The sequence below is a fragment of the Hemicordylus capensis genome, chromosome 3, assembly GCF_027244095.1.
Source record: "Hemicordylus capensis ecotype Gifberg chromosome 3, rHemCap1.1.pri, whole genome shotgun sequence".
Classification (NCBI taxonomy): Eukaryota; Metazoa; Chordata; class Lepidosauria; order Squamata; family Cordylidae; genus Hemicordylus; species Hemicordylus capensis.
The window spans coordinates 350,028,057-350,316,414 of record NC_069659.1 but is presented as its reverse complement, the minus strand read 5'-3'; the positions used below and the strand labels follow the sequence as shown (position 1 = coordinate 350,316,414).

Sequence of the window (288,358 nt, the reverse complement as noted above, 5' to 3'; positions counted from 1 at the left end):
TGCTGGTCAGCATTGGGTTTATTTTTAGGTGGGCGTGGGCATTGTAAACATCTGGCCAGTCGCAGCACTACAACTACTACTACCACTGCATCTCTGTGTGGGCACACTACACGCTGCGACTGGCTGGCACGGCTCAGCATCTGTCACGTCAGCTCAGCTAGAGGTGGAAGGGGGGAGGGGAGGGAAAAGCACAGAGGTCGAGCCAGGCAGGTGACCAACCATGGGGCAACCCACGGTAATCACTCGCCCGGCTCAAACTCCAGCTTGGGGTAGCCCAACAGGGGGAGGTTCACCTTAAGGAAGACCAGCTGCTCCACCAGACCAGTGTCCAAGCGGGAGCACCGCCAGGTCCGGCCAGACATGGAGGCAGCTCACCCAGAACTGTGCGCAATCCACGCCGTCTCCCTCAGCAGGCTCCTCCAAGTACTGCGCAATGCATTGCTCAGCACTGGAGGGGGGCCTGGCAGGTCGAGCCTCCCGCATACCAGGCATGGTGCCATAGCAGAACCGCTGAAACCATTGGGCGGATCTCGAGTCGGTAGCAAGTGGCTGCTGCGATGGCGTCGCCTGGGATGCCGTGCTGCTGGACTGGGAAGAGGGAGGGGAAGGGGAAGCTGACGCCGGCTGGCCGCCCATTCTGCTGCTGGGTGCGGGTTGGGCCGCGAGGGCTGCCCCCGCACCACTACCAACACCCTGGTCTCTGCGGGCCCTAGCAGCCTCCTCCTCCCTAACCTTCTTGACCAGGATGCCCCTCCACCTGGGCAATTCGTTGGCACTAACGGCATTGCCCTTGAGGGCTGGGTGACAGAGACAAGCGAGGACATACTCCTCCCTCTCTCCCAGCACATCAAGGAGCCACCTGTCAACCCCAGACCTCAGCCTCCCAGCCAGAGCACGACCCTCTGGCGTGGTCAGAGAGATATGGAGTCCACCCATCAGCTTCTCGAGACCAACAGCTGTGGGCAGCGCCTGGCTCAAGGGAGTGGTGTCGCCACACAAGCCCTTCGTGGCAAGCTGGAAGGGCTCGAGTGCCGACACCGCCTCGGACATCTGCTTCCACTCTGCGTTCGAGAAGTCACAGACATCCAAGGACTCATCCCTCCCCAGGGCGACAAGGGCTCTCTCCTGCTCCAACAGGCGCTGGAACAGGAGGAAGGTGGAGTTCCACCGTGTCTCCACATCCGTAGGGATGAGATGGCGAGGAAGGCCAAGGTCATCCTGCTTCTGGCGAAGCAGTCTCCTGGACTTCTCGCTGCGGTGGAAGTGGGCAGCCAGCTTGCGAGACTTATCCACAAGCGTGGCCGTGGCAGCAACAGCAGCTGGGGTGGAGCGGGCCCCCTTCTCCTGGGACGCCTTCAGCTCCTTAAGGCCAAGGGCATCCCTGACGGTCAGATGGAGCGTGTGTGCCATACACCGTATGTTCACACAGTCCATGACTGTCTCGACAGCGGCGGTAACGTTGGCTCCATTGTCGGTGACAATGAAGCCGCGGGAGAGGTGTGGACACCCGCCAATCCACTCCTCTATCTGGCGGTCGAGTACGGCCGCCACCTCCTCCGCGGTGTGCCTCGTGTCCATCGTCTCCACGTGCAGGACGGCCCACCTGTGCCGTAGTTCAGCAGGAGCCGTGCCGGACCCGGAAGCATCGCCCGCGGAGGTCCCCTCACTCTCCGGTCCCCACCAGTGGGCAGTGAGGGCCAGGAAAGAAGCGTGCATCCCACTGACACTGGTCCAGAGGTCAGTCGTGAAATGCACGCTTGTCCCGGCCGGAGCTGCACGCAGCTCGGCCGACACGAACTCCCTGCACCGGTGGTACAGGGAGGGGACCACGTTCCGGCTGAACATGGTCCTTGAGGGGATGACATATTCGGGAGCCAGGTATTGGAGAATCTGGCGGAAGCCGTTGTTCTCGACCACCTGAAACGGCTGGTCATCAGTGGAGATCATCTCCCCTATGAGGCGGGTGAGGTGATGATGGTCCACGCGAACAATACGCTGGCTGCCCGACGACTGTGTCCACCGCTGGACGGGCAGTGTAGCCTGCCTTTTGGCTGGCACACTGCCGCTGCCCACCCTAGTGGCAGATGCACACGGCGCACTATCGCTGCCAGCCTGTCCCCTGAGACCTGGGTGGTGATGCTCTATGTGTCTCTACATAGGCGTCGTATCCATGTGCGCAGGGTCCCTTCCACAGCTGACAAGCATCCTGAAGTGGACACAGCAGGCGTGGAATGGGGCATCTTGAGGGACCTCAAAATGCACCCATACACCACTGCCCTTGGCCTCCTGCACCCTGGGCACCGTCCTAGGCCGTTTCTCGCGGGGTGGCTGCAGTCCTGGGGGGGGGGCCGCCGCTGCCTGCCCCTTGCTGCCACCCAACCCACCCCTTCCGCCCTCCACAACGGAGGAAGGGCCCGGCTCAACTGGCATCAGAGAGGCAGGCCTCTCCTCCACCACCTCGCCAGACCGCTCCCCACCAGAGTGTCGGGCTTCACGAGGGGGGGCCCCACTGAGTGGCGAAAGGATAGGGGGAAGGGGCCCCAGAGGCAGGGAGAACCTGGCTGCATCTCTGCCAGCCTCACGGTCCTCACCGCCCTCTACCTGCTCTTCCAACTCCACAGTCTCCTCCACCACAACAACTGGCAGTACCTCAGCAGCACCTGGTGCCGCCGGCGAGGAGGGACCCGCCACAGCCCTAACGGTGCCTCTGCCGCTATTGGCGGCAGCAGGCGGGGGGAACTGAGTCCTGCGCACCAAAGATGGGGCCGGAGCGAAGAATTCTCCAATGGGGAGAACCGGGGTGTCCTCAGGCTCCCCGCGTCCTCTCCCTCCCCATGCCGCAGGCACACCCCACACCTGGCCTTTCCCACCTCTGCCTGCCAACCTTGAGCGAGCCCTGCCCGCCACATGGCGCTCAGACATGCTGCTAGGTCAGATGGAGGGAGACTTTAGGAGGAAGGCCAGACAGGGTCAAAAAAATAATTTGGAGGGGCTTAGGGGCCAAAAAAAAGGCAGCTGATTTGGAGACAGCGGGGGGGGGGGGAGTTTGTTTTAAAAAAAGGAAGCCAATTGGGGGAAAGGAAGACTTTTTTATATGGGGGGGAAGCCAATTGAAGTGAGGGGGAGGGTGTCCTTTTAGAATTTGGGAGTCAACCAAGCCAATTGGGGAGATGGGTCTGGGAGGGTTTTTTTAAAAAAAATAGGGGGTTAAAGGGTGGACCCCTGGTGTGGGTGGCACGGGCAGTTGGGTGGAGTAGTTGTGGTGTGGGTGGCAAGTTTTTAACTTTTTTTGGGGGGGGGAGTGGATGGGGGGAGGGCACAGCACCTACCAGGGGTGGGGGAGGGACGCAGTCAACGCTTGGGAACCTGCAGATCAAAGGAGGAAAGCCTTATTTAGTGAACTGGAACACAAAGTGTGGGTTCTGGGGGGTGGTTCTCAAGTAATGCTCCTGTGGGTGGAGCATCAAACTCAATGCAGCCTATTTAGTGACTCTAAATTGCACACAATCAAAACCAGAACCCAGTCGCACCTACACAGAGGTTGAACCCACCCACTCTGTGACTCTGCCCGCCCAATGCCATGGCAAGCAAGCAGCAGCAAACACTTGATGGCAGCCTCATGGATTGAACATCATCATCATATGTGTGTATTGGCCCAGCTTGTAGTGGCAGCATCGGAACCCAGGACCCCACTCAGACTGCCCCAGAGGCAAGGGAGCACTCTGGCATGGCATTGGCCCAGCATGTATTGGCAGCATCGGAACCCAGGACAACACTCAGACTGCCCCAGAGGCAAGGAAACACTCTGGAAGAAGGCACCTGTTCAAAAACCACCTGCAAGACGCATGCAATGCAATGCAACACACAGCAGCAATTTCTTTATTGGGCATGAAGACACAAGTTACAACCGTACATCTCCTCTCCCTCCTCCCCACACCCAAATGCATTTCAAGATAGGGGTGTCCCTATTTAAAACCGCCAGCTAGGGAGAGAAAGGGGGCAACAAAAGGTGCACAATTGCACACGCACTAACCCCTCTTCTTTCGGTCCTTCTCCTGCCGCTCACTGCTGGTCACGGATGCACCGCCAACAGCCAACCCCCTGGGCTGGGACACAACAGGGCGGCCGCACGAGGCACAGGCAACGGGGGTAGTTCAACGATGGAGGGGCAGAAGTGAGGAGACAAAACTATTTATGTGTTGTTACTCAACTCACCCCCAAGCAGAGACAAATGAAATAAAACAACTTTCAAAAGAAAAAAAATCGATGGCGGGGACCTCCAGGTGAGGTCGGAGGTAGGATACTGTGTGGCTGCAGCTGTGGGAGGAAGAAGAAGTGAAGGGATGAGGAGAGAGAAAGAGAGAGAGAGAGAGGAAGAAGAGAGGAGGAGCTGTAATGTAGCAGCAGGGAGGGGGATTCGGGTGTGGGAGGACAGCAGCAGCAGCAGCGGTGATGGTCCCAAGAGGGGGAGAGACCAACAGAGGGTGTTTGGGGGGTGCAGTGTGTTTCAGGGGGTCTTGGGTATGTAGCAGGGAGTAGGGGGACAAGAGGGGGAGAGACCAGAGGGTGTTTGGGGGGTGCAGTGTATTTCAGGGGGTCTGGGGTATGTAGCAGGGAGTAGGGGGGCAAGAGGGGGAGAGACCAGAGGGTGTTTGGGGGGTGGAGTGTGTTTCAGGGGGTCTGGGGTATGTAGCAGGGAGTTGGGGGGCAAGAGGGGGAGAGACCAGAGGGTGTTTGGGGGGTGGAGTGTATTTCAGGGGGTCTGGGGTATGTAGCAGGGAGTAGGGGGGCAAGAGGGGGAGACACCAACAGAGGGTGTTTGGGGGGTGGAGTGTGTTTCAGGGGGTCTGGGGTATGTAGCAGGGAGTCAGGGGGGCAAGAGGGGGAGAGACCAGAGGGCAGGGTGTGTTTTGGGGGGATTAGTATGCGTCAAGGGGGATGAATCTGGGTGGGAGGGGCAGGCAGGGCAGGAGTGGAGAAGGTGGCGGCAGTGGGGGGAGTGGGTTTCTGGAGGGGAGGGAGGGGGGAAGCTGGGAGCAGAGGGCCACACAGAGGGGAACAATCAATGAATCAATCAAAGCAAACCAAACAATATGAAAAAAGTCCAAAAAAGAAAACCTGGGACCAATGGGCAGAAAGTCTGGGGGGGGGGAGGAACCAACAACAACCAGCAGGGAGGAATGGGACACACACACACAGCAAAACCAGAACCAAAAGAAGCTATTTAATTTCACCAAAAAATCCAAAGTAACTAAGACAGGACTCAACAGGCAGCAGCAGCACCAGGGAGGATGGGGAACAACACTCAGTCTGGGTGGGAGGGGGCAGGCAGGGCAGGAGTGGAGGAGGAGCTGGCAGTGGGGGGAGTGGCTTTCTGGAGAGGAGGGAGGGGGGAAGCTAGGAGCAGGACCACACAGGGGAACAATCAAATTTGAATCAAAACAATCTATACACAAAGTAAAAAAAAGGAAACCAAAGGGCAGCCAGAAAGTCTCGGGGCGGGGGGGGGGTAACAACTACCAGGGGGAGGGACTGGGGGAGTGGGTGGGACACACACAGCGAGCAAAACCAAAGCCAGAACCTAATTCCACAAAGAAATCCAAAGAATGCAAGACTCAATGGGCAGCAGCACAGGAGGGAAACAATCTTATCTGGGTGGGAGGGAGGGAGGGAGGGGGGAAGCTAGGAGCAGGGCCAGAGGGGAACAAATTAACAATCAAAATCAGAACACAAGGAATCAAATTGCAGCAATAATATAAACTAAATCCTCAGAAACACAACTCAGACAGGCAGCCAGCAATAACAATAGCAGAAGTTATTAATTAAAAACCAAAATCGGCAAATATATAAATTTACACAGAAGCAATAATTGAATGAAACTCAAAAAGTGGAACAAAAGTCAGGCAAGGCACAAAAACAGGAAAGCAATGCAGAAGATGGGTGGGGGTGGGTGGGGGGGAGGAGGGCAAGCCAAAACTTTGGGAGAAGGGTTGAGAGAGAAAGGGTGAGAAGAGAACAGGAAACACAACAGGAAAAGTTGGAAAAAGTTGAGGGAAAAGTATTAAAGAGGTTTGGACAGACAGACAGAGGGCAGATGGACAAGGTGGCACACAACAACACACAGAGAGAGCAGAGAGACAGACACACACTAATGTGACACACAGTCAGGGACTCACAGATGACACAAGCAGCAAAACAGCAAGGTCTCAGAGATGATCCCACAACTGCAGCCAAGAGAAGTTTCCAGAGAAGAGGCTTGGGTTTATATAGGTTTGAAATTCCCTCCTTTGGAAGCCCCCACCTTTGCACTCCCCCCACGGCCAACAGGGTGCCAGCTCTCAACAGTGCAACAGCCAAGCAGCCTACCAGACCAAAGGACTCATTCTGGCCAATCAAGGATCAATAGTGTAGCCAATACAATGCCTGGAAATAGCATCACAAAATGGATGCAAGGAGGAGCAAAAGTTTCGGGAAGGAGCCACAAAATGGAGGACACACTTGAAACTTTAAAAACAACACTCAGAGACTCAATAGAAGACAATGGCACTCCCGAACCGGTTCGGGAGACCTGAACCGGCTCGGTACCGAACCAGCCCGGATTCGGTCCGGATCAGTCCCAGAAGGGCCCGATTCGGTCCGGGATCGAACCGCTGGATCCGGACCGGTTCGGGATGAACCGGTCCGGATCCGGACCGAACTGCACATCACTAGTTGATTCCATTAGCAGGTTGGAGTAAGCCACCAACCTGATACGGAAAGCCTCTAGGGACTGGCAATGACTCAGCCTTACGCCAAACGCATGTCTGAAAGGTGATCACCAGAACTCAATTACCCAAGAAACTGCACTGTACCTGCCATGAGAAAGGGTTAGCCTAGCTTGATGAAATGGTTACCACGATCCAGACTTGCAGGATTGTTACCCACCATCCCACAAGGCTACCACCAATCCTCTCTGCAAATCAGCTAAGAACAAATTGAACCATGGGGGCGGGGGTCAAATGCACGCCATCTGCCCTGAACAGCTCAGGACAGGATGCCACAATTCCATGGTGAGGGATAAACACCCCACCATCAGCTGACACCATTCACCACACATACCTGCTGATTTTTGATCAAGCCTGATCTATCCTGCCTGGAAAATGAGCTCCCCACCATCAGCTGACACCATTCACCACACATACCTGCTGATTTTTGATCAAGCCTGATCTATCCTGCCTGGAAAATGAGCTCCCCACCATCAGCTGACACCATTCACCACACATACCTGCTGATTTTTGATCAAGCCTGATCTATCCTGCCTGGAAAATGAGCTCCCCACCATACTCAGCACTGTAACAAATCTGACCAAATAAACACTACCCCTTGACACCCAACTGCGAATGGTCTCAAGGTCCCTCATGACTTGATGGGAAATGGCCATCTGTGAACTAAATCATTCCCACCCAAATGCAATAACATCACATCAGGAGGCAGATTGTTCTCCAAAAAATGTCATACAGTCAGCAAGAGTTGCTGGAGCACCATGCCCCTCCTACTGATCCAGAATCTTGAGGCACACTGGCTCAGCCCAAGCTGGGTCCCAAATTCAGTCTCACTTGCCCTCTTGTGAGCCGAGAAAACTATTGAGTGGCACATGTTGATAACCCTAGCCTTTCAAAAGGGCATCCTGAGACCTGTCAGGAAGAGAACAACAGCATTAAGCAATCATAAACGCACATAACACTCGTATACCTGAGAACGCCAGCACCCAATCTGCATGACCTTTCCTTCTGGGAAAGCTAATTTTACAGCTGCAGATGCAGCCCCAATTCTGAATGAATGGAGAGAGAAAGCCCCAAGGGGCCAACACTGACCCCCTCCAACTCTGTATTGCCAAACACTGATCAGCCCCACCCTCTCTCTGAAGGATTGGAAGGCCCTAATCTTCCTGCTCTATGCTGCCCTGGTACTTGGAGCAAAAGATGCTAGGGTAACTTCCAGGCTTGACTACTGTAATGCACTCTATGTGGGGCTGACTTTGAACATAGTCCAGAAACTACATTCTCTCCCCTTTTAATTAGATTTGTAATAATTTTAATAATCTGTTTTAATAACTGTTTTATACTATTGTTTCATTGTGTCTTGTGTATTTTAATTTGTGTTGATTTTTAAATATTTTAATTTTTGTACACTGCCTAGAGATGTACATATCAGGCAGTATAAAAGTATGACAAACAAACAAACAAAGACTCAAAGGGAAGTAGTTTACAAAGGAGAATTCTCAATTTGTAAGCAGCTGCTATTTGTGGGTGTGGTGTGTTTCCCTCCTTTGTGCTTCTGTTTAGGGAGGTTATGCTTTTTCCTGATGATGTTGATATGGAGAAATCTGGGTGTCAACACCATACTAACACCCTGCACCAAATCTCCTGATGATCTCTCCCCGTGGTTTTATGTCGCTGTTAAAGAGCAACATAAGCACTGTTAAAGAGCACTGGTGAGAGTTTCAGTGTCTCTGTTTAGGGAGGAGGAATTCTCTAAATAAACTTTCCACCCTCTCATACTAAATTATAGGCACGGGCATTGCCCCAGAGTTCGGGGAGGAAGGAAGCATATTCACTCCACTCCTTCTCCTCTCAGCAGGAGCCAAAAGCCTGAGCTCCTCTCCAGGAGTCCAGCAGCCCAACAAACCCCATCCCTGCTGATAGTCTCATCTTTGGCAACCCCTGCCTTAAATAAAGCCCTACATTTAGGACACTCCTCCCCACTTCCAGCTTGTTCTTTCTTCCCTGGCCAGACAAGTTGATTGGCCACCCAATCCCTGATCTCCAAAGGGGACTTGTTCTCCAACTCCACCCCCTTCATTAGCCTTTCTACACCCATTAGCAGCTGTTGAGCTGATATCATCGCTATTCCATCTGCACCATTCTGCTGCCTCTTGGGCTGCACCCGCACAACCCACGGCAGCTGTTGCATGCCACTCTGAGCCCTTCTTGATTTCTGAAAGGTAATTACTGGGGTTCTCCTGGTGTTTGGAGCCCCCTGCTTCTCTCAGCACATTGCCATTTGACTGGGTAAACAACCCTGTCTCACAGAGTAGAGTGGGAAACAATGGGATCCTGGGGTGCACCATATAAAAGTTCACATTTTGAAAAACAGCAGTCTCCAAACAACACCATCTGGAATCTGCCCAAGAGGTAGGAGCAGAACCACTGCAAAGCAGTGCCTCCCATTCCCAAACCCCTAAGATGCTCCAGAAGGATACTATGGTCGATAGTATTGAAAGCCACTGAGAGATCCAAAAGGACCACGGAGTCTCACTCCCTCTGTCAATTCCCCATTGGAGATCATCCATCAGGCTGACCAAGGCAGTCTACAGATCATAGCCCACCTGAAAAACAGTTTGAAATGTGTCTAGATTATGAGTTTCCTCCAAGAATGTCTGGAGGTGGAAGGCCACCACCTTCTCAGTTTCCTTGCCCTACCAGAGGAGGGTGGAGACAGGCCAATAGTTGCTAAACTCGGAGGGATCCAATGCAGGCTTCTTCAGAAGAGTTCTAATAATTGCCTCCTTAAGACAGGAAGGCATCCTCCCATTCCTCAGAGAAGCATTTATAATGGGCCTTCTACAACAACTCCTCTGCCAGACAGTACAAGGCATGTTGTACATGGGTCAAAAGAACTGTTGGTAGGATGCACCATTACAAGCAACTTATCCACATCATTAGGAGACCCAAACTCAAACTGATTCTGCCTAACCACATAAGATGAGTTGCTGGACAGCTCTACATTGGAATCTGCAATAATTGTGAGGTCTGAGCCTAAGTTGGCCAGAATCCAAGATATTTTATCTACAAAGAACTCATTAAATCTTTTTTTATTGTAAACCACCTAGAGACACAAGTTTTGGGTGGTATAGAAATATTTTAAATAAAATAAATAAATAAATGATACTAAAATGTCACAACAGGTAATTGATGGCAATTTTGATTCAAAGGAAGATGTGCATATACTAGGCCTCTCACAACCTTAAACAACTCCATTGCGCATGAGCTTGCGGATGCTATACAGGCAGAAAAGAATTGCTTCTTTCCGCATGTATTGCCGGAGCATAGGTCTTCAAATGTGCTCTATGTTGTAATCTGTCATATTCAAGTCAAATCTTTCACCGCTTGCACATCAGTCATCTACCTTGCCACTTCAGCCCTCATAGTTCTTCCATATACCAAGGGGCCAATTTTGAAGTGGGTTGGAGTGGACGCTTGGAAGAAAACATGTCTACTGCCCTGGTGAGTTTGATGTTCAAGTTCTCCACCATGGCATCCACAGAATCACTGGCAGATCCAACTCTAAAGCCTTCCAAGGCTTCTTAAAATCCTATTGGATCCAATAACCTTCTCAGGTGGACATCCTAATAGGCCCCTCATCCTGTGGAGATGGGATGTGATTATTATTTTTAGTCCAACCTTAAGCAGAGATGGTCCATCCATGACAATGAGGAAATCACAGGAGTCCCCACCCACAGAAGACCACTCCAATCAGAGTAAAAAACCGGATCAAGCATGTGTCCAGCATGGGGGCCAGCCTTTGGTGGCATGCCTTCAGTGGCTGGGGTTGAGGGGTGGGGCCAATGTATTGTTTTAGACTCCTAGTAGGGACCCTCCTGTTATTTTGTTACTGCCCTGTGATTAGCTAAGCCTGGTGTAGTATGTGGTTTGGGTTGTCCAGAGATGGGGAGGAGGGGGCATCTCTGGGGGCACCTATTCCAGTGGTGGTGGGGAATCGGCCAAGATTTGGTGCTGGCAGCTCAACAGGTCTTAATAGGATAATAGGGGGAGGGAATTTAGTAACTTAATCGTGGTTTCCCCCTCAATCAGGCCTGCTACCTCTTTGACCTTGGAGAACAGTGCTTACAACCCACAGAACCTCACCTTATTGCTTTGTAATGCCAGGTCAGTCCAAAGTAAGCCTGAGATAATCCATGATTTGATCTTGGATGAAGATGCCGACCTGGTGTGCATTATGGAGACCTGGTCGGGTGAAGCTAGTGGCCCAGTTTGGTTCCACCTCCTCTGAATGGGCAACTCCGTTGTGGAGCAGGTGAGAGGATGTGGATAGGGAGGTGGGGTGACTGTAGTCTATAAGAATACTATTTCCCTTAACAGGATCCCTGTTAGGGAGTTGGTCTATATTGAATGTGTGTTCCTAAGTCTAGGTACCAAGGATAGATTGGGACTTCTGTTGTTATGTATTTATTTATTTATTTATTTATTTAATACATTTCTATATCGCCCAAAATGCAAGTTATCTGGGTGGTTTACAAAACAATAAAAACAGCCAATAAAAGATTAAAACATTTCAACAACTAAAATTAAAAAGTTAAAACTATTAAACACAATTAAAACACAATTATAACAGTATCTAATTAAAAGCCTGGGTGAACAAATGCATCTTGACTGCCCTTTTAAAAGTTGTAAGAGATGGGGAGGCTCTTATTTCAGCTGGAACTGTGTTCCAAAGCCTCAGAGCAGCAATGGAGAAGACCTGTTCCTGAGTAGCCACCAGACAAGCCGGTGGTTATACCGATCACCCCGTTGTCTAGTGGAGTCTCTAACTGAGCTGACAGATCTGGTTGCTGAGTTGGCATTGGAGTGGACCAGGTTGTTGTTGGTGGCAGATTTCAATGTCCATTTCAGGACTAGTTTGTCAGGAGTGGCTCAGGAGTTCATAGCAGCCATGTTGACTATGGGCCTATCCCAAGTGGTCTCTGGACCGATGCAGGATGCAGGTCACATGCTCAATCTGGTCTTTTGCTCTGATCAGGGTGGTGTCCCATGGGTGGGGACCTTTGTTATCTCCCCACTGTCATGGACGGACCACCATCTGGTTAAGGTAAGACTTGCAGCTAAAACCCACCTTTGCAAAGGTGAAAGACCCATTAGGTTGGTCCACCCGAGAAGGTTATTGGATCCAATAGGATTCCAAGAAGCCTTGGAAAAGTTCCAAGCTGGATCTGCTAGTGATTCTGTCGGTGCTCTGGTGCAAATATGGAATAATGAACTTACTAGAGTTGTAGACACAATCACTCCTAAGCTTCCTCTCCGATCTGCTTTAAAGTCAGCCCTGTGGTATGTGAACGAACTGCTGGAGTAGAAGCGGCGAGGTAGACAACTAGAATTCAAGTGGAGGAAGATTCAGCGCAAATCCAATAGATTGCAACACAGAGCTCATTTGAGGATCTATGCTCTGGCAGTGTGGATGGCAAAGAAGTGGTTCTTCTCTGCCTATATTGCTTCTGCAAAGTCACATCCAGCTGGGTTGTCTAGGGTTGTAGGGGGCTAGTTCATGCCCCCTCTGCCTTGAATTTGAACTTGGAACCATCTGTCGCTCGCTGAGACGTTTTTAACAACTATTTGGCAGATAAAATATCTTGTTTTTGTGTTGAACTAGACTCCACAGTTATTGCAGAGTCTATCATGGAGGTGCCCAGCAATCCCTCTTGTAGGATTGAATTGGATCACTTTCAGTTTGTTACTTCTGAAAATGTGGATAAACTGCTTGGGACTGTACGTCCCACTACCAGCTCTCTTGACCCTTGCCCAACTTGGCTTATTTCAACTGGCAGTCATATTATCAGAGAGGGTCTGGCAAATATCATAAATGCTTCTCTGAGGGAGGGCAGGATGCCTCCTTGTCTTAAGGAGGCTATTATTAGACCACTTTTAAAGAAACCTGCACTGGATCCCTCAGGGTTAGCTAATTACAGGCCTGTCTCTAATCTTCCTTGGTTGGTCAAGGTGATTGAGCAAGTGGTTGCATCTCAGCTCCAGGAAGTTTTGGATGAAACAGAATATTTAGATCCTTTCCAGACTGGCTTTCAGGAGGGCTATGGGGTTGAGACTGCCTTGGTCGACCTGATGGATGATCTCCAATCGGCAATCGACAAAGGGAGTGTGACTCTGCTGATCCTTTTGGATATTTTGGCGGCTTTCAATACCATTTACCATGCTATCTTGTAGGGTCGCTTGAAGGAAGTGGGATTGGGTGGCACTGTTTTACAGTGGTTCAATTCCTACAACTCTGGCAGATACCAGATGGTGTCACTTGGAGACTTTTGCTCTGAAAAATGAGAGCTAAAGAATGGTGTTCCACAGGGCTCCATACTAGCTCCAACGCTTTGAACATCTACATGAAGCCGCTGGGAGAGAACATCAGGAAGTTTGGTCTGGAGTGCTATCAATATGCTGATGACACCCAGATCTATTTCTCCATACCAACTTCATCAGGAAATGGCATGACCCCCCTAAGTGCCTGCCTGGAGGCGATATGGGGCAGGATGAGGGATAACAGTCTGAAGTTGTATCCAGACAAGACAGAGGTACTGTCTGTAGGGGGTCAGAATCTGAGAGATGGTTTAGATCTGCCTTTTCTGGGTGGGGTTATACTCCCCCTAAAAGATCAGGTTCGTAGTATGGGAGTGCTCCTGGATCCCAAACTCTCCCTGGTTTCTCAGGTTGAGGCTGTGGCCAGGAGTGCTTTTTATCAGATTCAGCTGATTCAACAGATGCACCCGTTTCTGGAGCCAAATGACCTTAAAACGGTGATTGATTGATTGATTTCTATACCACCCTTCCAAAAATGGCTCAGGGTGGTTTACACAGAGGAATAATAAATAAATAAATAAATAAATAAATAAATAAATAAATAAATAAATAAGATGGATAAATAAGATAAATAAATAAATAAATAAGATGGATAAATAAGATAAATAAATAAATAAATAAGATGGATAAATAAGATAAATAAATAAATAAATAAGATGGATAAATAAGATAAATAAATAAATAAATAAGATGGATATGTATGGTGGTACATATGCTGGTAACCTCTAGGCTTGGCTACTGTAATGCACTCTGCTTGGGGCTGCCTTTGTACATAGTTCAGAAACTATAATTTGTTCAGAATGCAGCAGCCAGATTAGTCTCTGGGACAACACAAAGGGACCACATAACATCGATTCTAAAAGAACTGCACTGGCTGCCGATATGTTTCCAAACGAAATACAAAGTACTGGTTATTACCTATAAAGCCCTTAACAGCTTACATCCAGGGTACTTAAGAGAATGCCTCCTCTATCGTAAACCCTGTCGCCTATTAAGATCATCTGGAGAGGTCTGGTTATGGTTGCCCCCAACTTGTTTGGTGGCAACTTGGGACTCGGACTTCTCTGTGGCTAACATAGGGCTTTGGAACTCACTCCCTGCTGAAATAAGAGCATCTTTTCTGTTTGTTTCTAGGAGGACCCTGAAGACGTACCTATTTTCCGAGGCCTTCAGCTGATACCAATTTTAAAAAATTTATTGTGTTTGTATCTATTATGATTTTTACCTTTATGAATTTTAAATTTATTTTATTGTTATTTATTTATTGAATTTATATATCACCCAATATCAAAATTTCTAGGTGGTGTGCAGAATTAAAACCTCTCAGAGGCATCTGGTGGACCACTGTGTGAAACAGGATGCTAGGCTAGATAGGCCTTGGGTGTGATTCAGCAGGGCTGTTCTTATATTCTTATACTACTATGTTTTTATCCCTTGATGATTAATTAGTTTTGCATACTTTCTACTATAACATATGATTGGAGGCTGGCACTCCTAGACTAAATGAATATGATGTCAGAACCTTTTTTAAATTTTCTTGTCTTCCATAACTGTAAACAAAAAGCCTTTATAAAAGAACACTCAGACATACCAGAAGGACACAGACAACAAAAAAGAAGGCAGGAGAATGTTGGAGTTGTGGACATTTCAGATTCCTCTGCTAGTGGGTCTCCTGCTTCTTCATTACTTGAAGCAGCTCTGGTCACATAGACACTACCCTCCCGGACCTTTTGAACTTCCTTTCTTTGGAAATATGTGGCGGTTTGCAGCTCAACTTCCTCACAATGCTTTAATGGAGGTAACTTTTTCTAAATAATTAATCACCTTTATAAGATTATTTTTTTGAAGATAATTGTAAACTATTGTTCTCCAATGGTAACAGTGAATCAAAAATACTGATAATGTTGCAATTATTATGTATTCTTTCATGACTATAGTTATACATGCAATTCTCAGTTCAGTAATGTTGTTTTTAATTTTCTCATGATTCCACTTAATATGCAAATAATCCTTTCCTTCAGTGTTATGTCACATACAATGATGATGACTTTGATTATACAATGCAAATTGACTACTGCTGTGTCTAGCTATATTTACTTTGCCCATAAATGTAAATGACATCTATTGACTTCCTGAAATGAATTAAGGGGATTCAGTTGGGACACATATGAATGGAATCAAGACCAGCCCTTTCAGCCCTGATGTTGCCACAGACCTGCTTCTCTGGAAGTAGGCAGGGCACTTGTGAATGAGCACCTGTTTTATCTGGAGCAGGCAGAGGCCACATTCACACGTAACATGAAACTGCAGTTAAACAGGGCAAAGGTTGGAACTCCGTTATGTCTGAATGTGTGAAACCATCGTTTTTAGGCAAAAATGACCCATGGTTTGCCTTCAAAACTCCAATTTAAACTTACAGTTTGTAGTAAGTTTCACTGCTCCATCCTGAGTTTCAGTGGTGGCATTGTTACCTTCAAACACAGATGAAGGTGTGGTGCTTTTGGAACCTTAATAATAGAGAGGGCGACCTAGATCTGCCTAGGAACATAGGGAGTTGCCATGTAATGAGTCAGACCATAGGTCCATCTCGCTCAGTATTGTTTACCCAGACTGGCAACGTCTTCTCCAAGTTTGCAGGCAGGAATCTCTCTTAGCCCTATCTTGGAAAAATCAGGGAAGGAACTTGGGACCTGCTGCTCTTCCCAGAGCAGTTCTATCCCCTGGGGGGAATATCTTACAGTGCTCACATGTGGTTTCCCATTCAAATGCAATCAGGGTGGACCCTGCTTAGCTAAGGGGACAAGTCATGCTTGCTACCACAAGACCAGCTCTCCTCCCAGAACATGGTAGCTCTATGCACATGGTGCTGCTCAAAAACACGACATCCCCCTCCATCCTCATTTCTCCTCCTGATTCTGCCTTGCAACAATGACACCATGGCTTCAAATACAGAGTATTGAAGGAGAGACTGCCCTTTTGGGTTTTGCCAGATTTCTATTGGTTCCAAGGGGAACTGGATGTCCCCTATGAATATAGGAGAGAAAGATGTTGGTGGTAAAAAGTGGGGAGGCAGTCCCACCCACCACCGCACATGTCACACTGTTTAAGGCATACTGGTGGCTGTCTGTGCAGAAAGAATGGTGTGCACCTTCATAAACGGAACTCTAATAAATTACCCAAAAATGTTTTTGAATATATGGATCTGTTATTGTTAGATGTTTGGTGTCATAAACATCAATTGGAAAAAGGTTTCATGTATTTTTCTCATCCTCATCAAACATATTCCAGAACTGATATGTGTATGGTTCTAAATCGATGCTTTCTAATATTCGTGAGATAAAAATTGCACCATTGACTTATGCAGATCACAATCCTGTGATAATAAAATTCCATTACACAGATGTTTGACCGAAGAGATGGAGATTGAATACTTACCTTTTACAACAGGAAAAGACTCTAATGAAATTTAAAGATGAATTGCAATGTTTCTTCCAGAGAAATATAACTACAGATGTATCAATGTACTTGGTATAGGGATGTGCACAAAACCGGTTCGCCCGGTTCAGTTCGGATCCGAACCGGGTCCGAACCAGGAGGGGGTGGTTCGGTTTTGGTTTTGTCCGAACCACCCCCTGGTTCGGTTTGGATCTGAACCAGTTCAGATCTGAACTGGTTAGGATATCAAAAAGTAGCTAGGATGGTAGCTGGCACCAAGGGGTACCTTTCATCCAAACTCCAAAGCAATCAGACACTCGTACGATTTTTAAAGAATTTTTGAATATTATTTTTATTTCTTTCTCATAGGATATAATGGGATTCGAACCAGACCATTATTCCTTATTGTGGAGCACCCATGGGTGCCAACAACCATGCAAACCCTGAAGCAATCAGACACCCCTATGATATTTTATGAATATTTGAAATATTTTTAATTATTTTTCACATAGAGTATAATGGGACCAGAACCAGTCCTTATACCCTATTGTGGAGGACCTAGGGGCACAAAAGCGGGGTGGGTGGTAGAAAGATAGGGGTGCCTACCACCCAAAAAATCCCAAGGCAATTGGACACTCCTCTGATTATTGGTGAATTGTTAAATTATTTTTGAATTCCTCATAGAGAATAATGAGGATTGCAGCAAATGTACAGCTTCACGACGGGGGGAAAGGGGTGTCGTAGAGTGGAGTGTGGTGGGTGGTAGTTCCTAGGGTCGGCAAGGAAGCTACCTGAATTATTTGAAAGGAATTGGGCAAAGGGGTGATTTTTGGTTAATTGTTGAAGTTTATGTGTCTTTAAGGTTTTCCCCCATTAGATATAATGAAGGGTGTATCGCTTCACGTTGGGGGGAAAGGGGTGGCCTAGAGCGGTGTGGGGTTGGTGGTGGGGTTGGTGGTAGCATATTAGAGTGGATTCATGGTGTCTCACTGAAAATCTCATTTGCTATCATAGAATCCACACTCAGAATACCTCAGAAACAAGAGAACCCTGTACCCCATGGGTTAGAAACCCATGGGGGTGGTTGGCACCCTATGTGCACTACACCACCACTCGCTCTGGGCCACCCCAGCACCCCACAAGTGCACTTATGGGGTTGCTGAAAGCTCCATTATAACTTATTATGAGGAAAAACCTTAAAGACGTGTAAACTTCAACAATTAACCAGAAATCAGTCCTCTGCCCAAATCCTTTGAAAAAATTCAGGTAGCTTCCTTGCCCCTACCTGGCACTACCACAAACCCCACACCGCTCTAGGCCACCCCTTTCCCCCCGACGTGAAGCGATACACCCTTCATTATATCTAATGGGGGGAAACCTTAAAGACACATAAACTTCAACAATTAACCAAAAATCACCCCTTTGCCCAATTCCTTTCAAATAATTCAGGTAGCTTCCTTGCCCACCCTAGGAACTACCACCCACCACACTCCACTCTACAACATCCCTTTCCCCCCGACGTGAAGCTATACATTTGCTGCAATCCTCATTATTCTCTATGAGGAATTCAAAAATAATTTAACAATTCACCAATAATCAGAGGAGTGTCCAATTGTCTTGGGATTTTTTGGGTGGTAGGCACCCCTATCTGTCTACCACCCACCCTGCTTTTGTGCCCCTAGGTGCTCCACAATAGGGCATATGGGCTGGTTTGGGTCCCATTATACTCTATGTGAAAAATAATTAAAAATATTTCAAATATTCATAAAATATCATAGGGGTGTCTGATTGCTTCAGGGTTTGCATGGTTGTTGGCACCCATGGGTGCTCTACAATAAGGAATAATGGCCTGGTTCGAGTCCCGTTATATCCTATGAGAAAAAAATAAAAATATTTTTCAAAAATTCATAAAAAATCGTACGAGTGTCTGATTGCTTTGGGGTTTGGGTGACAGGTACCCCTGGGTGCTGGCTACCATCCTACCAATTTTCAGGGGTCCTAACCAGTCCAAACCAGTCTGAACTGGTTCAAAATGAACCACCCCCAGTTTGGTTCAAATCCGAACCGAACCAGGGGTGGTTCAGTTCAGATCCGAACCTCCAAACCTGAACCGGTTCAGATCCGAACTGGTTCAGATCCGAACCGGTTCGCACATCCCTAACTTGGTATGGGATGCAAGTAAAGCTTTTTATTTTTATTTTGGAATTCTCTAAGAAGCAAAAAGTTGTGCAACAACAAAGGGATTTGATATTTACTGAATTAAACCATTTGGAATCAGTGCATAAGACAGACTCTTCAAAAGACATTTGGCATAATATAAGAGAGCTCCATAAACAGATGGATCTTATAGATTGCAGGGATATGTACAAGAACATGATTTTTGTGAAGCAAAGATATTTTGAGAAAGGTAATCAACCTGGCAAACGACTGGCTTACCAACTTAGGAAGGAACAGGAAAATAGAACCATAACCTCAATTTGGAACGGCAAGGAATTTGTCTCAACTACAGATGAAATGGTTGATCAGTTTATTTATTATTACTCTAAATTATACAAAGAGGAGAAGAAAAGTCCAGTAAAAATTAAGCAGTTCTTTGATGGCTTACATCTATCCTTGTTTACAGAAGAACAGAAAGAATAATTAAACCGATTTCTTCGGCAGAAACAGAATCCGCTATAAATCATTTGAAGAATAATACTCCTGGTCCTGATGGCCTACCCTCAATTTATTTCAAATGTTTTAGAGACATATTATCTGTTCCCTTAACTGAATTAATGAATAATACTTAAATCAACAAATTTTACCACAATCTTGGCAAGAAGCATTTATAACTCTTATACACAAGGAAGGAAAAGATCCTACTCATCTTGAATCATATTGGCCCATTTCTCTGCTGAATGTTGACTATAACATTTTAACCTCTATTTTGGCCTTGAGATTAAAAGGCTTTTTATCCGATTCAGTCTGATTCAGATCAGACTGGTTTCATTCAAAAGCGGCTAATGAGAGACACCATGAGATTGGTTTTGAATGCAATTGATAATATAACTATGAAGAAGATAAAAGTAGCAATGATTTTCCTAGATGCAGAAAAAGCTTTTGATAATTTGGATTTGTCCTTTTTGTTCATGGTTCTAGAAAGAATGAATTGCAGTTTTAATTTTCTTTCCTGGATTCGCAGTATTTATCAACGACAAACAGCCAAGATAATAGTGAATGGATCTATTTCCCAAGATTGTGTTATAAATAAAGGAACATGGCAAGGATGTCCTCTCTCTCCATTGCTTTTTATAATTGCACTAGTATTTTTAAGCCCGTTATAATAACGGGCGCTAGCCTTTCCCCCCCCCCTTTATGCGTTCTTCATCTCTCCCCCCCCCACTTTTTTGTGTGTGTTTGTTTGTGTCCCTGGTTTTTTTGTTGTTGTTTTTTACCTGTCTGTCTGTCTGTCTCTCTCTCTCTCTGTTTGTTTCTCACTTTCTCTTTGTCTTTGTTTTCCTCCGCCCTTCCCCCCCCCCTCTGCTCTCCCTTGTCCCTGTGTCTCTCCTTTTTACCTCCTTTTTTTCCACTCTTCCTTCTCCCTTATTTCATTCTTACATACTTATGAGGCTATGTTTTGTGTAATTAATATTCTTTATTTTTCTTGGTTCCCCCCCCACCCTCATAGTATTTCTTTATACACCCTCCCAGCTGTTATTTGTTCCAACCCCCCCACATACACACACATTTAAGGGCTAAAACGGCCCATGAAAATGACCCCCGCGGCTATTGCATCCTTTGCGTCCATAGAGCCAGTTAGGGAAAAGGCTTTAAAGAGAGAGGAGCTCTGCATGCAATCTCCTCTCTCCTTCTCTAAATAGCTAATGTGTTCGAGTGAAGGACGTGGCCCGGGGCTACAGAGATCTGGCATGGGTAAGGAGGTCTCGGCAGCTGGGAGGGCGAGTGGGAGGTTGGCGGCGACAGCCACGGGGGCATTTTCATGGGCCGTTTTGGCCCTCAATCCTCCTATATAATAAAAGGCTTGAGTGGTCTGTCCCTTAATTTTGAAAAACATGGCCCCCTGTGTATGGGCGGCCGTATCTTTTTCAGCAGTTCTGAGCATGTGCTCTGCACATGCTCAGAACTGCCGAAAAAGACACGGGCGCACGGGATCACACTCAAGCCTTTTATTATATAGGATTGGAACCACTGGCAGTGAAAATCCGACAAGAATCATGAATTCATGGTCTTTCAGTGGGAAAACAAGAGCATAAGATAAAATTGTATGCAGACAATGTACTTCTTACTTATCACACAAATTAAAGATTCTCTTAACTTGCTATTAGCGAATATATGCCAATATGGTGAAATATCCGATTATAAAATTAACAGTAATAAAACACAGCTCATTACTTGGAACTTGGATAATACGGAATTAGATTTTCTACACAATATGACTGGGTTTCAGACTACCATTAATCTAATTAAGTATTTGGGAATTAATTTAACGAAGAATAATAAGGACTTGTTCAAAAATAATTACTTAGACTTGGAAACCTATAGTCTCACACTTGGATAGATGGGAAAAGCTAAAGCTCTCTTGGTTAGGAAGAATATCTTCAATAAAAATGAATATACTATCTAGAATAAACTTCCTTTTACAAATGATTCCTATCGAAATTGTGGATAAGACCTGGAACTTATGGCAGAGACATTTAAATCAGTTTATTTGGGAGCACAAGAGACCTAGAATTAGCTTTAAAGTTATGCAGGATTTAAAGGAAAGAGGAGGTCTTGCTACCCCTAATTTAAAGCTTTAATACAGTGCTAGTTGTCTATCATGGATTTTTGATTGGATCAAGGCCCCATATGGATATTTTTCATATAAGGAAGAGTCTGGTCTTTCTAAAGGTTTACACAATTTTCTATGGGTTACCAAAAAGAAGAAAGACTCAGAGATTCAATTACATACTGTTAGAAGTAGTCTTTTACATTGTTGGGATAAATATCAGAACAGAATAAGTCCAGTGGTCTTTCCTTTGATATCAATTTCAAATACTTACTTTCACGAAGAAGTATGACTTGGGAAATTTGGATTATGGGAGAAAAATCTTGTACTTTGCAGAATTTATTAGTTAATAATCTGAAATTGAAACCTATCTGAATGCTCATAAAGGAGTACATCCAAAAACCTCCTTGGTTTCAGTATATTCAAACGGGTTCTATTGTTCAACATGAATTACATCGACAAGGAGGAAAACTTAGGGATCTGACTGATTTTGAAATACTAATCCAAAAAAATCTTGATCATTTGCTTGGTCTATAAGATGCTATTGAAATATGACACTGAAATGGAACAAGTAAAGATGTGCATGATTAGATGGATGCAGAATATTAATGAGACAATTGATTTTCCTGATTGGGAATATCAGTGGAAGAAAGGTATTAAATTTACCCTCAGTAATAGTTTGCGGGAGAATTGGTATAAAATGCTTTTTCGGTGGTATGTCACCCCTATGACTACTCATAAAATTGATAGCAGTTTCCCAAAAGAATGCTGGAAATGTAACTACCACGTAGGGACATTTTATCATATGTGATGGACATGTGACACCGCCTAATCATTCTGGAAACAAATACACTGTAAAATGGAACCAATTTTATGTATAAAATTTCCTTTTTTATCAGAAATCTTTTAAGTTTGACAAAACCTTACTTTCTGGTGAAGTATACTGAACCGTCTTTATATATGATCACGGCAGCTAGGATTCTTTATGCTGCCAGTTGGCGTTCCTCTATAATCCCCTCTTTAGAGGATTGGTTTATTAAATTATGGGATTATGCCTCTGTTTCTAAAGTTTCAGCTTACGTGAATAATTCTTCATCAGAATCCTTTTTATTAACTTGGGAATGCTTCATAAAATATAATGTTCAACAAAGTCATTGTTTGTTTCTGCGATCTGGTTTTGATCTGTGATCTATTATTTCATGACTGAAATTCAGTTGGTAGAAGTTCTCTGTTTTGCTATTCTCTTCTTTTTTCCTTTTTAACTTTTTTCTGATAATTGATTTTTGGCGTAAAACTTTGTATGCTTTGTTTTCAAGAGATGGAATTGTTGTCTTTTTTGTAATAAAAATAAACGTTTTAAATTTAAAAAAAGAAAAGAAGAAAGAATGGTGTGCACAGAACACCACTGCACCATCATGCACACATCCCAAATCGGCAGCTGGGAATAGGAAAGGTTTTACCTGCACAAAAGGAGTGCATCTGCCAAAATTCCCATTGTCGGGATCCTGGGCACATGGAAGGGGCAGACATGGGGTGCCAATGCACCCACAGCAAGGACACTCTTCTAGGAGTGTGCACAAAACTGGATGGCCCAGTTAGGTTCAAATTCGAACCTGGTTCAAACCGGGGTGGGGAGGTTCAGTTTTGGTTTTGCTCAAACCCCCCTTTGGTTTGGTTTGAATTCAAACCAAACTCAAACCGGGTTTGGAGGCTCTCCATAGGCTATAATGGGGATTGAAACCAGCCCATTATAGCCTATGTAGAGCTTCTAGGGGCACAAAAGGGTGGGTGGGTGGTAGGCATCCAGGGGAGCCTACCACCCACCAAACCCCAAGGCAATTGTGTGCTCCTACAATTAATGATGATTTTTTTTAAAAAAAAAAAATCCCCATAGGGAATAATGGGTATTTGGGGCAGCCCTAAACCACGCTTGGGGTGTGGCAGGGCACCCCAAAGTGGGTCTGGGGGAACATCAGGGATGGCCTCAAGCCATCCCAGGCACCCCCAATTCCCTGGGATTTTTAGTTCTTAAGATATGGGTTTTTAAAGGTATTTATTTTCCTTTCATTTTGCAGCCTGGAGAAATATTTTCCCTGAAGGGGCCAATGTGTATTGTGTACTGCTGACCTAATTGCTGACCTCAGGTCAGTCATTAAGCAATTAAGGTTAGCAGTACACAGTTTTCCCTTTCAGGGAAAGTAATAGTGACCCACATCACCTCACCCGCCTCATAGGGGAGATGTTGGCCACTGATGACCAACCTTTCCAGGTGGTCAAGAACTCCGGCTTCCTCTGGATTCTCCAGTACCTTGCACCCGACTACGTGACCCCCTCAAGGACCATGTTCAGCTGGAGCGTGGTCCCCTCCCTGTACCATCAGTGCAGGGAGCTTGTGTCAGCCATTTATTTTCCTTTCATTTTGCAGCCTGCAGAAATACTTGCAGTCTGCAGACTATTACTGCCTGCTCATCACCCACGTGCTTTTTCTTGTGTGGCTGATAGGTGCAGGCAACCCGCCCTGTGCGCGCTCCCTCCCTCCTCATGTCTGCGGGGCCCATGCAACCTCCCATATTATTCTTTTTTTTCCAAATTCAATTTTTATTGATTTTAACAATAGTAATATTGTCATTCATTACAAATACACAAAGGCGGACTTCCCGCACAAATCTCTTTGTGAATCATCAACTATAAAGTTTACCTTTGCTATAATAATAATTCAAAGCATAAATTTAAACCTTTACAAACACAGTTAATCTACCCAACCTGCAGTTTTTTTGCTAAATTTCAAACCCTGCTGTAAAGTCCATAGTAGGAAAATAGTTCTTTAGATACAACAAGAATGGTTTCCAATCTTCTTTAAAACATTCCAAATTTTGGTCTCTTATTAGTGTTGTAAGTTTTGCCATCTCCGCATATTCCAAGATTTTTATCAGCCAGTCTTCTTTTGAAGGCAGTTCATTACTTTTCCATTTCTGTGCATATATAATTCTGGCCGCCGTAGAAACATACATAAAAAATGTTAAATTAGTTGTAGAAATTGCACCTTGTGTTATTCCCAGCAGGAAGGATTCTGGCTTTTTAGGAAATGTCATTTTAAATATTTTCTTTAACTCATTATATATCATATTCCAATAGGCTTTAGTCTTCCCACAGGTCCACCACATATGAAAAAAAGTGCCTTCAGAATGTCCACACTTCCAACATTCGTTTGAAACATTTTTATACATTAATGCCAATTTTTTTGGTGTCAGATACCATCTATACATCATTTTGTAATAATTTCCTTTTAAAGCATAACATGCAGTAAATTTTAAATCAGTTTTCCATAGTTTTTCCCAGGCTGTCATTTCTATATTATGACCCACATCTTGAGCCCACTTTATCATGGTTGTTTTAACCACTTCCTCCAGAAGTAACAATTTATGCATTTTAGAAACTAATTTTTCATCATTTTCACATAATTCCTTCTCAAAGCTCGAAATCTGATCCTCAAATCCAACTTTAAAATCTTTCTTATATCTCTCATTTAACTGATGATACTGAAACCAATCTCTAACCAAATTTTGTATTTCAGTTAAACTTTTTAACTTACAATCCTTTTCCTGACAATGTAACAAATCCCTATAGGTACCCCAATGCATTTGCATATTTACATTTTTACGTGATAAAGCTTCAATCGGGGATACCCATAGCAGAGTTTTAGGTTCCAACCAGTTTTTATTTTTTAGCCACACCCTCATTAAACTCCTCACATAGTGGTTCAAAAAATCTTTATGTATTTTTCTTTTTTCATACCACAGATATGAATGCCATCCAAACCTTCTATCAAATCCTTCCAATTCAAGTATTCTAGGGTTTCTTAATGTTATCCATTCTTTTAGCCACATCAAACAAACAGCATCAAAATTCAACTTTAAATCTGGCAAAGTAAGACCACCTCTTTCCTTTGCATCTGTTAAATTCTTAAAATTAATTCTTAGTCTTTTCCCTTGCCAAACAAAATTAGTTATATCCTTCTGCCATTGCTTAAAACCAACCTCCCATATTATTCAGTGACGCTGATGCTGACCAATGCAAGCTTGCTTGTTGCCCATAGCCGCTCCGCGGCCTTCTCTCTCGCGCGCTTCTGTGTATGCACAAAGACAGCGTGTCACTGACTGTCTACCCGCTGCCGCCATCACCACCACCACCCCGCCATCGCCATTTCCCACAGGGTGTGCTGTTGCCTCTGTGCTGAACCGAACCCCCCAACCACCCCCCAAAATGAATCTGAAGAGCTGGGGCTACTGCCAGGCGCCCCAGGTATGAGTAGGGAAACCTAAAGAGCATGCACTGCTGAGAAGTGGGCTCAGCCCTCCAGCTCCTGCCACCGTGACTCCTGTCTGCATGAGGATTATTGAACACACACAAAAGGGGTGGGGGACGTTTTGCAAAGTTGTCTGCAAAGCAAAGGTCAATTGGGGGTTATTATTAGTTGCAAACCTTTTTCTGCCCATTAGATTAGTGCTCTGCTTACCATGGGTCAAACCAGGATGCCTCACCCACTGTTTTCCCTCCCCCTGCCACCATCTTATGTTTGCCAGGATTGTTTCATGGCACAAAAAGCACTGGCCTCAGGGCTGATACAACGTGGTTTTCTTTGTTTTGTTTGCTTGCAATGTCAAGGCATAAATAATGCTAACAATTGTATTCAATGATAGGGAAGTGTCTAAAAATGATATACTTTCAACCATACACCATACAACCTCTCTATCAGTCTGCGTGTGAACAGGGCATGTTTAAAATGGAGTTTTCTTACTTTTGACATTTGAAATTGATACCTACATGTACTGTAAGTAATAGTATTACTGAAGTGTCAGACATTTGTTGTATTAGCTGGCTGTATAGCAAATGAAAAAAATGAATTATTTACTATGCAAGTAAATAATTTGTGTTTCAATACTTATGTGCATTTTTCAAATTTGTGGCCCCTTCATAACATATGCTACAGGCCCCACACTAGCTTAATCCGGCCCAATGTGGGATGACTGAATTCCTACAGGGTACTGCTGCAGGGCTGCAAATTGAACTTTCAAGACCCTCTCATGGGTCCATTCTCAATCTGACAGTAACTGGGAAGGAGTGTTCAGATTGTGATGTGGGAGGAGGCTCCCATCACCCCACCGCTGCACCTACCATTGATCTCACTATGCAGGTGCCTCACAGTGTGGGGAAGGTTACTTTTTAACTTCAGCACCAGTGGGGATGAGGGGCTTGGTATGCGAGAGTAACCTTGTCCTGCTTTGAGAATAAGGCACAGATGTAGATCCAGGGGGCCTCCAAAGTTACCCTTTGGCATGCTGACCCCCCGCCCTTGTTCTTCCCTATGAGCACTCAATGAATCTATCATCAATGCTCACTCTAGTTGTCCTGGTGGTATCTATTGCCCTGTGGCTGCCCCTTGGTTTGATGCACTCTACTGCACTATCAGGGCCTTTCCAAAGTAGATATGAGACCTTGAGGGCATGTCCCTACACCTGGCCCACTTCCGCTCTGTGCACAGTGGTTGCCTGGCCACATGTCCAGTGCTGCACGAGTGTGCTTGCGACAGACAGCCACTTCCATACACCCACAGATATTTCCAATCACATGACAACAGGGGCTGAAAAAGGCATGCATATAAAGAATAACTTGCCATTACAAAAAAGATTTGTATTAAAAGAAATACATAGATGAAAACAGATCTTCTTTGAAATCAATCAATCAATAATAATAACCAATAATCAATCGAGGCTTGAAAAACTCTCTCCTTCTCAAACACAAAAGAGTAGGAGGCTATTCACACAATGGGAGAAAATTGGGCTAGCCTCCGCTAGCCCGATTTTCTCCCATCGTGAGAACCACCAGGCTCAGCTGTGAGCCTGGTGGTTCTTAAACGGGTCGCCCGCTTAAGTAGCCCTGCCCTTAAACCAGGTTTGCGGAGCGAGTGCTCTGCAAACCTGGTTTTTCTAATCAGTTTTTCTAACTCATGAGTAGACCCCCAACCAGGAGGCTCAAAAGCAGCCTCCCGGCTCAGGGGTCTCTCCAGCATGCCATGCAGCCCCCGATCCCCCACCGGCTCCATAACGGAGCTGGCAGTCGTGTGGGTGGCCGGTTCGGCTGCCTGGAGCAAACTGACTGCTCATGTGTGGGGAAAGTGGACTAAGCCTGCTCTCTCCTCTAACCCTCCCAAGGCGGGTCTCCTTGATCATGAGACCCGCCTCCAGCTCTTATATGCATTTAAAAGTTGCTCTTAACATATCCTGGCTTCTCCTGGCTTCTCGGAAACATTTCTAATTTTTTTTTAGAAAGACTGGCTCTACCTTTCTTTTCTAAAAGTAACTCTTTAGACAACACAGCCCTTAGGCTGGCTGTTTTAAAAATGTGGTCTGCTCACGATTCAAATTTTCTTCTCTCTGTGTGTGTACTTCAGAGCGCCCCACTTAATAATGGAAAGTTGCCACTCAACAGCCCCTCCTAATTCAAATAATGAGTTAATTTATATCATCCAGTCTTTGAAATGTTGTCTCCAAGTGGAGACACAAATATTATTTCGCTAATTCACCTTCTTTCTCTTGGTGAAAGTCAGGCTGGTCCATAAGAAGTAGCCTTGGTACTTGAACAGAAAAACTGGTGCCCAGTTCACACTTCACAGACATCAAAGTGATGCTTTGCAGCTTCCAAGTAGCTATGGAACAAAAAATGGCTCCTCTCGTGTCAAGACAGGATGGCCAAATTGGTCCAGAATTGTGTTTATCCATGACACTAGTGCACTGCACAGTGCACACCTGTGCAAGGAGAGACTGCAGCACCTCAAAAAGAAATTTTAAAAGGTGACCTCACACAGGAAGCTCTCTGGAGTGGAGCCCAGAACAATGACCCACTATGACATGCTGGCTTCCTTCCTAATAGACAGGAAGGATGTCATCCCAGGGGCCACAGCAAGGACTGGTTGCCCAATGCCAGGGAGCAGGCCAAGGGCTAGCCAGATGGCCATCCATACTACCATCCAGGGGATAGGCAGGCCCATTCAGCATGCAGCCACCACAACCACCACGCCTGCAACAATGACCCCTATCTCTGTGAGAACAGAAGCCACTTCCATGGTGGTCTGTCTGGCCATCCCAACTTCTTCTCCTCTGACAGTAGATGTCCTTAGCAGCTCCTAGGTCCCAAGGCAACAGCACACCACTCCTTTCAGGACTGTGTCCTGATAGGCAGGATAAAGACATGCAGGTCTTGCAAGAGCCTACAGCTCAGACAATGAAGGCCTCTGAACAGGTTCCTGAACGCACAGTGCAGGTCTATGAAGAGGTCTCAGATAGTACTGTGAGGGAAGTGGTGAGTGCTATGGAGCCTTCTGACCCAGGAGCTGAAAGGAGGTTTGAGCAGTACACTGCCTACCTTGAATGCATTTCTGGCTCTATATCTAGAATCACCAACCAGCCACCATCCTTCCCCCGCTCAACAACAGCCGGTCTACCAACCTTAGCTGCTGATGCCACAGCCCTACCCGCTTGCAACTGACCGTTACTAAGCCACTCCAGCCTCTCAAGGTGCACCAGGGCAGTTCTTTGCTCTCCTGCAGGAGTACCCACATGCCTGGACACCCCCTGGTCAAACCAAAAGGGCCCTTCAAGGAGAAGATTGCTGGTCTTCTTGTAGCAAGCATGACTTGTCCCCTCAGCTAAGCAGGGTCTGCCCTGGTTGCATATGAATGGGAGACTACAAGTGTGAGCACTGTAAGATATTCCCATTAGGGGATGGAGCCACTCTGGGAAGAGCATCTAGGTTCCAAGTTCCTTCCCCCTGATTTCTCCAAGATAGGGCTGAGAGAGATTCCTGCTTGCACCCTTGGAGAAACTGCTGCCAGTCTGTGTAGATAATACTAAGACAATACTGTGTAGACAATACTTACCTCCTTCATGTAAATGTGCTTTATTTATTTGTACCTAGTCAAAGCAGTAGCTTTAATCATGCTAGGGGGATGCATAATTTCTAATTTTATTTTAGGTGGTAAAAATATTAAAACATTTGAAAACCCCTGAGTTCTCAGTCCTTAACACTATATGCATAAATGATTTTTTTTAAAAAAAGGTGGAAAAAAGTAAAAGATATTTTTTAATAACTAACTGCCACTCTGAATAATACTCATACAAATACACATTCCCCAAACTCTTGTAACATATCCACCAAAAAAGAGTATTGCCAAACCTAGTTTACAGAATGATGAACTCTACAGAATGATGAACTCTCTGTTCAAGTACTGGCCCTGTTTACATGATAGCAAACTGTTAGGGATGTGCAAACCAGTTCTAGTTTGAACCCGTTCGAATTCGGACCAAACCGGGCACTGATTTTGCCCTGCCAGTCCGAGTTCGAACCAAACTGGCCTCAGTTTGAACTGAACAGGTTCGAACCGGTTCGAAGCTCCGAGGGGCTTCTATGGTCCATTTCAGGTCTGTCCTCCATTCTGTGAGACTTATTTTTCTCAATTTGCTGACTTTGCATTGGCTGAGCTATTGATTCTGTGATTGGCCAAAGATGAGTCTGGCTCTCTGGTAGGCTGTGAACTGTGCCAGTGTTTGAGAGCTGGCACCCCGTGGGCTGAGAGGGGGGGAATGAAAAGGTGGGGGCTCTCAAAGGAGGGAGTTTCAAACCTATTTAAACGCAAGTCTCTGTCCTGGAAAATTCTCTCTGGCTGCAGTTGATTGCTGCTTGGCTTTTTTAAAATCCCAACCCCTGTGTTCCTTTTTTTTGCCTTGCCTGCTTGCCTGTCCTCTCCCTTTTACACTTTTTCCTCCCCATCTGTGTTATTTTTCCTCCTGCTTCTCCCTGTGTGTGTCTATCTCAGTCCTTTGGCCAGAGCCTACAACCTGGGGCCCGGACCATCCTTTCCACCCCACCTGCATTGCTGCATCCCTCACTCTCGCTCTATCCCTCCTTTGTTCTATTGCTTTAGATTTTTTTTTAACCTTCTGCCCCATTTGTCTTGTCTGCAACTCCTCCTCCCAAGTTCTTTTGCCAGGGCCCAGGCCCACCTGGTGCCTGGTGGCCCATCCCTCCAACTACCCCCACCCCACCGGCACTGCTGCATCCCTCCCTCTCTCCCTCCCCTCCCCTCCCCTCCCCCTCTTTCTTTATTTCCTCTCTCTGTGTCCCAGTCCCTTCAAACCTCCCAGTGTTTGTGTTGCTTATTTGTTTTTTCTCTTGTGGGCCCCTCCCTGCCCCCTCCCTCTCTCCCCTCTTTTGGTGGCTGTCTGGCTGCCAGCACCCCCTTCCTTCCTCCCCGCCATCCCACACAGTCTTACCACCAGCCAGCCTTTTAATTTATTTTCAAAGTCATTATTTTAAGTTGATTGTTTGGGTGAGTCGCTGGAAAGCGTCTCATTCTGCCCTCCCCCTTGCCCCTGGCTGTACGTGCTGCCTGTGCCGCCCTGTGCTGTGTGCCAGCCTCTACTACCACTGGTCTCTTTTTTGTCCTTGCCTTGACCAGTGTGTGGGGCAGAAGAACTGGAAGAAGAGGGGTGAGTTCTGACTTTGTGTTGTCCCCTCCCCCCCAGTGGGTTTTAAATAGGGCCTCCTTGTTTTGCATTTGGGTGTGGGGAGGGATATTTTCTGTGTTTTCTCTTCCAGGTTGTTGTCTCTCTTTCTTTGCAGGGTGTTTCTTTCTTTTCTTTTTTACAGGTTCCTTCCCTTCCCCATCGTTTAGGTTATTGTTGATTGCTCTGTTTTAATTGCATTGTTTACTGCATTGTTGTGGCTGGAGTGGGTGGGTAGGTTTTTGTGTTAAAGGGGTTTTTAGTTAAATAGGGTTAATTAAAATTATTTTTAAAAATTAAAAATTTTAAAATTTTAAAAAATTAAAATTTATTTTAGGTTCTCCCAATTTTTTAAAAAATTAAGAAAAGGTCTGGCAGGTTTTCCTAAAAGGTTGCCCCCAAAAAAATTTTTTTCTCCAAAAAGGTTCCCACCCACTCCATCTGGTTTTTAAAAAGGTTCCTGCCACCCCAGGTTTCTCTCTCTCTCTCTCTCTTTTAAAGGTTCCTGTTGCCACCCCTTCTGATTTTTTTTTAAACAAAAGGTTTCCCTCCCCCCATTTGGCTATTTTTTCTCCAAAAAGGTTTCCCTCCCCCCAATTGGCTCCCCCCCCATTTTTTTGCCCTTTTGGGGCCTTTTTAGAAATCTCCCACCTCTTTTTACATTCTTGAGAGATGTTTGAGCACCATATTGCAAGCAGGGCTCACAGTAGGTTGCCAGGCAGAGGTGGGAGAGGCTGGGGCTTCTCAGGATGGGGGGCAGAGAAGACACCATGAGGAGCCCCCAGTTCTCCCCATTCAGGAATTCTTTGCCCCAAGTGAGGCATTTGCACAGAGGCTGAACTACCCACAGCCTGCTGCCAGTGCTCAATGAGTCCATAGACCTGTGGCGGGTCCATCGCCAGGTGGTGCACCACTAGTGGTGCTGGAGGCTGGTGGTATGAGGTTTTTTCCTGCTACAATTCCTTCCATGACAGGGGTGAAGGAGGCAAAGGACAGGGAGGATGTGACAGCATGCAGTACAGCCAGATTTTCCCTCCCTCTTGAGGCAGCACATTTCCACTGCAGCGAGAAGTCCAGGCACCTGCTTTGTGAGAGGCAGTGTGACCTCAGGCTTCCATGCCATCTCATCCCAACAGATGTAGAGACTCAGTGAAACTCCACCTTCCTCCTGTTTCAGCACCTGCTGGTGCAGGAGAGAGCCCTTGGTGAACTGGCGAGGAACGAGTCCTTGGGCGTGTGCAACCTCTCTAATGCTGAGTGGAAGCTCATGACTGAGATGGTGTTGAGTCATTCCTGTTTGCCATGAAGAGCTTTTGTACCGACACCACTACTCTGAGTCAGGCCCTGCTCACAGCTCTCAACCTTGAGAAGCTGATGGGCGACCTCCAGATTTCATTGACCATACCAGAGGGGTGTGCTTTGGATGGAAAGCTGAAGACTGGGGTGGCCAACCGGCTTGTTGGTGTGTTGGGTGACAGGGAGGGAGAATGGGCCAACTCTCTGCGGCCAACTCACATTGCCCTTGATGGTCAGGTCACAAAAACAAGCAAGGACATCCTCCTCCCTGTGGGTCTAGGACAACTTTCTGCGGCCAACTCTCTGCGGCCAACTCACTGTGAAACACCTCAACACAGCTAACTCACTGCAGGGACAACTCAATGTGAATCTCCAACAAACACTTCAAAGCAGCTCCCTGCTCTCTCTTTGTCCTCCTAAAAACCCAGAGAGACCAGGAGGGTGGTGCATGTGCACCTCCCCCTGAGCGACCCACACCCAGCAGCAGCAGCAGTGTCGGCAGCCCAGCGGCATCAGCTACCCCTTCCCCATCCCCTTCCTTTTCACAGTCCAGTGGTGTGGCATGCCAGGCAGTGGCGCGAACACAACAGGTACTTCCTCACATGAAATCAGCCCAGTGGTTTCAGCAGGTGTGACTTGGAGCCTTGCCCGGTGTGCGGAAGGCTCAGCCCACCAGGCCCACCAGTGCTGAGCAATGCGTTGCCCAGTACTTGGAGGAGCCTGTGGAGGAAGACCCAGAGATGGACTGTGCACAGTTCTGGGCAAGTCACCGCCAAGACCATCCAGACCTGGCGGTGGTTGCTGTGCGCCTCCTCTCTTGCCCGCCATCCAGTGTCCAGAGCGAGCGGGTGTTTTCACATGCTGGCGACATAGTAACACCTGCTTGGTATCAGTTGGACCATGGTGTGTTTCAGCAGTTGGTTTTCCTCAAGGTAAACCTCCCCACGGCTGTGCTACCCCAAGTTGGAGGTTGAACTGGGTGAGTGATTGGCCTATGGTTGAGCCATAGTGTTGGTTACCTGCCTGGCAGCAGCCTCTGCACATCCCTACCCTCCCCCTTTCCACCTTCTGCTGATTTGAGTGACAGCCGTGCTAACAAAATTGCAGTGTGCCCACCACCACTACTTCTGACTTGGCAACTGATAAACCTCACCCACTGGCATAACCCAGTGCTGAACACAAGCCCCTGGTTCCATCTGACCACAGGATTCAGTGGGTAGGTGGCCTGCTAGGGACACAGAAATGGGGTGGGTGGTTGGCACCCATGAGTAGGGGTGTGCAATTCGGATTTTCGGGTGATTCGGCTCGGACCCGAGCCGAATCACCCCCGTTCTGTTTTGTGCCCGAATCTGGGTCACCCGAATCACCCTTGATTCGGTTCGGATTTGGATTTAGTCCAAATCTGAATCCGAATCGATTCGGGGGGGTAAAAAGGGGCCCAGGGGCAAAATTTTGGGGTGGGGTGGTAGTGTCCAATGGGTAGAGTCTACCACCCCAATTTCAGGGGGATTGGGCAAAGTCCTGATTTTTTGTGAATTTTTAAAATTTTAGTGACTTTGGGGCAGTTCAGGGGCATAGGATGGGATTTGGGCAAAAGGAGTGGGGTGGGGTGGTAGTGCCTAATGGGTGCAGGCTAACACCCCAATTTCAGGGGGATTGGGCAAAGGGCTGATTTTTGGTAAATTTCTGAAAATTTCATGTCTTTGGGGCAGATTGGGGCATATTGGGACAGAAAGTGGGGGCTGGGGCAGAATTGTGGGGTGGGGTGGTATTGCCTAATGGGTGCAGGCTACCACCCCAATTTCAGGGGGTTTGGACAAAGGGCTGATTTTTTGAGAATTTTTGAAATTTTGGTGACTTTGGGGCAGTTTGGGGGCAGAAAGTGGATCTGCCCCAAAAGAGTGGGGTGGGGTGGTAGTGCCTAATGGGTGGAGGCTACCACACCAATTTCAGGGGGATTGGGCAGAGGGCTGATTTTTTGAGAATTTTTGAAGTTTGGGTGTCTTTGGGGCAGATTGGGGGCAGAAAGTGGATCTGCCCCAAAGGAGTGGGGTGGGCTGGTAGATAGTGCCTGATGGCTGGAGGCTACCACCCATCCCCAATTTAAGAGTGATTGGGCAGAGGGGTGAATTATGGTGAATTTATTTGTATGAGGTTTGTCTTCATAAGGTGAAGTGTGCTAAATTGATTACTTCCTGGAGAGCCCTTGGTGGCGCAGTGGTAAAACTGCCGTCCTGTAACCAGAAGGTTACAAGTTCGATCCTGACCAGGGGCTCAAGGTTGACTCAGCCTTCCATCCTTCCGAGGTCGGTAAAATGAGTACCCAGAATGTTGGGGGCAATATGCTAAATCATTGTAAACCGCTTAGAGAGCTCCGGCTATAGAGCGGTATATAAATGTAAGTGCTATTGCTATTGCTATTGCTATTCCTCATATTATTCATAGTAAAGGAAAGTGTGAAAAAGTGAAAGTGGGGTCATGAGAGTTGTTTAATTGAAAAAAATCTCATTTGCTATGATAGAATGAGAATTCACACCTCAGAAAAAACTTCTGAGGTGTGAATTCTCATTCTATCATAGCAAATGAGATTTTTTTCAATTAAACAACTCTCATGACCCCACTTTCACTTTTTCACACTTTCCTTTACTATGAATAATATGAGGAAGTAATCAATTTAGCACACTTCACCTTATGAAGACAAACCTCATACAAATAAATTCACCAAAATTCACCCCCTGCCCAATCACTCTTAAATTGGGGATGGGTGGTAGCCTCCACCAATTAGACACTATCTAGCAGCCCACCCCACTCCTTTGGGGCAGATCCACTTTCTGCCCCCAATCTGCCCCCAAGACACCCAAACTTCAAAAATTCTCAAAAAATCAGCCCTCTGCCCAATCCCCCTGAAATTGGTGTGGTAGCCTCCACCCATTATGCTCTACCACCCCACCCCACTCTTTTGGGGCAGATCCACTTTCTGCCCCCAAACTGCCCCAAAGTCACCAAAACTTCAAAAATTCTCAAAAAATCAACCCTTTGTCCAAACCCCTGAAATTGGGGTGGTAGCCTGCACCCATTAGGCAATACCACCCCACCCCACTATTCTGCCCCAGGCCCCACTTTCTGCCCCAATATGCCCCAATCTGCCCCAAAGACATGAAATTTTCAGAAATTTACCAAAAATCAGCCCTTTGCCCAATCCCCCTGAAATTGGGGTGGTAGCCTGCACCCATTAGGCACTACCACCCCACCCCACTCCTTTTGCCCAGATCCCATGATATGCCCCCGAACTGCCCCAAAGTCACTAAAACTTTAAAAAATCGCCAAAAATCAACCATGAACCGAATCACCTGAATTTTTTGTGCACGAAATTCGGGTGATTTGGCTCGTGCCCGAAAAAATTCGGGGGACATCGGGGGTGATTCGGTTCGGCCCCGAATCACCCGAAATTGTTCATTTCGGGCACAGATCGTTCTGTGCCCGAAATTTTTTGCACATCCCTACCCATGAGTGCCTACCACCCACCAAACCCCAAGGCAATCGGACACTTCTCTGACTATTGGTGATTTTTAAAAAGTGTTTTTTATTACCCCTAGTGAATAATGGGGATTTGAGGCAGTCCCACCCCACCCCTTGGGGTGGGTGCCAGGGCTCCCTAAAGTGGGCCTGGGGACACAGGAGGGCCATCCTCAACTCCCTCAAACCACCCTCAACTTGATAGGATTTATTGCTGATTAATCAGGAATTTTTAAAGAATTATTTTTTGCCTGTGTTGGAAAGAATTGAGGGACCTTTCATCTACTGACCAAGTAGCTGTATTACTCTCTTCACAGTAATTAAGGTCATAGTGAACTATTCTTATGAATGAAAAGGCTCACCAATGTTTTCCAAAGCAGGCAAAAAAATATCTTTAGAAATTCCCGATTAACATTAATTTCTCCTGTTAGTATTGCTCAGTCTCTAATGCAGAACCTGCTTTGTGTTAACTGGAGGTGTCAAACGCAAAAGATCCAACAGATCTACTTCACAATCTATGAGTCTCTACACATGAGCAGTTTGAAGAGCCTACGGTGGGGTTGTAGAGAGAGCAGGCTTGACCCGCTCTCTCTGCAGAAAATCAGGCAGCCCTCCCTGAGTGGCCGGATCAGCCACCCAGATGATTACCAGCTCCATCACAGAGCCAGTTGGGGTGGCTGGATTCGGGTGCCTCCCAGCCCCTGGAAGTTCCATAAGCCATTTATGAAACATCTATTGAGTAAAAATGAGCAAACGGAACAGAAATAGACAGCACAGGAAGCTCAATGTGGTCTCCTCTGGTGCATTTGCAAAATAATTGATAAAATGGTGCAAAATGGCCTAGAGTCAGCTGCACCATAAAACCTTAATTTACCATCATCTCTCCATCCAGAAAAGCCTCTGACACCAAGTACACCTCACAAGCATTTTCTCTCAAAGAAGAGGGAAACATAAGACTCATGGGAAGAAGTTAGATCAGACAAGAGAGTAACAGCACAGGCTCCTCTCCACACTTCCCCTTCCAAATAACCAGCTCTTCATTAGGCTGTGCCACTTGTGATTTTCCAGATAGGCGCTGAGTTCCGAGAGGGTCAAAAGACCCAGTAACCAACTCCAGGTCACCAGTATAGCAAAGAATGAAGGTATTGGGTGTCAGCAATGTCTGGCTCACCTGCCTCTCTGTCACAGAGGGGCTGAGCAGTCAGAAGAGCCCCTGGCTGGGATTGGCTCTGCTGTCCTGATCCTAGACTGCGGTAAGGCAGGCGGTGGGGGTGGGGGCTTCAAAAGAGGGACTATGAGGGAATGAGAAGACTGGAGTCAAGAATCTGAGATGGGGGGAGGGGAAATTGGCAGGGAGGAGAGCTTCACACAGGTATATAAACTTAAAATAATCTAGTTTCTTTGAATATGACATTTCTTTCCTTTGTTTTGACAAAAATGGCAGCTGGGGAAAAAATACGGCAAGATTTACACTCTATGGTTAGGGCCACGACCCATGGTGGTACTTTCTGGATTCCAAGCTGTTAAAGAAGGGCTGATTGGACGTTCTGAAGAATTCTCTGAGCGAATAGAGACCCCTTTTCTTAACGCTGTAATAAAAGGCAAAGGTGAGTTGTTTTAAAAGCTACGTCATTTTAATCATCTTCTCTCCAGAGAAATCATAAAGATGTTTTAACCAAAAGAGAATGAAGGAAAGCACTCTGCATGTTTCAGTCAGTTGGAGATTTCTCCAGGAAAATAGAAATCATCCTCTGGAAATAAAAATTGTGCTCCATTTCCCAGCTATTGTTCATTAGATTTGGAGATGGTCACATCAGCTCTTACAGAGGCCTCCACATAAACTGAAAAGTCAACAAAGGAGACATGAGCATTTTTAATCTTGCACAGGTGTTTATAAAAGGAGAAGTGGTCTTGTGCTGGCAGGCATGAATTGTCCTCTTTGCTAAGCAGGGTCTGCCCTGGTTTGCATTTGAATGGGATACTACATGTGACCACTGCAAGATATTCCCCTTAGGGAATGAGGCTGCTCTGGGAAGAACAGAAGGTTCCAAGTTCCCTCCCTGGCATCTCCAGTTAGGGCTGAGAGAGACTGCTGCCTGTAATCTTGAAGAAGCCACTGCCAGTCTGTGTACACAATACTGAGCTAGAAGGAGCAATAGTCTGACTTGGAAGATGGCAGCTTCCTGTGTTCCTATGTTCCTAGAATACATGGGTTTTGCAAAGGTAGCAACACATGTCATTGCCTAGACTGCAAGGTAGAAGTGGCTATAACATACATAGTGTGAAGGGTGGCAACAGGCATGACGAGGTTGGATATGAGGTAAGAAGCAAAGAGCAGCTGAGTCATTACGAGGATGAGTGTCATCTAACCTCTTCTAACTTTACTTTTTTTGTTTGTGGGACTTGTACTGAACTTGCTAGGAATAGCCCAAACTAATGAGATGGGATGCAGGACAAATGTCACCTGTTATTGAAATCCACATGAATGTAGGCAAACAAAACAAGACTAGACTATATCTACTTGGAAACTAACGAGTGCTTCATCACCAGAAGCAAACTGAGATGGCAGGTTGTCATTGTACTTGTAACCACACCTTCAGAGAGGCTGGGCTGCATGAAGTCCACTCTAGGGCTGAACAAGTCTTTTGCAGGCAGTTATATAAAAGCCCCATGTAGGGGCTGGAGGCTACATCATGTCTGCTTTCATGAGATGGGAAAGGAAGTAATAGGCTCATTCACTCTAACCAGGGTCAGATTAGAACTCTTCCAGGGTAGGAGAGCTGTGCGCTCTCCCGATCTGCTGTCATGTGAACAAAAAAATCAAGGTAGAAGGCTAGGAGAGTGATCATGTGGGAGATAGGAGCTGGGTAGGATGGGCACACCCACCTACGTTCTGTCCCCAACATTTTACCTGGGTTGGATGAAAAGTAGTCCCACCCAGCTCCTGCCTCCCACACGATAACTCTCCCCTCCTTCTTCCTTGATTTTTAAGTGCACATGACTCAGATAAGGAGTACATACCACTTTCTTGCCCTGGTTTGGCACTCCTATGATCATACGGACAAGCTGCATTTTTAAAAAAACTTATTCAAGAATGGGTTGCTCTTTGATGCACTGATGTATTCTAAGCTGACAATGAGGGGTGTGCATGAACGGTATGTTCCGAATGGGTTTGCCTAGAACTGGGGGCAGTCCGGAGTTTCCATCACAGACCGAACAGAGGGTGGTTCAGTCGGTGATCAACCTGAAATAGGCACAGTTCAGGCGAAATGGTTCAGAACAGTAAGCTGGTTGGGGGTGGCAAGAGGTGAAAAAAGCTTACTGTGGCCGGGGCAGCTGCCAGTACCACGGCTTGCCACCACTCACCCTCCCAGCACAACCCAAGCATGCTTGCTTTTCTTTTACTGAGCTGCTGACTCAGCAAATCGTGTGGTGACGCAAATGGCCTCTGTGCATGTGCAGAGGTAACAAAAATGGGCTGCTCTTCAGGAGGTCAAAAGGGGGTTTGGAGGAGCTACTGCTGCCACCACCAATGTCTCCACTGCCGCCCCAGCTGCCTCTGCCATCCTCATTGCCAAGGTACTAGTAAGAACTCTTTCTCTCTTCCCAGGGATTGCCCTTTTACTTATGAAAGGGAATCCTTGCTGGATTCCCCTTTACAAGTATATTCCCCAAACCAGCCTTTGAACCGGTTTGGTGGCCAGACTGGACCCGACCCTGTTCAGCCAGACCCAGTTCTAGACTGGTCTGGCCAAACCGGTTCCATGTATACATGTACTGACAACCAAACATATCATGAATTTTGTGAGCAAAGATGTTTCATTGATTCCTGAATATCTTAGGCATACTATTTGCAAATGGACATACGTGGAAGCAGCAGAGGCATTTTGGGGTAGTTACTCTGCGGAAGCTGGGACTGGGGAGGAAAGGGATGGAGCACCACATAATCGAGGAAGCCCAACAGCTTGTGGAGACTTTTGCAGAGGAAAAAGGTGAGTGAAAAATGACTACTGATACTAGGCTGGCACATGTTTTATAAATGTTGTGAGCTGCCCTGAGCAGTAATGTACTGGAGGGGCAGTGTATAAATGTTTTAAGTAAATAAATAAATAAATGTACCAGTCTTCAGAACTCTTCAAGTACAATCTGTACATTTTGAACAGAATTTGATGCATTACTTCTCTCACTTTGTTGAAAAAAATGTTTTCCTAACTCCATTACTGTGTCCCATTCTCAGTATTAAGAGGAGAGGAAGAATTAATATCAATATTAATTCAATTAACTTTCTTTGCAGGGCAGCCTTTTGATCCTTCATCACCTATCACCAATTCAGTCTCCAAAGTGATAAGAATCTTGGCTTTTGGAAAGCAGTTTCCCAAGGAAACCTTCCAAAAACAGGTGGAAGCCATTGCTTGTATGGTAAAGGTTATATCTACAGTCTCTCATGGGGTGAGTAGACTTTTTTCTTGCCTACTGAGTTCAATCCCCTCCCCCCGCAACATTCACTCTTTATTAGTATTTAGAGTGAGTACTGAAAACTAGTGGTTAGAGTTTGGTTTGGGCATAAAAGCAAGGATACCCTTGTCTAAATTTTCACTCAGCCTGATGAATGGTATATATAGTATCCAGGCAGAGTCCAGGATGTATTCCAGATAAGGATAAGTACCTGTACATACAGTTCAGGTCATAAGTCCTTGAATCAAAAACAAGCAAGCAGCCTGCTCTGTGATGTATGCAGTACAAAGCATAAGTCCTTAAACCATAATAAGTCCTTGATACAGGAAAAGGCAAGTGACATGCACCATGATGACTGATGGTGGATGACAAGTTAAATAGTGGAGAGCACACTACAGCCAAGCCGGGATAAGTAGCTGTTTTGCAAGGCACTTCATCAGGGGCTGTTTCCCATTGATACAAGCTGAAATAATGATATAAAATACATGAAAGAGTATATATATTAAACAATAAAACATTACTAGTAAAGACCACAAAGGAATAAACATGAGGGCACTCACATGAAGATTGAGTAACATTACTATACATTCAAACTTTACCAAGCATATTGAAACCTCAAGATTCACCTTACTGCTGAAAACTCTTCACAGGTTATAAACAGAAGGCGTAATTAGCCAAAGAGGCTTTACAGCTGTTGTAAAGTAACCACAGACTTAACTTAAAGGTGTAGCCTATCATAAATGAAAGGAGACTAAGCCCAAACTACACCACATTGATCATGAAACCTAAAATGTAGATACTGCCTGTGAGTCATCCTTTCAGTTATACAAGCCCATAAACAAGGTACAAAATGTATGCCATACCTTAGGGAGACCCAAATTAACAGGTAAAAAATACAGAGACTCACAGAACTAGAGGGGAACCCTAAAACCCCAAAACAAATGAATGTTGAAACCCTGGGCAAAGAGCTGAAGGTCACATGAACTGTAACAATAGCAAAAGGAAGAAAGAACCCGCAAATAAACCTCCATGTTCTATACCTCTTGTAATGACAGAGAGATGACTAGAGATAGGCCTAAAAAGGGATCTATGAAATAGAACACTGTAAAAAAGAGAACCAGGTCCTAGAGGTATATGGACTAAAAGAACTAGGGATGTGCGGAATGTTTCGGGTACAGAACGATCTGTACCCGAAACAGTGAATATCGGGTGATTCGGATCCGAACAGAATCACCCACGAAGAGCTCCGAATAATTTTGGATCCAAAACGAATCACCCCTGTTTCGGATCCGAAATATTTGGATGTTTTGGCTCTCCATTTTGTGGCCAATAGATCCCCCTCCATTTTGAGCAATGACGTCTATTTGAATTTCCCGCCTTTTTGCCTCCCATTGACTTCAATGCAAAAAGGTCTGATGTGATGTCTGCTCGAATTTCAGGTCCCAGGGGCAAAATAGTGGGGTGGGGTGGTAGTGCCTAATGGGTGGAGGCTATCACCCCAATTGCAGAGGGTTTGGGCAAAGGGCTGATTTTTGGTGGATTTCTGAAGTTTTAGTGTCTTTGGGGCAGATAGGGGGCATAACATGGGATCTGTGCCAAAAGAGTGGGGTGGGGTGGTAGTGCCTAATGGGTGGAGGCTACCACCCCAATTGCAGAGTGATTGGGCAGAGGGCTGATTTTTGGTGAATTTTTGAAGTTTATGCGTCGTTAAGGTTTTCCCCCATTAGGTATAATGGAGGGTGTATTGCTTCACGTTGGGGGGAAGGGGTGGCCTAGAGCGGTGTGGGGTTGGTGGTAGTGCCGTGTAGGGGCAAGGAAGCTACCTGAATTTTTTCAAAGGATTTAGGCAGAGGGCTGATTTTTGGTGAATTGTTGAAGTTTACGCGTCTTTAAGGTTTTTCCTCATAAGTTATAATAGAATGGAGCTTTCAGCAGCCCCATAAGTGCACTTGGGGGGTGCTGGGGTGGCCCAGAGCGAGTGGTGGTGTAGTGCACATAGGGTGCCAACCAACCCCATGGGTTTCTAACCCATGGCGTACAGGGTTCTGTTGTTTCTGAGGTATTCTGAGTGTGGATTCAATGATAGCAAATGAGATTTTCAATGAGACACCATGAATCCACTCTAATTTGCTATCATAGAATCCACACTCATAATACAAAGGTGAAAGATCAGTGCTTATTAACATGTCCCGAATACTAGGGGTTTTTCGATCAGCAATCAGGGGTGAAACTTCACACCCTGGTAGCTCAGCCACTATATGCCAATGCTTGTTAATAATATTTTTGATCTTATATGCCAACGGAGTGTACTGTAATGACCAAGTGAGGCAGGAAGTTGGACTACGGACCATGGTATTAAACAGTAACCAGTGGTCTTTAGAATTGGAGCTGGCAATCGTGTGGGCAGCCAATCTCATGAGTGGGGAGAGCGGGCTTAGCCCGGTCTTCCCGCTCAGCGCCCCAAACCGGGTTTCGCAGATCGTGAGACCCAGTCCATTTTTAAACATATTTTTATACCACCCAAAACCTATGTCTCTGGGCGGTTTACAGCAAAATAAAAACAAAGTAAAACATTAGTTAAAAGAAAAATGAAAAATTTAGAACATTACAGCAATTTAATTTTTTTAAAGAATATTTTAAAACAGCATTAAAACCATTAAAACAATATTAATTAAAAGCCTGGGTGAACAGATGCATTTTTAAAAGCTGTCAGAGATGGGGAGGCTCTTATTTCGCTAGGGAATGCATTCCAAAGCCTCAGGGCAGCAACAGAGAAGGCGCATCCTTGAGTGGCCAGCAGACGAACCAGTGGCAACTGCAAACTGACCTCTCCAGCAGATCTCAGTGGGCGGTGGGGTTCATGATGAAGAAGGCATTCTCTTGAATATCCAGGGCCTAAGCTGTTAAGGGCTATATAGGTTATAATCAGCACCTTGTATTATGCCCGGAAACATATCAGCTGCCAGTGTACCTCCTTCAATACAGGAGTTATATGGTCTCTCCGAGATGACCCAGACCAACCTGGCTGCCGCATTCTGGACCAAGTATAGTTTCCGGACTACTTACAAGGGCAGCCCCACATAGAGCGCATTGCAGTAATCCAGTCTGGAGGTTACCAGCAGATGTATCACTGGTTTGAGGTCATTCATCTCAAGAAATGGGCACAGCTGGAGTATCAGCCGAAGCTGATAGAAGGCACTTCTGGCCACCGCCTCAACCTGGGAGAACAGGCAGAGGCTCGGATCAGAAGCACCCTTAGACTGCATACCTGCGAAGGAAGGAAGGAAGGAAGGAAGGAAGGAAGGAAGGAAGGAAGGAAGGAAGGAAGGAAGGAAGGAAGGCTCTCTGTCCCCAGTGGGCTCACAATCTAAATATGAGATAGAGACCAGCAACAGCCACTAGAGGGATGCTGTGCAGCTGATGAATTGATTACACATTTATGCACCTGTAAGGTTCCTGAGGGTTGTATTCCCTCACCTTCATTTTAAATTTACTTCTTGAACCACTTGGGGCTGGCACTTGAGGATGGGTTGTCACCAGTATTTGGATGATAGCCAGCTCTAACTTTATTTTTCAAATGATGCCAAGGAAGCCATAGATGTCCTGAACCACTGTTTGTTGGGGGGCAGGGCAGTGATGAACTCAAGCAGAAACTAAAACCGGACACTACAGAGCTATCCAGTTCTGCAGCCAACCCATAATTAAGTGAATTACTTGCTCTAGTTAGGATAGTGATCTTCCTGAAGGATCTGGTTTGCAGCTTGGAGATATTCATTGACCCACCTTTGCACCTGGATAGTCAGGTAGCAGCCCTGGGCAGGAGTGGCTATGCACAGCACAAGGGTCTCCACCAGGTGCATTCTTCCCTGGAATCAGCAGGCTGGCCAGTATTACCCATCCCTTGGGCACCCCCAGACTGGATTACTGTTAGTGTCTTACGTTCCTGGTGGAGTTTGTTGTAAACCACCCAGAGATGTAACATATAGAAATATGTTAAATGAATGAATGAATGAATGTGAAAATTCCACACAGCAGCCAGCCACGTACTTGATGTGCACGGAACTGGCTCCCTTCGAGCCTATGGTGGGGCAGTGGTGGCTTTAAGGATGGGGGGGTACACTCTCCCCTACACCACCTTCCCCCCTCCGGCGCTCTGTGTATAAATAGTTCGGCAGGGCGTCAGCAAACCTCCTTGCCTCCCTGTTGTTTTCCTAACTGGAAGTGACTGGAAATGGTGTGCACATGATGCACACACGTGTATACAGCACTTCTGGTCATTTCTGGTCAGGAAAACAATGGGGTAGCAAGGAGGTACGCTGCCACCCCATCGAACTATTTATACACAGAGTCTCAGAGGGTTAAGTGCCACAGGAGAGGGGGTAATTGTACCCTCCCCATCCTTATAGCCACCCCCAAATTCAAACTGGTTCTAATGTAGGGGTTCCGAACCTGTTCGGTGTTCTAAGGATAGAATGCTCAACAGTTTCGTGCACAGCCCTACCAAACACCCATGAGACCTCTGTGCTCTGGCAAGGCTTTAGAAGTTTGGCAGTCTGCTACATAAGGGAAAGTTGTAGAGATTATGGTTCTCTCAGCCTCAATCCAGACAGAACCTAACAATTATTGGGCCTCCTTTGTTGGGATTGGTAGAATGTGCCTTGTTGCACCCATGCATGCCTTCACATTAAGCATTTTATGAGTTTCTTCTTTCTAATTTCTTTCTTCTCCTCATAATCTAATGTACAAAAATTGGACTAAGTGGCTCAATTTTCCTTGAGGTCTACTGGACATCCAAAAAGATAATCTGGAATAACTCCTCCCACAGACAGGGAAAAATCCTTCAGGAATTATTTCTGTAATTCCTGCTTTTGTACTTTGTGTCCATGTTGAGAGGACTGTCCATGTTCTGACAAACATTATAGTAGTAATATCTGGGGAGGTGATATGGGGTCTCTACTCCAATTAGTCTTCAACCACATCTTCCAGTAGGATAAATTCACAGGACTCAAAAGAAGATGCTGAGTCCCACCTTTCACTAACTGAGAGAAAAATTCATATGCTAACCACCAAGATAAGCCACAGTACTATTGATATAGGAAAGGAATTGCCTCATATTAGGGATGTGCACAAAACCTGTTTGGCCTGTTTGGCTTGATTTTGGACCAGCTTTGAACCAGTGTGAGTAGGTTCAGTTTTGCTTTTGCTTAGCCACACACACACACACACACACACACACACACACACACACACACACCCATTTGGTTCAAATTCAAACCCAACTCAAACTGGTTCTAAAAGGCTCTACATAGAATATAATGGGGACATGAACTGGCCCATTATTACCTATGAAGAGTACCCAGGGGCACAAATCCAGGGTATGCAGTAGGCACCCAGGGGTGCCTACCACCCACCAAACCTCAAAGCAATCTGACACTCCTGCGATTTTTAGTGATTTTTTGGATGATTTTTTCCAATTTTTGCATTTTCCCCATAGGGAATAATGGGTATTTAAGGATGCCCCCACTGTCCCCCTGGTGCACCAAAGTGGGTTTGGGTATAAGGCCTGTATGGCCACAATTCCCCCCAGGATCCCCAAGCTGGTTGGGTTCATGGACCTTAATTGCTGTGAACTCTGAGTTGACAGAGAGACTACAGCAATTAAGGAGTAGGGATGTGCAAAAAATTTTGGGTGATTCGGGGCTGAACCGAATCACCCCCGATGTCCCCCGATATTTTTTGGGCACGAGCCGAATCACCCGAATTTCGGACCTGAAAAATTCGGGTGATTCGGTTCATGGCTGATTTTTGGCGATTTTTCAAAGTTTTAGTGACTTTGGGGCAGTTCGGGGGCATAGCATGGGATCTGGGCAAAAGGAGTGGGGTGGGGTGGTAGTGCCTAATGGGTGCAGGCTACCACCCCAATTTCAGGGGGATTGGGCAGAGGGCTGATTTTTTGAGAATTTTTGAAGTTTGGGTGTCTTTGGGGCAGATTGGGGGCAGAAAGTGGATCTGCCCCAAAGGAGTGGGGTGGGCTGGTAGATGGTGTCTAATGGGTGGAGGCTACCACCCATCCCCAATTTAAGAGTGATTGGGCAGGGGGTGAATTTTGGTGAATTTATTTTTATGAGGTTTGTCTTCATAAGGTGAAGTGTGCTAAATTGATTACTTCCTCATATTATTCATAGTAAAGGAAAGTGTGAAAAAGTGAAAGTGGGGTCATGAGAGTTGTTTAATTGAAAACAATCTTATTTGCTATGATAGAATGAGAATTCACACCTCAGAAGTTTTTCACACCTCAGAGTGCCTGATAGCTTTGGGGTTTGGGTGGTAGTTGGCACTCATCAGTGCCTACCATCCCAACCCAGTTTTGGGGAATTGAACCTTTCAACCAGTTTGAACCAGTTTGAATAGAACCAGGCTCTGTTTGGTTCCAACTCGGACTGCCATTGTCAATTCAATGCCCTCTTTGGTTCGAGTTTGAACCTTCCAACTGAACCAGTTTGAATTCAAACCAATTGGGATTTGAACCTGTTTGCACGTCTCTACCTCATACACCACATTAATGAGCTCTCAACTGATACTGACAAGATTTTGATTTCATTTTTCCTGTAGCTCTATGAAATTTTCCCTTCACTCATGAAACATCTTCCAGGGCTTCACCAGAAGGCAATTTCCGCTATGGATGAGGCAGTTTTATTTGCAAAGAAAGAGATACAAAACCATAAGATGCAACAGACACAGTATGAGCCACAGGATTTCATAGATTTCTACCTACTTCAGCTGGAAAAAGTGAGTGTTGGTTTTGTATGAAAATAATAGGCCTGTGCACAAGCACAACGTTTGGGATCAGGTCTGACCTGATCACATCAGACCCTGAAAATGTTAGTTTGGGGTCTTCTCAATGTATGTATTAGGGATGGGCAAACTGGTTCGAATTTGAACCAGTTCAGTTTGATGGTTTGAATTTGAACTGAACATGCATTGGGTTTGACCTGCAGGTTTGAATTTGAACTGAACTGAGCCTAGTTTGATTTGAACTGGTTTGAACCAGTATAAACTGGTTCAAGCCCTCAAAACTGGGTTGGGTGGTAGGCACCCATGGGTGCCTACCACTCACCAAACCCCAAGGCAATCAGACACTTCTCTGATAACTGGTGAATTTTTGAAGTATATTTCAATTTTTGTATTCCTCCCATAGTGATTAATGGGGATTTGAAGATGCCCCATTCCACACTTTTGAGGAGAGCCAGAACACCCCAAAATGAGTCTGTGGGCATGGCGAGCTGGCCTCCACCCCCTCAAGGAACCCCCTGGGTGCCTACCACCGACCCGTTTTTTGCCCTTAGGTACTCCACATAGGGAGTAATGGGGAATAATAAAAAAATTCCAATAATTCATTAAAAATCATCAGAGTGCCCAAATGATTTGGGGTTTGGGTGGTAATTGGCAGCCATGGGTGCCTACCACCCAACACAGTTTTGGAGGCTCATACTTATTTGAACTAGTTCAAACCAGGTTTGAATTTGAACTGAACCAAGGGGAGTTTGAGCAAAACCAAGACCAAACCTCCACCCCCCAGTTCAAACCTGATTTGAATTCAAACTGAACCAGGCAAAACAGTTTTGTCCACATCCCTAGTTTGTATTGGAGTCAAGATCGGGGTCAGGGTACAAGAAAACATTTTTAAAGTATTTAAAGTAACCTCAGATACTCAATGTGAACCTAGAAGAAAACCAACATAACACCAGAGAGTTGCAGGGGAAGTGAGGTAACATCAGAGAGTTGTTATCTTACACCAGAGACTTGCAAGAGAAACCCGGCAATCGGCTGGCAGATGCTAATGTGAGTTTTAAATTGGCTAAAAACTTGATTTAAAAAAAAGAGAGAGAGATATATACATGGACGGGCAGGTAGGTGGGCAGATAGTGGGCAGAAGATGGGATCCCCTCCCTCCAACAGCATAAGAACATAAGAAGAACATAAGAACAGCCCTGCTGGATCAGGCCCAAGGCCCATCTAGTCCAGCATCCTGTTTTGCACAGTGGCCCACCAGATGCCTCTGGAAGCCACAGACAGGAGTTGAGGGCATGCCCTCTCTCCTGCCATTACTCCCCTGCAACTGGTACTCAAAGGCACCCTGCCTTTGAGGCTGGAGGCGGACCACAGCCCTCTGACTAGTAGCCACTGATAGACCTCTCCTCCATGAAGTCATCCAAACCCCTCTTAAAGCCATCCAGGTTGTTGGCTGTCACCACATCCTGTGGCAGAGAGTTCCACAAGTGGATCACGTGTTGTGTGAAAAAGTACTTCCGTTTGTTGGTCCTAGACCTCCTGGCAATCAATTTCATGGAGTGGCCCCTGGTTCTAGTGTTGTGTGAGAGGGAAAAGAATCTCTCTCTCTCCACTTTCTCCACGCCATGCATGATTTTATAGACCTCTATCATGTCTCCCCGCAGTCGTCTTTTTTCTAAACTAAAAAGCCCCAGGTGTTGTAGTCTTGCCTCATAAGAAAGGTGCTCCAGGCCCCTGATCATCTTGGTTGCCCTCTTCTGTACCTTCTCCAGTTCAACAATGTCCTTTTTAAGATGTGGTGACCAGAATTGTACGCAGTACTCCAAGTGTGGTCGCACCATAGTTTTGTATAAGGGCATTATAATATTAGCTGTTTTATTTTCAATCCCCTTTCTAATGATCCCTAGCATGGAATTTGCCTTTTTCACAGCTGCCGCACACTGAGTCGACACTTTCAACGAGCTGTCCACCACAACCCCAAGATCCCTTTCCTGGTCCGTCACCGACAGCTCGGATCCCATCAGCATATACTTGAAGTTGGGGTTTTTCGTCCCAATGTGCATCACTTTTCACTTGCTAACAGTGAACCGCATTTGCCATTTTGTCACCCACTCCCCCAGTTTGGAGAGATCCTTTTGGAGCTGCTCACAATCTGTATGGGATTTCACTACCCGGAAGAGTTTGGTATCATCTGCAAATTTGGCCACATCTCTGCTTACCCCTGCTTCTAGATCATTTATGAATAAATTAAAAAGCATCGTTCCCAGTACAGATCCCTGGGGGACCCCACTTCTTACTTCCCTCCATTGTGAAAACTCTCCATTTATACCTACCCTCTGTTTCCTGTCTTTCAAACAGTTAGCAATCCACACATGTACTTGTCCCTTTATCCCATGACAGCTAAGTTTCCTCAGGAGTCTTTGATGAGGAACTTTGTCAAAAGCTTTTTGGAAGTCCAGGTAGACTATGTCAACTGGATCACCTTGATCCACACGACACTCTCAAAGAAGTCCAAAAGGTTGGTGAGGCAAGATTTACCTTTGCGGAAGCCATGCTGGTTCACTTCCAGCAGGGCCTGTTCTTCTAGGTGCTTTACAATTTTATCCTTGAGGATGCTTTCCATCAATTTGCCTGGAATGGACGTTAGGCTAACCGGCCTGTAATTTCCCAGATCACCCCTGGATCCCCTTTTGAAAGTCAGTGTGACATTTGCTATTCTCCAGTCCTCTGGTACAGAGCCCGATTTCAGGGATAAGTTAAATATTTTAGCAAGGAGGTCGGCAATTTCACATTTGAGTTCTTTGAGGACTCTTGGATGGATGCCATTCGGCCCTGGTGATTTGTCAGCCTTCAGTTTTTCCAGACAGTTTAGAACATCATCCCTTGTTACTTCTATCTGACTCAGCTCTCTAGCCTCCATCTCTAAAAAGCCTCGTTCAGGAACAGGTATATGCTCAGTATCCTCTGCCGTGAAGACAGACGCAAAGAACTCATTCAGCTTCTCTGCAACCTCCATATCCTCCTTAATAATCCCTTTCACTCCCTCATTGTCTAATTGTCCAACTGCCTCCCTGGCAGGTTTCCTGCTTCTGGTGTACTTAAAGAAGTTTTTGTTATTCCCCTTGATACTTTTGGCTAAATGTTCCTCAAACTCTCTTTTTGCCTCCCTTATTGTCACCTTGCATTTCTTTTGCCAGAGTTTGTGTTCCTTTCTGTTCTCTTTGTTTGGACAGGCCTTCCAATTTCGGAAGGAAGTCTTCTTCCCTTTTATGGCTTCCTTGACGGTACCCGTTAGCCATGCTGGCATCCTCCTGGACTTAGTGGTACCTTTCCTCCTTTTGGGTATACAATCTAACTGGGCTTCTAGTATTGTGGTTTTGAGTAAACTCCATGCACTCTGGAGCGAAGTGACTCTCCTGATTTTCCCTTTCAGCTTTCTTTTCACCGTACTCCTCATTTTGGAGAAGTTTCCTCTTTTGAAATTTAAAATATCTGTGTTTGACATCCTTGGTGATTCTCTCCCCGCATGTATGCTGAATTTGATGGCACTGTGGTCACTGTTCCCTAAAGGGTCGATGACACTGACATCACGCACCAGATCCTGGGTGTCACTCAGAATTAGATCCAAGGTCGCCTTCTCTCTGGTCGGTTCCATGACCAACTGTTCTAAGGCACAGTCATTTAGCGTATCTAGAAATTTGACCTCTTTGTCCTGACTTGAATGTGAATTTACCCAGTCTATGTGTGGGTAGTTGAAATCACCCATAATTACAGCCCTGCCTCTCCTTGACGCCTCCCTGATTTCCTCCTGCATCTCCCAGTCACTGTTGGCATTTTGATCCGGAGGGCGATAGCACGTCCCCAGTAGCACGATTCCTTTCCGGCCTTGTATAGTCACCCACAGGGTTTCTGTGGAGGACTCCAGTCCACTTAGGTTTTCTAGCTTGTTAGATTCTATCCCTTCTTTAACATACAGTGCTCCCCCTCCTCCAAGGTGCCCCTCCCTGTCCTTCCTATAGAGTTTATACCCAGGGATAACAGTGTCCCACCGGTTCTCACTGTTCCACCATGTTTCTGTTATGCCCACTATGTCTATTTCTGTGTTAGCAACCAAGCACTCCAGCTCACCCATCTTGGCTCGGAGGCTTCTGGCATTGGCATACAAGCACCTATACACTGAATCTCTCACCTGATGTATGCTATTCCTTTGACTCTTTGACCTGCTGGCACAGCCTCCCATCTGCTCTTTATGCAGTTCTGCTCCGTCCCCATCTGTTTTATTTGAATTCTTTGCAGCCTCACACTTTAAAGGATGGCTTTTGCCAAACGGGATACTGCCCAGCTCCCATCGGCTGTTCCCCAGGTGTCATTTTAAAAGCTGCTCCGCAACCTTTTTGATTTTAAGCGCCAGCAGTCTGGTTCCATCTTGGTTCAAGGCCTTGCTTGCCCCAAAATGTGTCCCAGTGCCTAAAAAATCTAAACCCCTCCTCCCGGCACCAACGTCTCATCCACACATTGAAACCCCTCAGCTCTGCCTTTCTCACTGTACTTGCGTGTGGAACAGGTAGCATTTCTGAGAATGCTACCTTGGGGGTCCTGGATTTCAAAATGCTACCTATCAGCCTAAATTTGGCTTCCAGGATATCACGACTGCATTTCCCCACATCGTTGGTGCCGACGTGCACCACGACAGCTGTCTCCTCCCCAGCACTGCCTAGGAGCCTGTCTAGACGCTGCGTAATGTCTGCAACCTTCGCACCAGGCAGGCAAGTCACCGTGCGGTCAACACGTGGGTCACAAACCCATCTCTCTATCCCCCAATGATCGAATCACCAACTACAAGGAGGCCCCCACCCCCCAGAGGAGTATCCCCTGTGCGAGAGGATATGGGCTCATCATCCACGGAAGGGGTCCCTTCTAAAGGAGCATTTCCCTCTTCCTCAGACCGATGTCCTCCTCGCCCAAGACCTTTATTCTCCCTGACAGCAGAGGAGCTACCAGCCCTGGAGTGGGATGCCTCTATCACATCCCTGAAGGTCTCATCCACATGTCTCTCTGTCTCCCTGAGCTTCTCCAGATCCGCCACCTTGGTCTCGAGGGTACGGATTTGTTCCCTGAGAGCCAGGAGCTCCTTGAACCGAGCACACACCCATGACTTCTGCCATGGGGCAAATAGTCGTACATGTGGCACTCTGTGCAATACACTGGGAAGTGCCCCTTCCCCTGCCGACCTTCTATCTTCATACTGTTTTAGTTGGCTCTTTACAGTATTTAGGGAGCTTATTGTCCATTAATTAGATAGTTAATTAGGATAGGTCTCAGCTGTAATGGTCAGCTATTTAACTGTCCAAACAGCCTTTACCAAGAATATGAGGGATACGAGGGAGGGATATGTACTTATGTTCTCTTCTCCACCAGGCTCCTTGTGATCCTTGTGATCGCGGGTGCTTGTTCCAGGCTCCCCCGCACAATTCCCGCTAAACTCCTGCAAAACTCCTACGTCCTATTTGCTATCCCTCTTTGCTTTCCCTGTCTGCTATGCTCTGTTCACTATGCTCTCGGGCCTACACCTCATATGTAGAGTAGGCTTCCAACTGTCACACAGGATGTGAGTCAAAGGAAAGGAATGGAATGTGGGGCCCCTCCCAGCCCTAGCTGACTCCACCCCCACTACTAAGTAAACACTGCCTTTAGGTAACCCTAAGAACTCCTAGCCCTATAGAGAGAATAGATAGAGAGACTAAGACCTACCCCTTAGAGAGAAACAGCCCCTGCAAAACTCCCCTCTTAGTTTGTTTGAAGTGGAAAAGGCTAGATGTTTAGAAGGGCTTGCTCAGCTTCTCAGCTTCTCAGCTGTGTCTGCTCTTCCCAGAGTAGCCTTCCAACAACTGTCCCCCTTCTATATCGCTGCTGCCCAATATAGGTGTTTCCCATAGCAATTACTTAAAAAACAAATTCATCTCTTTGCCACCATTTGGACTTCTGTAAAACTCCAAAATTTTGTGAAAGGAGTCAGAGAAGTCCAATCTGAACTAGGCTGGCCAGTTGACTCTCTCCGAATCCCTCCAGGGAAGAGAGCTGGTCTTGTGGTAGCAAGCATGACTTGTCCCAATAGCTAATCAGGGTCTGCCCTGGTTGCATCTGAATGGGAGACTTGATGTGTGAGCACTGTAAGAGATTCCCCTCAGGGGATGGAGCTGCTCTGGGAAGAGCAGAAGGTTTCAAATTCCCTCCCTGGCTTCTCCGAGATAGGGCTGAGAGAGATTCCTGCCTGCAACCTTGGAGAACCCACTGCTGGTCTGTGAAGACAATACTGAGCTAGATAGACCAATGGTCTGACTCAGTATATGGCATTTTCCTATGTTCCTATGTTCCTAGTAAATAATAAAGAGAAAGTTTTTCGCACAACCTCACGGCCCTCTCATCTGCTGTGCCACATGCTCTCATAAGCAGTGACTGCAAGAGGAGGGAGTGAGAGGACTTCCCCACTCTGGCATCCTTAGAGCAGCTGCCACACTTGGTGCAGCTGCTCCTTCCCAAACTCCCACTTACTGGTGGAAATGGCGGCGGGCCAGGGGGAAGCTTCTTAACCCAAACAGTCATCACCCAGACAATTGCCTGCTGATGTTTAATGGCTGGGGTTAAAAGTTGGGTTCGGTAAGTGGGCAGTGCTGGGATCAAGCTCAATCCTGGTGCTGCAAAGGAGCAGCCTAACCCAGGCAGGCCTGCCCTAGTCTGGGCTAGGCTGCTCATGAGAACAGCCTCAGTGAAGCACTTCACATGAGCAAAGTGAAGCGCCTTGAGGTGATTTGCAGGAAGAGCATGCTTAGCCAAGCAGGGAGCCCTCCCTGAGCAACCAGATCAGCTGCCCACAGGATTACCGACTCCGTCACAGAGCCGGTAGGGGAGGCGGGGATCAGGGGTCTGCCCGGCCCCCGGAAGTCCCACGATGCCCCGTGTGAGTGTGTGGGGCATCCTGGGGAGACCCATGAGGTCGGGAGGCTTGTTGTAGCCTCCCGGTCGGGGGTCTACTTGTGTGTTGCTGTGAAGCAGAGCTGTGCTGCAGTAGAACACGATCAACTAATGGGGTTAGTGGAGCACTTGCTCCGCTAACCTTATTTAAGGGGAGGGGTATTTTGTGAGGTTTGATGCCGGGAGCCGCAGAGCTCCCATGACAGCACACGAACAGGAGGAACCGAGCTAGGCTCCCTTAGCCCGGTTCCTCCTGGTCGTGAGAATAGCCTCTATGTCTATCTGAAGTATCACTACATGTCCTGCTTTAATTAAACAGCAACAACTACAGGGCCGCCATTTATATTTTATGAACTTTATTAAGACTATTGAATAATTTCCATTTAAGAGTATTATCTATATACTAGCTATGTCGGGCGCAGAGCATCTGCACCGCTTTCCTCTTGCTCCCCCCAGCTGCCAGTGCTTTCCTCTTGTCCCCCCCCCCCCGCTTTCCTCTTGCCCTTTCTTGGCCACTGCTTTTCCTTTTCCCTCCCCTGGCCTCTGCTTTCCTCTCACTGCCCATTGGCCACCGCTTTCCTTCCCCCCACCTCCACCACTGCTTTCCTCTCTCCACCTGTTGTCCTCCACTACCCTTTTCCCTGCCCTGGCCACCACTTTTCCTCCTGCCCCCAGCCACAGCTTTCCTTGGCCTGCCCATTGGCCTGCACCTTATCTTCTCTGCCACCGCTTTCCTTTCGCTCTCCTAGCAGTTCGCTCACAAACTCTCACAAGAGCTGCCACACATGGCATTAGTGATGGGTATGCCTAAGAGAAATAGATTAGATTAGACTAGATTAGATTAGATTAGATTAGATTAGATTAGATTAGATTAGATTAGATTAGATTAGATTATTTCCTAATGGGCTGAAATTTGGGACTCTTAGGGATGAGACCCTGAATGCCTGAGGCAAGTGAGAGCTATTGGCAGGCTTGGGGTGACTTGCAGATATGTTGGTGTTTAAAAAATTAAGGTGGGGAAACTAAGTCTAAAAACTCCCCCAGCACACCAACATGTTACTCAGTGGGATGGAATGTCCATGAACTCAAGCAGTTAAACAAACAGAATGGCAGAGGTAATGGACCTAATGGAAGTAATGGGAGGAAGCTTTGAACAAAAGAGAGGGATTGCTCTTCCAGTGGATAAATTTCTCACAAGACAGTCACAAGGGCTTCTGCTTCTGAGGGGGAAAGGTGTGTCAAATCATTGTTTTCTGACTGGCCATTTGTGTTTCTGAGGGGAGAGGAGTAGATGGGACTGGGTACCAGCCCCCCTGCCCCCCCGATAACACCCTGGGGGGGATGAATATGAAATAAAATGCAAGTTACAGCAGGTGCTCCTGTCTTTGTTGGTAACATTGGTTTTTCACCAGGATTAGCTACAAGCTTAGGGAACACTTGCATACCAGGGATATACTGCCATCTTTTGTTGCAGGTCAATTCTTTTTTTAAAATTCCCGTTTCTTTCAGGAGAATGAAATAGTGCCTGGTCTGGCAGGTGGAACCTGTGCCTTCTGTCCAGTCAGTTGTGGCTTTGGGTATAGACAGCATGCTTACAGAGAGTCAAACAAAAATATGGCATGGAAGCATAATAAATAAATAAATAAATAAATAAATAAATAAATAAATAAATAAATAAATAAATAAATAAGCAAGCCCTATTCTGCTTCTCAGTCCTACTCACCCTTCAGAAGAGAATATCCTAGCACTTCTCTCTCTTTCCTCTCAGATCTGCCTCACTCATTCTTACACCAGCACCAAATGGATTTATGCTGTTGAACCTGCCCCTCAAAACCCATCTCACTTCTTTCCCAACACAGTTTCTGGGGGCATTTGGTTGTATGTTAGTAATAACTGCAAAATATCTGTAATTTTTTGTAAATGTTATTTCACCATTCCTATTGTCAAAAACAGGATAAAGATGGTCCCAACTCTGCCTACAATGAGGACAACTTGGCTCAGTGTGTTCTGGAATTAATGGGTGCAGGGATAGATACCACTTCCACTACTCTAAAATGGGCACTGCTCCTCATGGTAAATCATCCAGAAATTCAAGGTGAGAGAGACCTGTGCAATGTCGGTAAAGATTCTTCTTAACCCCCACAGAGAAGAATGTAACTTTGCTATGTTTACTGGTGGATCTGAATTCCTCCAAGATTTCATACATATCTCAGATAAGGAAGTCCAAAAACATCACACTCAGCTAGAAATGTGCACAAATCAGTTTTTGTGAATTGATTCAAGTTTGAATCGAATCATGCTGGACCAGCTTTGGGGAAGGGGGAGGGGGTGGGCAAAGGGGAGGGGGAGGGCAGGAGGGAGTGGGGGAGATGGAGGGCAAGAGGGAATGGGGGAGGGGAGGGCAAGAGGGAGTGGGAGAGGGGGAAGGAAAGAGGGAGTGGGGGAGGGCAAGAGGGGGTGGGGCAGGGTGGAGGGCAAGAAGGAGTGGGGCAGGGGGAGGGGAGGGCAAGAGGGAGTGGGGCAGGGTGGAGGGAGAGGGCAAGAGGGAGTGGGGGAGGGCAAGAGGGAGTGGGGCAGGGGGAGGGCAAGAGGAAGTGGGGCAGGGGAGGGCAGGAGAGGGGGATGGGGAGGGGAAGGAGGGCAGGAGAGACTTGGGCAGGAGGGTGAGAGGGAGGGGAGGGTGAGAGAGAGGGGTGGGAGGAGGAGGGCAAGAGAGAGTGGGGTGGGAGGGAAAAGGGAACAGCCAGCCCCAAAGAGCGCCCAGATGCTCTGTGCGGGTTGGCTAGTTTTGCATGTTTTGCATTCCAGCTGTGAGGAGTCCATCTTGAACACTTTGCACATTTCCACTTGTTGAAAAGTTTTGTGGAGAATTATGACATGTTTGGCTTATTTAACTTCACAACTTATTTTGTTCCCCAGCTGTGAAGATTCTTTCTTAAACTTTTTGCACATTCATGCATTTGCACATGAGTTGTTATTTGCTGGGTTTTTCCAAGGTTTGAGATTTGCTGCATCATGGTGTATGTTTATACATTTTCATATGTATGTTTAATACATTTTTACCTTGTTTGAGGTTATTTCATAAATTGCTGTTTAAATGTTGTTGCTTTGTCCATGATTGCCTGTGGTTTATTATTGGGGGACAAAATGGAGGCTCAAATTGATTTGAGCGTGGATTGAGGGTGATTCAATTCGACCTCGAATCTGGTAAGCATCCTCAAGGGTGATTCAATCTGAAGTTGAATCATTTGAATTGGCCAGATTCAAGGCAAATTGATTCGGCCACAAATCAATTTGCACATCCCTACATTCAGCCCAAGATCTATTCTGAAGTATTTGGCTTTATTGAAAGACTAGAAAATCCTAAACTCTTTCCTCCCCCCACCCAGCAGCTCACAAACTCACAAACTCTTTAGGGGGAGATGTTTGGGTTTCACCTCATAGGCAGAAATGAGACTGGACCCACAACTGTTCTGGGCTTAGTTGTGGATCTGAATTCCTCTTAGATATAATATGTATCTCAGATGAGGGAGTATAAAAACATCACATACAATTTCAGATCTAATAATGTATCTGTGGTGGAATCTGCTTCTCTCACCATGTTGCTAACACTTGTCACAGACCAGACTAAACTAAGACCCATGATTTCTATGCTTAACCACTGCCACCAAGTAGACTTTTCTTTTCTCAGGCTGTGTCTAGTGTAACAACCCTTCAACCTTTGTAGTAAAACCCAAACCCAGTAGTGTTGAACGGCTTTAGGTGTAGGGTGGAGACAATCAAGCAGATGCTTCTAATCTTTAAATACAACAATAAATTTAACACATTTAGTCAATTTAAAACAGTAGCTTTGGTTTCTTTGTACAGCATAACATTAAAAACAGACAAACAAACCCAACAGTTCTCATAAGAGCATAAGGGCAGAAATAAAATGGTTGAGAAAATTCATCCAACTTACCTATATCTATCTATCACTCAATCAAAAACATCTTTATTATGGTCCTAGACCAGCATAAAATAGTGTGATGCAGTAATTATGAGTGCATACATTAGGATTGGACAGATTATGAAGCAATAAAACCATATTACATTAAAATTGCTACATTAATTGACTATTGCAATGCGCTCTACATGGGGCTGCCTTTGTACGTAGTTCAGAAACTTCAGTTAGTTCAGAATGTGGCAGCCAGATTTGTCTCTGGGGTAACCCGGAGAGACCATATTACGTCTATTTTGAAACAATTGCACTGGCTGCCGATATGTTTCCAGGCAAAATACAAAGTGCTGGTTATTACCTTTAAAGCCCTGAATGGCTTAGGCCCGAGTTACCTCAGAGAGCGCCTTCTTCTGCTTGATCCCCACCGCACATTAAGGTCATCTGAGGAGGTTCGTCTCCAGTTACTACAAGCTCGTCTGGTGGCGACTCAGAGGCGGGCCTTCTCTATAGCTGCTCCAAGACTGTGGAATGCGCTCCCTGCAGAAATCCATAATTTGAATTCTCTATTAGCCTTCAGGAGGGCCCTTAAAACGTATTTGTTTGGCCTGGCTTTCCAGGGTTTTTTAATCGGTTTTAATATTTTAACCCAGTTTCGGTGATTTTAATTACTGCAATTGTTTAATTCTTGTTTTAAAATGTTTTAACATTGTTTACTGTTGTCATATTGTTTTTAATTTTTGTTTTATCTCTTTATTGTTTTAGCGGTTTGTTTTTAATTGTAAACTGCCCTGAGCAATTTTGGAAGGGCGGTATACAAATCCAATCCAATCCAATCCAATCCAATCAATCAATCAATCAATCAATGTTACTATAAACTATAATTACTATAAAATTATTACTATAAAATTACTAGTAGGTTTAAACTATAATTACTAAAAAAATGCTACTCTGCTGTGAGGACTGTGAAGCTACTACCACAGCTCAGCTTAAATATAGTAAAATATATTAAAACTAGCTGGCTTGAGTGCAGAGCATCTGTGCCTCTATTTCTGCCCCCTCCTTCCCCCTCCCTCTCAGCTCTCCCCCCATTCTCAGCCCCACTGGCTACTGCCACTGCTTTCTCTCCCGCCACTGCCGTTCACTGCCACTGCTATTCCCCCCTTCCACTGCCATTTCTCCCCCTGCCCCCCACTGCCACAGTTTTCTCCCCCCTGGCCACCATCGTTTTCTTCCCCCCTTGCCACTGCCACTGTCTTCTCTGTCCACCACCTCTTTCCTCCCCCCACCCAGCAGCTCACAAACTCACAAACTCTTGCAAGAGCAGAATCAGAATCTTGAATGTTACAGCCACAAGTCAAAACAAAATAAAAAGTTTACAGTTATACAGCAGTAAATAGAGTATATATGATTAAAATTAGAATTAATTAAAAATTTCAACAATATTGGAAACATACTACTAATAAAAATTAAAACAATAAAATTTCCTTATTAACCATCCAGTGACGTATATTTATGGTGGCAGCACAGAATTTAGCAACATTAGATGTAATTACGAACTCTGAGTTCGAAAGCAACAAGGAACAATAAAATTGCTCCTGTCAACCAGGAAATTTACATAACAAAGGTGTGATGAAAGATTCACGAATATCCTTATAGAACAGGCAGAATAATAAAATATGTTCGATAGTTTCAACCTGATCCAGCCCTCAAGGGCAAAGTCTATCAGTAAGTGGAACCCCTCTGTAACTCCCTTCTAGGACCGCTGAGGGTAAGCAGTGGCAACGAACCAAGGTAAAATCTTTCCTATACCTCAGAAATTCCAGCCAAGTAAAATAATTTATTGCGGAAACTAGGTATCTTCTTTCCTCCGAGATATAAAATTTAGAGACCTTCCCAAGATCATTTTGCTGTTCAGAATCAAAATCTCATTGTTTAACCAGCAGCCTTGCCTGATCAAAACCCAATTTGGAGAAGACTGTAACAGAGAGGCCCAGAGTAGCTATTTTAGCCTCAATAGACTGGATCCACCTGGAGCCAAAATTGTCTTGAAAAATTAGGGTGGGCAGGCAACTGGATGATAGATTAGTTTAAGCCAGTAGCAAAGTATTGTAATCCAAACATTGGCTTCCACTCTAATAAAGCCAGTTTCCAGATGAATGGCAGCATTAGAAACTGATCTTGGGGTATTAAGTGCAGTTCTCAAGAATTTTGACTGCACATATTCCAAAGTTACTATATTTAAGAAAGAGCCCAACTGTGCTCCATAAAGTAGTTGAGGCAATGACTTGGCTTCAAATAATTTAAAAGCCACTGGTAAGTAATAGCCACCTTTTGATCGCAAGTACTGTAAAATGGCAAGCGAGCTTTTCTGAGCATTGAAGTCTACATAATTCATGTGGACCTTCCTAGTGCCCCCAGCATGGAAAACTACCCCCAGGTACTTAAAAATAATACCTGTTCAATAAGTTGTCCCTCAGTCCTCCAAGTGCGACTCTTAGGTCTCCTTGCAAAAGCCATTATTTTGGTTTTCTGATCTCCAAACTGTCCTCCTTGCAGTACAGATTTAATGCACTCAGCATTTTTCTAAGGCCAGTAGGAGTTCTTGATAAGAGAACTGCATCATCTGCATAAAGCAAGATAGATATATGCCTCCCTGCAAATTTAAGAGGGTGGAAGTCTAAAAGGCTAAGTTGATCCACCATGGAATTTATGTAGTAATTAAACAAGAGTGGAGCAAGAATGCAGCCCTGCTTAACACCTCTCTGGGTCACAATGGCACTCCTTAGATGCCCTTGAAAGCTGCTTCTAACTTTAAGTTAATGGAAGAAATCCCCAGTTTTTCCCAAAGCTTAACCCGTGAAATGGAATAAAAAGCTGCCTTCAAGTCTACAAAGGCAGCATATAAAGAGGTCGTACCCACAGAGGAGTATTTCTCAATAAGATGCTGCAATACTAAAAAATGAACAGTAGTAGATCGATCCTCCTTAAAACCAACCTGTTCATCAGCAAGAAGGTTCTCGTGAGCCAGCCAATCATTTAACTTATCATTTAAGTGTCTTGCAAAAAGCTTACCTATAATATTAAGTAAGCTAATGGGTCTATAATTGGCCGGATTGACACGTGTACCTTTCTTTATTTATTATTTATTTATTATTTATTAAAACATTTTTATATCGCCCAAAAATTATGTCTCTGGGCAGTTTACAGCAAAATAAAAACAAAATAAAACATTCGTTATGACAAAAAGGTGGGGGGGGGACACACACATTACAAAAATTTAAAAATTTTAAAATAGAATTTTAACAGAATTAAAATTAAAAATTAAAACAGAATTAAAACCAATTAAAACAACATGAATTAAAAGCCTGGGTGAAGAGATGTGTTTTTAAAGACTTTTAAAAAGCTGTCAGAGATGGGGAGGCTCTTATTTCACTAGGGAGTATATTCCAAAGCCTCGGGGCACCAGCGGAGAAGGCCCGTCCTTGAGTGGCCACCAGACGAGCCGGTGGCAGTTGCAGACGGACCTCTCCAGCAGATCGCAGTGGGCGGTGGGGTTCACGCCGAAGAAGGCGTTCCCTTAAGTACCCAGGGCCCAAACTGTTTAGGGCTTTATAGGATATAACCAGCACCTTGTATTTTGCCTGGAAACATATCAGCTGCCAGTGTAGCTCCTTCAGTACAGGAGTTATATGGTCTCTCCGAGATGACCCAGAGACCAACCTGGCTGCCGCATTCTGGACCAACTGTAGTTTCCGGATTATGTACAAGGGCAGCCCCACATAGAGCACATTACAGTAATCCAGTCTGGAGGTTACCAGCAGATGTACCACTGTTTTGAGGTCATTCAACTCAAGAAACGGATGCAGCTGGCATATCAGCAGAAGCTGATAGAAGGCACATCTGGCCACCTCCTCAACCTGGGACACCAGAGAGAGGCTCAGATCCAGAAGCACCCCTAGACTGCGTACCTGTTCCTTCTGGGGAAGTGTGATCCCATCCAGAACAGGCAGTTCAAAATCATCTCTCGAGTTCCGACCCCGCACAATGAGTACCTCTGTCTTAGCCAGATTCAGTCTCAGTTTGTTATCCCTCATCCAGCCCATCACCGACTCCAGGCAGGCATTTAGGGAGGTTATGCCCTCTCCCGATGATGCTGACATGGAGAAATGGATTTGGGTGTCATCAGCATACTGATAGCACCCTGCACCAAATCTCCTGATGATCTCTCCCAGCGGTTTCATGTAGATATTAAACCACATTGGAGGCAATATGGAGCCCTGGGGAACACCATACAAAACTCCAGATTTCGAAGAACAGCAGTCTTCAAGGGACACCATCTGGAAACTGCCTGAGAGGTAGGAGTGGAACCACTGAAAAGCAGTGCCTTCAACTCCCAACCCCCTCAGACACTCCAGAAGGATACTATGGTCGATAGTATCAAAAGCTGCTGAGAGGTCCAGAAGGACCAACAGAGTCACACTTCCTCTGTCAATTGCCAATTGGAGATCATCCATCAGGCTGACCAAGGCAGTCTCCACCCCATAGCCAGCCCAAAAGCCAGTTTGAAATGGGTCAAGATAATTAGTTTCATTCAAGACTGTCTGGACTTGGGAGGCCACCACCCTCTCAATTACCTTGCCCAACCACGGAAGGTTGGAGACAGGCCTGTAGTTGTTCAGGTCTGAGGGATCCAGGGTAGGCTTCTTCAGAAGCAGTCTAATAATTGCCTCCTTAAGACAAGGAGGCATCCTACCTTCCCTCAGAGACGCATTTATAATCTCTACCAGGCCCTCTACAACAACCCCCCTGCCAGATAATATAAGCCATGTCGGACAAGGGTCAAGAGAACAGGTGGTAGGCTGCACCATTGCAATCAGCTTGTCCACATCCTCAGGAGTCACAAACTGGAAACGATCCAACCTAATCACACAAGAGGAGTCGCTGGACACCTCCACATCAGACACTGAGGTAATTGTGGAGACAGAGTCTAAGTCGGCCCGAATACAAGAGATTTTCCCCACAAAGAATTCATTAAACACAGCACAGCGGGTAATCTATGGTTCCAGATTCTGATTCAAGGGAGGAGGGTCACTCACTAGCCCTCTCACAACCCTGAACAACTCTGCCGGACGTGAACTTGCAGATGCAATATGGGCAGAAAAGAATCGCTTCTTTGCCGCACGTATCGCCTGAGCATAGGTCTTCAAATGAGCTCTATGTTGCAATCTGTCGGATTCAAGCCGAGTCTTTCTCCACTTGCGCTCCAGTCATCTACCTCAACGCTTCAGCTCCCGTAGTTCTTCTGTATAACAAGGGGCCAATTTTGAAGCAGGTCGGAGAGGATGCTTAGGAGCAATCATGTCTACTGCCCCAGTGAGTTTGCTGTTTCAGTTCTCCACCAGGGCATCAACAGGATCACCAGCAGACCCAACACTAAATCCCTCCAAGGCTTCTTGAAATCCTTTTGGATCCAATAACCTTCTCGGGTGGATCATCCTAATTGGTCCCTCTCCCCTGTGAGGGTGGGAAGTGATTGTGAGTCCGACCTTAACCAGATGATAGTCCATCCATGACAATGGGGAAATCACAAGATTCCCCACCCACAGAACACCACCCTGATCAGAGTGAAAGACCAAATCAAGAGTGTGACCAGCAATGTGCGTCAGCCCTGAGACCACTTGAGATAGGCCCATAGTCATCAGGGCCGCTATGAACTCCCAAGCTGCCCTGGACAAATCGGTCCCAAAGTGAACATTGAAGTCCCCCAGCACCACTAGACTGGGGGACTCCAACACCAAGTCCGAGACCAAGTCCGTCAGCTCAGTTAGGGACTCCGTTGAGCAGTGGGGCGATCGGTACACCAACAGAAGTCCCAGTCTATCCCTGGTTCCCAGACTTAAGTACACACATTTGATATGGTCCGACACTGTAACAGGGATATTGGTAAGGGAAAAGTTATTCTTATACATGACAGCCATCCACTCCACCTCCCCACCCATGGTCCCTCACCCACTCCTCAACAAGAGTAGCCTGGAGGAAGAAGCTGGGACCACACTGGGCCCCAGCCAACCCCAGCCAGGTCTCTGTAATACATACCAGGTCAGCACCTTCATCCAGAATCAAATCATGGATGGTTTCTGATTTGTTCTGGACCGACCTGGCATTACAGAGGAGCAAGGTGAGGTTCCAAGGATGATTGGCACTGCTCCCCAAGGTCAAAGAGCTGGCAGGACAGCCGGAAGGGGAAACAGCTATTACATTTCCAAGTCCCCTTCCCCTGTAACGGCCCGCTGACCTGCCAAGGTTACTTCTTCTGTTCCCCACCACGACCTGAATGGCCACCCCACAGTCAGTGGACACGCCCCCTGTCTCCCCATCTCCAGTTAAGCCCAGACACATTCTAAGATTGTCTCACCCAGGACAAATTAAAACAGAAGCTCCACTATTAAATGCCCCCCCCCTACAAATACCTAGGCTTCTTAAAAATAGGAACAACAACCACAACCCTCCACGTTTGGGGGATTTGGCCAGTCCTATCTATATAGGTGAAAAATGAGGCCAGGATTGGTTCCCACCGATCCGGGTTATTTTTAATTGCTTCCAGGGGATAAAATCTTCCCCTGGCGCTTCACCAGTTCTTAATTGTTCAATTAAAGAATGAATTTCAGAGACTGAAACTGGAGCCCACAAGGGTGTAGACTCAATCTCATAAGAAAGATATCCAGAGCAAGCATTAGGGTCCCTATACAGATCAGAGAAGTATTTTTCCCACACTTCAGGGTGGATGTGACAGCCTGAGGTGGTAAAATTATAGCTGGAGGAATGTTTAACTTAATGCCGGAATAATGATGAATCTTTCGTTCTAACAGCCTGGGCTAACCTCTTCCAATTCTCCTTCACAGCATCTTTTTTTAAAAAAATGCACTAACAAGTGCTTATACCGTCTTTTCTCCTGCAGCAGAATCTGAGCATCATGCCCACTAGAAGTTCTTTTGTACTTCTGATAACAAATAATAAGAGCTTTCCTGGCACCGACTATGATTAAACTGTTTTAATCAAATATACTCTATTTACTGCTGTATAACTGTAATCTTTTTCTTTTGTTTTGGCTTGTGGCCGTAACATTAATGATTCTGATTCTGACTCTTGCAAGAGCTGCCACACATGGGATTAGTGATGGGTACATTTTAGAGAATTATATCTATAGACAGGGAGAGCACAGAGGCAAAACTATGAGTACAAGGTCAATACATTTATATTCAAATTTATATGCATCTGTCTATGAGAGGATAAAACATAAGGTATTTAAACTATAGGATGGGATGTCTAAATATGTAGGACAGGATACGTGGCTGAGAGAGAAGCAGGCAAGTAAAACAGACAGTGGCTAAAATCAGTACAAGACTAATACATGGTTATGGACTGGCAGTCAGGGCCCGGTGGATCTTGTACGCTGCCGCACAGAACTTGGCAGTGTTATACGTGAAGGCCCGATCTTCATCCGAAAGCAGCATACTGGTATAAGCTTGACTAGGGTGGCCAGGGTATTTGAGGAGCAGTGGAAGTATAAGCATGTCACTACTGTCCTTATAAAGGGGGCAAGAGAAACCACATGCTTTGTGGTTTCCACCTCCCCAGTGTCACAGGGGCAAAGTCTTTCCATGATTCCTAGCTTTCTGTATTTGCCTTCCAGCACTGTGGAGGGAAGGGCATGACAACAGGCAATGGAGAAAGCCCTTCTGTGGCTTGGGATTTCCAGCTGTGTCAAGTATGCAGCAGAGGAGAAGGTGAATCTAAGCCTTTCTGATGACAGGAAGCTGGTGCCCCACTAAGGACAGCCTGTCACTCAGTGTCCAAAATCCTCTGTTTGATGGCCTTTTTTGCCTTGTCACAGCCCATAGCAAGTAGAAGGGGCAGGGAGAAGCTCAGTAGCGCCATGTTATTCCAGAACACCCATTTCTAGGAGGATTGGAAATTGTCCTGTAGGATCAGAGGGTCCGGACCCCGAGGGCTGAGAGCTAGTTTGAGCCATTGGTTGAGAACGGTCATCCACACCCTGGCCTCAACTTTTATCATACCCGATTCCAGGCATAGAGTAGCACTGGAGACACAGCAAGGCACTTGTAGGGCCGTTCTTAGGAATTTAGACTGGACATGTTCTAGTGAGGCAAGGTTGAAGGGGGTTCCCGGGTGGGCACCATAGAGTAGTTGAGCCAGCAGCTTGGCCTCAAATAGTTTAAGCGCTGCTGGTACGTCGTGGCCCCCTCTAGTCCGTAAGGACTTCAGAATGGCAGTGGAGCTTCTCTGTGCAGTGAGGGCGACGTGATCACAATGGCCTTTCTTGTGCCAGAGGAATGAAGGACCACCCCCAGGTATGTGAAGCAAGCAACTTGTTCTATTCTGTGGCTGTCAATATTCTAGTGGCGGATCTTGGGTCTTCTGGCAAAGGCCATGACCTTGGTTTTTTGGTAATTAATTTCAAGTTGTTCACTCTTGCAGAACTGTGCTAGTGTTGCCAATGCTAACCCCTGCTAACTGGGCAAAGAGGCACCTTTTAACGTGATGATTCTCTTTATTTAGCAGGGGGAGAGTAACTGGCCCTATCCACCCTCAGCACAGTACCTCCAGTGACTGTTGCTGGTGTCTATCTTATGTTTCTTTTTAATTTGTGAGCCCTTTTGGGACAGGGATCCATCTTATCTATGTATTATTTTTCTGTGTAAACCACCCCAATCCATTTTTGAAAGTGTGGTATAAAAATCAAATAAATAAATAATAAATAATAATAAATAAATGCCCTTCTGAGGTATATAGGGGTCCTCGAGAGGATTGCCGCATCGTCAGCCTATAGTAGGGTGGAAATGCTTCTTTTGCCCAGCATGTGGGGATGAAAGTTTCAAATCCTAAGATGGCTTACTATGGCACTGTTGTAAAAGTTGAAAAGAAGTGGGGACAGAATACATCCCTGTTTGACTCCCTTTTGGGTCGAGATATGGTTCATAAGGTGTCCTTGGGGGCTACACCTTACCCTGAGTGTCGTGTCTGTGTGAAGGGTATGAATTAGGTAGAGCAGACATCGATCTGTTGAAGAAGATTCCATCTTCTCCCCTAGCTTAACTCGGGATAGGGATTCAATAGCGGCCTTGAGATCTATCAAGGTGGCATAAAGGGATGCAGAATTGTTGGAGGAATATGTTTTGATGAGATGTAGGATCACCAGGCATTAATCAATTGTGGATCTGCCTTCCCTATAACCTGCTTGCTCATCTACCAGCAGATTTTCCTGTTCTAACCAGTCCTTGAGTTTCCCATGTAGGTGTCTGGCATATATCTTGCTGATGGTGTTGAGCAGATTGATGGGCCTATAGTTGGCAGGTCATCTCTTCTTTCCTTTTTAAATATGGGGACAATGATCGCCAACCCCCAGTTCTTGGGAATGTGGCCATGAGAATCAATGCAGGTAAATAGCAAAGTGCGAACTGGGGCCAACCACTTCAGATTACTTTTTAGAAGATCCATAGGGATGAGGTCTTCCCTGGGGGCCTTCGAGGGAGACAAGAGACTCAACCTTTGCTGTAGTAACTGGCGGCCAACCGGGCAGGTCTTTTATATCTAGTGGGGGGGGGGCAAATCCACAGTGGTGTCTCCATATAGATTCTGAAATTGCAATTCCCAGAGCACTGGAGGGATGTGAGAGTCTATCTGAGCCAAGCCATTGTAAGAAGAGTTGGCTGTGATTTTCCAGAAAGTGAATGAGTCCTTTGCTTTGGCTGCCTGGATGAGACGTGACCAAGTGGCCCTCATAGCTTCTCTCTTCTTGAGTGTCACTAGGTGTTTGCATTGTCTCTTGAGATGTAAGAGGTATGGAAGGACCTCCACGGCATCTGCTCCTGTACTAGAACTGTCAATGTGATAGGTAGATTTAACGGCTTTCCTGGCTTCTACACAGTTCTTGTTGAATCAGGGTTTAGATGGGAACCCAAGCAGCTTAGAGGGGGAGTTCTTAATTTTTCTATCCTCCCTGAGTGTTTGTGTCTGTCTCTCTCTCTCCCTGGCCCCCCCACAGATAAGGGGGGATGGGATTGGAGAAATAATAAATGGATGGGCCAGAGGCCTCAGGCCCATCCATTTATTATTTCTCCAATCCCATCCCCCATTATCTGTCCTGTATTGCTTTTCTGTTTCTCTCTCTCTCTGTCCCAGTCCCTTTAAACCTTCTGTTCTGTGTTTCCCCCCCTGCATTTAATTTTTCTACCCCTCTGAGTGTCTCTCTCTCTGCCCCTCTCCTCTAGGCCAAGGAAGCCCACCCAGGCCTTTGGGCCTGAGGTCTCTGGCCTATCCATTTATTATTTGTCCAATCACATCCCCCCCCACATGTCCTGTATTGCTTTTCTGTTTCTTTCTCTCTCTGTCCCAGTCCCATTAAACCTCCTGCCCCTTCCCCATTCCCACAGCCTTACCACCATCCTTTTAATTTATTTTCTAATAGGGATGTGCAAAAGGTTTCGGGCACAGAACGATCTGTGCCCGAAACGACCAATTTCGGGTGATTCAGAGCCGAACCAAATCACCCATGATGAGACCCGATAATTTTCGGACCCGAAACGAATCACCCCTGTTTCAGGTCCAAATTTTTCGGTGTTTCGGGTCCCCTTTTTGTGTCCTAGAAAAGTGCCAGCCTTGTCTTCTTCTTCCCCCTCCGTTTTCAATTTGACGTCTCTTTGAATTTCCCGCCTTTTTGCCTCCATTGATTTCAATGCAGAAATTGCTTTCCTTTTACTTTAATTGAAAAGGTCCTGGGGCCAGAAGAGTCGGGTGGGGTGGTACTGCCTAATGGGTGGAGGCTACCACCCCAATTGCAGAGGGATTGGGCAGAGGGCTGATTTTTGGTGAATTTCTGAAGTTTACGTGTCTTTAAGGTTTCCCCCCATTAAGTATAATGGAGGGTGTATCACTTCACATCGGGGGGAAAGGGGTGGCCTATAGTGGTTTGGGGTTGGTGGTAGTGCCGGGTAGGGGCAAGGAAGCTACCTGAATTTTATCAAAGGATTTGGGCAGAGGGCTGATTTTTGGTTAATTGTTGAAGTTTACGCGTCTTTAAGGTTTTTTCTCATAAGTTATAATAGACTGGAGCTTTCAGCAGCCCCATAAGTGCACTTGGGGGGTGATGGGGTGGGCCAGAGCGAGTGGTGGTGTAGTGCACATAGGGTGCCAACCACCCCCATGGGTTTCTAACCCATGGCGTACAGGGTTCTGTTGTTTCTGAGGTATTCTGAGTGTGGATTCTATGACAGCAAATGAGATTTTCAATGACACACCATGAATCCACTCTAATTTGCTATCATAGTATCTAAACCTTAAAGACATGAACTTCAACATTTAACCAAAAATCAGCCCTCTGCCCAAATCCTTTGAAAAAATTCAGGTAGCTTCCTTGCCCCTACCCGGCACTACCACCAACCCCACACCACTCTAGGCCACCCCTTTCCCCCTGACGTGAAGCGATACACCCCCCATTCTACCTAATGGGGGAAAACCTTAAAAACACGTAAACTTCAGAAATTCACCAAAAATCAGCCCTCTGCCCAATCACTCTTTAATTGGGGTGGTAGCCTCCACCCATTAGGCACTACCACCCCACCCCACTCTTCTGGCCCAGATCCCACTTTCTGCCCCGATCTGCCCCAAAGACACTAAACTTCAAAAAAATCACCAAGAATCAGCCCTTTGCCCAATTCCCCTGAAATTTGGGTGGTAGCCTCCAACCATTGGGCACTACCACCACACCCCACTCTTTTGGCCCCAGGACCCATTTTTCTTACCCGAATCGATTCAGATTCTGATTCAGGTAAACCTGAATCCGGGTGAGCAAAATTCAGGCACAGAACAGAACAGGGGTGTTTCGGTTTGGGTCTGAACCGAAAGACTGAAAATACCGAATTGCACACCCCTATTTTCTAAGTTTTTATTTTAAGTTGTTTGTTTGGACGGGTGAGTTGCTGAAAAGCTTCTCATTCTGCCCTCCTGTGCTCCTCATTCCGCCCTCCTGTGCCAGCCTGTGCTGCCCTGTGCTGTGTGCCAGCCTCTTAATTTCTTCGTGTTTGCCTGACTTTCCTGAGATGAATGCAGTGTCCAAAATGAAGCCTCCTTTTCTACTCTTTTCTTCAGATAAGGTCCAAAAGGAAATAGAAGATGTTTTGAGTTCCTCTTGCTTAATCTGCTATCAAGATCGGAAGAAACTACCCTATACCAATGCAGTAATTCATGAGATCATGCGTTACAGACATATCTTATTATTTGGAGGTTCCAGACAGACTGCAAAGGATGTGAACATGTATGGTTTTCACATACCCAAGGTACAGAACATTGACATGGCTGCACTTCTGTATCTCAAGAACCTGTAAAAACCTGTAAGGCAAGAAATCCTGGTTCTTTCAAAAACTTGTACCACATTGCAAAGGGTAGGGCTGTGTAGTCGTTTTGGTCTGGTAGGAATGCTGGACCAAATATGCCCATTTGGGGGCACTGTCATAAGGACTTCAGACATGACAGTGGAGAGCTCCAACAGTTGAAAGTTCAACAAAAATTCCTGTTGTCCTGTCTGAGCTACTTTTAGTTCTGACATTCTTGTCAGACACGGCTGATTTAAAAGCAGTACAACTTTGAAATCCAGGGAAGGGGGCAATGGTAACAAGCATGGAGAACTTTCTAACCCTGAAGCTCCCCTGCAGGATTTGCCATTGCTCCCCACCTCCCAATCTCAGGGATGCAGCCCTCAAAATAAAGCCCAGGATCTGGCTTAGAGAGAAAATCTGTCTAAGTGGGCGTCCGGGCAGCTTTTTGAAGGCTTGAAATTAGGAGAGAGAAAGCAAAGGCAATCATCACAGGGAACCCTCTGTCCCTATGGGACCCACATGGTATGTTGCCATAGCCCCCACCCAAATTTTGGGGGATGCAGACATCAAAGAGCAACCCGGGAGCCATCTTAGACAGACTCTAAACCAGCTCCTAGGCTGCATTTTGAGAGCTGCACCAATGAGACTGGGAAATGGGAAGCAGTAGCAACTAGGGCTGTGTAAACAGGTTTGAACCAGTTCAGTTCAACAGTTCAGGGTCAAACCGAACCACCCCCTGTTCAGTCTGACCCTGGACCAAACACCCCTTGAATGTTTGAGGGGGTTGCGAACATTTTGCAGTTAATTTTTTTTAACCTAACTCCCTTTTGGGGAGTTCCTGGAGGTAGGGGGTGTCCATTGAGGTTCCCCCTCCCCCCACCAGCTTTACTTATGTCCCCCTCCGGCCGATTCAGCCAGCTGTTCCGCCACTTTTCGGCCTTCTCTCGGCTGCTCGGTGGCCATTTTGTGTGCACCTGCGCGATTGGCTTCTGCATGGCCTGGAATGGATTGTGACAAACAAGCCCCATCAGCGCATTTAAGTGTAGAGTTTCCTTTGGTGTCTAGGCACCCAACTGGTTCACGTGAGGACACTGATAACTCATTTTCTTAAAACGAGGAGGTGAAGGTTTGGGGAGGGGCGAGGAAGAAGGAACGACTTTAAGGGAGTTCTCGCCTTGTTTCCTTTGCAGAAACACAGAGTGGTTGGGACTGCCTAAAAGAGACAGATGGCAAGATACGTAGGAAACAGAAGGAACTAGGTAGTTAGACTGATAGACAGACACAATCATATCTAAAAGAGGCACTATCTGTCCAATCCAACGCAGAACCCAATAGCTCACCACAGCAACAAAAATGCACTTTGCATGTGCTTAGAGGAACTTTCTGCTCTCATGAGCCAGACATTCAGAACAGGTTCTGGGAATAAAACCTGGCGAGCCTTTGTCAAATTAAGCCATTACAGGTCCTGTGCATATTTCTTTTCATTCTCTCTTATATTCATTGGACAGGAGGCAGGGTGACTGTGAAGTGATCTCCAAGTGTTTTGTTGAGGACGCGCAAGAGGGGACATGCAAGAAGAAAGAGTTTCTGAAATCATTAGGGAAAGTTGAGAATTGGCCAACTGGCTTACTGTTAAGACTCTCACTCTCTCCCACCCACCCACCCGTGTCTTTCCCTCTCCCAAGCAGTGATATGGTAATTAAGAATATGCTGAGAGCCAAATCCAAGTTCTCAGATAAGAAATTCTTTCAATTGTCAAAGATGACAACAGCAAATCAATAAGTGCTTCAAATAAAAGGGAGATGCTGTCTGGCCCCCGAGGCAACAGCTTCGGGGGAGGGAGGCCACTCCCCCATCTCCCTTCCCCTTCTTCTCCCCCTGAACTTGTAGCAGCCCAGACAGAGAGAAAGGGCGGGGAGAGGGGGAGGGAGCGCAGGGAGGGCTGTATCAGACCCTAATTTAAAGTCTTTGGAAGAGTCAAGTGGTCAGGACCAGGCGAGGTTCTTTGCATGTGCCTCTGGGTGGAGGCCAGCAGGCGAGGGGAAGAAGGGAAGACTCTCCCTTGCATTCTGCTAGCAGGTTCAAAGCAAAAGCAGTCACAACATAGAGGGTCTGTTTACCTTTGTTTACCCATTAATGTCCATACAGTCTAAGTGTTAATCTTGGAATTCTGGCCCCGGCCAGCCATTCGCTCACATCCAGTTCCTTGACCAAAATTCAGGGGACTTCTGCTGTCTCAGCCTCTCTTTTTGGACCCAGATGTTTTAGCAAATTCTCTGTGTTGGAACAGGGAGGAATGCCTGAAAGAATCGAATTCCTCTCATAGGGCATCCAAGGGCTTCATGACTTTTGCCATGGGTAGGTTGCTTTGCATTGGGGTTCTCCCTCCCATACACACAGTATACACAGGCTGAATATTTCTGAGGATGGACTCCAAAGAGCATCTTTCCCTTTCTAAGCTCTCAGCTCTTCAAATGTCTCTCAAATAAATGATTCTAAAAATGAGAGTGACTCCTCTCATAGCCTGAAGAGAATAGCGGGTGTTTGGCCCCTCCACCCCTTTTCTATTATTAAGACAATATTTTAATTGACTAAATGATCTGTGACAAAATGACCCTTCCATGCCTCCCTCTCCCTTTCCACATTGTTCCCCAAAACGACCCCATAACGCCTTCCCGGCCCACAATTTTTGTTTATTGGTTCCATCAAATGCAACAATCCCCACCCATCCCCAAGGCAAACTGGATAATTAGAGGGGAGGGGAGGAAGCCGGCTCTTTAGGAAAACCTGGCTGGCATCCTTTGGATAGATTTTGGTTCTAAACTGAAGGGCCGGCGGGGCAGGAGGTGGCTGTCAATTTCAAATCAGCCCAGTAAAAAGGGTGTGGAGACTGACAGCATGGTGTTTATACAACTCCGTTCTTGGAGCAGTTAGTTCTCTCTCGGGCTGGAATCCACAATCCCAAATTCACAACCCGCTTATACGGAATGGTTCTAACTTGATTTCTTATTCCAAAACCAACAGGACAGAAATGAAGTTAAAGCCACCTTCCTTCGGTTAACTAGATTGCTATGGATTCATGTTAACAAAAGGGCACCCACTTTTAAAACAAAATGAAACAATACAATTAAAAAGGAGAGGGGGAGGATAATAGGCCAGCAAGAGGTGAAGGAACTGGCTCCCCCTCTTCCCCCATGATTAATGCGATTTCTCACCTTCCCCACAGACCGGATTCCCCAATCCGGAAAACCTAATGTGAATATGAGCAAGAAAGGGAAAAGGAGAGAAAGCGCAGGTGTCCCCTTTCCCTCTACGACTGTGTTGGGTTATTGCCGTTAGTGGGAAAAGAGCAGGTGGCAAAGATTGGGGTAAAACCACTTCAGAAGAATAGCCCAGAGGGAGCGGGTGATGCAAGTCTTGCCCCATTTCCATCCCAGTAACATTTCCCAGCCCAGGATGGATTTTCTGGGCACATTCAATGCCTTATACTTCCAGCAAAAGTGCCCTCCCCAACACTGGACCTCCATGTGGAAGGGCTGCAGGAAATTCTGGTGAAGCAGGTGGGTCCCTGCTCTTGTGGGATCCCATCCCATTTATTTCTCAAACGTAAGACCCATCCTCTCTCCTAGGAACACACCAGCAGGAAAGAAACCTTTCCAGACCACCAGGACCTGCCTGAACTCCAGTACCTCCACAACCTTTCCTCTGCCTCCTTTCCCAGCATACCTGGGGTGGAGAAGATACATTTTTCATCTCTGTAATGGCAAATGTTCACGTTCACAGAAATGGCCACCGGGTGAAGGCCGAAAACCGGCTGAAGAGTGCCCAAAACGGGGCAAGGGGTGATTTAGAAGGACGGCAGAGGGAGAGGGAACCTCCATGGACACCCCCCCCCAGCCGCCTCCAGGAACTCCCCCGAGGGGAGTAGAAGGTAAAAAAAAAAGTTAACCATTTGCAGTCAGCGAAACCCCCCAAACCCAAACCAAACCAGTAGTGGGTTCGAGGGAGTTCCAGACCAGACTTGCCCAGTTGGGTTCAAGGCTGGTTCGGCCTCAAACCAAACCGGGCCAGCCAATTTTGTGCACACCCCTACACTGTCTCTGTGGATTGGTAAGGGCTTCTTTGGTGTTAGCACAGTCCTTATCAAACCAATGCTTGGAAGCCTGTTGATGCTGTACATGTGGCTTGCAGTTCTTAGGAGTGAGGAGGTGCTGTAATTATTGGACTAGGGCACTGTAGGACTCCAAAGGTGCACAAGTAGGGTCATTGATTAGTAGGGGTGATTGGATACACTGCAGATGGTAAGAGGCAAGTAGCTCACTTAGCGCCTGATCCACTTGTGGAGACCATTTTGCATGGCAATATGTTCTTCCTGCCATGGATATGGTGGGATTATAATAGTTCTCTATGTGAGACTGATGAATGAAAGGCTTTAGAAGGAGTGAGATGGGGAGGTGATCACTGTCAAATTTAGGGGTAAACTCAAATCTCTCCAACAGGAGGGGGGGGCAGGTTCCATGAGGTGATTGAAGTAATTGATCAGGCTCATTCTGGAGCTGGCCAGATAGTGAACTCGGTGGGATGGTCATTTTCAAGCGAGCCATTCAAAATGAAGAGGTTAAGTCTGATGGTCATAAGACTAAGACAGACACCCGCATAATTTGAACTTTGGTCCTTTGAAAGGCAGATAAGAGGGAGCCCGTCCACGTCAGAGCTGGGTAGATAAGCCCTCTGTTGAGTGTATGAAGTATGGTCATCAGGACCCAGCCTAGCATTTAAATCACCACCCATCACCACATATGCATCAGGAATGGAGAGGAGATTTGCTACGTAGTTTTCAAGTTCAGTCCACCTTGATCTCACCTGTAGGTTCCTCCATTGTGGAGGGAGATAAATACTAATTATCAGCAGTTTGCAGCGGCTGAATTGAATCAAAACTGCCATAGCATATTGCTTGAGCGGTGTGAGCAGTTTCAAGGATGCGCATAAAGAGGTAGCAACAAGCACACACAGGCCGCCTTTACTTCTGCCATGGCCTGCCCCCAGTACAGCTCCAACTGTATATGAGTGGAATCCATTGAGTAGTAACTCCCCAGATGTCCAGGATTCCTGGATCAGAATAATATCGTGGGAAGTGAGATTGTTTCTGAAGGAGGGGTCTGTGACAGAGGAATTCCAGCCATATTTCACGTTAAAAGGCCAACTTTACTTGGTCTACTGGATGTCATTGTTGTGGAGGGGGGGAATCCTGTCATGTCGACGGATCCACACAGGAACAGTGTGGGAGGCATAAGTCCTGAAGGGAGATAGGTGGAGCACTTACAGGTTTCTGGGCACCCACCTCTATGAGCGTCAGTTCTCCCTGTCAAGAAATCTCTTCAGGTTGGGTTGATGGTTCCTGTGATGCAGTCAAACTTTCTGGAGAGATTAGTCTGGTAAAGGTGTCAGAGAAGGAGTTGCTGTCAAGGACAGTTCCTGGGCCCATGCCTTGTGTATTAATGTCCTCTTTGGTTACAGAGAGGAGCTGGATCAAATGGGGCAATGCGGAGGCCCCTACTTCTGTCAATCGCCCTACATCCTGGGATGTATGCACCTGTTGACGCTTCTGAGCCGATGACTGCCCCAAAGCAACCTCATCCTCCAAATGATCATGGCTCAGGATGGGGGTCAAATGGAAATGGGAGTGTGACAAACTCTCTGGGGCATCCAAGATGAATTGTGGCTCATCTAATTGTGGGGATGATGTGGGGGGGGGGCATGGAGACCCCTCCCTAAGGTGGCTGTCTCATGCAGGCTGCCTGAGACCAGCAGTGCAGTGATCTTGTCAAAATGTGGATCACTGGCAAGTAGCATTCCAGGGTGCAGTTCTTGCAAGGCAGTGGTCCCTTGCCCACTTCGTGGCTTGGGAGGATTGCAGGTGTGAGAGGGGTTTCTTGAGGGTTGTTGAGTGGCATGGTTTTGAGGTTAAGCAGCTGGAATGATTTGAGATTGCTTTTGGGAGTTGAATGTCCATGTCAGAGACTTAATCTGTAAGTGTGGTGTTCTCTGCATGTCCTGATTGCTAAGTTGGAGGCATCAGGGGTTTAGTATTATTTTTTGCTTCAAGCAGTTGATTTTTAAATGGTTTAGTTCATCTTGAATGGCTTTATGCAGTTGGAATTCTCCAGACAGGTTGGTAGTAGCTTGTTTGTCTTTTCCACAGATAGGAGATTTATTGTCTTTGAAGCTAATGGGTTCAATGGTAGGGCTATTAATCTCTTGATCAGAGATAAGATCTCTAATTACAGGGTTTGCAAAAACACGAGTAAGTTTGTAGCCATAAGAAAGCAAGTGTCCTGGCTGGCTGGCTTGCCAACTTTGTCACCAGCTCTGCATTTTGAAAGGTTAGGAAAAGCCTTCTGAAGTGTGGGTGAGTAGGCAGAAAGAAGTACGAGTTTAAGCCAATGTTTTCTGGCTGTGTGTTTGAAAAGTAGGACAGAGAGTGGGTAATCTCCTTGTGGTTTGTCCATCTATGACGAGCACTGCGAGGAATTTCTAGGACACTCTTTTTTTCTTAATGCTCACGCTGACAATTTGATTGACGATTATTTCCCAAGGAGCCTGGTGACATCTTACATAGAGAAGTGGAGACAGAAGTGAAGGGAGGGTTTGGTTGGGGTTTATTGACAACATGCTCCAAAGTGTTTTTAACCCCTTGATGTTTGGGCTATAAATTGGTCAAAAGCCTGCCTCAGACTATCCAGTTTCTTGGTGATGATATTTATCCAGCCAAAAATGGCTATCAGACTTTCTGCTGAGATAATGCAGATGTCGCTGAGTTGTTGGGTAATTAGATCAGATGAGGTACAGGATGCATGGCTGGAAGTTATCGGGCCACTATCTCTCTGATCTGGGGAGTTACTAGGAGCATCCCTCCATGACAGCTTGGGTGCGCCTTGTTTAATAGTCAGCATGCATGGAGAAGCCTCTTTGTCTGAGGGGGAGGTGGCCTCCTAGCCTAGAGCCATGAATCTGTTCTTGAGTTGAGCTTGGTTTGTTTCTTCTTTCCAATACGTCCTCCTCTATCATTGGCAGGACTCTTGTTAGCAGGGCTGTTGTGAGGTCTTTTCTTCCGCCTGGGGAGGAGGCAAGTCCCTGGAAGGCATGCTCAGGAGGGGTGGTAGAGCCCAGGTCGAGGCAGGAGCTCGTGAGTCAAGTTGTTAACCAGTCGCCACCTTGGCTCCAGCCAGTCTCTATCTTAAATTAAACATAGATTTGGAGTCACACACACACACAGCGCCTTTTGACATCCTTCCCTAATTCCTCTGCATTCTAATTTCCTTTAGCTATAGCCTCTGCTTCTAGATGGGAAGGATTAGCCCGGAAAAAGGTGGTCAATGAACAAAAACAAGTTTCTGACCCCTTCTGAAATCTGTCTTAATCTTTACTTTAGTATTTCTGTCCAGCACATTAAAAGAAATCACGTTTATTATATTAAATCATGATAAACTTAAGAAAAAATGAAAAGTGTATATAGTTAGGAGGGAAGGGGGGGACATCATGCAATCCAGCCGAAATCAACCTTGCAGTTGCCTAGGCCATAAAATTGGGGCTCCAGCGACAATTCTTCTGGAAACACTTTTTTGCTGCGCAGGACCCTCACGCCTTCCTCCTCATACCTCCCCAAACCTTCACCTCCTCATCTTAAAAAATGAGTTATCAGTGTCCCCACGTGAACCTGTTGGGTGCCGAGACACCAAATGCCTCTACACTTAAATGCACTTCTGGAGCTTGTTCATCATAATAAATTCCAGGCCCTGCAGAGGCCAATTGCTCAGGTGCGCCCAAAATGGCCACCACACCACTGGGAGAAGGATGAAAAGTGGTGGAACAGCCGGCCGAACCAGTCGGAGGGGGACATAAGTAAAGCTGGTGGGGGAAGGGGAACCTCTGCAGACACACATACACCCAACGCCTCCAGCAACGCCCCGGAAGGGAGTACTGTGTTATATATATATATGCAAAATGTTCATGAACCCCCCCCCAACCGAACTGAATGGGGGGTTTGACGGGGTGCCGGGCTGAACTTGCCCAGTCTCGTTCAAGTCCAGTATGGACTCGAACAGGGCCAGCCAGTTCCGTACACATCCCTAATAGCAACACACAGTGGGGGACACTCTGGCTCAGAGGGTTCTCCCGGGTCATTTCCTTTGTCTTCCCTCCCCTGAATTCCAAGGTGCAGTCCCTTCAAAATAGCCCAGGCAACCTTGTTAGAGTTGCCTTCCCCAAACCTCCTGTCAGAGCTGGTCTGGAGGCCACTGGCTCTGAGGATGAGGGAGACACTGCAGCACTAGATGAAGTCAATCCCGCTATCAAGTCCATGATGCTACTGTTGCCAGAGCCACCTGAACCTGCTATTCCCATATAGGTATTGCTGCCACCTGAACCCACCAATCTAGCAGAGGCCCTGCAAATGCCTGAAGCTGCCACCCCAGCTGAGGCCACATTACCCTCTGAACCTGCCACTCCTGCAGAGGTTCTGCCACCACCAGAAACTGGTGCCCCTGTAGAACCTGGATCCAGCAGAACACTGGATCCAGCAGGTCCCAGGGCCCAGCCAGCTACTGCCTTTGAACTGCCTGCCTCACCCACAAGATGACAGAGACAATGACTTGCCCATGCAGGAGACAGCAACTTGTCCATGCAGAGATACAGCAACAGAGGAGAAGTGCACGGCTACCTTCTTGGGGCTTGCCCATAGATGGCTCTTCTCAGGAGCCTGAACCAAGGTCTCCTCTAAAGCAAGGCATTTCAGACAGGACAGGTAGGGGTATGGCTTCTCCATGCTACAAAGGCTCTCACATCAGGCCTGGCTTTTGCTGGTCCAACAACTGTCCTAGAGAGACTTATCCAGCCACAAGTTCTTGCTTCCTGGCATGATGTGCTGCCTGACTCTTGATATCTGGCCTTGCTGTTGCTGTTGCTGTTAGGCTGCCCTATTCCAACCTAGGTTTCTTCCTTTCAGGGCACCTTTATTGTTCCAGATCTGACGTCTGTTCTTACTGATCCTGAGCAATGGGACACACCTGAAGAATTCAACCCAAATCATTTTTTGGACAAAGATGGACAGTTTGTGACCAGAGAAGCATTTCTGCCATTTGGCGCAGGTAAATGCAGAAGTGATTTATCATGTTGATTGGATAGTTCCAATAAGGTGGAGGTTTGTGATAGTTCCAATAAGGTGGAGGTAGATTTTAAACTTTCAAAGAACAATGGGGTGTAGTCACAAAGTTACTTGACTAGTATAAAATATGAAATATATTGTGATTTTAGGCATTAAATCACTGAAGGATTAATGGGCAATGATAAGAAAGAACACACACACCCCAAAGGCACTATAGCCTACAAAATTATAAGACCTTTGGGTGTAAGCCTTCTTCTGAGTCAAACTGCTCACCTTTCACAGTCCAGTGACTGCTATGCATTGCTGCAAGGTCCCAGCACTCAGCAGACACCTTTTCCAGCCCAACTATTTAAGATCCTCTTAACTGCAGATGGCTGAAGTCCAACCTTTGACATTCCCCTTCCTAATGCTAGTCTTAAGGAGGCAATTATTAGACCACTTCTAAAGAAGCCTACCTTGAATACCTCAGAGCTGAGTAACTACAGGCCTGTCTCCAACCTTCCGTGGCTGGGCAAGGTAATTGAGAGGGTGGTGGCTTCCCAGCTCCAGACAATCTTGGAGGAAATGGATCATCTAGACCCATTTCAAACTGGCTTCTGGGCTGGCTATGGGGTAGAGACTGCCTTGGTCGGCTTGATGGATGATCTCTTACTGGGAATGGACAGAGGAAGTGTGACTCTGTTGGTCCTTCTGGACCTCTCGGCGGCTTTCGATACTATCGACCATAGTATCCTTCTGGAGCATCTGAGGGGGTTGGGGGTGGGAGGCCCTGCTTTGCAGTGGTTCCACTCCTACCTCTCAGGTAGGTTCCAGATGGTGTCCCTTGGAGACTGCTGTTCTTCAAAATCTGAACTTCTGTAAGATGTCCCTCAGGGCTCCGTATTGTCTCCGATGTTGTTTAACATCTACATGAAACCGCTGGGAGAGATCATCAGGAGATTTGGTGCAGGGTGCTATCAGTAGGCTGATGACACCCAAATCCATTTCTCCATGTCAGCATCATTGGGAGAGGGCATAACCTCCCTAAATGCCTGCCTAGAGTCGGTAATGGGCTGGATGAGGGATAACAAACTGAGACTTAATCCAGATAAGACGGAAGTACTCATTGTGCGGGGTCAGAACTCAAGAGACAATTTTGATCTGCCTGTCCTGGATGGGGTCACACTTCCCCAGAAGGAACAGGTACGCATTCTAGGGGTACTTCTGGATCCAAGTCTCTCCTTGGTGTCCCAGGCTGAGACAGCGGCCAGAAGTGCCTTCTATCAACTTCGGCTGATACGCCAGCTACGTCCATTTCTTGAGTTAGATGACCTCAAAACAGTGGTACATCTGCTGGTAACCTCCAGACTGGATTACTGCAATGCACTCTATGTGGGCTGCCCTTGTACGTAGTCCGAAAACTAAAGTTGGTGCAGAATGCGGCAGCCAGGCTGTTCTCTGGGTCATCCAGGAGAGACTGTATTACTCCCATATTGAAGGGGTTACACTTGCTCCCAATATGTTTCCGGGCAAAATACAAGGTGTTGGTCATAACCTATAAAGCCCTAAACAGCTTGGGCCCTGGGAGCCCGACTTTTAACTGATACTGTTTTGATTGTTGTTTTAATGCTGTTTTTAGAATATTTTTTTAAAATTTTAAATTGTGTTTTAAATCTCTTTTAAATTTTTTGTTTTTAATTAATGTTTTACTTTTAATCTTCTTGTAAACCGCCCTGAGACATAAGTTTTGGGCAGTGTAAAAATATGATAGATAGATAGATAGATAGATAGATAGATAGATAATAGCCCTTTCCCAAGCATTGTTCTGCTATATTCTGTAGCATGGGTCGGCTTCAGGGGGAGAAAAAGAGTGAACTGATTCCTCCTCCACATACATGTTCAAGCTGTGATGCTTAAAGCTTAACCCAGACCAGACCTACATATGTGTTTTTCTTCTCTTGCATTCTGGCTGTGCAGAGAGCTAACTGGCTCGCCGTTGTGGCTATCACAAAACCACTTCTGCACAACCAGAGAAAGCTTGCATATTATTTTCAAAAAGCACAGTTACTGGATTAAATAATTTTAATAGATAAATATGTACCTGAAACAACAGTTTTTCAAAAACCCAATCAGTTGGAGGCATGAGGATGAGAGGCAAAATGCATGCTGGATTCTTCACCAGGTGCGTGTGTCAATTCAGGAGCAAAGACGTGGCAAATATGTGAAGTTCTTTGAGAGTGTCAACAAGTGTGTGGATGAAGGTGATCCAGTTGACATAGTATACTTGGACTTCCAAAAAGCTTTCAACAGAGTTCCTCATCAAAGACTCCTGAGAAAACATAGCAGTCATGGGATAAGGGGACAAGTACATGTATGGATTGCAAACTGGTTGAAGGACAGGAAACAGAGGGTAGGGATAAATGGAGAGAAGTAAGAAGTGGGATCCTCCAGGGATCTGTACTGGGACCGGTGATTTTTAATTTATTCATAAGTGATCTAGAAGCAGGTGTAAGAAGCAAAGTGGCCAGATTTGCAGATGATACCACACTCTTTTGGGTAGTGAAATCCAAAAGTGATTGTGAGGAGTTCCAAAAGGATCTCTCAAAACTGGGTGAGTGGGCGACAAAATGGCAAATGTGCTTCAATACTGGAAAATGTAAAGTGATGCACATTGGGATGAAAAACCCCAACATCAAGTATACGTTGATGTGATCTGAGCTGTCAGTGACTGACCAGGAGAAGGATCTTGGGGTTGTGGTGACCAGCTTATTGAAAGTGTCAGCTCAATGTAGGGCAGCTGTAAAAAAGGCCAATTCCATGCTAGGGATCATTAGGAAGGGGATTGAAAATAAAACAGCTAATATTATAACGCCCTTATACAAAACTATGGTGCAGCCACACCTGGAGCGATGAGTACAATTCTGGTCACCACATCTTAAAAAGGACATTGTAGAACTGGAGAAAGTGCAGAAGAGGGCAACCAAGATGATCAGGGGCCTAGAGCACCTTTCCTATGAGGCAAGGCTACAACACCTGGGGCTATTTAGATTAGAAAAAAGATGACTGCAGGGAGACATGATAGAGGTCTATAAAATCATGCATGGTGTTGAGAAAGTGGATAGAAAGAAATCTTTCTCTCTCACACATAACACTAGAACCAGAGGTCATCCCATGAAATTGATTGCCAGGAAATTTAGGAGCAGCAAAAGGAAGTACTTTTTCACACAATGCATAATCAACTTGTGGAATTCTCTGCCACAAGATGTGCTGACAGCCAATAACCTGGATGGCTTTAAGAGGGGTTTGGATCACTTCATGGAGGAGAGGTCTATCAACGGCCATTAGTCGGGGGGCTATAGGCCACCTCCAGCCTCAAAGGCAGGGTGCCTCTGAGTCCCAGTTGCAGGGGAGTAACAGCAGGAGAGAGGGCACGCCCTCAACTCCTGCCTGTGGTTTCCAGCAACATCTGGTGGGCCACTTTGTCAAACAGGATGCTGGACTAGAGGGGCCTTGGGCCTGATCCAGCAGGGCTGTCCTTATGTCCTTATGTGGACTCTGGGACCAGGAAGAGGGAAGAGCTGCACTGCTCTGATAATGGAAATTGCCGGGCTGTGGTTGGACAAACATCTGCAATGCAATTCACGGTTATAAAAATCAACCGCAGGTTCCACAGTCTCCAACCTCAATTTAATGTTATGTGTGAATATGACCACAGTTGAATCTAGTTGCCAACTGAGATATGGGTTCTCTAGAGTTTTGGTGGAATAGCTTATTACTTATGTGTTGCCTTGTTTTCTCTTCAGGGGCTCGTGTATGTATCGGAGAGCAACTGGCGCACATTGAGATATTCATCTTCTACACAAGCTTGTTGAGGGCATTCACCTTTCAACTGCCAGAAGGAGTGGAAAGACTCAGTGAAGAGATTGTACCAGGGCTCACGTTATATCCCCATCCTTTTAAGTTCTGTGCTATTCCCCGCTGCAGTACATCATAAACCAGAGTTAGGCAATTTTGGCTCACAATATATTGTGGCTGAGGATTATGGGAATTGTAGTTCAACAACAGCTGAGAGTCAAGGTGCCTACCCCTGTTATTAACCATATACATAATCAGAACTCATTGGTTATGTTAAATATCTCCATAATTCCTTTTCAACTGAGCTAATTTTCTTGCCAATTCAGTCACTCTCAACTGACAAATGTAACTGTTCCAAACTTGTTTTTATGCACCTGATTTGCAAAAATACTTGCAGTCATTAAATGTTTTAATTTCTCTCCAAAATGTATGCTAACTGAATAAGCTTTCCATGGTAATCGAATCAGTGTTGGAATCAGTTTTCTAATTGGTTTTGACTTACGGTACTCTATGCAGAGCCCAACAGAATGATCTAGAAGTTGGGGTAAGCAGCAGAGTGGACAAATCTGGAGAAGATCCTAAAATATTCAGAATAGTTAAATCCAAAATGGATTGTTAGAAGCTACAAAAAGTTTTCTGCAAACTGGGTGAGTGGGTGACAAAATGGCAAATGCAGTTCAATATTAGTCCCCCACCTTCACATATGCAATGATGGGGTCTGAGCTGTCGATAGTTGATCTTGGGATTGTGATGGACAAAAGTGTCAACTCAGCATGCAGTAGTTTTGAAAATGGCATATGCCATGCTTGAGACCATTTGATTGATTGATTAAGTGCCGTCAAGTCAACTCTTAGTGACCACATAGATAGATTCTCTCCAGGATGACCTGTCTTCAACTTGGCCTTTAAGGTCTCTCAGTGCTGCATTCATTGCTGTCATAATCAAGTCCATCCACCTTGCTGCTGCTCATCCTCTTCTTCTCTTTCCTTCAACTTTTCTCAGCATTATAGACTACTCAAGGGAGCTGGATCTTTGCATAATATGTCCGAAGTATGAAAGTTTGAGCCCGGTCATTTGTGCCTCCAGTGAAAATTCTGGATTGATTTGTTCTATGATCCATTTGTTTGTTGTCCATGGCATCCTCAAAAGTCTTCTCCAACACCAAAGTTCAAAAGTGTCAATGCTTTTTTCTATTTTGCTTCTTCAAAGTCCAGCTTTTGCATCCATAGAGTGTCACAAGAATAAACATTGTCTGAACAATTCTAATCTTTGTAGGTAAAGACACATCACAGCATCTACAGTAACTATCCTTTCCAAGGCCTTCATTGCATCTCTACCAAGTGCTAGTCTGTGGCTTATGTCTTGACTGCTGGATCCTTTACGGTTGATAGTTGACCCTAAAAGGCAGAAGCTATCTACCACTTCAATGTCTTCATTATCAATTCTGGTTGCTGTTCCTGTTATCATTAGTTTGGTCTTCTTGACATTTAGTTGTAGTCCCATTTTTTCACTGTGCTCCTTGACTTTCATTTCTAGAGCTTGCAGATCATCGACTTTCTCAGCTATCAGAGTGGTGTCATCAGCGTAGCACAGGTTATTGATGTTTCTTCCTCCAGCTTTAAAACTACACTCATCTTCTTCCAATCCAGCTGCTCTCAGTGTATGTTCAGCATATAAATTGAATAAATATGGAGAAAGTATACAGCCTTGTCTTACTCCTTTGCCAATCTGGAACCAGTCTGTTTGACCATGTTCCATCTGGACTGTGACTTCCTGCCCTGTGTCTAGTTTTCACATGAGACCAATGAGATGTTCTGGGACGCCCATTTTCCTAAGGATATTCTACCACTTGACATGGTTGATGCAATTGAAGGCTTTTCTGTAGTCCATAAAGCACATATTGACTTCTTTATTATCCAGAGTGCATCAGCAATGAGGTCTCTTGTTCCTCAGCCTTTTCTGAAACCAGCGTGCACATCCGGCATTTCCCTTTCCACATAGAGCTCTAATCTGCATTGGATGATCCTGAGCATTATTTTGCTGGCATGTGAAATTAAGGATATTGTGCGATGGTTCGCACAATCGGTTAAGTCTCTTTCTTTGGTATGGGTATGTAGACTGACCTCTTCCAATCTGTTGGCCATTGTGTCATTCTCCAAATTTGCTGGCACCAGAGGCGTAACTAGGGAAAACGGTGCCCGGGGCAAGCACTGAAATTGCGCCCTCCCCACCGCCCCACCCCTGCTGCCCCCCCAACATACATCTGACTGACACACATGTGTTTTTTCCTCACAACAACCCTGTGAAGTTGGCTTGTATCTCAAACATCAGAATTATGATGCAATGAATGATGATACATCCTACATTACACTTAGGTTTTTCCTCACAACAACCCTGTGAAGTTGGCTTGTATCTCAAACATCAGAATTATGATGCAATGATGATACATACTACATTATACTGAGGTTTTTCCTCACAACAACCCTGTGAAGTTGGCTTGTATCTCAAACATCAGAATTATGATGAAATGATGATACATACTACATTATACTTAGGTTTTTCCTCACAACAACCCTGTGAAGTTGGCTTGTATCTCAAACATCAGAATTATGATGCAATGATGATACATACTACATTATACTGAGGTTTTTCCTCACAACAACCCTGTGAAGTTGGCTTGTATCTCAAACATCAGAATTATGATGAAATGATGATACATACTACATTATACTTAGGTTTTTCCTCACAACAACCCTGTGAAGTTGACTTGTATCTCAAACATCAGAATTATGATGCAATGATGATACATACTACATTATACTGAGGTTTTTACTCACAACAACCCTGTGAAGTTGGCTTGTATCTCAAACATCAGAATTATGATGAAATGATGATACATACTACATTACACTTAGGTTTTTCCTCACAACAACCCTGTGAGTGACTGTATGTATTTTAACAAAACGAAAACCAAGGACTCCAGAGTAATTCGAGGGACTAGGGTGATAGTGCTAAAGACTCCTTATTCTTCCGCTGTTAAAGAAAGACTCCCCTTTTCCAAAACCGTGTGCTATTTACACCAGAAAGGTTTCAAATGGAGGGGGAAGCAGCGAGATTGAAGGGGGGGGCCCGCCACAAGTTTCACCAAGGGGTTGGCGTTGGGCTGCTCGTAGATGATGGGGAAGCAGTGAGATTGAAGTGGGGGGGGCAGCCGCAAGTTTCACCAAGGGGTTGGGCTGCTGCTGCTTGTAGCTCATGTAAGGCTGAGATGCAGAAGGAAGGAAGTGGCAGAATGGGCGGGGAATCGGGGATTGATAAGCATAAAAAGACTACACGACACGACAGAAGAGAAAACACACACCTTGTTGTGACCGCCCGCCCGCCGAATCCGCCCGCCGAATCCTTTCTTGTCCGTGCCGCCGGGTGTCCGTGTCCTCCTGCCTGCACCTGCAGCCCCAGCCCCAGCAACGACGCTCTCCTCTGCGACCGCGCCACGTGCAGGTGAGCCGAGCTGGGAGGACGGACGCACGCATGCGCAGTGCGACTCGGCACGCCGGCCGAGTCGCGTGTGCGTGCCTGACTAGAGACCCTTCCTCACCCTGGCTGGCAAGCCACTAGAGGGCCTCTTTCTGCCTGGATATAAGTTCCATCGCGAGCCAAGGCAAGGCAAGAGCATGGAACTGGGCGTCCGCCGCGGTGCCCGCCGGAAAGCCAGGCCAGCAAAGCAATGGGGGGGGGCGCGGAAGGGACTGCTCATGTGGGAGGGGGCGCCGGAGAAATTTGTATTAATTTTTTTTTTAATTAAAAAAAAGTTTTTTAAAAAAAATTGGGATCTGGCGGCGCCCCCCCCACGTGGCCCGAAAAGATGGTGCCCGGGGCACGTGCCCCCCCTGCCCCCCTATAGTTACGCCTCTGGCTGGCACAGTTTGGTTCGAGCCTTGACTGATTCTTCTTCTGCTGCCTGCCATATTTCAGTAGTTATTCCATCAATTCCTGTAGCCTTCTGACTTGGTAATTACCGGACTGCTGATCTAACTTCATCTTCCTATACTAGAGATTCTTGCAAGTTGGGAATATCTTCTAGAGTATCTTGGATGTTGACATCCCTGCTGTACAGGTTTTCAGTATGCTCCTTCCATCTCTGTTTGATCTTCTGTGAGTCAGTTACTATCTGTCCTTTGGCATCCCTTAATGTACCAATTCGAGGTTGGAACCTCCCTCTGAGTTCAGAGATCTTTTGGAAAACTTGCCTTGTTTTTCCGTGTCTATTTCCATCCTCAAGGTTTGTACAGATGTCACTGTAGTATTGCTCCTTGTCTCTTCTAAGAGCTTTCTGAAATTCCTTATTAAGTACCTTTGTGAGGCCTTTATCTTTCTTGACTTTGGCTTCTCTCCTCTTCTTGGCAATTTCCACTGTCTGTTCTGACATCCGTTTTGCTTTCTTCTGTTTCTTGTTCTTTGGCAGTCTCTTTTCACATTCATCCTCAACAACTTCTTAGGTTTCATTCCACAGTTCCTCTGGTTCCCCATCATGAGGTTCAGAACTTCTAAGCAGTTCCTGATGTTCCCCTTGAAAATGGTGGGTACATTCTCAAGATAATATTGTGAAAGCTGGATAGCTTTGTTTTTCCACTTTAGCTTAACTTGGAACTCGCACATGAGCAATTTTCACAATCAGCCCCAGGCCATGTCTGTGCTGTTAAAACTGAGCTCTTCCTCCTCCTTACACCAATAATATAATCGATTTGATTTCTGTGTACTCCATCTGGTGATGTCCATGTGTATAGGTGCTGCTTTGGTTGTTTGAAGAGTGTGTTAGCAATGAAGAGAACATTGGCTTGGTAGAAACTAATAAGTCATTCTCCTGCTTCATTTCTGTTTTCTAGGCCATATAGTCTGACTGTGTTTTCCTCCTTACCTTTTCCAACTTTGGCATTGCAGTCTTCAACCACCAGCATCACATCTTGCTTGCATGTTCTGTCAATTTCAGACTGAACTTGAGCATAAAACTCGACAACTTCCTCTTCTTCTGCATCAGTTGTTGGGGCATAATCTTGAAGAACTGTCATGTTAAAGGGTTGTCCACAAAATCTAATTGATATTAGTCAGTCATTGACCACATTGTACCCAAGTACTGTCATTTCTATATCCCTCCTGACTATGAAAACATCTTTGATTCTTAGGTTTTCGTGTCTTGAGTAGTAAATGGTATGATTTTCTAACTGAGTGTCCCATTCCAGTCCATTTTAATTAACTGATGCCCAAGATGTCAATCTGTAGTCGATTCATTTCATCTTTCACTGTGTCAAGCTTTCCCATATTCATGCTTCTTATGTTCCATGCTCCCATTGTAATTCTGTCTTTGCAGTTTTGGATTTTCTTTTCCTGCATGGCAGCATCAGCTACTAGTTGTCCAAAAGGCTTTAGTCTAATCACATCATAAATACCATTGGTACTCTGAAAAATGCTCAACTCTTCCTCAGTACCATGTTGAGTACCATCTGACCTGATAGGCCCCTATCTGGCACTATATCAACAATCATTCCATTTTGTCTATCCATGTGGTTCTCTTGGTAAAATCAAGGAGTAGCTTACTATTGCCTTCTCCCACGCAATAAGAAACGATGCCTTTGTCGTTGTCACTGAAGTGATCATCTGCCTCCAGCACCTTCCTATATCACTGCTGCCCAATATAGGTGCCTGCTTGCTTTAGTTGGGCAGCTGGGATGACCTTCGTGCTTTGGGTAACCCTACTGGGAGTATACTTCCCAGCTTACTTAGCTCATCCCTCCCAGGAACACACACACGCCCGCCATGATGAGGCACCATAGCAGGACTTGAGGGGGTTGAAACCATTAGGAAGTTAATTAAAAATAAAACTGCTAATATAATGTCCTTATACAAAACTATGGCGTGGTCACATTGGAGTACTGTGTACTGTTATGGTCACTGTATCTAAAAGGGGACATTGTAGAACTGGAAAAGGTGCAGAAGAGGGCAACCCAGATTATTGGGGGCCTACACCACCTTCCTCACCAGGCAAGGCTATGACATCTGGGTCTTTTTAGTTTAGAAAAAAGGTGACACAGAGGAGACATGATAAAGGTCTACAAAATGGTGCACAGTGTGGTGAGAGTAGATAGAGAGAAATTTCTCCCTCTCCCACAACACAGGATGGGATTGGGTGGACTTCTCTGCCATGAGATGTGCTGATGAACACCATCTTGGGTGGCTTCAAAAGGGCTTAGACAAATTCCTGGAGGACAATTCTATTAATGACTACTCCTCTTGATGGCTATAGGCTGCCTCCAGGCTTAGAAGCAGGGTGCCTCTCTAAATCAATTGCAGCGAAGCAACAGGGGGGGAGAGCACAGGCCTTCATCTCTTGCCTGTGGGTTTCCCAGAGGCATCTGGTAGACCTCTGTGGGAAACAGGATGCTGGATTAGATAGGCCTTGGGCCTGATCCTTTATCATTATTTGTGTGGCTTAATGGCTTTGGGATTCTAAATAGTTCCTGGGAATACAAATCTGTGGATAATGTAATGCTATGTATATGTAAAAATCATTTTTCCAAGTAGTCAGGATGCACAAATAACTAGTTCTGCATAGGGATAGCAGAAATATTAAGAGGCCCTGGCAGAAGAACAGTAACAACTTATATGAGAGCCAAAGCTATTGCAACATTTTGACAGGAAGACTAATCCTGGCTGGATTTCTATCACTAGAACATGCAGCAGGCAGTAATCAGGTGATTAATAAGCCAGCTGTAAATGGAATGGAGCTTTCTCTGCATGAATGCAGAGAGGCAGAAATTTGCAGTGCAGATGGGAAAGGTAAGCCTCCTTCTCTTACAGTTGAGCTTTGTTTTTACAGCTGCTCCTTCCTCTTGCATGGCTTTCTGAGAAGCGAGATAGTTGGGTATAAACTGGGGCAGCATTTTATGCAGTTCTACCCACCTGCCCTGCTTTTCACCCTTTTCTTGGGCTCTTCCAGTCACCCTTTACAAGGGTCATGGGGGAATTTTGCCTAGCATAGGGAAAGGTTAAAAATTTCTTTAAAATTGCCTGCTTTCCCATTTATTTTGTGGTTTGGGTGGTAGGTAGCACCCATAAAACTGTACAAGCCAACCCACTTTGGTGTCCCTAGGACCAACCCATGGGGAAAAATGGAGTGTTTCAAGTTCCTCATTTTTCTCTATGGTTATGCACACATTTTGCAACTAGGGGTGTTCAATTAACGATTTTTGTGTTTTGATTTGAATGTGAACTGAAACACCCCTGTTTCATTTCCGGTCCAAATCTCTCTCTCACACACACACACACACACACACACACACACACAGCACCCCAGATTTGATTCGGATCCAAATTAATCCAAATCTGACACTGTTATCCCTGGGTATAAACTCTATAGAAAGGACAGGGAGGGGCACCTTGGTGGAGGGGTAGCACTGTATGTTAAATAAGGGATAGAATCTAACAAGCTAGAAAACCTAGGTGGACTGGAGTCCTCCACAGAAACCCTGTGGGTGACTATACAAGGCCGGAAAGGGAACGTGGTACTGGGGATATGCTATTGCCCTGCGGATCAAAATTCCGACAGTGACTGGGAGTTGCAGGAGGAAATCAGGGAGGCGTCAAGGAGAGGCAGGGCTGTAATTATAGGTGACTTCAATTACCCACACATAGACTGGGTAAATTCACATTCAGGTCAGGACAAAGAGGTCAGATTTCTAGATACGCTAAATGACTGTGCCCTAGAACAGTTGGTCATAGAACCAAACAGAGAGAAGGTGATCTTGGACCTAATTCTGAGTGACACCCAGGACCTGGTGTGTGATGTCAGTGTCATCGACCCTTTAGGGAACAGTGACCACAGTGCCATCACATTCAGCATACATGTGGGGAGAGAATCACTAAGGACGTCTAACACGGACATTTTGAATTTCAGAAGAGGAACTTCTCCAAAATGAGGAGTATGGTGAAAATAAAGCTGAGGGGGGAAATCAGGAGAGTCACTTTGCTCCAGAGTGCATGGAGTTTATTCAAAACCACAGTACTAGAAGCCCAGTTAGATTGTATACCCAAAAGGAGGAAAGGTACCATTAAGTCCAGGAGGATGCTAGCATGGCTAACAGGAAACATCAAGGAAGCCATAAAAGGGAAGAAGACTTCCTTCCAAAATTGGAAGGCCTGTCCAAACGAAGAGAACAGAAAGGAACACAAACTCTGGCAAAAGAAATGCAAGGTGACAATAAGGGAGGCAAAAAGGGAGTTTGAGGAACATTTAGCCAAAAGTATCAAGGGGAATAACAAAAACTTCTTTAAGTACATCAGAAGCAGGAAACCTGCCAGGGAGGCAGTTGGACCATTAGACAATGAGGGAGTGAAAGGGATTATTAAGGAGGATATGGAGATTGCAAAGAAGCTGAATGAGTTCTTTGCATCTGTCTTCATGGCAGAGGATACTGACCATATACCTGTTCCTGAACGAGGCTTTTTAGAGATGGAGGCTAGAGAGCTGAGTCAGATAGAAGTGACAAGGGATGATGTTCTAAACTGTCTGGAAAAACTGAAGGCTAACAACTCACGAGGGCCGGATGGCATCCATCCAAGAGTCCTCAAGGAACTCAAATGTGAAATTGCTGACCTCCTTGCTAAAATATTTAACTTATCCCTGAAATCGGGCTCTGTACCAGAGGACTGGAGAGTAGCAAATGTAACACCGATTTTCAAAAAGGGATCCAGGGGCGATCCGGGAAATTACAGGCCGGTTAGCCTAATGTCCGTTCCAGGCAAATTGATGGAAAGCATCCTCAAGGATAAAATTGTAAAGCACCTAGAAAAACAAGCCCTGCTGGGAAACCTTGCCTCACCAACCTTTTGGACTTCTTTGAGAGTGTCAATGAGTGTGTGGATCAAGGTGATCCAGTTGACATAGTATACCTGGAGGAAACTTAGCAGTCATGGGATAAGGGGACAAGTGGATTGCTAACTGGTTGAAAGACAGGAAACAGAGGGTAGGTATAAATGGAGAGTTTTCACAATGTAGGGAAGTAAGAAGTGGGGTCCCCCAGGGATCTGTACTTTATTCATAAATGATCTAGAAGCAGGGGTAAGCAGCGATTTGGCCAAATTTGCAGATGATACCAAACTCTTCCGGGTAGTGAAATCCAAAACGGATTGTGAGCAGCTCCAAAAGAATCTCTCAAAACTGGGGGAGTGGGCGACAAAATGGCAAATGCGGTTCAATGTTAGCAAGTGTAAAGTGATGCACATTGGGACGAAAAACCCCAACTTCAAGTATATGCTGATGGGATCTGAACTGTCGATGACGGACCAGGAGAGGGATCTTGGGGTTGTGGTGGACAGCTCGTTGAAAGTGTCGACTCAATGTGCGGCAGCTGTGAAAAAGGCCAATTCCATGCTAGGGATCATTAGGAAGGGGATTGAAAATAAAACAGCTAATATTACAGGTGAAACTCAGAAAATTAGAATATCGTGCAAAAGTCCATTAATTTCAGTAATGCAAATTAAAAGGTGAAACTGATATATGAGACAGACGCATTACATGCAAAGCAAGATAAGTCAAGCCTTAATTTGTTATAATTGTGATGATCATGGCGTACAGTTCATGAAAACCCCAAATCCACAATCTCAGAAAATTAGAATATTACATGGAACCAAGAAGACAAGGATTGAAGAATAGAACAATATCAGGGGTCACTCCATGAAATTGATTGCCTGGAGGTCTGGGACTAACAAACGGAATTAATTTTTCACACAACGTGTGATCCACTTGTGGAACTCTCTGCCACAGGATGTGGTGACAGCCAACAAACTGGATGACTTTAAGAGGAGTTTGCATGACATCATGGAGGAGAGGTCTATCAATGGCTACTAGTTGGAGAGCTGTGGGCCACCTCCAGCCTCAAAGGCATGATGCCTCTGAGTACCAGTTGCAGGGGAATAATGGCAGGAGTGAGGGCACTCCCTCAACTCCTGTCTGTGGCTTCCAGCGGCACCTGGTGGGCCACTGTGCAGAACAGGATGCTGGACTAGATGGGCCTTGGGCCTGATCCAGCAAGGCTGTTCTTATGTTCTTATGTCTTTAAGATATCTCCCATAGGGAATAATGGAGGTGTAAGCAGCCCCATAACTCCACTTGGGGGCCATTGGGGTGGCCCAGAGCAAGTGGTGGTGTGGTGCACATTGGGTTCCAACCACCCCCATGGGTTGCTAAACCATGGGGTACTGGGTTCTGTTTCTGAGGTGTTTTGAGTGTAGATTCTCTGGTAGCATATGAGAGTGGATTCTTGTTTCTCACTGAAAATCTCATATGCTACCAAAGAATCTACACTGAACACCTCAGAAACAACAAAACCCAGTACCCCACGGGCTTGTGGGTATGGGGGTGGCTGGCACCCTATGTGCACTACACCACCCCTCACTCTGAGACACCCCAGTGCCCCCCAAGTGGAGTTATGGAGCCGCTGAATCCTCAATTATTCCCAATTGGAGGAAATCTTAAAAACCCATGAACTTCATTAATTCACAAAAAATCAACACTTTGCCCAATGCCTTTGGAATAATTCTGGTAGCTTTCTTCCCCACATTGGACACTACTACCCAACTGGGCACCCATTGGGCACTACCACCAAGTTGGAAGCCTACTCTTTTAAGATCAGACACAGCTTGAGGAGGTGAGCAAGCTTTTCTAAACAGAACAACATCTATCCTTCTCCCCCTTCAAACTAACTAACTAACAGGAGGAGGAGAGATTTTGAGGGGCTGATTTCTCTTTAAGAGATAAGTCCTAGTGTGTGTGTGTGTGTGTGTGTGTGTGTGTGTGTGTGTGTGTGTGTGTGTGTTATTTGCCAGGGCTAGCAAACGCCAATGTTTTTCACTGAATTTGTTCAGAATTCTGAAAAAACAAACATAGGTTCACCGTGCATGTTTGAAAGTCTCCTTTGCTAATCTGCAGTGAGGGGGCCATTTTAATAATTAGCGTTGCTACACTGTGTTCTAGGCATTAAAAGTAGCACAAATGTATAGTACTCAATGTATATCACTATATACTGTGAAAAGTAAGTGTGTGTGTGTGTGTGTGTGTGTGTGTGTGTGTGTGTGTGTGTGTATTCAGTGAAATGTATTTCCAGGCAGCATACTTATTTTGAAATAGCAGACATAAATCCTTGGGGGCCTGGGGTGTGTGGAGGCCCTGGACTTTGAGGGGCTGGGGGCCCATTTTAAAATCTCATCTTGGCCCATTCCAACCTTGCTATGCCCCTGGCGGTCACTACACATGGGTTTCTGCACAACACCTGCACAGAAGAAACTCCCATGTAGAAAATGTGTCTCTTGTAAATTGACCCTGAATTTTCCATCCATGACTGGGATATCTGAGAGTTAGAGTCAATAATAAAAGAACAGCACACTGCTTGTGACAGGAAAGGGGCAAATTACAATGATTTCTTAGTCTGGCAGGGGCTGGTTTTGGCCCTGGCAGAACTTGGCTGTCTGCTCCTGTTGCAAATGCCTCTGTCTAGTGTGGCAAACTAATGTATCCTCCTCCCTCTTGGTGTCAAAGTTAGCACTAGTGTGTTGAATGCACATATACCCCATCATGAGCCAACAGTCATCATAAGACAAAGGCTGGCAGGAATCATTCACTGGTTTATAGACCCCCAACACCACCACCACTACCACCTTCTTCTTCCCCTCTTTTGCTAGTGGCTATTTGGGCAGGTGATCCTCTAGGACAAAGTCATGTTTTTTTAAAAAAGAATGAGATGAGACAGAGAAAATGACACTTGGAATCCTCACATAACTCCTGACTGTTGTTCTAAGTCTTTTACAGAGATGGCTCATGTTTTCAGGTTTTGATCAACAACCATGTCTAGATGGTACAGTGTTCCTTTTAAGAGGGATTTCCAGATATTGTTGACTACAAGTCCCATTATTCCTGTTTGGACAGGGGCGCAATTTCAGTGCTTGCCCTAGGCGCTATTTTCCCTAGTTACGCCTCTGCACTTTGCCCTTCATCCTTGGTTCACATAGGCAGAACAAAGCATGCACTGCCAATACAGTGGAGGTATTCCTGAGCCAATCCACCACTTCAGTCTTCAGCTGACTTGCCTGGGCAATTGCTTCCTCAGTGGACAGCATGGTCTTGAGCTTACCCATCTTCTTCTCAAGGAGAAGAGCGGCAGGCAAAGTATTGCTGTCTTGGAACACAAGCTGTTTGTGGCACTAAAGAATGGCTCAAGTGCCAAGACAACCTTGGAAAGGAGTGCCCAGTCCTGGCTGGATAGGTCGTACACTTCCAAGCCACACCTCCTTGTCAGGATATGGATGGATGGTTCTTGCTCACGCAGGTGATGGAGCAAGGAAAAGGTGGAGTTCCATCAGGTTGGAACATCCTGAGGGATCAGTTGTTCAGGTAGGCCCAGCACAGGCTGCCTCTCCTTGAGCATACACTTATCCTTTTCGTTCCGGTGGAAGAAAGCTGCTCTCTTGTGGCACTTCTCCACAAAAGCAGGTGTGGCAGCAAGAGCATGGTGCCCAGCATTTTCAGTGGGGATGCCTCATCTGGCCTTAGATCCAGAAGGGCCAAGAGTATCCCACATGACCAGAATTTGACTGTGTGCTACACAATGGATGGACACAAAATGGCCCTGTTTGAATGTCTCTGTAATGTTGGCAGCATTGTCATTGACCATGAACTGGACAGCCGCCACCCTCACCCCCCAGTAATTCATGACTGCCGACAGCTCATCTGCCATGTGGTCAATGTCCTTCACCTCCACATGAAGCATTGCCCACCTGTGCTTTGCTGCATGGGAGGGGCTGGCCTTGCTACCAGAGGCAGTTGTCCCCTAACTCTCCTGCCCCACCAGTGTGCCATGAGGGACAGGAAAGCAGTATGCCTCCCACTGGGACTGGTCTGCAGATCAGCAGTGAAGTGCACACTGGTGTCAGGGGCTGTTGCACACAGCAGCCCCGACACAGCCTCCTTGAATGCCTGGTACAGGGAGGTCACCACCCACCTGCTGAAGGTGCTGTGTGAGGGAATTTGGTAGTTGGGGTCAAGCAGTTGGAGGAGCCGGTGGAAGCTGGTGTTCACCACCACCTGGAATGGCTAGTCATTGAAAGTCATCATCTCCCCAATGGCCTGGGTGATGAAATGAGACTCTAGGTGAGCAGATCACTTGCCCACTGACTGCACCCCTTGTGCAGGCAACTTCCACTGGTTGGGAGCAGGAGCAGGTGTTCTGCTGCTGGTCGAGGGCCCACCAGTCCTATTGCTGCCAACAGGAGCATGGACCCCTGAGTAATGCTGCCACAGGTGCTGCAGCCTGCAGTATCCCCATTGTTTTAAGGCACGTGGGGTCCTTACCCCTGCTGACCTGTGTCCCGCAGTTGATGCAGGCAGCATGGTGTGTGTTGTTATGGCAGAGCTCAAAGTGGTACCACACCAGGTTGTTATTGGTCCAGGACTATTTTGGTGGTGGTGATACTGGGGCCGCCAGTACCACCACCACCACCACCACCACCACCACCATTCCCCTCTGCCCAGGGTCTGAGAAGGTCCAGGAAATGGAAGTAGTTCCTGCAGCATCTCAATCTCAGCTGGGGTGGGGGTGGGGGTCGCACTGCCAATGGGGATTGGGGTGGATGGAGAGAGAACTGGGCTAGCAGCTGGTGGCACCTCCACCTCCACTACCACAGGAAGTATCACCCCTCCCTCTGCCTGTCACTCTGCCCCTGCCTTTGCTTTGCACCCTCCCAGACATTTTGGGCTTTTTAAAGATTTACACACTAATTCCAAAGTGGGGGGGAGAAGAAGTGCCTTTAAAAGGGTTTGAGACTGGGGCTGGTCTGTTTATGCTCAGTGTGCCACACAAAGCACTATCTTTAGCACAGTGGGACATACAGAGAAGGTAGAAAAATTAACCCACCCACCCCCAATAAAGAAGCAGGCTTCTCTTTAGATCCAGGAATTCTGGACAGCCAGGGAGTCATTACTCAATGCATTTCACTCATATACAATTGCTTCTTAATTTTTTGTTAGATTTTACAATAACGCAGGCATCCCCAAACTGCGGCCCTCCAGATGTTGCTGAACTACAACTTCCAGCATACCCAGCCACAAAAAATTGTGTCTAGGGATGCTGGGAGTTGTAGTTCAGCAACATCTGGAGGGCTGCAGTTTGGGGATGCCTGCAATAACGTTTATATTCAATTACATTCATTTCCTAACTCTACACCTAAATAAATATTGACTTCCAGCTCACCTATCTGCATGGTTCACAATAACTATACATATAAGCCATTGCTATAATAGTTCAAAATATACAAACTGCATTCGATACTACTCGATTTTACCGAACCCAACCTGCTGCTATTAATATATTTCAAACCCTACTGAAAAGTCCATATTGGGAAAATAATTCTTTAAATAAAGCAAAAAAAAAAGGTTCCCAATCTTCTTTAAAGCATTCAAAATTATCTTCTCTTATAAATGTTGTGAGCTTTGCCATCTCTGCATATTCCAAAATTTTCATCAGCCAATCTTCTTTCAAGGGCATTTTAGTGTCTTTCCACTTTTGCACATAAACTATCCTGGCCACTGTGGTTGCATACATAAAAAATGTTAAATTTCTTCTAGGAAGCTCTCCTTCTGTTATTCCCAGCAGGAAGGACTCTGGCCTTTTGAGAAATGTCATTTTGAAAATTTTCTTCAGTTCATTTTATATCATATCACAAAAGGCCTTTGCCCTCCTGCACAACGACCACATATAAAGGAAAGTTCCTTCACATTCTCCACATTTCCAACATTGGTTTGAAACATTTTTATACATCAGTGGTAGTTTTTTTGGCACTCATATACAATTGGAGCTGTACCTGGGGCAGGCCATGGCGGATGCAAAGGTGGCCTGGGTGTGCTTGTTGCTATCTCTCTACGTGCATCCTTGTAACTGCTCACACCGCTCAAGCAATATGCTATGGCAGTTTTGATTCAATTCAATGGCTGCAAACTGCTGATAATTAGTATTTATCTCCCTCCACAATGGAGGAACCTACAGGTGAGATCAAGGTGGACTGAACTTGAAAACTACGTAGCAAATCTCCTCTCCATTCCTGATGCATATGTGGTGATGGGTGGTGATTTAAATGCTAGGCTGGGTCCTGATGACCATACTTCATACACTCAACAGAGGGCTTATCTACCCAGCCCCGACGTGGACGGGCTCCCTCTTATCTGCCTTTCAAAGGACCAAAGGTCAAATTATGCGGGTGTCGTCTTAGTCTTATGACCATCAGACTTAACCTCTTCATTTTGAATGGCTCGCTTGAAAATGACCATCCCACCGAGTTCACCTATCTGGCCAGCTCCAGAATGAGCCTGATCAATCACCTCATGGAACCTGCCCCCCCCCCCCGTTGGGGAGATTTGAGTTTACCCCTATATTTGACAGTGATCATCTCCCCATTTTGCTCCTTCTAAAGCCTTTCATTTATCAGTCTCACACAGAGAACCATTATAATCCCACCATATCCTTGGCGGGAGGAGCATATTGCCATGCCAAATGTTCTCCACAACTGGATCAAGTGCTAAGTGAGCTACTTGCCTCTGACCACCTGCAGTGTATCCAATCATCCCTACTAATCAATGACCCTGCTTGTGCACCTTTGGAATCCTACAATGCCCTAGTCCAAGAATTACAGCAGCTCCTCTCTCGTAAGAACTATGAGCCACATGCACGGTGTCAACAGGCCTCTAACCAGTGGTTTGATAAGGACTGTGTTAATGCCAAAAAAGCCCTTGCCAATACCTATCAAGTCTATAAATCTAGTTCTGGACTGTTGGCTGTGCAGAATCTCTTTCAGCAGAAAGGACAGTACAAACTTCTGCTGGCTCATAAAAAAGAGATGCCATGAAAGATGCCTGGATGGGACTCATTCAGGCCATTAGATACAAAGATTCTGCCATGTTCTGGCATCTTACAAAGCTCTCTCCCAGCTATGGTCCAAATCACTTGGACTGTCATTTCCATCCGGAGATCTGGGAGAAATACTTTCACAACCTATACAACGACCCTGCTGCTGTTTGCAGAAGCTCCACCTGTGCCATTGAGAATACTCAAGCACGGGCTCTGGAGTCAACTTCAGAGATCCACAGTTTAGTCATCCAATTAAGATGAGGGAAGGCTCCAGGCGAGGACCTTATTCCACCAGAGGATCTTAAAAATAATAAGGACTGGTGGGCCCCTATCCCAGCATCGTTCTTCACCTATATTGACATGAAAGGCCAAATTTCCAAGGACTAGGGGGTAGCGATCATTGCCCCTATATTTATAAAGGACAAGAAGGATGACCCCGCCAATTGCAGACCCATCAGTTTGCTCAATACCATTAGCAAACTTTATGTGAGACACCTATATGGGAAACTTAGAGATTGGCGGGAACAGGAAAATCTTCTTGCTGAGGAACAAGGAGGTTTCAGGGAAGGGCGCTCCACTATCAATCAGTGCCTAGTTCTACAGCACCTTATCAGGAAATACTACTCCTGCAGGGTGACCTATATTTATGCCGCCTTCATTGATCTCAAAGCAGCATTCAATTCCATCTCATGTGTCAAATTATGGGAGCCTCCTCCATTGACCGGTGCCTGCTATACCTTCTTTGCACCCTGTATGTAGACATATCACTCAAGCCCCTAAGGCCACCTCACAAGAGTTGCTACAACTCAGAAGGGTGTCAAACAAGGATGCATTTTTGCCCCACTCCTCTTCAACTTCTACATTAACTCTATGGTGGGCCAGCTCAGCAACCCAGATGTCCACCCTCCAAAGCTCGCTGAGAGACGCATTGCCATCCTGTTATATGTGGATGATGCAGTCATCCTCTCAAGGACCCCCATTGGCCTTAGAAAAGCACTGAGGGCCCTGATGCTGCAGTGCAGGGAGAACTGCCTGGAAATCAACTATCACAAAACTAAAATTATGGCCTTCGCCAGGAGGCCCAAGATCCACTCTTGGTGGATTGAGGGGCATAAGATTGAGCAGGTTGAACACTTCAAATACTTCGGAGTAGTCTTTCACTCTGGTGGCTCTAGGAAACCACATGGAGAACACGTGGCCTTAAATGCCCAGAGAAGTTCCTCTGCCATCCTTAAATTCTTGCGGACAAGAGGAGGCCATTAAGCTGGAGGCTAGGGTTTGGGTGGCCATTCTCTATTATTGACTCCAACTATCTATTTGTCCAAATGGTCTTGGCCCCCTAACCCTACACGATTATTACCAATCTAGCTGGATTCAGACAATTGAGACAAAAATAGCTATTCTGGGCTTATCCCCCTTGACCTTGCTCAGCATGGGCTACGATCAGGCAAAAGCAACCATCAAGCAGCACATTATAGACATAGAGTGCCAAACTGATCTCAGCAATGTCACAAAATTTCATATAAGTGACGGGCTCAGATATTCTGCTTCTCCAGCAGCATACCTTACCCAATTGGAGGTCCTAAAGCACAGAAGGGCATTCACTTTGGCTCACTGTCATGGCCTCCCTTCAGCAGTGCTAGACGGCCATTATAGAAGGACCCCATTTGCAGAGCGACTATGCCCCTGTGGCCTAGGGCAGATCGAAACTACTGAGCATGTTCTCCTCTACTGCTCGTTCTATAGAGACATTTGCACCTCCCTCATCCTTCCATTGCTAAGCAAGAATCCAGGTCATCCAAGCCAATTCTAAAGTTCGTTGCTACTTTCTGACTCTAAGCCTCCCATCACATATAGCGTCACCAGGTACTGTGCAGCTACAATCAACATTCGTCGGTGGATGACAGGCAGTGAGTCCTATCAGTCTTAATCTGACTCTCAGTGGCTCTGGGCAGGCCCTGCTATTGCTCATGTGCCTCCCTTTTTACTGTTCCTTATAACCTTTAAACTGGCTGTTTTCATACATACATACATAGGCCTTTTTTACGGTCAGAGACTAGGGATGTGTGGACTGGTCCAGTGGTCTGGAAGTCCGGCGGTTCGGTCTGGGGGTTCGTGGGTTCGTGGTCAAACTGAAGCACCATCCCTGGTTCTGTCGGACTGGGACTGGACCGTCGGGTCCGGTCCGGCAGGTCCGTGAACTTTTTTTAAAAAAAATTAAGTCAAGGAAGTACCTGTAGCCCCTTTAGGGGTCTTGCTGAAGCCAGGGGGGTGGGGAGATCCGCGTGGGTTCCCTCTCCCCCCACCGGCCTTCCTGGTTTCAGACCCCGGAAAGGCTCGAGTGTGCACGTGTGATAATGGTCGGGTGTAACATTTTGTGTAACTTTATTGTCTGAAATGGGGTCAAGTGAACTAGCCACCCTGGATCTGTAGGAATAGCCCGTGTCTCTCTGAGCCATCTTGTTTTTGCAAACTCCCTGTTTGGGCAATCATGGGGTCTTCAAAGAGATCCTTGGAGACTATTGTACCACAAACATTTGTAAAACTTAGCCCCAGAAAGTGCTATATTAGCACAAGTTCTGATGATGAGAAGTTTCCACCTGCCAAGCGTTCAGAAAAAGAAGACCAAGTAGACCAAGAAGTTTTTGAAATCTGGCAGGGAATCTTGCAGGCTATCGCGGCAGAACCTTTTGGAGCCCAGGTAAATAAGAAGGGGAGGTGTTAATGGACTGAAGAGAGAGAGAGTTCATCGTGGCTGCAACTTAAAACTGTGTTCTTTATTTTTCCAGGAGGGTGAAGAGCCCTGTTTTAACACATAGCCTCTAGTTATATGGAACTATGCTGAGCCAGGGAAGAAGCATATCAGGGTGTGTATGGAGAATTTGGGTAGGAATAGCTCTTTTTTAAAAAAAGAAAGAAAGAAAAGTTAATAGTTTTCCTCCTCCCCACAGAATCCCCCAGCTGTGAGAACGCAGCAAGCCAGCCATGTTACTATGCAGAATTTCCTAGGACTGCAAGTGAATGATTCGGTTTACATACCTGCAAGGAAAAGGAGATTTGCTATGAAGGCCCTCATGAGGGCTAGTGTATATGGTGATTTAAAATATTGCCTGAAGAATTACATGAATGATTCATGCTATGGGTGTATGGGTCAAGCAGAAGGGCAAGACTCACATGAATGTGTCACCTGGACTGAAAGAAATATTCCCAGATTTATTAGAATGTTGTCTTTAAAGATGTGCGTGAAATCAGTGCTACACATAATCGCTATAATTGGTTATAGTCTGAAAATGCTAATGCTGACTAGTGAAACAGTGGATCAAACTCTAAATGTCATCAGAAGTGTTAAGGATTCTGATGACCCGAAAGCTGTGTTAGAAGCTATCCCGCACCAGAAAGATTCCAGACTGCTCTCTTTTGTGAACTGTGTCCTCAGAAAAAGAGAGTACAAACAATTTCTTGTTCCAGAGCCATCTGTATAAAATTCCCTCGCAAAAGCATAATTGTAGTATTGTACAATGCTGCCATCTTGTGGTGTGTGTGAGTGTTTTTGTCAATACATGCTAAACATGGTTTCTTTGCAAAAGGGATTCCAGCACTAAACTGCTTTTAAATATACAGAGGCATGGAGGAGTCCAGAAACACAACTTCAGATTGCTTCTGTTTGTACATGAATTTTTAAAAATTAAATGCAGTTTTATTATGTATCATTTCATAAAAATAAAAAGTGTGTTAGCTTTAATTAAAAAGTGACTCTTTTATATTGAGGGGGAAAAGCTTATTTCTGCCTTATTTACAGGGAGGGTGGGGTCCCTAGAAGTTAGGTGAGTTCACCAGATAATCCCATCAGGAGCGGGGGAGTGGTTTCCAGTAGCCTGAAGACTGACCCACCTCTTATCAGCATGCATAAGGACAATGAATCAGTAAACTCAAGCATGCCCATTTGGACACAGAACTCAAATTGATAAAACTACTGTGAGGCAAGAAGTGAGGGGGCTCTTTCTACATCCCGAGACCTCCACAGAAGGCTGCATTCAACAGCAGAGAAAGAACTGCAGGTATGAATACCCACCCCAACCCATTTTAGTAAAAATCTGGAAAGTATTAATTTAAATTTATTTCCTCCTTTTGTAGTTTAAAGGGGAGAGGCCTTTAAAAACTGAGGTTTCTTTCTTGTGGGGGGAGTAATTATTTTAACATTTAGCCTGTGTGTGTGTGTGTGTGTGTGTGTGTGTGTGTGAGAGAGAGAGAGAGAGAGAGAGAGAGAGAGAGAGAGAGAGAGAATGTGCTTGTTTTAAAAAGTTTGTTCACAAGTTACTGCAGTGAAAGTGGCATGTGTTTGAATCTGTTTTATATTTGCTGGTTCTCCAAGCTTTTTAACATTTAGTCAGTTTAAGTGTGTGTGTGTGAGAGAGAGAGAGAGCACATGTGCTTTGCATGCATGGGTTCGAATCCCATCCTCACTGGTCTTTTAAAAATTAAAGTATTTACATTTTTATTTTATTTATTTATTTAACAGATTTCTATACTGCCCAAAACTTGCATCTCTGGGCAGTTTACAATTAAAATAATATTAGAAGCATTCAAATCATTAGAATTAGAATCATTTAAAAGCAAACATTAAATATTAAAACTATCTGCATTAGGCATGCAAGCCAGAAATTTCATTCTTAAAAACAAATATTTACACAGGCAGTATTATATATAGCATTTTTAATGTTTGCATGAAGATCTGTAGAAATCTAATGTTCATGGATTGATGAAGTCTGCTCTCTGCAAAACTGCTCTCCTGAAATAAATAAATAAATAAATAAATAAATAAGGCCTCCTGTATGCACAGCTCACAATTAGGTTTGCTTAAAATTAAATACACTTACCCAATTTGCATGTTCAGTCCACCCAGACTTAGTCCTCACAATGTAACCAGTGTGGTATAGTGGCTAGCGTGATGGACTAGGTTGTTGTGAGGAGAAACCTAAGTATGTAGTACACCACTCTGGGCTCCTTGAAGGAAGAGCGGGATATAAAATGTGAAATAATAATAATAAAAATTAATTAGACCATCTCCAACAATCTCTCCGCTAGATCGAAGCAGCCAGGTTGGGCAAGGATCCAGAGAACAAGTGATAGGCCGTATCGCTCCAAGCAGCTTGTCCACGTCATCAAGAGTCACAGATTGAAACTAATCCAACCTAACACTGCAAGAGGGATCACTGGATACCTCCCTCATAGACCCTGAAGAAATAGTGAAGTCCAAGTCGGCCCGAATTATTGACTTTAGATTGAGATATTACAGAGAGAAAAAACGTGTACTATTTCCTATGTCATCACATCTCTGATCTGTGCCTGCAGCAATAATATATATAGAAAGGCTTACTCAGAATCCTTCATACAGTGCACATTTAAAGGCTAGTTTTAATTTAATTTTTTTTTTTAAAATGTATTTTACCCTGTACTGTGTCCCTAGCCGGCAGGGGTTTGAGAACCTCCTCCTCCTCCTTTGGGATGAGGAATAGGTCAGCAGCCTTTGAGACTGAAAATGTGCTTCTCATGGCTTGAGGGGGCTGAACATGCCCTCCTGCAGAACATCAAATATACGGTAAATCAGACATGTATACTTCTTCACTGTGTTTTCAAACATTCCAGAAAAAAGAGTAGAATGAGTTAATACCATCATCTTCATTAAAAAAAAAAAAAAACCCAGAGGGAGGTCATTTCTTCATCCCTAATGCTTATCTTGGCAGGGGTGGTACCTTCCTTTTTTCTTTTCCTTTGTTTTTTGGTGAGTACTGCTGAATATACAAAAAGATCCAGGCAGGGCATGCTCAGACATATCCCAACCATATGCCCTCCCACCAGAATCCTAAACTGCTATCCATGGAGCACAATCACATTTACACTCTGACATTGGAATGTATAGGACAGGCCTGTGGAAAACCAAAATTGGATGGAATAGGCCCCCTTGCTTCTTAAAATGGAGTCTGATTTAAAGCCCCACATGGCCTCTCTACAGCTGAAAAGCATGATAGATATTGAGAACTTTTTCGCAGTCGTGATGGCAGCAAAATTAGCAGATGGAAAAATCAATAAGGGCAGACTTTTAACAATATTTGTCTTTGGCAGATTGCTTACAAAACAACTACAAAGACCTGTGTCCCAGGAAAACAGGGGCAGAATGGCCCTTTTTATTATTTATTTATTTTTACATTTTTATATCCTGCTCTTCCTCCAAGGAGCCTACAGCAGTGTACTACATAATTAGGTTTCTGCTCACAACAACCCTGTGAAGTAGATTAGGCTGAGAGAGAAGTGACTGGCCCAGAGTCACCCAACTAGTATCATGGCTTAATGGGGATTTGAACTCGGGTCTCCCCGGTCCTAGTCCAGCACTCTAACCACTACACCACGATCGCTGAGGGAGGGTAGGGTGCCTCCCTGTTTGAAGGAAGCAATAGTTAGACCTCTTCTTAAGAAGCCTTCCCTGGATCCCTCAGCGATGTATAGTTATAGGCCAGTCTCCAATCTCCCCTGGCTGGGCAAGGTAATCGAGAGGGTGGTGGCTAACCAGCTCCAGGCGGTTTTGGAGGAAACTGATTATCTAGACCCATTTCAAACTGGCTTTAGAACGGGCTATGGGGTGAGACAGCCTTGGTCGGCCTGATGGATGACCTTTACCGGGGAATCGACAGAGGGAGTGTGACTCTGTTGGTCCTCTTGGATCTCTTAGTGGCATTCGATGCCATCGACCATGGTATCCTTCTAGGTTGCCTGGGGGAGTTGGGAATAGGGGGCACTGCTCTGCAGTGGTTCCGTTCCTATCTCTTAGGTAGATTCCAGATGGTGGAGCTTGGTGACAGTCGCTCCTCAAAGCAGGAACTGTTATACGGAGTCCCTCAGGGCTCCACTCTGTCACCAATGCTTTTCAATATCTACATGAAACCACTGGGTGAGGTCATCAGGAGATTTGGTGCTGGGTGTTATCAGTATGCTGATGACACCCAAATCTACTTCTCCTTTTCATCTTCAGGAAATGGCACTCATTCTCTAAATGCCTGCCTACAGGCAGTAATGGGCTGGATGAGGGATAACAAATTGAAGCTGAATCCAAGCAAGATGGAGGTGTTCATAGTGGGGGCTCAGAATCTGAGGAGTGAGTTGATCTTCCTGTGCTGGATGGGGTTAAAAGGAGCAGGTGCACAGCTTGGGAGTACTCCTGGACCCAGGCCTCACCCTGGTATCTCAGGTGCAGGGCATGGCCAGGAGTGCTTTCTACCAGCTTTCGCTGATTCGACAGCTGCACCCATTCCTTGAGGAGGATGACCTCAAAACAGTGGTGCACCAGTTGGTAACCTCCCGGCTTCACTATTGCAATGCGCTCTACGTGGGGCTGCCTTCATACGTAGTTTGGAAATTTCAGTTAGTTCAGAATGCGGCAGCCAGGTTGGTCTCTGGGGTAACCCGGAGAGACCATATTACACCTATTTTGAAACAATTGCACTGGCTGCCGATATGTTTCCAGGCAAAATACAAAGTGCTGGTTATTACCTTTACTGTAAGCCCTGAACGGCTTAGGCCCAAGTTACCTTAGAGAGCGCCTTCTTCTGCGTGATCCCCACCGCACATTAAGGTAATCTGAGGAGGTTCATCTCCAGTTACCACCAGCTCGTCTCGTGGCGACTCAGAGGCGGGCCTTCTCTTTAGCTGCTCCGGAGCTGTGGAATGCGCTCCCTGTGGAAATCCGCAATTTGAATTCTCTGTTAGCCTTCAGGAGAGCCCTTAAAACGTATTTGTTTGGCCTGGCTTTCCAGGGTTTTAAAATCTGTTTTAATATTCTAACCCAATTTTGGGGCTTTTAATCACTGTAATTGTTTAATTGTTGTTTTAAAATGTTTTTAAATTGTTAATTATTGTTATATTGTTTTTATATGTTTTAGCTCTTTACTGTTTTAGTGGTTTGTTTTAATTGTAAACTGCCCTGAGCCATTTTGGAAGGGCGGTATACAAATCAAATAAATAAATAAATATAGAAATATAGAAATAAATAAATAATAAAACCCCTGTTTAATACAGACCTATGTTGTTCACAGTGGACTTAACAAATACCCAGGCTGAGATGCAGAATCTGCCAAAGGTTACTCTAGAGTAGTGGTTCTGAGCGTTGGGTCCCCAGATGTTATTAGACATCAACACCCATAATCCCCAACCAAAGGCCACTGGGGCTGGGAATTATGGGAGTTTAAGTCCAATAACATCTGAGGACCCAACGTTGAGAATCCCTGCTCTAGAGGGGAAAATAGATTTTTTCAAAAACCTAACTTTTAAAAATGAACACACCTTGAGGTGGAGGATGACACCTCTGATTAATTCTAGCTATTTTCCCTCATTCTACAAGGTCGTCTGAAGCACCCCATAAACAAATAAAAAGGCTGAAGAGGAAGGCAAAGAGAAAGGGTAAGAGAAAAATGTGTTTTAACTCTTTTATCTATATATGTATATATCTTATGCAGCCTATGCATAATAATGTCTCATGGTTCCCTTGTTTGCAGACGTGGAGTCACAAGGAGCTCACCGGTCCTACAAGAAGCCCAGAGGAGCCAATCAGGAATCTGGTAAGTCATTTCTGCAGCACATAGCACAAACAAACACATACCACAGAACATGTTTGTGAGTTTGAATCCTCCCCATGCTGTATAGGTCTTACCCATAGGCATGTCTGGTGATCTCTGGCTCTAATGTGTGTGTTTCAGAACACAATCTTGGGGCCTGAGATGATCAGTTGCTGAAACTCAGTGCTGACAAATGGTTGAGCAGTATGGAGCAGGCAACGGAATGCATGCGCTCTTTACAGCAAGATGAAGTAGATGCCAGAGAACGCCTTGCAGAAGCCCAGGAACACCTTGCAGAAGCCAGATAGTGCACTGAAAAAGAAGAAGAGCTGCTTAGAACAATTAGGGCACATCAAGAATACCTAATGAGATCTGGACACAAGATGTATGATGTCTAAAATATGACCGCCCTTATCCTGATTGCACACAGTGGGGTGGGGGAGCAAATACACCTGCCAGCCAGCTAGGAGGGCACAGGAATGCCTTTGATTCTGATATGGAGTCTGAACCCCCTGCAGAGGCACATAGTGCCAGGGCTCAGAATGCTGCCTCTGAACAGTGGGTTACCAGTGTTTGTCCATCTAAGGAGGCATGGCTTCTGATGTTGGCCCTGTGGTGGGTTCCCAACCAAACACCCCTGAAGAATCAGATAGCAGCCCTGAAGACCCTTATCTTATGGACCTACAATTTATTCAGCACTATGAAAGACATTGTGCATGCTATAATAGCATAGAAATCTATCATGAATTTAGGTTTGTGAATCTAGATAGAACACATTCCATTCATGATGCTCTAGTAGGGACGTATTCAGCCATTCAGCGGCTTCTGAATTACAGTACATAAACCAGAGGATAGGACTGGGGGACTTTGTACATCTCAGATTGCGGGGTTCAGGGATTGTGAACCCCCTTTACTCAGTCAGGAGGCATGTGGATCATCGGGATGCTGAAGGTTTTTTAACAGCCATGAGTAACCTGCTCCATAGTTATGTGGAAATCATGGCTGATGGGTCCTTAACACTGACTGCTATTTTTGCCAGCCCTCTGTAGGGTAGTAGTAGCTGGCATATAAAAGCAATACTATATAGCAGTATCACAGAGATAAAGAAACGGCACCTGATCAGTGTCACAATTCCTAACACATCCCTCCTAACACATCCCTCCACATTTTGCTCAGGGACTTATGGCTATTCTAAATGAGAACCCCACTGCTTCACAAATACAGATGGGGCTAAGAAACTGCATAGGGATCTTGGGTGGCAGGAACAAAAAGAGGTTTATTTTGCAGATGTGTCAAGTATAGAAGATCACTTGCAGGTCAATATAGCAATAGCGCACTGGGGTGCCGAAGGTTGGGACATTTTTAAAACTCCAGAACAGAAACACAGCAAAACGTGTTTTCTACTACTTCATGATGCTCACTATTATGAGATTAAGAATATCAGAGGATTTTTTGTTCCAAACTTTTGTTTGTTATGTCTGTTACAAACCCTATTCATAAAGCTATGATTGTCTGCTGAAGTGCCACCACTGTTTGAACACAGGGTGTGTGGGGCAAGTTGGGTGAATAATCAGATGCTCCACTTGCCAGATGCTTTGTAGATCACAAGCCTGTCTAGAAAAGCATGAGATGCTCGCTGCGAAGGGGGAGGTAGAATGCCTTGCACTATATCTATGTGAGAAGTGCTTATATTATGTCCCGGCATATCATGAAAGCAGACGTGTCTGTCATGGTAAACACTGCAGTGTATGTTATGATTATTTTAGTCCTGGTAAAGAGCACATGTATTACATGGGACGTGTTAAGCACCCAAAACTGTCTGTAAAATATGTATTTTATGACTGTGAATGCAAGCAGGAGGACGGGGTCCATGTGCCAAACTATATTTATGCCAAGGCTTTTAAAGGGGAGATGGTAGAGCCCGTTAAAGCATATAATGAGAAGCAAAAAGGGTGGGGAAAGTGGAAACCTGAAGGTGGAGAATGGGAATTTAGGGGTGAATCATGTTTGCATGAATTTGTGGAGACATTTACTTCAGACAGTTGCTTTAAGGACTGTAGTTTTTTGGCACACAATTCTCGGATATATGACTGAATCCTGATCTTAGGGGAACTAATCAAAGAGGGGCTTGATGTAGACTTGATAACTCAGGGTGGGAAACTGCTATGTATCATGGTGAAAAAGATGAGTATAAAATTTATTGATTCCCTCTGCCACCTGTCCATGGCCCTGACAAAACTACCTAAAGCTATGGGTTTCCGGGGTGCAAGGGCTATTTTCCACATTTCTTTAATAAAAAAGAAAATGAGAATTATGTTGGGAAGATGCCAGACGCAAAGGACTATGATGCCAGCTGAAAGGGAGGAATTCATGAAGTGGTATGAACAGAACAAATCAAAGACTTTTGACATGCGGAAGGAACTGGCTCATTACTGTCAGCAAGATGTAGATATCTTGGAGCAGGCCTGTACAAAATATAGACACAAACTGGTTCAGATGACATGGGAGCTAGCTGATATACCCAAGGGGAACAAAACTGTCAAGGAGATGGTGGGTATTGATCCCTTCCAATATCCAGCACTGGCTAGCGTGTGTTTAAAACTGTATCGCTACAAGCATCTGAATAATGAGATCGCCCTCCCATCTCCAGATAATTATCATAAACAGTGTAAAAGATTCTCCAGTCCTCCATTCAGTGGTTGAAATACAGGGCACACAATGAAAATACCAATATTCAGCATGCTCTGAACAGTGGGGAATTTGAGATCCCCCTTCCCCTACAGAGTCCATCAGGGAGTATCAAGGGATATTATTTAGATGGCTATTCTGTTAAGGGGGGGGGGGAGAAAATCGCCTTTGAATTTAATGGTTGGTTCTGGCATGGGTGTCTCTGCTGTTGTTCCCCACACAGTCAGCATCCTATGTTATCAGAAACCTATGGCTTTCTCCACAATGCCATGGAGAGGAGGGCTGATGTGTTAAAATAGTTGGGCTTTGAAGTCCATTCCATATGGGAGCATGAGTGGTCAGAAATGGTCAAGAATGACCATCAGGTAAAGCATTTTCTGAAGTAGCAACAGTTTCCAGAACCTCTGGAACCTAGAAATGCTCTGTTTGGGGATAGGACTGGATGTGTATGCCTGTATTAGAAGGTTAAGGAGGGAGAACAGATCCACTATGTAGACTTTACTTTGCTCTATCCTTTTATTATGAGAAATCGCCACTATCCTCAGGGGCATCCTGAAATTATTTATGATAATTTTGGGCAGCTCTCTGACTATTTTGGTATAGCCAAAGTGAAAATTTACCCACCCCACAGACTCTTTCCCCCGTCCTGCCTGTCAGGGTGGGTGGGAAGCTCATGTTTCCCCTGTGCAGGCTCTGTGCAGGCTCACAACAGCTGGATCCCTGTGAGCACAATGATGAGGAAAGGTTCCTGGTAGGAACATGGTGCACAGTGGAGTTGGAGGTTGCTGTGGCTGAAGGGTATAGGGTTGTACAGATCTATGAGGTTTGGCATTTTGAAAGGAGATCTGCCTATCTCTTTTCAGAGTACGGAAAAACATTTCTCTGCCAAAAGCAAGAGGCCTCTGGCTATCCCCCATGGTGTGTTAGCAGGGAAGACAAAGAGAGATACATCCATGATTATTATGAAAAAGAAGGGGTGCATTTATGTCCCGATCAGATTGAGTCAATCCTGCAAATGCCAAATTGCCAAACTTTTCTTAAATTCCTTGTGGGATAAATTTGCTCAGAGGACAAACCTCTCTAAGACCTCCTTAGTGAGAGACCCTGACCAGCTTTTTCAGTATCTCTTTTCAGACAGCTATGAGGTCTCTATGTGTGAATTCCATGATGACATAACTAGCTGCGTGACTTGGGAACATGCAAAGGAGCACCTAACCTCCTCAGGTAACACAAATGATTTTCTAGCCTGTTTTACAACTTCATATGCTCACCTGCACTTGTACTCCATCATGGACAAACTGCAGGAACTATGCCTGTACCATGACACAGAGTCTGTCATCTATGTGGCTTGTGAGGGACAGTGCAACCCCCCACCTGGAGAATTTTTAGGTGACAAACGGGTTGCCCCCAGATCAGTACGTAACAGTGTTCGTGAGCACAGGGCCTAAATCTTATGACTGCAAGTTGTCGGGGGGACAGCTTGTATAAAAGTCAAGGGTATTACTCTGAATATAGGTAACTATCTGAAGATTAACTCTGAGAGCCTTAAAGATCTGGGTTTTGCCTATGTTTCAGCACAGGGGCCTACTCGTGAGATTGTGGTGGAGCAGAATGGCATAGTCAGAAACAAGAAGAGGTGGAGGATATAAACACAGCTTTTGAGGAAAAAGCAGAGAGTGGTCTTTGATAAGTGTGTAATCATTGAGGGTTTTAAGACTCTGCCTTATGGGTTTTAAAAATGGATACTCGCTGGCAACATCCCTTCTCTGCCATCCTGGCAGGGCCTAGTGACTGTGGGAAAATGTTTCTCTCTCTCTCTCTCTCTCTCTCTCTCTCTCTCTCTATATATATATATATATATATATATATATATAACACATACTGGACAATGCTCACTCTGTGCTGTCTGTTATGCCTGAAAAAAATGTGTGGTATTACTCTTGCTGGCAACCTCTGTACCAAGAACTGCTCTGTAAATACCCTACCATTACGTTTGTAGAAGGTCTGCCTGAGAAACTTGATCATGATGCCTTGTTAACTCCCAATAAAATCTGTTTTCTTGCACTTGACAATCTCATGAATGCTTCGTCAGAAAGACAACAAATTGAGAAGGTGTTCATGGAGTTTGTACACCAGAGAAATCTGAGCATTTTTCTCATCATGCACAATGTTTTCTGCAAAGGAAAATCTGCATGTACCATAAGCTTTAATGCTAAGTATATGGTGCTCTTTTAAAAAACCCGGGATAAATTACAGATCATTATTTTGGCACACCAGATTTTCCCTGGAAATGTTAGGTATTTCACGGAGGCATACCATGATGCTACTTAAGCACATAAAAACATAGGAACAGCCCTGCTGGATCAGGCCCAAGGCCCATCTAGTCCAGCATCCTGTTTCGCACAGTGGCCCACCAGATGCCGTTGGAAGCCACAGGCAGGAGTTGTTGTTTGTTTGTTTATTCGATTTCTATACTGCCCTTCCAAAAATGGCTCAGGGCAGGTTACACAGAGAGATAATAAATACATAGGATGGATCCCTGTCCCCAAAGGGCTCACAATCTAAAAAGAAACATAAGATAGACACCAGCAACAGCCACTGGAGGTACTGTGCTGGGGGTGGATAGAGCTGAGGGCATGCCCTCTTTCCTGCTGTTACTCCCCTGCAACTGGTACTCAGAGGCATCCTGCCTTTGAGGCTGGAGGTGCTGGTACTCAGAGGCATGGTACTGGAGTGCTGGAAGTGCTGGTACTCAGAGGCATGAGGCTGGAGGTGCTGGTACTCAGAGGCATCTGGTACTCAGAGGCATCCTGCCTTTGCGGCTGGAGGTACTTGTGAGCCTTATGGTTATTTAGTTGTGGATTTAAACCCCTGAACTCCTGAGGCTTATAGGGTCAGAACGCCCCCACTCCCCAAATGGCCTGTGGTATACACTATGAAAAAGCCACGGGGGAGGGTTTACAAAAGGGGCATGCATTGATGCTTTCACAGGTATTCCTATTCGCCCCTCTGCATGGAGACATGTCCACTTGTGTGAGGAGAAACCTAGCCCTCTTAAAACTTCTTATTAAGGCCTTGCCACGTCAGAGGAAAGCCATTCTGTGTGTAGCTTCTGATTATTTAATTGCAGCCATATCAGAGATTGCCCTGAACACATTAAAAGGGAATATTCCTCTGTCTCCACGCCAAGTGCGTGTGCTAAGAAAAAAGCCTGGCTTAGTTAAAAAGCTAAGTAACAAGTGTGTGTCTCTGAGAAAGAAGAAAATTTTGGTCAAACAGGAGGGTTTCTTGTTCTGTTGTTAAGGATTTCAGTTCCTTTGATAACAGGACTTCTAACTAATCAGTAATGGAATATGTGGAGAAGATGTACTTGATCCCCAAACAGCAGCTAGAGCAGCTAAAAGGCCCATCTCCTATGGAGGAAAACATCAGAACTCCTACAATCTGCACTTTAGACACTGAAATGCAAGGGGTTCTTCAGAAGTCTGACTTAAATGAATATGAAAAGGCTAAACTTTATGAGGGCCTACTTCAAAAATATTTAGCACACGTGAGGCTGGGAGAAGCAGAAAAGGGAAAACTAAACCTGTTTCTACCACAACCCAAGAAGCCCTCTGCAGAAGTTACCCATAGCTCTAAGGATGTCTCCCAAGAGGTCTTGGACAGTCTGCCTGTGCGATCTAAGAACTCTGCAAAGATTTTGTTAAACAAACTGAAGCAGAATGCTGCAGTTACATCTTGGGATGAAAAGGGAACCTTTATATATAAGTGGAAGGCTATTGTTGGTTCAAACATGCTGGACCTGGTCAAAGCAATCACCCAAGTTTACGGACTGTCTCCCAACCAGTTCCCTAAAGGCTGAGATGTGTTTATGAGGGTGCTGGCTGAACTAATGTTCCAATATCAGTAGCAGGCAATCGTAACAACAGACTTGCTCTAGAATATCTAAAAAATCCAAGTGCTGTGTCTGTGTCCCCTGCGGCCACTTGCAGGGTTTCTAAAAAACAGAGGAGATCATCTACCTGGCTAAAATTTTAATGTCTTTATGTTTTTCAGATGTAAAATAAAATTGATTGCTTGAATTTTACAGGCTGGTGGTTGCTGCTTTGCGAGTAAGCAACAAACACACACATATATTCTTTTAAAAGCCCTCTAGGCTTGCTTTATTGTTCTGTGAAAATCAGTACAAGTTCCACACACCTGTGTGTTTTGAAAACATTTTGGGGCATGTTTGGGCATGCATTTCTTATTTTTAACATACTGCTCAACCATTTGGTCATTTCTTTCTATATCCCCCGAATACAATTCTTGAATCTTCTTAAATGTTAAGCCGCTACCCTGCTGCTGTAGAAAGAAAACACAGTGGTAGCCACAGGTCACAGAATCAGGATCTTGGCACTGGAGGGGTTGAAAGAGTGTCTTAGAGGCATTTTTTTCTTTAAAAACTCATTACAGCTTTGGGAAACTGGGGGTGATTGGGGAGGCGGTCCGTAAGAATAAAAAAACTCTACCTGGTTGTCCTCTGTCAGGTAGATGGCTAACCAGTGCTATCCCTGGAGGTTGTGGGCGGGGTGTTAACTACAAACCCCACAGGTCTTTGTAACAGTCTCTTTCTAGACAGCCAGTCACTAGGAAATACTCCAAAGAAAGTCCTTTAGGTTCAGAGACTTGCAGACAGCACACATGTTAGCTGTATGCTATCCATATTACATATAGTCAAACAGTACATCCCTCCTGTGGTTTATCTCGATGAGGTTGTCAAATACCACATACACAATCATATTGATGGTTACTTGAAGTGGTCTGGCAAAACGTATTTCCACCCTCAGATTCCCAGTTTTAATTAGGGAATAGTGGCCCCCACATTCTTGGTCAGGTGTCGGATCAAATGCAAACAGTGTGTAGCCGTTCTCATATTCTTCTCTATTGATAAGCAGAGGCCTGTCTTCCGGGTGCTTGCTTGTGGCCTGTACCAGCCTCATATACTCACAGACATAATTACAAGCTGTGAAGTCTGGCTGGTAAGGTTTCATGGGGACAGGGGTACTATCCATATAGAGGCAAGCAAAGTTAATGTCATAATGCTTGAAATTAAAAGGATTTTTGGTATATGAGCCACTAAATGCATCATTATCCACAAAACCAATTATGACGGGTTTTGGCAACTGTCCTAAATACAAATTTTCCTGATTGCTGACATGACTTCCAGCTGGAATACTAAACACTTTCATACTCACACAATCCACAGGGTATTTTGCTTTAGCTGTGAGCAAAGCCTCAGTGTGTGCTAACCGCACAGCTGGGTTCAGGGAACATTTCTTGATAAAGAAGGATGCTGGTAAGATTTGCAGCCTGTAGTGGGGGTTAGCTCCACCAGCCATCAGACATAATGTGTCCTTGTTATGCGTTACTTTAATTTTCACATCTACACCATTTAAAAGCAGTTTTTCTTAAAACATAAGATCTGTGTGTAGATGCCCCAATAGATCTACCTTCCAGCTTAAAGATGTACAGGCTGCTCTGCCAGGAAACCCCTCATTTTCTCCATCTAATGCTATCGATTCATGGAATCCAGCCATATCCTTATAGAATAAGCCTGCTGAAAATTCTGTAGAGTGGTCTCACTGAAATTCATCATCGCTTCAATGAATGCCCTATAGGGGTAGATGCTACTGTTCTGACAAGACGATCTCCCAGGGTCACGTCCACCTGGCTAAACAAGGTTGCAGTTGGGTAGTTCACCAGCCCCACAGCAGAATCCTGTGCCCGGTTGGTACCAAACTCCTTAACAATTTTACAACACATGTATAAAAGCGTGTTATTCAAATCCAGGTAAAAATCCCCAGCACCTGCAATGAAGACGTTCAGAGGGGCAGTGTTTGTTAGCACAGTCAGCAGCGGCACCTCAACATACATGCTTCTCTCAATAATGGTTTCTGTTGGTGCAGTTTGGAAAAGGTCTAGTTCAGATTTCATGCATTCTTCAGAGGTGCAATGTATAAAAGCCATTATGACTTAAAAAATGTCACCGGGAGCACATTTCCTCTTCCCCTTAGGATGCCTTCGATGCTTCTGAGGATTTTTCTGGCTCACCCTTTTCTTTTAAGAGGTTGGGAAGTTGAAAGAAAATTAGAGTGGATTCATGGTGTCTCATTGAAAATCTCATTTGCTATCATAGAATCTACATTCAGCATACCTCAGAAACAACAGAACCCTGTACCCCATGGGTTAGAAACCCATGGGGGTGGTTGGCACCCTATGTGCACTACACCACCACTCGCTCTGGGCCACCCCAGCACCCCCCAAGTGCACTTATGGGGCTGCTGAAAGCTCCATAATACCTTATGAGGAAAAACCTTAAAGACGCGTAAACTTCAACAATTCACCAAAAATCAGCCCTCTGCCCGAATCCTTTGAAAAAATTCAGGTAGCTTCCTTGCCCCTACACGGCACTACCACAAACCCCACACCACTCTAGGCCACCCCTTTCCCCCTGACGTGAAGCGATACACCCTCCATTATACCTAATGGGGGAAAACCTTAAAAACACGTAAACTTCAGAAATTCACCAAAAATCAGCCCTCTGCCCAATAACTCTGCAATTGGGGTGGTAGCCTCCACCCATTAGGCACTACCACCACACCCCACTCTTTTGGCCCAGATCCCACCTTATGCCACCAATCTGCCCCAAAGACACTAAAACTTCAAAAATTCACCAAAAATCAGCCCTTTGCCCAATCCCCCTGAAATTTGGGTGGTAGCCTCCACCCATTAGGCACTACCACGCCACCGCACTATTTTGCCCCGGGACCCATTTTTTAATCTGAATCGATTCGGATTAATTCAGATCCTGATCAAATCAGGGGTGATTCAGATGGGCCATATTCGGATCCAAAACAGAACAGGGGTGTTTCAGTTCAGATCCGAATCGAAACACTGAAAATCCAAATTGCACACCCCTATTAAGAGGATCTTGGTTTGCCAGGGCTTGGGGTCAGGCAATCACAAGATGACCAATCTTCACTTGACCTGCAGCACTTATAGTCACAATAGGATACCCTTGGCCTGGATGACAAGAAAGATTCGCAACCACACTCATCTGAATAGGTATACTCTCCACATGAACTATCACAACAACGCTTGTCGCACGATGTATATTGCCATCTGCTCTTCACCAATTTTTTTCTTCCTACGCCGCTTTTGTTTCACAGGTGCTTCTGTTTCAGAATCTGATGGACACGCATTTCCCACTTTGGAGGCACTAGCTGGAGGCTCTCCATCTTCAGTTTCCATGGGGGTGACAAGGTTGGTGTTACAGCGGCCACAATCACATTAGCTCAGCTGCTGCTGAGCTGGGGCTTCTGCCATTATATAGGGCAGGCTGGTCCAGGGGCATGAGCCGAAGGGCGCAAGCTGAAGGGCGAGAGCACAAGGGCTCTTGTCCTTGTGGCTCTCAGCCGTTGGGTGAGCTGCCTGGGGACCAAGAAGATCTCTCTCCTCTGCCTGAAGATCCGTCTTCCCTTAATCGAGAAGCTAGCAGGAGTTTACATCAGCCTGGTTCTGGTTTTTATTAAGCCAAGTGGCTGTGGTGGGTTAGTCTGGGGAGATGTGTCTGGGAGAGCGAAAAAGTGGGTCTGGAGTGGGGGTGGCAATATCACGGGTAGCGGGCAGAGGGAGGTATGGCGGTGGGAGTTGGGCAGGCCGTTACAGGGGAAATCGGTCCAGGCAATTGAGGCCTGTTCCTTTTTCTGGCCCTTCTCCCAACCCTCTGACCCTAGGGAGCTCTGAGAACACTCCTTTGAGGATTAGGGTGCTGCTGCTGAATGCCAGGTCAGTTAATGCAAAAACATCTCTCATCCACGATCTGATTGTGGATGAGTGTGCCGACCTGGTATGTGTGACCGAGACCTGGTTGGATGCGCTGGGTGGGGTCGGTCTCTCTCAGCTTTGTCCTCCAGGTTTCCAGATCGTGCAGCAGCCCCGGCTCGAGGGTCGGGGAGGAAGCATTGCAGTCATCTTTCATGAGTCTCTCCCCATTTCCAGGTGCCCGGTCAGGCAATCTCAGAATTTCGAGTGTTTGTCCTTGAGGGTGGGCCTCCGAGATAGGCTGGGGATTCTGCTGGTGTACCGACCACCCCGCTGCACTTCAGTCTCCCTACCTGAGTTGGCGGGGGTGGTCTCGGAGGTGGCCTTGGGTTCCCCCAGGCTTATTGTTTTGGGGGATTTCAATGTCCACGCTGAGGCCCTCCTAGTGGGTGTGGCTCAGGATTTCATGGCCTCCATGGTAACCATAGGCCTGTCTCAATTGGTATCGGGCCCTACCCATGTGGTGGGACACACTCTGGATCTGGTTTTTGCTGACCGGGAAATAAATGATCTGGAGGTGGGGGAATTTGAGACCACTCCCTTGTCATGGACAGATCATCACCTGGTGGGGTTTAGTTTGACTGCTCCATCTGCCCTCTGCAGGGGTGGTTGGCCGATTAAGATGGTCCGCCCCTGGAGGCTTATGGATCCGCTCGGATTTCAGATGGCCCTCGGGGAGTTTCCAGTGTCCAGAGCTGGTGACCCTGTCGAGGCCTTGGTTGATTTCTGGAATGGAGAGATGGCCCAGGCTGTTGACACGGTTGCTCCTAAACGCCCTCTCCGGCTTGGAGGAGCCCGTTCGGCTCCTTGGTCTTCCTTGGAGCTTAGGGCAATGAAGCAACTCGGGTGACGGCTGGAACGACGCTGGAGGAAGAGTCGTCACGAATCCGACCGAACACGGGCTAGAGTCTATTTTAGGGACTATGCCGTGGTGGTGGGGGCGGCGAAGAAATGCTTTTTCTCCACCTCCATTGCGTCTGCTCAGTGCAGACAAACAGAGCTGTTTCGTGTGGTGAAAACCTTGCTCCACACATCCCCCCGGACAATGGGGGAGGAGTCATCTACAGCTCTTTGTGATCAGTTTGCCTGTCACTTTGCAGATAAATTCGCTTGCATCCGTGCTGACCTGGACTCCAGAGTTTTGGCAGTTCCGGCAGATGTGCCTTTGGTACCATCTGGTCCCGTTGTGTTGGATTCTTTTCAGTTGGTGTGGCCTGAGGATGTGGACAAGATCCTGGGCAGTGTGCGGGAGACTTCGTGCGCTCTTGACCCTTGCCCTTCATGGCTAATAAAAGCTGCCAGGGAGGGGACAGGCAGATGGCTGGAGGTGATCGTTAATGCTTCATTAAGGGAGGGCAGGATGCCATCGTGCCTCAAGGAGGCGGTGGTAAGACCTCTATTTAAAAAGCCCTCCCTTGATCCCTCCAACCTGGACAACTATAGACCTGTGTCTAACCTTCCCTTTTTGGGCAAGGTGATGGAGCGTTTGGTGGCGTCCCAGCTGCAGAGGGTCTTGGATGATACGGATTATCTGGACCCTTTTCAATCTGGCTTCCGCCCCGGGTATGGGACTGAGACTGCCTTGGTCGCCTTAGTGGATGACCTACGCCGGGAACTAGACAGGGGGAGTGCTTCCCTGTTGGTTCTGCTGGACCTCTCGGCGGCATTCAATACCATCGACCATGGTATCCTTCTGGGCTGCCTCTCGAGTATGGGAATCGGAGGCACTGCTTTGCAGTGGTTCCGGTCCTTTCTTGAGGGGAGGGTCCAGAAGGTGGTGCTGGGGGACTACTGCTCGGCCCCGTGGCCGTTGGCCTGTGGGGTCCCGCAGGGATCGGTCTTGTCCCCCATGCTGTTTAACATCTACATGAAGCCACTGGGAGAGGTCATCCGGGGATTGGGACTGAGTTGTCAGCAATATGCGGATGACACTCAGCTCTATCTCTCCTTGTCATCTGATCCTAGGAAGGCAGTGGATGTCCTGAATCGGGGGCTTGAGGCCGTGATGGGGTGGATGTAGGCTAACAAACTGAAATTGAATCCGGATAAGACGGAGGTACTGTTGGTCAGTAGGAGAGCCAATCGGGATGAGGAGATTTTACCGGTTCTGGATGGGGTTGCACTCCCCTTGAAGGAGCAAGTACGCAGCTTGGGGGTACTACTGGACCCGGCTCTGCTTTTGGAAGCTCAGGTGGAGGCGGTGGCCAGGGGTGCCTTTGCACGGCTTCGGCTGGTGCGCCAGCTGCGTCCCTTTCTCGAGAAGGCAGATCTGGCCACGGTTACCCACGCCTTAGTCACATCGCGGCTGGATTACTGTAACGTGCTCTATGTGGGGCTGCCCTTGAAGAATATCCGGAAACTGCAGCTAGTGCAAAACGCAGCAGCGAAGGTGTTATCTGGAGCTTCCCGTTGGGAATATATCACCCCCATTTTGAAAGAGCTGCACTGGCTGCCAGTTCGTTTCCGGGTCCAATTCAAGGTGCTGGTTTTGACCTTTAAAGCCCTTAACGGTTTGGGCCCAGGTTATTTGAGGGACCGCCTGCTCCCAAGGGTTGCTGCCCGCTTGACGAGAACATCTGAGGGGGCCCTGCTCCGGGTGCCGACAATGAGGGAGGCCCGGCTGTCGTGCACTCGGGACAGGGCCTTCTCTGTTGCTGCCCCTAGACTCTGGAATGCTCTCCCAGTGGCCATTCGTTCCTCAGACTCCATCACGGCTTTTAGAAAGCTTGTAAAGACTTGTCTTTTTACCCAGGCTTTTACATGATCATTTTTACTGCGGCTTCTCTGTGTTTTTATCTGTTATCTGTTGTCGTGTTTTTATGCTTGTTTATATGTTTTTAGCTTGATGTTTTTATTGCTTGATGTTTTTACTGCTTTTATTGTATGTTTTAATTTTTGTAAACCGCTTTGGGGTTTTCTTTTTAATGGAAGGCGGTACAGAAATGTAAAAATAAATAAATAAATAAATAAATAAATAAATAAATAAATTATAGTTTATCATCCTCATCCATTGGCTCTGTTGCAAAGTTAGTTTCTGGAACCTCACCAGCAATAAGATCAGCCATCTGGTGGATTTTCAGGCCAGTAGGAGGGAAGGGCAGACTCTGCAGTTTCATAGGCCTAATCTTTGCAGGTGCCTGTGGTGATGATAGGTCTGTGGGACACAGTGGAGTCCTAGTATCAGCCATTGTGTCTGTACAGCTGTAAAATGGTCTCCCACTGTACCCTGTTTCGGCCAATAAAGTTACACAAAATGACCACCTGACCATTATCACCCCTGCGCACTCAGGCCTTTCTGGAGTCTGAAATCTGTTCCTATTGGTCCAGGATGGCTAGGTCTGTTTGTGGAGGGGTCACATGCCCACCTTTGGGACATGCCTGGACATATTATGGGTAGGAGTGGAAGGGTGGGGGCTAAACTTCTAGGGGTGAGGGTGTAGCCCTACTACTGATCCTTTCCTGTCATGTGGGGGTCTCCTCTCCCCATTTCCTGTGATGTAAGCCCCTCCTTTGACCATTTCCGGTGATGTACATGCACTTTGACAGCTCCTATGACATCAGCGCCCACATGGGCACTATGACGTCATTCCCCTACCATATACTTCTGTTTGTAAACATAAGCACATGGAGTTTGACAGCTGGTAGGTACATACACTACTCACAGTGAAGGAGCCAACACTTCTATATCATGTTTGTCTTCAGTTGTACATTTTCACATCTGCCTGCATGGAGCCTTGCTGACCTGAAATCTTGTGCTGTCCCCCTCCCCTGCCCTTAGTCACCATCTCCCCTTTTAGTTATTGGCATGTCCATTCAGTTATGTACATGAGTCCTCCCCTGCACATGTCTACTCCAAGACACTATATCGAATCAGGGGCAATGTGGCGGGGGGAGGAAGCACACAAGGATTTTAGGGTTGGAGGACTGTAAGTGCTAAGAGTGAGCTCCCTGCAAATAAACAAATAACAAATAAATAAAAAGGTTAAAACATTACAACAATTTAAAATTTAAATGTTAAAATTATTTAAAATAATCAAACTATTAAAACTATTAAAACATAGACAACTGCCTTATACCAAATCAGACTATTGGTCCATCTAGCTCAGTATCGTCTACACAGACTGGCAGCGCCTTCTCAAAGGTTTCAGGCAGCTGGGATTTTCCCCAGTCCTGATTGGAGATGCCAGGAATGGAACATGGAACCTTCTGCACAGAAACATGCAGGTACACTTCCCAGAGTGGCCCCATCCCTTATAGGGAATACAGGAGTGCACCAAGGTAATTGGGGCACCTGGACTGCCCATCCATCAGCCCCCCCCCTGCAAGGCCACACCCAAACCTCCTTTGGTGGGCCTGCCCTGCCAAAGCTCCACTTTTTAAAAAAACAAAAAAACCCTCTTACCGCAGCTGAGGGGTGGCCGCGGTGGAGCAGTCCTTCTCCCTTCTCCCCCCTCCCCCAGTGATGGTGGGGAGGAAGCAGGAGTGATTCTGCACCCATCCATTTGGTCCCGCATCTTTAAGCAAATGTGAGGTACACCTGCTCATTTGAAACATCATTGCAAGCCCGTGATGTCACGAGCTTGCGACGAACTCCTCTGCACAGGCACACCTCACGTTTGCTTAAGGACGCTGGCCCAAATGGATGAGTGCAGCGTCACTCCTGCTCCCACCCCACTGCCACCAGGGTAGGGGGGGAAGGGAGAAGGACTTATCCACTCCCCCCCGCCCCGCAGCCACCCCCCAAAGGCAGTAAGAGGCTTTTGTTTTATTTTTTAAAAAAACAGAGCTTTGGTAGGGCGGGCATGAGGTGGCTGCCGGAGGTCCCCAGCCCCAGCTATTTGGAGGCTCCCCTGGACCTTGGAGGACCAGGCCGGGTCCCCAAGGTCCAGGGGGATAGTGCGCCTCTGAGGGAATATCTTATTGTGCTCACACATGTTGTCTCCCACCCAGATCCAAACCAGTGTGGACCCTGCTTAGCAAGTGGAATCATTCATGCTTGCTACCACAAGACCAGTTGCCATCTCCTTTGGGTGAGAACTACCACAAGACCAGATCTCCTTTCACCCTCCCAAGAGTGGTGGAACAGCCCTCGCTATTGTTGAATTGGACTCTCCAGACACTGATGTTCTTGGATCTCCAGGATTTTAGCAATAGCAGTGCTTTCTTTAGATTCAAACCGAACTCCTAATGTTTAAAAAAAAACTTGGGAAAATTTTGAAAGAATGGTATATAAATGCCTAGAACATTCAGGATTGTGTGTATCCAATTATGGACAGACATATCTAGTTATGGACAAAACAGAAAAGGAAAATATTGCTTCCACACTATACTGATTTATGTAGCTATATAGCACATAAAGGATATTTAATGGGATTACTTGTTCTTTTTTAACATTGTATATTAATGTTTGTCGTGGCTACGGGCAATACAAATATGCAACAGGACAGCTGTAGGATAGGCTTGTTGGCACACAAAGGTTGTTACTCGCTGAGTTTATTCTGCCCAGCTCCCAGAAGCCCCCCTGTTTACAGCTGCATCTCCAGCTCAAGTTTTCATTTCAATCAGCCTTGCATACAGTAGGCGATTCACACCCTGTCCTACCCAGGAAGGATGATCAGAGACAATACATTCCATGCCAGTTTGTCCACGCTCTTCTATTCAGCAAAATATGACAACAAAGAAGTGCCCCCAAGGCACATTTTGGCATAAAAGTATCCCTAATCCCTTGACTCAGTGTGTTCCTCTTTCCATCCTACTGGAAGTTCCATCATGTGCTCTCCCGTGCTACACACCAGAGATTCCAAGGATCTCAGCGGACCATCTTGGTGGTCCCCTATCCATCCTATTGGGGATTCCACTGTAACAAGAACTCCAGCAGAACGCCTTGGTGTGCCCCTCTCTACTGAAACTACCTGAGCTGAAATCAGTACCTGGATTGGTCCGTGTATCAATCCATCCAGCTTATCTTGCAGATATAGGAAGCTGTGCCCACTGAGAAGACATTCTCATGGGCAGCCCTCCGTACTAATTCTTGCTACCCTCCTGCTATCCACCTCACGGTCACTAAAGGATGTGGGTCTCTGGTTTCTTGAAGCCCCTTTGCCTTGAAGCCCCATTACAGACAGGTAAAGTATAGTGGTTGTCCAGCTCTCAAGACCCCAGTCTATAACATCATTTTGAACTTTCTCCTTCCCCCTCTCTTAGCATCTCTATCTCTCTCTCTCCCGCCTGGGAAGTTACACAGAATTTGGAACTTTAAGCTAAATGTGCCTTACAATAGTCTGTTTTTAAACATATTTGTATTGCTTTTACATTAAGACCGCCTAGTAATTTAGACTTATTGCTTTTATTATTTTTCTTTCAATAAACTCCTTTTTGTTAATTAAAACCTATATCTCAAGCCAGTTTTCTTGAGTTCAGGCACTTGCACAAATTAAAGGCTTGGAACTCTCTCCCCTTTGGGGCTAAATTCCCCACATTCGCCTGAACTGGGGGTGCTGACCGCACACCCTCGAGACGGTTTATCAACAATGTTTCTGGTACTTTGATTGAAGTTTATGCAGAAGGCTAAACAAAATATGTAATAATCTTGTGAAGATTTAAAATGGAGATGTGTTGTTTGTGGAATACATATATGTGTACTATTTTCCAATTTCCCTCAATTTCTAAAAACAAGTCAGACGGCAGCATATTGCAATATTGCCACTAGTACGTATCCTCTCACTAAATTATAGTGGTGTGTTTGAATGATACAGTAAACACAGATTATTCTCTTTCTAGGAAATATAAGAGATCTGTCGAGCTGGCATATACTGTAGCAAATCTTGAATCCAAGAAATAGAGTGCCATAAGATTCTAATAAATTTCTATGTAAAATTAAAATATGGGAACCTATGTGACAAGTCTTATATCTTCTCTCATCCCATTTCAAGATAGTACAGTTACGTTATATTACTTGTAACTTAAATATTTAAATTTAACTGGCACACTAGGAAGTGAGTGATGCGATGTAGAATGTTGTAGAGCTCATGCACCACTGTCTGGTTTTTGTCAATATCAAATCTAGTGGTCAACATACTGAATTCAAACAAAGATAATTCAAGCAGATGCATGCTGTAAAGTATGAGCATTCTGCCTGTTACCGCTACTTATGAACCAAAATATTTTTCCTCGAATCCAAATTATTGATTGGTTTCTGGCAAATCCATCAAGGGCACTGTTCCTTCTAACTTAATACTGCAAATTATAGGTAAAAGTACAACGCTGGGAGCCACAAGGTAACTCTCTCTGTTCACAATTTTTTTAAAAAAACTCATCTTTCTCTGTAGTCAATGGTTTCCCCTAACTTTTCCTCACTGGCCTGAACAGCCCAAGCACTGTGTAACTCTTCAGTTTGCCCCAGGGTAGGTTCCTTTGCAGGGTAATTTTCTAATGTCCCTCTATCAGCTTCCTTTTGTTTAATGCTGCTGATAAGTGGCAGCAAATATTGTGTTTCTTCATGAAGCAAATAGTAGCATTATGTTTATCCGAAAGTAACCTTCTTTACATTCTGCTAGCTGAAGGGCATGCCGTGTGCTTAGCTAGCTGCTGAGGGTGTGGCACACAGGGTGTAACTCAGGCACACCTGGAGCAATGCCTTGGCAGGAGGAAGATCTTTTTAGGCCATCTTTTAAAGCCATCTTTTAATACTTTAATTTAAAAAACAACACCATATTGCTCCCACTGTTTAATCCACTTTGGAACTGTCATGATGAAAATAAAAACATATATACCAAATCTATGATGTACTAAATACACACGAACCATCACTCCACCTTGTGAATGTCAAATGTTGTGTATACCTGAAGGAAATCAGAGCCGTTGAGTGCACATGTGGGGTATAATGCCCCAATATGCAGCACTTGACACTTTCTTACTTTGAATTGCAATCTGCAAATTTTGCCACTTTGATGGTTACTCCAACCTTTGGACCACTTTGTTGGCTACTACAACTTCTTGAACAATTGTGAACAAGTAATGGAGCACTGGCCCTAGTACAGACTATCAGAGGGTAATCAGGCTTAGTGTGTACTAGTACAGTGATAAATATCATAAGCAATCACAATATGACACTCTTTAGGCAGTCAAACTGCCTAAACTGGAAAAGAAAAGCCCTGGCAGAACAACAACACCCGCCGGAGAAGATGTGCCAGCAGCTGGAGAGGACCATCTTTGGGATAAAGTGTTTTTTGTTTTGTTTGTTTGTTTGTTTGTTTGTTTGTTTGTTTGTTTTTTGCGGGGGAGGTGGGAGGTTTTTGGATAAAGGTATGCACAGATAAATCTGTTGGTTCAGAGAGTTGCCATACTTGCAGAAGTCAAAAAAATTTTAGATAGATAGATAGATAGATAGATAGATAGATAGATAGATAGATAGTAAATTTAAATGGAGTCACAGACAGAAATCAAAAGTTTCAAAGTTATCAAATGTAGGATTAGAGTTAAAAATGGAGCCTTAATGCAGGGAATTTAAAACAGCATGTTGTTTTGACTAGTCAGATTTATGGAATGCTAACCTACAAAATATTTTTTTTAAAATGAAAAAAAAAATACAATAACAAAAATCCTGTTCTTACCCAAACTTATTTGGGTGCCTGTCTCTCCCTTTCTTTGTCTTTTGCCAATTCACCTGACTGGCTCTGCCCTTCCTTCAACCCCCAACTTTCTTGGCTTCCTTGCCTCATCTCCCCCAATCTTTGGTCAGTTCTCCAGATTGGACAACCCTCCTGCTACCTAAACCCGGCTGGTTGCCCTTCTCTGTCTTCCTTGCCCTCTTGTCATTTCTCTTGACTGGCCTTTCTTGCCTCCTTTTCCTTCCTCCATTACTTGGGTCTCATTCTCTCTCCCTCCCTCGTAGAACTCTTTTCCTAAAACACCCCATAAACCCACCTATTACAACTTCCCTTTCCTAATCTCCGGCAATAGCAAACACTCATTTATTAATGGTGTAGCAAAGGTAAAGTACTTCTCCCAGAAACTTATAAATGTTGTGCATAATGTGAGAATACTTGCACATGCTAGCATAGCCAAGCCTCTACTCTGTACTCAATGAAATATATTTTTATTTGAGTTTAAGTCTATGGTCATGACTTCCTTTGGGAAGCTGCCTACTTTAAAACCATGCCTACAAGATTCCAGGAGGAAAGCACCCGTCATAACAATGGAACAGGAGTTCTTCATCTTTTTCTGCTCCAGTCTAATACTCTTAGGATGAGTATGCAGTTCTCAATGAATCACACACTTCACAGCTGTTGAAATGCCTCTTTTGTTGTTAATGCAAAAATCATCCTTTCTGCTCTGCCATCTTTTGGAGGTATCCAAAAGATGGCAGAAGTATCCAAATTTGCAAGTTCTGAACAAATTATAGGGAGTGTGGTATCACCACTGTTTGCATGGCTGAAATTTTGCCTGGCTATGACAAGTTAATTTTTCCAGGAAGTCAGTTCAGATTAATTTTGTTTATGCAGAATGTCTAGCTCTTCACCCAGGCTTTTATATGAGAGAGTTGGTTTTTTGCTGCTGCTGCTGTTGCTGTTGTATTTACTGTTTGATTTTATATGGGTTTCAAAACTTATAAATAGAGATGCATTTTATATTTAAATTTAATATTTGCATTTTTAATAGTGTATTGTTTTAATTGTACCTTGTTTTAATTATATTGTAAAGTGCTTTGTGATAATTTTAATGAAAGGAGATATATATATTCCACAAGAATTTTTTTCTTTCATTTAATTTTGAAATACCTTTAGTAATTATGATCACTAGGTATTTAAAACTGGAGAACCAAGGGGGGTGTTTGTTTGTTTTTTGAAAGTTCAAATAGTTTCTTAAAGACTGCTTCATTAGAGTATCTTTTGTGAGTGTTTTATAGTTCCTGTGTGTTTTAGTGTTAGTTTACACTATAGCTAGTTATACTGTAATTAGTTAGAAATGTTAGTTTACCCTAATTTGGAGCTTTTTCAGAATACTAGTTTCCTGCATGAGGAGCACCCCCCCCTCTCCAAACCCCACCTGCCAAGCTGGTTTCATAGCATCCCATACAATGGGTTGGGATATGGCTGGAAGTATATTCTTTTTAAAGTATAAGTTTTATTTTAAAATAGTTGCAGTAGTATTTTAAAATAGTATTTCAAATTAAACCAGTCCCTAATTTTATGTGTCAAAGAGGTGAGTCTAATGATCGGTGAGACTCACTGAAATAAGGTCAGTGGGGAGAGCGGGCTTGCCCACTCTCCCCACAGACGATCCAGGCTGCAGCCCTGGGCAGCCGGATTGGCCATCCACATGACTGCTGGCTCTGTCACGGAGCCAGTGGGGGCTGCAGGGATCGGAGGTTGTGCAGCCCCCAGAAGTTCCAGGATGCCCCACATGAGTGCACGGGGCATACTGGAGAGAGCCCCAGGGCCAGGAAGCTTGTTTCAGCCTCCCAGCAAGGGTCTCCTCGTGTGTTGCCATGGAACAGAGCTGTGCCATGGCAATACATGATGAAAAAGACGGGGTTAGCTCTTGCTCCGCTAACCTCATCTAAGGGGAGGAGTAAGTTAGCAGGTTACCCACTTTGGAGAAACCGGGCTCACCTGTGAGCCCGGTGGTTCTCATGTTCTGCCAAAATCAGGCTAGGCTCCATTAGCCCTATGTTGGCTAATCATGAGAATAGCCTCAGTGTCTTTTTCATCAGTAAATTGGGATTTAAAAACCCAAATTAGAGGGGCATAATCAGATGCTGAAATTTGGTGAACCATAGCTGCTTTTAGGTATTTTATTAGCTTCCAGAATGTGGGGGAGGGGGATCAATGCACCTGTTCTCAGGTGTACCCTAGGCAAGAGAATCCCAGCCTGGGTTAGGCTGCATGTGAGAACTGCTGGGATTGGGCCTGATCCCAGTGGGGCAGTGCCCCCTAGCCCAGCTTTGAAACCCAGTTCTTAGCCAGGGTTAAGGGCTCAAGCATACCCTTAAGCCAGGCCCGAGATTGTGTGTTTGCTGGGGCTAGCATGGGGCTAGATTGTTTGTTTGCTGGTTCTCTCTCTAGTTTGTGTTAATTTGCACCAAAGGCTAGTCCTCCTACTGGCTGATAAGGCAAATCTTTCAGCCACATTTCTATAAAACTTATCAAACATAAGAGAGCATTTCTAATGTATTGTAACAGCTTCCTTTGCCGTTGATGTGCCTGGGTAATACACCCCCACTCCCCACCATTAAAATGTTGTAAGTAATTCAGGCTGGTGGATGTAGTCAAGAAGTCCTAGTTTACTCTGCTACAGGTAGAACTGGAGACCAGAGGGGGAGAATGGAAGGAGGACTGTACTGTCTTTTGAATGAGACAAAATTTGAATATGCCTTAACACCTTGGTAAGGTGGGAAGTTATGCATTTAATTATAAGTGCAACTTGCAGATTTATTTTGTTTGGCTGTCTATGCTGTGCATGTATTGGATAATTATAGGGTATTGTAAAACTTGATTTTCTCTTCTGAGCTTTATTGAAAAGCTGCTATTGTTCGGAGGAACAGAGAGGTGTGGATTAATTCTGTAGAGTTGGATGCAGGAGTTTCATGTTGGAACAAATCCTTCCTGCAAGAACAAGAATGAACCTGAACAGCTTTTCTTCATTCCAAAGCTGCTTAGAGCAGTTATAATTGGCTCTCAAAAGATGGAAGAGTGAGTAGAGAAAACAAGAACCTCTAGTACAGGAAGATGAAGTTAGATCAGCAGTCCGGTCATTACCAAGTCAGAAGGCTACAGGAATTGATGGAATAGCTACAGAAATATGGCAGGCAGCAGAAGAAGAATCAGTCAAGGCTCGAACCAAACTATGCCAGAAAATTTGGAGAATGACACAGTGGCCAACAGATTGAAAGAGGTCAGTCTACATACTCATAACAAAGAAAGGAGACTTAACAGATTGCACAAACCACTGCACAATATCCTTAATTTCACATGCTAGCAAAATAAATTTTGTGGATTCTATGATAGAAACTTAGAGTGGATTCATGGTGTCTCATTGAAAATCTCATTTGCTATCATAGAATCTACACTCAGAATACTTCAGAAACAACAGAACCCTGTACGCCATGGGTTGGCAACCCATGGGGGTGGTTGGCACCCTATGTGCACTACACCACCACTCACTCTGGGCCACCACAGCACCCCCCAAGTGCACTTATGGGGCTGCTGAAAGCTCCATAATATCTTATGAGGAAAAACCTTAAAGACGCGTAAACTTCAACAATTCACCAAAAATCAGCCCTCTGCCAAAATCCTTTGAAAAAATTCAGGTAGTTCCTTTGCCCCTACCCGGCACTACCACCAACCCCACACCGCTCTAGGCCACCCCTTCTCCCCTGACGTGAAGCGATACACCCTCCATTATACCTAATGGGGTGAAACCTTAAAAACACGTAAACTTCAGAAATTCACCAAAAATCAGCCCTCTGCCCAATAACTCTGCAATTGTGGTGGTAGCCTCCACCCATAAGGAACTACCACACCACACCACTCTTTTGGCCCAGATCCCACTTTATGCCCCCGATCTGCCCCAAAGATACTAAAACTTCAAAAATTCACCAAAAATCAGCCCTTTGCCCAATCCCCCTGAAATTTGGGTGGTAGACTCCACCCATTGGGCACTACTGCCCCACCCCACAATTTTGCCCCTGGGACCTGTTTTTTAATCCAAATCAATTCAGATTCGGATTCGGATTAATTTGGATCCAAATTGAATCCGGGGTGATTCAGATGGGCCATATTCTGATACAAAACAGAACAGGGGTGTTTCAGTTCGGATCCGAATCGAAACACCAAAAATCCAAATTGCACAGCCCTATTCACAACTCCTTTCAGCACTCCCCAGTGAGTTAACAGAAAGCGGCAGCGGAACTGCATGATTGAAAAATAAAAGGCTCACAAAGAAAAACAGTAAATGAATTAAGTCCCCTGAACTGAACTAGGTACCCCCCTCTAACAATAACTGAGTAATAAGTGAAAGAAAACACAGAGCAAAGGAGTGAAAATAGCGAAGGACAACCGAAGCAAGGAATTAACAGAACTGGAACTCAGACAAAGTTTGGGAATTCAATGGCACACTGTCTGCAGCCAGCTAACGCTGCTAACAGCACCTGAGCAATTGAGAGACTACCAAATATATATGGCTCAAGAAAACCAGCAGCCAATCAGGCTTCCCTGGGTCAGCACTTCAGCTTCCTCTCCAGTGATCTCCTGCGCCTGCGTGACTTCCACTGAGCCTCCCTCTTGAACCGTCTTCTCAAGACAGGTGAAATCCCAGGGTCCTCCCCATCAGAAATCACGTCTGGCGGACTTCCGGTTGGACTGCTAATGAGGCTGCTTGCTTCCCGACAGGGGAGACCGAGGAGTAGTACTTTAAGGGGGTTTTGAGGCTTCACAACCCCCCCCCCCCCGCCCACACCACCCTAGATTAAAGGGTTTGGGATCAAGATTGCCCACAGATTCCCCCTGAGTCGGCTCCTTAATTTAGAGCTGTGTTGAAGAGCGTAGTTCTGATTTAAGTTGAGCGGTGGGGGCAGGGACACATCAAGCTGCACTCCTCCATTGGAAATCCTTTTGACTGAAGCCGGTTGGCATCTAATCTCTACGGTTTGGATTTAATTAATTACCTAAAGTTCAAGAAGCTCACCTCTCAGCGTGATTAAGGATAACTTGCTGGAATTTCGCCTGCTTTTGTTGGAAGGACTTTACAGAACTCAAGCTGTTGCTGTAAGTTTCCTAACTATAAATTAAGGATGGGAATTCACTCTTCTTACTAAATGCTGGAATTAAAAAACTGAACTAATGTTTAAAAGTTTTAAAACTTTAAAAAAAACTATATTAGTGGGAACTATTATTATTCTTTTCCACTGCTGTTTGAGAGAGTTTATGGAAGAAGCGTTTTGCTGTTTGCTATTGAATATGTCCATCATGAAGTCAGCCAATTAAAGGAAGAAGGCGTTCCACTCTACTGTGGGAAAATTTAACTGGCAGTGATAAGATATAAGAGTTATGGTGTGGAGCTGATTCTGTTTGGAAAATAACCACAGGCTTTTACTTTCTCTCTCAAGACCAAGGACATTGAACCCTGCTGTGAGGCTGCTGGAAAGTGCTCTATTCCCCCCCCCCCCTTTTCTTTTCTCTACTATGGAGAGAGAGAGAGAGAGAGAGAGAGAAAGGGACAATGCAAAGAAAACAACAACAGAGTCAGATACAAACCCACTTACAGCCTAGGAGACTTTCTTTTCCAAATCCAGGTCTGGGTGAAGGAAAAATGTCTACAGATTTAGATGAGACATTATTAACCATGAAACAACTACTGGAAATTAACACAACTACCCTTCAACAAGTTAGTCAAGATATGCAACAAATTAAACAAGATATCCAGCAAGTTAGACAAGATACACAAACACTAAATGATAGAACATCAAATATTGAGGAAACAGTTAAGAAATTAGCACAAGACAACAAAGAATTTAAAACAAGGGTTGATATTCTGGAGCATGATGTGGGGTCATTAAGAGATGACAGGGAAAAACTATTAGCTCAAATGGCACTGATGGAACTCAGACAAAAAGAGAGATTTTTAAGGTTTAGAGGTATTCCAGAAAAATCTGGCCAGGATATTAAAAAATTGCTTGGGGAATTTCATCACTTTTGGGATGCATCACTTTTGGGAATTTCAATCACTTGCATCACTTTTGGGAATTTCAAGTGAAGAGATGGATGTGCAGATTGATACAGCTTTTCGTTTAAATTCAGAATTTGCCACAAGAAACAAATTAGCTAGGGATTGTTTGGTACAATTCAATTCAAAATCAACCACTGTGCGGATTTTTCAAGCCCATTTTGGCAAAGCCCTCATTATTGAAACTCAGCAGATAAAATTTTTGAGAGAAATGCCGTCCAGAATTTTAAGGAAACGTAAGGATTACAAATTTTTGACAGATGCTTTGAATGCCAATACAATATGTTTTAGGTGGGAAATACCTGAGTGAGTCTCATTTTTTTTACAAGGGCAAGAAGAACAGATTCACAGGGCTCCTCAAAGCGCAAGAATTTTGGCGAAAATATATTTTAAAAATTATCTTTCGAGCAGCCAGCTCCTTCAACACATAATTCTAGTTAGATTAGATGGATTACAAGATGCAAGATTACAAGATACTTTCTTGGAACATTAATGGGTTAAATGCTAAAACAAAAAGGAATAGAGTTTTTCATTTTCTTAAGAAACAAAATTTGGACATTGTGTGTTTACAGGAGACACACATTAGAAAACAAGATAGAAAATTTTTGGTCAACAAGGCTTTAGGACAAGAATTTGTTTCCCAGATAAGGAAAACAAAAGAGGGGTAGTATTTTATGTTAAACAACAATTCGAACCCAAGTTGATTTTTAAAGATGAAGAAGGTAGGCTATTAGCCTTAGAAATTTTAATTTCTGGAATTAAAATGGTGATAATTGGAATTTATGCACCTAATGAAAAGAAAATTGAATTTTATAATTATTTGGAACAGAAGATTGCTGAGTTATCGAATGTTAACCTGATTATATTGGGAGACTTTAATGGTGTTGTCTCTACATCTTTGGATAGAAAATCTGGTATATCTGAAAGGAACCTACAAGACAAGCTCCCTAAAGCATTTTTTGATTTAGCAGAACATATGGATCTTTACGATTTGTGGAGAATTAAAAATTTAAATGCAAAAGAATATACCTACTTCTCTGAAAGATATCAATCTCACTCAAGGATAGATATGGTTTGGACATCAAAATCTATTATGCCATGTATAAAAAGAATGGATATTTTACCTAGGACTTTTTCAGATCATAACCCAATTTGTTTTACATGGAAGAAGAAAGGAATGGTTTCATTTCGTTGGAGATTGAATGAGTATCTGCTGAAAAAATCAGATGTTGTGGAGAAAGCTAAAAAGAAGCTAAAGGATTATTTTGAACTGAATTTAAATAAAGGAATGGACAATAAAACAATCTGGGATGCAGGTAAAGCGGTCATGAGAGGTTTCTTTATACAGCAAAATGCATACTTTAAAAAGCAAAGAGGATTGAAAAAAGAGACATTATTGATGCAGATTTCTAAAAAGGAAAGAGAATTATTATGGGCTAAAGATAAGAAGACGATTACTCAAGCTATCAAAATGCTCCAACAACAACTTTCTATGTTCGTAGCAAATGAAGTTGAACGGAACTTAAAATATGTTAAGCAAAGGTCATTTGAGTTCACAAATAAACCAGGCAAGTTGTTGGCTTGGAAAATTAGATCTGAGGAAAAAAAATAACTATATATCCAAAATACTTACAAAAAACGGGCTTTCTTATGACGGTAAGGAAATAAGAGGATAATTTTTAAAATACTATTCAGAACTATATAAAGGAAATATAGTAGAAGATGCAAAAAATTGAGCAATTTCTTAAGACCAAAAATATTCCAAAACTTTCTAAGGAACACGTAGAAACTATGAATGCTCCGATAAAAATAATGGAATTAACTGAAGCAATAAATCAAAGCAAGGCCAATAAGGCGCCAGGACCTGATGGGCTATCAGCTTTGTACTACAAATCATTTAAAGATCAAATTTTACAGCCTTTGCAATGGACTATGAATGACATTTTGCAAAGAGGGATTATGCCGGAGTCTTGGAAGTATGCAAATATTGCAGTAATCCCAAAACTGGATCAAGATTTAGTGCAAGTTAAAAATTATAGGCCAATCTCGCTTTTAAATAATGATTATAAACTTTTTGCCGCCATTTTGGCAAGAAGAATGAAGGCCATATTAAGACTCTTTATTCATGAAGATCAAGCTGGCTTTTTACCAAAGAGACAATTAAGAGATAATGTGAGAACAGTTTTGAATGTATTGGAGTATTATGAAAAACATAATGACAAACAGATGGCTATGATTTTTTTGGACGCAGAGAAAGCTTTTGATAACATTTCCTGGCAATTTATGTGGCGGTTATTAGATGCAATGGGCGTTGGCAACAATTTTATTAGGGCTATCAAGACAATTTATTTGGAGCAATATGCTAAGATTATTGTAAATGGGGAATTATCAGACAATTGTAAAATACAAAAAGGGACTAGACAAGGATGTCCACTTTCCCCATTACTTTTTATATTAGTTTATAAGTGCTCTGTAGAAATATTAGAGAAGATGATCAAATACAAGGCCCGGAAATTGGGAAACAAGAGTATAAACTAAGAGCCTTTGCAGATGATGTTGTGTTCTTTTTAGAAAATCCATTGGACAAGATTGGAAGACTCTTGGAAAAAATACAACAATTTGGTCAATTGGCTGGGTTTTATATAAATAAGACTAAAATGAAGGTGTTGACTAAAAATATGGATCCGAAATCTAAGGATAGATTCTTTGAAATAAGTGAGTTGAAAGTGGAGAAGAAAATTAAATATCTGGGTGTTTGGCTGACAAACAATAATTCTTTGTTGCTTTCAAATAATTATATTAAAATATGGAATACAGTAAAAATTGATTTACAAAGATGGTCTAATATGAACTTATCTTTAATGGGAAGAATTTCAGTGGTGAAAATGAATGTCTTGCCTAAAATGTTATTTCTTTTTCAGACTATTCCTATAGTTAATACTTTAACTTGTTTTAAGCAATGGCAGAAGGACATAACTAAATTTGTTTGGCAAGGGAAAAGACCAAGAATTAATTTTTAAAAATTAACAGATGCAAAGGAAAGAGGTGGTCTTACCCTACCAGACTTAAGGTTGTATTTTGATGCTGTTTGTTTGATGTGGTTAAAAGAATGGATAACACTGAGAAATTCTAGATTACTTGATCTGGAGGGATTTGACAGAAGGTTTGGATGGCATTCATATTTGTGGTATGACAAAAGTAAAGTACATAAAGATTTTCTTAACCACTATATAAGAAGGAGTTTAATGAGAGTTTGGGTAAAATATAAAAAATGGTTGGAACCTAAAACTCCATTATGGGTATCTCCGATTGAAGCTTTAGCACGTAAAGAGGTAAATATGCAATTGCAATGGGGATCTGTTATATTTTCAGGAAAAGGACTGTAAGTTAAAAAGTTTAACTGAAGTACAAAATTTGGTTAGTGATTGGTTTCAGTACCATCAGCTAAATGAAGTTTATAAGAAGGATCTTAAAGTTGGATTTGAGGACCAGATGTCGAGATTCGAGAAGGAGCTGTGTGAAAATGATGAAAAATTAGTTTCTAAAATGTATAAGCTCTTGCTTTTGGAGGAGACAAGAGATGAAGTGGTTAAAACGACTATGGTAAAATGGGCTCAAGATGTGGGGTGCAATATAGAAATGGCAGCCTGGGAAAAATTATGGAAAACTGATTTAAAGTTCACTGCATGCTATGTTTTAAAAGAAAATTATTATAAAATGATGTATAGGTGGTATTTGACACCAAAAAAACTGGCATTAATGTATAAAAATGTTTCAAACAAATGTTGGAAATGTGGACACTCTGAAGGAACCTTTTTTCACATGTGGTGGACTTGTAGGAAGGCTAAGGCCTATTGGGACATGATATATAATGAGTTAAAGAAAATATTTAAAATGACATTTCCTAAGAAGCCAGAATCCTTCCTGCTGGGAATAACGCAAGGAGTGTTTTCTACAACTAATTTAACATTCTTTATGTATGCTACCACGGCGGCCAGAATAATATATGCACAGAGGTGGAAGAGTAATGAACTGCCTTTAAAAGAAAATTGGCTGATAAAAATTTTGGAATATGCGGAGATGGCAAAACTTATAGTACTGATAAGAGACAAAAATTTAGAATGCTTTAAAGAAGATTGGAAACCATTCTTATTATATTTAAAGAATTATTTTCCTAATATTGATTTTACAACAGGGTTTGAAATCTAGTAATATTAGCAGGTTGGGTAGGTCAGAATCGTGTTTGTAAGGTTTAGATCTATGTTTTGAATTATTATTATAGCAAGGGTTAATTCTATAGTTGGTGATTCACGAGGAGGTGTGAGCGGGAAGTCCATATTTGTTCAATATGTTGTGCTTGTTAAGATATTGTTAAAATTAATAAAAATTTAATTTAAAAAAATAAGGAATCACATCTGGCAGCTGTTGCGAATCCTCAGCTCCAGAGTCTGGGCTTCCTGCCAAGTCCTGTTGCTGTGCCTCTGAGCCCTCACTAGCAGGTGAATCCTCCTGTTCCTGCTCTGACTCTTCTGAGTCAGAAGTCTGAGCCATGACATTGTATTAGCAAAATGCTAGACTGGTCTGAAGCAAACAGTGCCTTTCGTGGTGGGAGGGAGATCCTCTTTGTTAGGCTGCTACATTCCTGGAGCTGTTTCTGGGCAGGCAGAGTTTTAAAAAAACACTTCGCATTCTCCTGGTTTTTGGAATGTGTACGAATCGCAACTTGCAGTGCAATTCAAAACACATCCCCGGCACCTTTAAAATGGAGGAAAGCAGGTGCATATCTGCTCCTCTGCCACTTCCTGAATCAGAACAGAAGCCATGTGCATGCTGGCATCGCATGAGGGCAGCTGGGGGAGGGCACTGCTCGCGCCTGAAGATAGCTGGGAGGATCGCCACTGGTTCAGGAGGTGGCGAGCAGCAGAGGAGCAGGTATGCACCTGCTGGCTTTGGTTTTAAAGGTGTCAGGAATGTGTTTTTGAATCACGCTGCGATTCACAATTCCTGTGATTTGCAGTTTGAGTCTAATAAACTACCTGGTTTATTAGTTGGCACCTGAGTTTGCTAGTCTTTGACCTGGCAATAGGAAGTCAAGGGGGAAGGAGCCACAGCTCACAGCAGGCAGAAGGTCCTATGTTGAATCTGTGCTATCTCCAGTTAAAAGGATCTCAGGTATCAGCTGATGAGAAAGACCCTTGCCTGAGACCTTGGAAAGTAACCACCAATCATAGTAGACAATCCTGGGCTAGATAGACTGATGGACTGACTTGGTCTAAGGCAGTGTCCGATGTTTATATATGTTTCATACTACAAGGTTAACACGGCTGTTACAATGTATGGGTTGCCAATCCAAATGTGTTGGTTCCTTTGAACTTCTTGTGCAAAGTTCTTCTACTCACTTCGATTCCATCTGTTTTCCCTGCTTAGAGGAGAGTAGATCTGACATTGCTTCACAGGTTTTTTTGGTTTTTAAAAAATCCATTATCTTAACAATCGGAGACATTTAAAGGCAAGTAGGCAGAGTTCATGAACTGGCCTTGTCTGATGAGTTGATGTTAGAGACACGATATGTCCCTCACAGGACTCATCCGCTGCCAGCTTGGAGAAACTCAAGCACACCGAGGCTGGCTAATCTCTTATTTGAAGTATAGTCAATTCCTGCCAGACTAATGGTCTGTTCCAAGCTATTAACAGAGATGGAATTTAATAAGGAAAATGAGGCTAAACTGTTCTTTCACGCTCCGTGATGGCAGGAGCGGGCAGGCTTCTAATGCTGCAAATGTCTCGTTCAGCCTTTTCTTTAGAGAAATGCATACGGATAAATGAGCGTTTCCATTCTCTGCACAGGCTGTGGTTCCAGGGCCGGCTGAGCACCCCTTGCAGTATAATTACACCTTCTGGTACTCCAGATGGACACCGGGGAGGCCCACCAGCTCTCAGAGTTATGAACAGAACATCAAACAAATTGGCACCTTCGACTCCGTGAGTGCATTTCGGTTGGGTTGCTTGTTTAACTGGGCTCAGTGTACCTTGAGTGTGTGTGTGAGTTATCTGTGCAAGAGGAGACACGGGGAGGGCCATTGCTCAGCCCTAGAGCACGCTCTCCATATGCATACGTCCCCAGGTTCAGTCCATGGCTGAGAAAGACCCCTGCCTGAGACCCTAGAAGGCCGGTGCCACTCCAAAGGAGACCATCCTGGACTAGGTGGCCCAGTGGCTTAATGCGCTGTAAGGCAGCTCCATATGCTTTGTGTTCAAAGGCGGTAGGTGTGTGCTTGCATGCACAATGCCCAGCTTAGGGTAAGTTGGGTGGATTTATGGTTCTGTGCCCAAAGACATGTTAAAGATTGTATGGATAGAGGCTGTCCTTGGCAATTTATAAAATTATTAATGATTTGGAGAGAACACACCGAGAGAAATGTTTATCAGGGTGGAAATTCGGGGTCATCAATGAAATGGAGCATCAGCAGGTTCATACCAAAAGGAAGCACTTCATCCCACAGTGCATAATTAACATATGGCACTTACTAAGACATGGTGAGGGCTCCTAGTTTAGGCTGCTTTGAGAAGGGATTAGGCCAGAGGTTCTCGGCCTTGGGTCCCCAGAGGCTGTTGAACTATAACTACCTTCATCCCCTGCCTCAGTGGTCTGGACATGAAGGTTGAGATTAAAATGCCCAGATTATTTATTTATTTTTTATTTAACATATTTCTATACCACCCCAAACTTGCATCTCTGGGCAGTTTAGATTAGACAGATTCACGGATGGCAAGTCCTTTAATGCTACTGGCCATGGCAGCTGAATAGCAGGGCTACACATGGATTTGATCCAATTCTGATTTGATGCAAGCTATTATTGTATCAGCTAACATGAATGATGGTCCAGACTGAATTGTTTGGTGTATCGTCCCCATAGGAAATAATGGGAAAACCACTGAAGTGTCTGTAGAGGTATTATTGTTAGTCTGAATGGGGTGACACTTTCAGGTGTGGCAGACATTTCTCAGAGTTGATGGGGCACCCTTGTTAGGGCTTGAGACTATCCCCATTTCATGCACATTGCTAGGGTTTCAGAGAAGCAGGAAAACCTCTCTGACCCCCCCTTCCACTTCTGTTTTGAATATATACTTGTGTCCTTTCTTCACTTGAATGCTTGGAGGCATTCAGAGCTCCTCCTGGGAGGACTTTGTCCCCCAGAGTACAGACTTATATGTGCTAGTGCTAGGACTTCCAAGAAGCCCCCCCTCCCCCATTTTCACAGGTATGCTTTTCTCCCCAATTGCAGGCACAGAGGTGCCAGGTTCTTTGTGCCACCAGGAAGAGATGCATCACACTCCTGGTAGTAGCAGCAAAGTCCGTTGTTATGGCTGAACTAAGACCTGAGAGAATGTGCTGAAATAAAAAGACAGAAGAGGGCATGCGTTGCTGGTACTTGTGTAATGGAATAGAAAAACCAGCCAGACAACGTGACCCAATACTAATATATTATTTCTATGCCCCTCTTCCCAAGCACTGTAAGTGGAAGGGAACAAAGATGCAGATGAATCAATTGCAGCATGCTTTGAGCAGCTGAGGAGGCACTTTATTCTCCTTCAGCATTTTCCATAAATAGCACATTGCCAGATTCACCTCGCATCCACCCCCAGCCATCCCCACCACTGGGAGCTCTCTGGAGCTCATTTCTAGGCAGGCAGGCCTCACTGCTGGGATTACGTTTATTTTGAGGAAGCAAAACAAATGTAATCCCAGCAGTGAGGGCTGCCTGCTTAGAAATGTGCTCTGGAGAGTACTCAGCGGTGGCAGCTCTCACCGGCTTGAAATTGTTTTTTTGGCGGGGTTAATTCCTCATGGACCGGCACTCAACTCCTCACAGAAGAGCACCGGTCCATTGACCACTGATTGAGAAACACTGCTCCAGTGCAATTCAATACAGGCTGATTCAATACAGGCTGACACAGAAAAGATCATATTGGGTGCTACTGATATTAGCGGTTTTGCATAAAAAACAATACAATGTAAAGTGCTGCCAATAGAGGCTGTATCAAACCAGATATGATGATTATTCCAATTTGATGCACATCCCTACTAAATTCATGTACAGCAGCAATACACCTCTTTGCTAGGAGCAAAGATCTGAGGACGCCTGTTGCTTTCATGCTTTGATTTTGAGCTTCTCAGAAGCAACTGAAAGGGCACTGTTGGAAACAGGATGCTGGACTAAAAAGCTTTGTCTGATCTGTTGAATGAGCAGGAGAGCTGGTCTTGTGGTAGCAAGCATGACTTGTCCCCCTAGCTAAGCAGGGTCCATCCTGGTTGCATATGAATGGGAGACTACCTGTGTGAGCTCTGACAGATATTCCCCTGCAGGGCTGGAGCTGCTCTGCGAAAAGCATCTCTATGCAGAAGGTTCCAGGTTCCCTCCCTGGCATTAGGGATGTGCATGGAACCAGGCAGGGGTGGTTCATTGGCAACGGGGTGCTGCTTTAAGTACTGTGCCCGGCACGCACAGGCGTATCAGATACTTCTGGTTGTATTTGGTAAATGGGGCCAACGGGGTGGCAGGGAGGTGCTGCCCCAATGAACTTTAGGAAAAAGGAGCGCCGGTGGGGGAAGAGTGGAGGGAGGGGTAAATGCACCCTCCCCCGCTCTTAAAGCAGCACACACACAAACACACACACTCCCATCGAACCAACGGAACTGGCCGTCTTTCGACCTCAGTGCAACCAAGTGCTTCTGAACCTCTCCTTGGTAGCAAGCATTGTCCCCTTTTCTATGCAGGACCCACCCTGGTTTGCATTTGAATGGCAGACATGTGTGAGCACTGCAAGATATTCCCCTTAAGGGATGGGGCCGCTCTGGGAAGAGAATCTGCTTGTTTGCATGCAGAAGGTTCCAAGTTTCCTCCCTGGCAGCATCTCCAAGATTGGGGTGAGAGAGATTCTTGCCTGCAACCTTGGAGAAGCCGCTGCCAGTCCAAGTAGACAATACAGTGTAGACAGTACAAGGGTCCAACTCGGTATGTGACAGCTTCCTATGTTCTTGTCAAATGCCTACCTTTCCCACTAGTCCTAAGGCTAGACATTTGTAATGAATTATAACAACTTTTAACAATATTAGGTAAAGTTTCTGTAAATGTGAACAATTCACAGAAGAGTTATTCTCTTTAGGTTTTTATCCTGGAACACTATATAATCTTTTTTTAAATTTTTTTTTTAGGATTAAAACAGAAATGAAGCAAAGTAACAACTATTAAAAAACAAATATTGGTGTTCAAAGGCAGTTGAGCTAAATAAACCCCAGACCAATTTTATGAGCATCACCAGCTTCATGGAGTATTTGAAAGTGGTCTGTTAACAATATTGAACTGGTCAACTGACCTGTGCACCCAACTCTGCCCAGCACAGTAACTTGCATTCCTGCAACCTTCGACTTCCCCAACATCTCCAAGCCCACGCAGCCTTCCTGCAGCCGGGTCCCAAGATTCCCTGTGCCCCCAGCCCCAATGGAGAGTGGTGCTTCCTAAACTGCTAGTCCTGCAAATATTTATATACTGCTCTTCCACCCAAGTTCTCAAAGTGGTTTACATAGGGAAATAAATAATACATCAATAAGATGGCCCCCTGTCCCCAAACGGCTCAGAATCTAAAAGAAACAGAAGGGAGACACCAGCAACAGCCACTGGAGGGATGCTGTGTTGGGGTTGGATAGGGCCAGCTGCTCTCCCCCTGTTAAATAAAAGAGAATCATCACTTTAAAATGTATCTCTTTGCTCAATTAGCAGGGGTAAATGCCCCCCTTTCCTCCAAAGCATCCAGAACTAATAAGTGATGAAGGCAGGGCATGGACCGTAGTGAAAGATTGCTCTGACCAAGGGTGTGTGTGTGTGTGTGTGTGTGTATGTGTGTGTGTGTGTGTGTGTACTCTCCACTTTAAAAATTTCCCTGGGAGATGTTGAGTTGAAAATCTTGGCATTCGTACAGCCAAGGAAAAGAGCTTGCTGAACAGGTTTGGAGCACCGAAACTCCATGGGTGGCGGAGCAGATGTCCAGATTGTATCGCAGCCAAAGAAGGTGTGGTAGGGAGAGAATGCAGTCATCATTTTGTGGGCAATTTCTGCAGCAACTATCCTTCTGTGTTACTTTTTCTCATGTATCCCACCCTGTGGGGCACTTGCACCATTTCCTAGCAGCCTTGCCAAAGACCTACACTGCAATGATTAGCAACATTGTGGCACATAAGGGAGTGAGAAATGAATATTTTGAAAATCTGTCCCTATTTGCCACAACCTCTCTCCAGAAAACGCCATTCTGTGTCTCTCTCCCTGCCAGATCCTGCAAAACCCACCTTTCCCATGAAGACTTTGGCTTAAGTCTTCAGTCTTCACTCTACACAGCCCAAGACTGTCTACCATGTTTCTCTATTCACATATCCTCCGTCACATTCTCTCCCTCCCTCTGCTTTCTCTGTCAAAATTTCAATTGCAAGCCCCCTCAGGGCAGGAATTGTACTGTCTTCACCTGACTCCAAGACACGCCCCCCCAAGTTCTTTGATGTTAGAAATTGCAGGGGTCACCTTAACATTCAGACTCCTTTTCAGGTAAATACAGGTATACTCTGTATTTATCCTCTGTCTTTCAAGGTGGTCGTCTTAATGTCAGAGTTGTCTTCTGTTTGAGTAAATAAGGTATGTTTTGCTTGCGTGATATTTTTTATTGCACCAAAATACATTGATGGTGTTATATTGTTGGTCATGGCTGACATAGAGAGCAGCAAAACGTGGACAGCTGAGCACAGCCTGCACTTCTCTGTGTGCCTAAAACCACTGGTGGAGTTCTGGAACAGTGCTGCTCTGCTTCGATTTAAATGTGCACAAGCAGGGGCATAGCTATAATTGGGCGAACGGGTTCAAAGAACCCGAGCCGTGCCCAATAAGGAGCCATCATTCGTGGCCCTGACACGCCGCCCGCATCTGACATCTGACACGGGGGCAGTAGTTTAGCTCCCGAAGGGGCCGTGCGGCCTCAAGGCTCCGTTCGGGAGCCAGACCACGCCCCCGCGTCTGACATCAGATGCAGGGGGCGTGGCTATCCCCTGCGTCTGATGTCAGATGCAGGGGGCGGGGCTATTGGGGCTCCCGCTGCAGCCGCACACGGGCCGCCAGCGGGCTAGCTACGCCCCTGTGTACAAGCCCAGTTGTGCAACACCGCTGCCATTGGTTAGTGGTAGATCACCGCGTGGCATGCTGCTGGCCGTGTTTTAAGCACCTGCAGCAAGACAGGAAGTGCTCAGCCCCCCATATTTTGCTGTGCTGTATGCCAGCCAGTAACAGTAATATGATCATTCCATTTAAGGAGTAAATAAGGGTTAAGGGTGGATCTGGCCATATGGGAGTCCTTTCTAAGGGATTATAATGGTGTGTCCTCTGGAGGACCGAGCAGCAACTTAAGGCCGAATTGCAGGTCCATTCAGATGCTGCTGGTGGGGTGAGTTTTGGTTTGTATTTCCGGGGCCGTTGGTGTGCCACCCATTGGCCAGTTGAATGGGTGCAGTTAGGGGTCACTAGGGATTTGAACCAAATTTGATACAGTTTTAGTGAGTTACACACAGGGACACCTCAACGGTGTGGTTTGTGATGATGTCTAAGCCTGTCGCTGATATGAAATTTTGGGATGATGTCTAAGCCCATCGCTGATATGAAATTTTGGGACACTGCTGCGATCAGTTTGGCATTCAATGTCTATAATGCAATGCTTGATGGTTGATTTTGCCTGATCATAGCCCATACTGAGCAAGGTCAAGGGCAAAAGGCCCATAGTAGCTATTTCTGTCTCAATTGTCTGAATCCAGCTAGATTGGTACTCATCGTGTAGGGTGGAGTGGGGCCAACATGTGTTACTGTCAAGCCATCACGTGTGTGGAAGCCTGACCCGATGAAAACCACACAGGAATATCCTGGTCCATTAAAAGCATGGTATAGAAATGGAAATCAACCTGGCCCCCAAATATTGACACACCCAGTCAGACATGCACAGGCCTCACTAACTCCTAGCCAGGAAGAGAGTTTGGGCCAAGTCCTCTTTCTGATCATGGCCAAGGCCAAGTCCTCTTTCTGATGATGTTGATCATTTCGTTTAGTTTTACATGTGCCATGTGACTACCAGAGCCGAAAAGTAAATTTTTGATATAATTTGAAATCCATGACATTTTCTAAGTGTAAGTCTGGATTTCTAGTCTGGATTTTTCATCAAAGTTTGACACCCAGTCTTTGGAACCGAAAGCTGACATAAAAGATCAACTGTTTCTGCTTTTTGTCTTATACTGCTGCATGTCAATTTCATTGTAAAGAAGTTAGGTACTGCCAAACAGTGTTCCCTGTAACAAGGATACCCAGATGTTGCTGACTACAATTCCTAGAATCCTCGGGCAAAGGCCATTTCCACTGGGGATTCTGGGAGCTGTAGTCAAGAACTTCTGGAAGTCTCTTGTTTTTAAAACAATATGTTTTTTACTCACTGCCAGATTTGGTGGCGGCCTTAGGGGGTGGGGTGCTGCCATGGCTCTGTGTTTGTGCATGTATGTGTGTCTCCAGTGGTTCCCCTCCCCCCGCCAGCCTCTCCCCCAGTCTCTGAAGGGCCGTTTTCACCCATTTCCGGGCGGTTTTGGCACTTTCTGATATCCCTGTTAAAGAGAACACTACTGCCAAATGTAGACTTCTGCTGTGTTTAACCTGCCAGATACTGCCACATGTTGACTGATGCCAAAACCTATTCAGGATGGAGTTGCCCTGGGAGTTGTGCTGGGATGATGGAAGTTGTAGTCCAACAACATCCAGGGATGGCATTTGTGATTTTATGTTTGCAAGCACAGGATGGACAATAAGAACCTATAAAGCATCAGGGACAGGAAAAAAGGATGATAGGTCTCGTCCAATAGTTCAGAGCCCGAGAGGAAATAAACTCCTATAGATCTGCCAGTACCAAAAGGTAAGAGACTGTAAATGGTTTGATCAGACATTAATCAGTTTAATCAACTGATCAAGGGAGATCAGAAACGCTATGTTGGCAGTGTGGCCAGGAGTGGCTCCCCCCGCCTTTAAAAAGCAGAGAGAGTTACTCCAGCTGCGCTGCCAACACAGCGTGTGCCGATATCGGTCCCAAACTGAGCCTCACGGCCCCATTTGGGAGCGAAATAACACCCCCCACCTGCATCTGAAATCAGACGCGGGGTTTGTCCGAGGGGCCGCAAGGCACAGCTCCTGGGGGCGCCAGCCAAGGTTCTTTGAACCCGTTCACCCAATGGTGGCTCCACCCCTGATGCTAGTGCTTAAAACACCAGCCTGCCTCCCCCCCCCAATTTATCAGCAGTCATTTGTTATCAGTAACTCCTTTACTGATGGAGTTACACTCGCTGCCAATGGGCTTCTGGACAAAATACAAAGTGCTAGTTATAACTTACAAAGCCCTAAATGGCTTAGGCCCTGGGTATTTAAGAGAGCATTTTACAAGCCCCACTTCCCACTGAGGTCATCTGTGGAGGTACAGGCCTTCTCGGTCGCTGCCCTGAGATTGTGGAATGCACTCCCTGCTGGGATACGATCCTCCCCATCTCTGGCAATTTTCAAAAAACACTTGAAAACCCATCTTTTTGCCCAAGCTTTCTCAGCTTCCTAATATTTTTGGGTTTTAATTTCTGGTTATTTAAAAAACGTTAAATTGTTTTTAAGTTTTTTAATATGTTTTTAACTGGTTTTATGTTATTGTAAACCACCCAGAGACGACAGTTTGGGCCAGTATACAAATTAGATAGATAGATAGATAGATAGATAGATAGATAGATAGATAGATAGATAGATAGATAAAATCACTGCCTTGGGTGGTGAATTCCTGCAGTTCTGAGTCCCTGGTGTGCCAGCAGCAAGCATTCCCATGCAGAGCAGTTCTTTTCAATACAATTAGAATGCTCTGAAATGCGAAGTGCCCTTCTTTGAAATAAGGAGTCAAAGAAACCCCCCTTGCCCCACTTTCAAATTCCAATTGCCTCTACGATTGAGGGTTCTCAAAGTTTTCTGTTGTGTGGTGAATGCCTGCAATTCAAAGTCTGTGTCTGTGTGGGAAGGGGAAAACGAATTTGAAAAATTTGGTTGAGAGATCTTCTGCTTCGTTCTGTCACACACTGTCTTGGATGGTTGCTGCAGAGATGCCTCAATATGGTAGTCATCGAGATGGCCCTTTCTGGGCCTTTTCTGGACCTTTCCCAGCTCTGCAATCTGCTTTTTTCAGATGCAGCAGCCATGAAATTCCCTGGGTGATTCTGGACCAATCGCTTCTCTCAGCCTAACCTACCTCGCTGGGTTGTTGTGAGGATAAACATAACCAAAGATACTATACTGGACTCCTTGGAGAAATACACATGTAAACAAACCAACAAACCAAGTGCAGCTGGACCATCAATCTCTATAAGGGCGCTGTGATTCTGGTTGCCTTATTTCCAATCCCTTTCCTAATGATCTTAATGATCCTGAGCACGGACTTGGTCTTTTTCACAGCTGCCACACACTGGGTTGTCATTTTCATTGAGCTGTCAGCAGATCAGAAGTCATGATAATATGTTAGGGGTACAAAACCTCATGGGGCCCAGGGTAGTTTGCTCCCTTGCTCCCCACCTGCTCTGCACCCCCCACAGCCACCACCCTGGCATGTTTCTTGCTCCTAGTGCATTAAAAAAAGATGTTAGTGTTTAGGGATATATGAAATGATTCAGGTACAAAATGATTTGTACCTGAATCTGGCTGATTTGGGTGATTTGTAGACAAAACATATCACCCCTGTGCTCAGTTGCCCAAACTCAAAACAAATCACCCCAGAATCGGAACCAAAAAATTCAAAAAATTTGACCTACATTTTGTGGCGAAAGTGGGTTGAGTGGTAGTGCCCAATGGGTGGAAGCAACCACCCAAATTGCAATGAAATTGGGCAAAGGGGTGATTTCTAAATGGTTTGAAGTTTACGTGTCTTTAAGCTTTTTCCCATAGGGAATAATGGGTATTTCAGCGGCCTTAGTCATAACTCCGCATGGGGGGGTACCAGGGTGGCCCAGAGTGGGTTGTGGTGGGTTGTAGTGCTCAATGGGTGCAAAGAAGCTACCACCCAGATTTCAACGAAATTGGGCAAACGGGTGTTGATAAAAAATATTTTGAAGTTGGCATGTCTTTGTGGCAGATTTGAGGTAGAAAAGGGGTTTGGGGGTCAGAAGAATGGGTCAGGTGGTAGTTTCCCAATGTGTGCCTGCTACCACCCAGATTTCAAAGAAATTGATGAAAGGGGTGATTTCCCCCCCCCACTGAAGTTTGCACGTATTTAAGCTTTCCCCCCCTAGGGAATAATGGGGAATTTCAGCAGCCCCATAACTCCACTTGCGGGGCACCAGGGTGGCCCAGGGCAGGTGGTGGTTAGTGCACATAGGATGCCAACCAGCCCCAGAGCGACAAGCCCATGAGGCGCCGGGTTTTGTTGTTTTCAATGTCTGAGGTGTTCTGAGAGCAGATTCTCTGACAGGAAATGAGAGAATCCACTGTCATTTCCTACCAGAGAATCAACTCTAGGAACACCTCAGACACTGAAAACAACAAAACCCAGTGCTCCATGGGCTTGTGGGTTTGTTGGCATCCTGGGTGCACTACACCACAACCCACTCTGGGCCACCCTGGTGCGCCCCCCCCCCATGTGAAGTTATGGGGCTGTTGAAATCCATTTTGCCCAATTTCTTTGAAATGTGGGTGGTAGCTTCCACCCATTGGGTATTATCACCAACCCCACTCTTTTGCCCCCAGAGCCCCTTTTTTTGCCCTGAATCGATTTGGATTTGGAAAATTCAGGTACAAAACAAATCTGAGGTGATTGACAGGGGGGCAGGGAATTCAGACCCAAAACAAATCAGGGGTGATTCAATTTGGATACAAATCGAATCAAAAAAATTGATTCATGCACATCCCTCGTAGTGTTCTCCTTGGTATCTTTAGCCACAAGTCTTGGGAGGTTCTGGGCATGAAAGGGATCTCAGAGACCACCTTCCAAGAGCCCTGGCAGAGGCCCACCCATGCCAGCCTCTGATGCTACCCCTACCCCTGCCTCCCCATGAGGTTTTGGAGGAGTGCCAGATTCTGCTGGTTACCATCCCAGGTCTTTGCACTCAGCATCCCACCCTCCTTTTCTTGCTGCCCAGTTGCTGGGTTGATCTCACACCAGGAGTAACGGAGGAGGCCGGAAGCCACTGAGCTCCTTGGCTGGTGCTGCATTGGCAAGGTGCAGACCCTCAGCCCTGCCAGGGTCCTGGGGGATCCTTCTCCTCACTTTGCACTGGGTGTGTCTCATCAGAAAGGCAGCTGAGGAGAGAGTCAGGACTATTCCTAGGTTGAAGAAAAGGGGAAACATCTTGACAGAAAGAGCCGTTAGATCGTGGTGGGATCCATGATCACCTGGGGGGCATAGGGCTTTCTCTGGCTGGAGAACTTTAAGCAGAGATTGGGCAGTCACCTGTTGGGATCCCCAAGCTCTGGATATCCTACAGTAATCAGGGGGTAGTACTAGATGGCCTCTGAGGGGCCTTCCTACTCTAGGAGCAAATGAAGGAGGCTCTCCGCTTGCTACCCGTCCTCAGAGGAGAGGCAGGCAAATAAGCACCCTTTGGGACAGCTTGGGTTGCTCCTCTCTCCCCTGTCCCACCTGAAAGGTACACTGCCTACAGGCTGACCATTCATCAGGTAGAGCTGCATGAGAAGAAACCTGAACCTGAGAGGCAAGAGGCAAATCTGGGCAAGAGTCAACAGAACAGATGCTAGGACATACAGTCCTAAGCAGTTTGTCCACATCCCCAGGAGTAACAAACTGAAAGTGATCCAATCTAATCCTATAAGAGGAGTTGCTAGACACCTTCACAGTAGACTCGGCAGTAACTGTAAAATCCAATTCGGCCAGAATACAAGATATTTTATCTGCAAAAAAAGCCATTGAAGATGTCACAGCAAAAGACGGATGGTTCCAAGTTCAAATTCAAGGGGGAGGGGCACATACTAGCCCCCTCACAACCTAGACCACTCAGCTGGATGTGAATTTGCGGAAGCAATGCAAGAAGAAAAGAGCCCTTTCTTTACCAGCCACCCTGCAAGAGCATAGATGTTCAAATGTGCTATGAATTCTGATCTGTTGGATTCGTACTGAGTCTTTGAGCTCTAGTCACCTACCTCATTGCTACAGCTCCTTCATATGCGGGTAGATAACCTCCAGACATGACTACGGCAATGCGCTCTATGTGGGGCTACCTACCTTCGTACTTAGTCCAGAATCTGCAGTTGGTCCAGAATGTGGCAACCAGGTTGGTCACCAGGTCACCACAAAGAGACCTTATTACTGCTATATTAAATCAACTACACTGGCTACCAATAAGATTAAGGGCAAAATACAAGGTGCTCGTTATAACTTATAAAGCCCTAAAGAGCTTAAGCCCAGCGTAGTTAAGAAAATGGCTTCTACACAATGAGCCTCATCACCTGTTGAGATTATCTAGAGAAGTTTGTCTGCAGTTGCCACCAGCTCATCTGGTGCCTACGCAGCGATGGGCCATCTCCGTTGCTGCCCCGAGACTGTGGAATGCTCTCCTTGCTGAGATAAGGGGAGGCTACACACAGACGGGCCTTCTCGGTTGTTGCCCCGAGATTGTGGAATGTGCTCCCTTCTGAGATACGATCCTCCCCATCTCTGACAATTTTCAAAAAAACCCTGAAAACCCATCTTTTTGCCCAAGCTTTCTCTGCTTCCTAAATTTTTTGGGTTTTAATCTCAGATTTATTTTTAAATTGTTAAATTGTTTTTAGTTTTTTTGTATATGTTTTTAACTGGTTTTATGTTATTGTAAACTGCCCAGAGATTAAAGTTTGGGGCAGTGTACAAATTTGATTAAATAAATAAACAAATAAATAAATAAATAAAAGCCTCCCCACCTCTGACAACATTTAAAAAGTCTTTAGACACATTTATTCACCCAAACTTTTTAAATAGACTTGTGGCTTTACATTGTTTTATGGTTTTTACCACTATTCAGCCTCATTAAAGATTTCTTTACCTCATGAGCTGAGCTTCAGTGAGGCAGGGGCTCATTTTAAAATCTTGTCTCTGGGCCCATTCCAACCTTTAAGGGAACACCTTCTTCTGCATGAACCCCACCGCCCACTGCGAGCTGCTGGAGAGGTCCATCTCCAGCTGCCACCGGCTCGTCTGGTGGCCACTCAGGGACGGGCCTTCTCTGCTGCTGCCCCGAGGCTTTGGAATGCGTTCCCTAGTGAAATAAGAGCCTCCCCATCAATGACAGCTTTTAAAAAGTCTTTAAAAACACATTTCTTCACCCAGGCTTTTAATTAATGTTGTTTTAATGGTTTTAATGGTTTTAATGCTGTTTTAAAATATTATTTTAAAATTTTTATATTGTTGTGTGTGTATGTGTGTGTTTGTGTGTCCCCTCCCATTTTCATCTTAACGAATGTTTTACTTTGTTTTTATTCTGTTGTAAACTGCCCAGAGATGTAAGTTTTGGGCAGTATAGAAATGTTTTAATAAATAAATAAATAAAATAAAACCTTGCTACACCCTTGCACAACAGCCATTGTTTCCAATGGGTATCACATTGCACAACTGTGTTTGCTCAGTATTACACCAGACCTGTCCTGTTGCACAACACAGTCAGTGGTATTTACATAGACGCAGCAGTGCAAAGCCTGCTGGTAGTGCTTCTACTGTCATAGAAGCACTTCTCCTCCATGAAGTTATCCAAACCCCTCTTAAAGCCTTCTGTGGTATGTGAGCCAGAAAACTTTTTTTTTTTTAACCTATCTGTTATGGGCAGATCATGAACGAGTTTAATTACCAGATCGTGTAGGGGTAAGTTTGATCCAGATCCTATGCACCCCCAGATCTTTTAATTACCTAGCAACACACCGGGATTTCCTGTGCTTCAAAAGGTGATTCTGCTGCATGCATATAATCAGCCTAGATATATAGTCCAAGTACTGACTAAATATCTAATTAAGCTTGGCTCATTTTTATCTCTCCCCTAAGACGTCTGCAGATCTTCTGCCCTCTCCTTGATGTTCAGTTTTCCCTACTTCACAATTGCAATCCTCTCCCCCACAAAAGAAGAGCACTGAAAACAACAGCGACAACAAAATATAGGAAAAATTTTATTCTCACCCTCCCATAAAAACATCACAAGAACTTTGATCCATTCTCATCCACATCTAGCGTGCCCAGATTTGGACCAAGGCATATACTAGCATTGCCTAATAGACAAACAACATAAAAAAGCAAAATAATCACTCCTTCCTAAAAGTCTGCATCTGCCATTTTTCAGAACAATCTAAGCAAATATGTTTGTATGTCCAACTTTGCTCTTCTTTTAATTGTGTTAGGGCATCAAGGCAAGTCAGTAAAATGGAACAGATATTAAGGTAGCAGTAGCATATTTATTGCATTTGCATCCTGAATATGTCAACACACTTTTATTGCAAAACGTAATCACACATGCCACTATATAATATATGTTTGGAGGATGGCATTCCCAGATTATTTTTCTAGGACACCAGAAGGTTCACTTGTCTTTTATAACTGGAACACATAAAAACATGTAGAGCAGTTCATGGTGGCAATATCTCTGACAAAAGCCACTAGAGAGAGTGCATTCAGCACACTCAGATGCACTGGACAAATACAAAGACAGTGAAAGAGAAAGCTGGAAAATGCTGTGGATACAGGCTTTTCTGATTGCAATCCTGGTATGCTTCCTGACTCTGCATTTCCTAAAACATCTCTGGACACACAGACGATACCCTCCTGGACCTCTCCCACTTCCTGTCATTGGAGGCCTGTGGCGAACTAGATTTGGTGTTTCTCTAGATACTTTCACCAAGGTACTGCTTGCTACTTAATCAATTTCCTAATAAGAGTATTATTGGAGATAATTGTGAGCTATTTTCTTCCAATTGTAATTGTAGATAACAAATCATTAGAACAGGTGAAAAGTATAGCATTTATGTTTAGCAGAAATATTTTTGTTTAGGTGTATGTTCATCTACCCACCAAAAGAATGGATTACTTTACAGGTGTTATGTATTCTATCATAAATGTGATTATATGTTGATATGGCTCATGCTTAGTGTGGGAGAACAGACATAAAATGGGACCTTTAAACTAAGGACTAAATGCTGCAATTGAGTCAGATCGATACAAGGGATGCAAGACAAGCTTCTAGTAAGCAATAGCATGTTAGCTTGGAAATATATATTAAATACATATTAAAAGCCTCACAGAACTCAAAAGGGAAATTAGCAATACAGGAACTCTCTGAGTGACAAATGTTCAACTTACAAACAAAGCAAGTTTGTATCCATTATGTATCACATTAAGGCAGCCCCCAACTTACAAACGCCAATCCAAACGTACAATCAAGTCATAGCTCATGCAAACTATATGTGTTATGAGTTATGAACATCTGACTTAAAAACAAACTTTTGGAACAGAACCTGTTTGTTGGTTGGGGACTTCCTGTAAGCTTAAATTCTAAACAATTCATATAATTTCAAAATTAAAAATAAAGTTAAAATACACAAAACCACAGGAAACACATGAGTAGCTACCAAACATAGGATTCTAAATAAGTGCCATGTGTAGACCAGACCTGGGAAAACCTACATACAAGATGCATCATGTTATAATGAAAGCAATGGTACAAAGACAGGGAACATAATAAGAAACCACCAGTCACCATACTGAGAATTCCATCAGTCACCTCTAGATTTGCCAACCATTCAGGACTGGCCTGAGATCTCCAGCATCAATCTCCAGGCCACTGTTGAAAGCAAGCCTACAGAGCTTATGTCTTGATATTATTAAAGCTTGGGGGTGGGGAAAATCTTCAGGAACAGCTGCAGTCAGAATTGGAATCTTCATATTCTTTAATGGCAAGTTGACAAAAAGAAATTCAGGCTCTTCACTCAGAAACCAAAAAGGACTACAATTTCTACTTCATATCACACATTACAGGAGCCAGCGGCATCTTCTCCAACATTTCACAAGTGAAAAGATAAACATGCCTGTCCATAAGTGGACCGACTCCAGCCAGAGGGTATGGCAGACCACACTGGAACCCCCAAAACTGAGATTCAGATGTAGCACTAGCAGAATAAAGAAACTAAAAGTGTATGGCAGCTGAGGGTGACAAAAGCAGTGAGGAGAGTCACATAAGACAAGACAAGCCCAATACACAAAATACATACATATGCATTACTTAGCTTCTTCCCCTCTGAAGGAATCAGTCCCCATTTACAGCTGAGGAATACTGACATACGGCAAGCGATTATCCAAAGGGCAGGCAGGCAGAGAGTACACAGACAGGCAACACAATAACAACCCATCAATTTTAGTTACCATATTGAGAATTTATCACTCATATCTAGGTTTGCCAGCCATTCAGGACCGTCCTGGGATCTTTGGGAATCAAGAGCAATCTCCAGGTCACTATTGAAAGCAAGCCTGGGGAGAGCTTATGCCTTGATATTACTAACGCTTGTAATATCAAGCGTGCTTTCTACTTACCATTGTCCTTCTGCAGCCTTCCCTACTCTCTGTGCATAATTAAGAGTCAAAAATTACAGAATGATGAACTGTCCCCCACAGATGGCAGCTGCAGAACTCTCTGTTCCACACTCACATCGATAGCAAAGTGTACGCTGCTTAGGGTTACCTTTTGTTCCTCCTCTCCACCCAACTTTAAACACATTCCTCACTTTCCTTCCAAGAAATCTTCACAAAACAGCTTCCCTTTGAACAATTCCCTCTCTCAAATTCAACTTCCATGCAAGCGCTCTCCCCCTCCTCGCCTGCCCCGTACTTCCCCAGCAGAGATTCCTCAGTGCTCCATTCCAGAGTCGTTTAATATCAGTTCTGAGCAGAGGCGTAACTAGGGAAAACGGCGCCCGGGGCAAGCACTGAAATGGCGCCCCCCCACCGCGCCCCCCCAGGTTTTTCCTCACAAGCGCCCGCCGCCGCCGCCACCGCCAAGCCAGGCCACTGACTGGCCGCCAGGCACCAGCAAAGCAATGGGGGGGGCGCAGGCGGCGCGGAAGGGACCGCTCGTGGGGAAGGGGGCACCGATGCGCTCCCTTGACTGCTGCAGCACTGCTGCACTGAGCAGGAAACATTTGTATTAACAAATTTTTAAAAAAAAAATTAAAAAAATTTGGTCATGGCGGCGCCCCCCCCCCCCCGTGACCAGAAAAGATGGCGCCCGGGGCACGTGCCCCCCCTGCCCCCCCTATAGTTACGCCTCTGGTTCTGAGTCTTGGAATGTTCTCTACAGGATCTCTGGGAAGAGGGGTAGTCACAAATTCAGGAGTGCAGGTGCAGTAGAAGTGCCTTCTACAATTACAGCTATTAACCTTTCAGTACCCAGAGCTCTGTGAAATACACTTTACTACAAAAAGCAGTCCGGATTGTCATGCACAGAGGATAGACTACCTGTATACTCCTTGTAACAGAAGACAAGAAAAAATGGCAATAAAATCAATTGGGATATACTAGAATAAGAGAGTGGGAAGACAAGGGGGCAGGAACAGCATGAGCTACTGCTAAACAATAAATAAATCTTTGCAAGTTGTACTGCATCAGAAGAGGTGGAGGACAAGCCAAGTGTTCCTTTCCTTCCCTTCCCTTCCCTTCCCTCCTTCCTTCTTTCCTACTTTTCTATACCACCCCATACAGCAATGTACCTGGGCGGTTCACACAAACTTATTCCACTCTCTGTCCCTCAATCTTTCACATTTTTATTACAACTCAAACTTGTGCTCAGACCCCAGTGTTGCATGAAAGGGCCACAACTTTTATTAATCAATAACAGAAGGCATAGCAGACTAGAACACAGGGGAGATTAATCACCCCTAAACAACAGTACGGGCCTAACAAGGCCGGGTTAGGACTCAGTCGTCCTTCTCCGTGCCTTTCAGGGCGACACACCCTGGCTCAGGAAACAGGCAGGTGGAATCTGCCCATCTCCCTCAAAGCCAGCCGCTTTAGTAAAGAGGGCCTGGATACTTCTAGGGCTTCACCCACCCTGGACCGCTCAGCCAAGGGTTAGTGAAGACCTGAAGCAGGTTTCATAGCAAATCATTCTCCCTGGGCCGCACAAACAACAAGGGAGCGATTGACCAATCCACCTCTTAAATATCCAAAGGTGTTCACCGATGATCTAAACCCTCAAATTACCACCCAGCCTGCACTGTTCCTGCCACACAGGGAGGTTAGCCTAGCTTGACCACCCTGCCCCAAACCTCTCCAAAACCTCAACAATCTCACTCCAAATATTTTGAAGATACAGGTCACATCCAGCCTCCAACAAATGAACCCCATCTGGGCAGAAACGTTGCGGGGAATGGGCAGAGAGCCCAGGTTGAGACAACACTACTCCCCCGGCAGCTGTAACTGGTTTGCCAATTGCAGCGGAGGTCTTACGCTGGGTTCTTTCAATTCCCCTCAAACTCTGCACCCCCCGCCAAACCCTGCATTGCAGCCAACTGATCTATATGATACGAATGCCAGGGAGCTAACCCTTCAGGACCGAAAAATCAGAGGAGGCTTGCTGAATAACAGAGAGGCCAGTCCACTTGCCTGAAGCATTTTCACCCAAATGAATAACAATGAAATCAGGCCTAGGGAATCTAGCTAAATGATCCCACATGGCTGGGAGCAGATGGCTCCACACCATACCCTGCATACCCATCCAGTAAACTGAGGCATGTTCTCCCAAGCCAAGCTAGGTGCCCCACTGGGAGGTGCTGGCTCTCTTGAATGCCCCAAAGACCAACGAATGGCTGCACGCATACAAGTTTGAGGGGAATTGAAAGAACCCAGCGTAAGACCTCCGCTGCAATTGGCAAACCAGTTACAGCTGCCGGGGGAGTAGTGTTGTCTCAACCTGGGCTCTCTGCCCATTCCCCCCAACGTTTCTGCCCAGATGGGGTTCATTTGTTGGAGGCTGGATGTGACCTGTATCTTCAAAATATTTGGAGTGAGATTGTTGAGGTTTTGAAGAGGTTTGGGGCAGGGTGGTCAAGCTAGGCTAACCTCCCTGTGTGGCAGGAACAGTGCAGGCTGGGTGGTAATTTGAGGGTTTAGATCATCGGTGAACACCTTTGGATATTTAAGAGGTGGATTGGTCAATCGCTCCCTTGTGGTTTGTGTGGCCCAGGGAGAATGATTTGCTGCTCTGCCAGCACCTGCCAAGAAAACAGACATGTAAACACCAGCAACAACCGCCTCTAACTCAGCATACATAGAAGCTAAGAGCCTTAGACTTCCAACAGCCAATGTGATGGATCACGTCCTCCCGCAACCCCATGCAGCTAGCCCCAAGGCAATCAGACACTCCTCCGATTATTGGTAAATTTTTAAAGTATTTTTTGAATTCCTCATAGGGAATAATGAAGATAGCAGCAAATGTATACCTTCATTTCAGGGGGAAAGGGGTGACCAAGAGTGGCGTGTGGTGGGTGGTAGTTCTCAAGTGGGGCAAGGAAGATATCAAAATTATTTGAAAGGAATTGGGCAAGGGGCTGATTTTTAAGTGATTTTTGAAGTTTATGTGTCTATAAGGTTGTTCTCCATAGAGAAGAATGGAGGTTTCAGCAGCCCCATAATTGCACTTGAAGGGTGCTGGGGTGGCCCAGAGCGAGTGGTGGTGCAAAACAGCAAACCTCAGTACCCCATGGGTTAGCAACCCATGGGGGTGGTTGGCACCCTCTGTGCACTACAACACCACTCGCTCTGGGCCACCCCAGCACCTCACAAGTGCAGTTATGGGGCTGCTGATACCTCCATGCTTCTTTATGGAGAAAAACCTTAAAGACACATAAACTTCAAAAAACACTTTAAAATCACCCCTTTGTCCAATTCCTTTCAAATAATTTTGATAGCTTCCTTGCCCCACTTGGAAACTACCACCAAATTTAGTACAGTTGTAGAGGCAGTGAAAGGAAAGTAGGCTCATTAGTTCTTACTAGAACAACTTGTTTGGTTGGTTCAGAGAATCATCAGATCTACTAGCTGGGAGACTCCAAAATCTCAGCCCAAAATCTCCTACAGCCAAGATAGAAGGCTGACCAGCCTCTGCTTTCAATGCAAAACTCCGGTGAAGGAGAATTGTCACTCTATAAGTCACACTGTTCTATTGTAGAACAGCTCTTACAGTTGGGAAATCCTGTGGCTAGCTAGCTAGCATTTTCAACTTGTCGGCTTTGGCCTGTTGTTTGGCCCATGCCAGTACTTTCAGGATTCCAAGTTGTTAAAGACGGGCCACCTCCAACCTAAAAGACAAGATGCCTCTAAATACCACTTGCAGGGAAGCAACAGCAGGAGCGAAGGCATGCCCTCGCCTCTTGCCTGTGGGCTTCTCAGAGACATCTGGTGGGCCACTATGGGAAACAGTATGCTGGACTGGATGGGCCTTGGGCCTGATCCAGTAGGGCTGTTCTTATGTTCTTAATGTAGCTTGACTCTCCTCTGTTTTGACCCAAATGGCAGCTGGCAAAGCAATATGGAAAGATTTACACCATATGGACAGGGCCTGTACCTGTGGTAGTACTTTCAGGATTCCAAGCCGTAAAAGAAGGGCTGATCAATCATTCAGATGACTTCAGTGGGAGACCAGCAACCAGTTTAATTAAAGCTACATTTCAAGAAAGAGGTAGGTCTTGGTGAAAAATCAGAAGTTATAGTCATCTTGTCTCCAGATAAAGAAGCTCTAAGTCATTTGAAAAAAACAATAGAGAAAAACCACTCTGAATGTTTCAGTAGAGATTTATCTAGCAGGTTAGCTCTGGAAAATTAATAGAAATTCATTTGTTTCTATTTTTATTTTTACATGTATATCCTGCTCAGATATACCCAGAGTTATGTACATGGTGATTTTTTTTTTTAAAAAAAAGTCTCCATAACAACGCTGTGAGGTAGGATAGGCTGAGAGATGAGTGACTGGCCTAGAGTACACCAGTGAGTTTCATGGCTGAATGGGGATTTGGATTATGGTCTCTGTAGTCCTAGTCCCACATCTAAGCAATAGACCAGCTATGTTCATTAGGCATTTATATGGTTTCTTTCCAGAAAAGTATTTATATGGTTTTTCTCCAATATGAGTCCTTTGATGCCTAAAAAGCTTTCCATTGTCCCTGAAGCTCCTTCCACACTCCAAGCATTTATATGGTTTCGCCCCTGTATGATTGGATTCTATGATATACAGTAAGATTTTGCTTCTCGCAGAAGATTTTTCCACACTCCACTTCTTCTATTACAAAAGCTTTAATATGAACTTAGAAGATGACAGACATGAGTCTATCGTGATCATATGCCTTGTAGGGAGGAGGAGGTGGCGTTAACATCTGCTTCCCAGAGACAGTTGCTGCCCAGTGGTGAGAGCCTGTGTGGTTGCTATCTGCTGTTGTCTTGTTGACAGCCTGTGTGCCCCCCAGCATGTGGGGCTGTGGCTGCCCTGCAGGTGAGTCTATATGGCATCCGGGCCTGAGGATCAGCTGCTCAGATTAGCCATCTTTCTAGGCTTATAAAAGGAATGCTCCCCTGTGGTGGTAGGCCCGCCACTGGTGGGGTTGCCACCAAAGGTGGTCACACCTTTATGGGAGCCACTTTGCGGGGGGGGGGTGAGGGACCTGGTGATTTTTTTGGGTTCTGTTGTTTTTGGATCCTGGGTGTTTCAGATATTTCTTGGTTTGTCTGGGGATGGGGAGACAAGGGAGGTGTCCACTGAGTGTGGGGTGGCTATTCTGGTGATGGTGAAGAATAGAGGAAGTAAAGTTGGCAGGTCAGGGGAAGGGAAGTCAGAAATCTATTAGCTTTCCCCTTCCAGCTGCCCTGCCAGCTCTTTGACCTTGGGGAGCAGTTCCAACCTCCCACAGACTCTCACCTTGCTCCTCTGTAATGCCAGGTCTGTCCAGAATAAGTCGGAAACCATCCATGATTTGATTCTGGATGAAGAGGCAGACCTGGTATGTATTACAGAGACTTGGTCGGAGGAGGCTGCTGGCCCAGTCTGGTCCCAGCTTCTCCCTGGGAAGAGGGTGGGGAGATGGGGTGGCTGTGGTCTATAAGAATAACCTCTCCCTGACCAGGATATCTCTGGAAATTTCTGACCATATTGAATGTGTGTACCTAGGTTTGAGGACCAGGGATAGACTGGGACGTCTCTTGGTGTACCAATTGCCCCACTGCCCGGTGGAGTCCCTGAGCTGACAGACTTGGTCTCGGATTTGGCACTGAAGTCTCCCAGGCTTCTGGTGCTGGGGTACTTTAATATCCACTTTGGGACCAATTTGTCTTGGGTGGCTCAGGAGTTCATAGTGGCCATGACAACTATGGGCCTGTCCCAAAGGGTCTCGGGACCGATGCACATTGCAGGTCACATGCTTGATCTAGTCTTTCACTCTGATCAGGGTGGTGTTCCGTGGGTGGGGACTCCTGTGATTTCCCGATTGTCATGGACGGACCACCATCTGTTTAAGACCAGCTACCACAAGACCTGGTCTTGTCATAACAAGCATGACTTGTCCCCTTAGCTATCCAGGGTCTGCCCTGGTTGCATATGAATGGGAGACTAGAAGTGAGAACACTGTAAGATATTCCCCTCAGGGCATGGAGCTGCTCTGGGAACAGCAGAAGGTTCCAAGTTCCCTCCCTGGCTTCTCCAAGATAGGGCTGAGAGAGACTCCTGCCTGCAACCTTGGAAAAGCTACTGGCAGTCTGTGAAGACAACACTGAGCTAGATAGACCAATAGTCTGACTCAGTATATGACAGCTTCCTATGTTCCTATGACTCACAGTCACACCCCATCTTTGCAAGGGTGAGGGGCCCATTAGAATGGTCTGCCCAAGAAAGTTATTGGATACAATAGGGTTCCAAGAAGCCTTGCAGGGATTTAGTGTTGGCTCTGCTGGTGATCCTGTTGATGCCCGCATGGAGAATTGGAACAGCAAGCTCACCAGGGCAGTAGACATGATTGCACCTAAGCGTCGTCTCCGACCCGCTTTAAAATTGGCCCCTTGGTATACGGAAGAATTACAGGGGCTGAAGTGGCAAGGTAGACTGGAGCGCAAGTGGAGGAAGACTCTACTCTAATACAAGAGATTACAACACAGAGCACATTTGAAGATCTATGAAGATCTATGATCTATTGAATAATATAGATCTATTGAAGATCTATGCTCTGGCAATACGGGCAGCAAAGAAGCGATTCTTTTTGGCCCGTATTGCATCCGTAAGTTCATGTCCAGCAGAATTATCCAGGGTTGTGAGAGGGCTAGTGAATGCCCCTCCTCCCTTGAATCAGAATTTGGAACCATCTATTATTTATTTGTTTGTTTGTTTGTTTGTTTGTTTATTAGATTTATATACCGCCCTTCCGATACGGCTCAGTGCAGTTCACAACATGATAAAAACAATTAAAAACAAATTAACAATTAAAATCAAACAATTAAAACACAATAAAACCAATAAAACAGCTAAAAGCCCTGAAAATCAGGGCAACAATTTAAAACAGTTTAAAACAATTAATCATTTAAAACTCTGGAAGGCCAGGCCAAATAAGTACGTTTTAAGGGCTCTCCTGAAGGACAGCAATGATCTCAGATTACGAATTTCTGCCAGGAATGCATTCCATAGCCCAGGAGCAGCTACAAAGAAGGCCTGCCTCTGCGTCACCACCAGACGAACTGGTGCCAACTGGAGACGGACCTCCTCAGATGACCTTAACGTGCGGTGGGGATCATGTAAAAGAATTACCCATTGTGAAGTGTTTAATGATTTTGTGTGTGGATAAAATCTCTTGGATTCGGGCCGACTTGGATTTAGACCCCACAATTACTGCAGTGTCTGAACTGGAGGTGTCCAGCAACTCCTCTTATGTGGTTAGGCTGGCTCAGTTTCAGTTTGTGACTTGTGAGGATCTGGTAAAGCTGCTTGGAGCAGTGCGGCCTACCACCTGTTCTCTTGACTCTTGCCCAGTGTGGCTAATACTGACTGGCACAGAGGTTGTTGTAGAAGGCAGGGGTGTATCTAGGGGTAGGGCAGGCAGGGCACGTGCCCCGGGTGCCACATGAAGGGGGGCGCCATTTTGTAAAATTAATTTTTTTTTAAAAATGGCTGCCAAAAACAAAATGGCCACAGTGCATGCTCAAATGGCCTCTGTGAGGCTCTAGGTCATGCCAGGCTTTGCAGAGGCCATTTGAACATGCGCGGTGGCCTTTTTTTTTCCAGTGGCCTTTAAAAAAAAAAAAGATTATTTGTAAAAATGGCCACTGCACATGCTCAAATGGTCCCTGCGAGGCCCTAGAGGCCAGCGGGGTGAGGGGAATCTTTGCAAAAAAAACCCCAGCCTTTAGGAAGCCCCCCAAAGGGGCTATGGGTAAAAATAATAATAATAAAAATATAATATGACACTGTACACATATTCAGATTGGCACTATGTACAGAGAATAAGGGCTTGTGAATACTGAGCTGACGCTTAAGAGCTAGGATTGTATTCATTTGCTCTTACTTTGCTTCTTGTGATAAGTGTGTTAAATGTGATGTCTTGCTAATATGGCTATTAATGGTGAGTTTGTCTTTGAATCAGTGTGAAACCCTTAATATTAAGGCCCACTGGGAGTTTCTTGCTATCTTTCTCTCATTTTAACTGTGTTTCTGAAATACTAGAATATATTCCAAGCAGTGACACAGTTTACTCTGCATATCCTTTAATTATTTTCAGAGTATCTGGGAAAAGTCAAATTCTCCATTGATTTTTAAAACTTATGTAATGGTGATGCTACAATGCACAGTAGAGAATTAGACAGGCACTTCTTTTTAGTTTTCCAAGTACATCTCCACATTGTATTTGGGTATTTCATGAGCCCCCACATACTGAAATTTGTAGTTTCCCAGCATTTTTGGGTCTGGCTAAGTCCACTGCTAAATAGTTTTTGAAATATTAAAAGATTAACGAGCTTGACTTGTATTTTTCAGCTGACATTATGGTAAAGTTATCTGAAAGATGGGTGTCAGATGTTTGGACATGGGGTGAATTTCAGTGCTTGCCCTAGGCGCTATTTTCCCTAGATACGTCTCTGCCTGGTAGAGATCATAAATGCTTCTCTGAGGAAGGGCAGGATGCCTCCTTGTCTTAAGAAGGCAATTATTTGATCACTTCTGAAGAAACCTGCCCTGGATTCCTCAGAACTGAGCAACTATAGACCTGTCTCCCACCTTCCGTGGCTGGGCAAGGTAACTGAGAGGGTGGTGGCCTCCCAACTCCAGGCAGTCTTGGAGGAAACCAATTATCTAGACCCATTTCAGACTGGCTTTTGGGTGGGCTATGGGGTGGAGACTGCCTTGGTCGGCCTGATGGATGATCTCCAACTGGGAATTGGCAGAGGAAGTGTGACTCTGTTGGTCCTTTTGTACTTCTCAGAGGCTTTCAATACTATCGACCATAGTATCCTTCTGGAGCGTCTGAGGGGGTTGGGGGTGGGAGGCTCTGCTTTGCAGTGGTTCCACTCTTCCCTCTCAGGCAGATTCCAGATGGTGTTTCTCGGGGAAAGTTGTTCTTCAAAAATTGTATGGTGTCCTTCAGGGCTCCATATTGTCTCCGATGCTATTTAACATCTACATAAAACCGCTGGGAGAGACCATCGGGAGATTTAGTGCAGGGTGTTATTAGTATGCTGATGACACCCACACCTATTTCTCCATGTCAACATCCTCAGGAGAAGGCATAACCTCCCTAAGTGCCTGCCTGCAGGCAATGATGGGCTGGATGAGAGGTAACAAGCTGAGACTGAATCCAGATAAGATGGAGGTACTTACTGTGCGAGGTTGGAACTCGGGAGATGATTTTGATCTGCCTGTTCTGGATGGGGTCACACTTCCCTAGAAGGAACAGGTACGTTGTCTATGGGGTGCTTCTGGACACAAAACTCTCCCTGGTGTCCCAAGTTGAGGCAGTGGCCAGAGGTGCTTTTATCAGCTTCGGCTGATACGCCAGCTGCATCTATTTCTTGAGATAAATACCTCAGAACAGTAGTACATCTGCTGGTCGCTTCCAGACTTGAATACTGCAACGTGCTCTATGTGGGTCTGCCTTTGTGTGTAGTCCAGCAACTGCAGTTAGTCCAGAATGCAGCAGCCAGGTTGGTCTCTGGGTCATCTTGGAGAGACCATATCACTCCCATCTTAAAAGATCTACACTGGCTGCCGATAGATTCCGGGCAAAGTACAAGGTTTTGGTTATAACCTATAAAGCCCTAAACAGCTTGGGCCCTGGGTATTTAAGGGAACGTCTTTTTTTGCTATGAACCACACCACCAATTGAGATCATTTGGAGAGGTTCGTCTGCAGTTGACACCGGCCCGTCTGGTGGCTACTCAGGGACGGGCCTTCTCCATTGCTGCCCTGAGGCTTTGGAACACACTTCCTGCTGAAATAAGAGCCTCCCCATCTCCTACAACTTTTTAAAGGGCAGTCAAGATGCATTTGTTCAGCCAGACTTTTAATTAGATGTTGTTTACATTGTGTTCCAATTTAAATGTTTTAATCTTTTTATTGATTGTTTTTATTGTCTTGTAAACCGCCTGGAGAACTCATGTTTTGGGCGGTATAAAAATATATTCAACCAACCAACCAATAAAGGTAATTGTAGAACAGATGGATTTTGAGAAGAAACTGAGAAAAGGAGAAGAAGTAGAAATAGCCGTTCCATGCACTTTACAAAGGGTGGCAGGAAGATGGAGAGAGGGCAAGAAGCAAAGAGCTGTTGATTCATGAGGAGTGTAAGAGTTGTTCAACCCTGTTCTAACATTAACCATTTTTGTTTGTGGGACTTGCACTGATCCTGCCAATTGTGGCCTGTTAACTAGCAATGTGCAAATCTTTCGAGGTCCAATCAATTCGACTCGAATCTGGTCGATTTGGGTGATTTGACCTCAAAATGAATCTGCCCTGGCTGGCACCCCTGGCCACAATAGAATTTGAATAGAATCTCCCCAGATTTGATGTGAATCGATTCAAGATTCACATTTCCCTTAGTCAATGCCATTAATTCATGTCGCTCTGAGCTTTTCTGCCACTCTGGTTGGTTCTCTGCAGTGTGTAATGATTGGCCGGTGATCCTCCTTGCTTCTTGGTTGCCTTGTTGGGAGGGACAAGCGAGTGTTGGAGGAAAATGAAGCGACATCCACATTTACATAAGGGGAGTCCCTGAGGCAGTCATTTTCTTCCAGCTTGTGGAGAGAGAAGAGGGGAAAACTGCTGACGGCAGCTGCTGCTGCTGAAGAAGTGAGGTGGACTGCTGCGCAAAGTAGTAGAGTTTCTTTCTTTGATCTGTGCTAGATTCAACCTGAATTTAAGAAGATTATTCTGGGTGGGAATTTTGGTGTGGGTGGGGAGGAGTTTTCCCTTTGAGCTTAGAAAATCACTGCAGCACTGCCAGTGGGCTGCTTGCCTGAGCTGTGACTGCTGGAAGAGAAAGAGCTCCTGTGTGGCCATTTCTCCCCTTTTCTTCATTCATTCATTCATTCATTCATTTTATAGTAATAGTGGGTCCCCTGCTTTCGACTGGCTTGGCTTGTTGCTTCCAGTTTTGTTTGCATGACTGGGTACCCACCCTGTGAGCCTGCCCAGCTACACTCCCCCTGGCTGTTGAGTGCCATGGTTCCAGGGGCTGATTGCCACAGGCAGGCAGCAGCTCCCTGGAGACAGCTGAAGACAGAACAGGAGCTGGAGGACTGAGACTCAGCATGGGAGAGGACCTCGGAGGGAGTGGCCCATTTTGGATTTGAATTCATTTGATTGCAATTCATGTGGATTTCATGAGGCAGTGTGTTTGGTCATCCTGTGGGAGGAGATAATACTTATGGATGCTGTGGGTGGATTTCACGTTGGTTTTCATGCTGCTATTCCTGTTGAATTTCATTCTGGATTCTGTGGATCTCAAGTTGAATTTCATGTTGCGATTCCATGTTGCAACGCTTGCTGTTATCCTGTAGAGCGGTGTGGGGCGGGGGGGCATACTGGCTGCTGTGGACCATCTTGCAATGTTGTCATCCTGTGAGGGGTGGGGGAGCATTAGTGCTTCTGGATGCAGCAGATTTCATTGTGTAATGCATGCTGTAGTGTCATTCTGTGTAGTGGGAGAGGGACACAGTGAGTGAGTGTGGGGTGTGCAGCAGCTTGCTTCACCCATAGTCAGCAATGGGGACACAAAACACCCCATTGTCACCTGTGAGTGGCTCCTAGGGATTCAACAGTGAGTTTGGTGGCAGGGTCCCATGGATGCCACCTAACAGCCAACCCGCAGGACAGTGAGACACTTGGGTGATTTTTAAGAATTTTTAAAATATATTTTTAAGTGATTTTGTATTTTTCTGCCACAGAGAATAGAGGGGATAAGAAGCAGCCCAATTACTTCCCATGGGTAGTGCCCAGGTACTTCAGAGTAGGTATGGGGGTAGGGCAGTATGGGTGTCAACTACCATCCAAGCCACCAGGCAGTGGGGTACTTGGGTAATTTTGGGGGGAATATATATGTATTTTAGATTCTCTGGTTTTAACTAACTTTGTCTTGTAATGAAACCCTATGCAGAAGTAATGTCACATCCGAGAATCTAAACAAATCAGATTCCCTGATGCTGCATTGCTTCTTCATAGGGATTCATTATGAGAAAATGTTAGTTAACACCAGAGATTTTAAAATACATAAAAACCCTAAAAATCACCAGGCTGACCCACTGCGTGTTGGGTGCTAGTTGGCACCCATGATGCTCTACCCCCCAACCTGCATTCAAGCAACTAGGCACCACCCATGAGAAATAACAGGGCCACTTCCCTTCCAGAGATAATCCTCCCCTTCCAGAAGCTGTCTGGCTGGGCAAGTTGCCATTGTGCTGCTAACCACATCTCTAGGGAGATATCAAGCCCTTTCTCAGGATGGCGTGAGTGGGCTTGCTGGCGGATGCCGGGGAAGGCTGCAGAAGCTCGTCTTCCCCACAGATGATCCTCCTGCTGGTTCTGGGTGTGCAGATTGTGTGCCAAGATGTTCTGCTGTTGTCAAAGGCAGCACGGAGGAATGGGGGCAGGGATGCATCCTCCTGGCCTCTGGAGATCCCACCACGCGCCTTGGAAGTGCACGCTGCAATGTGATGACCAGGAGCCTGCTCCTGTGTCAGCACCGGATGGAAACAGCTGGCGCTGGCACACAAGCAATTAGCCAGGGTTAAGACCACACTCGTGCTTTTAACCTTGGCTAACTGGCGAGCTTCTAGGTAGGATTTCTTCTGAGGCACTGCTGGGAGTCAAACAGCTCCTGGCAGTTCACATGGGCAACCATCCCTGGGCTTTGCTGCCCTAGCCTGGTCTTGGCCGCCCATCAGAACAGCCTCATGGACACCCCATGGTCCACTAAGTCTTCCACAGCCACCTATGTGAGGCCCACACTTACCTCATTCCTCTAAAGGGGTGGAGGAGGCCAGTTGGTCCCCTTCCTGGGGAGATGGGTGAGGAAGCGCTGGATTTGGTTCAAGAATGTGTTGCTCTTGAATGCACTGGCAGGGGAGGGGGCATTTCCAGCCTGGCAATGAATCAATTTTTTTAAACATGCATTTTCAGAGCAATCATTTGATTCCTGATTAACTTAGGCATATTGTTTTCAAATGGACACATCTGGAAGCAGCACAGGCGTTTTGGACTAATTACCCTGCGGAAACTTGGACTAGGGAAGAAAGGCATAGAGCACCGAATAAAGGAGGAAGCCCAGCAGCTTGTGGAGACCTTTGCACAAGCCAATGGTATGTGATGCCAAGTGTCAAGGTCCAGGCTGTCACAGCCCCTGGTCCCATTAACAACTCTGAGTCAGATGAGGAAGAGGCAGGACCAGGACCAGCTCTGGATCTTGATGCCAGCCCAGAAACCGAGATAGCCCCAGAATTGGAGCCCTCTGAGGCAACCCCTTTGGTGCCTGAGCCCCTTAGGTCAGCATCTTCAGAACCCAAGCCTACTACAGAGCTAGCCTCTCACACACCATCATGCCCACCAATATCTGCACCCCAGCACCAGCCACAAGCAGACAGAGTGGAGGAGGATTTGCCACACTCCAGAACAGTGTTTCTCAAACTTTTTGGAGTCAAGGACCGCTAAATTCTTCGTGCAGAGTTTCAAGGACCGCTACATTCTTCATGCGCAGTTTCCCGGACCAGCAGTTAGTAAAGGGGTTTCAAGTCTGTCTATCTATCTCTCTATCAGACTTCTATACTGCCCCAAACATGCATCTCTGGGCAGTTTAGAATGAAAATAATATAAGCATTAAAATAATTAAATTTGGAATCTTTTGCAAACATGGAATATTAGGGGTTCTTAACCTTGGGTCTCTCAGTTAAACTCCCATAACCCCCAACAACAATGGCATTTGGCCATTATGGCTGGGGATTATGGGAGTAGAAGTCCACCCATGTCTGGGTACCCAAGGTTGAGAACCCCTGAATCTAAAAGCCTGGGTGAACAAATTTGTCTCCAGTATGTCTTCAGTATGTGCGGGGTGGGGGTGGAGGTGCTTCTGATTACTCAGTGGAGAGGGTATGTTGGGCCATTAGAAAAATTCAAAAGCTACATGGGGCCAATGAAAACAACATACAAGCAAGCCCCACTGATGCAAGAGGGAAACAGCGTTCCCTCTCAAGGCGCCTTGACCACAACAGGCAGCTGGGTTTCAATCAACCAACCTTTGGCTGCAAATAATGAGCATGCAAGAACCAGCAGCCCTTCAAGTGGTGCCCACTGCCATACTTTTTCCTCCATGCCCCCGCACCGCATACAGTTTGAAGCTGTAAAGATAGGGAATAAGATAGCTGTAGGAAGATCTCAGCAGCACATGGAGGCAAGGCACAAGAAGGGTCCCATGCCTCCGTGATACTCTTCCTCTTCCGTGCCATGTGCAAAATTGAGGAAGTGAGTGCCTTGATTTCAGTTGGGGGGGGTTGACACCCAGTCAGGGACCGGCACTCAAGCCTTCGGGGACCGGCAGCGGTCCAGGGACCGGTGGTTGAGAAACACTGCTCCAGAAGACTGACCTTTTAAGGCTTCCACTCTCCAGGTAGCGAGGAAGAACCCAGGAGGGGCATCCTGAGCTCAGAGGTTCTTAAGGGCTCAGTCTGCCTCTGGCTGCTGTCAAGTCAGCTTGCTCTCTGGTTCTTCTCCAAGGTCCCATGGACAGGCCTGTGCCTCTCCTCCATGCCTCTGCCTCACCTTATGGCCAACAAGGATGGGGCACTAAGAGTCTATGGCCTGTACCACACTGTCATTTGCATTTGGTTTAATGTGGGTTACTGACATTAGTGTGATTTTGTGGACCCACATTAAGGAGCAGAAAGCACTTTGGCATGGGATCACACATTCACACTAATATCGATAACCCACGTTAAAGCTGGATTCAGATGAGTGTGTGAACCAGGTCTATGATGCCACATGTCCCAGGCTGCAGAAAGATTCATGTACGTTCTCTGCCTTTTGGAATGGAGTTTGATGCATTTCTTCTTGTTCCCCAAAATGAAATACAAATCATAGGAGATGTCAATAGCATTCTAAGCCCAATAATTGTATTCTCAGTAGAGGTAGGATTAATATTGATATGGGTGCAATTACCTTTTTTTGTAGGGCAGCCTCTTGATCCTTCATTACCCATCACAAATTCGATCTGCAATGTAATCAGTGTCTTAACTTTTGGACAGCGGTTCTCTCCTGAAGATGAAGACTTCCAGAAACTGGTGAAAGCCATTGCTTTTTTGCAAAAATTTGGAGGTAGTGTCCCTCAAATTGTGAGTAATCTTTTAATTTCCTTAATAGTTGAATGGGTCACCCAAAGACCCAAACTTATTATTAGTAATTAGAGTGGAGATTGAAAACAAGTGGTTAGAGCTGGGACTTAAAATAAAGAAGACCCAGGACTAAATCTCTGCTCAGCCTCTCAGGTCTTTTGTAGGGATGGAAGAGGACAAGGCCATATATACTGGACCCATGCACAGCCCCCGATGTCAAATTCCAACCCAATCTGATATCGATATGGTTGGTAAGGGCCTTGTCCACCATTCCCAACTGGCAGCTCAGATGACCAACAATGTTATGGGACCCTCCCCTGTCACCACTGACTCTTCCATCTCTTTCCCCCTGTTTCTCCTCTGCCTCGCCTCTGCAGCACTGCACCCCGTCTCCTCTCCTCTGTCACCTCCCCTCTCTCCACGCTCACTTACCAAACCCCCATGTGGGAATGGAGAACAGAGCCTGGGACCGGAATGGGGAGGAGAGGCTAGGGGCCAGGCTGCAATATGTGATTGTATTTCAAGAAGGTTAATGCAAAGAGCTTCCAGGTATTCTGCAGCTTGCATTAAAAAAAGAACAGGAAATATCCTTTTACTTTCCCTCCCATTCCACTTTGAGGCCCTAGAGAAACCAAATGGGCTCTCCCCCAACCACCACATTTAAAATGCAAGCTATGGAGAACAAGGCAGTTCATCAGATACTCCTTCTAGAATGAAGATCATGGACCACAGCCTGTCTAGTGCCCCCACCTGGTCCCATGCTGTGTTTTGCATTCAGGGCTTGTGGCTTGGTGTGGCAGAGGGGTGGGGGTAGAGAGCAGAGGTGGTAGAAGGGGAGATGTTGTGACACTGCAGAGGTGAGGCAGAGTTGAAAGAGGGGGAAGAAGGAGCAGGAGAGGGCAGCAACTGGGGTGGTATCAAGGAACAATGGTGTATCCTTAAGATCACATTGAACCAGCCTCTGCTTTTTCTTCTCTGTTTCTATAATTTAACAAGGCAAGAGCATAAGAAGAGCCTTGCAGGATCAGGCCGAAGGCCTATCTAGTCCAGCACTTTGGTTCATACAGTGGCCCACTAGATGCCTTGGCAAGCCACACAACCAGGATATGAGGGCCTGCCCCATATACTGCCGCTGCTATTCTGCAACTGGTATTCGGAGGCATCCTAACTTTTAACATGGAGGGTAGCCTATATAGCAAGGTCTAGTCACTATTGATAGACTTGTCCTCCATGAAATTGTCTAAACCCTGCTAAAAACCATCCAACCTAGTGGCTGTCACCACATCCTGTGGCAAAAAATTCCATAGTTTAATTATGTGCGGTGTGAAAGAATACTTCCTTTTTTCGGTCCTAGATTTCCTGGCAATCAGTTTCATGTGATGACCCCTAGTTCTAGGGTTGTGAGAGAAGGAGAATTTCTCCCTTTCCATTTTCTCCAAACCATACATAATCTTATAAACCTCTGTAATGTCTCTCCTTAGTTACCTTTTTTTCTAAACTAAAAGGGCCCAAATGAGGTAATAAGCTTACCTCATAAAGAAGGTGCTCTAGCTCTCTCTTGGTTGCCCTCTTCAGTGCCTTTTCCAGGTCTACAATATCCTTTGTGAGATATGGTGACCAGTACTGCACATGATATCCCAAATGTAGCTTCATGGATTTGTATAAATGCATTACAATATGAGCAGTTTTATTGTGATCCCCTTGCAAATAATCCCCAGCATGGAATCATTAGGAAGCGTTTTCTTGATCTTAACCTAGATGCAAAACTGTAATGTCTTTTATGCATTGGGTAGTTGCTAAGAGCAAGCAGCAGGTGAGCTACGGAAAATACTCTTTCTGCATGTTCTTCATCTCATTTCAATCTCTACATACACAGAAAAACTTAAATCCCATACTACAAAAAAGCTTTGTCAAGTTTTAGTGGAAACTACTTAATGAGACTATTCACATGCGCATGCAAAACTGGGCTAAGGGAGCCCAGCCCAGCTTTGCAAGTATGTGTGAACCTCTGGGATTGGGCCTGATCCCAGCAGCACCATGGTGGCAAACCTGCTTGTGGAGCCTCCCACCTTCATTTTGTAAAATCATCTGTCAGCTGCAGCTGCTTTCAGCCATGGCTGACGGACTGTGGCACCCTTGGGTAGGAGAGGGGGAATCTCCATAATGCACTGCACACTCACGCACTGCCAGGGATTTTTTGGAGCTCTGGTGGGGAGGGCAACGTGGGGCAATGTGCCCTGGCACCCCAACCCTTGGATCTACTGACAGCCGCTGGTGCTCATCCAAGGGAAGCCGATGAATCATCTTCAGGGAGGTAAGCTCTTCTCCCCGAAAACCCTATTGCCGTTTCTCACTGCTCATGAGAAACAGCTCATAATGAAGCTTTGGTATGAAGGAGGAAGGAAGGAAGAAGTAATCATAGACAAATCACCACTTTGTAGGGGTCAGATTCATAGCCTAGTCTTCTCAGAGATGTGGTACCTATTAAGATGATCTGCCACAGAGGATTATGGATCCAGATGGATTCCTGATGTCTCTGGGGGATTTTTCTGCTACTAGTACCAATTTCTTTGTCAATGCTCTGGTAGACCTCTGGAATGGAGAAATGGCTGGCTAGACACCATGGCACCTAAACATCCCACTTGAGGCTTAGGCAAATTCTCCAAATAGAAAACTGTTATACCCTTCCTGTTCTCAAGAACATCCTTTGGACAAAGCCAGTCCAGGACCTGAGAGCTCTATGTCTGGCAAGGCTGTTGCGGTTTGGCAATCTGCCACACATGGGGAATCTGTATGCAGAGATGAAGTCTCTTGGCCTTAACCTAGACAATCTGGACTCTTGTAGTTAAATCTGGTTGAATCAACAGGTCTGGTTGGATCTACTTGTTGCAGCCATGCCTACCTTCAACCTTAGACATAACTCACTACCTTTTAATTCTATCCTAAGGAGGTTCATGCTCAGAGGAGCTATCCCGGATTGTGAGGAGTTTGGTTTCTGCTCCTTCTACTTCCAATCAGTCCCCCGAGTTGCTCTGCTGTGATGCCTTTAATGGGTTCTTTCTAAATAAGATCTCCCTTATTCGGGCCGACTTGGGCTCCACTGTTTCTGCAAGGTCTGTGGAGGAGGTGTTCAGCAATCCCTCTTGCAGTATTCGATTGGATCAGTTTCAATCTGTGACTCCTGAGGATGTGGACAAGCTGCTTGGGGCGGTGCGGCCTACCACCTGTTCTTTGGATCCTTGCCCAACTTGGCTGCTTCTATCTAGCAGGGAGATTGTTGGAGATGGCCTAGTTAATATCATAAATGCAACGCTGAGGGAGGGTAGGGTGCCCCCCTGCCTGAAGGAGGCAATGGTTAGACCACTCTTAAAGAAGCCTTCCCTGGACCCCTTAGCGATGGACAACTACAGGCCAATCTCCAAGCTCCCTTGGTTGGGCAAGGTGATTGAGAGGGTGGTGGCCGACCAGCTCCAGGCAGTCTTGGAGGAAACTGATTATCTAGACCCATTTCAAACTGACTTTAGAGCTGGCTATGGGGTTGAGACAGCCTTGGTTGGCCTGATGGATGACCCTTACCGGGGAATCAACAGAGGGAGTATGACTCTGCTGGTTCTGCTGGATCTCTCAGCGGCATTCGATACCATCGACCATGGTATCCTTCTGGATCGCCTGAGGGAGTTGGGGATAGGGGGCACTGCTTTGCAGTGGTTCCGTTCCTATCTCTCAGGTAGATTCCAGATGGTGGAGCTTGGTGAGAGTTGCTCCTCAAAGCAGGAGCTGTTATACAGAGTCCCTCAGGGCTCCATTCTGTCACCAATGCTTTTCAATATCTACATGAAACCGCTTGGTGAGGTCATCAGGAGATTTGGTGCTGGGTGTTATCAGTATGCTGATGACACCCAAATCTACTTCTCCTTTTCATCTTCAGGAAATGGCACTCATTCTCTAAATGCCTGCCTACAGGCAGTAATGGGCTGGATGAGGGATAACAAATTGAAGCTGAATCCAAGCAAGACGGAGGTGCTCATTGTGGGGGCTCAGAATCTGAGGGGTGAGTTAGATCTTCCTGTGCTGGATGGGGTTACACTCCCTCAGAAGGAGCAGGTGCGCAGCTTGGGAGTACTCCTGGACCCAGGCCTCAGCATGTTATATCAGGTGGAGGCCATGGCCAGGAGTGCTTTTTATCAGTTTTGGCTGATCCGACAGCTGCGCCCATTCCTTGAAGAGGATGGCCTCAAAACAGTGGTGCTTCAGCTGTTAACTTCCCAGCTTGACTGTTTCAATGAGCTCTATGTGGGGCTGCCTTTGTACATAGTCCGGAAACTTCAGTTAGTTCAGAATGCGGCAGCCAGATTGGTCTCTGGGGGAACCCAGAGAGACCATATGATGCCTGTTTTGAAACAGTTACACTGGCTGCCGATATGTTTCCGGGCAAAATACAAAATGCTGGTTATTACCTTTAAAACCCTGAACGGCTTGGGTCCAAGATATCTTAGAGAGTGCCTTCTTTTACATGATCCCCACCGCACGTTAAGGTCATCTGAGGAGGTCTGACTCCAGTAACCACTGGTTCGTTTGGTGGTGACTCAGAGGCAGGCCTTCTCTGTAGCTGTACTGCATGGGGGGATGAGGGAGTGAGGGGGAGTAGAGTCTCTCCTTTCAGCCTTATATTTTAAAAAAAGAGGTGCCGGGGAACCCAGAAAATACGTTCATTGTGCAGAGCCCACAGCAGGGGGGAGGCGGCGACCTGAATCACCATCCTCCTGGAACCCACCAGCCACTGCTTTTACAAACAAGGGACACAAAGTTGCTTTTGAACCACTCCTGGTGGGAACGGTAACTGCAGACCTGGCAGCGGTGGGGAGGCAGCGACCATGCGTCTTTGCAACCTGCTGGGCAGGCTGCTCACAGAAGAAAATAAGAACAGGCTTGCTGGATCAGGCCCAGGGCCCATCTAGTCCAGCATCCTGTTTCACACAGTGGCCCACCAGATGCTGATGGAAGCCTACAGGCAGGAGTTGAGGGCGTGCCCTCTCTCCTGCTGTTACTCCCCTGCAACTGGTATTGAGAGGTATCTTGTCTCTGAGGCTGGAGGTGGCTTATAGCCCTCCAACTAGTAGCTGTTGATAGACCTCCCCTCCATGAAGTTATCCAAGCTCCTCTTAAAGCCATCCAGGTTGTTGGCTGTCACCACATCTTGTGGCAGAGAATTCAACAAGGTGATTATGCATTGTGTGAAAAAGTACTTCTGTACTGGGCTAAGCCTTTAAATGGCTTCTTAGCATGTGTGGGGAGGCCATTTAAAGGGATAGGCCGGTATTCTTTTAGCTAGAGACCTTTAAATGGCCTCTGCACATGCATGGGGAGGCCTTTTAAAGGGATAGCTCAGTGTATTGTTAGCTAGAACACTAATATTTTTGCAAAACAAAAAACCAGAAACAACTGGTGTTCTAGTGAAAGAACACCAGGCTATCCACTACAATGGCCTCCCTGCACATGTGTAGAGATGATTCAAGGGGATTTTCTAGGAACACCTGACTCTCCCCCGAATGGTCTCTACATATGTGTGGGGCGGGAAGGCCACTGTAGTGGATAGCCAGGTTTTCTTTCACTAGAACATCAGTGGTTTTTCATTGTTGTGGTAAAAACATCAGTTTTGACCTAACAATACACCGGACTATCCCTTTAAATGGCCTCATAATGCATGCACAGACACCATTTAAAGGTTTAGACCAGTATGAGAGGCTGGGATGACTGGTCGGGTCACCACCTCCCCACTGCTGACAGTTCTGCAGTTCCTCTGGCACCTCCGCACCTCTTGTTTGTAAAAGCAGAGGCCGGCAGGCCGCGCGGGGGGGGGGGGGGGGCAGGCAGCTGCCTCCCAATGCTTCCCACAACTGTGAGCTTTGCACAATATAAGTAATTTCTGGGCGCTCAAGTGCCTCTCTCTCTTTTCCAAAAATGCTGAAAGGTGAGGGTCTCCTATCCCTTCTTCCCCCCTCCAACATTCCCCATACAGTACAGGTCAAATTGATTCGGATTCAATTTGAATAGAATCAAGTCTAAATAGAATCAGCCTGTTTAGGGCTGGTTCAATTCATGTTTGAACAGAAACAGCACATTCTGATTCGAACTCAAATCAAATCACGATTTCCACTATGTGCACACATCCTTTTTGTTTACCCAAAGGGGTTGTGGAGTTTGTTAGTGAAACTTCACCTGATAATGACAACGTTTTTCTTTTTCTTGTCTGCAGCTCTATGATATGTTTCCATGGCTCATGAAACATCTCCCAGGGCCTCACAAGAAGGCATTGTCTTTGTTCGAGGTGATGCATTCATTTGCAAAGAAGGAACTAGAAAAACATAAAGAGCATCAGACAGTGCATGATCCACAGGATTTCATTGATTTCTATCTACTTGAGATGGAAAAAGTAAGTATAGGCTTTGTATGTAAATACAGTTCGTGCAACAAACCACTACATTTCCTGCTCTGATTCAACAGCAACAGTTATGGGATCATCAATAAGATTTTCTGGGCATTATTTAAGAGTATTACATTGAAGAGTATTAAATAAATACTTTTCATTTAAGAGTTTTGTTTGCTTTGATTCCCCTTTCTTTTGAGATAATGAAAGATCACTTGGTCTTATGGGTGCAACTGGTGACTTCCATTACTTTCCAGTCAAATGTGGCTTTGGGTACAGACAGGGTGGCTATATAGTCCTAGACAAATACAGTGTGAAGAAACAGAATCTACAATCTAATACATACACAAATATCATCTGTTCAGCCTGATGGATGATCTCCAGTTAGGAATGGACAGGGGGAGTGTGACCCTGTTGGTCCTCTTGGATCTCCTGAAGGCTTTCGATTCCATCGACCATGGTATACTTCTGGACTGCCTGAGGGGGATGGAGGTGGGAGTAGTGGTGTGCACAGAACCACGTAGGCACAATCCGGCACTGGGGGGGCTAGCTTTATGGGCGGGGGGGTAGTACTTACCCTTCCCGTTGCTCTTCCCCCTCCAGCGCTGCAGGTAAAGGTGAAGTTATGGGGGCGGCAGCGTTCCTCCCTGCCGCCCCTGCCCCTGTCGTTGCCAGGAAGTTGCTTAAAATACCAGCATGCATGCACCCATCACGGCGCGCATGCGCCCACTGCTGCTGTGCGCGCACCCCACACACACACACGTCACACGCACGCTGTGTGATGGGCACACGTGCGCCGCGACGGGCGCATGCATGCTGGGATTTTAAGCAACTTCCAGGCAACGACGGGGGCAGGGGCGGCAGGGAGGAATCCAAAACTTCAACTTTTCCTGCATCGCCGGAGGGGGAAGAGCGGCGGGAGGGGGAAGTACTATCCCCCCACCCTTAAAGCTAGACCCCCCGCCAGTGCCGGACCGCTGGACCAGCCAGGTTCCGAACTGGTTCGGAGGCCTCTAACATGGCCTCCGGACTGGTTCGTGCACACCACTAGGTGGGATCACGACTTTGCACTGCTTCTGCTCCTATCTCTTGGGTAGATTCCAGATGGTGTTGCATGGAGATGGTTTCCCTTCAAAGCCAGAGCTATTGTATGGAGTTATACAGGGCTCCATTCTTTCCCTAATGCTTATGAACATCTACATGAAACTACTGGGAGATGTCATCAGGAGATTTGAAGCAGGGTGCTATTAATATGCTGATGAAACCCAGATCTAAGTATCAACTATGTCAGGAGATGGCTTAACCTCTCTAAATGCTTACTTGAAATTGGTAGTGGGCTGAATGAGGGAGAACAAACTGAAGTTGAATCCAAACAAGGAGAAGGTACTCATGGGAGGCAGGAAGTTGTTTAAAACTGCCTGTTCTGGATGGGGTTACAGTACACTCCCCTTGAAAAATCAGGTATGTAGATTGGGAGTACTTCCTGACCCGCACCTCTCCCTGATATCTCAGGTTGAGGCAGTAGCCAGGAGCACTTTTTATCAGCTTCAGCTGATATACCAACTATGTCCATTTCTCATGACAAATGACCTTAAAATAGTGGTGCATATGCTGGTAACATCCAGGCTCAATTACTGCAATGCTCTCTATGTTGGGCTGCCTTTCTACATAGCTTGGAAACTGCAATTGGTGCAAAATGCAGCCACCAGGTTGGTCTCCAGGGCCATGTGTAGAGAACATATTACTCCTATTTTAAAGAAACAACACTGGCTGCCAATACATTTCCCGGACAAAATACCAAGTGCTGGCAACCAGGTCCACCCAGGTTGCATATGAATGGGAGACTAGAAGTATGAGCACTGTAAGATATTCCCCTTAAGAGATGGAGCTACTCTGGGAAGAGCAGAAGGTTTCGAGTTCCCTCCAAGATATGGCTGAGAGAGATTCCTGCCTGCAACCTTGGAGAAGCTGCTGCCAGTCTGTGTAGGCAATACTGAGCAAGATGGACCTATGGCCTGACTCAGTATATGGTGGCTTCCTATGTTCCTAAAGCCCAGAATGGTTTGGGTCCAGGGTTTTTAAGAGAGTGCCTTCTTCTTTATGATCCCCACCATATATTAATATCATTGCATTTCCCACCGGCTCATTTGGTAGTGACCCAAATTTCATGCCTTCTCTCGGGGTTTGCCGTGGCTCTGGAATACACTCCCAAATGTCCTCAGAATCTCCACATCTCTGATTGTTTTAAAATGCCTTTTTTCAAGCTTTTAGCTTATGATGTTTTCAAGTTTTATTTATGTTAGCTTGGTAAAACAGATATAATCTGTTTTATATGTTTTTTAGGTTTTACTTGCTGTTTGCTGTTTGTTTAAATTGTAAACAACCCTGAGATTTTATATAGGGCAGTGTATATATTTGTGACAACCAAATAAATAATTACAACTTTTAATGTAAACCCCCCTGAGCCTTTTGGTAGGGCGGTATAAAAATTGTGTGTTGTTTTTTTTAAAAAATCTAGATGCCTCATGATCCAGCTAACACCTTGGAAGAGAGTGGTCAAGCTCTCCTCACTCTTCCCGACCTTCCACACTCTTTCACCGGCACCAGATGGTCTTCTGCCATCCTTCTCATGCAACTTTATATCCATGACTGCAGAGCTCATTGGCAGCTATTTCACTGTTTATGTTGTTGCATCTGGCAATTCCCATTCAATACCCATTCCCCTTCTTTTCAAACACTATGAGGTGGGTCTCACAATCAGTGAGACCTGCCTCGAGAGAGTTAGCGGGGAGAGCAGGCTTAGCCTCAGACGAGCAGGGAGGCAGCCCTGGGCGGCCAGATTGGCCACCCACACAACTGTCGGCTCACCCATACAATGAAGCCGGTTGGGGCTGGGGGGATTGGGGGCTACGCGGCCCCCAGAAGCTTCAGCATGCCCTGCGCAAGCACGCAGGGCATGCTGGAGACACCCCTGAGCTGAGAGGCTGCTTTTAAGCCTCCCGGCTGGGGGTGGACCCATGCCACAGCAACACACGATTGAAAAGCCCAGGTTAGCAGAGTGCTCACTCCGCTAACCTTGGCTAAGGGGAGAGGCATTTCAGCGGGTTACCCGCTTTGGTGAGACCAGGCTCGGCTGTGAGCCCAGTGGTTCTCACGGTCATACAAAATCGGGCTAGGCTCCCTGAACCCAATTTTGTATGACTTTGAGAATAGCCTCTATTTCTGGGCCCTTGGTTGTGGTCTAGTAGTAATAGTAAAATGCCAGTAATTCATTGTAAGAGACATTTCAACTTTCCTATTGTCAATGGCAGGCCAAGAATGACCCCAACTCTACATACGAAGAAGAAAACCTGGCTCAGTGCATTATTGATTTCTTTGCCGCAGGGACAGAGACAACTGCCACTACTCTGCAATGGGCCCTGCTCCTGATGGCAACTCATCCAGATATCCAAGGTGAGAGAGACATATGAAATGTGAGGAAGGACCGGTCCTGATCCCCATAGGAAAAAAATACTTGATCTGCTTAGCAGTAGATCTGAATTTCTCTAAGATTTCAGACACATTTCAGATGACCAAGTCCAAAAACATCCAGTAGAACCCCAGCTCCAAAATGCTTTTTAGGAAAAACTTACATTGGATGAACTCAGTTATCTCATGGAACCACTAACATTATCTGGCCTTCATTTAATCTAGGTTTAATGTGGGTTGCTGACACTAGTGTCATTGTGTGAACCCACACCATGGTAGATTATTGCCCAAGATGAATCCAAGATACCTGCCTTGACATGGATCACACAAACATAGCATGCTAATGTCAGTAACCCACATTTAATCTCAATTAAAACAATTGTGTGAATCAGATTATTACATTTTATGTAGCAAACCTAGATCGGCACCACCGACGATCATCCTATCACAGACTATCTACTGATCAAACAATTTATCCAGCAGCTCTTGACACAGTTCAGAGCAAAAAGAGTTGATCCTGTGCTAGCCTCACCAGCTGTAGTCGCTCAAGCACAGTTAACCATTTCCTGCATACTCCACTGTGTAACCCATTTCACCCAAAGCATAGTTTTAAGCTGTGATTTGCTGCTGTAAAGAGCATTGCCTGCTTCCCCTCTGGGGATCATTTTAACACCTATAGTCCAACATGTGACTCTGCATAGTAATTGTTCAATGAGTATATGAGTTGCATTTTACAGCACTGAAAACACATGCCACATTGTGAATTACCTGTGATGATGATGATGATGATGATGATGATGATGATGATGATTAAAACTTTTATACCGCCCTTCCAAAAGCCTCAGGGCAGTTTACATTAAAACACCATTAAAATCAGTTAATAATTAAAACAAAAATTATAAAGCACAAAAACAATGATTAACAATTAAAAACATCATAAAACAACAATTAAATAATCAGAACAATTTAAAAACAATTTTTTTAAAAGCTGAGAAAGCCTGGTTGAAGAGATGTGTTTTCAGGTGTTTTTTGAAAATTGCCAGAGATGGGGAGGATCATATCTCAGCAGGGAGCGCATTCCACAATCTCGGGGCAGTAGCTGAGAAGGCCCGTCTCTGTGTAGCCACGAAAAGAGTTGGTGGCAACTGGAGACGGACCTCCTCAAGTAACCTCAATGGGCGGTGGGGCTCATAGCGAAGAAGACGCTCTCTTAAATACCCAGGGCCTAAGCCATTTAGGGCTTTGTAAGTTATAACTAGCACTTTGTATTTTGCCCGGAAACCAATTGGCAGCCAGTGTAACTCCATCAACAAAGGAGTAATGTGGTCTCTCCAAGATGACCCAGAGACCAACCTGGCTGCCGCATTCTGAACCAACTGAAGTTTCCAGACTATGTACAAAGGCAGCCCCACGTAGAGCACATTACAGAAGTCCAGTCTGGAGGTTACCAACAAATGTACCACTGTTTTGAGGTCATTGATCTCAAGAAACGGGCGCAGCTGGTGTATCAGCCGAAGCTGATAGAAAGCACTTCTGGCCACCGCCTCAACCTGAGAAACCAAGGAGAGACATTGATCCAGAAGTTCTCCCAGACTGTGAACCTGTTCCTTTTGGGGAAGTGTGACCCCGTCTAGAACAGGCAGATCAAAACCGTCTCTAGAGTTCTGACCCCGCACAATAAGTACCTCCATCTTATCTGGATTCAGCTTCAGTTTACTCTCCCTCATCCAGCCCATTACTGCTTCCAGGCAGGCATTTAGGGAGGATATGCCAACTCCATCAGGCTGACCAAGGCAGTCTCCACCCCATGGCCCGCCCAAAAACCAGTTTGAAATGGGTCTAGAGAATCAGTTTCCTCCAAGACTGCCTGGAGCTGAGAGGCCACCACCCTCTCAATTACCTTGCTCAGCCATGGGAGATTGGAAACTGGCCTATAATTGCTCAGCTCTGAGGGATCTAATGCAGGCTTCTTTAGAAGAGGTCTAATGATTGCCTCCTTAAGATAAGGAGGCATCCTGCCCTCCCTCAGAGAAGCATTTATGATTTCTACCAGGCCGCCTACAACAGCCTCTCTGCTAGATAGAACAAGCCATGGACAAGGGTCAAGAGGAGAAGTGGTAGGCCTCACCACTCCAAGCAGCTTGTCCACATCATCAGGAGTCACAAACTGAAATTGATCCAGTCGAATCGTATAAGAGGAGTTGTCGGACACCTCCAGTTCAGACATCAAATTAATTGTGGAGTCTCCATCTAAGTCGGCCTGAATCCGAGAGGTTTTGTCTGCAAAAAATTCATTAAACACACCACAGCAGGTAACTGATGCTTCCAAATTCTGGTTCAAGGGAGAGGGGGCAGATACTAGTCCCCTCACAACCCTGAACAACTCCGCCAGATGTTAACTCGCAGAGGCAATACGGGCAGAAAAGAACCGCTTCTTTGCCGAATGTATCGTCTGAGCATAGATCTTTAAATGTGCTCCATGTCATAATCTGTCGGATTCGAGTTGAGTTTTTCTCCACTTGCGCTCCAGTCACCTACCTTGCCCCTTCAGCCCCAGTAGATCTTCCATATACCAAGGGGCCAATTTTGAAGCAGGTCAGAGGGGACGTTTAGGAGCAATCATGTCTACTGTCCTGGTGAGCAAGTTAAACTTGTTAACTTGTTATATATCACTTGTTAAAGGGAAAGCTTTCAACTTAATTTTTTTAAAACCTGAATTTAAAATTCTGTATTTGATCTCTTTCCCCCCAAAGGATAATGTCAAATGATATTTTGCTTCAGGGTAAAATTCACAAAATAATATGTTTGATTTATCTGTGTTTGTGCCCCATCAATCCTAAGTTCGCAGAGCAGCTTTTAAAATGATGCCTGGTGGGGTTGTCGACAGGAATTGGGTGGTACTATCTGGTTTGGCCAGCAAAATCCTCTAAAGTGAGAGGGTGCACACATTTCGGATAAACCAGAAGGGGACAGAGTAGACGCAGGAGTAGAGCAGAAGGAAACACATGACAGCTGGCCAAAAAGATCAAATGATGGTGATGGACTCGGCATATAGATGATGGGTAAGTGAAGATTGATGAGCTGGAGTGCTTACTAATGAAATCATAAATATAGTGCGGCATAATGGAAACCTGGTGGAATGATGAGAACCAGTGGGACACTGTTATTCCTGGATATAAACTCTACCAAAGGGAGGATTGGAAGGGAGGACTGGGGAAGGAGTAGCACTGTATATTAAAGAAGGGATAGATTCCAACAAGCTAGAAAACCTAGGAAGACCGGAGTCCTCCACAGAAGCATTATGGGTGACAATACAAAGACTGAAAGGAAATCTGTTACTAGGGATGTAACCCTCCTGATCAAAATGCTGAGAGTGACCTGTAGTTGGAGAAGCAAATAAGAGAGGTGTCAAAGAGGGCAGCGATAATGGGTGACTTCAACTACCCACACATACACTGGGTAAATTGACATTCAGGTAATAAAAGAGAGACAAAATTTCTAGACATGCTGGACTTAGAATAATTAGTAGCAGAACCAACCAGAGAGATGGCAACCTTGGATTTAATCGTGAGTGGTGCCCAGGACCTGGTGTGAGATGTCAGAATTGCGGAACCATTGGAGAGCAGTGACTATAGTGTGATCCAGTTTAGCATATATGCAAGTGGAGAATTGTCAAGGAAGTCTAACACAGATGAAATCATAAATATAGTGGGAATAATGGAAACCTGGTGTGTTGGACAGATGTGTTGGACTTCCGCATCTCAGTGTGGACCAACGGTCCATTCCAAACCTTCACATCTGAAGTCCAGATATCTTGGACTTCAGAAGATGAAACTCAAAAATGAGAGGGCTGGTAAAAAGGAAAGTGAAAGGGAAAGTCAGGAAGGTCAAATCATTCCAGAAAGCATGGAACCTATTTAAAACCACAATTCTAGAAGTTCAGTTGGAATGTAGAAAAAGAAGGAGCAAACGTATCAACAATTTCAGGAGGACATCTGCATGGCTAACAAGTAGAGTCAGGGAAGCTATAAAAGGGAAGAAGACTTCCTTCAGAAAATGGAAGTCCTGCCCCAATGAGAGAATAGGAAGAAATGTAAACTTTGGCAAAAAGAATGCAAGGAGACAATAAGGGATGGAAAAGAGAGTTTCAGGAGCATATATCTATTATCTAGTAGGGATGTGCAAAACATTTCGGATACAGAACAATCGGTACCCGAATCAGGCTGTTGCAGGCAATTTGTGAACAAAACAGATTGCCCAATTGCTGGTCCTGAAAGTTTTGGAGACAAAACAAATAGCCAAAATTTCGGCTCCAAAATTTTTGTTGTTTCAGACCTCTATTTTGTGGCAGTCTCACTGTGTAGTCTCCATTTTGTGTTTGACATCGATTTGAAACAACAAAACCCAGTACCCCATGGGTTAGCAACCCATGGAGGTGGTTGGCACCCTCGCTCTGGGCCACCCCAGCACCCCCCAAGTGCAGTTATGGGGCTCCTGAAACCTCCATTCTTCCCTATGGAGAAAAACCTTAAAGCCACTTGTGGGGTACTGGGGTGGCCCAGAGTGAGTGGTGGTCTAGTGCAAAGAGGGTGCCAACCACCCCCATGGGTTGCTAACCCATGGGGTACTGGGTTTTGTTGTTTCTGAAGTGTTCTGAGTGTAGATTCTTTGGTAGCATATAAGATTTTCAATGACAAACTATGAATCCACACTCATTGCTAACCTTAAAGACACATACACTTCAAAAATCACTTAAAAACCAGCCCTTTTCCCAATTCCTTTCAAATAATCCTGATAGCTTCCTAGCCCCCCTTGGGCACTACCACCCACCACACTCTGCTCTTGGACACCCCTTTCCCCCCGACATAAAGCTATACATTTGCTGACATCTCCATGCTTCTTTATGGAGAAAAACCTTAAAGACGCGTAAACTTCAAAAATCACTTAAAAATCAGCCCTTTGCCCAATTCCTTTCAAATAATTCGGATAGCTTCCTTGCCCACCCTAGGAACTACCACCCACCACACTCCGCTCTATGACACCCCTTTCCCCCCGACGTGAAGCCATACATTTGCTGCAATCCTAATTATCCCCTATGAGGAATTCAAAAATATTTTAACAATTCACCAATAATCAGAGGACTGTCCAATTGCCTTGGGGTTTTGTGGGTGGTAGGCACCCCTGTCTGTATACCACCCACCCCGCTTTTGTGCCCCTAGGTGCTCCAAAATAGCAGATATGGACTGGTTCTGGTCCCATTATACTCTATGAGAAAAATAATTAAAAATATTTCAAATATTCATAAAAAATCGTAGGACTGTCCGATTGCTTCAGGATTTTGGTGGTTGTTGGCACCCATGGGTGCTCCACAAAAAGGTATATTTGCGTGGTTCAAGTCCCATTATACCCTATGAGAAAAAATAAAAATAATTTTCAAAAATTCATAAAAAATCGTACGAGTGTCTGATTGCTTTGGGGTTGGGTGGCAGGTACCACTGGGTGCCAGCTACCGTCCTACCAATTTTTGGATGTCTGAACCAGTTGAAACCGGTTCGAACCGGTTTGAATCTAACCACCCCCTGGTGCGGTTCCAATTCGAACCTGCAGCTCAAACCTGATGACTGGTTCGGTTCAAATTTGAACCTTCGAACCACCCTGGTTCAAATTCAAACCGGTTTGCACATCCCTAATTGCTTTTGCAAATGTTTTTTCAAATGTGAAATTTGAAATGGGAGCATTGCTTTTTCAAATGTGAGGAGAAGCCACCTAGTGGTTAGTCTGTAAGTTTCAGCTTGGCAGAAAGTGTAATGATTTTGGGTCAACATTTGTTGACTGACACTTAAGGAACTGCTCAGAGAGGCTGCTATTGCCCTGTGGCTTGACCATTTATGTGCATCCCTGGGAAATTCCAGCAGAAGCTGTGTAGGCTGTGAAACTCAGAATAAGTTAGTTGGTGACTCACGTGGAGGAATGGCGATGGGGGTTGCTGCCCGGGTGAATTCTGCTGGGCTTTTTGCTAGGCTTTTAACCCTTTGGTTCCTTGTGGATATGAATGCTGTCGAGGTGTTGTTGAGGCTGAGCTTTGCTGAGCTATTAACCCCACATTGCCTTGTGAAGTGGGTAGATCAAACGCTTGCCTGAGTCTATCCAGTTTAACTCTTATATTATTTATGCATCCTAAAATCAGAACGAGAGTTTCTGCTGAAAGCAGACATGCATAAGATGTTGAATGATGAGCTGGTGGTACATACAGGGGGCTCTTCTGGGGGGTTTGGCTCCCCTGTTACTTTGCTCTGGAGGATTACTTGGGCTGGTACTTTTAGATGGCAAAGAAGCAGACTGACTTAATGCTGCCTTCCGAGATGCAGTCTCCTTTGGAGAGGAGGAAGAGCTCTCCATTATCAAAAGCATGAGTCTATTCTTGGTAGGCAGGGTACTCATGATTCGTGTCATCTCTGGGGGTGGAAGATAGGACTCAATCCTCATCTGTTTTTCCTTGTTTGATTTATGCACACTCCTGAATCATTGCTGGGGCTGCTTCTGCTCATTTTTCTGCCTCTGGATGGCATGATTTGTTTGTGGGGGCTAGTACAGAGGGGATAAGGTTGATCTCAGAATGGGCACTTGTGTGGAGCTGCTAGCCGCTCACCATCATGACCCCTCCTCTGATGTAAGTAGAAATAGTAGGACTGTGTTGAGGATGAACTATGATAATACAAAAATGGTAGTTTTTGGTACCAGTAGAATCAAACGGATAATTTGTCAGTAGACGGACAATTCACACCCAGCAAATAGAGCAATGCCTTTCAATATTTGGGTGTCTCCTAACAGAACTCTCCACTTTGTCCACTCCATCTACATGCAGCCCCATTAACTACATGATGTACAGTGGGGGGTAATTTAAAAATTCTTCTTCTCCAGGGGTAGTTAGTTAATAGCTCCTGCACTCAAAATATTTCAGGGAAAAGTAATTCCACAGCTTTTGTATGGGGCAGAGATTTGGGGGTGGAATGTGAAAATGAGTAAGGAACTAGAAATAGTTCAGAATAATTTCCTTAGGAAAATCCTGGACCTTCCCATGGGCACCCCTGTTATGCATCTGAGAATGCAAGCGGGGCTGCCCTCAATCTCTGTTCTAATCTATTTGATACTGCTAAAATATTTTAAGGAACTTGACAACCTTCCAGAAGACCATCTAGTTAAATCATATTGGCACTACCAAGAGGGGTATCAGTGGGCAGATATGCTACCCCATATTCTACAAATGTACTCTATGCCTTCACTAGAGACGCTTAAGTCCTGGTGTGTGGGGGGGAGGTCCATGACTGGCTCCCTGATGCTAGCTGAGATGCTGGTTTCATGCAACGTTCAAAGCCCTGCTTCAAATCTAGTTATGCTGTAGTTCCAGGACTAGTTCTCTTATTTGAGTTGTACCCATCAGTCATACTGTAACTACAGTCAGGTATTTAGGATTATATCTCTTTATTTTCATGCATGCTATTTAGCTAGCTATTATGTCTTTTACTGTCTTATTATATCATCTGCTTTTTAAAAAAAATGATGTATTAGCTATTATGTTTTATGTTTTAATATGCTTTAATAAATGTGTTATGACAATAAACTCACTTAACTTTACAGGACTGTGTTGAGTCTGACAGTCATGTCAAACCTGTTATGTGCTCTGTTGAGCATTCTCAGAAGGAGTTCTGTCAAGACATCAAATCCCAACAATCAGAACTGAGACAGATCCATGTCAGGTTAAAACTCTGTGGGAGCTGTGTCATGGGTATTGGACCCCTGCCCTCTCCTGTTCTCTCCCCACTCTCCTGGCACCAAGTGGGGGTCAGGACAGGAGACACCATATATGATGCCTCATGACTTGCCTTCATCTCACCCCTACAGTTCAATGCTTATTCAGGGTTATTTAATAGAAACTTAGAGATAAATCTCATTGGGGGCTCCTTCTGCTGTTGCCTGCCTACTCCTGCTTCCTCTGTGGGGCTGCTGCCTCTAGGTAACGTGTGTGGGGAGTGAGTGTAGGATTGGGACAAGCCCCTGAGTGACTCAGCTGTTCCTCGGGTCATCTGCTCAGTTTTGGGCTTCATAGGAGGCTGCTTGTGGCGGCGGGCCCGCCACAAAAGGGGCGACACCAAAGTGGGTTGCCCCTTTGGGGGAGCCACTTTGGTGGAGAACGAGGGCAAGTGCTAGAGGGCTTCTGTTTAATCGGTTTTTAGCTGTTTGGGAATTGGGATGAAGTTGCTGCAATGTGTTTCGGTTCATTTGGAGATGGGGAAACAGCGGGCACCTTCGTTGACTATGGGGCAGGTATCCTGGTGGGGGGGGGAATAGAAGAAGAAACGTTAGCAGGTCATCTGGCCATTCCAGGGGAAGGGTAGTCAGAAATTTATTAGCTGTCTCCCCTTCCGGCTCTCCTGCCAGCTCTTTGACCTCGGGGAGCATTGCCAACAATCCACATAGCCTTACTTTGCTCCTCTACAATTCCAGGTTGGTCCAAAATAAGCCTGAACTCATCCATGATTTGATTATGGATGAATGGGCTGACCTGGTATGTATTACTGAGACTTGGTTGGGAGAGGCTAGTGGTCCAGTCTGGTCCCAGCTTCTCCCTTCAGGATATTCTGTAGAGGAGCAGGTGAGGGGACGTGGGTGGGGATGTGGAGTGGCTGTGGTCTATAAGGATAACATCTCCCTCACCAGGGTCGCTTTTAGGGTACCATACCATATTGAATGTGTGTATTTAAGTTTGGGGACCAGGGATAGATTGCGACTTCTGTTGGTGTACTGATCGCCCCGCTGCCCAGCGGAATCCCTTACTGAGCTCACGGACTTGGTCGCGGAACTTGCATTGGAGTCTCCCAGACTTTGGGTGCTGGGGCACTTCAATGTTGGTTTTGGGATCAATTTGTCTGGGGCATCTCAGGAGTTCATAGTGGCCATGACAACTATGGGCCTGTCCCAAGCAGTCTCTGGACCAATGCATATTGCAGGTCACATGCTTTATTTGGTCTTCTACTCTGATCAGGCTGGTGTTCCATGGGTGGGGACTTGTTTGATCTCCCCATTGTCATGGACGGACCACCATCTGGTTAAGGTTGGACTTACAATTACTTTCCACCTCTGCAGGGGCAAGGGGCCTATTAGAGTGGTTTGCCCAAAGAGGTTATTGGACTCGGTAGGATTCGAAGAAGCCTTGGAGGGATTCAGTGTTGGCTTTGCTGGTGATCCTGCTGATGCCCTGATTGAGAATTGGAACAAATGCCTCCAAGTGTCCCCTCCGACCCGCTTCAAATTTGGCCCCTTGGTATACAGAAGATCTACGGAGGCAGAAGCGGTAAGGTAGGCGACTGGAGCGCAAGTAAATAAAGACTCGACTCGAATCTGACAGATTATGACATAGAGCACATTCAAAGATTTATGCTCAGGCAATAAGTACTGCAAAGAAGTGGTTCTTTTCTGCCCATATTGCCTCTGCATGTTCACGCCCAGTGGAGTTGTTCAGGGTTGTGAGGGGACTAGTATCAACCCCCGCTACCATGAACCAGAATTTGGAGTCATCAGTTATCCGCTGTGACATGTTTAAAGAGTTTTTCGCAGATAAAATATCTCAGATTCAGGCCGATCTAGATGGAGACTCCACAATTAATTTGATGTCTGAACTCCTCTTATGCAATTTGACTGGATCAGTTTCAGTTTGTGACTCGTGAGGATGTGGACAAGCTGCTTGGAGTGGTGAGGCCTGCCACCTATTCTCTTGACCATTGTCCAACATGGCTTGTTCTATCTAGCAGGGAGGCTGTTGAAGGTGGCCTGGTAGAAATAATAAATGTTTCTCTGAGGGAGGGCAGGATGCCTCCTTTTCTCAAGGAGGCAATTATTAGACCTCTTCTAAAGAAGCCTGCATTAGATCCCTCAGAGCTGAGCAATTATAGGCCTGTTTCCAATCTCCCATGGCTGGGCTAGGTAATTGAGAGGGTGGTGGCCTCTCAGCTCCAGGTGGTCTTGGAGGAAACTGATTCTCTAGACCCATTTCAAACTAGTTTTCGGGTGGGCTGTGGGGTGGAGACTGCTTTGGTCGGCCTGATGGATGATCTCCAATTGGAAATTGACAGAGGAAGTGTGACTCTGATGATCCTTTTGGATCTCTCAGCGGCTTTCAATACTATCGACCATAGTATCCTTCTGGAACATCTGAGAGTGTTGGGGATGGAGGCCACTGTTTTACAGTGGTTCTGCTCCTTTCTCTTGGGCAGATTCCAAATGGTGTTGATTGGAGATTGTTGCTTTTCAAAATCTGAGCTTAAGTATGGCATCCCTCAATGCTCCGTACTTTCTCCAATGCTTTTTAACACCTACATGAAACCACTGAGAGAGATCATCAGGGGATTTGGAGCGGAGTGTTACCAGTATGCTGATGACACCCAGATCTACTTCTCTATGCCAACGTCTTCAGGAGCTGGCATATCCTCTCTAAATGCCTGCCTGTAAGCAGTAATGGGCTGGATGAGTGAGTATAAACTGAAACTGAATCCAGATAAGACGGAGCTACTTATTGTGCGAGGTGAGAACTCCAGAGACGATGTTGATCTCCCTGTTCTAGATGGTGTCGCACTTCCCCATAACGAACAGGTTCACATTCTGGGACTACTTTCTCAGGTTAAGGTGGTGGCCAGAAGTGCTTTCTATCAGCTTCGGCTGATACACCAGCTGCGCCCGTTTCTTGAGATCAATGACCTCAAAACAGTGGTACATTTGTTGGTAACCTCCAGACTTGACTTTCGTAATGCACTCTACATGGGGCTTCCTTTGTATGTAGTCTGGAAACTCCAGTTGGTTCAGAATGCGGCAGTCAGGTTGGTCTCTGTGTCATCTCGGAGAGACCACATTACTCCTCTGCTGATGGAGCTTCACTGGCTGCCAATAGGTTTCCAGGCAAAAAACAAAGTGCTAGTTATAACGTATAAAGCCCTAAATGGCTTAGGCCCTGGGTATTTAAGAGAGCATCTTCTTCACTATGAGCTACACCACTCATTGAGGTCATCGGTGGAGGTCTGTCTCCAGTTACTTCCAACTTGTTTGGTGGCTACACAGAGACAGGCCTTCTCGGTTGATGCCCCGAGATTGTGGAATGTGCTCCCTGCTGAGATACAATCCTCCCCATCTCTGGCAATTAAAAAATATATATCTGAAAACCCATCTTTTCACCCAAGCTTTCCCAGCTTATTAAAACTGTCTGTTTTTTATTTAATATCTGATTTTAAATTGTTGCATTATTTTAACTTTTATGTGTTTTAATTGTTTTTATGTTAACCACCCAGAGATGAACGTTTGGGCAGTACAGAAGTTTAATAAATAACAATAACAATAACAAATTAATTTCCTAGTGATTGCCAGAATTTCTTGAGATGGAAATGAAGCTTTTTTCCCCACCATTTTCTTCAGAGAAAGTCCACAAGGAGATAGAAGATGTGTTTGGTTCCTCTTGCTTAATCTACTATCAAGATCATAAGAAACTGCCATACACTAATGCAGTAATTCATGAGATCCAGCGATCCAACTATGTCTTCTTATTTGGGATTCCTAGACAAACTGAAAAGGATGTGAACATGCAAGGTTTTCACATTCCCAAGGTATAGAAGATTTACATGGCTGCTCTCTGAAAAACTGGTTCATTTTGTGCCTCAGTAGGCTTTTTGTATGATCAAACCCCGAACTCAGTGACCACACATTTTAAAGCTTAGAAGTTTTATTCAAAGAGGCAGCTCTCACAACTGCCAAAAAGTGAGCTAAGGGAGCCTATCCCACTTTTTGGTGGTCATGTGCTGCCACGGGAGCCAAGCAGCTCCCAGCATCAAACCGCCCTAAGTAACCCTCTCCTTAGCCCAGGTTAGCAGAGTGAGCGCTCTGCAAACCGGGGTTAACGGAGTGTGTGTTGCTGTGGCATGGCTCTGCACCACAGCAACTGACAAGGAGACCCCCCAACAGGGAGGCTAAAAAGCAGCCTCCCGGCTTGGGGGTCTCTCCAGCATAGCACAGATGCTGGAACTTCCGGGGGCAGCGGGGCCCCTGAACTCCCAAGCCCCTGCCAGCTCTGTAGCAGAGCCAGCAGTCGTGCGAATGGCCGATCCGCCCACCCAGGGTGGTATGACGGATCATCTGTGGGGAGGGCAAGCTAAGCCTGCTCTCCTTGCTCAACCCCATCTGGAGGTTCCCGCTAAGTGTGGGAACTGCCTCAAAGACTTAAGGCATACAAAATGGTAAATGTGTGTCAAAAGATATATCAAAATATAAGCATAAGCAAAGTATAACATTTTAAGAAGGATAAAACATGTGGCACTTGAAGCTATTATTAAGAGTGAAGTTGTGAATAATAAAATCCACCCCAATGTTCACTAAACCTTTTCTATACGAAATGAATCTAAACCACTTAACCTTGACCCCTAAAGTAAAAATTATATTTACCCTTCTAGCACCTTTAGCTATTTTCAGGCCTGTGCAAAAAGGATTCAAGAAAATGCTTAAATAAGAAATTTCATAAAGAATCAGCTGTTCGGTGGATAGATAAGTATATAGGAATATAATAATTTGCCTAGATGAAGTTTATATACTTCGAAGAGGATAGTATACTTGAGACTACTGTTGTGAAGGAGAGAAGGGAAGAGAAAAATAAAGAGCAATAAAGAAATAAAGAAAAATAAAGCGCAATAATGCATCTTGGACAGAGAGGGGAGGTTCAAGTGGAGAGAAACAAAGGAGAGATGTGCCAGAAGGGAAGGTAAAAGATATAGGAACAAAGAGAGATAATCTGCTATTTTCCTACATACTTCATATTTTATACCCCAAAAGTCCAACTTATCTTCTTTGTCCATCCACTCAGACCCTGTATTGGTTTCCGTTTGTTGCACTCAGGATTCTCATTAGCTCTTTGGGTCCTCATGTAATATTCTGTGTTGATCATGTCAACCTGGATCTTATAAAATTCCAATCTCCCACTTTTGATAAGGCTTGATTACTTCCGCAATAAACGACTGTCTTCAGGCCTTGTAATTCTTCTTCATCATCCCTTGATAAAGTACCAGAAACCATATACCAACTTGACAAGCCACGGGTGGAATAGGTCTTCCAGTCTCCTCCTCACAAACATTTTTATTATTTATTTATTTATTTTAATACATTTATATCCCACTCTTCCTATAAAGAGCTCAGAGTGGTGTACATGCTTTTTTAAAATCCTCACTACAACCCTGTGGGGTAGGTTAGGCTGAGAGCTACATGACTGGTCGCAGCTTCACGCCCTGGCATCTCTAGGGTAGAGCTGGAATACAATAATAAGAATGAAAACAAAATGTACATCTCTGCATACATTCTGAATCAACGGTTTCTTCCTTTCAGGGGACCCTTATTGTTCCAGATCTGCACTCTGTTCTTCTTGATCCTGAACAATGGGAGACACCTGAAAAATTCAACACAAATCATTTCCTGGACATGGATGGACGGTTCATGGCTAGAGAAGAATTTCTGGCATTTGGTGCAGGTAAACACAGAAATTATCGACCCTGTTTATGGGATTGTTTCAGTTAAGCAGAGATCTGTATTAACCTTTCATGTTTAGAGAACAAGTGGTTGTGGCTATTAAATAATCCGACTTGCATAAAACATGAACTCTTATTATTTCTTAAATGGCGTAACTGAAGGCAACACCTCTCTTTTTTCACAAGGTCCTACAGTCTTCTACTGAGTCAAACCTCTGACCTTGTTCAGTTCAGTGGTTGTCATGGAGGTCTCTTCAGGAACCTCTTTTCCAGCCCAGCTACTTAATTAAGAGGCTCATAACTCACCATTCCCTGAACTGAACCTTTGATATTCAGAAGGCAAAGCTATGACTCCTTCCTAATGGCCTGTCCTCTGGAAAATTTCTCTCAGCTCAAAACAGTACAAACTAAATTTCTGAGGGCTATTTTCCAAGTACCCAGGGGTACACCTAATGCCACCCTTCATAGGGACATATAACAAAAGGGCCACATGTGTAAAGAACAAACCAAAACCAGCAAACAAACCGTGTGCAAACAGCAAATATATATAAACATGCAAATTCAAAAATAATTATACTTTTAAATATATGTGTCTTGAATTCCTTAAATAATTCTTTAAACTCTTTAAATAAACACTAGAAAATGTCCAAAATTGCCCAGAGCACAGAATAATGAAGATTGTAAAAATATTAGTCTTGCAAAATCAATATGAAGGACTGTGATGTAACAACAGAACACCAAAAAAAATTCACTATTTCCCAAAGTAGTTGGCAAAGAGAAATAGACTGTAATGATTGTCCGTTCTGCTATCTGAGGCTTGTGAGGATAATAATTCTTTTGTTTGTAAGTGCTTGACATAAAAAGATATGTTGTAATAATAGTCCGTTCTGTTATCTGGAGCTTGTAATAATAATTCTTTCACTGGCAAGTCCTTAAAAACTGTCCGGATATTCAGTGTTTTTTGCCGAGGCTTCCTCACAAAGGACTACAGAATAAAAGTATTATCATCAATTCTATAATAAACAATATAATAACCACTGTTAAAATTGAAACAGCAATTCAAATCTCATACCTTATCAGCTCTGTGTTCTTTCTAAAGATAGCGTTTTCTATGTAAGAAATCACGTTGAAAGAGAGCTATATATACATTTAACAGGACGCCCAGAGGGCTTCAATTTACAATCATGCACCTTGAAACTCCTGCGTGCAGTCAATCTAGATAAGCTGAGTCATACTGCTCATAAGGAGACCAAATATTCAACAACCAGTATTGTTCATTCAAGAAGTCATAGCAAAGATCCATTCTAAATGTAAATAAAGCAACCCGTATCCACCCAGGATTGGTAACATATGATCCCAAAGGAACCATCAACAACAAAGGAAGATAAACAAACCACCAGAGGCAGAATCACCCACTCTAAAATGGGGCTGAGCTCTCATTAGAGGAAACATGCCAGGTCCAAATGCGTATTCAAGCCCCCTGGCCCCACCGATCTATACCTATAAATAAGTTCAGCTTCTTTATGCATAAGGATTTTCCGTGCATCCTCTCTCCTGTCAATGTGTGGTTTGTATTTAAATAAAATACAAACATTGAAGTCATTTTCAGAGTGTTGCTTGTCAATGAAATGAGGGATTAAGGGAGCCTCCATATTACAATTTCTAACTCTTGAAATATGTTCAGAAATTCTCGTTCGAAGAGGGCGTGTGCTCATTCCAATATATATCATGGGACAAGTACAGGCAATCATATAGACTATATTCTTTGTGCTACAATTCCCAAACAAACCAGGAGCACCCCCATTCTATTGATGGTTGGAATGTATACTGATGTATCATTCAGAATCACCTCACAAGTCTTACAATGGCCACATGGAAATATACCCCTTATATCATCTTTGTGACATGGTGTTCTGTCAACATCTGCTCTAATCAAAATATTGCCTAAGTTTCTAGCATTATGAAAGGCCACAACAGGTAACCTTTCACAACCTGGGATGTCATCAATTAAATGCCAATGTCATCTAACCAAATTTTTAATTTGATAGCCTAGAGTAGAAAACTCTAGGGACCATGTCAGCCGCTGTGTAATAGGTTTTCTAAAAGATTTAAGTAGAGCAGATCTATCCATAGATCTAGCTCTAGTAATGGCCTTAGATAGAACTGTATGAGGATAACTTCTGTCCCTAAATTGGGCTAACATAATATTGGCTTCCCTTTCAAATTCTGTAGAATCAGTGGCAAAACGTTTAATTCTTAGTAATTGACTATAGGGGATACTATCCTTTATTTGCTTAGGGTGCCATGAAGAATAATGTAAATACGATCTTCTATCGGTAGGTTTGGTATATACTCCAAAAGTAAGATACCCCTCATTATTTAATCGTACCCTAATATCCAAAAAAGGAATGTCCTGGTCATTAATTTGGCCTGTAAACTGAATCTGAGGGTGAATCTTATTCATCCATTGCATGAACTCGTGTATATTGTCTGGGTTGGTGTAAATCAAAAAAATATCATCCAAATACCTCCAAAACATATAAATTTGAGAAAGAAATGGGTTAACTTGAGGATTCAAATACTATTTGGTTTCCAGGGAATTCATAAATAGAATAGCCACATCCGGAGCTACTGGTGAGCCCATAGCAACTCCTCTGATTTGTAAATAGAATTGCTGCTGAAACTTAAAATAATGTTTTTCAAAGATGAGATCTAGCAATTCAAGTAAAAAGAAAGTGGGTGGGGGGGATGTTTATCAACCCGAGAATCCAAAATATCTTCAATAACCATTCTAGCCTGCTCCAGAGGTATACAGGTATATAGTGATTTAACATCCATGGTCACAAGAACTGAATTGGGAGGAATAAACTTCCCTTCAACTTTTTGAATAAAATCACTAATATCCTTAATATAGGCAGATGTTTTTAATACAAAAGGTTTAAGTTAGTAATCAACATATGTGGCAAGGGGGGCTAAAGCAGGTCCAGAGCCACTAAAGATAGGTCGCCCTGGAGGGGGAGAGATCCCTTTGCGTATTTTAGGCAATATATATATAACCAGAGTGTGTGGATACTGGTTAATCAGGAAGGTGGCTTCCTTATTGGAAATGATCCCCAAAACTAATGCTTCTTCTACTACTATTTTAATCAGCCACATGATGTTTTCAGTGGGATCACTATTGATAGGGACATAACTGTCCCGATCTGCTAATTGCCTATCAATTTAAATACAAATCTTTTGTATTTAAAATCACAAGGGCTCCCCCTTTGTCTGCACATTTGCTTACTATATCTGGATCGCTAGATAGTTGGTGGAGCAAATTTCTCTCCTCATAGGTAAGATTGGAGGGACCTAGAATCTATACCTCCCTCGCTTTTCAAGTAATGCCAAATCCCTTTCTACTACTTTTTGAAACGTGGCAATAGCCGGGTTGTCTATAGCTGGTACAAAAAAAGAAGGAACTTTAAATGGATCCTGTTGATATTCCGTATTGGATCCACAATAAGATCTCAGTTTTAATAATCTTATTTACTTATATAAATCAATGCGGGTCTGCAAAGAATTATACATAGGTTTTGGGATAAAGTTTAAACCCAATGCCAATACTCTTAATTCATGAGTTGTAAATTGTCTAGAATTTAAATTTACAGTGGAGGATTCCTGAACCGGGAGTGAGGTCTCCCTCTCCCCTGAAAAACCAATCCATCTTTAACCAATTTGGTTTTACGCTCAAGAAAAGGTCTCTTCCTCATATGAGGATCCTCCTCCTCCGATGAATTGCCAGTATCAGTTCCAGTTCCAGACCATTCTAAGTGATACCATCTTTCTAGATTTATTAGCCATGGGTCTAATGCAGTGGCCTCTTTTCCAGCCCAGCTACTTAATTAAGATGCTCATAACTCACAATTCCCTGAACGGAACTTTTGATATTCAGAAGGCAAAGCTATGACTCTGTCCTAATGGCCTATCCTCTGGAAAATTTCTCTCAGCTCAAAACAGTACAAACTAAATTTCTGAAGACTATTATCCAAGTACTCAGGGGTACACCTAACGCCGTCCTTCGTAGGGAAGCAGGGGTCACCACTCTGAAAGCAAAAGTATGGTTTTGCATAATTAAATTTTGGTTAAGCCTGGTCTTTTTACTGGCTGGTCTTGCCCCTTTAGTGTTATCAGACATTTTTGTTTCTAAATGGAAATCAGCTTTGATTTTAAAATTGCATCACTTGGGAACATCTCAAGAAGCTCTTAATGGGTGAGGATTAGAGCAGGCGCTTTGCTTTGTGAAACAACGACTCTGAGATATAGATTTGCAGGAGGAGTCTGCATGGCTGCCCAAGGGAATATACCTTGGTTCTCAAATCTTTAACCACAAACCGGCTGAATATTTAGACCAGATTTTGGTACCAAAATTTAGATTTTTGACCCTCGCACATTTGAACACTCTCCCTTCAGTAGTACTTGATGGTAAATTCAAACGACTTCCGTATGATCAGCGCAGTTGCCCCTGTGGCTCAGGGGACATAAAGTCTATTACCCATGTTATTCTTTATTGACAATTCTACAGGGATGCTCATACCACATTCATTGCACCCATTTTAATCATTTATCCTGGCCACACAGACCAATTGTATTTGGAAATTATGTTGTCAAATTTTAAACCTTTAATTTCAGATAATGTGGCAAAGTTCTGTTTTGTGGTGCCGAAGCTCCGTAAAGACTGTATTAGACTGTATTAGTAATTTGAACATTTTGTAAATCTCGGAATTCCTTGAATTTTGTTATTAACTGTTAATCTGGTCTGAGACCGTAAATAATTTATCTGTCTGTCTTCCTAATGGTCCCTTCCAAAGCAATGTTCCATTACCATGAGCCACGTTTAGAAGGTGGTGGTGGGAGGTGGGAAAGTGAATGGATCGCTCATCAGTGTACATTTAGGCTGTGGCACTTGAAGCACAATCCAGCTTGATGACTACTTCACCTATATTAAGGCTGCATACAGACAGACATAACTTGAGCAGGAGTCTTTCCAAACAGTGATGGAATGAAGTTTTGCTAAACATGCTGGGAGTAGTTTCTACAAGGGGACCATTTGCAGCAACATCAGGACAGTGGCAGAAGGTGCCCTTCATACAACCAGTAGCAATTTTTAGCTCCCCACACCCCTGACGATTCACAGTTACGGCATATTATAGATGTCCTTAATTCTTGCAGTGTGCAGAATGGCACTTCCTGTCACAGTAAATCCACCTGTCGGGGAAATCTCCCAGGGATCCCATTCTGGAACTGTAGTCATCCATGTTTGGATGGCAATCCTGACTTCCAAACTGTATGGAGCATTGAACCACCAATTGTCCTTATTTCCAACAGAAGCAAGAAGTGCTAACTGTGCAGGGTAGTGATTTCCACAAGGGTCAGTCACAAAGGCACTCCTAGAGAAATGTTCTCTTTAAATGACTGACTTGTTTTAAAAGGTACTAGATAAACACCTACCTAGATAAACATGCTGAACATCCACACACACATACAAAGCAGTTTTTTAAAAGTCAATAATAGGAATAGGTGGAATAGGTTATTATTTATGTGTTGCATTTCCTCTTCAGGAGATCGTGCATGTGTCGGGGAGCAGCTGGCACGGGTCGAGCTCTTCATCTTCTTCACCAGCCTGCTGAGGGCATTCACCTTCCAGCTGCCAGCAGGAATCAAAGAACTCAGTCTAGTACCTGCATTAGGACTCACAGCACATCCCCAGCCTTATAAACTCTGTGCCATTCCCCGCTGCAGTACATAAGAAACCTTATACATGAATGGATTATTCTTAACTTCAGATTTTAAATCTCCCTTATTCCTTTCCCTCTCCTGTGCACAATTTCTGCCTTGATTTGCTCCAATTCACCCTGTCCCAGAATGTATCCATTGTCAGATTCATCTTTACAGAGGGAATTCAGGCATCTAACTGCCATCTAATTGCTTGCCCATTCAATCCTTATCCCCTGACAACTGTAACTCTTCCTAGCTTACTTTCTTATGCAGAAATGCCCAGTACTGAGTTACTGCATTGTATAGCAGTAGATATGTCTCATTCTGTGCCTTTCAGAGATTAAAAAAAAAAATCTACTTCAATAAACTCTTTGGTGAAATATACTTTCTCAGCTTTGGGTATATTATGTATTGTATGAGGAGAAGTGGACTGAATGCTTAAAAGAGAAAAGTACATATTAAGAGGAATAAGCAGTGGACTGAACCATCCACTTACTAATATTGGATGTAATACTATTGGAGGAAAGGGCACTACTTTATTAAACATTTAACACTGTAACTGGCAAGAAACTCCACCCCCAAAGAGGGTCTGACCCCCTTTCATCAGAGACAGAGCCTGAGAGAGATTTTGATGATGCAGAGGAAGGAACAGCCTTCCAAGTCAGTTTGAATTTGGAAATTGGGTCATTTGAAAGAGAAGTCTTGGTCCCACCTGGAGCCTATGGGATAAGATTCAAATATACTGGAGCATGGTCAAAAATAATGATAGTGTCTACATGGCAATGAACAACAGAATATACTAACAAGCTGGAATTTAAAAGTAGACCACTTCAAAACCATTCTTATGTATACAGAAAATAAAAAGGTACTCCCTGCAAGGTCAGACATTTATTTTTATTTATTTTTGCATTTATATACCGCCTTACGTTAAAAAGACAACCCCAAGGCGGTTTACAAAAGTTAAAAACATACAATAAAAAGACAATAAAAACATCATGTTAAAAATATAAAAACAGACATAAATACAATACAACAAATACAACAAATAAAAACACAAAGAGGCTGCAGTAGAAAACGATCATGTAAAAGCCTGGGTAAAAAGCCAAGTCTTTAAAAGCTTTCTAAAAGCCGCGATGGAGTCCGAGGAACGAATGGCCACTGGGAGAGCATTCCAGAGTCTGGGGGCAGCAACAGAGAAGGCCCTGTCCCGAGTGCACGACAGCCAGGCCTCCCTCATTGTCGGCACCCGGAGCAGGGCCCCCTCAGATGTCCTTGTCAAGCGGGCAGCAACCCTTGGGAGCAGGCGGTCCCTCAAATACCCCGGGCCCAAACCGTTTAGGGCTTTAAAGGTCAAAACCAGCACCTTGAATTGGACCCGGAAACGAACCGGCAGCCAGTGCAGCTCTTTCAAAATGGGGGTGATATGTTCCCAACGGGCAGCTCCGGATAAAACCCTCGCTGCCGCGTTTTGCACTAGCTGCAGTTTCCGGATATTCTTCAAGGGCAGCCCCACGTAGAGCGCGTTACAGTAATCCAGCCGCGACGTGACTAAGGCGTGGGTAACCGTGGCCAGATCTGCCTTCTCGAGAAAGGGACGCAGCTGGCGCACCAGCCGAAGCCGTGCAAAGGCACCCCTGGCCACCGCCTCCACCTGAGCTTCCAAAAGCAGAGCCGGGTCCAGTAGTACCCCCAAGCTGCGTACTTGCTCCTTCAAGGGGAGTGCAACCCCATCCAGAACCGGTAAAATCTCCTCATCCCGATTGGCTCTCCTACTGACCAACAGTACCTCCGTCTTATCCGGATTCAATTTCAGTTTGTTAGCCCACATCCACCCCATCACGGCCTCCAGCCCCCGATTCAGGACATCCACTGCCTCCCTAGGATCAGATGACAAGGAGAGATAGAGCTGAGTGTCATCTGCATATTGCTGACAACTCAGTCCAAATCTCCGGATGACCTCTCCCAGCGGCTTCATGTAGATGTTAAACAGCATGGGGGACAAGACCGATCCCTGCGGGACCCCACAGGCCAACGGCCACGGGGCCAAGCAGTAGTCCCCCAGCACCACCTTCTGAACCCTCCCCTCAAGAAAGGACCGAAACCACTGCAACGCAGTGCCTCCGATTCCCATACTCGAGAGGCGGCCCATAAGGATACCATGGTCGATGGTATCGAACGCCGCCAAGAGGTCCAGCAGAACCAACAGGGACGCACTCCCCCTGTCTAGTTCCCGGCGTAGGTCATCCACTAAGGCGACCAAGGCAGTCTCAGTCCCATACCCGGGGCGGAAGCCAGATTGAAAAGGGTCCAGATAATCCGTATCATCCAAAACCCTCTGCAGCTGGGACGCCACCACACGCTCTATCACCTTGCCCAAAAAGGGGAGGTTAGACACAGGTCTATAGTTGTCCAGGTTGGAGGGATCAAGGGAGGGCTTTTTTAATAGAGGTCTTACCACCACCTCCTTAAGGCACGATGGCATCCTGCCCTCCCTTAATGAAGCATTAACGATCACCTCCAACCATCTACCTGTCCCCTCCCTGGCAGCTTTTATTAGCCATGAAGGGCAAGGGTCAAGAGTGCACGAAGTCGCCCGCACACTGCCCAGGATCTTGTCCACATCCTCAGGCCGCACCAACCGAAAAGAATCCAACACAACGGAACCAGATGGTACCAAAGGCACGTCTGCCGGAACTGCCAAAACTCTGGAGTCCAGGTCAGCACGGATGCAAGCGACTTTATCTGCAAAGCGACAGGCAAACTGATCACAAAGAGCTGTAGATGGCTCCTCCCCCATTGTCTGGGGGGATGTGTGGAGCAAGGTTTTCACCACACGAAACAGCTCTGTTTGCCTGCACTGAGCAGACGCAATGGAGGCGGAGAAAAAGCATTTCTTCGCCGCCCCCACCGCCACGGCGTAGTCCCTAAAATGGGCTCTAGCCCGTGTTCGGTCGGATTCGTGACGACTCTTCCTCCAGCGTCGCTCCAGCCGTCGCCCGAGTTGCTTCATCGCCCTAAGCTCCGAGGAAAACCAAGGAGCCGAACGGGCTCCACCAAGCCGGAGAGGGCACTTGGGGGCAACCGTGTCAACAGCCCGGGCCATCTCTCCATTCCAGAGATCAACCAAGGCCTCGACAGGGTCACCAGCTCTGGACACTGGAAACTCCCCGAGGGCCGTCTGAAATCCAAGCGGATCCATAAGCCTCCGGGGGCGGACCATCTTAATTGGCCCACCACCCCTGCAGAGGGCAGACGGAGCAGTCAAACTAAACCCCACCAGGTGATGATCTGTCCATGACAAGGGAGTGGTCTCAAATTCCCCCACCTCCAGATCATTTATTTCCCGGTCGGCAAAAACCAGATCCAGAGTGTGTCCTGCCACGTGGGTAGGGCCCGATACCAGTTGAGACAGGCCCATGGTTGCCATGGAGGCCATGAAATCCTGAGCCGCACCCACTAGGGGGCCTCAGCGTGGACATTGAAATCCCCCAAAACAATAAGCCTGGGGGAACCCAAGGCCACCTCCGAGACCACCCCCGCCAGCTCAGGTAGGGAGACTGAAGTGCAGCGGGGTGGTCGGTACACCAACAGAATCCCCAGCCTATCTCGGAGGCCCACCCTCAAGGACAAACACTCGAAATTCTGAGATGGCCTGACCGGGCACCTGGAAACGGGGAGGGTCTCTCGAAAGATGACTGCAACGCCTCCTCCCCGACCCTCGAGGCAGGGCTGCTGCACGATCTGGAAACCTGGAGGACAAAGCTGAGAGAGACCAACCCCGCCCAGCGGATCCAACCAGGTCTCCGTCACGCATACCAGGTCAGCACGCTCATCCACAATCAGATCGTGGATGAGAGATGTTTTTGTGTTAACTGACCTGGCATTCAGCAGCAGCACCCTAATCCTCGAAGGAGTGTTCCCAGAGCTCCCTAGGGTCAGAGGATTGGGAGAAGGGCCGGAAAAAGGAACAGGCCTCAATTGCCTGGACCGTTTTCCCCTGTAACGGCCTGCCGAACTCCCACCGCCATACCTCCCTCTGCCCGCTACCCGTGATATTGCCGCCCCCACTCCAGGCCCACTTTTTCGCTCCCCCAGGCACATCTCCCCAGAATAAACCACCACGGCTGCTTGGCTTAATAAAAAACCAAGACCAGACTTGCATGATCTCCTGCTAGCTTCTTGATTGTGGGAAGACAGATCTTCAGGGCAGAAGGAAAGGATCTTCAAGGCCCCAGGCAGCTCACCCCATGGCTGAGAGCCACAAGGACGAGAGCCCTTGTGCTCTCGCCCTTCGGCTCACGCCAAGAGGCTCACGCCCCTGGCCCAGCCTGAGCTTTAAAGCAGCAGAGTCAGCCCCACAGATTGAACACACCTGAAGAAAGGTAGGGCAGAAGCAGAAACACAGTCACTGCCAGCCCAAGATCTTCCCTCTTCCCTGAATGTAAGGCTGATCTAATGAAGGAGTGGCATTTACAGGAGTAGTTGTGTGTTCCTATCAAAGGTGGGGTCCAAAGTTTCATTAAAATCTTCACCAAATATGGAATGATCATATTCTGTCAATAATAGGTGGTAAAGAGTGGAGTGACAAAAGTCTGCAGAGTCTGTATGCAGCTCATAGATGTTTACTTTACTAAAGCGAAGGACAGAAGCAGACTTTCGGGTCAGTGATTCCTTTCAACATTTGCTAGCATGAATTCTTATGCATCAGAATCTTATTCCCCAACACCCTAGACTTTGTTGCACAGTGTCGTGAACTGCTATCCCAGCTATCCCTACAGGATTTACAACCCCCGGAGAGAGAGTAAACAGAAAGCAGCAACGAAACTGGATGAAGGAAAAATAAAAGGCTCTCAAAGAAAACAGTAAATGAATTAAGTCCCCTGAACTGAAACTAGGTACCCCCCTCTAACAATAACTGAGTAATAAGTGGAAGAAAAGACAGAACAAGGAATGAAACAAGCGAAGGACACAGAACAAGGAATTAAGGGAACAATATAGGGAAGTACAGACAAGACAAACTGGAACACAGAAAAGAGATAATTCCAAGAGCACAGTAACTGCTGCCAGCAAAGTTGCAAACAGCAACTCAGCCATGAGAGACTGTTGAAAATATATGGCTCAACAGAAACAGGAACCAATCAGGCTTCCCTGAGAAAGCAGTTTGGCTTTCTTCCCTGTTATCTCCTGCACCTGCGTGAGTTCCTCTGAGCCTGCCTCTTGATACTTCTTGTACCCAGACCCCGGCCAAGAAGACACAGAGACATTTTTTAATGGGAGAAACGGGCCACGCTTTATTAATATAACAACAGGCATGGCGGACTGAAAACAAGGTGATTAATCACCAACATAAAACAGTGCAGGCACCTAGGCATGGGCTAGGATTCAAAACGTCCTACCCATCGCCTGCAAGGGCGACACACCCTGGCTCAGGAAAGAGGCAGGTAGCTCCTGCCCAATTCCTTCAAAGCCAACCACCCCCTTTAGAAGAGGGGATCTGAACAGCTTCGGATCTTTACCTCCCCAGACCGCACAGCCCAAAGGTAGGTGAAGTCCTGAAGCAGGTTTCTTGGCAATCCAAGTCTTCCCGTGCCGCACAGGCCACAAGGAAGCGATTGACCAATCCACCTTAAAATGTCCAAGGGTGCTCACCGATAATCTATACCTCCTTACCCCACAGCTCGCACTGTTCCTGCCACCCAGGAAGGTTAGCCATCGCTTGACCTTCCTGCCCCACGCCTGCCTAAACTTTCAGCAAGCACCTCACGGATATTACGCAGATACAAATCACAACCTTTTTCGGAAAGGTGAACCCCGTCGAGGCGGAATAGCTCGGGAAAGCGAGCAGCTATATCCGGCTGCCGCACAACAGACCCCCCAGCTGCCAACACCAATCTGCCTATTGCAGCTGAAATTTTTCTACACGCCTTCTCCAAACTGAGGCAAAAGTGAGCGCCCCGCCAAACTCTGCGTTGGAGCCAATTAATCCAGATTATGCGTACACTAGGCATCCACCTGCGCAAAGTAGTCAAATCCGAGGAGGCTTGCTGAAAGATGGTGAGGCCAGGCCGCCGGCCCAAATCATTCTCCCCCAGATGAAGAACCATAATGTCGGGAATGGGAAACCTATCTAAATGATCCCTCAACGCTGGAAGTAACTGATTCCAGAGCATGCCCCTCATGCCCAACCAATAAACTGAAGCTTTGCTTCCCAAACCCAGCTGGGATCCCCAGCGGGAGGTGCTGGCCCGCTTGAAAGCCCAGAAGACCAACGAATGGCCACACATCAGGACTCGGACCGGGACCGCCACCCCGCCAGCACCTGCCAAGAGAAAATAACAAGTCAACAATGCAGAAAACAACTGTCCGCTGTCAGCGCACATATTGCCTAACCGCCATGGACCTCCACCGTCCAATTCTCTGAACTTCAGACTCGTGCAGCCCAATACGCGTAGCGGTGGTAGCCGCACCAATACGAAATGAATGCAGGGTAAGTCCCTGGAGAGCGACCCCGGCGGCCCGCAGAGCCTTCCTCAACTCCGTTAGGAATTGATATTGTGTAAGAGGAGTCTGATCACTGTGGGTAAAGAGACATCCCCCCGAAAAAGGGCCTAGCCCAGTGTAATGCCTCAGGGCCACTACCAGGCACACACTTATATCCCTGGCCGCCGCGAGGCGAACCATCTGGCCCCTGCCCCTCTGATCCGTCTTGGAGCAACGAAGGAGCAAACACACTTCCCCATCACCGAATGATAAATCAGAATATTGCAAGCAGCGGTCCCTGGGGGAGGACCTGCTGCAGGGAAGCAACTCACCTGGGCGGAAAGCCCCAAAGAAGGCAACCAATACTGCAGCCCTAAACAGTGACACCTCCCATGGGCCCGAGCAGCACCCTACTAAGCACCCGAACGTGGGAGCCACCAAATCCAGAGTGAAAGGGTGTCTGGGGTCCCTGGTCCTGGGTTCCCCCCAAGCCCAACCCTCCAACATACGCCGCACCCGAGGGTCAGCGGAGGAGTCACTAACCCCCTGAACCTGGGCTTCAAAAGCTAGCGTGGCTAGATAGCCCCCCAAAGTGGACACCGCACGCTCCGCCCTACGAAGGAAGACCAAAAACTGCTGAAGTTGTTCTACAGGGACAGGTCAAACCTCCACCAAACCTTCAGCCTTTCGAAAAAGAGAGAAAGCCTCAAGCTTGGCTGTGTAGCTCGCTCTGGTGCTAGGCGCCAGAGACGCCGCTATGGCCCGCTGTGCCTCCACCTGCCAAGTTCCCACAAAAAAGCCGGCATGGGTTCCGGGTGTAGGGCAGCCTCGGGCGCTAACTCTCTGAACCTGTTTAACTGAAAATGAGACAGAGCGTCAGCTATGTCATTCCGTATACCCGGAACATGGCGGGACCAGAAGAGGATGTTAGCCCGCAGACACTGTAATACTAATGCCCTAACTAAACCCATGACCCTCAGGGACTGGGAGGTCTGAGTGTTAACAATCTGGACCACTGCCAGGTTGTCACACCAGAACATAACTGAGGAATTGGCAAACTCAGCTGACCAAATATGCACGGCCACCACCATTGGAAAAAGCTCTAAGAAAGTCAAGTCGCGAGTAATCCCCTGCCTGACCCATTCCACAGGCCACCTGGTGGAACACCAACGTCCCCTGAAATAAACCCCGAAACTTATTCCACCTGCCGCATCAGAGTGGACCTGTAGGTCGGTTTCGAGGAGTCTAACGTTTTGCCAGAACGCCACCCCATTAAAGTCAGTGAGAAATGCTTCCCAAAGAGCAAGGTCAGACTGAACACCCTCCGTGATTCGCACTCTGTGATGGGGAGCCCGAACACCCAGAGTCAAATCGCATAACCGGCGCAAAAAGGCCCGGCCCGGAGCCACCACCTTGCAAGCGAAATTGAGGTGACCCAAGACCACCTGGAGATCCCTCAGGGAGACCTTACGGGCGCGACCCAGGGACCTAACCATGTCCAACAGGACCAGCAGCTTGACCTGAGGCAGTCTGGAGCAACCGGCAACAGTGTCCAGCTCAATCCCTAAAAAGGATAGGCACGTGACTGGCCCCTCTGTTTTATCTTGCGCCAAGGGAACCCCTAGCTGGTCCGCTAGCTCCATGAAGGAGCGCAGTAAATGGTGACACTCCCTAGAATTCCCACTGCCTACAAAAAGAAAATCATCTAGAAAATGAGCCGTGTAGGGGAGGCCCACCAGGCGCCTAACTGCCCACTCCAGAAAGGAGCTGAATGCTTCGAACGCCGCGCAAGAAATCGAGCAGCCCATAGGCAAGGCTCAATCAAAGTAAAATTGGCCAGTAAATGCAAAGCCCAGCAGCTCGAAGTCATTCAGATGCACCGGCAATAGGCGAAAGGCAGACTCAATATCACACTTCGCTAAGAGGGCCCCAGGGCCCCTACCCCTGACCACTTCCACGGCCTCATCAAACGAGGTGTAACGTACGGAACATAGGCTATCAGGGATGCCATCATTTACTGAGGACCCCCTAGGATGAGAGAGATGATGAATCAACCTAAATTCACCAGGAACCTTTTTAGGGACCACCCCTAACGGTGAAACCCTAAGGCCAGGGAAGGGGAGGCTGGCAAATGGCCCCATCACCCTGCCCGCAGCCACCTCCTTATTAATCTTTCTAATAACTACTTCCTCCTTACCAACAACTGATTTCAGGTTGCGAGAACTACATAATCCCCTACGGGCCGAAGAGGGAATCCAGAAACCGTCCTGGAAGCCACATAACAAATAAGAAGCTGCTGATTGGTCTGGATAGTCCAGCAACAGCCATTCAAGCACCTCAACCTTGACAGGGCTAGGACCCTTTATTTGGAAGGGGTGGGGGAGGGCCACCCCTTTTGCTGTTCCCTTGCCTAAACTTAGCCCCGGAACCCCCAAACTTGGCCCTGGGACAGGAGGAATTTGGGTGTCGTGCCCCGCAGACCCCGCAGGTATGCTTAAACCGACATGGGGAACGGGAGCACTTGCCATTGGTGTTAAATTCCCAGCAAACAAGGTGGGGTTGAACCCACTGCTGTCCCACACTCCCCGTGGGCAGAACCCCAGACGGCTTAGAGAGCAAATGCCCACTGTCAGACCTATCCCCATCTATCGGCAGGGCTGGAGACATAGTAACCAGCCATAACTCTTGAAAAGGAGCATCCCAGGGCAACGTGGGGTCTAAAGCTGCCCGCATTCTAAAACTCTCATCGTACCACACCCGGGAAGATCCAGCAAAGTCAGAGACCGCCCTGTGAATAATATCCATGTATTTTAACAGGGCAGGGCCCCTTGCAGGTTGGGCCTGAACAATAACCCCCATATAAATTGTGAAGCCAGAAAGCCAATTATTCCAAGTCTTCTCGACCGGCTTTCTCTTGGTGGCTTCATGCTCCTTACAAGATTCCCCCTCTTTATGCTTAACCTCGGGTTCCCTGAACAATAAACTAAAAATGTCCACATATTCACCCTTAAGGATTTTTTCCTTTGTAGAAAGGAGCAGGTGATCCCCTAGCGGGAGACCCATACCCCCGTAGGGCGCATGTTGTGGTGATGGCAAAATCCCCATTGGATAATAACCCGGTTTTGCCCCAGTGGCAGTTACAGGAGAGGAGGCCACCCCAGGGAGCGGGAGCGACCCGCTGGAAGGCCGGTTACCTAACCAGACCTGCTCTGCAGCGCCTTGTAAGCCTGCCATAACCCCCGGAAAGACAAGCGGGGAACCCGCACCCCAGGATTGTGTATATGGGGGCCAGTAAGAAGCTGGGCCCCATCCACCCATGGCAGGCATCGGCCAGGGAAAAGAAGGCCACTGGCCGGTGATGCCGGGCGGTGTAGGTGCTGCTGGCTCACCCAGGGCCAAAGGATTAGCCGGATCCACTGGTGGCTGACCAACCGGTGCCGCAGGCGGAGGTAGCAATGGCGAAGGTGACTCTGGCACTGGAACATCAGGTGCAGGAAGCGGTAACGTGGGTGCAGAAGGGCCCGGTCCGGCAGGGTTCAGCCCCTCCTCAAGCGCTGCCAACCTACTAGAGAGAGAAGTTAGCAGCTGGCTTTTCACAGAACCCCTGGTCCTCCGTGGAACCTTAGGAGGAGGCACACCACCCCCACCCAAAGGACCAGCACCCTTATCGGAAGGGGCTGCCTTAGCTTTCTCTAAAGCCTCCATTCTATTAATCAACCCATGGATGAGAGTCATCTCTTCATCCTCTTCATCCGAGGATGACTGTGGAGGAGCAGGCCTCTTGGGCTGCCTAATAAGGCGCCCCCCTTTTTTATCCCAGGCATCCTGACTCAAAATAGTGCAATTCCTGAAGAGATGGATAAGAACAGCGCAACCTCTAAAACCCAGAACGAAGTCAGCAGCGATAATTAAGAGTAGTCAAGCCCCCCCTCCCAAGACTAGCAGCAGTGCCCAGTCTACCAAATGAAGCCCAGAGTCCCACACCCTGACAGAAGGGAAGGAAGGCCCCACTAACCTAATCCATAAAACAACAAGTCCCCTAAGGCACCAAGGAGCAAAAGCAACCCAGCCTGTAACCCACCACTATCAAAGAAAATAACACTGCTGTTAGGACTACAGTAACTTAGGAGGAAGGAACAGGCCGCCACCCAGCCGCACGGGCCAACGGAACCCCCCAAACGCCCCACAAACCCAAGGGCAAATGCCCCAGAGAGGAGAAGCACACCGCGAAAAAGCGGGCCGACGCCGCGCCGATAGGCCCAGAGAAGCCGCCGCCGCCGCGACTGGGCCGGGAGCCGCCCAGAGAGTTCCTCCGCTATCGGTGGGACCGCCGTTGATGCTATGGCCCCCTCAACGAAACGCCGCCGAATGCACACCTCGCCCGCTTGTCGGACGCTCCCCCCACCAGGCCTCTAAGGAAGGAGCTCCGTGACTGAGCTCTTTCCACCTCGGAAGCTGAAAACCAACTGAGAGGCTAGAGCGGGGAAACTGCTCAGCCACCCACCAAGCCCCGCCCACCACAGGCCAGCCAGCCAATAGGGCTGCTTCTAGGGCCTTGTGAGTCACGGGCTGGGACAAACACCCTCCCACCTGCACAAGGCAAGGGGAGGGGGATTCTCAATATAGGTGGAATCCCAGGCTCTTCCTCATCAGAATTCAAGTCTGGCAGCTGCTGAGAATCCTCAGGTCCCAAGTCTGGTTTCTCTGCCAAATCTTGCTGCTGTGGCTCACTAGCAGGTGAGTCTTCCTGATCTGAGTCTTCTGATTCCGAAGTCTGAGCCATGACACCCAGCCACTGCCAAAAATTTCACCGACCCAGACTTTATATACTCTGTAGCTATCTACCAGAAATAAATTAGTATCCTGTAGAAATGCCTCACCCAGATGTGCACCTAGGTAATTTTGAAGCCTGGACCTAAAGGCCTTTGGAGGAGGACCCCCCCCCCCCGTCTCCCCTGCAAATTAAGCATTATCATGCTTGGCTGGGTGACCACACTACCTGGGACAGGGCTGTGGAGGCCCTGGACTTTGGCCCTGAAGTCCAGGGGTAAGAGCACCTCTGTTCACATCAGTCTTCTTTTTTTAAAGCTTAGTCACTATCTTCCTGAACTTAGCTGGACTGCCCATTATTACTACATTCAAGCTGTTGTATGGAATGTATTGAATGTATTACTACTACATTTCAGTTGTGTGTGTGTGTGTGTGTGTATAATTAAGCTTTTATTAGAATTATAAGTAGAAACACAAAATGTTACATCTCTGAGATTCCAGCAAACATACATGTTTACAAACAAGATCTTATCCATTAAAAAAAATCCATTTATAAGAAAGATACAAAAATAGTAATAGTATATATAATTATTGACTAGCCACACAAAGTCCAAATCTAGGCAGCCATATGGAATTTTGAACTTCCCAGGGAACCAGCTGGATAAAGAGAGGAGAACTAACTCTGCCATATAGGTAATTCAAACACCCGCTGTTTTCTGTTTTTGCAAATAATAACAGGGAATCTAATGCAGATAAAAGATAAAAGATCAGCTTTCAGTAAAATCTATTCAACCTTATAGTTTCAACTGAGAAGTTCAACTATATGCCCTTAAACACAGATCTCCCTATTACTATTTCATAAGAGGGAATAAATTTGAGTATGTTCACATTAAATAAGCTAAGTAATAGCTAAAATAACAAATTGGGCATATATATCAATTGTTGTATATCAGTTGTTGTAGCCTGGATGTATACATTTTTATCTTAAAGTGAATCAAGAAATTAAAAAACTTATTAGTGGGGAGGAAAAATGTAATAATGTAATAAGGGCAATGAAAAGTATACAGTGTACTGTGCTTGATTGGCCAGCAAACTCGCCTGACCTGACCCCATAGAGAATCTATGGGGCATTGCCAAGAGAAGGATGAGAGACATGAGACCAAACAATGCAGAATTGCTGAAGGCCGCTAATGAAGCATCCTGGTCTTCCATAATACCTCATCAGTGCCACAGGCTGATAGCATCCATGCCACGCCACATTGAGGCAGTAATTGCTGCAAAAGGGGCCCAAACCAAGTACTGAATATATATGCATGCTTATACTTTTCAGTGGTCCGATATTGTTCTATTCTTCAGTCCTTGTCTTCTTGGTTCCATGTAATATTCTAATTTTCTGAGATTGTGGATTTGGGGTTTTCATGAGCTGTACACCATGATCAACACAATTATAACAAATTAAGGCTTGACTTATCTCGCTTTGCATGTAATGCGTCTGTCTCATATATCAGTTTCACCTTTTAATTTGCATTACTGAAATTAATGGACTTTTGCACAATATTCTAATTTTCCGAGTTTTACCTGTATGTAATGTTGTAATTTGATCCAAACATTCAAGGAGAGAATCCAAGCCCTGGTGACTATTGAGGGAAACGCTACTTCTGTCCTTAAGGTGGCATTTTTAACACATCTGGGCAAACTGAAAATACACCTCAGAAATTTTGGCTGGACTCTTTCCATACTTTTGTCCATAACTAAATACCAGACTTGAATACCATATAATAACTTGGAAATTACTTTAGCCCTATTAAAATTTAGGGCTGGATCGTTCAAGTATAAGTTAAATAAGTGGGGTGCCAAGACACAACCCTGTCAGACTCCCTTTGTCATTATAATTGCCTTAGTTAAGTCCCCAGCAGGAAAGCATCATACTTTTGAAGATGTGTCAGAAGATGCGGGAATATATTTCCCTCCTTTTGTGAAATAAAACTGCACTATATTATCTTAAAGGAAGCATTTTGAAAGGCACGAGCCCTATGTTTAGTCCAACTAAGGGATGCCTGAAATACAATTCCAAGATAGTTAAAATATTTTATTTGTTCGATTATATGGTTATCTATTGACCATTTGTGTCTTTTATTGCCTCCACAGAATGCTAAAACCTTTGTTTTCTCATAATTTATTGACAACACCTCACTAGCACAATACCTTGAGAACTGTATCATAAATCTATTTAACCCCACTCTAGATTGCAATAATAAGACTGCATCATCTGCATATAATAATAGGGGGATTTCTTTCCCCGCTAAGTTTGGGAACTGGTACTTTGAAGCATATAGGGTGTGGGCTGGATCGTTCAAGTATAAGTTAAATAAGTGGGGTGCCAAGACACAACCCTGTCGGACTCCCTTTGTCATTATAATTGCCTTAGTTAAGTCCCCAGCAGGAAAGCATCATACTTTTGAAGATGTGTCAGTCTATAGGCATTGTATTAGGAACAGCAAACTCTTATCCAATAACCTTCTTGGGTGGACCATCCTAATGGGCACCTCACCCCTGCGAAGGTGGGGTGTGACTGTGAGTCCAACCTTAACCAGACGGTGTTCTGTCCATGACAATGGGGAAATCACAGGAGTCCCCACCCACGGAACACCACTCTGATCAGAGTGAAAGACCAGATCAAGCATGTGACCTGCAATGTGCATCAGTCCCAACACCTTTTGGGATAGTCCTATAGTTGTCATGGCGGCTATGAACTCCTGAGCCACCCCCGACAAATTGATCCCAAAGTGGACACTGAAGTCCCCCAGCATCACAAGCCTGGGAGACTCCAACGCCAAATGCGAGACTAAGTCCTTCAGCTCAGTTAGGGACTCTATCGGGCAGCGGGGCAATCAGTACACCAAGAGAAGTCCCAGTCTATCTGGTCCCCAAAATTAGGTACACACATTCAATATGGTCAGACACTTCCACAGGGATCCTGGTCAGGGAGAGGTTATTCTTATAGACCACAGCCACTCCACCTCCCTGCCCACATTCCTGCACCTGCTCCTCAACAGAGTACCCTGGAGGGAGAAGCTGGGACCAGACTGAGCCACCAGTCTCCCCCAATCAAGTCTCTGTAATACATCCCAGATCTGTCCCTTCATCCTGCACCAAATCATGGATGGTTTCTGACTTATTCTGGACAGACCTGGCATTACAGAGGAGCAAGGTGAGAGTCTGTGGGAGGTTGGCACTGCTCCCCAAAGTCAAAGAGTTGGCAGGGCAGCCAGAAGGGAAAACATTTAATAGATTTCTGACTTCCCTTCCCCTGTAATGACATGCTGACCTGCCAACTTTACTTCCTCTATTCCTCACCACCACAGGGATAGCTATCCCACAGTCAGTGGACACACCCACTGTCTCCCCATCCCCAGACAAACCAAGACACATCTGAAACATCCAGGATCCAAAAACAATAGAAGCCAAAAAATATCACCAGGCCCTCACCCCACCCCCAGAAGTGGCTCCCCCAAATGGGCAACCCCACTGGTGGTGGGCCCACCACCACAGTGCAGCAGTCCTTTTATGAGCCCAGAAAGATGGCTACTCTGAGCAGCTGACCCTCAGGAACTACTGACTCACCCCCTCTGGCCCCAAGGGCCAGCTAGCTAGGGGTGAGTCACAAGCTAGGGGGCACCCAGGCTGGCAAGCTGACAATAGCAGACAGCAACCACTCAGGCTATCACCACTGGGCAGCCACTGTCTCTGGAAGCAGATGTTAAAGCCTCCTTCTCCCTACAAGGCAACTGAGGCACAGAGCACAGTGCAGCAGTCCTTTTATAAGCCCAGAAAGATGGCTTCTCTGAGCAGCTGACCCTTAGGAACTGCTGACTCACCCCCTCTGGCCCCGATCCCACACAGACTCACCTGCAGGGCAGCCACAGCCCCACAAGCTAGGGGGCACCCAGGCTGGCAAGCTGACAACAGCAGACAGCAACCACTCAGGCTCCCACCACTGGGCAGCCACTGTCTCTGGGAAGCCGATGTTAAAGCCTCCTCCACCCTACAAGGCTTCTGGCAACTGCCACTTCACCAAATGTTTCCAAAGTGGTTTGCAGAGAGAAATAATAAATAAATAAGATGGCTTCCTGTCCCCAAAGGGCTCACAATCTAAAAAGCAACATAAAATATACACCAGCAACAGTCACTGGAGGTACTGTCCCGGGGGTGGATAGGGCAAGATGAACCAGACAGTCACCTAGCGAGTGTCTAGGCAGTCCCCTAGGCTGTCACCAGACAGGGAAGGGAGCAGAGGGCCTGGATCACATGCCACTCAGCAAACCAAAATAAGGCCGGTCCACAATTGTAAGTGGATCAAGGATGCTGTCTGGGACAGAAAGCTGCCAGATACGTACTTGCCCCCTTCGGCCTCATGTGTTAGTGTGTGCAACTTCGAGTGACTGAGTGGGCAACCAAACAGGCACTCGCCATCCCTGTCGCCTGCCCGGTGGCCTGCTTGATCTCCTGGCCACCTCGGCCCATTGCTTCTGCAGCTGCCTGCTGCTTTTGAGCAGTGGGACTGCGACAGCATATTATTGTCATCTTGCCGCATCACTCAGCAATGTTATTATAACACACCACGGCATGCCAGATGCCCAGAAGTATGTGGCGGCAGCAGGTGCGGCTACTGAACATAGCAGAATGGTGAGGACAGCAAGTGAGGACAGACCGCCCGCCTGCTCAGAAGATGAGGACTGTCCGCCCACTTTACCTCCCACCCACCTGCTCAGGTGTCCATGTGGGGAAACGGGGTGGGGCACCTGTGTGGGCGAAGGGAGCAGAGGGCACCAAAGCCAGACTTCGCCTGGGGCCAGCTATGCACCCACCTTGCTGTGCCTATGTAGAAACCCTTGACAGGCTGCAGTGCAGTGCTCCTCTGACTGGCATAACACTGGGCATAAGCAGTGCACAAAGGCCATTGTTTCCAGTGGGTGTCACATTGCACATCTGTGTTTGTGCAATATTGCACCAGACCTGTCCTGTTGCACAACGCAGTCAGTGGTGTTCACCTTGCAACACCCCTGGATTTCCTGTTTTTCAAAAGGTGCTTCTGCTGCTGCATATAATCAGGCTGTATATGTAGTTCAAGTACTGACTAAATATCTATACAAGCTTGGCTCATTTTTTTAATCTCTCCCCTAAGACTTCTGCAGATCTTCTGCCCTCTCCTCCATGTTCAGTTCTGCCCTACTTCACAATTGCAATCCTTCCCCCACAAAAAAAGAAAACTGAAAACAACAGCAACAACAAAACATGGGGAAAATGTTTTATTCATCCCCATTTTCTTTCTCACCCTCACATAAAAACACCACAAGAACTTTGACCCATTCTCATCCATATCTAGCATGCCCAGATTTGGACTGAGGCATATACTAAGGTAAAGGTAAAGTGTGCCGTCAAGTCGATTTTGACTCCTGGCACCCACAGAGTCCTGTGGTTTTCTTTGGTAGAATAGAGGAAGGGTTTACTATTGCCTCCTCCCGCGCAGTATGAGATGATGCCTTTCAGCATCTTCCTATATTTCTGCTGTCTGATATAGTAGCAGCGGGGATTTGAACCAACAGCCTTCTGCTTCTTAGTCAAGCATTGCTCCACTGCAAAAAAAAAAAAAAGGAAAAAGGAAAATAATCACTCCTTCCTAAAAGTCTGCATCTGCCATTTTTTCAGCACAATCTAAGCAAATATGCCAGTATGTCCAACTTTACTCTTCTTCTAGTTGTTGTTGGTTGTAGAAGTCTATTACGGTCATTGACCAGTCATTACAGTTTGCATAATACATTTACATTTTACAGAATTTTTGAGTTAATTGCTTTACGCAATTTGCAAGCAATAAAACAAAACTTGGCCACATTAATAGAAATCACAGGTTTAAAATTTGACAGCAGATATTCCAAATAAAAAAGATCAGTTTGGCCAGGATATTTCTTTATAAGGTGAAAAATAAGGTTAGAATGGCTATCCCTGTAGAACTGGCAATAGAGGATTACATGAGCAGTTGTCTCTATGTCCCCTGAGCTGCAGAGGCAGTGGCACATTGAATAAAGTATTCAATTGTATTTTCCCTCAAAGACTGCAGTACGGAGAACATTTAATCTGGCAAGGGTCAAGGCTCTCCTGAATTTGCATAGGAGAATATGGTCAAAGTAATCGGCCAGTTTGAAATTAAACTCTGAGCACCTATATTCATTCCCCTTGACAAACATGCACATTTCACTTGAAGGTCTGTGTCTAGGAGGCATTGTTTGATAAAATGGATAGTCTGATCAAAACCCTGGCCAATGAATTCTCCCTGGGACATGCCAAGATGTTGGAGCTTTATTTTTAAAGCTGTTGTCCAGGTAGATGTGAAGCTATCAGTTAGTACAGTGGGGAAGAAGGCCAATTTCAATCAGAATTTAATTATACAAAGCCAAATTTTCATCTTTAAATTGGTAATTCCAGCCTCTCTTTGGAGAACAGCATTAATCAATTAATTAAAGGCCCTCTGCATTAGTAACACCACCAGGCACTTGAAAGATGGCCCTGAGAAATTTCGTCTGAACTACTTCCAATGGCATGGAGTTATCACACAGGCCAATTTGTGTGCCGTAAAAAATCTGAGGACAAACCTTAGCCATGAAAAGTTTAATAGCTGCTGGGACAAAGAGGGCACCCCTTGAAAAATAAAAAGATTTAATCGCATTTGCTGCCTGCTGCGCATTATGAGAGACATAATTAAGATGAGCTTTACGATTCCCATTGAAAAACTACCCCGAGGTATTTAAACACCTTCACCTGCTCAATCCTATGCCCGTTTGTAAACCATGTAAAATACCTTGGATGTTTTGAGAACACCAGGACTTGTGTTTTAGAGTAATTTATCTCCAAAGCCTCTTTAAAGTATAAGAGCTCAAAGATGCTAGGGCCCGACTTAGCCCAACTTTAGTTTGTGAAAAAAGGACAATGTTGTCAGCATAAAGTAATATTGAAACATGCCTATTCATCAGTTTTGGAGGTTGAAGGGCCAGATCATTCAAGAGTGGGACCAGGGAATTAATGTAAAAAGTAAACAGGACTTATATTTTAGCAAGGAGGTTGGCAATTTCACATTTGAGTTCTTTGAGGAATCTAGTATGGATGCCATCTGGCCCTGGAGATTTGTTAGTTTTCGGTTTTTCCACAGAGTTTAGATCATCATTTCTTGTCACTTCTATCTGACTCAGTTCTTTAGCCTGCAATCCCAAAAAGCCTGGTTCAGGAACAGGTATATGCTCAGTATCCTCTACCATGAAGACGGACGGAAAGAACTCATTCAGCTTGTCTGCAACCTCCATATCCTCCTTAATAATCCCTTTCACTCTCTCATTGTCTAATGCTCCAACTGCCTCCCTGGCAGGTTTCCTGGATCTGATGTATTTAAAGAAGTTTTTGTTATTCCCCTTGATACTTTTAGCTAAATGTTCTTCAAACTCTTTTTTTTTTTTTGCCTCCCTTATTTGTCTCCCTTGCATTTCTTTTGCCAGAATTTGTGTTCCTTTCTGTTCTCTTCATTTGGACAGGCCTTCCAATTTCAGTTGGAAGTCGTCTTCCCTTTTATGGCTTCCTTGATAGTACCTGTTAGCCATGCTGTCATCCTCCTGGACTAAGTGGTACCTTTCCTTTGGGTATACAATCTAACTGGGCTTCCAGTATTGTGGTTTGGAGTAAACTCCATGCACTCTGAAGTGAAGTGACTCTCCTGATTTTCCCTTTCAGCTTTCTTTTCATAATACTCCTCTTTTTAGAGATGTTTCCTCTTCTGAAATTAAAAATGTCTGTGTTGGACTTCCTTGGTGATCCTCTCCCCACATGTATGCTGAATTTGATGGCACTATGGTCACTGTTCCCTAAAGGGTTGATGACACTGACATCATGCACCAGGTCATGGGTGCCGCTCAGAATTAAGTCCAAGGTCACCTCCTCTCTCATTGGTTCCAAGACCAACTGTTCTAGGGTACAGTCATTCAGTGTATCTAGAAATTGGACCTCCTTGTCATGACCTGACTGTGAATTTACCCAGTCTGTGTGTGAGTAATTGAATCACCCATTATTACTGCCCTGCCTCTCCTTGGGATAGGAACATAGAAAGCTGCCATATACTGAGTCAGACCATTGGTCTATTTAGCTCAGTATTGTCTTCACAGACTAGCAGTGGCTTCTCCAAGATTGCAGGCAGGAATCTCTCTCAGCCCTATCTTGGAGAAACCAGGGAGGGAACTTGAAACCTTCTGCTCTTCCCAAAGCGGCTCCATCCCCTGAGGGGAATATCTTACGGTGCTCACACATCAAGTCTCCCATTCAAAAGCAACCAGGGTAGACCATGCTTGCTACCACAAGACCAGCTTGCTACCACAAGACCAGCTCTCATCCTGATGCCTCCCTGATTTCCTGCTGCAACTCCCTGTCACTGTCAGCATTTTGATCCGGAGGGCGATAGCATGTCCCTAGTAGTACATTCCCTTTCAGGCTTTGTATTGTCACCCACAGGGTTTCTATCGAGGACTCCAGTCCACCTAGATTTTCTAGCTTGTTAGATTCTATTCCTTCTTTAACATACAGTCCAACTCCACCTCCAAGGCGCCCCTCCCTGTCCTTCCTATACAGTTTATAACCAGGGATAACAGTGTCCCACTGGTTCTCACTGTTCCACCATGTTTCTGTTATACCCACTATATTTATTTCTGCATTAGCAACCAAGCACTCCAGCTCACCCATCTTGGCTCGGAGGCTTCTGGCATTGGCATATAAGCACCTATACGCTGAATCTCTCACCTGATGTATGCTATCTTTCTTTTGACTCTTTGACCAGCTGGCATGGGCTCCTGTCTGCTCTTTATGTGGTTCTGCTCTGCCCCCTTCTGTTTTTTCTGAATCCTTTGTACCCTCGCACTTTAAAGGATGGCTTTTGCCAAACGGGATACTGCCCAGCTCCCTTCAGCTGTTCTCTAGGCATCATTTTAAAAGCTGCTTTGCAACCTTTTTGATTTTAAGTGCCAGCAGTCTGGTTCCATCTTGGTTCAAGTGCAGCCCGTTCCTTTTGTACAGGCCTTGCTTGCCCAAAATGTGTCCCAGTGCCTAACAAATCTAAACCCCTCTTGCTGGCACCAACGTCTCATACACGCATTGGAATCCCTCAGCTCTGCCTGTCTCACTGTACCTGCACGTGGAACAGGTAGCATTTCTGAGAATGCTATCTTGGGAGTCCAGGTCTTCAATACGCTACCTATCACCCTAAATTTGGCTTCCAGGATCTCTTGACTACATTTCCCCACACTGTTGGTGCCGACGTGCACCACGACAGCTGTCTCCTCCCCAGCACTGCCTAAGAGACTATCTAGACGCTGCATGATGTCCGCAACCTTCGCACCAGGCAGGCAAGTCACCGTACGATCAACACGCAGGTCACAAAACTCATCACCCACTACAAGGAGGTCCCCACCACCCGGAGGATATGGACTCATCATCCATGGAAGGGGTCCCTTCTAAAGGAGCATTTCCCTCTTCCTCAGATGGATGTCCTCCTTGCCCAAGACCTTCATTCTCCCTGACAGCAGAGGAGCTATCAGCCCTGGAGTGGGATGCCTCTACCACATCCCTGAAGGTCCCATCCACATGCCTCTCTGTCTCTGAGCTTCTCCAGATCTGCCACCTTTTTCTCAAGGTAACGAATTTGTTCCCTTAGAGCCAGGAGCTCCTTGCACAGAACACACACCCATTACTTTTTCTAATGGGGCAAATAGTCATGCATGTGGCACACTATGCAATACACTGGGAAGTGCCCCTTCCCTGCTGACATTCTGTCTTCAAACTGTTTTTGGTGACTGTTTACAGTATTTAGAGATGGTTTATTAGAAGTAGAAGTATATTAGAAGTATATTATGTGTTTATTATTATCTGTTTATTAGATAGTTTATTAGAAGGATAGGTCTCAGCTGTAATGGTCAGCTATTTAACTGTCCAAACAGCCTTTCCCAAGAATTTAAGGGATATGAGGGAGGGATTTGTACATACATTCTCTTCTCCACCAGGCTCCTTGTGGAAGGATCTTCTCTAGATCCTTTCTTATACATTGGCACAATTATCGAAATGCCCCAGTCATCAGGAATTTTGGCAGCAGCACCTATGTAAGTGAATAATGAGGCTAAAAGAGGTGCCCACCACTCCATGTAATTACGGATAATTTCTACTGTAATACAATCTGACCCTGGGGCCCAGTTCATTTTACATTTCTTGACCAGGGCCTCAATATCAGTAACAGTGACCAGGCACCAGGCTGGCAGTTGATCGACATCACAATCTAAAGTAAGAGTGTGAGGTCATACTTTTTTGTACAATGCCAAAAAATGACGCTCCCATACACATGCTGGAATAACCAAATTAAAGTTAGAAGGGGCCTTCCCTAAGGGACACAAAACCAGATGCCAGAATTTTGCCTGGTTTCTAAGTTTTGAGGCACCAATGAGTTCAGCCCACTCAGCTTTTTTAGCCTGTCGTTTCTTATTTCTTAATAAATCTTATATTGTTTCTTCAGAGTTACTAGGAATTGTGCTTCTAATTGTGTTAGGCTATCAAGGCAAGGCAGTAAAATGGAAAGCTATTAAGGAAGCAGCAGCAATATTGTTTATGCATTTTCATCATGAATATGTCAACACACTTTTATTGCAACACATAATCACGTGCTATTATATAATATATGTTTGGAGGATGGCATTCCTGGACTATTTGTCTAGGACACCAGAAGGATACCTGTCTTTCATAACTGGAACACATAAAAAGATGTAGAGCAGTTCATGGTGGCAATATCTCTGACAAAAGCCACCAGAGAGAGTGCATTCAGCACACTCAGACACACTAGACAAATACAAAGACGGTGAAAGAGAAAGCAGGAAAATGGTGTGGATACGGGCATTTCTGATCGCTCTGTTGGTATGCCTCCTGACTCTGCATTTCCTAAAACAGCTCTGGATGCACAGACGATACCCTCCTGGACCTCTCCCACTTCCTGTCATTGGAGGCCTGTGGCGAATTGTGTTTGGTGTTTCTCTAGATACTTTCAGCAAGGTACTGTTTGCTACTTAATCAGTTGCCTAATAAGAGGATTATTGAAGATAATTGTGAGCTATTTTCTTCAAATGGTAATTGTAGGTAACAAATCATTAGGACAGGTGATAAGTATAGCCTTTATGTTTAGCAGAAACATTTTTAATTAGGTGTATGGTCATCTCCCCATAAAAAGAATGGACTGTTTTACATGTGTTATATATTCTATCATAAATGTAATTATATGTTGATATGGCTCATGCTTGGTGGGGGGGAACACACATAAAATGGGACCTTTAAACTAAGGGCTAAATGCTACAATTGAGTTGGATCGATACAAGGGATGCAAGACAAGCCTCTAGTAAGCAATAGCACATTAAGAACATAAGAACATAAGAATAGCCCTGCTGGATCAGGCTCAAGGCCCATCTAGTCCAGCATCCTGTTTCGCACAGTGGCCCACCAGATGCCGCTGGAAGCCACAGGCAGGAGTTGAGGGCCTGCCCTCTCTCCTGCCATTGCTCCCCTGCAACTGGTACTCAGAGGCACACCCTTGAGGCTGGAGGTGACCCACAGCCCTCTGACTAGTAGCCATTGATAGACCTCTCCTCCATGAAGTCATCCAAACCCCTCTTAAAGCCATCCAGGTTGTTGGCTGTCACCACATCCTGTGGCAGAGAGTTCCACAAGTGGATCACGCGTTGTGTGAAAAAGTACTTCCGTTTGTTGGTCCTAGACCTCCTGGCAATCAATTTCATGGAGTGACCCCTGGTTCTAGTGTTGTGTGAGAGGGAAAAGAATCTCTCTCTCTCCACTTTCTCCACGCCATGCATGATTTTATAGACCTCTATCATGTCTCCCCACAGTCGTCTTTTTTCTAAACTAAAAAGCCCCAGGTGTTGCAGTCTTGCCTCGTAAGAAAGGTGCTCTAGGCCCCTGATCATCTTGGTTGCCCTCTTCTGTACCTTCTCCAGTTTAACAATGTCCTTTTTAAGATGTGGTGACCAGAATTGTACGCAGTACTCCAAGTGTGGTCGCACCATAGTTTTGTATAAGGGCATTATAATGTTAGCCATTTTATTTTCAATCCCCTTCCTAATGATCCCTAGCATGGAATTTGCCTTTTTCACAGCTGCCGCACATTGAATAGACACTTTCAACGAGCTGTCAACCACAACCCCAAGATCCCTTTCCTGGTCTGTCACAGACAGCTCAGATCCCATCAGAATATACTTGAAGTTGGGGTTTTTCGTTCCAATGTACATCACTTTACACTTGCTAACATTGAACTGCATTTGCCATTTTGTCGCCCACTCCCCCAGCTTAGAGGGATCCTTTTGGAGCTGCTCACAATCCGTTTTGGATTTCACTACCCGGAAGAGTTTGGTATCATCTGCAAATAAGGCCACATCGCTGCTTACCCATGCTTCTAGATCATTTATGAATCAATTAAAAAGCACCAGTCTCAATACAGATCCCTGGGGGACCCCACTTCTTACTTCTCTCCATTGTGAAAACTCTCCATTTATACCTACACTCTGTTTTCTGTCTTTCAACCAGTTAGCAATCCACACATGTACTTGTCCCTTTATTCCATGACAGCTAAGTTTCCTCAGGAGTCTTTGATGAGGAACTTTGTCAAAAGCTTTTTGGAAGTCCAGGTAGACTATGTCAACTGGATCACCTTTATCCACATACTTGTTGACACTCTCAAAGAACGCCAAAAGGTTGGCAAGGCAAGATTTACCTTTGCGGAAGCCATGCTGGCTCACTCCCAGCAGGGCCTGTTCTTCTAGGTGCTTTACAATTTTATCCTTGAGGATGCTTTCCATCAATTTGCCTGGAACGGATGTTAGGCTAACCGGCCTGTAATTTCCCGGATCGCCCCTGGATCCCTTTTTGAAAATTGGTGTTACATTTGCTACGCTCCAGTCCTCTGGTACAGAGACCGATTTCAGGGATAAGTTAAAAAATTTAGCAAGGAGGTCGGCAATTTCACATTTGAGTTCCTTGAGGCCTCTTGGATGGATGCCATCCGGCCCTGGTGATTTGTTAGCTTTCAGTTTTTCCAGACAGTTTAGAACATCATCCCTTGTCACTTCTATCTGACTCAGCTCTCTAGCCTCCATCCCTAAAAAGCCTGGTTCAGGAACAGGTATATGCTCAGTATCCTCTGCCGTGAAGACAGACGCAAAGAACTCATTCAGTTTCTCTGCAACCTCCATATCCTCCTTAATAATCCCTTTCACTCCCTCATTGTCTAATGGTCCAACTGCCTCCCTGGCAGGTTTCCTGGATCTGATGTACTTAAAGAAGTTTTTGTTATTCCCCTTGATACTTTTGGCTAAATGTTCCTCAAACTCTCTTTTTGCCTCCCTTATTGTCACCTTGCATTTCTTTTGCCAGAGTTTGTGTTCCTTTCTGTTCTTTTCGTTTGGACAGGCCTTCCAATTTTGGAAGGAAGTCTTCTTCCCTTTTATGGCTTCCTTGACGGTACCCGTTAACCATGCTGGCATCCTCCTGGACTTAGTGGTACCTTTCCTCCTTTTGGGTATACAATCTAACTGGGCTTCTAGTATTGTAGTTTTGAGTAAATGCCATGCACTCTGGAGCGAAGTGACTCTCCTGATTTTCCCCCTCAGCTTTCTTTTCACCATACTCCTCATTTTGGAGAAGTTTCCTCTTTTGACATTTAAAATGTCTGTGTTTGACATCCTTGGTGATTCTCTCCCCGCATCTATGCTGAATTTGATGGCACTGTGGTCACTGTTCCCTAAAGGGTCGCGGACACTGACATCATGCACCAGGTCCTGGGTGTCACTCAGAATTAGGTCCAAGGTCGCCTTCTCTCTGGTCGGTTCCATGACCAACTGTTCTAAGGCACAGTCATTTAGCATATCTAGAAATTAGACCTCTTTGTCCTGACTTGAATGTGAATTTACCCAGTCTATGTGTGGGTAGTTGAAATCACCCATAATTACAGCCCTGCCTCTCCTTGACGCCTCCCTGATTTCCTCCTGCATCTCCCAGTCACTGTCGGCATTTTGATCCAGAGGGCGATAGCATGTCCCCAGTAGCACAATTCCTTTCCGGCCTTGTATAGTCACCCACAGGGTTTCTGTGGAGGACTCCAGTCCACCTAGGTTTTCTAGGTTGTTAGAGTCTATCCCTTCTTTAACATACAGTGCTACCCCTCCTCCAAGGCGCCCCTCCCTGTCCTTTCTATAGAGTTTATACCCAGGGATAACAGTGTCCCACCGGTTCTCACTGTTCCACCATGTTTCTGTTATGCCCACTATGTCTATTTCTGCATTAGCATCCAAGCACTCCAGCTCACCCATCTTGGCTCGGAGGCTTCTGGCATTGGCATACAAGCACCTATACACTGAATCTTTCCCCTGATGTATGCTATTCCTTGGACTCTTTGACCTGCTGGCACAGCCTCCCGTCTGCTCTTTATGCAGTTCTGCTCCGTCCCCATCTGTTTTATTTGAATTCTTTGCAGCCTCACACTTTAAAGGATGGCTTTTGCCAAACGGGATACTGCCCAGCTCCCATCGGCTGTTCCCCAGGTGTCATTTTAAAAGCTGCTCTGCAACCTTTTTTGATTTTAAGCGCCAGCAGTCTGGTTCCATCTTGGTTCAAGTGCAGCCCGTCCCTTTTGTACAGGCCTTGCTTGCCCCAAAATGTGTCCCAGTGCCTAACAAATCTAAAGCCCTCCTCCCGGCACCAACGTCTCATCCATGCATTGAAACCCCTCAGCTCTGACTGTCTCACTGTTCTTGCACGTGGAACAAGTAGCATTTCTGAGAATGCTACCTTGGGGGTCCTGGATTTCAAAATGCTACCTATCAGCCTAAATTTGGCTTTCAGGACCTCCCGACTGCATTTCCCCACATCGTTGGTGCCGACGTGCACCACGACAGCTGTCTCCTCCCCAGCACTGCCTAGGAGCCTGTCTAGATGCTGCGTGATGTCCACACATTGTTTTGGAGATATATCTATATCTATATCTATATCTATATCTATATCTATATCTATATCTATATCTATATCTATGTCTATCGATATTGATATCGATATCGATATAGCTTCACAGAAATCAAAAGGGAAATTAGTTATACAGGAACTCTATGAGTGACAAATTTTCAACTTACAAACAACTGTACTTACAAACAAAGCTCCATTATGTATCACATTAAGGCAGTCCCCAACCCAAACATACAATCAAGTCATAGATCATGCGAACTATATGTCTTTTGAGTTATGAACATCTGACTTAAAAACAAACTTTTGGAACAGAACCTATTTGTTGGTTGGGGACTTTCTGTAAGCTTAAACTTTAAATAATTCATACCATTACAAAATTAAAATTAAAATTAAAATACATAAAACCACAGGAAACACATTAGTAACTACCAACTGTAAAATTCTGAATAAGTGCCATGTGTAGGTCAGACCTGGGAAAATGTAGGGAAAACCTACATTCAAGATGCAACATGTTATAATGAAAGCTATTCTACACAAACAGGAAACCATCATTCACCATATTGAGAATTCCATCAGTCACTTCTAGGTTTGCCAACCATTCAGGATTGGTCTGAGATCTCCAGGAATCAGTATCAATCTCCAGGCCACTATTGAAAGCAAGCCTGCAGGGCTTATGCCTTAATATTATTAAAGATTGGGGGTGGAGGGAATCTTCAGGAACAGCTGAAGTCAGTTAGAATCTTCATATTCTTTTTGCCCAGTAGTCAAGAAGACACGAGGCACAGAGTGTTGATACTGGGCAAAAATTATATTTAACTTGTAATCAATTTTTAAAGAACAGGGATTGACTCTCCAACCCATACAGTGTGGTATCCCTAGGCATGCGCCACCAGGGCATGCCTGGCCTATGGCATAGGGCCACACACATCAGCTCCAAGCAGCCCTAATGCTCTAGAGCAGGGGCTGCCCATCCTAGCCAGTCTAATTCCAGGCCTCTTCTATAGAAGCACCCCCTGGTAGCCATTCAGTGATTCCAGGGAGCTTAGCCTGACAGAGTAGATTGCCCAGGACAGATCTCCCTGAGCTGTGCAGTCTCTAGAGAGTTGCCCAGTCCAACCTATAGCCAAACACGTACATGAAGGTGCTCACTAGCCTCAGATGTTATTCCCAACTGCACTGTACCTGTCACAGCGGGGGTTAGCCTAGGTTAACACCCCACAACCACCCACAACCATGCCGAACCTTAGCCAATCCCTGCATAAGATCCCCGAGAAACAAATTCATCCCTTTGGGCAAAAGGTGAATTCCATCCCTCCTAAACAAATCGGGCACTGAGAAAACAATGTCAGGGTTTCCTACCGACCCTCCCCCGAGGGATCAAATAAATCTTGCCATTTGGGCATTAACTTTTCTGCAGGCCTAATCAAGCTTATAAGGGGTCATGGCACTCCAGACACTATGCTGCAGCATAGCGGACCAGATGACTATGGTCCTGGGAAACCATTCTAGTACTTGTGCGAGGTCTGACTGGATTTTACAAATGATGGAAAGCCCTGACTGCATAGCTAGGTCATTTTCCCCCATGTGAACCACCAAGATCTTGGATGGTGGGTTAGCTGACAGGAATACCTGTGGCATGTGTAGAAACTGGATGATGACCATACCCCGCTGACCGATTCAGGAGATCGATGCCCATTTCCTGAGTCCTAGTTGTGTTCCAGGCTGTGCCCCACGTGCTGCTCTGTGGGCCCAGAACCCAACTGAATGACCCAGGATGAGAACCCGCACCCTCTCCTCTCATCTCAGTGGGCCTGCAAGGAGAAAACAACCATTCACTCTGGCACAGGCACTTAGAGCATGTAGCGCTTATACGTGGCAGACTGTCAACGTCCAATACGTTGGATGGCCTCACTCGACAGACCCAGCCTGGAGGCCGTAGAGGCGGCTCCAATGCAAAATGAATGGAGCGATAACTGCTCAGTGGGGACCCCTGCTGCTGCCAGGGCTCATCGCACCACCGCCCAAAATTGGTACTGAGAAAGAGGGTGGCCATCACAATGGATGAAGAGGCAACCTGCCACCGGGCCCACCAAAGCTGAATAATCTCTCAAGGCCAGCACAGGGCACAGCAATGAATTACTAGCTGGATGCAGGGAAACGGGCTGCCCTCTGCCCCTCTGATTGGTCTTGGAGATCCAAAGGTACAGCTGTTCTGAAACAAGATCCATTGTCAGGTCCCTAAACTGTACCACCCAGGCCGTGGGGCATCCCTTCCCCCTGGGAAATAACTCGCTAGCCCTGAGGGCTCCAAAGAAAATAGCCAGCATGGCAGCGTGGAAAAGTGCAGTCTCCTTATAAGGAGACTGGCAGGTGACCATGAAGTGTTGTAGAGCACTCTGCACGTCAGTGGGTGTAAGGGGCCTGCGGCTGTCTGGCTGCACTGGATGCTCCCTTGCCCAGCCTTCTAACATCCTCCTCACCCTAAAGTCTCCTGTGGCATCCCTGAGACCCTGTGCCTTGGTGTAGAAGGTGATGGCGGCAAGATAGCCAGCCAGGTCCCTGGGCGATAAGCCCGTATCCTTCAGATGAACCAAGAACTGCATCAGATGTTCTATGGGCAGGGGCCATTCCTGACACACTCCTACATGGCACCAAAAATCCTGAAAGACCCTGCACTGCCTGCCATACGTGGCCCGAGTGCTTGGAGCCAAAGAGGTCAGGACAGCTCTATGCACTTCTATGAGCCAAGGCTCCATAGCCAGGAGGGCATCCTGTCAGGCAGCAATTCCGCCTCTGGTGCCAGCTGACGAAAGCAGAGCACCTGGAAATTAGACAGTGCATCTGCCAAGCTATTCTGGACACCCGGCACATGGCAAGACAAGAAAATTATTATTATGATTGATTGATTGATTGATTTGATTTGATTTGATTTGTATACCGCCCTTCCAAAATGGCTCAGGGCAGTTATGATGTTGTTGGTCAGGATTGCCAGGACAAATGCCCTCACTAACCTCATAACCATGGGGAATCTGAAAGTCTAATGGTTAATGTCACAGCAGAAGCACACGGTCTTGTTTCTAAACAGGTCAGCCCAGATGTGTATGGCCACTACTATTGGCGCCTAAAATCCTGAAAGACCCTGCACTGCCTGCCATACGTGGCCCGAGCGCTTGGAGCCAAAGAGGTCAGGACAGCTGTATGCACTTCTATGAGCCAAGGCTCCATAGCCAAGGGGGCATCCTGTTGGGCAGTGATTCCACCTCCTGTGCCAGCTGACAAAAGCAGAACACACCTGGAAATCCACCAAGCTATTCTGGACACCCGGCACATGGCAAGCCAAGAAAATGATGTTGTTGGTCAGGATTGCCAGAACAAATGCCCTCACTAACCTCATAACCCTGGGGGATCTGGAAGTCTGCTGGACCGTGGCCTGGTTGTCACACCAGAAGTGCACGGTCTTGTTTCTAAACAGGTCAGCCCAGATGTGTATGGCCACTACTATTGAAAAGAATTCCAGAAACATTAAATCTCTGGTGATGCCTGCTGACACCCAGGTGTCTGGCCATCTCTCCGTGCACCAGTGCCCCCGGAAGTACACCCCGAAGCCCAGACCACCAGCGGTGTCTGACTGGACCTGCAGGTCAGACTCCAACAGGAGCACATCATATCAGAAGGAAACCTCATTATATGAGTCCTTTGCACAGCTTCAGCTAGTGTGCCAGCTGCGTCCCCTTCTCGAGAAGGCAGATCTGGCCACAGTTAACCATGTGTTAGTCACGTCATGGCTAGATTACTGTAACATGCTCTATGTGGGGCTGCCCTTGTAGAATGTCTGGAAACTACTGCTTGAACAAAATGCTGCAGCTAGGGTTCTATCTGGAGCTGTCCGGTGTGATCATATCACACCTATTTTGAAAGAGTTGCACTGCTTACCAGTGTGTTTCTGGGTCCAGTTCAAGATGCTGGTTTTGACCTTTAAAGCCCTTAACAGTTTGGGCCCGGGTTACCTGAGGAACCACCTGCTCCCAAGGGTTGCTGCCTGCTTGATGAGATCATCTGAGGGGGCTCTGCTCTGGATGCCGACAATGAGGGAGGCTCGGTTGTCATGCCCGCAGGACAGGGCCATCTCTGTTGCTGCCCCCAGACTTTGGAATGCTCTCTCAGTGGTCATTCGCTCCTCAGACTCCATCACAGTTCTTAGAAAACTCGTTCATCATCATCAATTTTATTACAGCCAGCAGAAATAGAAATAATGAACATATCCAATACAACAATACTAAAACACAATAAAACAAAATACAGTCAATCATAAAAAATTAGTTTAAAAAGCATAAACAGCTCCCACTGTTAAGCACTTAATTGAGATCTTAACCTAATGGCAATATTAAAAAAATTTGCTACAATTTCTGTAATATCAGAGCTTACATCCACAAGACAGTAATATGTATAAAAATGCTCCGCACCTCCCAGGAAATTTGAGTAACAAAGGGGAAATAAGTTCTTCGCTAGCATCCCAATACAAAGAACAGCATAGCAGAACATGGGCGACAGTTTCCAGGAGGCCAGCTCCACAAGGGCAAAAAACCATAACAGATTGGTCTTTAGCAAAGACCATTCCATTCCAAAAGAGAAGAGGGCAACACGTTTAACCGAGCCCAAGCAAATGAAACCTGAAATTTAGAAAAGTTCAATGTTGTTAAGTAATTTGCACCTCTATCTCCCCTAGGTAGCAAAATCCCAAAATGCAGAGGGAAACAAGTCCTGTTGGCCAAAGACATTAGTTCCTGACATTCAGTGTCATGCAACCGGAGAAATAGTATTTTCTTCACCTTACTGCATTCCTGAGTGAGAAGTTCAAAAGGAGAAAGGCCCAGTTGCATTATTTTGTTATTTACATATGATAAGAATCCACCCATAGGTATTGAAAAAAAGAGAATTCCTGAATCTCTGAGCAGAGTAAGCTCCCAGGCTTTACAAGCTATGGAGAAAGACCCAGATTCCAAGCATAGAACAGAGTATGACACGCACCTAGGCACTGTGAGGATTGCTCTTAAAAAAATAGACTCACTCTCTCCAGTTCAGCTGACACTCTCTGGATCCATAGCGGGACTCCAAAAAGTAATTGGGCCACAATCTTAGCACGGAATACCTGAAGAGCCACGGGAACAAACTGATCCCCTTTAGAATTAAAAAACGCAAAAGTGCACTGAGTGTATTACGGGCTATATGAATTGAAGACAGCCTATGGGCATTCCAATTAAGTTTATATTGAAATATTATATCTAGATATTTATAGCTGTATACCTGCTCAATGCGATTCTGATTTATTACCCATTTGTATAATTTCCTGGATTTTGAGAAAACCAGGACCTTTGTTTTTTTATAATTAACTGTTAGTTTGTTATCATTACAGTAGCTGGCAAAAGTGCGCAACAGTCTTGCAGACCTAATCTGGACTGAGTTAGCACAGCCGCATCATCAGCGTAGAGTAAAACAGGCACACATATATTAGCCAGCTTCGGAGCATGGGAATCCACCCTTTCCAGAAATTGTGCCAAATCATTAATAAAGGGATTAAACAGAGTTGGGGCCAAGACGAAGCCCTGTCTGACCCCTGGGTAGAGAGAATTGGATCAGTTAGGGCCCTATTGGTAGCATATCTGACCCACAACGAGGAATTAGAATAAAGCTGCATCATCAAAAAAGCAATCTCTTATCTATTGTTGTTTTTGCAAGTTTGGACCACAATAGATATCTGGAGATAGAATCAAATGCAGATTTTAAGTCAATAAAGGCCACAAAAAAAATGCAACTGGGGCCGCTAGAGTATTTCTTTGCTAGATGGTAGACGATCATGCAGTGATCGAGGGTAGAGCGACTTGCTCTAAAGCCCGCTTGTTCAATCCTGAGAATTTGATTTTCTGAAATCCATGCCTTGAGCTTATCCAAAAGGTACAATGCATATAATTTGCCAACCACTGACAGTAAACTGATGGGTCGATAATTAGATGGATCTAAATGGGAACCATTTTTTAATATAGGGACAACTATTGCTGTTTTCCATTGTTCTGGTACAACTCCTGTACTATTAATAGATGTAAATAAATTGGCTAGAACTAAGGCCCACCATTTTATATTAGCCTTTAATAGTTCAGGGAGAAGAAGGCCAGGACCAGGGGCTTAGAAAACCTATTAAATCTTGGCTTTTTATCCAGGCTTTTAAAATCAGATTTGTTGTCATATTTTTAGGTTCATACTTTGAAGTGTCATTTTATCATATGTTTTTTAACTTTTGTAAACTGCCTTGGGATTGTTGTTAATGAAAGGCGGTATATAAATTCAACAATAATAAATAAATAAATAAATAAATAAATAAATAAATAAATAAATGCCCATAGTTCGAGGTCCTCCCACATGGGGTCCATGACTCTCATCCGGTGTTCCGCCTTTTTGACGCCGATGGTGGTGTCACACAGCTGCCTCAAGAAGGGCCGGCTTGGAGCAACCACTCTACAAGCAAAATTTAGGTGACCTATAAACTGTTGTAATTGCTTCAGCGTAACCTTGCGTGCCCCTAAGAAGTCACGTAATAAAGTCCGCAACACCTCAAGCTTCGCTTGTGGGAGCCGAGAGCTGCCTGTTCGTGTATCCAACTCAATGCCAAGGAAGGTTAAGGTGGTGGTGGGGCCCTCTGTCTTATTGTGTGCCAACAGCAAGCCCAGTTCCGAGCAAAGAATGTGGAAAGCCTCTAAAAGGCGCCTATATTGGTCGGTCTCCGCACTACCTGAGAAAAGGAAGTCGTCAAGGCAGTGACCCCTGGTTCCTAAACCCATCTTCCATTGAAGCGTCCACTCCAACATGGAGTTGAACGCTTCGAATGCCACACAGGAAACTGATCAACCCATTGGCAGGGCTCAGTCGATGTAGTAATGACCTTGGACGAAACCTAGAAGATTGAAATCAGCCAGGTTTACCGGGAGCAGACAAAATGCAGACTTGATATAGCATTTCACTAGGAGCACACCAGGACCACAGGAGCGGACCACCTTAATTGCCTGATCAAATGAGGTGTACCTGGCTGAGCAGTGTTCGGGTGGTATCCCATCATTCACTGAGGAGCCATGGGGGAAGGACAAGTGATGAATCAAGCTGTACTCGTTTTCTTGGGCTTTCTTGGCCACCCCCCCCCAGGGGAGAGATGTGCAAGTCTGGGATGGGCAGCACTGCAAAGGGGCCGAGCACCCATCCCAGCACCACTTCTTTGCATATCTTGCGTATCCACCTCCCCCATGCCCTGGTTAGACTTCAAATTTGGTGCTGAACAGTGTCTCTTGGACCCATATAAGGGTTGTGAAACCCACAACTAAAACCTGACCATAAATAAGGCACCTGGTCCCTAAGGGAGTAAACCTCCAGGAGGCGTGCCAGCACTGGCAGCTTAATTGGGCTGGGGCCCTTTTCTAGGGGTACTACCCTGTGGGGGCCCACTGCCTTTCCTACCACTGGGGTGCTGATCTTTGAAGTTCCCTCAGGGCCGTCTAACCCACTGGCAGTGGAGGCTGCGTGCTTCCCTCCACAGAACACACATTCAGGCCTGAAGTGGCAGGGCGAGTGACTGCACACACCAGTGGTGTTAAATGCCCAGCATGGCAGGGTACCTTGAACACCCTGTGCAGCGGCCTGCCCTGATGACTGTGCTGTGGGTGTCATGGAGAGTATGTGGTTGCTGTCGGCCCACTCGCCCTGAATGGGTCTCGAGGGAGTCATAATAAGGAGCCAAAGCTGCTGGTGCTGCTTATCCCACGGAATAGCAGGGTTCAAAGCTGCTCTAAGATGGAAGGAACGATCGTAGCATTCCCAGGCATTTCCCATAAAATCCATGTACCCCCTATGGATTATGTCCAGGTATTTAACTAGGGCAGGGCCTCTGGACGTGTGGACTTGGAGAACCACGCCCACATAAACCGTGTATGCTGACAGCCAGTTTGTCCAATTATGTTCCACCGGCTTGCGCTTTGATTTCTCTTCCTCTCTCTTTTGCTCTCCCCCTTTCACTAGAGGTTCAGGCTCCCTAAGGAGCACTTGGAAGATGTCCACAAACTCCCCCTGACATATGCGCTCTTTTACTGCGGGCAGCAAATGGTCACCCAGAGGGAGGGAGAAATCGCCCGGTGGGTATGGAGTCTGTGGGACTGATGTTGATGGAGCTGCAGTGGGTAAAGCCGCCAAGGCACCACCCAAGGTGGCTGCGCTGCCCTGCGAGACCTGTGCACACTAGGGTTGTGAGTTTTGGGTTTTTTTCTGTTTCGTTTTTGGCCCGAATCCAAAACACCCCCATTTTGTTATTTGTTCAAAATCAGCCAATCCGAAATACCCCAATTTTGTTCTTTGTTTGAAATTGCAAAATCCGAATCCAAAACGTTTTGGATTTTAAAAAATGGCCCAGGACAAAACTAGTGGGTGGGGAGTAGTAGTGCCCAATGGGTGGAAGCTACCACCCACATTTCAGAGGAATTGGGCAAAGGGCTGATTTTTGGTGAATTTTTGAAGTTTAAGATTCTTCCCATAGGGAATAATGGAGGTTTCAGCAAAAGTATAGCTTCATGGCCAGAGGAAAGGGGTGGCCCAGAGCAGAGTAGGTTGGGTGGTAGTGCCCAGTGGAACCAAGAAAGCATATGAGAGTGGATTCATGGTTTTTCGTTGAAAATCTCATATGCTACCAGAGAATCTATACTCAGAACACCTCAGAAACAACAGAACCCAGCACCCCATGGGTTAGCAACCCATGGGGGTAGTTGGCACACTATGTGCACTACACCACCACTCGCTCCCAGCCACCCCAGTGCCCCCCAAGTGGAGTTATGGGTCCTCCATTATTCCGGGGGGGGGACCTTAAAGATGCATAAACTTCAACAATTCCTAAGAAACCAGCCCTTTGCCCTATTCCTTTGGAATCTGGGTTGTGGCACGCACCCCTTGGGGCACTGCCACACAACTCGCTGTTTTGCCCCTCAGGCCCCCTTTCTGCCCCGAATCTGCCCCAAAGTCATGTACACTTCAGAAATTCTTTTAAAATCAGTCCTTTCCCCAATTCCTTTGGAATCTGGGTGGCAGCAGGGACCCATTGAGACACTACCACCTGACCCACTCTTCTGCCCCCAAGCCCCCTTTCTGCCCCAAACCCACCACAAATAACATCAGCATCACACATCAACAACAGCAGAGCTTTGCAAAGAACCAGGCAGATTTCCAAAGGTCATGCACATCCACATCCACATCCCCCCCAGAAATGCAACTGATCTACACACACAGTGTGAAACAATGAAATGCACACTGCCCCATTGGCCAATGATGGTAAATTTTACCCTTAAAAGCAATAAGGAGGCGATTGCCAGCAGATCAGCCCAAGCTTTCGCTGGCCAATCTGCAGGCTGGAAGGGCCGGAAATTCAAACAGATGTCAAAACTCAAAATGAAGACTGAAGGAGAAAGACTTTTTGCAATTGCAAAATGGAGTTCCAAAACAGCTGAAACTACAGGGATGTTTTATTTCGGCTACAAAATTTACTGTTTTGAGCATTGGGTGTTTTGTTTCGGCTACAAAACAGCCAAAATGGCCTGTTTGGGGCACAAAACATTTTGTTTCCAAAACAAAACGCACACCCCTAGTGCACATACCCCATAAGTGGCTGGATGGCCATAAAGGTCTGGGTGCTAGCTGTATGGGCTGTATGTAGGAGTGATGAGGGTGGCCTCCAAGGCCAAGTGTGGTGCAGGGACACACCCAGGAGAGGCCCAACTGCATGCAGCATCGGTGCCCCCGGCTGGGTCCATAGCAGGCGCGGCCACTGTGTTGTCTGAAGTCAGGTCCATGGATCCCGGAGCGGGCTGTCGTTCCTTGGCTTCTAATGCATCAAGCCTGGCAGATAGTGAGTGTATTAGTTTGGCCTTTTTGGTACCACTGGTGGCCCTCCTAGGCCCCAATCGACCCTCAGGAGACCACCTTTGTCTTTGTTTGCAGCCACCCCCCTGCTTTTCCTTTTCAAGAACCTCCAAGCGAGCTATTCACGCTCTAATAGTGCCCATATCAGCATCATCTTCCAAAGAAGAATCAGTATTAGGCGCAGGCCTCCAAGGAGGCCTAATAGACTTCCCACCCATTTTCTCCTTGGCTTTCTTGGGACCCATCCCAACCAGCTCTAATCAGGTGCTAGAAAGATAGGTCCCAGTAACCTGTAAACCGTGCTTCCTAACTTAAAGTAACTATGGAGGGGGTTGCAAGCTTAGGAGGGAGGGGGCTGATCCCCAAGGTGCCCCCATCATCCACCCCACCCCACTGCTACTCGCGGCCTGTTGTTGGGGGGAGGAGTTTTGAAGCCTCCTACCCGGTGCCACAAAAAAAGCCCTGGCAGCCCAGCCCCCCGGGCCCACCAAACCTCAGGGGGTTTAAAAACCACCCCGCTCTGCTGCCACTACCTCATGAGGTGGAAACCCCAACTTCCTCATCACCGCTGCACCCCAGGGAAGCAATAGGCCGAAAGCCCAGGAGCTTCTGCCAACATGCCTTGCTCCGATGCCTTCTCAGAGCGAACTGAGACTGTCAGCATCAGAGCAAGCTGAGCGGCCGAAGCTCCTCCCCCGCATTGGCCTTCCAGCCAATGGGAAGCTCCGAGGCTTTGTGCATCTTGCAGGGGGCTGGGGAAAACGGCCGCACCTCCCAATAGGGTGGCGACAAGCAGCATGATAATGGCAAACTGATAAAAAGAAATCCAGTCTCTTCACTCAGGAACCAAAAAGGACTACAATTTCTGCTTCATATCACACGTCCTCTCCAACATTTCACAAGTGGAAAGATAAACATGCCTGTGCATGAGTAGACAGAGTCCAGCCACAGGATCTGGCAGACCACATTGGGACCCCCAAAACCGAGATGCAGATGTAGCACTAGCAGAATACAGAAACTAAAAGTGTATGGAAGCTGAGGGTGACAAAAGCAGTGACGAGAGGCACATAAGACAAGACAAGCCCAATACACAAAATGCATACATACAGTATGCATTATTTAGCTTCTTCCCCTCTGGAGGCATCAGTCCCCATTTACAGCTGAAGAACACTGACACATGGCAAGCGACTATCCAAAGTCAAGCTATCCAAATAAATATCCAAATGACAAACAACTATCCAAAGGGCAGGCAGGCAGGCAGGCAGAGAATACACAGAGAGGCAACACAATAACAAACCATCAATTTTAGTTACCATATTGAGAATTCATATCTAGGTTTGCCAGCCATTCAGGACTGGCCTGGGATCTTTGGGAATCAATAGCAATCTCCAGGTCACCATTGAAAGCAAGCCTGAAGAGAGCTTATGCCTTGATATTACTAATGCTTGTAATACAGAGAGTGCTTTCCATTTACCACTGCATGACTTGTCCCTGTAGCTAAGCAGGGTCTGCCCTGGTTGCATATGAAAGGGAGACTAGCAGTGTGAACACTGTCAGATAGTCCCCTCAGGGGATGGAGCCGCTCTGGAAAGAGCATCTACATTCCAAGTTCCCTCCCTAGCAGCATCTCCAAGATAGGGCTGAAGAGAGACTCCTGCCTGAAACTTTGGAGAAGCCGCTGCCAGTCTGTGTAGACAATACTGAATGAGATAGACCAACAGTCTGACTCAGAACATGGCAGCATCCTACTATGTTCCTATGACTTTTGCAGCCTTCCCCACTTTCTGTGCATAATTACGGGTCAAAATTACAGAATGATGAACTGTCTGCCACAGATGGCAGCTGCAGAACTCTCTGTTCCACACTCACATTGATAGCAAAGTGTATGCGGTTTTAGGTTAGATAGATAGATAGATAGATAGATAGATAGATAGATAGATAGATAGATAGATAGATAGATAGATCTTTATTGTCACTGTCCTGTGCAGAACAACGAGATTGAAAAGAATCTACAACCACTACTACAGGACCTAACAAGAATAATCTAAACATATACCCATACGCCCCCCTCCCATCAACCCACTAAAAACCCACTAAAAAACTCTAAAAACGAAATACAAAAAAACCCTCAGAAGCTGTGTTTTGCTGCGTTCAAAGCTGAGACCGCTTTTGGGTAGAAGCTACTTCTCATGCGGCTGGTCCTGGTCTTTAAGACCCTATACCTCCTTCTCGAAGGCAGAAGCTGGAAGAGATCATTTCCAGGGTGCGTGGGATCCTGCACTATCTCTACAGCTTTATTATAACACCTGGTGGAATAGATTTGATTTAAGGTAGGAAGAGTACACCCAATTATTTTCTCCGCAGTCTTAACAACCTTGGACAGCAGTGTTCTTTCTCTGGCTGTACAACTCCCAAACCACACACAGATCCCATAAGTCAACACACTCTCTATAGCACAGCGATAAAACACCAACAATAGATTACTTGAGAGATTAGTCCTCCGGATAACTCTCAAGAAGTATAATCTCTGCTGTGCTCTCTTCACCAGATCTTTGGTGTTTGCTCCCCATGTCAGGTCATCTCTCAGCTCTATTCCCAGAAATCTAAACACCGAAACCCGTTCCACACAAATCCCTTCAATAATGAGTGGCTGGAAATCCAATTTGCATTTCCTGAAATCCACAATGATCTCCTTTGTTTTCTTTAAATTGAGGAATAAGTTATTCTCCCTACACCACTCTGTCAGCCTCTCCACCTCCTTCCTATAGGCCGACTCCCCTTCTCCAGCAGTAATCAGACCAACCACAGTTATGTCATCTGCAAACTTAATAATTCTATTGCTGAGGTAATTGGGAACACAATCGTATGTGTAAAGCGTGTACAAAAGTGGACTCAACACGCACCCCTGTGGCGTCCCTGTATTTATACTGAGATCCGTCGAGACATGAGAGCCCATCCTGACCCGTTGAGAACGATCTGATAGAAAATTCAGTATCCACCTGCATAAGCACGGTGGAAGCCCCAGGTCCAATAATTTTGGCACCAATCTATGTGGGAGAATAGTATTAAATGCAGAGCTAAAGTCTACAAAAAGCAGTCTTGCATAATTCCCTTGTTTCTCCAAATGGGTCAGGACAGTGTGTAAGGCCATAGCCACAGCATCCTCTGTGGATCTCTTCTTCTTATATGCAAATTGATAAGAATCAAATCCATCTGGCAAACAAGCCATAATACGATTCCGCACCAATTTCTCAAAGCATTTCATTATGATGGGTGTAAGCGCCACAGGTCGAAAGTCATTCAGGCTATCTATATTAGATTTTTTTGGCAGAGGTACGATAGCAGAGGATTTCAGATAAGATGGAACAGTGGCTTGGGCCAGAGATCGATTGAAAATCTTCGTAAAAACTTCTGCCAGTTGTTCCGAGCAATCTCTCAGCACCCTACCAGCCACTCCATCAGGGCCCATAGCCTTCCTCACATTTATTTCCTTTAGTACCCACCTCACTTCCCCCCTTCCACTTTAACAGCATTTTCCACTCTAACAACATATTCCTCGGGGAGTAAACCGTCTGTTCCCACCCAACTTTAAACACATTCCTCACTTTCCTTCCAAGAAATCTTCACAAAAAAGGTTCCCTTTGAACAACTCCCTCTCTCAAATTCAACTTCCATGCGAGCGCTCTCTCCCTCCCCCCACCCCGCCTGCCCCACACTTCCCCAGCAGAGATTCCTCAGTGCCCCATTCCAGAGTCGTTTAATATCAGTTCTGAGTCTTGGAATGCTCTCTACAGGATCTCTGGGAAGAGGCGTAGTCACAAATTCAGGAGTGCAGGTGCAGTAGAAGTGCCTTCTACAACTACAGCTATTAACCTTTCAGTACCCAGAGCTCTGTGAAATACACTTTACTACAAAAAGCAGTCCAGATTGTCAAGCAAAAAAGATGGACTACCTGTATATGCCTTGTAACAGAAGACAAGAAAAACTGGCAAGTAAATCAATTTGAATATATTAGAATAAGAGAGAGAGAAGACAAGGGGGCAGGAACAGCATGAGCTACTGCTAGACAATAAATAAATCTTTGACTGTTGTAGTACATCAGGAGAGGCGGAGGACAAGCCAAGCTTTCCTTTCCTTTCCTTTCCTTTCCTTCTATCTTACATTTATATACTGCCCCATACAACAATGTACCTGGGCGGTTCACCCAAACTTATTCCACTCTCTGTACCTCAATCTTTCACATTTTTATTGCATCTCAAACTTCTTTTCCCCAATCACAAGGGAGTAGGAGAAATAGAAAGAACTAAAAGCATCTAATTTGCATTCAGCACTGAAGGTTTGAGGAGGAGGAAAGAACAATCAGCAATTGTATGGAAAAGAGAATGTTTTATGTTGGCTTCTTTGCGTGTCTCAGTGAGAACTCACAGTTATGTGATCAACCATACATTTTTAGCCTACTTTCCAGTAGGCTTATGAGATCACCCGGCATTCTCTGTGTGTCCCTATGTGTGTGTCCGTCCGTGTGTCCCCCAACTATCAACTTCGCAACAATGGACCAATATGAACCAAATTGGGTACAGTTGTAGGGACACATAGAGACAGCTCAACGGTGTAGTTTGTGATGATGCCATCCACCCCAATCCAAGATGGTGGTCGCATGAAAGTCTGAACCACAAGCCAGCTAATTTGTGGACCATCTAATCAATTTGAACCAAATTGGGAACAGTTCTAGTGAGTGACACACAGGGACACCTCAGTGTCATAGTTTGTGATGCCATCCACACCTATTCAAAATGGCGGGCGTGTAAACTTTGGAGGTGCATGAGGGCTAACTTGTGGACAGTCTAAATGATTCGAACCAAATTTGCTACGGCTATAGGGACACATAGGGATGCTCCAGTGGTGTAGTTTGTGATGATGTCACCCGCCCCGATCCAAGATGGCAAATGTGTGAACTTTTCAGGAACAAGCCGACTAGTTTGTGGACGGTCTAACCAATTTAAACTGAATTTGGTACAGTTGTAGTGCGTGACACACAGGGACACCTCAATGGTGTAGTTTGTAATGATGTCATCCATCCTGATCCAAGAAGGTAGACGCATGAACATTTGAGGTTTAAGAGATCTAACTTGTGAACCTCAAGGTCCAGTTGTAGAGGCAGTGAAAGGAAAGTAGGCTCATTAATTCTTACTAAAACAACTTGTTTGATCCACAGAATCATCAACTGTACCGGTGGACTCCAAAATCTCAGTCTAAAATCTCCTATAGCCAAGATAGAAAGCTGACCAGCCTTTGCTTTCAGTGGAAACCTCTGATGAAGGAGAGCTCGCCACTTTATAAGTCACACTGTTCTATTGTAGAACAGCTCTTAGAGTTGGGAAATTCTGTGGCTAGCTAGCTAAACATTAACTTTGCCTAATCTTGCTTACTTATTTATTTAGCATATTCATCTCCCATCCATGCTATGGTATCAGCACTCTCCAAAGGCATTTTCAACTTGTTGGCTTTGGCCCATTGTTTGGCCCGTGCTAGTACTTTCAGGATTCCAAGCTGTGAAAGAGAAGGGCCACCTCCAGCATAAAAGGCAAGATGCCTCTAAATACCACTTGCAGGGAAGCAACAGCAGGAGAGAAGGCATGCCCTCACCTCTTGCCTGTGGGCTTCTCAGAGACATCTGATGGGCCACTGTGGGAAAAAGTATGCTGGACTGGATGGGCCTCAGGCCTGATCCAGCGGGGCAGTTCTTATGTTCTCAATATAGCATGACTCTCCTCTGTTTTGACCCAAATGGCAGCTGGCAAAGCAATATGGAAAGATTTACAACCTATGGGCAGGGCCTATACCCATCGTAGTACTTTCAGGATTCCAAGCCGTGAAAGAAGGGCTGATCAATCATTCAGATGACTTCAGTGGGAGACCAGAGACCAGTTTCGTTAAAGCTACATTTCAAGAAAGAGGTAGGTCTTGGTGAAAAATCAGAAGTTATAGTCATCTTGTCGCCAGATAAAGAAGCTTTAAGCCATTTGAAAAAAAACAACAGAGAAAACCACTCTGAATGATTCAGTAGAGATTTATCTAGCAGGTTAGCTCTGGAAAATTAATAGAAATTCATGTGTTTCTATTTTTATTTGTACATGTATATCCTGCTCAGATATACCCAGAGTTATGTACATGGTGATTTATTTATTTTTTGTTGATCTCCATAACAACCCTGTGAGGTAGGATAGGCTGAGAGATGAGTGACTGGCCTAGAGTCCACCATTGAGTTTCATGGCTGAATGGGAATCTGAATTCTGGTCTCCGTAGTCCTGGTCCCACATCTAAGAAATAGACCAGCTATGTTCATAAGGCATTTATATGGTTTCTCTCCAGAAAAGCATTTATATGGTTTCTCTCCAGTATGGGTCCATTGATAACTAGTAAGCTTTCCATTGTCCCTGAAGCTCCTTCCGCACTCCAAGCACTTATATGGTTTCACCCCTGTATGATTGAATTCTATGATATACAGTAAGATTTCGCTTCTCGCAGAAGGTCTTTCCACACTCCAAAAAAATTCCACTTCTTCTATTACAAAAGCTTTAATATTAATTTAGAAGATGACAGCTATGAGTCTATTGTGATCATATAAAGGTAATTGTAGAAGACATGAAATTTGAGAAGAAATTGAGAAAAAGAGGGGAAGTAGAAATGGCGGCTCGATGCACTTTACAAAGGGTGGCAGGGAGGTGGAGTTTGGTTTTCATGCTGCTATTCTTGTTGGATTTCATTATGGATGATGTGGATATCAAGTTTGATTTCATGTTGCGAATGCGATTCCATGTTGCAAAGCTTGCTGTTATCCTGTGTGGAGCAGGAGGGACATATTTGCTGCTGTGGGCCATCTTGCATTGTTGTCATCCTGTGAGGGGTGGGGGCATTAGCAGTTATGGATGCAGCAGATCTCATTGCATAATGCATGTTGTGCTGTCATTTTGTATGAGGGGGAGAGGGACACACTGAGTGAGTGTGAGGTGTGCAGCAGCTTGCTTCACTCATAGTTCACAATGAGGACACAAAACACCCCATTGCCACTTGTGGGTGGCTCCTAGGGGTTCAACAGTGGGTGGGGTGGCAGGGTCCCATGGGTGCCAACTGACACCCAACCTGCAAGGCAGTAGGGCACTTGGGTGATTTTAAGTAATTTCTTAGTATTGAGCAGTTTTGTATTTACCTGCCATAGGGAATAATGAGGATCCAAAGCAGCCCCATTATTCCCCTGGGTAGTGTCTAGGTATTCCATAGAGGTTTGGGGTGTGTGGACCCATAGATGCCACATAACACCGAACCCACAAGGCAGTGGGGCACTTGGGTGATTTTGGGATAATCCTTCCCTTCCAGAAGCTGTCTGGTGGCCAAGTTGCCATTGTGCTGCTAAGCACATCTCTAGGGAGATATCAAGCCTTTTCTCATGATGGCGTGAATGGGCTTGCTGGCGGAAGCTCATCTTCCCCATGGATGATCCTGCTGCTGGTTCTAGGAGTGCAGATTGTGTGCCTAGATGTTCTGCTGCTCTCAAAGGCAACGCGGAGGAATGGGGGCAGGGATGCATCCTCCTGGCCCCCGGAGATCCCACCATGTGCCTTGGAAGTGGACGGTGCAATGTGATGACCGGGAGCCTGCTCCTGTGTCAGCACCAGATGGGAACAGCTGGCCCTGACACACAAGCAATTAGCCTGGGTTAAGACCACACTTGTGCCCTTAACCTCAGCTAACTGGCGAGCTTCCTATGTGGGATTTCTGCTGAGGCACCGCCGGGAGCCATGCAGATCCTGGCATTTCACAGGAGCAGCCATCCCAGGGCTTTGCTGCCCTAGCCCAGTCTTGGCTACTCATGAGAACAGCCTCATGGATACCTCATGGTCCTCTAAGTCTTCCACAGCCAGCTATGTGAGGCCCACACTTACCTCATTCCTCTAAAGGGGTGGAGGAGGCCAGTTTGTCTCCTTCCGGGGGAGATGGGTGAGGAAGCGCTGGATTTGGTTCAAGAATGGGTTTCTCTTGAACACACTGGCAGGGGAGGGGGTGTTTCCAGACTGGGAATGAAACAATTTTTAAAACATGCATTTTCAGAGCAATAATTTCTCATTGATTCTTGATTATCTTAGGCATAATATTTTCAAATGGACATACCTGGAAGCAGCAGAGGCATTTTGCACTAGTTACCCTGCGGAAACTTGGACTAGGGAAGAAAGGCATAGAGCACCGAATAAAGGAGGAAGCCCAACAGCTTGTGGAGACTTTTGCACAAGCCAATGGTATGTGATGCCAAGTGTCAAGGCCCAGGTTGTCACAGCCCCTGGTCCCATTAGCAACTCTGAGTCAGATGAGGAGGAGGCAGGACCAGGACCAGCTCTGGATCTTGATGCCAGCCCAGAAACGGAGATAGCCCCAGAATTGGAGCCCTCTGAGGCAACCCCTTTGGTGCCTGAGCCCCTTAGGTCAGCATCTTCAGAACCCAAGCCCACTACAGAGCTAGCCTCTCACACACTATCATGCCCACCAATATCTGCACCCCAGCACCAGCCACAAGGACAGCAGAAGCAGACAGAGTGGAGGAGGATTTGCCACACTCCAGAAGACTGACCCTTTAAGGCTTCCACTCTTCAGGCAGCGATGAAGTACCCAGGAGGGGCATCCCGAGCTCAGAGGTTCTTAAGGGCTCAGTCTGCCTCTGGCTGCTGTCAAGTCGGCTTGCTCTCTGGTTCTTCTCCAAGGTCCCATGGACAGGCCTGTGCCTCTCCTCCTTGCCTCTGCCTCACCTTATGGCCAACAAGGATGGGACACTAAGAGACTATGGCCTGTACCACACTGTCATTTGCATCTAGGTTTAATGTGGGTTAATGACATTAGTGTGATTTTGTGGACCCACACCAAGGAGCAGAAAGCACTTTGGCATGGGACCACACATTCACACTAATGTCGATAACCCACGTTAAAGCTGGATTCAGATGAGTGTGTGAACCAGGCCTATGATGGCACATGTCCCAGGCTGCAGAAAGATTCATGGACATTCTCTGCATTTTGGAATGGAGTTTGATGCATTTCTTCTTGTTCTCCAAAATGAAATACAAATCATAGGAGATGCCAATAGCATTCGAGGCCTAATAACTGTATTCTCAGTAGAGGCAGGATTAATATTGATATGGGTGCAATTACCTTTATTTGTAGGGCAGCCTCTTGATCCTTCATTACCCATCACAAATTCAGTCTGCAATGTGATCAGTGTCTTAACTTTTGGACAGCGGTTCTCTCCTGAAGATGAAGACTTCCAAAAACTGGTGAAAGCTATTGCTTTTGTTCTAAAATTTGGAGGTAGTGTCCCTCATATTGTGAGTAATCTTTTAATTTCCTTAATAGTTGAATGGGTCACCCAAAGATCCAAACTTATTATTAGTAATTAGAGTGGGCAGGGCCGGATTAAGCTAGTGAGGGGCCTGTAGCATATGTTATAAAGGGGCCCTAAATTTTAAAAATGCACATAAATATTAAAACATAAATTATTTACTAATTTATGCAAAGTAAAATAATTCAATATTTTCATTTGCTATAATAGTCGACTTTCTTTTTAAAACCCCACTCCTTGGCTTTTTCATGAGAACCAACCCGCCCTAAAACAACTGATTTGAAGTAATGCATATTTATTTCACTCCAACCTTTCCCAAATTGAGGTTTTGGAGACAATAACCTTACCGACTCCAGCCTGGAATCCCCTCCAGCCTATTGGTGTCAAGATCAGGGGCGTAACTACAATTAGGCAGGGGGAGGCTGTTGTCTCAGGGCCCCCCGCCTGGGGGGGCCCCTCAGAGGCTCTCCCCCACCCAGCGCCTACCCGATCTTCCACCGCCAGGAGCATGGACAGGAGTGTGCACAAGAGAGACGTCCCGCCCAAGCCCAGGGAGAAGCGCGGAAGACGGCTTCCTCTTCGGCGGGCTCCTCGTGTGCCTGGCGGGGGTGGGGGGGGCGGCAGCTCTGCTTCTTCTGCAGCCTGAGTGAGAGCAGCTCTTAACTTAGGTGCCCTTCGCGGGGGTGGTGCTCACACACCCTGCGGGCTGCCGGCGCTTGCTTGCCCCCTCCCACACAAAGCGGCAACCAGGGGCTGTGACTCCTTGCTGGGGCAGGGGGCAGTAAAATAAAGTCACCCGGACGCTTCTCGGCCGCGACTGCTTGTTCCGCCCTCCCGGGGTCCACAGGAAGAACACGCCGCACTTGGGTCTCTCCTTCTCGTGCTACCGTAACGGCAGGAAACACGACGAGAATCTGCCGGAGCCCGGATATCTCGGGAGACTTAACTAGCCAGGGACATCTCTGCAGGGAGGCATGCTTGTTGCGGCGGACACAGACAGAGGTTTTGCAGGGGTGTGAATGTAAAGAGGCTGGCTGCTGTCGGTGTAGGGTTTTTTGTTTTTTTGTTTTTGGAACAAACTATTATATCTTTCGGGATTTTTTTTTTTTTTTGCCGTAAAAGTAGTTTAAAGGGAACACTGGTGTGCGGGACTGCTTGGGGAGATGTTTTTAGCTCCTGCCGCTCCTTTTCCCTTGCAGGCCCATTTAAGAATCTTGTCTCAGGGCCCACTCCAACCTAGTTACGCCCCTGGTCAAGATGGTCATTTTCCGCTCACAAGATAGTATAAGACAGAGTTGAAAACCTCTCCCTTCGCCTCATGGTTTTCTGCAAATCTCCATGAATCTCCTTGTTACTCCACACCCATGTTTGTCCTTATAGAGACATTTTATAGAGAATTTGGACCAGGAAAGCAAGGAACAGCCTTAAAGGATACCTATTGCTAGCATCCCATGACAGTACAAAACTCCCTCCCCCCAGTCTGAGCCATCCTGCAGCTTGAGCATGGTGAGCAGCACTGCTAGAGCTCCTATGAGCTGCTGCTACTGTCCATACCAGACGGAGCTGGGAAGCTCCAACGGGGCCGGGAGAGGGAGGAGGGAAGTCACGGACGCAGCACCTCCTTAGGAGCTAGGCATGTTTGCTTGCTGCAAGAGAATATGACCCCTGACAGCAAAAGTCAGGCTCCGAGTGCCAAACAGGGCACAGAATTTCCTTCCTGGAGGTGTTTGGCTGACTGCAGAAGGAGGCATGTGTGCAAAAAGTGCATACAAGCGGCAGCAACCTGCTCCATGTTTGCTGCCAAGCAGAAGCTCCCATCTCGCACCACTCAGCCGCGCTCACATTACAGGCCAGACTGAAAAGCAGTGCCGGTGCATCTAGCTAAACACCCAGTTCTCCCGGCTACACTCCACGCCACTGTCAGGCAGACAAACACCCTGCTCTTGGCTGTTTGATCCACTGCCGCCCCCTCCCCACTTCCTTCCTTTCTTAGTTCCTTCAAAAAGAGAAACATTTGCATCTCTATTGCAAGGGCAACAGACTTTTGGCAGCAGCAGGCAGCGAGGACGGAGAAGTGGCACCAACTAAGTAGAGAGCAGAAAGGAGAAGGGGCAGTTCAAGCTGGGCATGCAGGGCCCTCAGAAACGCGGGGCCGGTAGCAAATGCTACATTTGCTACTACGTTAATCCGGCTCTGAGAGTGGGGATTGAAAACAAGAGGTTAGAGCTGGGCCTTAAGAAAAGGAAGACCCAGGACTAAATCTCTGCTAAGCCTCTCAGGGCTGTTGCAGGGATGGAAGAGGACAAGGCCATATATACTGGACCCAAGCACAGGCCCCAAAGTCAAATTCCAACCCAGTCTGATATCGACACTCTTGGTAAGAGGCTTGTCCGCCACTCCCAACTGTCAGCTCAGATGACCAACAATGTTGTTGGACCCTCCCTTGTCACTACTGACTCTTCCATCTCGGAGCCATGCCACAGCTACTCATGATTTTTAAAACTAGGTTTGCGGAGCACTCGCTCTGCAAACCTGGTTTTAGGGCAGGGGTACTTAGGTGGGTTACTTGCCTAGGAACCGCCAGGCCTGCAGCCGAGCCCGGTGGTTCACACGATGGGGCGAAATCGGGCTACCCTCTGCTAGCCCGATTTCACCCCATCTTGTGAGTGGTCTCATAATCTTATAAACCTCTGTAATGTCTCACCTTAGTCATCTTTTTTCTAAACTAAAAGGGTTAAACTAAACTAAATCCCATACTACAAAAAGCTGTGTCAAATCTTAGTGGAAACAACTTAATGAGGCTATTCACACAAGCATGCAAAACTGGGCGAAGGGAGCCCAGCCTGACTTTGCAGGTGTGTGTGAACATCTGAGATCGGCCCTGATCCCAGCGGCACCACAGCGGCAAACCTGCTTGTGGAGCCTCCCTCCAAAATGAGGTTAGGAGGGAGAGCGCTCTCCCAACTCCATTTTTTGAAATCATCTCTCAGCTGCTGCCACTTTCAGCCATGGCTGACAGACTGTGGCGCCCTTGGGGAGGAGAGGGGTATCTCCACAATGCACCGCACACTCATGCAATGCTAGGGATTTTTGGAGCTCCGGAGGGGAAGGGCGACATGGGGCAATGTGCCCTGGCACCTCAACCCTTGGATCTACTGACAGCAGCTGGTGCTCATCTGGGTGGGCGATCCACCCATCCAAGGAAAGCCAATGGATCATCTGCAGGGAGGTAAGCTTTTCAGGGCTTCCTCCCTGAAAACCCTATTGCTGTTTCTTACTGCTCATGAAAAACGGTTCATAATGAAGCTGTGGTATGAAGGAGGAAGGAAGAAGTAATCATAGACAAATCACCACTTTGTAGGGTCAGATTCATAGCCTTGTCTTGACTTCTCAGGGAGGGGGTACCTATTAAGATGACCTGCCACACAGGATTCCTGTAGTTGAATCTGGTTGGATCAACAGATCTGGTTGAATCTATTTGTTGCAGCCATGCCTACCTTCAGTCTTAGACATAACTTACTACCTTTAATTCTATCTTGTCCACAGAACCGAAACTGGAAATGCTGCACTAAATGGATTAATTTTCCTATATGTCCAATGGACATAAAACATTATAACAATCTGGATTAATTCTGTGGGACCAGAAGTAGTGAAAGGTCTTATGGAAATTATTGTTGTGTTTATTTCTTTTGTCCAATCTGGGAGGACCATAAATGCCGTGTTTCTTGGAATACCACGAATACATAGCAGCTGTAAAATTGGATGAGGGGATGATCTTGGCTGCCAGTGCCAACTCTCATTCAAATCTTCCACTGGAGTAATTTCACAGGATCCAGCCAATGTGGGATCCAGAAGAAGCTGTTGAGTCCCAGCTTTGATCTCTCGATGAATGAAAAATTAATATGCTAGTCCTCAAAAATGATCTATGCCATTATTTTTACTAGGGATGTGTGAATCGATTCATATTTGAATCAATTTGACTTGAATCTGGCCAATTCGAGTGATTTGACTTTGAACTGAATCAGTCCTAAAAGGGGTGGTTTGAATTGAAGAATTGAATCTGGCCAATTTGGATCAAATCTATCCAAATTGATCTGACTTGTACTGCATGGGGGGATGAGGGAGTAGAGTCTCTCCTTTCAGCCTTATATTAAAAAAGAGGTGCCAGAGAGCCCAGAAGTCACTTTTATTGTGCAGAGCACACAGCAGAGGGGAGGTGGCGACCTGAATTAGGGTTGTGCTTTTTGATTTGTTTTTTGTTTTGTTGTGGCTTGAATTCAAAGCACCCCCGTTTTGTTCTTTGTTTGAAATCAACCAATCTGAAACACCCCAATTTTGTTCTTTGTTCAAAATTGCAAAATCTGAATCCTAAATGTTCTGTATTTTTTAAAAAAAAAAATGGCTCCGGAGCAAAATTAGTGGGTGGGGTGGTTGTGCCCAATGGGTGGAAGCTACCACCCACATTTCAAAGGAATTGGGCAAAGGGCTGATTTTTTGGTGAAGTTTTGAAGTTTAAGATTTTTCCCTTAGGGAATAATGGAGGTTTCAGCAAAAGTATAGCTTCATGTTGTGGGGGAGAGGGGTGGCCCAGAGCAGAGTAGGGTGGGTGGTAGTGACCAGTGGGGGCAAGAAAGCTACCACATTTTTTTCAAAGGAATTGGACAAAGGGCTGATTTTTGGTGATTTTTTGAAATTCATGTATCTTTAAGGTGTCCCCCCATAGGGAATAATGGAAGTATCAGTAGCCCCATAATTCCAGCAGGGGGGCACAGGAGTGGCCTGGAGCGAGTGGTGGTGTAGTGCACATAGGGTGCCAACCACCCCCATACCCACAAGCCTGTGGGGTACAGGGTTTGGTTGTTTCTGAGGTGTTCTGAATGTAGATTCATGTCATTGAAAATCTCATATGCTACCAGAGAATCTACATTCAGAACAACTCAGAAACAACAAAACCCAGTACCCAGTTAGCAACCCATGGGGGTGGTTGGCACCTCTGTGCAATACACCACCACTCACTCTGGACCACCCCCCACCCCACAGTGTAGTTATGGGGCTGCTGAAACCTCCATTGTTTCCTATAGAATAAAACCTTAAAGACGCATAAACTTCAGAAATCAATTTAAAATCAGGCCTTTGGCTAACTCCTTTGCAATCTTTGTGGTGGGCAGGCACCCCTTGGGGTGCTAATGCCCAACCCACTGCTCCACCCCCTTTCTGCCCCAAATCTGCCACAAAGACACACAAACTTCAACAATTCATAGAAAATCAGGCCTTTGGCAAGTCCCTTTGGAATCTGGCTGGGTGGTTGGCAGGCAACCCCTTGGGGTACTGTCACCCAACGCACTGTTCTGCCCCCCTACAGGCCCGTTTCTGCCCCAAATGTGCCACAAAAAGACGCAAACTTCAACAATTGATAGAAAATCATTGCCAGGCAGCGCACACAACAGCAGACTAGCAGAGCTTCTTAAAGCATATGAGCTTTGGTTTGGGGCAGTATATAAGTATGTTAAATACATACATATATACATAAAAAAACAGGTTTCTAAATCAAACATCAGATGCAGCAAACTATGGCCAACAGCAGCATCAAGTGTGTCCTGCCCTCCCTCCTCCACCAAGCAGGCAGTTCTCATCCACAGTCATTTTTTTCAACACATTGACAACAACAGCGGAGCTTTACAATAGGGATGTGCAAAAAATTTCGGGCACAGAACGATCTGTGCCTGAAATGAACAATTTCGGGTGATTCGGGGCCGAACCGAATCACCCCCAATGCCCCCCGAATTTTTTCGGGCACGAGCCGAATCACCTGAATTTCGGGCACAAAAAATTCGGGTGATTCGGTTCATGGTTGATTTTTGGTGATTTTTTAAAGTTTTAGTGACTTTGGGGCAGTTCGGGGGCATAGCATGGGATTTGGGCAAAAGGAGTGGGGTGGGGTGGTAGTGCCTAATGGGTGCAGGCTACCACCCCAATTTCAGGGGGATTGGGCAAAGGGCTGATTTTTGGTAAATTTCTGAAAATTTCATGTCTTTGGGGCAGATTGGGGCATATTGGGGCAGAAAGTGGGGGCTGGGGCAGAATAGTGTGGTGGGGTGGTAATGCCTCATGGGTGCAGGCTACCACCCCAATTTCAGGGGGTTTGGACAAAGGGGTGATTTTTTGAGAATTTTTGAAGTTTTGGTGACTTTGGGGCAGTTTGGGGGCAGAAAGTGGATCTGCCCCAAAATAGTGGGGTGGGGTGGTAGTGCCTAATGGGTGGAGGCTACCACACCAATTTCAGGGGGATTGGGCAGAGGGCTGATTTTTTGAGAATTTTTGAAGTTTGGGTGTCTTTGGGGCAGATTGGGGGCAGAAAGTGGATCTGCCCCAAAGGAGTGGGGTGGGCTGGTAGATAGTGCCTGATGGCTGGAGGCTACCACCCATCCCCAATTTAAGAGTGATTGGGCAGAGGGGTGAATTATGGTGAATTTATTTGTATGAGGTTTGTCTTCATAAGGTGAAGTGTGCTAAACTGATTACTTCCTCATATTATTCATAGTAAAGGAAAGTGTGAAAAAGTGAAAGTGGGGTCATGAGAGTTGTTTAATTGAAAAAAATCTCATTTGCTATGATAGAATGAGAATTCACACCTCAGAAAAAACTTTTTTCATTTCGATTTGTATACAAAAAAAAATTAAAAAAAACTTTTTTCATTTCGATTTGTATACAAAATGTCCGAAAATGCCATTTTCGGACACAAAATGTTTTGTTGCTGAATCAAAATGCACAAGCCTAACCTGAATCACCCTCCTCCTGCAGCCCACCAGCCACTGCTATTACAAACAAGAGACAAAAAGGTGCTTTTGAACCACTCCTGGTGGGAACGGTAACTGCAAAACTGACAGTGGTGGGGAGGCAGCAAGCTGATCCACTATGCGTCCTTGCAACCAGATGGGCATATGAACAACCCTGCTGGATCAGACCCAAGGCCCATCTAGTCCAGCATCCTGTTTCAAAAGTGGCCCACCAGATGATGCTGGAAACCTCCAGGCCGGAGTTCAGGGCATGCCCTCCCTCCTGCTATTACTCCCCTGCAACTGGGACTCAGAGGCATCCTGCCTTTGAGGCTAGAGGTGGGCTATAGCCCTCCAACTAGTAGCCAATGATAGACCTCTCCTCCATGAAGTTATCCAAACCCCTCTTAAAGCCATCCAGGTTGTTGGCTGTCACCACATCTTGTGGCAATGAATTCCACAAGTTGATTATGCATTGTGTGAAAAAATACATCCATTCTGGGCTAAGCCTTTAAATGGCTTCAAAGCATGTGCGGGGAGGCAATTTAGTAAGTTGTTCCTAGAAAATCCCCTTGAATCATTTCCACACTTGTGCGGGGAGACCATGTGTGGAAATGATTCAAGGGGATTTTCTAGGAACTTTCTATCCCCTTGAATGGTCTCCATGTGTGTGCAGGGCAGGGAGGCCACTGTAGTGGATTACCCAGTGTTCTTTCACTAGAACACCAGTGGTTTTTTGTTGTTGTAAAAATATCACTTTCTTACCTAACAATACACCAGGCTATCCCTTTAAATGGCCTCCCCATGCATGCACAGAGGGCATTTAAAGGTTTAGACCAGTGTGAGAGGCTGGGCCAGCCAGTTGGAGGGAAGGATGGCCGGTCGGGTCACCACCACCCCACGGCTGACAGTTCTGCAGTTACCACTCCCGCCAGGAGCGGTTTAAAGGTGCCTCTGCACCTCTTGTTTATACAGCCAGAGGTCGGCGGGCTGCAGGGGGATGGTGGGTCAGGCGGCCACCTCCCCATGCTTCCCACCACTGTGGGCTTTGCACAACAAAGGTAATTTCCAGGCACTCAAGCATATCTCTCTCTCTCTCTCTCTCTCAAAAATGCTGAAAGGTGAGGGGCTCCTATCCTTTCTCCCCCCCTCCAACATTCCCCATACAGTACAGGTCAAATTGATTCGGGTTCAATTTGAATCGAATCAAGTCTAAATAGAATCAGCCTGTTGAGGGTTGATTCAATTCATGTTTGAATAGAAACAGCACATTTTGATTCAAACTCAAATCAAATCACAATTTTCGCTACGTGCACATCCCTTTTGTTTACCCAAAGGAGTTGTGGAGTTTGTCAGTGAAACTTCACCTGATAATGACGTTTTTCTTTTTCGTGTCTGCAGCTCTATGATGCGTTTCCATGGCTCATGAAACATCTCCCAGGGCCTCACACGAAGGCATTGTCCTCAGTGGAGATTGCACGTTCATTTGCAAAGAAGGAACTAGAAAAACATAAAGAGCATCAGACACTGCATGATCCACAGGATTTCATTGATTTCTATCTACTTGAGATGGAAAAAGTAAGTATAGGCTTTGTATATAAATACAGTTCATGCAACAAACCATTACATTTCCTGCTCTGATTCAACAGCAACTGTTATGAGGTCATCAATAAGATTTTCTGGGCATTATTTAAGAGTATTACATTGAAGAGTATTAAATAAATACTTTTCATTTAAGAGTTTTGTTTGCTTTTATTCCCCTTTCTTTTGAGATAATGAAGGATCACTTGGTCTGATGGGTGCAATTGGTAATTTCCATAACTTTCGAGTCAAATGTGGCTTTGGGTACTGACAGGGTGGCTATATAGTCCCAGACAAATCCAACATGAAGAAACAGAATCTCCAACCTAATACATACACAAATATCATCTGTTCAGCCTGATAGATGATCTCCAGTTAGGAATAGACAGGCGGAGTGTGACCCTGTTGGTCCTCTTAGATCTCCTGAAGGCTTTCGATTTAATCAAACATGGTATCCTTCTGGACTGCCTGAGGGGGTTGGAGGTGGGAGCACTGCTTTGCACTGCTTCTGCTCCTATCTCTTGGGTAGATTCCAGATGGTGTCACATGGAGATAGTTGCCCTTCAAAGCCAGAGCTATTGTATGGAGTTATACAGGATTTCATTCTTTCCCTAATGCTTTTGAACACCTACATGAAACTACTGGGAGATGTCATCAGGAGATTTGAAGCAGGGTGCTATCAATATGCTGATATCACCCAGATCTAAGTATCAACTATGTCAGGAGATGGCTTAACCTCTCTAAATGCTTACTTGGAATTGGTAGTGGGCCAGATGAGGGAGAACAAACTGAAGTTGAATTGAAACAAAGAGAAGGTACTAATGGGAGGCAGGAAATTGTTTAGAACTGCCTGTTCTGGATGGGGTTACACTCCACCTTGAAAAATCAGGTATGAAGCTTGGGAGTACTTCCTGATCCACACCAATCCCTGATATCTCAGGTTGAGGCAGTGGCCAGGAACACTTTTTATCAGCTTCAGCTGATACACCAGCTATGTCCATTTCTCATGACAAATGAAAATTAAAAATTAAAATTAAAAATTAAAATAGTGGTGCATATGATGGTAACATCCAGGTTCAATTACTGCAATGCTCTCTACATTGGGCTGCCTTTGTACATAGGTTGGAAAATGCAATTGGTGAAAAATGCAGCACCCAGGTTGGTCTCCAGGGCCATGTGTAGAGACCATATCTCTCCTATTTTAAAAGAACAACACTGACTGCCAATAAATTTCCGGACAAAATACCAAGTGCTTGTTATTACCCATAAAGCCCTGAATGGCTTGGGCCTAGGGTTTTTAAGAGAGTGCCTTCTTCTTTATGATCCCAACCAAATATTAAGATCATTGGGAGAGGTCCCATTGCATTTCCCACTGGCCTGTTTGGTAGTGACCCAAAACCATGGCTTCTCCCCGTGGCTCTGGAACACACTCCCAAATGACCTCAGAATCTCCACATCTCTGATTGTATTTAAATGCCTTTTCCCAAGCTTTTAGTTTATGATGTTTTCAAGTTTTATTTATGGTACTTTTAATCTAGTTTATGTTTTTAGGTTTTACTTGCTGTTTGCTGTTTCTTTAAATTGTAAACAACCCTGAGATTTTATATAGGGCAGTGTATTTATTTGTGACAACCAAATAAATGAATCTAGATGCCTCATGATCCAGCTAACATCTTGGAAGAGAGTGTTCTAGCTCTTCTCACTCTTCCCGACCTTCCACACTCTTTCACCAGCACCAGATGGTCTTCTGCCATCCTTCTCATGCAGCTTTATATCCATGACTGCAGAGCCCATTGGCAGCTATGTCACTGTTTCTGTTGTTGAATCTGGCCTTCAGTACCTTTTCCCTTTCTTTTCAAACACTATTTCTGGGGCCCTTAGTTGTGCTGTAGTAATAATAGTGAAATGCCAGTAATTCACTGTAAGAGACATTTCAACTTTCCTATTGTCAATGGCAGGCCAAGAATGACCCCAACTCTACATACGATGAAGAAAACCTGGCTCAGTGCATTATGGAATTTTTTGCCGCAGGGACAGAGACAACTGCCACTACTCTGCAATGGGCCCTGCTCCTGATGGCGACTCATCCAGATATCCAAGGTGAGAGAGACGTATGAAATGTGAGGAAGGGCCAGTCCTGATCCCCATAGGAAAAAATACTTGATCTGCTGAACAGTAGATCTGAATTCCTCTAAGATTTCAGACACATTTCAGATGACCAAGTCCAAAAACATCCAGTAGAACCCCAGCTCCAAAATGCTTTTTAGGAAAACTTTCATTGGGTGAACTCAGTTATCTCATGGAACCACTAACATTATCTAGCCATGGTTTAGTCTAGGTTTAACATGGGTTGCTAACACTAGTGTCATTGTGTGAACCCACACCATGGTGGTTTATTGTCCAAGATGAATCCAAGATACCTGCCTTGACATGGATCACACAAACATGCCATGCTAATGTCAGTAACCCACATTAAATCTCAATTAAAACAATTGTGTGAACCAGATTATTACATTTTATGTAACAAACCTAGACTGGCACGACTGACAATCATCCAATCACAGACCTATCTACTGATCAAACAATTTTTGCATCTTCATTTTCTACAACTTTTTCAATTTTATGGTCCCACCAATCTTTGGCTACAGGTAGCTTGTATTTTTTGCTGATGTTCCAGTGTATCATCCCTGCTACCTTGTCATGCCTTTGTTTGTAGTCAGTCTGTGTGATCTTTTTACAACAGCTGATTAGGTGGTCCATGGTTTCATCTGCTTCTTTACAAAGGCGGCACTTGTGGATTTTTCAACTTTTGTTGTTATTGCATTTGTTCTTAGTGCCTGTCCTTGTGCAGCTAGTATTAAACCCTCAGTTTCTTTCTTCAAGTAACCATTCTTAAGCCATTGTCAGGTCTTGGTGATGTCTGATTTTCCACTTATATTGTGCAAATATTGACCATGCAGTGGCTTCTTCTTCCATTTTTCTGATCGGTTCTTGACTTGTTCTTTCTTGTAGGCCTGCTTGGTTTCATTGGTGTTGAATAGTTTCGCGTTCTTGACCATTTGAAGTGCATCTTCTTCACTGTCCTTGATATATTCTTCAAGGCCTCTTTTCTCCTCCTCTACTGTTTGATGGACTTGCAGCATTCTTCTTCCACCTGAGCTGCGAGGGAGGCATAGCCTGTCTACATCACTGCGGGGGTGCAGAGCATGATTGATGGTCATTATTTTCCTGGTCTTACAATCTAGCGTCTCTAGCTCTGCCTTGTTCCAGTCTATTATTCCTGCAGTGTATCTGATAACAGGTATAGCCCAGATATTTATGGCTTGTATGGTGTTCCCGCCATTGAGTTTGGACTTGAGGATTTTTCTAACTCTCCTGATGTATTCACTTCCAATTTTTCTTTTAACTTCAGCGTGTGCAATGTTATCAGCCTGGAGAATGCACAAGTAATGTTTTTTCTCTTCCAGGTTCTTGATGTTGCTTCCATTGGGCAGTTCTATTCCTTCTGTTTTTGCTATTTTTCCTCTGTTCATTATTAATGCAGCACACTTGTCTAGTCCAAACTCCATTGCTATATCACTACTGAATATATGGACAGTGTTTAGTAGCGATTCAATTTCTGACTGGGACTTTCCATACAACTTCAGATCGTCCATGTACAGCAGATGGTTGATTTTACTTGATGTTTTAGATGTTTGGTATCCGAGGCCTGTTTTATTTAGTATTTGTGAAAGTGGGGTCATGGCGATTACAAACAACAGAGGGGAACGTGAGTCCCCTTGGAAAATGCCTCTTCTAATGCTAACCTGTCCATGTGTCTCGCCATTGATTGTTAACTGTGTACTCCACATGCTCATTGCTTTTTAAAATAAATATCTGAATGTTTTTACTATTAATTTTTTATTATTATTATTATTATTATTATTATTATTATTATTATTATTACATTTATATCCCACTCTTCCTCCAAGGAGCCCAGAGCGGTGTACTACATACTTGAGTTTCTCCGCACAGCAACCCTGTGAAGTAGGCTAAGCTGAGAGAGAAGTGACTGGCCCAGAGTCACCCAGCTAGTATCATGGCTTAATGGGAATTTGAACTCGGGTCTCCCCCATCGTAGTCCAGCACTCTAACCACTACACCAGGCTGCTAATGTTATAATGCCCTTATGCAAAAGTATGGTGCGGCCACACCTGGAGTACTGTGTACAATTCTGGTCACCACATCTTAAAAAGGACATTGTAGAACTGGGAAAGGTGCAGAAGAGGGCAACCAAGATGATCTGGGGACTAGAGCTCCTTTCTTATGAGGCAAGGCTACAATACCTGGGGCTATTTAGTTTAGAGAAAAGATTACTGCAGGGAGACATGATAGAGTTATTATGTTTTTTACTGTCTGCTTTTTAAAAAACATGATGCATTAGCTATTATTTTTTATGTTTTAATATGCTTTAATAAATGCGTTATGACAATAAACTCACTTAACTTTACTGTGTTAAGTCTGACCGTCATGTCAAACCTGGTATGTGCTCTGTTGAGCATCCTCAGAAGGAGTTCTCTCAAGACAGCAAACCCCAACAATCAGAACAGAGACAGATCCATGTCAGGTTAAAACTCTGTGGGAGTTGTGTCATTGGTGTTGGACCCCTGCCCTCTCCTGTTCTCTCCTCACTTTCCTGGCACCAGGTGGGGGTCAGGAGACACCATATATGATAGCCTCATGACTTGCCTTCATCTCACCCATACAGTTCAATGCGTGTTCAGGTTTCTTTAATAGAATCTTAGAGATAAATTTCATTAATTTCCTAGTGATTGCCAGAATTTCTTGAGATGGAAATGAAGCTTCTTTTTCCACTCTTTTCTTCAGAGAAAGTCCACAAGGAGATAGAAGATGTGTTTGGTTCCTCTTGCTTAATCTACTATCAAGATCATAAGAAACTGCCATACACTAATGCAGTAATTCATGAGATCCAGCGTTCCAACTATGTCTTCTTATTTGGGGTTCCTAGACAAACTGAAAAGGATGTGAACATGCAAGGTTTTCACATTCCCAAGGTATTGAAGATGGTCATGGCTGCTCTCTGAAAAACCGGTTCATTTACTACCTCAGTAGGCTTTTTGTATGATCAAACCCCAAACTCAATGACCACACCTTTTTAAGCTGAGAAGTTTTATTCCAAGACTTAAGGCATACAAAACGGTAAATGCGTGGCAAAAGATATATCAAAATATAAGCATAAGCAAAGTATAACATTTTAAGAAGCATAAAACATGTGGCCTTTGAAGCTCTTATTGAGTGAAATTGTGAATAACAAAATCCACCCCAATGTTCCCTAAACCTTTTCTATACTAAATGAGTCTAAACCACTTAACCTTGACCCCTTAAAGTGAAAGTTATATTTACCTTTCTAGCACCTTTACCTATTTTTAGGCTTGTGCAAAAAGGATTCAAGAAAAGACTTAAATAAGAAATTACCTAAATAATCAGCTGTTCAGTGGATAGATAAGTATATAGGAACATAATGGGGCTATTCTGATGATCAGCAAAAATCGGGCTAGTGGAGGCTAGTCTGATTTTTGCTGATCGTCAGAATCACCGGGCTCGGTTGCAAGCCTGGTAGTTCTAAAATGGGTAACCCGCTCTGGAACCCCTGATAAAAAGCAGGTTTGCGGAGCTAGCACTCTGCAAACCTCCTTTTTATAATCGTGAGTAGCCGCGGCATGCCTTTGCGCCTCGCCTACTCATGAGCAGACCCCTGGCTAGGAGGCGAAAAACCTCCTTCCGGCTCCAGGGGTCTCCCCAGTATGCCCTGCACGCTCGAGCAGGGCATACTGGGTCTTGCGGGGGCCATGCGGCCCTCGCTCCCCCCACACACACACCCTGCCGGCTCCATCATGGAGCTGGCAACCATGTGGGCGGCCAATTCGGCCGCCCAGGGCTCCTTGCCCGCTCGTCTGTGGGGAGAGCGGGCTTAGCCCGCTTTCCCCGCAGTTGTTACAAACGTGGGTCTCACGGATCGTGAGACCCGCCTCAATAAGTTGCATAGATGAAGTTTGTATACTTAGAAGAGGATCGAATGCTTGAGACTATTGTTGTGAAGGAGAAAAGGGAAGAGAAAAAAATAGTTTGAGCAATAAAGCATCTTGGACGGAGAGGGGGAAGGTTCAAGAGGAGAGAAACAAAGGAGAGATGTGCCAGAAGGGAAGGTAAAAGATATAAGAACAAAGAGAGATAATTTGCTCTTTTCCTACAGACTTCATATTTTATACTGCAAAAGTCCAACTTATCTTCTTTGTCCATCCACTCAGACCCTGTATTGGTTTCCAGTTGTTGCACCCAGGATTCTCATTGGCTCTTTGGGTTCCTCATTTCCATACTTATTAGAAATGTAATATTCTGTGTTGATTATGTCAACCTGGAGCTTATATAAATCCAGTCTCCCACTTTTGACAGGGCTTGTTTACTTCCACACTAAACTGCTACCATCAGGCCTTGTAATTCTTCTTCTTCATCCCTTGATAAAGTACCAGAAACCATATACCAACTTGACAAGGCACAGGTGGAATAGGTCTTCCAGTCTCCTCCTCACAAACATTTATTTATTTATTTATTTATTTATTTATTTATTTATTTATTTATTACATTTCTATCTCATTCTTCATATGAAGAGCTCAGAGTGGTGTACATACTTATTTTTATTACCTCACAAAAACCTGTGAGGTAGGTTAGGCTGCGAGCTACATGACTGGTCCAGAGTCACCCAGTGAGTTTCATGGTTGAATGGGTATTCGAACTCGGGTCTTCCTGGTCCTAGTCCAACACACTAACAAGAATTGTTGGGCTTGTCTTCAAACATTCCTTGGCTAAATGGTGTCAAGTTGTGCCTTCCACTCAGAGACCCTTTCTTCAAGCCGAGTTAGCCGAAGTATGGCCTCTCTCCTAGAGTCTTTCATAGTACATAGCAAAATGTTAATTTTCCCTTTATTTGTCTTCATGTGTTTAAGATTCTGCTCCATTATTCCTTTTCAATATGAACTTCAATAATCCAACATAATCCAAAAATAGGCCAAAGTAATACACTCCTGTATGCGAAGAGCAATAAGCATCGGAACACCCAAAGGGCTCTTATGCATGTACCAAACTGAATAGGACTATGGGTGTGTATGGAATATTTGCCATGATTCGGTCTGAATTCAAACAGAACCATGGGTCCATGATCCGGTGCAGTCAAACCAATGGGCTGGGCAGGTCAGTTCAATGAATCAGCTTGAACCTTTTCAAAGTGGATTGCAATCGAACCATTCAAGCTGACCCACTTTGCCAGAGACTCAGGGGCGTAGCCACCATTTTGTGAATGGGTTCAAAGAAAGGGAGAGAAAGGGGGGGAACGTCCTATCAGGCAGCTTGAATTCTTTTTTAAAAGCTCACCTGGGCTCTCGGAAGCTCAGGTGGGAGGGGAGAGAGCGCTCTGGGCTTCTCCGGTGGTAACTAGAGGTAACGAACGGGCATAACTGGAGGGGTCCGCCAAGCGGGGCCAGACCCAGGCCACCATTCAGCTGGCTCTGCTGCTGCACAGACTGGTTCAATTGTGAACCAGTTCTGCGCATACCTGCAAAGGACTTGGTGCAGGGTAAATGACACTATCTGTATCCTACATTTACATATACAGGTGAAACCAAGAAGACAAGGATTGTAGAATAGAACAATATCGGACCTCTGAAAAGTATAAGCATGCATATGTATTCAGTACTTAGTTTGGGCCCCTTTTGCAGCAATTACTGCCTCAATGCGGCGTGGCATGGATGCTATCAGCCTGTGGCACTGATGAGGTGTTATGGAAGACCAGGATGCTTCATTAGCGGCCTTCAGCTCTTCTGCATTGTTTGGTCTCATGTCTCTCATCCTTCTCTTGGCAATGCCCCATAGATTCTCTATGGGGTCAGGTCAGGCGAGTTTGCTGGCCAATCAAGCACAGTACACTGTATACTTTTCAGAGGTCCGATATTGTTCTATTCTACAATCCTTGTCTTCTTGGTTCCATGTAATATTTTAATTTTCTGGGATTGTGGATTTGGGGTTTTCATGAGCTGTACGCCATGATCATCACAATTATAACAAATTAAGGCTTGACTTATCTCGCTTTGCATGTAATGCGTCTGTCTCATATATCAGTTTCACCTTTTAATTTGCATTACTGAAATTAATGGACTTTTGCACGATATTCTAATTTTCCGAGTTACACCTGTAGGCTGAGTGGTTTCTAGTGATGGACATCGAAGGAGACCCCAAATAGGTTCTTATATTTAACATGCTTCTCTTGCATTTGCTTGCACTCAGAAGTTCCCAGCTTCACTCCCTGGTATCTTTAGAGTAGAGCTGGAATACCGTATTAAGGATGAAAGCAAAACGTACATCTCGGCATACATTTTGAATCAACGGTTTCTTCTTTTCAGGGGACCCTTATTATTCCAGATCTGCGCTCTGTTCTTCTTGATCCTGAACAATGGGAGACACCTGAAAAATTCAACCCAAATCATTTCCTGGACATGGATGGACGGTTCATGGCTAGAGAAGAATTTCTGGCATTTGGTGCAGGTAAACGCAGAAATTATCAACCCTGTTTATGGGATTGTTTCAGTGAAGTAGAGATCTGTAGTAACCTTTCATTTCCAGAGAACAAGTGGTTGTGGCTATTAAATAATCCGACTAGCATAAAACATGAACTCTTATTATTTCTTAAATGGCACAACTGAAGGCAACACCTCTCTTTTTTTCACAAGGTCATACAGTCTTCTACTGAGTCAAACCTCTGACCTTGTTCAGGTCAGTGATTGTCTTGGAGGTCTGTCTCAGGCAGGCCTCTTTTCCAGCCCAGCTACTTAAGGTGCTCATAACTCACCATGCCCAGGACTGAACCTTTGATATTCAGAAGGCAAAGCTATGACTCCTTCCTAATGGCTCCTTCCAAAGCAGTGTTCCACTACCATGGGTCATGTTTAGATGACGGGGGTGGGGGGTGGGAAGAGTGAATGGATCGCTCATCAGTGTACATTTAGGCTGTGGCACTTGAAACTCAATCCAGCTCCCTGCCTACTTCGACTATATTAAGGCTCCATAGAGACAGACATAGCTTGAGCAGGAGTCTTTCCAAACAGTGATGGAATGAAGCTTTGCTAAACATGCTGGGGGTAGTTTCTACAAGGGGATCATTTACAGCGACATCAGGACAGCGGCAGAAGTTCATACAGCCAGTAGCAATATTCAGCTTTCCCCCCTGATGATTCATAGTTACGGCACATTATAGACATCCTTAATTCTTGCAGTGTGCAGAACGGCACTTCCTGTCGCAGTAAATCCACCTGTCTGGGAAATCTCCCAGGGATCCCATTCTGGAACTGTAGTCATCCATGTTTGGATGGCAATCCTGACTTCCAAACTGTATGGAGCATTGAACCACCTATTGTCCTTATTTCCAACAGAAGCAGTAAGTGCTAACTGTGCAGGGTAGTGATTTCCACAAGGGCCAGTCACAAAGGCACTCCTACACTCCAAGAGAAATGTTCTCTCTAAATGACTGACTTGTATTACAAGGTACTAGATAAACACTTACCTGGATGAACATGCTGAACATCCCCACACACACATACAAAGCAGTTTTTTAAAAGTTAATAATTGGAATAGGTGGAATAGGTTATTATTTATGTGTTGCATTTCCTCTTCAGGAGATCGTGTATGTGTCGGGGAGCAGCTGGCACGGATTGAGCTCTTCATCTTCTTCACCAGCCTGCTGAGGGCATTCACCTTCCAGCTGCCAGCAGGAGTCAAAGAACTCAGTCTAGTACCTGCATTAGGAATCACAACACATCCCCAGCCTTATAAACTCTGTGCCATTCCCCGCTGCAGTGCATAAGAAACCTTATACATGAATGGCTTATTTGTAACTTTAGATTTTACATCTCACTTATTCCTTTCCCTCTGATGCGCACAATTTCTGCCTTAATTTGCTTCAGTTCACCCTGTCCCAGAATGTATCCGTTGTCAGATTCATCTTTAGAGAGGGAATTCAGGCATCTAACCTATCTACTTGTCATCCAATTTCTCCTGCGGCTCTTGGCACAGTTCACAGCAAAAAGTGCAGTTTCTGTGCTAGCCTCACCAGATACTCAAGCACAGTTAACCATTTCCTGCAAACTCTACTGTGTAACCCATTTCCTCCAAAGTGTACATTTAAGCTGTGATACGCTGCTGTAAACTTCATTGCCTGCTTCCCCTGCAGGAATCACTTTAGCAGCTATTGTCCAACATGTGACTCTGCTTAGTAATTGTTCCATTAGCATTTTAAAGCACTGAAAACATTTGCCACATTGTGAAGTAACTGTGGTATTTGGAAAGCTGTGATAGAACTTCAGGTACAAATCGATTTGTACCCGAATCTAGCTGATTTGGGTGATTTGGAGATAGAACAAATCACCCCTGTCGTCCATTGTCTAGATTTGGGTACAAATTGAATCGCACCAGATTCTATTTTAACCGATTCAAGATTTGGATTCCTGTTATGAATTTCCCCAGATACCCAGCTTTCATTTTTAAATAAAGCTAAGCTAGCCCTTGTAGAACTGGAGTTACAGAGCAAAATGTGTGGTCACTATTTTTCAGGTGTTTGGATTTTTTGGTGTCTAATAACTTTTCCTCAATGAATCCCTATGAGGATTCATTACACACCTTCATTTCTTCTATTCATTTTTACTGCCTTTGGACAGTGCCAACTGTCAACTGCCATGTGCCAACTACACCCCTCTCCCACCCGCACACAAGGCAGTGGGGTACTACTCAGTTTATTTTCTTTTTCAATACTCTTTGGTCTCTAGTAACCTTTCCTCATAATGAATCCCTATGAGGGTTTAATAATGAATCCCTGTGAGGATTCATTACACACCAAAGAGTCTAAACACCTCAAAAATTCCTAAAATATAAACTGAGTACCCAGTGGCTTGCAGGTTGCGGGGTAGTTGGAACATGGGATGCCACTAATTCCCCACCCACAAAGCAGTGGAGTCAAAATGAACAGGAAAAAATTAAGGTTTGTAATTAAGATACCAAAGAATCTAAACACTTCAATATTTCTAAAAAATAAACTGAGTACCCCAGTGTGTGTGTGTGTGTGTGTGTGGTAGGTGTTAGTTGACACATGGCAGTTGGCACTGTCCAATGACAGTCAAAATGAACAGAAGAAATGAAGGGTATAATTAATCCTCATAGAGATTCATTATGAGGAAAAGTTATTAGACACCAAATAATCTAAACACTTCAACATTCCTAAAAAATAAACTGAGTACCCCACTGCCTTGCACGTGGGTGGGGAGTGTAGTTGGCACATGGCAGTTGTTTCGCATGCGTAGGCTCCTTCATGATGCTGGGGACAACAGGGGCCGCTCCACTTTCTAGAGATGCTAACCTGTTGGATAGAGACTTCAGTAATTGTGCCTTAAAGAGCCCCTGGTGGCGCAGTGGTAAAACTGCCGCCCTGTAACCAGAAGGTTGCAAGTTCGATCCTGACCAGGGGCTCGAGGTTGACTCAGCCTTCCATCCTTCCGTGGTCGGTAAAATGAGTACCCAGAATGTTGGGGGGCAATATGCTAAATCATTGTAAACCGCTTAGAGAGCTTCCAGCTATAGAGCGGTATATAAATGTAAGTACTATTGCTTTTAACTGCCCCTCTGGTGCGCTTACTAGGCCGGGCCGGCACACCGGATCTGCCCGCTCCCTTATCTGAAGAATCCTTTTTAGCCCGATTGAGGGCCTCCATTCTTTGTATCAAGCCCCTAATTTGCACCATATCAGCGTCATCCTCATCCGAGGAAGAAGGTTGTGGTGCAGGTTGGCATGGGGGCCTAATAGGCCCACCCCCAGACTTAGTCTTGGCCCGCTTTGGAGGCATGCCTAATACCAGTGGGGGAGGTGATGCTACCCCAGGCAGCAGCAACACCAGGCCAAGTTGAACCCACAAACAGCTAAAGGCTGTATCAAAAACCCCAGCAGGGGCCCAATCAAACAAACGGGCCAGTGAAGCCAGAAAAGCCTAACCCACTGCAAGCTGCATAAGGGGAAAGCAGGCCATCAGAAAAAGGGGGGGCACAAACCCAGGACAGACCCAGCTAACCAACAGCCCACAGAGAGAGGCCCCCAGCACTTCAGCCGCAGTCTGAGCCCCAGGCCCAACCCGGGCTAATCTCCCCTGTGGGGTGGTGTCCCCTCCCTGGCCAGCCCACAACGCCCTCGCCCAAAACCACACACCCGAGGATGAGAAAAAAGGGCCGAGGCCCCAAACCCAGGCGCCGCCGCACCACCGCTACCCCTGTGAAAGCCGCCTCGCTCCTTCCATGCTGGCAGGCCCAGCAGGCGAGAACCTTGGGCCCAGGATGGCGAGCCACCACCGACATTTCCCCCTTGGGAAACTTTCTTTCTTTCTTTCTTTCTTTCTTTCTTTCTTTCTTTCTTTCTTTCTTAGCATATTGTTTGTTGTGAACCGCCCTGAGACCTTGGGTTAGGGCGGTAGAAAAATGTGCTCAATAAATAAATAATAAATAATTTGTATGCTGCCCAAAACTCATGTGTCTGGGTGGTTTATAATAAGATAATACAGATTAAAAACAAAACATTAAAACAATTGAAAACAGTGATAGATTCCATCAGTCTAATTAAAAGTCTGAGTGAATAAATGTCTCTTAATAGCCTTTTAAAAAGCTATCAGAGATGGGGAGACTTCTTTTTCAACAAGGAGCATATTCCAAAATGCCATGGCAGCAATGGAGAAGGGCTGTCTCTGAGAAGCCACCGGATGAGCTAGTGGCGGCTGCAGATGGACCTCCCCAGATGATCTCAATAGGCTATTATCTGAGAGATAAACTGCTAGTATCTCTCCTTGGAAATGGTTCTAACTAGAGCTACATACCATATTCTTGGCATCCTGCCAGCTGCTGCCAGAGTAGTTTTCAAGGAGACAGAAGAAGAACAAACGGGCTTCTATTATTGACTTTTTCCCATTTATAAAGCCCTCTGACTCTGTAATGAGACCCACGGCAGAGATTGAGATTGCCGTTACTTTACAATGGAGAGGAGCTTGCGTGTTGCAAGGCAGAAGGAAGGGAAGAGAAGGGAGGGAGGGAGGAAGTGGCTGGAAGGAAGGAAGTCCCTAAGATTAGCAATCTACATGTCAGAGGGATAGTGTAAGAGTAGTAGAGAAGAGATGACCAATGTCTTGACCCTCTAGCCCTCTGACTCACTAGTCTGTCCTCCTATGTCACTGAGACAAGAGACAGTGCATAGTCCTTCACTTCCAACACCCCCTCTCGATGTCTCGTGACTCAGTTCACAAGATTCATTTTCTCTCTCAGCTTTTCAAAGCAGGGTCTTGGTAGCAGCTTAGTGAGTATGTCTGCAAGCATTTCATTTGTCGGGCAGTAGATCAGGTTGATTAGCCCATCCTTTTGCAGATTTCTGACTACATGATACTTCACATCAATATGTTTGGTACGCCTCTTTACATCTTCTTGTTTGGAGAGTTGAATGCTGCTTTGGTTGTCTTCATACAATGGAATGGGCTGTGGGACATCTATACCTAGATCTTTCAGTAGCTGACACAGCCATTGTATCTCGTGACAGCCCTGTGCAGCTGATACATATTCTGCTTCAGTGGTTGATGATGCTGTTATGTCTTGCTTGGTGCTTGACCAGCTTATGGCTCCATCTCCATAGAAAATTATGTGAAGGCTGGTGGACTTCCTTTCTGTTAGGTCTCCACCCCAGTCTGCATCTACGTATGCTTCTAGTTTTGGTTCACTGTTTGCTGGCAGCTTGAGCTTAAAGTGTGCAGTACCCTTTAGGTACTTAACAAGTCTCTTTATCATATTCCAGTCCTTGACTGTTGGTGATGCAGTCTTTCTGCAAAGTAAGCCAACTGCTGTACTAATATCTGGCCTAGTGAGTGTACTAACGTATAAAAGCTTACCCAATGCTTCACGATATCTATGGTTATCAGATAGTGGCTCAGTTTGATCTTCTTGCTTTATGTAGTTCACTTCCATTGGAGTTGGTGTAGGATTCGCATCTTCCAGTCTGAGCAGGTTTATCAGGTCTTTAATTTTCTGTTGTTGGTTGATAAGGAAACTTCCATCTTTCTCTCTTTGTACTTGAATGCCCAAGTAGTGTGCAATGTTGCCAAGTCACTTGACTTCCACATCTCTGTTCAGATGATGCATTATTTCCTTGCTGTCATCTGGATTCTCATAGGCAAAAATCAAATCATCAACACATGCCAAAATGTAAGTCCATTTGCCATCTCTGAATGTCGTGTACAGGCAGGGATCAGCTTCACTTCTTTTGAAGTGTGCTTGAAGCAGCATATCATATATTTTTGTGTTCCATGCTCTGGCAGCCTGTTTTAAACCATAAATGCTCTTTTGCAGTTTGCATACAAGGTCCTCTTTGCCTTTCTCTAAGAAACCTTGTGGTTGTTGCATGTAAATGTCCTCTTCTAGTTCGCCACAGTTTTCACGTCTAGGTGTTCAACATGTGTTCCTTTGCTAGCAGCAATACTTAACAGAGTTCTTACTGTGGTGTGTTTGACCACTGGTGAAAATGTTTCATCATAATCTTCTCCATATTTTTGTGAATATCCTTTCGCTGCTAATCTGGCTTTGTAGCGCTGAATCTCACCATCAGCATCATGTTTGAGTTTGAAAACCCATTTGCAGCCTATAACTTTCCTCCCTTGAGGTAACTTAGTAAGAGTTCAGGTTTTGTTTTTCTGTAGAGCCTCAAGCTCTTCAATTGCAGCTTGTTTCCACTTTTGGGCTTCTGGTTGTGGTAGCTGGGATATTTCCTCCCATGATGAGGGTTCTGGTTATTCCACCATTCTTGTGAGGTAGGACAGTCTCGGGGCTGGAACACCTCTGGTTGAGCATGTTGATCGCCTCACTTCACCCTCTGTGGTCCCCTCCATTATCTCAGGTGCATCTGGTGGATCGCTGGGGGTCTCAGTGTCGAGCGTGATTGGATCTGGATCTGCTGTCTCCTCCTCCTCAATTCTTCTGAGATCAGGAAGCATAATCCAGTCTCAGGGTGTTTGGTCTGGTTGCTTGCTTCGATGTAGCCCCCCTCTGAAGACGTAGCTCTTTCATTCTCATCAAAATACACCAATCTGCTTATGGTTATCTTGTTGGTGTCAGGATCCAGAATTCTGTAGCTTTTGGATTGCACTGAGTAGCCTACAAAAAAGCCCTTTGTGGCCCTAGCCCCTAACTTAGTCCTTTTTTTCTTTGGGATGTATGAGTAAGCCGTGCTTCCAAAGACACGCAAATGCATCATGGACGGCTTATGACCATGCCAAAGTTCATATGCTCTCGCTCCTACAGGCTTTGTGTGCATTCTGTTTTGTATGTATGTAGCAGTCATGATGCCTTCTCCCCAGCGTTTCTGTGGGAGGTGTGCATCAGCAAGCATGCATCTTACCATATCTAGGAGGCTTCTATTCTTTCTTTCTGAGACTCCATTCTGCAATGGATTGTAAGCTACCATGGTTTGATGCACAATTCCATGTTCTCTCAGGAACTGCTGTGTGACACTGGGCATATATTCTCCTCCATTATCTGTGTGCAGGTTCTTTGGCTTCCACCCAAATTTGTTGCTTGCCATGGCCACATAGTCCTGGAGTTTCTCGAGCATCTGTGATTTCTTCTTTAGTAGAAAGACAACCATGTATCATGGGAAATCATCGATGAATGTGAGAAAATATTTGAAATTACCTATGGTTGCTGGTAGTGGACCTGTTATATCACTGTGGATCAGCTCCAGGGGTCTTCTGGTCTTCCTTTCATTCTGCTTAGGAAATGGCTTGTTAACTGCTTTGGACTCAAGACAACAAACACAGTTAGTCACAATATCATATGGTACAAAATCAGTGCCATCAGCTAATCCCCTTTCTTTCATGTTCTGGATTGACTCATAGCTCCTGTGTCCCAGGAGTCTATGCCACAATTGCAAGCAGTTTTCATGCAAGCATGACAGTTCACTTCATTGGGCTGGCATGCTTCAGGTTTGGACCAGGCTGGGCTTTCTCTGTCTGTCTTTGACACAGGTTGCTCCTGCACGCTGTACAGGCCTTTGCATTTAGAACCTACAAGGCAAACTTCTCCATTCTGGGTAACAACACATTGTCCATTTCTAATATACAATTCACAGCCTTGTTTCTCTAGCTTGGATATTGAAAGCAAGGAGCTTGAGAAGTCAGGGATATACAAAACATCTTTCACAAAAAATTCATTAATTGATCCATCTAATAACTTGCAATACAAAATTCCTTTGCCTTTCTTCTTTGCTCTGATTGTAGTATTATTGCCCAAATGAACAATCTCTTCAGGAATATCAAACAGTTCAGTATAGAAATTTAAATGATTTGAAATATGGACCATTGAACCTGTGTCCAGAATAAATTTTTCATCGCCTTGCATCAGGCAAACACTGGAATTCTCATTTGAATCTCTTTCTGTAAAGTCAGCTTTCTTTATCTGATTCTTGGGACAGTTCACCACCTTGTGGCCAAATTGGTTGCACAGAAAACAACTAAAGGCATTAGTCCCAGTTGGCCTCATTCCAGGAGAAGTCTCCCTGCTGGTGGTCATGTGACCTCTCTTTCTGGACTGAGTTCCCTTGGCAATGGAGCCAGACCTCTTTGTATGCAAATGTGGGGGGCCGATGTGGTTTCCTCTTTCAGCATTCCCGCCCCACCTTGGCTTTCCTCTGGAATGGCCAATTGTTGCCTTAAGAGCAAAGTTATTTGCCAATTCACCTTCATAATTGAGAATTCAAAACTTGTCTTCTGCTTGCTCCAGAAGATATAGTTTCCACAGCTCTCTCAAAGGTTAGAACGGTGTGGACTTCCAATTGGCCGATTATATTGCTATAGCTAGGCAGCAAGCTTAGGAACAGAGCTTCCAATTTCTGACTCTCTGTAAATTCCTCTCTTGCAGATTTATTTTTTTATTTTTATTTTTAAAGTCCCATAGCAGTCCCACATGCGTGGCAAAACAGTCCCCGTCTTTATACTGGAGATTCTGCATTTTCTTTCTCAAGTTAAATGTGTATGCCCACCCCTTTTTCATATGCAAGGAATCTAGCTTGCTTAGCATTTCCTTTGAGGTCTCAAGATCACATATGAGCCATTTTGGAAGGGCGATATATAAATCAAATAAATAAACAAACAAACAAATAAATATGGTAGAAAGATAATTTTTACTCACAGAAGCAGCTATCAAAGCTTGAGCTTTTGCATCGTTGAGTTGCCACTCCTCCTTAGCAGTTTTCTTAGCAGCTGTGGTTCCATCTGCGGGGGGATCTTCTTCAGTGACTTTCTATAGTCCTTCAGCTCGCAATGAAATCCTCAGTCTAGTTTTCCATTCCAAGTTATTGTCTGGGTTCAGGATAGTCAGCTTGAGCTTTCCCTCTAGGTAAGTAGCCATCCTCACTGAGCTCCAAGAAAGGGCAGCTGCTATAGATTAGCAATTCAAAGTGTCCACGGCTAGATCTCACTGGATCTCCTAGAACAGACTCAACTCTTTAGTTGCAGTACACGCAGCTCAAAATACTGGGCTCCCATAACCTGTTGGGAATTCTCTCTGGTAAGAGAAACACTTTTTTTTCCATTATAGCAGAGTGCACAGAGGCACAACACAGCAGTATTTAGTTAGGCATGCATGTATGCTGAGAGTAAAGTAACTTGGAGCCAGTTCATAGTTTCAAATCAATATAAATGATATTTATTAGAGAACTCCATTCTAGATAGGAAAGTGAGGAGTTAGGATCTCTAATCTAGCTAGCTAGCTAGCTGGATGCAGATGGATTCTGCATCTCTGCACACAAGGTGCAGGGAAGAGGAGCTTGCATGTTGCAAGGCAGAAGGAAGGGAGAGAAGAAGGAAGTAGCTGGAAGGAAAGAAGTCCCTAAAAATAGCAATCTACATATCGAAGGGATAGTGTCAGAGTAGTAGAGAAGAGATGACCAGTGTCTTGACCCTCTAGCCCTCTGACTCACTAGTCTGTCCTCCTATATCATTGAGACAAAGTTTGTAGATAATGTGATAGATTTGGCCTCCTCAGAAGCCCCAAAAATACTTCAACGACCCCTAATTCCTTGTATCTTAAATATGTTCACTAAGGTGGACAGCCAAGTACCCAGGGGTATCCCAATGGATACACAATGACATTTAAAAGACCAATCTAAAATAGAGCTTTTAATTTGGAATGTGGCAGGATAGTATTCTTCTCCATTCTCCACCGGATGTACCACTGTTTTGAGGTCATTCATCTCGAGAAACGGGCGCAGCTGGCGTATCGGCCAAAGCTGATAGAAAGCCCCCCTGGCTGCCACCTCAACCTGAGAAACCAGGGAGAATTGTGGATCCAGAAGTACTCCCAGACTGCGAACCTGTTCCTTTTGGGGAAGTGTGACCCTGTCTAGAACAGGGAGATCAAAATCATCTCTGGAGTTCTGACCCCACACAATAAGTACCTCTGACTTATCTGGATTCAGCTTCAGTTTATTCTCCCTCATCCAGCCCATTACTGCTTCCAGGCAGGCATTTAGAGAGGATATGCCAGCTCCTGAAGAAGTTGACATGGAGAAGTAGATTGGGGTGTCATCAGCGTACCGGTAACACCCAGATCCAAATCCCCTGATTATCTCTCCCAGCGGTTTCATGTAGATGTTAAAAAGCATTGGAGAGAGTATGGAGCCTTGAGGGACACCATGCTTAAGCTCAGATTTCAAAGAGCAATAATCTCCAATCAACACCATCTGGAATCTGTCCGAGAGGTAGGAGCAGAACCACTGTAAAACAGTGCATCCCACCCCCCAACACCCTCAGATGTTCCAGAAGGATACTATGGTCGATAGTATTGAAAGCCACCAAGAGATCCAAAAGGACGAACAGAGTTACACTTCCTCTGTCAATTCCCAGTTGGAGATCATCCATCAGGCCGACCAAGGCAGTCTCCATCCCATAGACCACCCAAAAACCAGTTTGAAATGGGTCTAGAGAATCAGTTTCCTCCAGGACCGCCTGGAGCTGGGAGGCCACCAACCTCTCAGTTACCTTGCCCAGCCACGGAAGGTTGGAGACAGGCCTGCAGTTGCTCAACTCTGAGGGATCCAAGGCAGGCTTCTTCAGAAGCGGTGTAATAATTGCCTCCTTAAGACAAGGAGGCATCGTACCTTCCCTCAGAGATGCATTTATAATCTCTACCAGGCCTTCTACAACAATGCCCCACCACCACCACATCATATAAGCCATGTCAGGCACGGGTCAAAAGAACAGGTGGTAGGCCACACCATTCCAATCAGCTTGTCCACATCCTCAGGAGTCACAAACTGGAACTGATCCAACCTAATCACACAAGAGGAGTCACTGGACACCTCCACATCATACACTGAAGTAATTGTGGAGATGAAGTCTAAGTCGGCCCGAATACGAAAGATTTTTTCCACAAAGAATTCATTAAACACATCACAGCAGGTAATTGATGGTTCCAGATTCTGATCAATGGAGGAGGGGCACATACTAGCCCTCTCACAGCCCTGAACAACTCCGCCAACGTGAATTTGCGGATGCAATACAGACAGAAAAGAATTGCTTCTTTGCCACCCGTATCGTTCTGTTTGGGAAATATATATGTACTATTTTCCAATTTCCCTCAATTTCTAAAATAAGTCAGATGGCAGCGTATGCAATATTAGTACGTCTCAGATAATCCACTCAATAAATTATGGTGGGGTGTTTGAATGATACAGTAAACACAGATTATTCTCTTTCTAGAAAATATAAGAGATCTGTCGAGCCAACATATACTGTAGCAAATCTTGAATCCAAGAAATATAGTGCCATAAGATTCTAATAAATTTCTATGTAAAAGGAAAATATGGGAACCTATGTGACAAGTCCTATATCATCTCTCATCCCATTTCAGGATAGCCCAGTTACGTTATATTACTTGTAACTTAAACATTTAAATTTATCTGGCACACTAGGAAATGAGTGATAGGATGTAGAATGTTGTAGAGTTCATGCACCACTGTCAGGTTTTTGTCAATATCAAATCTTGTGGTCAACGTACTGAATTCTTTAGAATATGAATTAACAGCCAAAGAAAAGGGTTAAAACAAAAGTGTAACTTCAAACAAAAGTGTAACTCTGCCTTAATGCATTCTTTCTGTCCGTATGAAAAAGAATGGCTGAGACCAAGAACTAATGTGGACCCACCGAAGAACTCCCCCTCCCCTCCTGTTCTTTAGATCCTGTGGTCTCTTGGCATACCTGATCAGGCCATTTTGGTGACCTTAGATGTAGTATCTCTGTATACCAGTATACCTCTGGAACAGGCACACAATGTTGTGGAGTCTTTATTACTGGCGCGACCTGATCCTAATCCCCCCACGTATTTCTTTCTTGAACTAGTGGACCTCCTTTTTTGAAAAGAGCTATTTTAGGTTTCAAGAACTATTTTATAGTCAGATTAAAGGCTTAGCTATGGGCTGTACATTGGCACCCAGTGTAGCGTGTTTGTTTATGGCGATGCTGGAAGATAAGTGGATTCTGAATCAGAGAGTTAATCCCTTTTATGAAGATCTGGAAGTATATAAGCGCTTCATTGACAATGTCTTTATTGTGTTCAAGAATAGGGATAGATTTATGGAATTTGTTAACTGGTTGAATGGTCTGCATACAGACATTAAATTCACCAGCTATTGAGATGTTTATCAGGTTCCGTATTTAGATACCTGGGTCCGGATGGGCCCCGGGAGATGTCTCACGTTTGCCCCGTATAAGAAACCACTACATAAGAACGCTTATTTACACTTTAAATCTCATCATCCTAGACATCTTAAGCAAGGTTTGTCGTATGGCCAGTTCTTACGTCTTAGACGTAATCCGACTTGGGATGTAGACTTTGAGAGAGAGGCTGAGACTCTTGAGCAACAACTGATCCAGAGAGGATACCCCCCGGGTGTGGTTCAAAATACTAAAGATCGGGCCAGACAGAGGGACTGAACAGAACTCCTTAAGGGTCAACCTCAGGAAGGAACACAAAGAGTCATCTGGTCTATTGACTATACTCCCTGGGCTTTTAGGATCCAAGGGGTCATTCGGAAGCATTGGCATATAATAAATGATATTCTGGGCTGCCAATCCCCACCGATTACGGCTTTCCGTAGGTCCACAAGTATTAGAAATATACTCACTAGATCAGACTGTTCAGTCACTCATACACCTTTGCAGGTCACTACAGGTTTTCATCCATGTGGTGGCTGTTCGGTATGCCCTCTAGCAGTCCGTACCAAAGAGGTTCGTCACCCAATTACTGGTGTGTCTACACCACTTAGATTTTTTGCCACGTGCAGAACCAGGGCTGTTGTGTATGTTGTCACCTGTCCATGTGGGAAATGGTGTATTGGCAAGACTGAGAGGTGTGCTTGTGTCAGGATTGCTGAACACCAGTCTAGGATTAACTCATGAGTTATGGACGCACCTTTGGTCCGTCATTTTGTTGAATCTCAGCATGTTGTTGATGACATTTGGGTTTTTTGTGCTGTATGTATATCAGAGGCATCGATTCATGTCTGCAGATGTTCAACAATCGCTTTTGCAAATAGAATCCCCCTCCCCTTGGCCTCGTGCAGAGGGGAGGGAGTTTGTCCCAGCCCTGCTCTGCACGAAGCCCAAGAAGTGAGCCTATTGGCTCTCTGTTTACAGGGGCGGGGTTTCGGCCATGGTCGGCCGATCCCTGCCCCAGCCCTCTCAGTCCGGGCCAAGCGTTCGTTGGAAGGAGTTCATACGCGAGCTCCTTCTGAGACCAGGCTTCGGTTTGCGGGGCGGGGATGCCCGACAGCGGGTGAGCGGCCCATTCGGCACGTCGCGGGTAGCAGAAGGAACATTTGGGTGAGCGGCGGAGGGAGCGTTTGGTGGCTTCCTCAGAACACGAAGATTTTGGCGTCCGGCTGGCAGGCCGTGGGACAGGCGTGCTTGGCCTTCACGAGGGCTTTAGTCCTCTGGTTTGTTTGGGCCCTCTCCCTGCGGTTGTGGGCCTCGGGTAGGGTGGCCATAGCTGGGCAGGATAAGTGTCCCCTGCTGGGGCAGGTGACCATTCGGGTGATGCCACAGCTGGGTGGTTGTTCCCACTCGGGGTTGGGAGCTTGCTTTCGGGGTGGTGGCCATAGCTGGGTGGTTTGGCTTTCTAAGAGGGATTACAGCCATTACTCTGGTTTGCTGGTCCTTTAGAGCTACCATTTGCTGGCCAGTGGGTTTCTCTTTCATTTGATAGGGCCCCTGTGGGTTACCACTGCTCATAGGGGCGTGTGTAGGAATTTTTTCCTTTATTTCTACAGCCTATTCTGTTTAGCCTTATCTTTAGGGGCAGGAGTGATCAAAATGCCCAGAAAGGCAAAAGAAAAGAATGGGGGGAGGCCTATTAGACAGCCTAAGCAGCCTGAACCTCCGCCTTCTTCCTCTGAGGAGGAGGATGAAGAGATGGTTCTCATCAGAGGCCTGATTAATAGGATGGAAGCTCTTGAGAAGGCAAAGGCTGTCCCTTCTGACAAGGGTGGTGGCCCTTCTGGGGTGGTTGTGCTCACCAAGGTCCCTCGCCGCAAGCGCGGTACCACCAGGACCCAGTTACTAAAGTCTCTTTCCAACAGGCTGGAAGCACTTGAGAAAAGTGGGGGCCCTGTGGGCCCAGTTCCTCCCACAGAGCCTTGAATCCAGGAATGCCTATGCCTAGTGGTTTTGTTCCAGCACTGCCTTCGCCTGCAGTTCCTCTGCCTCCATTGCCAGTAGACCAGTCTCCTTCAGACCCAACCATCCCGATGGTGCCGGGTGAGCCTGCAGCACCAACACCTCCTGGCGGCACCGGCCAGTGGCCTTCCATTCCCTGGCCGATGTCTGCCATGGGCGGCTAGGGATCAGCCCCATTCTGGTCCCCTTGCACACAACCATGGGGGTTGGGCCTCCCAATGGCCTTTCCAGGGGTCACAGCAGGTCTTCAAGGAGCAGCTGAGCAGGTTTGGTTGGGCAATAGGCCCGCTCCTGGTTCCCTGGCAGGGCCAGTGGGTGCAATGCCAACAGCACCCACTAGTTTCGGGGGTCAGGCAGGTTTTTACCCTATGGGAATCTTACCCTCTTCACAACATGCCCCCTTTGGTGGCATGGGGCTGCCTTTGGGCAAACATTTACTCCCGGCTACCCGGGAAAAGATTTTAAAAGGCGAATATGTTGACATATTTAGTCTTTTATTTCAGGAACCAGAAGTCAAGCATAAGGAGGGAGAACCGTGTAAGGAACATGAGGCAACTAAGCGCAAACCAGTTGAGAAGACATTGAACAATTGGTTGTCAGGCTTCACTATTTACATGGGAGTAATAGTGCAGGCTCAACCAGCTAGGGGCCCAGCGCTTTTAAAATACATGGGCATCATTCACAGGGCAGATTCTGACTTGGTGGGCTCCTCCTGGATCCGTTACGACAAAAGTTTCCGCATGCGGGCTGCCTTGGACCCCACCTTACCATAGGATGCACCCCTACAGGAGCTCTGGCTGGCGATTATGTCTCCGGCTCGCCCCATGGAGGGGGACTGGTCGGATAGTGGGCATATGCTCTCCAGGCCACATGGGATCTCACCAGTATCAGCGGCAGGACAACAGTGGATTCAACCCCACATGGTCTGCTGGGAATATAACAACGGTGGTCAGTGTTCTAGGGCGTTGTGCCGATTTAAGCATGCATGTGGGCTTTGCAGTGCCAAGCACCCGAGCTCCACATGCCCTAGGGCCAGGTTTGGGAGTCCCGGCTCAAAATTCAGGCCAGGTAGCAATAAGAAAGGAGGCCCCCCTCTGCCCCCTGCGGGTAAAGGGTCCCAGCCCCATCAGGCTTGAGGTGCTTGGGCACTTGCTGAGGACCTATCCCAATAGGTCTGCCGCCGCCTATTTGTTTTCCGGTTTCCAAGAGGGGTTTAGGATTCCCTCTTTATCCCGCTGGGAGCCAAGGATGTCCCGTAATCTTAGGTCCGTAGTGGGTAAAGAGGCGGTGGTGTTGAAGAAAATTAATAAGGAGGTTTCAGCTGGTAGAGTCTTGGGCCCCTTTGACAGCCCCCCCTTTCCCTGTCTACGGGTATCTCCCTTAGGGGTGGTCCCCAAGAAAGCCCCAGGTCAATTTCGATTGATTCGAAAGCCCCAGATGGCAGAGGGCCCAGAGGGTCATCTGTCAATGACGGAATTCCTGAACTTCTTTGTTCTGTGCGTTATATGTCCTTCGACGTATTCGCAGTTCAGATTGTGAAGGGCCGGGGAATAGGCGCGTTATTGGCCAAGTGTGATATCAAGTCAGCCTTCCGCTTGCTTCCCGTGCACCCGGAGGACTTCGACCTCCTGGGTTTTGCCTTTGCTGGAAAATTCTACTTCGATCGAGCCCTGCCAATGGGCTGTTCCATTTCTTGTGCATCCTTTGAAGCTTTCAGCACATTCCTGGAGTGGGCAGTGAGACATAGGGCTGGCTTGGTATTTACCGCTCATTATTTATATGATTTTCTTTTTGTAGGCAGGAGTAATTCAGAGGAATGCCTGCATTTGCTCCGCTCCTTTATGGAGCTGGCAGAAGAGCTGGGTGTTCCTCTGGCCAAAGACAAGACAGAAGGGTCAGTCACGTGGCTTTCCTTCTTAGGGATTGAGTTGGACATGGTGGCGGGTTGCTCAAGGCTTCCACAAGCGAAGCTGGGGGTCCTCTTGGACCTTGTTAGGACTTTGGGGCGGGCCCCTAAGGCTACATTACGGGAGCTTCAGGTAGTAGCAGGGCATCTTAACTTCGCATGCAGAGTGGTGGCCCCTGGGCGGGCCTTTTTGCGGCATCTCTGTGATCTTATGGCTGGGCTTCAGGCCCCTCATCACAGGGTTAGGATTACCGAGGGAGTAAGGGCCGATATGGCGGTGTGGGAGTCCTTTTTGTTGGACTTCAATGGCGTTTCCTTTTGGAGGAGCGAGCAGCTCCTTGAGGCTGACTTACAGGTCCATTCAGATGCTGCTGGGGGGATCGGCTTCGGGGTCTATTTAGGGGCCGTTGGTGTGCTGCCCACTGGCTGGTAGATTGGGCACAGCGGGGGGTAACCAGGGACCTGACATTCCTGGAGTTGTTTCCCATAGTGGTAGCAGTGCATCTCCGGTTTTGGTGCGATAACCAGGCCATGGTTTAAGTCATTATTACTCAGACTTCCCACCCCCGGAGGGTTATGGGGCTCATTAGGGTCTTCATGCTGCAATGCCTTCGGGCCAACATCTTGTTTCAGTCTCGCCACGTGCCTGGGATTCAGAATGATATTGATGATGCCCTGTCTCGTTTTCAGGTGAACAGGTTCATGGAGTTAGCACTCGAATCAGCACTGCACCCGGAGCCTATGCCTGCCTTTCTGTGGCATCTTGGCAGGTAGAAGCCCAGCTTGCCATAGCGGCTTCACTGGCGCCCAGCACTAGGGCGAGTTATACATCCAAGATTGAGCCTTTCCCCCTTTTGGTCTAGAGCAGGCCTGCTCAACTCAAATAGCTCAGTGGGCCAGAAACACCCATGACCTGGTACCTGGGGGCCGAGGTCAACCTCCCAGAGATGAAAGTTTGGGGCGGTTAACAAATTTGATAAATAAATAAATTTTTTTTTGCCACATCAGGATTAAACATTTTTTTAAAAATAACAAAGACATATAAATGAAACTAGTAAACTTTAATTCCAAATAATAACTTTAACAATTGTCAGTCCCTGTATTTTGCATTGTAAGACTGTACACTGCAACTGGAACAAATGGAAGTCTTCTGCCTGTATCATTTGTAGACACTTGTAATCATGCCGTGTTGCACACCTCTGTTTTTACTGCTTAAAAATAATGTCAGGGTGATATCTAACACAACATAAGAGTTCCATGTGCATCACAACAAGCATCCATATTCTTGGAAGGTTGAGGCCACTGAGCCAATTAACAATGCAACTGCATGAAACATACTTGCAATGCAAAGGTACATAAAAAGAATCACACGCATTAATACAGGGGGTCAAGGATTCTAACCAAAAAAATCTAAAGTTGACCTGCAGTGCTACACAAACCCTGGCCAGAGGGTTACTAACTGTGTCTGTCAGTACTAATGTGATATATTGCAGCGCTTGGAACTTGCCATTGCTAGTAGGTCAGGTGTAATCTTTGTTGTTGCTGTCCTGAGGATGTCTCTCAAGTTCAGATCAGTAAGAGAGGAACGGGTTGAAGACTTATTCAGCTTCATCAGTGAGAATGTCTGCTCACAGACATAGGTGCTCCCGAACAATGAAGCAATTTTCAGTGCCTCCCTCCGTATAACACTGAATTCTTTCTTATCAAGCAATTTGTAAAATTCAAGAAGGCCTGTTTCTCTGTGCCTTGATTTCAGAGTTGGAGAGCTCTGCAGTTCAACGAGTTGCAGCTGAATGTCAGGGTTGTACTTTTCAGCCTGAACTGAAAATGGATCCCGAAACAACTCAAACAGATGTTCCTCTTCTTTGAGATCAGTGAATCTTCTTGTGAACTCCATCTGGAGTTCCTGCAGGGAGGCTATGTATTGACTGCTCTTTGCCCTCCTTCTGGTATCACCAGTTGGAAACAATGCTGCACATGTTGGAAAGTGTGCGAGTTCTCCCTTGCCCAGCTGTGAACAGGCTCGGACTGGCCTGCCGGGCAGCCTGCCGGATGCCGGGTGCGCCCCTCGCCTCTGTGCCCTGCTCCCTCTGGATTTGCGCCCTCCGCCCTCTTCCTGAGCTCCCTCCCGCTGGCACTTGCCTCTCTCTGCAAGGAATCTCTTGCAGGGAATCTCTGCAGCCAGAGACAGGCTGCTGTTTCAATCGGGCGGCTTCCCTTCCCTCTCTGTCTGCTCTGCATTCTGCCAGGAGGGTGCAAGAGTGTATTTGCACGCCCTTTGAATGAATGTGGAGTTTCACGGAGATCGGCAGTAGCAGAGAGTAATGCAAGGGTTAATGTTTCTCCCAGCCCGATTGGTTCTTCTGGAGTCTGTCTTGTGCTCCTCCCCACCCCCATTTGTAATTATAGAGCCTGCCAAGCTGCTTGGTCTTGTTCAAGAAGGAAATGCAAGCAACACATTTGGTAAGAAAACCCCCAACTATTTGCTGATTGTACCATGTTGGCTCTCCCCACCCCTGCAGGAACAGTGTGTGTTTTGTACAGGCTACAGAAGTCCGTGTGTGTGTGTGTGTGTGTGTTAAGCTTAACTGCTCGAGTGCAAACTTAAGAAAAATCCTCATCCCTACAGTATACTTTTTGTGAGGAAATTAGTCAAGCAAAAGTATTAAGAGCTTTGGAAAGAATGGTATGGCGGGGGGGGAGCAATACTCTAACGGGTGTAATAATAATAATAATAATAATAAAATGGATCTGTTGTTTTTGTTCCTGCCCCTCATGTGTTTTAGTAAACCAAAGCTACTCCATTTTGTTAGTAAACCAAAGAAACTCCTTTGCTTAGAAACTTAAAAAGCTCTAACTCAGAGAAACCTCAGCAAGGCCCAAGGACACAAACTCTGCAACATTGCTTTAACAATAGCTGCCACTACTCTTATTTCTCTAGCTCGCATAGTAGCAATTGTAATCCTAACCAAGCCAGGTTCCCATGAGAAACGCTTGAAATGCTAACGCTGAAGAAAGAGCGGATCTAACCATATTAGGGAAATCACCTGATGGACGATAGTCAAGTCACGCATGCGTGCTTGAAAGGGGTTAGGTCATAGTTGCTATGTGCATTAGGGTCAAGAGCCTTTTTGCATTCATGTTGTTGTTTGTATAAAAGAACATCTCTAGCTGTAACTCATTGTATTCAATGTGAAGCGTGAGCTGCATTGGATACCTTGCTATCGCGAAGCAATAAAGCCTCTGATTGATTCCCTTGAGTCTGTTTGATTGGCTAAAATGTGGACCCAAGTCGAGCCGGGTATTCACATCAATTTGGTGCCGGGACTCGGATGTAACTTGGGTGCACAATTTGGCCTGTCGTGGGACAGCGAGGACCAGCGCGCACCACAGCCTTTGTCTGAGGAGGTTTCTCGTGGCCCTGGGACGCGTCAGTCGTTACTACACGCTACATCTGGGAATCGAGGCAAGAGCCTGAGGGAGAGGCAAGAAATCCAGAGACGTCTTTGGTGAGTACCCCAAGCCCAAGTAGGGGAACAAAAAGGGGGGGGAAGCCCAGGGAGGGGCATTCTTTCATCCCGAGAAGAGGGGAGAAAGCAAATTACCCAAGCAGGGGCAATTTAAGCCAAAATCCCGAGGGGGGCGCAATTTAAGCCAAAGAGCCTGAGGGAGAGGCGGCTGAGTCAAAAATAAACGGCCCAAGCACAAGCAAGCTAGGGGGTAGACCATGGGGAGCAGAAATAGCAGGCACACGAAATCTGAAAGGATTTCTTGCACGCCCTTGGAATGTGTGTTGAAGAATTGGAAGATTCTCACAGGGGAGAGCAATGCTCTTAAAAAATATATTTTGAAATGTCTCTGTATAGAAGTGTGGCCAACCTATCTGCTTGCCGATGGCACCACCTACTGGCCACGTACAGGAAGTGTTGATCAATCTTTAATTTTAGAATTGTTGGTATATTGTTCAAAAAATGGAAAATATGAAGAACACCGTTATGTTCAGCCATTCATGGAATTATGGTGCAGACCTCTGTTAGCCATGGACTGTGGGCTAATGCCTGCAGGGAATTCTTCTGGACTATTTCCCTTACAGTCTTGCCCTTCCACTCCCCTCACCCCTTCCGCACCTCCCCCTCCTCCACCCTATCCCAAGCCCTATGAATGTCCAGAAGATTATTGTGTTCAACCTATTTACCCACCCCCACCCCCACCACAACCTCAACTTATTCCCCAGCCTCAGCTGCTTCAAATTCCCAATGTACCAGATGTACAGAGAGCACCCTCTCCAGGAAGGGGGGAGGGCATAGGTTTGGTTGACTTAGAGGGGGAAGATACATTGGAGCCACTTCCTACACCTTTGACACCTTTGGGAACGGGGGCGGGCATAGGTTTGGTTGATTTGGGAACAACACCATTGCAACGTTTAAAGAAAGATTTGGAAGCCTTGGATTTAGCTATTGTGCCTACTAACAGCGGTACCGTCTCCCTTACAAACCCCAAAATCAGCCCCGTTGCCTGGCATACTAGGAGTAAAAGCAGCAGCAGAGTCCCAATTTTAGCCCCATTGAGGGAAACTTTAACTGCCACAGGGGACCGAACATTAGTCCATGTCCCCTTTTCATCTGCAGATTTAATGAATTGGAAGCTGCAAACTAAATCACTTAGAGAAGACCCAGTAGCCTGCTCTAGTCTCTTTGAGTCTGTGTTTGCTACTCACAAACCTATATGGGCAGATATCCAGCAAATAGCTGGCTCTTTGCTTACAGCAGAGGAACGACACCTCCTTTTGCAGAAAGCTACCCAGTTAGCCACTAACATGGGGGCCCGTCAGACACCAGTTGTTGCAGCAGCAGAACTATATCCCTTGCAGGATCCTAACTGGGATCCAAATACTGATGCTGGGCGTGCCACTTTGGACACTTTTCACCAGCTCTTTCTGAAGGCTCTCAACACTTGTGTGCCTAGACATACAAATCTGAACAGACTTCATCAGACCTTTCAGGGTCCAAATGAATCGCCAGGAGACTTTCTGGAAAGGCCTGAAAAATGCCTTCGCCAATTCACGTCCCTGGACCTTAAATCTCCAGAAGCAGAACATATTTTGAGAGCAGCATTTTGGGCTCAGAGTGCACAGGACATTAGAAAGAGACTGAATAAGTTAGATGCACCTTTGACCATGGCTCTCGACTCTTTAGTGGAGGCAGCTTACCGTGTCTATACACAGAGAGAGAACCCAGACCCAGAGTCAGAAAAAGAGAAGGAGAAGGAAAGGGAGAAGGAGAAAGAGAAAGAAAGGGAGAAGGAGAAAGAAAAAGAAAAGGAGAAGGAGAAAGAAAAGGAAAAGGAGAAGGAGAAGAAAGTTGGAGGAAGTAAACCACATATCTTATATGCTGGTCGAGGAAGGGGGGCCCAGCAGGGGCCGGGAAGAGCATCCCCTCGACAGGGATCTCCATATTGTTACCATTGCGTAAATCCAAACCATTGGGTCCGGAACTGTCCGACCCGGTTTCAAGGACCGCAGCCATTTCCACAGCAAATGCAGCAAATGCCCTATTGGCAGACAGCCTCTGCTGTCCAGCCACAGCAGCATTTCCAATCACAGCAGCAGTTCCAACCATTTCAGCCGCAACAGCAGTTTCAACCACAACAATTTCAACCCCAGCAGCAGGGGGGCCAGCAGTTCCAATCCCAACAGCAGCCCTACCAGTCTAGTCCCCAGAGTCCCTATCAACAAAGGAACTCTAGATAGGACAGGCCAGGGGAAACAGCTGTATTGGTGACTTGCCAAACACTTTCACCCACAGAACCCCTGGTGGCCTGCAAAGTGGGCTCTGGAGCAAATGCTCAGACTGTTTCAATGTTGGTAGATTCCGGCGCCACTCATTCAGTCTTAATTACTCCAAAAGGGGCTACCCCAAGCAGCCGTTCCACCTTTGTGGAAGGAGCCACGGGTGCTTCAGCAAAACATCACTTTTTGGAAGCCATACCTTTTGAATGCGCAGGGTCACAAGGACAACATTCCTTCCTGCACGTGCCTCAGTGCCCTGTGAATCTATTGGGCAGAGATTTATTGTGTGCCATGCGGGCTAACTTATCCTTCGCCCCAGACCAAATCACTATGGAAATTCCTGATTCAGAAACCTGGGCAGTTCAAGCTAGAGTGATGGGTCTTTTCCCACCCATGCTTGCACCATTGATTGATTTACAAGTACCAGAGACAGTGTGGGCCAAGGAGGGAGTGCCAGGCAAAGCAAAATATGCCCAACCAGTGACAATTCGATTGAAACCAAACACCCAGCCTGTTGCAATACCACAGTATCCCTTAAGGAAGGGAGGTGCAGAGGGATTAAAACCAATTGTTGATGCCTTCATAGCCAATGGAATCTTAGTTCCCAGCCAAAGCGCATGGAATTCCCCGATCATTGCAATTCCAAAACCAGACAGTAGATGGCGCCTGGTACAAGACCTACGAGCAGTAAGTGCCTGTGTGGAACCCCTACACACAATTTTGCCAAATCCACACACTATAATGACAGCTGTGCCACCACAAATGACTACTTTTACTGTTCTGGACTTGAAGGATGCTTTTTTTTTTGCATATCTTTAGCGCCAGAATCACAACCAATATTTGCACTAGAAATGCACGACCCGAAAACGCATGTAAAAGTCGGGCTCCAATGGTCTCGTCTGCCACAAGGGTTAAATTCGGCGCCTCATTTGTTTAGCGATGCGTTGAGGGAGGAATTGGGCAGGTAGACACCCCCAGAAGGCGAGGAAGGCAAGGATTTTGTGTTGCTGCAGTTTCTAGACGATTTGTTCCTAGCCACAACCTCAAAGGAGCTCAATTTGATCCTTACCACTTCACTTTTGCTCCTTCTAGCAGATGCAGGCTTCCATCCATCAAAACCTAAAGCACAAGTGGCCTTACCCCAAGTTAAATATATGGGGCTTTTACTCAGCCAAGGACAGAAGTCTCTTTTGCCAGAGCGAAAAGAGGCCATTTGCAGAATAGCCCCACCCTCCCATCGCCGTCAATTGCGTTCATTCATTGGAATGGCTAATTTTTGCCACCAATGGATTCATGGGTTTGCAGCTTTAGCCCAACCTCTGTATGATGCACTTTCTAGAGGAGAAAATGACAGCTTTACATGGACAGCAGACTGCCAATCTGCTTTCATGGAGATAAAGGCAGCTCTTGCAAGAGCTCCAGCACTTGGACTGCCAGACTACAACAAAGTTTTCTACTTATTTGCTTCTGAGAGTCAGGGAACAGCATCTGGGATACTTACACAAACCCTGGGCAAAGATCATCACCCAACTGCATATTTTTCTTCCAAACTAGATGGTGTGGCCCAAGGTTGGCCTCCTTGCTTGAGGGCCCTGGCCGCAGCAGCTGTCATTTTGGAAGAAGCTCTGAAATTCACTCTAGTTCCAAGACTAAACTGTATGTTCCACACTCAGTTCTTACATTGCTGGAGAACAGAGCAAACCAATGGCTGACACCTGCACGCATGGCTAAGTACCAAGCCATTTTTATCGAATCTCCAGAACTTTCCATTCATCACTGCACTGCATTAAATCCAGCAACCCTTTTACCACAAAACATGTCAGAACCAGACCCTCCCTTGCATGATTGTCAGCAATTTCTGGACTATCATTGCTCAGCCAGACCAGACCTGACTGATGTTCCACTATCAGATGCAGATCTTACATTTTATACAGATGGGAGCAGTTTTATGGACAATGGGGTCAGGAGGGCTGGCTACGCTGTTGTTCCCATACATGCTACAGTGGAAGCTAACTCATTACCCCCTGGGACCTCAGCTCAGTTGGCAGAACTGATCGCCTTGACTAGAGCTTTGCTGTTAGCCCAGGACCAGAAAGTCAATATCTTCACTGATTCAAAGTATTCCTTCTCGGTAGTACATGCACACGCCGCCATCTGGCGGGAGAGAGGGTTCATTACCGCTGATGGGTCACCAATAAAGCATGGTGGCCAGATTTTGGAACTTCTAGATGCTATACTTTTGCCAAGCAAAGTTGCAGTTATGCATTGCCCAGGGCATCAGAGAAGGGACACTGAGATTGCCCAAGGCAATGCCAGAGCAGATCACGCAGCCAAAACAGCAGCTCTGCTGCCACCCCCACCCACAGTATCTATGTTACCACTTATTCCAGCTTTCCCTTTGCTTCAACCTCAGGATCACCCTTTCCCAATGACAGGAGAGGACGTGTCTACTTTAAATGACCTTTTGCAAAACACTGAATGGACTCAGACTGAGAATGGAGCTGTCCATACTTCAGGCCAACAGTTTTTTTCATATGGCACCACCATGGCCTTAGTTAAGCAAGCCCATCTTACTACACACTTGGGAAGGGACAGACTATATGAGCTTTTAGTCACATATTTTTACCACCCTCAATTGAGAGCAATGGTAACCACCACTGTCAATGCATGTGTGGTTTGTATTAAGAACAATCCAGCTCCACCAAGGAGAGCAAGACCACGCGGTCTGCTCAGGACAGGAACAGCCCCAGGTGACTCTTGGCAATTAGACTTCACTGACATGCCTAGAGCTGGAATGTATAAACACTTACTATTGTTTATTGACAATTTCACTGGGTGGTCAGAAGGATTAGCTTGTAAGACAAACAAGACAAAGGAAGTCACCAAGAGGCTTCTACAAGACATTATACCTAGATTTTCACTGCCTAGACATTTAGATTCGGATCAAGGGCCACATTTTACCTCTACAGTAAAGGGCCACATTTTACCTCTACCCGCGGGGGCGTAGTGGGCTCTCACCATTTGAAGCTCTGTATGGGAGAGTGTGTTCTCTAAATCCTCTATCTGCTGATGTATCTGACTTACATGTCAGGGGAGAAGAATTGCTGAAACAACATGTAGTTGGCATTGTGGCTGCCTTGTCTTCTCTTTCTTCTCATTTACAGGCAACGCAACAGCCGCCACTAGAGGGACCACAACACCCTTTCCAACCAGGCGATCAGGTGTACCTTGAGAAATGGCAGAAGCCTAACCTAGAGCCACGGTGGACGGGCCCGTTTACAGTGCACCTAGTGACCCAAACTGCAGTTTGTCTCTCTGGATCAAAGACTTGGACCCATCACACCCGAGTGAGATTCGCGCCTACCCCAGCGAAGGAACCAGAAGACAACAACAACAACTGGGCAGTGACCAAGCATGGAGACCTGAGATTCACTTTACGCAAACAGCCACCACCAAAAACCCCACCAGAGCCTCTTTCCCTTGAAGATACTCTGGCAGTGTGGGAAGCAATGGATGAAGGACACTTTTAAATTTTCCCAAACATTTTTCTTGCAAAGAACAATATTTTTATTTTTATTTTTCCTCTTCTTTTAATTTTTTTTCTGTACAAAGGGAGGATGTATCTCTTTTGGTGTTTGTCATGTTATTTCTTGTGTACATGGTCAATTCAACACCCACACTCTCCACTTTTACAGACTTTAGCTGACATTGCCAACTTAAATGACTGCTGGCTATGCAGTCACATGGCAAGCACAGAAGGGGATATTTTAAATGTAGTGGCCATTCCAGTCACACTTGGCTGGTGGATTACTTATCCACAAACCACAGAACAGCCCCAATATTTTTCAAATTACACTACATATTGGTCTTGGGGAAAACACAGAGAAACAATTCACTGCCAGGGAAGAAGCATTAGTTATAATCGCTATGGATACACTAAAAGGGAAACTCTCAACAGAAATGCCCTTGGTATCCCGGATATTAAGCTTTCAAGCCACGGCTTACATCCTATCTGCATTGAAAATAGAAATGGTACAGGGAAGTTTTTGGGAGTTAATCCCTACCACAGCTGTACACACATAGTGTCCTTTAACAGCACGGACGGAACATGGTTCTCTCAACACAGAGAGAACGAACTAGAATGTTTTCATATTCCTCTTGATTTAGGAATACCTACTTCTCTTAGAGAATTTCTTTTTCTTAACTTCACAGACTCAGAGTGGATCACTGTTTCAAAAGCCCTGAACCTTTATAATTCTTCCATATATCTTACAAAAGGTCTTGGCCTTTGTCAACAGGCAAACCAAACTGATCATGTTTGTGAAGGCTCTAGTTTTAACACACACACTCCTTGGTTTGACATCTGGGTGACTATTGTATGTGCTTATCCAGAGAAAGTATCAAAAACATGGAAGCATTTGTTTAGCAATGCAGGTAAAGACATTATGGATTTATGTAGCCATTATGTCAATTTACCTCGTTCAGGAAACAACTTAATTGTTGCCTTACCAGCAGGCCTTTATTGGGTCTGTGGGAACAGAGCCTATCGTGCATTACCCCCAGGATGG

General features: G+C 45.7%; 4 protein-coding genes across 6 annotated transcripts; all 4 read left to right on the top strand.

The window, feature by feature from the left end:
• The first annotated feature begins 14,766 nt into the window (after positions 1 to 14,766).
• LOC128350628 (cytochrome P450 2J5-like) lies at positions 14,767 to 83,401 on the top strand. The gene is made up of 9 exons (XM_053309018.1): positions 14,767 to 14,937; positions 37,159 to 37,321; positions 39,557 to 39,706; positions 40,009 to 40,163; positions 46,782 to 46,958; positions 55,887 to 56,028; positions 70,039 to 70,226; positions 79,270 to 79,411; positions 83,211 to 83,401. The coding sequence occupies exons 1-9, from the start codon at positions 14,767 to 14,769 to the stop codon at positions 83,399 to 83,401; spliced, it is 1,479 nt and encodes a 492-aa protein (XP_053164993.1).
• A 69,476-nt stretch (positions 83,402 to 152,877) lies between these two features.
• On the top strand, positions 152,878 to 199,355 carry LOC128350627 (cytochrome P450 2J2-like). Its single transcript, XM_053309017.1, has 10 exons — positions 152,878 to 153,048; positions 158,711 to 158,873; positions 167,861 to 168,010; positions 169,872 to 170,032; positions 176,289 to 176,465; positions 177,135 to 177,137; positions 179,771 to 179,912; positions 191,388 to 191,575; positions 193,338 to 193,479; positions 199,078 to 199,355. Exons 1-10 carry the CDS (start codon positions 152,878 to 152,880, stop codon positions 199,263 to 199,265), a joined length of 1,485 nt encoding a protein of 494 aa, XP_053164992.1. The 3' UTR covers positions 199,266 to 199,355.
• A 10,964-nt stretch (positions 199,356 to 210,319) lies between these two features.
• Positions 210,320 to 263,322, top strand: LOC128350818 (cytochrome P450 2J2-like). 3 transcript variants are annotated; one of them, XM_053309581.1, is made up of 11 exons: positions 210,320 to 210,451; positions 221,504 to 221,605; positions 241,311 to 241,473; positions 243,661 to 243,810; positions 244,724 to 244,884; positions 253,076 to 253,252; positions 255,214 to 255,355; positions 258,122 to 258,309; positions 261,709 to 261,850; positions 262,036 to 262,078; positions 262,978 to 263,050. In XM_053309581.1, exons 2-10 carry the CDS (start codon positions 221,510 to 221,512, stop codon positions 262,053 to 262,055), a joined length of 1,239 nt encoding a protein of 412 aa, XP_053165556.1. In that variant the 5' UTR covers positions 210,320 to 210,451; positions 221,504 to 221,509; the 3' UTR covers positions 262,056 to 262,078; positions 262,978 to 263,050. The 3 variants fall into 3 exon arrangements, with proteins under 3 accessions (XP_053165556.1, XP_053165555.1, XP_053165554.1); XM_053309580.1 differs by lacking the exon at positions 262,036 to 262,078 and having other exon boundaries at positions 262,978 to 263,322; XM_053309579.1 differs by lacking the exons at positions 210,320 to 210,451; positions 262,036 to 262,078 and having other exon boundaries at positions 221,435 to 221,605; positions 262,978 to 263,322.
• A 20,887-nt stretch (positions 263,323 to 284,209) lies between these two features.
• On the top strand, positions 284,210 to 286,889 carry LOC128350820 (uncharacterized). Its single transcript, XM_053309584.1, has one exon. It carries the CDS (start codon positions 285,514 to 285,516, stop codon positions 286,795 to 286,797), a length of 1,284 nt encoding a protein of 427 aa, XP_053165559.1. The 5' UTR covers positions 284,210 to 285,513; the 3' UTR covers positions 286,798 to 286,889.
• Positions 286,890 to 288,358: the final 1,469 nt, after the last annotated feature.

What these genes read in the sequence shown, in the direction of transcription:
- LOC128350628 (XM_053309018.1), top strand. Translation starts at nt 14,767, where the DNA reads ATGTTGGAGTTGTGGACATTTCAGATTCCTCTGCTAGTGGGTCTCCTG. An exon ending in GACTTTTGCAGAGGAAAAAG is followed by an intron (nt 39,707 to 40,008) that starts GTGAGTGAAAAA and finishes CTTTCTTTGCAG; the next exon opens with GGCAGCCTTTTGATCCTTCA. An exon ending in AAATCATCCAGAAATTCAAG is followed by an intron (nt 56,029 to 70,038) that starts GTGAGAGAGACC and finishes TCTTTTCTTCAG; the next exon opens with ATAAGGTCCAAAAGGAAATA.
- LOC128350627 (XM_053309017.1), top strand. Translation starts at nt 152,878, where the DNA reads ATGCTGTGGATACAGGCTTTTCTGATTGCAATCCTGGTATGCTTCCTG. An exon ending in GAGGTAGTGTCCCTCAAATT is followed by an intron (nt 170,033 to 176,288) that starts GTGAGTAATCTT and finishes TCTTGTCTGCAG; the next exon opens with CTCTATGATATGTTTCCATG. An exon ending in AACTCATCCAGATATCCAAG is followed by an intron (nt 179,913 to 191,387) that starts GTGAGAGAGACA and finishes CATTTTCTTCAG; the next exon opens with AGAAAGTCCACAAGGAGATA.
- LOC128350818 (XM_053309579.1), top strand. Translation starts at nt 221,435, where the DNA reads ATGGTGTGGATACGGGCATTTCTGATCGCTCTGTTGGTATGCCTCCTG. An exon ending in AGCTACATTTCAAGAAAGAG is followed by an intron (nt 241,474 to 243,660) that starts GTAGGTCTTGGT and finishes TGATTATCTTAG; the next exon opens with GCATAATATTTTCAAATGGA. An exon ending in ATCTACTTGAGATGGAAAAA is followed by an intron (nt 253,253 to 255,213) that starts GTAAGTATAGGC and finishes TGTCAATGGCAG; the next exon opens with GCCAAGAATGACCCCAACTC.
- LOC128350820 (XM_053309584.1), top strand. Translation starts at nt 285,514, where the DNA reads ATGGCTAAGTACCAAGCCATTTTTATCGAATCTCCAGAACTTTCCATT.